The sequence below is a fragment of the Podarcis vaucheri genome (genome assembly GCF_965113315.1).
Source record: "Podarcis vaucheri genome assembly, chromosome: 2".
In the NCBI taxonomy this organism is placed as follows: domain Eukaryota; kingdom Metazoa; phylum Chordata; class Lepidosauria; order Squamata; family Lacertidae; genus Podarcis; species Podarcis vaucheri.
In genome coordinates, this window is record NC_138760.1 from 133,357,386 (window position 1) to 133,607,147 (window position 249,762).

Consider the following 249,762-nt stretch of genomic DNA (forward strand, 5'->3'; position numbering starts at 1 on the left):
GGACTCCCTGGAAAAGACCCTGATGTTGGGAAAGATGGAGGGCACAAGGAGAAGGGGACGACAGAGAATGAGATGGTTGGATGGTGTTCTTGAAGCTACTAGCATGAGTTTGATCAAACTGCGGGAGGCAGTGGAGGACAGAAGTGCCTGGCGTGCTCTGGTCCATGGGGTCACGAAGAGTCGGACACGACTAAACGACTAAACAACAACAACAAATCCAAGATATCTGTATTCTCGAGGAGCATCCACTCTTTCAGCCAGCAAAACGCTGCTGCTTCATAATACAGTTTTAAGTCCGGCAGGGCAAATCCCCCTCTTTCTTTTGCATCTGTGAGTATTTTAAATTTTATTCTGGGCTTTTTGCCCTGCCAGACAGATTTCGTAATATCTTTCTGCCACCTCTTGAAACAGTCCATCTTGTCAATAATCTGCAAGGTTTGAAACAAAAATAACATTCTAGGCAATACATTCATCTTAATAACTGCAATTCGGCCTAACATTGACAATTTCAAGTTTGACCATATTTCTAAGTCTTTTTTAATTTCTGACCAACATTTTTCATAGTTATCCTTATACAAATTCAGGTTTTTAGATGTCAAATACACCCCTAGATATATCACCTTCTTAACCACCGTCAGACCTGTCTCTTCTTGAAACTTCTCCTTCTCCATATCTGTTAAGTTTTTCCCTAAGACTTTAGTTTTTTGTTTATTCAACTTAAATCCAGCTACCTGTCCAAATTGTTGAATTATTTCTAGCACCCTTTTCGTACTAGTGTTTGGCTCTTGCAAAGTCAATACAAGATCATCTGCGAATGCTCTTAATTTGTAATGTTTAACTCCGACCTGTACCCCTTTAACCTGCTGGTCCTCTCCAATCATGTTCAGCAACACCTCCAGAACCGAAATGAAAAGCAATGGGGAAATTGGGCACCCTTGTCGTGTTCCTTTTTCTATCTTGAGTTCCTCAGTTATTACATTATTTACAATCAACTTAGCTTTTTGTTCAGAATATATTGCACCCATACCATTCTCAAATCCTTGCCCTACCCCCATCCCATGAAGATTCTTTTTCATAAAACTCCAAGAAATATTGTCAAAGGCTTTCTCCGCGTCCACAAATATCAAAACTGCTTTAGTGTTTATGTTCACCTCTAACTTTTCCAAAATGTCTATTATATTCCTAACATTGTCTGATAGGTGTCTCTTTGGGAGAAAGCCTGCTTGGTCCTTATGAATCTTCTCCATCAGCACTTTTTTAAATCTTTTTGCTAAAATGTCTGCAAAAATTTTGTAATCCACATTAAGTAATGATATTGGGCGGTAGTTCTTCAGTTGAGTCTTTTCAGTCTCTGTCTTTGGTATGAGTGATATATACGCTTCTTTCCACGATTCAGGTGCCTTTTTCCCCTCTAAGATCTCATTACAAACTTCCTTTAACGGTTGTATCAACCATTCCTTCAAAGATTTGTAGTATCTGGAAGTCAGTCCGTCAGGCCCTGGAGATTTGCCCAGTTGCATGTCCTGAATGGCACCCTCTATCTCTTGTTCTGTTATTCTCTGGTTTAAATCCACCTTGCTTTGATGAGAGATTTTTTGTAATCCATATTTATTAAGGAATTTATCTATATCCTCTTCATTTTGTGGTCCTTGGGAATAAAGTTTTTTAAAATAGCTCAAAAAGCAATTTCTAATCTCATTGGGTTTGGATATATTCTTTCCGTCCACTTCTAGGCTTGTAACTGTATTTAGTTTCTGCCTTTTCTTTAATTGCCATGCCAAAAGTTTACCACATTTATCTGCCGATTCAAATGTCTTTTGTTTCATTTGCTTTATCTTCCATTCTATCTCTTGGTTCATCAATTCTATATATTGTGTTTGATATAACTTAATCTTCCATTCTATCTCTTGGTTCATCAATTCTATATATTGTGTTTGATATAACTTAATCTCTCTCAATATCTCCTGGGACTTTGGTTTTGATCTTAATTTTTTCTCTCCTTCCTTTATCTTTTCCAGGATCTTTTCCTTTTTCTCATTCTGTTTTCTCTTCCTTATTGAATTTTGTTGAATCAAAAATCCTCGCATCACTGCTTTACTTGCGTCCCAGATCACTCTTTTTTCCACATCGCCCTTTAGATTTATTTCAAAGTAGTCCTTTAGAGTTTTTTGGGCCTTCATGTGGATCTCCTTATCTTGAAACAGGGTGTCATTCATCCTCCATCTAAACTGACCAGTTAATGTAGGTTTCATTTCCATCTTCACGGCATTATGGTCGGAGCAGGTTTTTGGGCAGATTTCTACCCTCTTAATCTTCGGAGCCATTCCACTAGTAACCCAAATTTGATCAATTCTGGTCCAGGTCATCTTTGCTTGGGAGAAGAAGGTTCCCTCTCTCTCCAGAGGGTTCCTTGTTCTCCAAATGTCTATTAAGTCCATGTTTTCCGTCATTTCAAAAAAAGTCTTCGGAAGTCTCCCTTCCTTGGTAACTGTCAGTCTTTGTGTCTTATCCATATTTGTAGAGACCACACCATTCATATCTCCCATAATTATCATATTATAATCCAAATAGTCCATCAAAGTTTCATGAAGTTTCTTGAAGAATTCTGCCTTGCCTTCATTTGGTGCATAGATCCCCACTATCAAAAATTTTTCTCCTTGTACTTGTATCTCCACTGCCAAATATCTTCCTTGTTCATCTTTAAACATCATTTTTGGGGCCCACTTCTCTTTTACATAGATCACGACTCCTCTTTTTTTCACTTTGTCTGACGAAATGAATTCTTGTCCCAGTCTTTTGTTTATAAGTAGTCTCCTGTGAGCTCTAGTTATGTGGGTTTCTTGTAAACATATCAGATCCAGTTGTTCTCTGTTCAAAATATGAAAGACTTGCCGTCTCTTCAAAGGCATGTTCAGCCCATTACAATTCCAGCTAAGGAATTGCAGGGTCATCTTGTTATTTTTCTGATATTCCTCCAACAGCTCCCAGTTGTTGTTCTTCCTCTGTTGGTGGTGGCAGGTTCTGTCCAAATGATAGGTTCAGAATGTCTAGTGCTCTCTTCTGTTCTGCAATTGGGTCCACAGTTCCCTTCTGTAAATCCTCTCGATTTCTTTCCAAGAACCTCTCTTTGTCCTGTATCGTCTTTATTTTCACCTTCTTTCCCTTATAGTCAAAAGACAGTCCCTGTGGGAATTCCCACCTGAAGAGGATGATGTTCTTCTTCAGCAGATAAACCAAATCCTTGTAGAAAGCTCTCAAGTCCAAAATATGTTTAGGAATATCTTTAAAGATCTGTATCGGTGAGTTTCCAATTTGTAGGGCCTTTTCAAAATGTAGCCTTAAAATTTTATCTCTTTCCTCCTTCGATCTCAGGGTGATCAAACAGTCCCTCGGTGCCTTTCTGTTCTGTCTTTTGCCCAGTCTGAATGCTGTTGTAATCTTAAATTCGTCCTCCTCTAAATCTTCCCAGCAATCAGCAAACTCTTGTGTTAAAAAGTCCATAAGATTGTCTCCTTCATTCTCTGGAATTGATCGTAGTTTCAAATTCCTTTCTTTTCTTTGTAGTTCCCACAATGCCAGGGTTACGTCGTGGTCGTGCACCTTTTTGGCGATCGGTTCTAATTTTTCTTGAGTATCTCCAGCAATAGTTCTAGCTTCTTCTGCAATTTTGCGTGTTGCGGAATTTTCTTGCGTAAGCCTGTTAATAGATTCTGTATTCAAATCCAATCTTGTTGTTAGTTCTGTCAGTTTCTGTGAGTTTTCTGTCAATTTCTTGGTATTTTCTGCAGTCTGCTTTGTTAAGTTCTCCAAAGATTGGTTTATCTTAAGCAGAGCTTGCGACACTGCATCCATGGAGGCGGCTGTCCCTTTTTCTTGTCCTGTTGTTACTGTAGGGGTTATACCTGAGATCGAGCCTCTTTTCTTTTGTTGCTGTTGCTGTTGTTGAAGTTGTCTTGTCTTGGCTCTCGTACTTATCTCATCTGCTGGGCCACTCATATCCCAAGGTCGTTTCCCACGGGAGCCGTCTGCTGGAGGAAAATTCCACCGTCCCAGGCTGTAGCAACTTTTAATTTACCCTCTAGAGGGAGCAAATCAAAATGTCCACGTACGAAGACAAAGAATGTTTAAAAACAAGTATATCAGGAGACTTCTAAATGTGTATTGCAACACTTTTCCAGTAGATACAGTCTCAGCCTTCTCTAATATATTGTAACAGCAAAGTCCAAAAACTTTGTAACAGGCAGAACTTCCACTATGTAACTTTCACAGGAATTTAAAATCAGTTCAGTGTCCTGTTATCTTATAGGCAGTCCGTTTCAGGTTGGGGGCTGCAGAAGATTTCCTTTTTCTTTAAATTGGTCATGCAGCTCATAAAGTCCCTTTTTCCTCCCCTCTGCCCTGCAAGCTAGGGGGGATATCCAAAGTCCAGATGTCAGATTTAAGCAGTTAAAAACAGTGTCCCATGCGGATGCAGCTTATTAACTTTCGTTGCTTTAGTTATCATGCAGTCAGGGGGAGGGAGACTTCCTTAATTTTCGCCTTCCCCGTTTTCAGCCTAATTTCAAGTACTTTTGTATCGGATAGAGGTTCAATCTTACTCACGGGTTTTTTCAGTCCAAATTTTACAGGAAGGAATCGGCGCTCTCCACTAATGGCGACGCGGCTTCACCCTGCGGGCTGGGTGACGATTCTCAGCACCGCGCTCCCCCGTTGTCGTTCCGGAGCCTTTAAAAAGGCTCTTTCTGCGGTAAAGGGGGGGCGCTTTGGGTGCCCACCGAATCTCCTTGTTCACAGGCGTCCGCGCCTGTGATTTTAGGGGTCCCCCACTTGCCGTAGCGGGTCAGACCCGAACTCGCAGAGCCGTCCTCCTCCGGAGCTCGGAAAGAGGACCGCCATTAGCGCTGGCGCCGACCAGAAGTCTCTGCTGTGTATAATTCTTCCACCAGGACTGTAATTCTTCCCTCACTGCCCTTAAATAGCTGCTTGGGGTCTAGTTTGGGGCCTGCATAAAGAACCTCGTCTCTTTTTTCCTTTTAGCTGTAGGTATAAATTCAAGGCCAAAAGCCTTATTGATACACAATCTTCCATCCAGAGCCTGCTTACTCAGGAGTAAGTCCTACTCTGCTCCCAGTTCTGGCAGTTCTGCTAGCAGGAGGCCAAAGGACCCAGAGTGGTTTGCAACCAGGTGGTTTCCAAATGCTGCCCCTTTTGATACGTTTCCATTTATTCTTTTGCGTGGGGACTGGCCAGATTGAAACCCCCCCACCCCATTCAAAAGAAAGACTAGCAAAAGATTTCAAAGGCGGAATTTCCAAAAGATGGCACTTTGTCCTGAATTTAAGACAAGTGAATCAAAAAATCATGGGCTTTTTTGGCGTTTATTTGGGCCTTGTTTAAAAAAAAAGCTCTACAATTTTGGGCTTGTCCTGGTTTTTACTTTTTGAAATATGGCAACCCTAATTATTCTGGGCTCTGCTTTAGAGTTCGGTTGGTAGAGCATGAGACTCTGAATCTATGGGTCGGGGGTTTGAGCCCCACTTTGGGCAAAATATTCCTGCATTGCAGGGGGCTGGACTAGATGACCCTCGTGGTCCCTTCCAACTCTGCAATTCTAGGATTCTACCATGTGTAGAGGAAAGATCGCCCTCTTGTGGGCAGTGGAGGAATGATGTAATGTTGGTTGGTGGGAACTGTTCTTGAGTGTTGCCTTGTCACTCACATGCAACAGCACAACAGTCCTGTGAAAGGAAGGGGGGAGCATTTCTGCAGGCTGATGTCCATCCATCCAGCTGCCCAGGCCCCAGCACCTCCCCCTAACAGTGAAGGGTCCCAGTCTGGAAATCCTCCCTTCCTGCTGGAGATGAGGCAGTGAGGGACTCCAGACAGACAGAGGCGCCCTTGCTCTGGAATTCCCTTGCCAGCAGGGAGGCTTCAAAAGCCCCCCCCCCAATGCCTCCCCCTTCCCTCATTTACTATGGAGACTTTTCATCTTGTGGTTTGGTCATTTCAAATCCAGATTTTCTCTCTCTCCCTGCAATTTTAATACTGTTGTTGGTTTCCTTGTTTAAATTATTCTATTTACTAGTGATATTTCACATAGCGTTTGTGAATGCAAAGCAGTTGTGGCTCCTGGATAGAAATCTGTGATCCAGACATGGCCTAGTCAATCACACCTTGTTTCAACATCCATCTAACACAAGGAAAAGAAAATCCCCCCATCATTTAGCCCGGACACTGAGGTCCACTTCCGAGGGTCTTCTGGCAGTTCCCTCATAATTACAGGGAACCAGGCAGAGGGCCTTCTTGGTAGTGGCGCCCTCCCTGTGGAACACACGCCCCCATAATAATTTATTATTATTATTATCATCATCATCATCAGATGTCAAAGAGAGAAAGTAACTTTTGGAAGACCTCTGAAGGCCTTCAGGGAAGTTCTTAATGTTTGACATTTTACATGTTCCTTTGTCATAGAACCAAGCTGGCACCATCCATTGGTTCTGGCAGGGTTCTAGTTCATGGTCAACAAGATTAAACAGATGCACGTTGGGCTGATGAGGTGGAGGTGAGGGACCAGGAGTGAGACCTTGGGGTCATGTTAGGTAACTCTGGGAAATTGTTGACCCTGTGTGCACTGGCTCGGGAAACTGCAAATCTCACGCTGGGAATGTTTAGGGAACTGATTGAAAATACACCTGCCACTCTCCTAATGGTTGTAGTGCAGATCTTGTTGGCATGCAGAGGGTCGCAAGGCCAGCTGGCTAGTCCCAGGTGGGTCATCTCCCTCCAGCCGTCCCGCTGCGAAGACCCATCAGCCTCTGCTCCGATGTAAATCAGCGACCCAGGCTTCAAAGCCAGGGCACACTATATCAGCAGAGCGAACTGCGGACACAGAACAGGCGTGAGGCTTGTGGAAGCATACTACAACTACAGATTTATTAATCATAAATCAGGACAAAGAAACATTTCGTCTCTCTCTTTGTATTCTCAGAGAGACAGAGAAAAGCAAAACCTATACACACAACGGAAGTTCCCAGCATACTGTGCTGGAATGAAAACAGACATGTGACACATAACAATCCCATATCTGCTCCTTAAGGAGGAATGGAAATTATTTATGGAGATCTATGGTGTGAACACATTTGGAGTACTGTGTACAGTTCAGTATCTGGGACCTTTCAGTTTGGAGAGAAGACGAGGAAGGAAGGACATGTCAGATAGAATGGAGAAAGAGGATAGAGAAAAGCCACTCCCCCTTAAATTTAGAACTCATGAAATCCAGTGAAGCATGAAGCAGTAATGGTGGAAGATTAAAAAAAAAAGGGTCTCCCCCCTTCTCTGCATCCAGCCAGTCCATGATGGCAACAGCAACAATAAGATAATTACATCAATAGTATGCATTGTGCTCTGCTGGCAGGAGGACTCCCTCGGATCATGTCCAGTTGCAAAAGTGCAAGGAGGCTTTCCACCCTCAGGGCCCAGAGGGGGATCCTGTCTTGGGGCAGCTGGTGGAATTGGAGGAAGCTGACCCTTAGCACTCTGGGTTTGGGACCTACCTGAACCTCCTTCCACATTATACTCATCCATATTGTTTCTCGCCTGCGTCATTTTGGGGATAGCATTCTACACACACTTGCGTCACCATGTGCCCCCCTCCCAACATTGCTCTGAGATGCTCTGGTACGGCCCCTTCTTCCCTGTGCCCCCTTCCCTCATGCAAGACGTGCAGCTGGGAACAGAGCCTTTCCTGGTTCTGCCAGGGAATGCCCCTTTTATTTCTCCTGCCACCAAATATATCTATACACATTATATCTGACATAATGCATCTATAAATCAAAAGAATAGATCAGGGTTTCAAGATTACCTTCGGCATATAAGTAGGTGCTTTCAATCTTTCTGTGTCTTCATGGTTCCACTATTGCAACTATAACAATGGCAGTTATGCTGCTGTTCCTATAATATTAGTCTAACTCTGCTTCCAAAGCAACACCACCAGTCTCAGCTCCACTTTGAGCAACTCTCCATTCCCAGATACAAACATTTCCAGCTCCCTCCACCAAACACCAAAACCAGCTCACTCTCAGTCCACCCTCATTCAGAAGCAACACTACAGATTCACATTAAATATTATATTATGCTTACTATTGTGAAATTCTACCTTCAATACTTTAAATAAACGTCTAGACCACGTTACAAACAACAGAAGCTCACATACGCTGCATGCAATTCAGATTGATTTCTTGTTATTGATGTGAAAGAAAGTGTCAACTTTGAGAGAACCAGGTTCTATACTCTATAAACCATTTCTCTTCTTTGAGTTAATACATGGCCTGTAGGTGTTACCACTCTTAGAGCTCTTACCTCTCAGAGTCTTTTGATGGTTTATAATACTTCCACTACAACTGAACCTCTGTCCACTTCCCTGGGACTTATATTGTTACTCCCCTGTATGAGTTTGTTGATGTTTTGTAAAAACTCCACTTGTACTGAAGCTCCTTCCACACTCCAAGCATTGAAATGGTTTCTCCGTTCTGTGAGTCCATTGATGGTATCTAAGGTGTCCGCTCTGACTAAAGCTCTTTCCACACTCCATACATTTAAATGGTTTCTCCCCCGTGTGAATCAGATGATGGTTTCTAAGGTGTCCACTCTCAGTGAAGCTCTTTCCACACTCCATGCATTTAAATGGTTTCTCTCCCGTGTGAATATGATGATGGTTTGTAAGGAGTCCACTCCGACTGAAGCTCTTTCCACACTCCATGCATTGAAATGGTTTCTCACCTGTATGAGTCCGTTGATGAATTCTAAGTGTTCCACTATCAGTGAAGCTCTTTCCACACTCCATGCACTGAAATGGTTTTTCACCTGTATGAGTCCGTTGATGAATTCTAAGTGTTCCACTATCAGTGAAGCTCTTTCCACACTCCATGCACTGAAATGGTTTTTCACCTGTATGAGTCCGTTGATGAATTTTAAGTGTTCCACTATCAGTGAAGCTCTTCCCACACTCCATGCATTTAAATGGTTTCTCCCCTGTATGGGTCCGTTGATGTTTTCTTAGTGTTCCACTGTTAATGAAGCTCTTACCACAGTCCATGCATTTAAATGGTTTCTCCCCCGTGTGAGTCCGTTGATGAATTCTAAGGGTTCCATTGTGACAGACGCTCTCTCCACATTCCATGCATTTAAATGTTTTCTCCCCTGTGTGTGTCCGCTGATGAATTCTAAGTTTTCCATTGTCACTGAAACTTTTTCCACATTCCATGCATTTAAATGGTTTGTCCCCCATGTGTGTCCGTTGATGTTTTCTTAATGTGCCACTATCAATGAAGCTCTTTCCGCACTCCATACATTTAAATGGTTTCTCACCCGTGTGAGTCCGTTGATGTTTTCTTAGTGTTCCACTGTCAATGTAGCTCCTTCCACACTCCATACATTTAAATGGTTCCCCCCCCCCGTGTGAATTCGATGATGGATTCGAAGTGTTCCTCTATCAATGAAGCTCTTTCCACACTCCATGCATTTAAATGGTTTCTCCCCTGTGTGAGTCCATTGATGTTTTCTTGGTGTTCCACTGCTACTGAAGCTCTTCCCACACTCCATACTTTCAAATTATTTCTCCTCTCTCCTTTCACACTCCATACATTTAAATGGTTTCTTTGTTAATCCTATTGGACATCGCCCACCAGAATTCTGATTGCCTTCTCCATTGTCTTCTTTCGATGGGGTGGGGTAGGGAGAAAATCCTATTTGTTTTCTAGGAAGAGAACAAAGGAATATTACACACATGAATTACAACCTCCACTTATTTTAACATCTTGTACATTCTCTCCTGTCCTCCATATGTTCCAAATTTTTCGGAAATGCAAATGAAATAATTTAAAATAATAGTAATGCATCATCAACATTTCATAACCCTTAATTATAGTTAATGAAGCAGCATTATCTCAGAATACGGTAGACTTTTGGTGTTTACTTTTTACATAAAGTGGTTTCTCACAGGAAAGGGAGCTGCTCTATGTCTATGAACCTGGCCAATATTCATCAGGGTCCTAAGTTCACCATGAAGTTCTTCATCCTCTGCACAATAATCTGTTGGGTGTAGTGAAGGGTTAGCCTTCTGTGCCTCGAGCCTGAGAGGAGGAGACAACAAGGGAGGTAAGCCAGGACGTGAGGAAAGCAGCTTGGAATGCTGTGTACTGAGTGGAAATCGAAAGCATTCTGTTACAGCGCTGCAAGCAGAGAGAGAAGATGCAGCTTAACACGGATGGCTATTGGAGATTGTAAATACGCTATTTTGTTCCAATAAAGAGATATTAGGACAGAAGAAACGTTTGGCACTGATTTACTGCTCTTTCAACACGCGACCGCTGTGCAACTTTGCTAATTGCTAATTGCTTTACGACCTGCAGAGGCTCGCAGGGAAAGTGTGGCTGGGCGCCGAACGATAAAGCAATAAAACTATCGAAAATAATCCTCCACCCCTGGGGCCACATTTTGTCCCCTTCGACCTCTAGATCTTTATTAATCACCTGCACATTCCCTTTGGCCTCAGGAGGTCCATACTGACCATTTTGGGAGACCCATATGTAAGTCTAGTGACAAGGCTTGGTGCTTGTAGTCGGTTGAAGGAGTGCTCAGTTGGAGAATGTTCTTGGGGTTGGACCTCCACCTCTCAGCCTTGCATTCTTGAATGGAGAAAGCTGGAGATGCAGAAGGAAAGCAGCTGAAGCCTGACTGCTGGGAAGGCCAGATTGAGACACCCAGCCCAATTATGATTTATAATAATTATATGCCGCCGGGTCTCGCACCCGCCTCCTGACACTGGCTTATCTTAGCGGAGATTCCCTGTCCAAGCCTCTCTCACTGTTCTTCCTCCTTTGCCCTGGGTGGCCAAGGGCTTCCGGATATTCTAGCTCTGCTCCAACTGGGAATTATTTATTAAATTATTATACCTCTCTTCATCTGAATATCACAAGATAAAAATATGTGTGACACTGAAAAAGGTGAGTATTAAAGGTGAATAACACTGATTGTGGGAAAGAAAAGAAAGGAGATGAAACCAGTGGTGTGTCCACCTGAATGTAATATAATAATAATAATAATAATAATAATGTGTAAAGAAGAAACCAATCTTCAAATCAGTTTCATATTCCCTGGCTGAATTTCTCAGCCACAATTGTGACTCGGAATCTTAGCCACACTTTATTCTAGAATATCAACTGGATCTCTTTGTAATAGGAGCCAGACATCCCTGGGATTTCATCCAGACATTTCTTTAGTGTGGGCAGCAGCAGCAGCGGAGAAAGGAAGGAAGCAACTTTGGGGACAAACCATTTCCTTCAGAAGGTCTTCCCCTGTGGCCAGCAGGGTTGATAAACTGCTCAGTGGGGACACATTGGAAATGTCTCAAGAACCCTTAAGATCCTGTTCCACCAACTCCCAAGTAACACTGAGCCCTAGAGGAACCGTCTATACTGAGGTGAGTCACCTCTGGCCCTCCAGATGTGGTTGGACTCAAAGGACCACCTGCCCAAGCAAGGATGGCCCATGGCCAGGGAGGATGGGAGTCTTATCTGGGGGGACACACTTTCCCCTTCTTCCCCCTCCCCTGAAAACGCTGAATATCTGCATTTTGTTTCCTCCTTCCTCCGTGATCTCCAACATCTTCCTGATACAGTCCAACCAACTGCTCACATTCCCAAATCATCCTGTGCCATTGACTTCCCAAGGCGGCTGCATTGTGTCTAGGACACTGGCAATGGGACAGCACCTTCCACTGGATGAGAGGATAGAGGGTTAAATCAGGGCTGGCCAAATGGGACTCCGCTCCGTCCCCTCCTTGCCCCTCCCTGCATCTGCTGCCTGAGGGGCCTGCCTCAGTTTCCCTAGTGGGGGAGCAGGCCCCGAGAACAGCCTTCTCTCTTCCCCCAAAATACAGGAAACACGACAAAGAAGGCCTTGGAGTGTCACCGTGGAACATAACAACAACAACAACAACAACAACAACTGGTTGTAAGTCCCTTTGGGCTGCCCTGGGCAAGAGAAAGCAACCAATAGATTAAATAAACAAATAACAATAAGAATAACTGAAACTGCAGTACAGTGGTACCTCGGGTTAAGTACTCAATTCGTTCCGGTGGTTAAGAAAGTGTTCTTAACATAATGGGGCCTCCTGCTGCTGCCGCGCCGCTGGACCACAATTTCTGTTCTCATCCTGGGTTAGCGGAGTCTGTAACCTGAAGCGTATTTAACCTGAGGTACCACTGTAATAATAATAATAATAAGGCAGCCTCTTGAGGGGGGAGCACGGGAACCCACCCATTTCCATAACAATCTTCCCCATCCCTTAAATCCCACAGAGTTAAGAGATCTGATATAGTGGGAATAATGGACACCTGGTGGATGGAGAGGAGGAGTTGAGCCCAGGTGTCTCTGGGGGGGGGGAGCCCTTTAGATGCTTCTCCACGGAAACCCAGGCATGAGGGAGAGACTGGAGTTGCCCAGAGCGAAGCCTCAAAGGGGGGGGATAATAAAGGGGGCTTCCTCCCTTTCCTCTTTCCCCCCATGGTTGGACTCCCTCTAACAGCCCCCAGCGCCCCCTGCAGCTCCTGACCTGGGACTTGAGGCAGGGCAAGGACTGAGCTTCAGGGGAGGAGAGGGTGGCTGGATCGGGGCTCCTGCTCAGGGATCTCTCCCTGGTCTACGCGGAGTCATGGCAGATTCCTGGGCAGGAGGGAGAGGTCAAGGCAGGCGGCCCCCCCCCAGTCCCTCTCTCTTTCTCCAAAATGGCTTCCATCCCTCCCCAGGGATGCTTCCCTTCCTCCCTCCGCCCCCCCAGGGTCCCCTTTCCCCAAAGGCCCCCCTGGCTGGCTCAGCCTTCCTGCCAAATCTCTCCCCATCCCAGGAGGGAGACGGGGGGGGGGTCTCCATCCAGGCCTCTCTCGCCCCCATTAACCCTTCCATGGACTCCCCAGTCTCCCCCCAAAGGGGACCCACCAAGCCAGGATGGCGGCGCCCCAGAGATACCTGCCAGGGGGGAGCCAGAACTGGGGCCTGGGTTCAAGTCCCAGCCCGGGGGGCTCCCTTGTCCTTCCCGGGGGGGGGCAGCTGAGCATCTCCTCTCCCCCCTCCCTCGCTCGCTCTGCTATTCCCATTTCCTTCCCCGCAAGACAAAGGGCTGGGGGTCTCCAAGGAGGCGCCCCCTCGGGGGGAGGGGCTCCTTTCTCCAAAACCAGCCCCTCCCCCGCTCGCCGGATCCCCAGAAGGGGGGAGGGGGAGGAACCCCCCACTTTCCTTTCATCCTCCCCAAATCCTGCCCCCTCCTTCCCAGCTGCCCTGTTTGCAGATTCAGGGGGAGGAAAAGCGCCCCCTTCTCTCCCCTTCCCCCCATATATAGATATATTTCGCACCTCTTTCCCCTCCTCCTCCTCCTCCGCAGAGCTGCTCCTCTTCCGGGAAGGTGGATCAGGCCCCTCCCCTCCCCCCTTGGCCCCTCCCTTCCTGCCTCCCTAGGAAGCGGAGCTCACTGACGGGGGGGGAGGAATGAGTGGCCCCTCCCTCCCCGAAGACACCAATTCTCCTCCTTCCAAACCAGCTCCGTTTTCCTGATTCTCTCCTGAGTGATACGGAAGGGGGGGCATGTCTTCTTCACCTTGTTCTTCGCTACAATATATCCATTTATTTCCATCTGCCAAGCCCTTCCTCCAGGCGATGCCAGGTGACAGACTATGCAAACATGGACCATTGTCTTCTCAGGATGTGCTTATCTGCGCATATCTCCAGCTCTCTGCATATTCCCCCCTCCCTCCTCCATCCAGCTCTCTGCATATTCCCCCCTCCCTCCTCCATCCAGCTCTCTGCATATTCCCCCCTCCCTCCTCCATCCAGCTCTCTGCATATTCACCCCTCCCTCCTCCATATGTTAATCTGTGTAACCCAACCTCTTAATGTATTCATGATGTAACTGGGATGTATTTTGCACTGTATTCTGGGATATGGAGGGAAATTTCAAAAGTTCATGTCACCCCTTTCTCTCTGTTCAATCTCGCCTTGAACCTGTTGCGCAATAAACTTGGATCTTCTGCAGTTTGCTCCTGCGTCCGGCTGAGCTCATTTTTCTTCCGCAGGGACCCACGGACTTAGTCTGATGAGCTGGGTGGCAGAGTAACCCCGCACCCAGATTTTTCCGTAACAGTTGGCTGCCCAACGTGGGGCTTGCGGTTCTCCCGAGCTGCTGACTGGGGCCCCCGAAATCTTCAGCCGGCTCCGGGCCATTTTGCCTGGGAAGATCCTTTTGGACCCCCAGCCATCTTCCGGGCAGTAATCGAAAGCCCTAGGAGTTCAGCCGGGGAGCAAAAGAGGGATCCAGCCGGCTTATTCATCGATCCCGGGATCATCATAGAAGACGCGTGAGTATAAGGAAAAAGGAAAATCCAGTGCACTGGTTGGAAGGGGGTGGAATCTCCTGGCAACTGAATTCTCTGCCCTCCTCTTTATCGCTCCTTCTTGCCTTTCTCTTGGTCCGGTTAGTGAGAGAGACCGTGGACCGCTGCTCAACCCGAAAGGGGGGTTCTGAGCTCTATCTCTTTCTCCTCTCAAACCCTCCAGTCAGCCGCACCAATTGAGAGTCCGAAAGTAAGACGGAGAGACCCGACTTGAAAGATAGCCGACTCTCCGCAACGGGCATCCCAGTTGAAAGCAAGGGGTTGGAGTTCTCTTTCCGAACTTCCCGAGCGTCCTTGCTAGGGGGCAGGAAGGGGTCTGGCTTTCTATCCCAATCCCAGCCGCACTGGTCGGTGCCACGTAACACGTGTATCGTGCGTGAGCCCGCTTCCAAAAGCAAGGGGGATTTTCAGTTCGAAATTCTATCCAGGGACCACCTGATCTGGCACCGAATGGCGCGGGCGTCCAGTAGGGCCCCTTTTCCTGAGATGTGACGATAGGTAGGAGGTTGCCAGGAGGGATAGCCCATGAGGAATTGGGCAGGACCTGCAGAGTGGAAAGAGACCCCAGGTTATAGGAAATAAGGAAATAAGGAAATAAGGAAATAAGGAAATAAGGAAATAAGGAAATAAGGAAATAAGGAAATAAGGAAATAAGGAAATAGGAAAGGGAACGCAAGGAACCGGATAGCTAGAGCTCTCTAAAACCCACTAAGGAAGTTGCCAGGCAACTAGAAGCCCCTTCTCTTCTCTTCTTTACTATACGTCCCTGTACTAAGCATACCAAACCCCTAGACATACCAATCCTAATCAACCCCTCTCTTTCCCCCTTCTCTATCCCAGACACCCCCCCAAAAAAGGAAAAAGCAAAAAAAAGCAACAACAGCAATGCATGCATCTATAAAGGGGTACCCAGTCAACCAAGCGTTGTGAGCCCTACCAGTTTGATTAACTGGTGGTGTGTTTGAAGAGGCAAGGAGGCTCATAAAACCATGTGGGACCTTCCTACTATTTTCACTTAATGAAGCCAAAGGTAGTGGCCCAACTCCTTGCAATAACCAACTAAAGGATGAGAATATATATGTTTACATGTTGTCTGTTATGTGTGTTGTCTGTTAATACATATATGAGAATATGTATGTTTACATGTTGTCTGTTATGTGTGTTGTCTGTTCCTTCTGTCTCTGGCAGACTGCCTTTCTTAAGTGTGCATAGTTTAAACTGCAAGCTTGCTTCAAAATTTAAATCTAAGGAAGCCATGCTGGACCTTAGCAGTCCTAAATAAGAGAAAATGAGAATGAAGTGTGCAAATGTTTACCCCACCTCTTGCTTTGCCCCAACTTTTGAGATTGTGAGTCTACAGTCTTATTTTGGAAGGTGCTGATAACCTAATGTTTCTGCTGCAAAAGCCTAGTTGAGCCAACTGCTCTCTCAAGCTAAAATGCAGTGTATGTACTTCATTAAGCATATGCCTATGAAAGTATGGTGTTCCTTCTAAGAAAATTATGTGAGTCCAGTTTTAACTTTGATTTGGTTGGACAGAAGAGTTATTGTAAGGCTCCTGATATCAGTCTCTATAAGACGTCCTGGCCTCTTTTCTTAGAAAATGCCCCCCCTTGTTTCATTCTGTCTCTTTCAGTTTTTTTTCCTTCTCCTTCTTATTCTGTGCCAGGTAAATTTACTCCCGAGTAAGCTTCCTTTAAAGGAAACTGCAAGGGGGGGCATATATTAGGCTTACTATTCCTCTGCAAGTTCAGGAAAAATTGTCACTTTTGTATTCCTTTTAAATCAAATCTATGGCTGTTTTAACTATGCTTTATAAGAGATTCTCTCCCTATCTTGGGAAAAATGTTCACTTCAGTCTTTAAAGATAATTTATCTAGGAACTTTCATTCTTTAGTCTAAGGAAGTAAACTCTCACTCAAACTAGCTTCAAGATCTGCTAAAAGGGTTCTGTATAGAGTTGGGTACTTTTATTTTCCTCTCCCTTAGTACATGATAGGAGCATAGATGTTTCCTTTCCCAGCTGTAAATCTGTACTTAAATGTGTATGTGTATGTCTCTTTGGTAATACAAATCTTGCTGCGAAATCTTGCTGTGAACCCTATATTTTGCTGCGCCTCTCCCGCTGTCCCCCGAGTTTGTGGGGCTGGCGACGGGAAGGAGCAGGCTTCTCCCCCCGCCAGCCTTCTAACCAAGTCGGGGGACAGCGGGAATGGCGCGCTGCGCCTCTCCCGCTGTCCCCCGAGTTTGCAGGGCTGGCAACGGGAAGGAGCAGGCTTCTCCCCCCGCCAGCCTTCTAGACAAGTCGGGGGACAGTGGCAAAGGCGCGCTGCGCCCCTGCCGCTGTCTCCCGAGTTTGCGGGGCTGGCGACAGGGAGGAGCAGGCTCCCCCCGCCAGCCTTCTAACCAAGTCGGGGGACAGCGGGAAGGGCGCGCTGCGCCTCTCCCGCTGTCCCCCGAGTTTGTGGGGCTGGCGACGGGAAGGAGCAGGCTTCTCTCCCCGCCAGCCTTCTAACCAAGTCGGGGGACAGCGGGAATGGCGCGCTGCGCCTCTCCCGCTGTCCCCCGAGTTTGCAGGGCTGGCAACGGGAAGGAGCAGGCTTCTCCCCCCGCCAGCCTTCTAGACAAGTCGGGGGACAGTGGCAAAGGCGCGCTGCGCCCCTGCCGCTGTCTCCCGAGTTTGCGGGGCTGGCGACAGGGAGGAGCAGGCTCCCCCCGCCAGCCTTCTAACCAAGTCGGGGGACAGTGGGAAGGGCGCGCTGCGCCCCTGCCGCTGTCCCCCGAGTTTGTGGGGCTGGCGACGGGAAGGAGCAGGCTTCTCTCCCCGCCAGCCTTCTAACCAAGTCGGGGGACAGCGGGAAGGACGCGCTGCGCCTCTCCCGCTGTCCCCTGAGTTTGTGGGGCTGGCGACGGGAAGGAGCAGGCTTCTCCCCCCGCCAACCTTCTAGACAAGTCGGGGGACAGCGGGAATGGCGCGCTGCGCCTCTCCCGCTGTCCCCCGAGCGTGCGGGGCTGGCGGTGGGGCTCTCCTGAAGCCTGGAGAGTGAGAGGGGTCAGTGCGCACTGACCCCTCTCGCTCTCCAAGCTTCAGCGAAAGCCTGCATTCGCCCCATAGGACGCACACAGATTTCCCCTTCATTTTTGGAGGGGGAAAAGTGCGTCCTATAGTGCGAAAAATACGGTAATTATTTGCAGCTTCCCACGGAAAACTCAAGGACATCCCTTTTGCCTTTTGCCCCTTCCTTGTCTAACTGTGTTTTTAAGTCACCCCAAAAACCCTGCCCCTTACAGGATATCACTTCTACAGATGTGCAATGATGAAAAGCAGCAACAACCCCTCAACTCAGTCATCACAAGACCTGCAACGACAGACACCAGATATAGACTGATGGGGGAGTGGGGCTGACAAAGGGGGGAGGAGTTGAATTGCAAGGACATTTTTTTTTCCACTTGAACCTCAAGCCTCTGTGTACCAGGATTCAAAAGATACATACGTAAAAGGTCACAATTGTGTCAAGATACGCAACTGATATTTAATTAGTTTGTTTTGTATTATGTGTTATTATGTAAGAATGTTGAAATGTGTCTGACAGTGTGTTATTTCCACAAAAGGGGGGGGATTTTTTGTGTGTATCTGTTTTTATGTTTAATGCCTTATTGCTTACACACCAATGGAGAATTCTCATGCATTTTATACTTTCTAATAGCTCACACTATTGTGTAGTCCAATGTTTAGATAACCACATTTCATTGCCCCACCTGGCACTATGCCAACCTTCCCTACCCATTTTAAAAATTGTGCTAAAACTTGCTTTACCAAGGAGAAGCTTCTAAGAAACATGAAGGTGGATATGCTTTGGTTTAGCAGGAAGGATCCCTTATAGACTTAAATTGACTTATTTGGACAACTGCCCTTGTTAAGAATGGTTTTCTTTTAACAGATTGGTTTGAAGAGTTGAGAACCCTGGGGCAAGATAAATTCAAATTGGACTCAGTTTGAATTGGGCAAGTGTATCCAGGCTGCAATTAGCTTTTTGGTCCTTTAAGTGCAAGTGAGCAACTTCCCATGAGTGCCAGACCACAGCCTATAATAAAATCCCATAGCTAAAGGCCAAGGCGAAGACCTCTCCCTCACGAGAGGTCCAAACCTGTGCCAGCTATGGTGAATGCCAGGCGACATGGTTAAATGAAAGCCCCGAGGGGATTCAACAGACAGGATGTGTTGCTGTAGCACTATGTCAGTGTGAGACCACAGAAGAGCTAGCTTGACACCTGAGAAATACACAAAAATGGCGAAGGACAAAACACCAACTGCATTTTTCAGTCATTAGTGGACCTTCCTGCTAGGTGTAAAGCATAGAACACTATTGAGTAAATGGTCTCTCCCAAAGTGTTAGAATGCCACAAGTAATTTAGCAACAAAATACAAGAGGTGTTCTTTATATAATACCCTATATGCAGCTACCTGCACTGCTATACTTGCAAATGACCGTAAGAGGCATGGCTTGCAAGTCCCTTTCAGGTTTGCATAAAGCCACACATCCCATTCACCGAGATTTAGGGTGCGGAGAAAAGATTTGCAAGTTCTTACAGAACTTTAATGCAAATCTATCTCCGAATGGGGGACTGATACGGAAGGGGGGGCATGTCTTCTTCACCTTGTTCTTCGCTACAATATATCCATTTATTTCCATCTGCCAAGCCCTTCCTCCAGGCGATGCCAGGTGACAGACTATGCAAACATGGACCATTGTCTTCTCAGGATGTGCTTATCTGCGCATATCTCCAGCTCTCTGCATATTCCCCCCTCCCTCCTCCATCCAGCTCTCTGCATATTCACCCCTCCCTCCTCCATATGTTAATCTGTGTAACCCAACCTCTTAATGTATTCATGATGTAACTGGGATGTATTTTGCACTGTATTCTGGGATATGGAGGGAAATTTCAAAAGTTCATGTCACCCCTTTCTCTCTGTTCAATCTCGCCTTGAACCTGTTGCGCAATAAACTTGGATCTTCTGCAGTTTGCTCCTGCGTCCGGCTGAGCTCATTTTTCTTCCGCAGGGACCCACGGACTTAGTCCGATGAGCTGGGTGTAACCCTGCACCCAGATTTTTCCGTAACACTGAGAAAGTCCCGAGTTCGATCCCCAGAGGCGGCAGGGAAGGAGACCCCCCCCACTGGGAAAAAGTCCTCCGGGGCAGGAAGGTGATATCCCCCCCTTTTAATCCCTTGCCGGGGGGGTCCGGTCAGTCTCACCCCCATTTCCCGACGGGGGGGGGGGAGGCAGGGCCGGGGCGCAGGGGGTCCCCGTTACAACAGCCCCGCAAAGTAGACCGGAGTTGCTGTGCCCTTTGGGGACTCAGAGCAGTAACTTACGACCACCCTAAATGCTGCTCTCCCTTGCCATTATATATTCCAAATTGCTCTTTAACATGGAACATCACCACAAGAGAATAATCATGGAAGCCATCGAGATAGAGAAACACCCTCACAACATGAACAAGCGTGACGACACGTCCCGCCTGCCAGACATCTGGAAATTAGCCCTCCCCACAAAAACCGACACCAGAACCAGAGGCACACAGAACGCCGTCACCAATCAACCACACCAGACCCAAACCCAGACCCTCTCCACAGACATATTACAGACTCCATCCAGTAGCCAAACTATAGTGGCACCTCCGGATGCTGCACCCCCCTGCAATCCCTACACAGATCTGGCTGGCACAAGGCACAAAACCATAGCTCGCCCCTATACACGAAGCCAAGCCAGAGCACAACTAAATGCAGCACAGCCATCTTCTCAGAAAAACTCTTCACAAGCTCAAGAGGTCAAGACACGAAAGCTTTAGCAACTAATCTACACTTAATGACCCACCCAGTGATATTCAGAATATCACTCATGAAATCACCCAAGATATCCCTCAAGTAATTAAGGAACAAAAGAAGAAAAGGCACACTAATCTAGGAACTTCCTCTCTGCCCAGAACGTTGGAGGCTATACACCACACCCCTCAACAGTATTTATAGGAACTCAAACACCAGATTCTGCTCTGTTCCAGTAACAAGAAGCCGAAAGCACCAGCCTGAAGATGACGAGTGAGACCTCGTCGAAACGTCGCACAGACACCCCGACTCTTACACGGGAAGACACCCGAAGACACCAAAACCTGCATATATATATATATATATATATATATATATATATATATATGTGCTTTCGTAGATTTTTTTATATATATCCGCCGATTTTGTGTGAGCTGCTCGCAGGACAGCTTTGGTTCAAAGGCAAGATTGAAATGCAAAGGTTTTCCCCATTCGTAGCAAAGAGCTCTTCCGCCGCCCCTCCTCTCCAGATCCAGGGCTCCCCCCTTCCTCTCCCCCTTTGAAGACAGAGCCAGAGCATCACCCCCTCTCATGGGAGTCTCTTCCCCTGCCAAAAAGCTCTTGCTGGCAAAGGTTTAGTCAGAATTGCCTTTCTTGCAGCTTGAGGCCATGGGTTCGAGTCCTACCCTACAGCCTAGAATAATCTTTCTTTGTTGCTGCATCACCCTGCGGACTCAGGTTAAGCTAGTGGTCCACCAAGACCCCTGGATCCTTCTCACATGTACTGCTAGTCAGCCAGGTGTCCCCCATCCTCTATTTGTGCAGGTGGGTCTTCCTGCCTAAGTGCAGGACCTGACATTTGTCCCTGTTGAAGTTCATTTTGTTACTCATTCTGTTATGCAAGGAGGTGACCCAGCGGAGCTGCTCTTCCTGTTACCGGAAATCTCAGGGGAGCATCAATAGCGCAAGTTGCACTCCTCCCGAGTGGTGGATCTATGGCTGGGCAGGATCTGTCCCGCCTCAGACTGCAGGGGAGGCAGCTGGCAGGATGGACTGCTCCCCAGTGCCCTCCTTCTCCCAAGGGAGGAGGGTCCTGGCTGGACATCTCCTCCCCCCTGACTTGGTCTGCTTCCCCAAGTGGTGGAATCAATGTGATGTGTCCCAGGAAAGAGGGTCTTCCTTGCAGGCTGAAGTGGTGCAGTCCAGATACAGGCTAAACCCCAGGGGGTGTGGAGGAGGCAGAGACTTTGGGCCTCTCCCTCCCTCCCCCACCCCTTTGAGAGCACACCGGGCCTCACTTGTGAAGGATGGGTTCAGCCATTCCTGGAAAGAGCCCTGAAAACTGGCCACGCCAGGTCCACATGCCCCTATGACCTTCAAAGGAAGCTTCCTCTTGGCTGCCTCAATGCTCAGAGGTGGCTCCTGCCTCCAGGCAGCTTGTGGATTTGTAGAAAGTTGACCCTTAAGTCTGGGACCTGCACACTATAGACATCCACAGGATTTCTCCCCTAGGTGTGTTATCTTGGGGATAATGTGATAGGAGCTTCCAGTGAAGCATTTAACACACACTTAGGCCACCTCCCCATTGCATTGAGGTCTCTCTGGCACTGCCCACTCTCTGCTCTGCCACCTTCCCCCTTCATGCAAGATTCGCAGCTAGGAGGCCAGTCCTTCCTGTCTGGCCGGATTGGAAGGTGAGTGAAGGGAAGCCTTTGTTGGAAAACGCTCTGGCCTACCTGCAGCCCCCCTTCCGGATCTCCCTCCGAGCGTCCTCCGGTGAGCATAGCTCTGGAAAAGGCATCCCCTTCTCCAGCGACATAAACCATCTTGATTTGTGCACACTAGCCTTCTGGCTTAACACAGCAGAAGAAAGAAGCATCGTAGTTCTAAACTACTATTTATTTACATAACATTTACATACATATGCATAATGGCATCCATTCTCATCAGCTCCAACAACAAAACAGAACGACATAAAAGTGAAAGTAGTTTCACAGTCTCACACCGGAAGGGAGATAAGACAGTCTTCCTTTCTCACACTCCACTCAGACAGGCATGTGAAATATATCAAACATAAAATCAGCATTGGGGAGCCTGAAATCCTAACAGCCTTTGTTCTTTCTCTATACATGTACTACATTGTTTTATGTTGTGGCAATCCTTCACTCAAGAAAAATAATTCCTAATGGAAAATAATTATTAATGGATGGTAATTAGTAATGGAAAGCTGGAAGTCAGCCCTTGTTGTTGTGGTTTAGTCGTTTAGTCGTGTCCACCTCTTCGTGACCCCCTGGACCAGAGCACGCCAGGCACTCCCGTCTTCCACTGCCTCCCGCAGTTTAGTCAAACTCATGCTGGTAGCTTCGAGAACATTGTCCAATTATGGTGCTGGAGTTTCCTCCAGCACCATAATTCAAAAGCATCAATTCTTCAGCAATCAACCTTCTTTACAGTCCACCTCTCACTTCCATACATCACTACTGGGAAAAGGCAAAATGCCAATGAAAGATGGGAGAGTCGATGGCACAGCAAGAATCAAGTTCTCGGAGTGGGGTTGGGGTGGGGAATACAGGAAATAATAGATTACAACAGGAAGGGAAACACCAACCTTAAAATATATTCCACACAGAAAGTTCCAAGATATAAACCCCTCTGGCAAATGGAAAGAGATGGAATAGCTAAATACGAAGCAAGTCGCTACATCAGTGGCTGCCAAGATAAAGTGGCTGCCAAGATTAATAAAAAATACATTGGGTATACAATATTCGGGACGCGGGTGGCGCTGTGGGTAAAAGCCTCAGCGCCTAGGGCTTGCCGATTGAAAGGTCGGCGGTTCGAATCCCCGCAGCGGGGTGCGCTCCCGTTGCTCGGTCCCAGCGCCTGCCAACCTAGCAGTTCGAAAGCACCTTCGAGTGCAAGTAGATAAATAGGGACCGCTTACTAGCGGGAAGGTAAACGGCGTTTCCATGTGTGGCTCTGGCTCGCCAGAGCAGCGATGTCACGCTGGCCACGTGACCCAGAAGTGTCTCCGGACAGCGCTGGCCCCTGGCCTCTTAAGTGAGATGGGCGCACAACCCCAGAGTCTGTCAAGACTGGCCCGTACGGGCAGGGGTACCTTTACCTTTACCTATACAATATTCAATAATATATTCAATAATATTCAATAATAACATATGTACAATTCTATATACAGTGGTGCCTCGCAAGACGAAAAGAATCTGTTCCGCGAGTCTCTTCGTCTTGCGGTTTTTTCGTCTTGCGAAGCAAGCCCATTGACGGCTTTGCGGATTAGCACTATTAGCGACTTAGCAGCTTTTAGCGGCTTTTAGTGGCTTAGCGGATAAGCGGCTTAGTGGCTTAGAAAAAGGGGGGAGGGAAAAAACCCCGCAGGAACTCGCAATACATTTTCGTCTTGCAAAGCAAGCCCATAGGAAATTCGTCTAGCGAGTTTTCCGTCTTGCGAGGCATTCATCTTGCGGGGCACCACTGTACCTTAACGCTCCTCCCTCCACAAGGTTTATTTAACTTTAAACATTTTAATTGCCCCAAATTGTTCAAACCTACCCAAATAATTCAGTGTCTTCTCAAACCAATCCTCCTCTTTCTCACTGAGCTTAAGCCCTTTCAGTCTATGTATAAGATGAATGAATGAATAGACTTTATTTGTGTAGCCAACAGGCCATAGCATCAAAATGTACAAGATGCTTTTCGTCTTTTTGTGTCTTTGTTGTTCCATCAATGGGAGTTATGCTGCTGTTCCTATAATGCTAATCCCACCAACCCTGCTCCCAAACTACCACCACAACTCCTAACACCAACATTTCCAACTCTCTCCACCAAGGCCCCAAAATCAGCTGGCTCTCAGCCCATCATCACTCACCCCAGCACTCCAGATTCTTCCCCTCCCTATCTAACATTATATTATATCTGCTATTATACTTGTGAGACATGACCTTCATTTCTTTAAAGACCTGTCTATACAACTTTGTATTTGTATTTGTTATACAAATACCAGAACTTCACATGCACTCCATGCATTTAAGACTGCTTTCCCATTATCTGAGTTCATTGATGGGAAGGAAAGTGAACTCTGAGAGAAATACGTCAAACACTCCATACATCTAAATGTTTTCTTCTCCCCTTTGAGAATCTGTAGAGGTTTCTTAAGCATCCCATTCTAACTGATGCACCGCTCTGGGACTTCCAGGTTGTCGCATCAGAGTTCAGTCGCCTGCCATGCACCCTCCGCAGCAGATCAGGTCCTGTGGTAAACTGGTCCCCAACCATTAGCCCCTCCCTCACCTGTCTTTGCTCTTCGGCCAGACCAGGTTTCTGGAGCAAGGCTGGATGTTACGGCAAAATCTGGGTGCGAGGCTGCTCTGCCACCCAGCTCGTCGGACTAAGTCCGCGGGTCCCTGCGGAGGAAAATGAGCTCAGCCAGAGACAGGAGCAAGCTGCAGAAGATCCAAGTTTATTGCGCAACAGGTTCAAGGCGAGATTGAACAGCGAGAAAGGGGTGACATGAACTTTTGAAACTTCCCTCTATGTCCCAGAATACAGTGCAAAATACATCCCAGTTACATCATGAATACATTAAGAGGAGGTTGGGTTACACAGGTTACATCATGAATACATTAAGAAGAGGTTGGGTTACATGGATTAACATATGGAGGAGGGAGGGGGGATATGCAGAGCTGGAGATATGCGCAGATAAGCACATCCTGAGTACCAGTGATGAGAAGACAATGATCCATGTACTGGCATTGCCCGGAGGAAAGATTTGGCAGAGTGATTTGACAGGATTAGGGTCTTGACACCTTGCTTGAGGGATGATGGAGGACAGAGGAGGTGTCATGGGGTCCTAGAGAAATTGAGCAAATTGGCACGTTGAGTTTCTATGAATTTTATAGATTTTAGTCTCTTTTGACATTGACAATTGGGAATAAATGGATATATTGTAGCGAAGAAGGTAAAGAAGACATGCCCCCCCCTTCCGTATCACTGGCAGACCCTTTTACCTTTTCAGAAACAGGACGAAACAGAACTGGTAAGGCTGCCACCACTCCCTTGTCCCAGGGTTACCTTAAGCCACAGCTCAAGGGAGACGGCCGTGCTTCTTTGTTACTGGTTAACTCCAAACTACAAGTTGCTTCCACAAGCTTGCAGGCAGAAATTCTTTAGTAAGGCGCAACCAAGAAGCTAGGCATTGGATTTAGCTATTTCCCCGGATAGGCACACACAAGACAAGAGAAAGTTTCTTGCTTAAAATTTATTTTAAAACATAAAGAACATGCTAAAAAGCAGGCACATCTTTTGGTAGATTACAAGTAAAGAGAAAATAAAAACGTTGCAAAATATAGCTAGCTAATACTCACTTCTACACTCTAAGGCAAAGATAGGATAGTTCAGAGTCCTTCAGAGATCCGCATTCAGAGGTCTTAGAAAATCTTCATCACAAAAGAACGGCTGCTTAGGTGGAACATCAGCAGCAGGGCGATTTTGCGGATTGCAGAGCACACCTTCCCAGCCATTCTCAAGATCTTTTGTCCCTAATTTGCACATGGAATCAGATCCCCCAGGCCCAATCACCACTCTTGGTTACATTTGAATTCTCCAATAACCAGCTTGTGGGCTAATAATTTTAACTTCTGACAGCTGGGCCAATTAAGGCTCCAGAGCCTACATCAAAGATGTTTCCTCCCTTTCTTGGAGCTTATGCAGATGCACCTCCTTTGGGCAATTAACAGGGAGATAACATCACTGGCTGGATATACATAACTTCCCTCACAGGTGTCAACCCTTCACATTATCCAGAGAATTCCTCTCCCATAGTAAACCTTTCACGCCCTTGGAGCCAACGGGTCTACGGGTTAAAGCAACAGGACCTAGTTCCCATAATTCTTGCTGGTTTCCCACAAGGCCTCACTCTCCGCTTGACCAAAGTACTAACTTTACTACAGGTGCCATGGGGGTGGGAGAGAGAGTGTGGGTATAGCCCCCCCATAAGGCTCTGGGGTTACTGGAACATCGGAGCACCCTGCCTAAAGTGGAAAGCTATAAAAATGTTGGGTGTTAACAAGAACTTGACTATGGGCCAGACGAGGAAGACACCCTCAACCAAAGTAGAGAAGGAGAAACAAGAGAAAGAAAGAAAAAAATGACTTGATGGAGATTCTTGCTTTCAGAGTGAAATCAGCTTATGCAAAAGCAAATAAACTACCAGGAGTTTGATTGATTTTATGAAACTCAAGATCAAGAACTCCAAACACACTACCAGAAAAACTGATTACAATGCTCAAAATTGCTGAAGAAAAGAACCAGCTATAAGTTTCTGGCTGATGCGCTCAAGAAGAATTCAATTCCCTTTAGTTGAGAATTCCTGGAAGGGAACTTTTTTATGTACATAGGGAAGAAACAAAGATGGCAAGGGCCAATAAAAACAGAGGCATTCTAGAGGAAATATATTTTAAAAAAGAGCTGGGAGATGCATCAGTAGAAGAGCTGGAGGAGGGAGATAGCTGATAAGGGGAAAGGGGACTTAAAACTGTTTAAAGGATTCAATGATGGATTTAAAATTGTTTTCATTGAATGTGAATGGTTTGAACAACAAAACCAAATGAAATAAAATTACACATATTTTCACAAGGAAACAACAACAAAAATGATTATTGGTAAATAAAGGACTAGGACAGGAATTCATATAAAACAAAGAAAAGAGGGGTGGTACTATATATGAATTCCAAACTGGACTCTAAACAGATCTTTAGAGGTGAAGAATTATTGCAGTGAAAGTGATGGTGAAGGAGAAAAAAATATTATTGGTAGGAGCTGACGCACCTAATGAGGAAAAAGAAAGATTTCTTCCAACTATTGGATGAAAGTATGTCTGAGGTTTATGTTGGAAATATAATTATTATGGGCGATTTTAATGGAGTAGTATCACTGGACTAAGACAGAACACTGCAGAAAGGTATCTCAAAAGAAGGCAAAATACCAAATACTTTTTTTTTAATTAATTATGTAATTAGGAAGAATTTATAAAGAGCTTGGGAAATGTATAAGGATTTGTTGGAAAAGAAAACATCTTTGTGGCTTTCAGCCAACCAGATGAATTATAACTAGGGAGAAAATTACTTTACTTAGGGTGATGCTCCTGAAGGAACCATTTCTTTTAGGGATAACTGGGTTAAATGTTCCATGAAGACAGATGAACGACAGCAGCAAAAGTACTTTATGCACAAAAATGGCAAAATCAAGAGATAGCTACACTTGATCAAGAGAGCGGCAGTTAAAAGTGATGGAAAAGGCCAAATTGGCAAATTTAACTATGAAAATAAGAGATCAAGACAGACATTAAGGAGGAGTAGAAACCTTTTGTTGAATATTTAAAGAATTTTTGTAAACATGTACAAACACAAGTAGGAGCTGAATGGAAAACAACAGTTCAAAACTTGCTGGAGAAGAGTGTGGAAAAGGTAAGGTGTAAATATCTGAAATATGCAGCAATTTAAAAATTCTATGGGGAAACCATGGAGAGGAAGTCAAGTATGAAATAAATGTGTATCTGGAAAGTATGTAGCAATTTGTAAATAAATTCCATATAAAAACAAATTGCATATAAAATTATATACATATAAGGTAATAGAAGAACTTCCCACACTCCTTCCATTCAAATCATTTCTGCTTTTTCAGTTTGTTGGTAGATTGTTGGGTTTCAACTCTTAAAGCTTCTCCTCCTTGTGAGTCCATTGATGTTTTGTAAGAACATCAGGATTGAAGAGCTATCTACACTCCATATAAGTAAGTGGTTTTCGCTCTGTGAGTTCAATGGTGTTTGCTAAGGTGTCCACTTCTATTGAAGCTCTTTCCAAACTCCATGCATTTAAATGGTTTCTCCCCTGTGTGAGTCCGTTGATGCTTTCTAAGCGTTCCACTCTCAGTGAAGCTCTTTCCACACTCCATGCATTTAAATGGTTTCTCACCTGTGAGTGCGTTGATGAATTCTAAGTGTCTCCACTCCCACTCTGACTGAAGCTCTTTCCACACTCCATGCATTCAAATGGTTTGTCCCCAGTGTGACTCCGTTGATGAATTCTAAGGTGTCCACTCTGAGTGAAACTCTTTCCACATTCCATGCATTCAAATGGTTTCTCCCCTGTGTGACTCCGTTGATGAATTTTAAGGTGTCCACTCTGACTGAAGCTCTTTCCACATTCCATGCATTTAAATGATTTCTCCCCTGTGTGACTCCGTTGATGAATTCTAAGGTCTCCACTCCGACTGAAGCTCTTTCCACACTCCATGCATTTAAATGGTTTCTCCCCTGTGTGACTCCATTGATGAATTCTAAGGTGTCCACTCTCACTGAAGCTCTTCCCACACTCCATGCATTTAAATGGTTTCTCCCCAGTGTGACTCCGTTGATGAATTCTAAGGTGTCCACTCTGACTGAAGCTCTTTCCACACTCCATGCATTCAAATGGTTTCTCCCCCGTGTGAGTCCGTTGATGAATTCTAAGGTCTCCACTCTGAGTGAAACTCTTTCCACATTCCATGCATTCAAATGGTTTCTCCCCCGTGTGAGTCCGTTGATGAATTCTAAGGTCTCCACTCTGACTGAAGCTCTTTCCACACTCCATGCATTTAAATGATTTCTCCCCTGTGTGACTCCGTTGATGAATTCTAAGGTGTCCACTCTGACTGAAGCTCTTTCCACACTCCATGCATTTAAATGATTTCTCCCCTGTGTGACTCCGTTGATGAATTCTAAGTTTTCCACTCTCAGTGAAGCTCTTTCCACACTCCATGCATTCAAATGGTTTCTCCCCCGTGTGACTCCGTTGATGAATTCTAAGGTGTCCACTCTGACTGAAGCTCTTTCCACACTCCATGCATTCAAATGGTTTCTCCCCTGTGTGACTCCGTTGATGAATTCTAAGTTTTCCACGCTCAGTGAAGCTCTTTCCACACTCCATGCATTTAAATGGTTTCTCCCCCGTGTGAGTCCGTTGATGAATTGTAAGGGATCCACTCTGAGTGAAACTCTTTCCACATTCCATGCATTCAAATGGTTTCTCCCCCGTGTGAGTCCGTTGATGAATTCTAAGGTCTCCACTCTGACTGAAGCTCTTTCCACACTCCATGCATTTAAATGATTTCTCCCCTGTGTGACTCCGTTGATGAATTCTAAGGTTTCCACTCTGACTGAAGCTCTTTCCACACTCCATGCATTTAAATGATTTCTCCCCCGTGTGACTCCGTTGATGAATTCTAAGTTTTCCACTCTCAGTGAAGCTCTTTCCACACTCCATGCATTCAAATGGTTTCTCCCCCGTGTGGCTCCGTTGATGAATTCTAAGGTGTCCACTCTGACTGAAGCTCTTTCCACACTCCATGCATTCAAATGGTTTCTCCCCTGTGTGACTCCGTTGATGAATTCTAAGCTGTCCACTCTGACTGAAGCTCTTTCCACACTCCATGCATTCAAATGGTTTCTCCCCCGTGTGACTCCGTTGATGAATTCTAAGTGTTCCACGCTCAGTGAAGCTCTTTCCACACTCCATGCATTTAAATGGTTTCTCCCCCGTGTGAGTCCGTTGATGAATTCTAAGTTTTCCACGCTCAGTGAAGCTCTTTCCACACTCCATGCATTTAAATGGTTTCTCCCCCGTGTGAGTCCGTTGATGAATTGTAAGGGATCTACTCTGAGTGAAACTCTTTCCACATTCCATGCATTCAAATGGTTTCTCCCCCGTGTGAGTCCGCTGATGAATTCTAAGGTTTCCACTCTGACTGAAGCTCTTTCCACACTCCATGCATTTAAATGATTTCTCCCCTGTGTGACTCCGTTGATGAATTCTAAGGTTTCCACTCTGACTGAAGCTCTTTCCACACTCCCTGCATTTAAATGATTTCTCCCCCGTGTGACTCCGTTGATGAATTCTAAGGTCTCCACTCCGACTGAAGCTCTTTCCACACTCCATGCATTCAAATGGTTTCTCCCCCGTGTGACTCCGTTGATGAATTCTAAGTTTTCCACTCTCAGTGAAGCTCTTTCCACACTCCATGCATTCAAATGGTTTCTCCCCCGTGTGACTCCGTTGATGAATTCTAAGGTGTCCACTCTGACTGAAGCTCTTTCCACACTCCATGCATTCAAATGGTTTCTCCCCCGTGTGACTCCGTTGATGAATTCTAAGATGTCCACTCTGACTGAAGCTCTTTCCACACTCCATGCATTCAAATGGTTTCTCCCCCGTGTGACTCCGTTGATGAATTCTAAGTTTTCCACGCTCAGTGAAGCTCTTTCCACACTCCATGCATTTAAATGGTTTCTCCCCCGTGTGAGTCCGTTGATGAATTCTAAGGTATCCATTCTGAGTGAAACTCTTTCCACATTCCATGCATTCAAATGGTTTCTCCCCCGTGTGAGTCCGTTGATGAATTCTAAGGTCTCCACTCTGACTGAAGCTCTTTCCACACTCCATGCATTTAAATGATTTCTCCCCCGTGTGACTCCGTTGATGAATTCTAAGGTTTCCACTCTGACTGAAGCTCTTTCCACACTCCATGCATTTAAATGGTTTCTCCCCTGTGTGAATCCATTGATGTTTTCCAAGTGTTCCACTGTCAGTGAAACTCCTTCCACACTCCATACTTTCAAATTGTTTCTCCTCTCTCTTTTCACATTCCATGAATTTATATGGTTTCTTTGTTATTCCCATTGGACATGGCCCTCCAGAATTTTGACTGCCTTCTCCATTGTCTTCTTTCAACAGGGAGGAGCGGGGGGAAAGGAAACCTAGGAAGAGAACAAAGGAATATTACACACATCAATTAGCACCTGCTCTTATTTTGACATCTCGTACATTCTTTCCTGTCCTCCATATGAAATTTTTCGGAAAGACAGATGAAATAATGTTAAATAATGGTAATGCATCATCAGCCTTTCCTAACCTTTAATTAAGCATTAATGAAGCAGCATTATCTTAGAATACAGTTTAACTGTGGGCTTTACGTTTGATAAAAAATGGTTTATCACAGGAAAGGGAGCTGCTCTATGTTCCATGAAGCCAATATTCATCAGGGTCCTAAGTTCATCATGGAGTTCTTCATCCTCTGCACTATAATCCTCCACCCCTTGGGCCACATTTTGTCCCCTTCGACCTCTAGATGTTTATTAATCACCTGCAGAGTCCCTTTGGCCTCAGGAGGTCCATACTGACCATTTTGGGAGACCCATATATAAGTCTAGTGACAAGGCTTGGTGCTTGTGGTCAGTTGAAGGAGTGCTCAGTGGGACAATGTTCTTGGGGTTGGACCTCCATCTCTCAGCCTTGCATTCTTGAATGGAGAGAGCTCGAGATGCAGAAGGAAAGCAGCTGAAGCCTGACTGCTGGGAAGGCCAGATTGAGACACCCTCCCCAATTATGATTTATAATAATTATATGCCACCGGGTCTCGCACCCGCCTCCTGACACTGGCTTATCTTAGCGGAGATTCCCTGTCCAGGCCTCTCTCACTGTTCTTCCTCCTTTGCCCTGGGTGGCCAAGGGCTTCCGGATATTCTAGCTCTGCTCCAACTGGGAATTATTTATTAAATTGTTATACCTCTCTTCATCTGAATATCACAAGATAAAAATATGTGTTACACTGAAAAAGGTGAGTATTAAAGGTGAATAACACTGGCCAGAGTGGTGCATGCTCTGGTTATCTCCCGCTTGGACTACTGCAATGCGCTCTACGTGGGGCTACCTTTGAAGGTGACTCGGAAACTACAACTAATCCAGAATGCGGCAGCTAGACTGGTGACTGGCAGCGGCCGCCAATACCATATAACTTGAAAGACCTACATTGGCTCCCAGTACGTTTCCGAGCACAATTCAAAGTGTTGGTGCTGACCTTTAAAGCCCTAAACGGCCTCGGTCCAGTATACCTGAAGGAGCGTCTCCACCCCCATCATTCTGCCCGGACGCTGAGGTCCAGCGCCGAGGGCCTTCTGGCGGTTCCCTCATTGCGAGAAGCAAAGCTACAGGGAACCAGGGAGAGGGCCTTCTCGGTAGTGGCGCCCGCCCTGTGGAACGCCCTTCCAGCAGATGTCAAAGCGATAAACAACTACCTGACATTCAGAAGACATCTTAAGGCAGCCCTGTTCAGGGAAGTTTTTAACGTGTGATATTTTACTGTATTTTTGGTTTCTATGGAAGCCACCCAGAGTGGCTGGGGAGGCCCAGCCAGATGGGCGAGGTATAAATAATAAATTATAATTATAATTATGATTATGATTGTTGGAAAGAAAAGAAAGAAGAAGGAAACCCGTGGTGTGTCCTCCTGAATGTAATATAATAATAATAATAATAATAATAATAATAATAATAATAGTGTAAAGAAGAAACCAATCTTCAAATCAGTTTCATATTTCCTGGCTGTATTTCTCAGCCATGATTGTGACTCAGAATCTTAGCCACACTTTATTCTAGAATATCAAGGAGACTGAGGAGACAAAGGGAGGTCAGAACCCTTTCCTTCTTTTTTTTTTCTTTTTTTTTTTTTGCTTTTTACAAACACTGACAAGGACGCACTTTTCCCCCTCCAAAAATGAAGGGGAAATCTGGGTGCGTCCTATGGGGCGAATGCAGGCTTTCGCTGAAGTCTGGAGAGCGAGGGGGGTCGCTCTCGCTCTCCAGGCGTCACGCAGATCTCCGCAAGACGTAGGAGGAACCCGCGCTGGGCTCCCACGGCTTGCGGAGAGTTGCCTGTATGCTGAAGCCTGGGCATATCCCCGCTATAACACACAAGTTCTAATTAAATCCTAGTATTTACTATACCTAAACATTGAGCACCACAGACTACTAATAATAATAGTAATAATAATAATTTATTATTTATACCCTGCCCATCTGGCTGAGTTTCCCCAGCCACTCTGGGCGGCTCCCAATCGAGTGTTAAAAACAATACAGCATTAAATATTAACAACTTCCCTAAACAGGCCTGCCTTTAGATGTCTTTTAAAAATAAGATAGCTGCTTAATTCCTTGACATCTGATGGGAGGGCATTCCACAGGGCAAGCGCCACTACCCAGAAGGCCGTCTGTCTGGTTCCCTGTAACCTCACTTCTTGCAGGGAGGGAACCGCCAGAAGGCCCTCGGCGCTGGATCTCAGTGTCCAGGTTGAACGATGGAGGTGGAGACGCTCCTTCAGGTATACAGGACTGAGGCCGTTTAGGGCTTAAAAGGTCAGCACCAACACTTTGAATTGTGCTCAGAAACGTACTCAAATATTCCTCTGCAGTAAAGGAGGCAAATGGAAGCCTTCCCATTGTCTTTGTGCTTACAAATACTGTCACACCTCCTGAACAGGGTGGGCCTGTGACCTGGATTCAGGAACTAAAGTATTTGCCATCACAAAAGAATGGCCAGGCTGCCCAGGTAATGCAGTTAGTGACCATTAACAGGTATCCTTGGGGACAGGTTTTCTGCTGTAGACTGCCTCCTGTGATGTATTCCTGCTGTAGACAGTCTCCTTCTGTATGATATTTGGGGGTGGGTGGTCTTGGGTGGGCAATTTCAAAAGACTATATAAGGCCTTGCACACCTCCCTCCTGGTTGTGGTGAGGGGGGGACACTGTTGCAATAAAGATCAGGCTTACTAGCCCCTTTGCTTCTCCATATACTCTGGTTGGCCTCTGTTATTTTCTCCTACCAATATGGAACCCACTTAAGGACTATATGGGCTCTTGAATACCCCATAAGGGGAAAGGAATAGGTTTTTTCTTACAACAAAGGTCGTAAGAAAATATTTTAAGATGCCTAGACAGCATCTTAAAAAGTAGAGACATCACCTTGCCAACAAAGGTCCGTATAGTAAAAGCTATGGTTTTCCCAGTAGTGATGTATGGAAGTGAGAGCTGGACCATAAAGAAGGCAGATCGCCAAAGAATTGATGCTTTTGAATTATGGTGCTGGAGGAGACTCTTGAGAGTCCCATGGACTGCAAGAAGATCCAACCGATCCATTGTGAAGGAGATCAGCCCTGAGTGCTCACTGGAAGGACAGATCGTGAAGCTGAGGCTCCAAGACTTTGGCCACCTCATGAGAAGACTCCCTAGAAAAGACCCTGATGTTGGGAAAGATGGAGGGCACAAGGAGAAGGGGACGACAGAGGACGAGATGGTTGGATAGTGTCTTCGAAGCTACAGACATGGGTCTGGCCAAACTGCGGGAGGCAGTGGAGGACAGGGGTGCCTGGCTGCTCTAGTCCATGGGATCACGAAGAGTCGGACACGACTAAACATCAAACAAGAATATGTTTGGTTGGCACGCTTATTTATGGCAGGATAAAACTAAAACACATAAGAGCTCTATGAATCAGGTTATTCAGAAAATCCTTTTTACAGTATGGGATAAATATAATAATCCGCTGGAAAGAAAAACACCTCTTTGGCTTCCACCCACAAAAGCAACAGCTTTTTAAAAAATGCAATACGGAAGAAGCAATGGGCAACTTACAGAGATCTTTTGGACTTTTCGGAAGAAGAAATAAAACTGAATAAACAGGATGAGGTGGGAGGTGTGATGGCAGATTGGTTTCAATACCATCAAATCATCTTGTTTGGACAAGATAAAGGGAGAGGTTTTTGGACTGAAAGTTCACAGTTTGAAAGAGATATTATGGCGAGGAAAGAAAAAGTGTTTCCCAAATTTCAGGTAGAAAATTGTCCAATCTGAAGAAGTGTGCATGCAAACGAAAGCTCATCCCCAGAACAAACTTAGTTGGTCTGTTAGGTACTACTGAACAATTTTAAAAAAAAACTTTCCAAAATGTATGAGATACTATTAGAATGGGAAGCAAAATAAAACTGGTAAAATCTGCAATGATACACTGGGCCAGAAATTTAGGTCACAATTAGAGCTGGGCTTGATGTTAATGTGCTAACTGTTTCCTAATATTTGAGCTGACATTATATCGCAGATCCAATGTGCATAAGGACTAGGAAATATCTGATTTTCAATATCGTGATAACTCGTCAGCTGACAGTTGCAATGTTCTCACCAGCTAAACCTCACAATATGAGCTGCTAAACGTTGCCATGTTATCAGCAGCTAAAGATTGCAATCAGGGTGAATACAATCAATGATTTTTTTAAAAAAATTAAAATCGGATTTTTTTATTTAAATCAGATTTTTTTAATCAGAATTTTAAAAAAAATAAAATGCTTTTAGAGGAAAAAGTCTATCTAAAGATAGTTTTATATTTAATTACATTATAGTCCAAAGGCTATTCATCAGGAAATAAGGATTTCTTTTTAATTATCTAGCATGAGGCTTTATATGGAATATTTAATTTTTTGGGTAAATGAATTCCATTAATCCATTCACAATGTCATGCTCTTCCAGAGGTTTTTGTAAGATTATTTGGTGAAGTTTTTCTAAAGAGACGATATTGTCACAGATGCTTGTTTTTGCCATTCTCAAAAGTGTGAATTTGTGTATCTGCAGAGATAACATGCCTTTTCTTCACAGGAAAAATGTTATAAAATAAACATACAGAGTTGACGGAAAACCTTAATCCCATTGTTCCAATGCAGAATTATATACACAGAATCAACCCCTTAAATGCTGAGTTCCAAGAGGTTCAATGAACAGATGGTTTGCAGTGGAAGAGATCTGCACAAGTAGCTAAGTGTGAAGCCGTAAAAATGAAAGGGCAACCTTGTGAGCAGAATACTCCACACGTCTTGGGGTCTTTGTGTAATAATTGTGCAAGTCAGACTTGAGGCAAGCGCTGAAGGTCTTTCAGGGATGGCAACCTCTTCCCAATCCCACTGGGTTCCAACAACCGCACTAACACTTAACTGTACAGAATAGGCGCCTGGATGCCGAAGCCAATCTAAAGGGGTGGCTGGTAGTGGAGGTGGGGAAAGGCTTAAGTTCCGAGTTTTTCATGTGCGCTTGGTTGTTGTTTTTTATATATAAAAAAAATATTTTTACCAACATGCTATAATATTGTTTTAGTTAAATAAATTGTTTAAGTTGTTACTAAGGAAATGATTATTTTTCTCTTTCCAATAAATTACAGCCGAAATGTTGTCCAAATATAGACAGTAAACTTATTAAACCTCAGAATGATTTCATAATTATCTGTCTGTGTATTTCTAATAGTGTAACCAAATCAGAAATTTTTGATTTAAATAGAATCATACTGACTAGTGATTTATTGTAAATTGTGATTGAAATCAATAATAATAATAATAATAATAATAATAATAATAATAATAATAATAATAATAATTTATTTATACCCCGCCCATCTGGCTGGGCCTCCCCAGCCACTCTGGGCGGCTTCCGTAAAACCAAAAATACAGTAAAATCACACGTTAAAAACTTCCCGGAACAGGGCTGCCTTAAGATGTCTTCTGAATGTCAGGTAGTTGTTTATCGCTTTGACATCTGCTGGAAGGGCGTTCCACAGGGCGGGCGCCACTACCGAGAAGGCCCTCTGCCTGGTTCCCTGTAGCTTTGCTTCTCGCAATGAGGGAACCGCCAGAAGGCCCTCGGCGCTGGACCTCAGCGTCCGGGCAGAACGATGGGGGTGGAGACGCTCCTTCAGGTATACTGGACAAATCAATTTGACTTATATCAAATCCACCCTGATTGCAATCTACCACAACATCTGAACTAAGGCTGGAACTATACAGAGGCGAACAGGACAATGTCCTGGCAACTGCTGCCACTTAGGGATCTGAAACGGATAAATGACAATATTATCAATCCTCACACACTCAGTTTCATCAGCAGGCAAGCCAAGATGCATCCTAGCAGGACTTTTGGGTTTGGGCTAGGCTACCAAATGGTGGTATTCAGGACAATCCAAAGTATGGAGATGAGTCCTAGTGAATACAGATGATCTGGGACTGCCAGACTGCCAGCAGGGAGACTGGGGAATAAGATGTGATGGAAGGGGAGGGGTCTCCGTCGAGGCTCCTCCCCTTCCTTTAACCCTTCCCTGGACTCCCTCTCTCCCTTTCCCCAGCCAGGCGACCCCAGGGAGAATGGGGGGCCTCAGCCCCACCCCCAGCCCTGCTTGGGGTCCTCATTCCCCTTCCCGCCAAGGCCTCCGGGGGGGGGGCAGGGCAGCTGAGCATCTCTCGGCCCCCCAGGAAAGAGAAAGGGGAGTCTGGCGGTGCTGCTGCTGCTGCCCAGGAGATCTTGCAGGTCTTGGGTCCCCCCTCCCCCCCCTGGGTCGGGGCCCCTGTCGACGGGCGACCCCAGGGAGGGCGCTTTCCTTGCGGGGGGGGTTCTCTTCGTCCTCCCTCCCCCCTTATCCCCCCCTCTATTCCCCCCCCTTCTCTCCCCCTTTACCACTTGGTCCTCCGCCTCCCTGGCTCCGGATTAGTCCGCTTTCCTTGTCTGCAATAGAAAGGGCGGCGGCGACGGAGGCTCTTCAGCGACGCCCTTCCTCCTTTTCCGGCCTGGAAACTTCCGGCGCATTTCCCAGCGACACTTCCGGCTCCTTTCCCGAGGCGCAGGCGACCCTAGAGCTACATCTCCAAGAGCAGCCCCTCCCTGTGTCCGGAGGGGAAGGAGACGGGGCGGCGCTGCCTCTGGCCTCCTGCTCTGGGGGCTCCATGGGGACCCGGCCCCCGCCCCCCAACTGGCGGCAGGGAGGGGGACTCCAGAGGGGAGGGGGGGAGTTGGGCAAGTTTCATCCACCAGGATTTTTTAGGGAGGGGGAGCATCTCCTTCTGGGCCTCCTTCTGCATGCCAAGCACTCAGCCGGGGTCCTTCTGCATTCGGAGCAACGGCTGCATTGCTGAGCTACGCCCCCTAACAGCCAAGCCCTGCTTCAAACACCAGCCCCCCCCCACTGGATTCAGAGGCAGTGAGGGATCCAGACAGAGAGAGGCGCCCTTGCTCTGGAATTCCCTCGCCAGCAGGGAGACTTCAAAAGCCCCCCCCCCAATGCCTCCCCCTTCCCTCATTTAGTAGGGAGACTTTTCATCTTGTGGTTTGGTCATTTCAAATCCAGTTTTTCTCTCTCTTAATACTGCTGTTGGTTTCCTTTTTTAAATTATTCTTTTCACTAGTGATATCTCACATAGCGTTTGTGAATGCAAAGCAATTCTGGCTCTTATGATCCCTGCAGGGTATTAAGTGTTGTGCTAACCTCCCTATTGCAGGTGGAAAGAGGAATGTGGGGCTTGCTTATAATATCTTAGGGTGGTAGGATTAAGATTTGGGACTGGGACTTTCAGATTCACATGAGATTTCTTCTGCAAAGAGGCCTGAAGATGTTTGGCTTTACCTGTCCCAGTTGTCGTCCCAATAGCCGCAGTTGGGCTTCTCCAGCCAGGTGCCAGGGCAGGGCAGGAGGCTGCATTGGCCGGAGAAGACAGAAGCAGTAGCAGCAGAAGAGTTTGGATTTGATATCCCGCTTCATCACAACCCTTAAGGAGTCTCAAAGTGGCTCACATTCTCCTTTCCCTTCCTCCCCCACAACAAACACTCTGTGAGGTGAGTGGGGCTGAGAGACTTCAGAGAAGTGTGACTGGCCCAAGTAGTAAAACAGCTACTTTGAGATCTTGTATAGAATGTCCTGGGAGATTGAAGTGTTCTCCTACTAGTTTCTCTGTTTTGCGATTCTTGATGTCAGATTTATGTCCGTTTATTCTTTGGCGTAAGGTTTGGCCTGTTTGTCCAATATAGAGAGCTGAAGGACACTGTTGGCATTTGATGGCATACACAATGTTAGACGATGAGCAATTAAATAGTCCCGAGATGGTATGTGTGATGTTGTTGGGGCCAGTAATGGTGTTGTCCGGGTGTATGTGGCAGCAAAGTTGGCATCTGGGTTTATTGCAGGCTCTGGTGCCAGTGTCTGTGTTAAGTCTGGTTGTAGTATTATTGTGGGTTAGGAGTTGTTTAAGATTGGGTGGCTGTCTGTAGGCAATGAAAGGTCTTCCTCCCAGAGCTTGAGAAAGAGAACTGTCATTGTCCAGGAGAGGTTGTAGATCTCTGATGATGCGTTGTACTGTTTTAACTTGGGAGCTGTATGTGATGACTAGAGGTGTTCTGTTATTTTCTTTTTTGGGTCTGTCTTGCAGCAAGTTCTCTCTGGGTATCAGTCTGGCTCTGTTGATCTGTTGTATGAGTTTGTTGATGTTTTGTAAGAACTCCACTTGCACTGAAACTCTTTCCACACTCCATACATTTAAATGGAGGGAGAGGGTCGCGGGGCTATGGCGTCTTCGCTCCATAGGGCGCACACACACTTTCCCTTCATTTTTGAAGGGTGTTACGGAAAATCTGGGTGCGTAAATGCACTGCCACCCAGCTCGTCGGACAAAGTCCGCGGGTCCTTGCGGAGGAGAAAAGGAGCTCAGCCGGACGCAGGAGCAAACTACGAAGATCCGAGTTTATTGCGCAACAGGTTCAAAATGGCATTGAACCCCGAGAATGGGGCGACATAAGCTTTTAAAAGTTCCCTCCATAACCCAGAATACAGTGCAGGAAACGTCATGAATACATTATGGGAAGGTCATGTTTCGCGAATTACATCATGAATATATTTCACACGTCATGAATAGATTAAGGAGGGGTGGGATTACATTCATTTACATTTCGGATAAGGGAGGGGGAATATGCAGAGCAAGAAATGTACATAGATAGCCTACCGCCTCGGCTACGGAGGAAAAAGAGGACACCCCATTATAGAGTAGCAACAGAATAATCAAGGATGTCTCTGCAGCTATATAGTTGTAATATTAACGGCGCAAATTCCCCGGAGAAAAGGAGAAGGATTTTCCATATTTTGAAAAAAGAACATCTGGATATAATTTGTCTGCAGGAAACACACGTGACAAGACTCCAAAGGAAAGTTTTAACTAATAAAAGATTAGGCCAAGAATTTATTTCATCAGACAGGGTCAAGAAAAGAGGCGTGGTGATTTATGCAAAGGAGAATTTGTCACCAAAACTTTTGTTTAAAGATGAACATGGACGAATTTTGGCAATTGAAATACAAATTCAAGGAGAAAAAGTGTTGATATTAGGAATTTATGCACCAAATGAGGGGAAATCGGAATTTTATAAGAAACTGCATGAGACATTGCTTGATTATCTGGACTATACTAACATCATCATGATGGGAGATATGAATGGGGTAGTCTCTACCCTAATGGACAAGTCCCAGAATCAAAACTTGACTAAGGATGGCAGACTACCCAAAACCTTTTTTGAACTGACTGACAATATGGATTTGATTGACACTTGGAGGACAAGGAACCCCCTAGGTAAGGAGGGAACATTCTTCTCTGAGGCCCATCTGTCATGGACAAGAATCGACCAGATTTGGGTAACTAGAGGACTGGCACCTAAGATGGTAAGAGTGGAAATCTGCCCAAAGACTTGCTCCGACCATAATGCTCTGAAAATGGAATTAAGACTTACTCCAGCTGGTTCCTTCAGATGGAGAATGAATGACAACCTGTTAAGAGATCAAGAGATTGTAAAGAAGGGCCAAAAAGCTTTAAAGGACTATTTTGAGATTAACTTGAACACCTCGGTGGAAAAGAGAACAATCTGGGACGCAAGTAAAGCAGTAATGAGAGGGTTTCTGATACAACAGAACACAATAAAGAAAAAACTCTGGAATGGAAAAAAGGATAAGATATTAGAGAAGATAAAAGATGGAGAGAAGAAATTGAGACTAAATCCAAAATCAAAAGAGACTTTGAGAGAAATTAAATTCCACCAATCACAATATACAAAATTGATAAATCAAGAAGTGGGATGGAAAATAAAACAAATGAAACAAAGATCTTTTGAATCAGCAAATAAATGTGGAAAACTGCTAGCATGGCAGTTGAAGAAAAGACAAAAATTGAACTATGTTACCAATCTAGAGGTTGAAGGGAAAAACATTCAGAAACCAGGCGAAATTAGAAAGTGTTTCCAGAAATATTTTAAAAAACTGTATACGCAAGGGCCCGAGGAAGTGTTTGAGATGGACCAATTTTTGAAACTTAATGGCCTACCAGAACTTTCTCAGGAAAAGAGATCAATCTTGAACCACAGAATAACACAACAGGAAATTGAGGCTGCCATTCAGAATATGCAGTTGGGCAAATCTCCAGGCCCGGATGGACTTACCTCCAAATATTATAAGACATTAAAAGACTATTTGATACAACCATTAATGGAGGTCTGTAATCAGATTATGGATGGAGGGAGAGCACCAGAAACGTGGAAAGAAGCTTTCATTACATTGATACCCAAAGTGGAAACTGAAAAGACTCAACTAAAGAACTACCGTCCCATCTCACTCCTTAATGTGGATTACAAAATATTTGCAGACATTTTGGCAAATAGATTTAAAAAGGTATTGAATGAAGTAATTCATAAGGACCAGGCAGGCTTTCTCCCGGGCAGACATTTGTTTGACAATACTAGGAACATCATTGATATTTTGGAATTCTTGCAAACTAATATTAACACTAAAGCAGTGTTAATTTTCATAGATGCGGAGAAGGCCTTTGACAATATTTCCTGGAAGTTTATGAAGAAGAACTTGGAAGGGATGGGAGTGGGACGGGGGTTTGAAAATGGTTTAGAGGCAATCTATTCAGAACAGAAAGCTAAGTTGATAGTGAACAATGTGGTGACAGAAGAGTTTCAAATTGAAAAAGGGACACGCCAAGGGTGCCCTCTCTCCCCCTTACTATTTATTTCGGTCCTGGAGGTGCTCTTGAATATGATTAGGAAGGACCAGCAGGTACAAGGAGTACAGGTCGGAGTGAAACAATATAAACTGAAAGCCTTTGCAGATGACTTGGTTTTGACATTACAGGAGCCAGAATCTAGTACAAAAAGAGTTCTTGAACTGATTCAGGAGTTTGGTCGGGTGGCGGGTTTTAAGTTGAATAAACAAAAAACTAAGGTATTGGGTAAAAACTTGACATCTTTAGAAACAGATGGGTTTCAGAGGGAAACAGAGTTAAATGTGGTGAAAAAAGTGAAATACCTGGGGGTAAACTTGTCTTCCAAAAATTTGAATTTATTCAAAGATAATTATGAAAAATGTTGGACAGAAGTGAAAAAAGATTTAGAAATTTGGTCAAGATTGAAACTTTCCTTGTTGGGCCGAATAGCAGCTATAAAAATGAATGTTTTGCCAAAGATGTTATTTTTGTTTCAAACCTTGCAGATCGTGGACAGAGTGGAATGTTTTGGAAGGTGGCAGAAGGATATCTCAAAGTTTGTTTGGCAGGGCAAAAAGCCCCGAATAAAGTTTAAAATACTAACTGATGCAAAAGAAAGAGGGGGGTTTGCCCTGCCAGACTTAAGATTATATTATGAAGCTGCCGCCTTCTGCTGGATGAAAGATTGGTTCTTGCTTAAGAACACTGATGTCCTAGATCTGGAAGGGTTTAACAACTCTTTAGGATGGCATGCGTATCTGTGGTACGACAAGGTAAAAACGCACAAAATGTTTAAAAACCATATTGTCAGAAAAGCGATCTTTATAGTCTGGACAAAATATAAGGACTTGCTAGAAAACAAGACCCCGAGGTGGCTATCACCAGTGGAGGCCAAGGCGCGGAAAAGACCTAATATGGAGGTCGGTTGGCCGACATATGGGGAAATAATAGAAAAAATTGGAGATAATTGGAGGTTACAGAGTTATGAAAAATTAAAGGACAAGGTGCAAGATTGGTTTCATTATGCCCAGATTCAAGAGGTATTTAAGATGGATAAAAAAAAAAAACAGGCTTCCAGGTGGAAAAATCGAAATTAGAGACAGAATTGTTAGAACCAAAGACTAAGTTATTATCAAGAATGTATAACTTGCTGCTTAAATGGAATACTCAGGACGAGACAGTTAAATCGGCCATGATAAAGTGGGCTCAAGACATTGGGTACAACATCATGTTTGAAGACTGGGAAAGGTTATGGACCACCGGTATGAAATTTACGGCATGTAATGCCCTGAAAGAAAACATTATGAAAATGATATACAGGTGGTACATGACCCCAGTCAAACTAGCAAAGATATACCATTTGACTGACAATAGATGTTGGAAGTGTAAAGAGGCTGAAGGGACATTCTTTCACCTGTGGTGGACGTGCCCTAAAGTGAAGGCATTCTGGGAAATGATATATAATGAGTTTTAAAAGGTGTTTAAGTACACCTTCCCTAAGAAACCAGAGACCTTCCTATTGGGCATTGTCGGCCAAAAGGTGTTAAAGAAGGATAGAACTTTTTTTTATGTATGCAACCACTGCAGCAAGGATTCTGATTGCCAAATACTGGAAGACTCAAGATTTGCCCACACTGGAAGAGTGGCAAACGCAGCTGATGGACTACATGAAATTAGCCGAGATGACTGCCAGGATCCGTGACTTGGGGGAAGAAGCGATGGAGGAGGATTGGAAAAAATTTAAGGACTATTTGCAAAAGTTTTATAAATTATATGAACTATAAAAATCCGCACGATTTGGAAAGATTAGCACCAGCAAAGAGAGCGGAGGACTTATGAAATTAAACAAAAATTAATGATTGAACCAATGTTTAAATGTTGCAAATGATATTATATTCGCTTTTTTCAGATTAAATTGAAAATAAGTAATTTAAACTAAAACGTAAGCTTATGAAAGTATAATGAAACGCATGAAACAAGATTATAATTTGTTGATATTTTTATTGTAAAGAATGCACTGTGAAGGGGATGTGGGGAAGTCCAACAGGAAATTGAAATAAGTTTTGAAAAGACCTATATTTTCTTTTTTCTTTTTCTCTCTTCTATTTTTCTGCTGTTGAACTGAATGTATGTCTCTATCTGGAAAAATGTAATAAAAATATTATTTTTTTTTTAAAAAAAGAAATGTACATAGATACACATTTATTGAGTACCGGTGGTGGCAAGACAATGGGCCAGGTATATACATCGTCTGTCACCTAGTATTGCCCGAAGGGAGGATTTGCACAACTATCTGACAGGATTAAGAAGTTCCTGTGTACGTGACCTGCCGCTTCGGGGATTATGGAGGTAGGGGTAGCATTATGGAGTCCAGGGGGAGCTGAGTTGAATGACACCAAAAGTGAAGAAATCGGAGTTACGGTTGATTTTATATCAATTTTCAAAGATTTCAATGTTTTCTAGCCTGTTTCGTACTTAAATCAAAAGCGGGAACAGAATGGATACATTTTAGCAAGAATGGATACATTGTAACAGGATTTTGACAGTTTTACGAGGTCCCTGGTTTCGGATCCATTGTTCTCGCAGTGGGGGGCCGTCAACAGCTTGTCAGGGGTGAAATGAGGCGTGCAGTGGCTCCCTGAGCTAGCTCCTGCAGGATGAATGCATGGCTGTGATTGGCCAAAGCGCGGCCATAGGATTCAACGGAGAAGCAGAAACACTCGGTCTACTCGTTTTAAGTATGGAGCGCAGATAGGCATAGGAAAAGATAGGGAAATATTTGAGCTTATTTCGCTCGTGGAAGGAAGAGAGAGAGAGAGAGAGGTCTGGGCAAAGTGTGGTGCTTATGCAACGGTGAGGGGACTGGGGTGAGTGCATGGTGGGCATCCTCGAGGTCATCGCCTCGGACGTTGTACCCGAAAGGGGCACCCCCCCGTCCGTATCAAGGGGAAAAAGTGCGTCCTATAGAGCGAAAAATACGGTATATAAATCATTTTCACAAAAGTTATGCTGACAAATAATTTTATTTCAAGGCTTGAACCGGACCTGCAGATAAAGACAGAGCATCCCCTGTGATTGTGAATATGCAGACCGAGCCCCCTTTGGAATCGGAGGCCCTGGCCACGTGGCCCATATGCCCCCCCCCCGTCTGGGCCTGGAAGCAGTTGCCCTGAGCAACCAGCAACCTGCAGCCTGAGTTAGTGAGGGTCCATCACCTCCTGGTAAATAGAAGGGCAAGAAATGGAGGCAGTGAGAGATTTTACTTTCTTGGGCTCCATGATCACTGCAGATGGTGGCAGCAGCCACAACATTAAAAGACACCTGCTTCTTGGGAGAAAAGCAATGACAAACCTAGACAGCATCTTAAAAAGCGGAGACATCACCTTGGCAACAAAGGTCCGTATAGTTAAAGCCATGGTTTTCCCAGTAGTGATGTATGGAAGTGAGAGCTGGACCACCAAGAAGGCTGATCGCCGAAGAATTTATGCTTTTGAATTATGGTGCTGGAGGAGACTATTGAGAGTCCCATGGACTGCAAGAAGATCAAACCTCTCCATTCCTAAGGAAATCAGCCCTGAGTGCTCCCTGGAAGGACAGATCCTGAAGCTCCAAGACTTTGGCCACCTCATGAGAAGAGAAGACGGGAGTCGCGGGCCCCGCGCAGACATTGAGGCAGGAAATGGGGGGGGTGCTGCTGTTCCGTCTGGTGTTGTAGCCATCTCGAGAACAAGATTTAAAATATGAAAAAACACGCAAAAAAGGAGAAAAGAAATAAAAACAGACGAAAAAGTTGAAAAGAAAAGAAAAGACCCTGATGTTGGGAAAGATGGAGGGCACAAGGAGAAGGGGACAACAGAGGACGAGATGGTGGGACAGTGTTCTCGAAGCTACAAACTTGAGTTTGACCAAACTGCGGGAGGCAGTGGAAGACAGGAGTGCCTGGTGTGCTCTGGTCCAGGGGGTCACAAAGAGTCGGACACGACTAAACAACAACAACATCAACAACAACAACAACATAAATTTGTGTACAAGTGAGCCCAAGGATTTTCCTAGAACAAGATGCCTTCAGTCTTTGTCTTCATTTACTAGCAAAAGCTGGCGGGTGGCATTTTAAATATTTTTGGCTAAGCTCAGTGGTAAGAAAATCCGCTTTGCATGCAGAAGGCCCCTGGCATCTCCAGGGAGAACTGGGAATGTCCCCATCTAAAATTACAAGGTCTTGTGATTGTGTTGCTTAAACAGGGACAGGGCAGAATTGGGCTCAGAGGTTTCCTGCAGGGCCCACTGAGTTTCTGTCTCGCCCTCCCTGAAAACCTGCGCAACCACTTCCCCCCTAGGTATATTATTGTGGGTCTGACATACATCTGGATTTTCCTGAGATTTCAAAGGTGGAATTGATGTCCGGGGAAGAATTTCCAAAAGAAGGCACTTTGTCTTGGATTTAAGACAAGTCAGTCGAAAACTCATGGGCTTTTTTGGCGTTTATTTGGGGCCTTGTCTAAAAAAGAAAAAGAAAAAGTTCTACAAATTTGGGGGTGTCCTGGTTTTTACTTTTTGAAATATGGCAACCCTAATTATTCTGGGCTCTGCTTGAACTGAAACTCCCTTTTAGAGCACAGCCGGTAGAGCATGAGACTCTGAATCTATGGGTCGGGGGTTTGAGCCCCACTTTGGGCAAAATATTCCTGCATTGCAGGGGGCTGGACTAGATGACCCTCGTGGTCCCTTACAACTCTGCAATTCTAGGATTCTGCCATGTGTAGAGGAAAGATCGCCCTCTTGTGGGCAGTGGAGGAATGATGTAATGTTGGTTGGTGGGAACTGTTCTTGAGTGTTGCCTTGTCACTCACATGCAACGCCACAACAGTCCTGTGAAAGGAAGGGGGAGCATTTCTGCAGGCTGATGTCCATCCATCCAGCTGCCCAGGCCCCAGCACCTCCCCCTAACAGTGAAGGGTCCCAGTCTGGAAATCCTCCCTTCCTGCTGGAGATGAGGCAGTGAGCGATTCCAGAGGCGTCCTTGCTCTGGAATTCCCTTGCCAGCAGGGAGACTTCAAAAGCCCCCCCCCCATGCCTCCCCCTTCCCTCATTTAGTATGGAGACTTCTCATCTTGTGGTTTGGTCATTTCAAATCCAGTTTTTCTCTCTCTTAATACTGTTGTTGGTTTCCTTGTTTAAATTATTCTGTTCACGACTGATATTTCACATAGCGTTTGTGAATGCAAAGCAACTGTGGCGTTTATGATCCCTGCAGGGTATTAAGTGTTGTTCTAACCTTCCTATTGCAGGTGGAAAGAGGAATGTGGGGCTTGCTTATAATATCTTAGGGTGGCAGGATTAAGATTTGGGACTGGGACTTTCAGATTCAGAGCCCCTCTTCGCATGAGATTTCTTCCAACTATTGGAGGAAAGTATGTCTGAGGTTTATGATAGAAATATAATTATTACGGGTGAATTTAATGGAGTAGTATCTCTGGACTATGACAGAACACTGAGGGAAAGTGTCTCAGAAGAAAGCAAAATACCAAATACTTTTTGATATGGTTACAACAATGGATCTACTAGATCAGGGGTCAGCAGACTTTTTCAGCAGGGGGCCAGTCCACTGTCCCTCAGACCTTGTTGGGGGCCGGACTATATTTCAGGGGGAAATGAGCGATTTTGGCCCACCTGCAAAGAGGCCTGAAGATGTTTGGCTTTACCTGTCCCAGTTGTCGTCCCAATAGCCCCAGTTGGGCTTCTCCAGCCAGGTGCCAGGGCAGGGCAGGAGGCTGTGTTGGCCGGTGAAGACAGAAGCAGCATCCCCGGCGGAGCTTTCCAACTTTGCTGGAGTCTAGCCCTGTGGATGCTGGGAGTCTAGCCCTGTGATCCAGACATGCCCATGTCAATCACACCTTGTTTCAACATCCATCTAACACAAGGAAAAGAAAATATCCCCCCATCATCACGGAGGTTCACTTCCGAGGATCTTCTGGCAGTTCCCGCACATTTACAGGGTACCAGGCAGAGGGCCTTCTCGGTAGTGGCACCCTCTCTGTGGAACACCCCCCCCAATATCAGATGTCAAAGAGAGAAAGAATTCCATACCTTTTGGAAGACCTCTGAAGGCAGCCCTGTTCAGGAGCAGGGCGGAGATCTCTCAGAAGTGGAGGCTTTGTGCTGAGAGATCCCTGCCTCCACTCCTCCTTGCACACAAGTAGGAGCAGCAGCGGGAAGCTTGGCTGAGGAGCGGCTGGCTGCCTTGAAGTGGTGCAGGGGCTCTCAGATGCAGTTTCTGGGCTGCCTCCACCTTCCCCAGCCCCAGCAACTATTCAGCCTGGCTGCCTTCACGGGGTTGCAGGGGATCTGAGGCGGAGGGGGGGGGGCTCCTTTCAAATTCTCCCTTGAGGGGAGTGCAGCCTCAAAGCCCTCAACGGAAAGGGTGACGGAGCCTGTCCCTCCCCAGCTCAGCAGCCCCCATCCAGCTCCTCTTCCCGTGCAAGCAGCAACGCTGCCTAGCGGAGCAGCCCCATCCCATTCCTACTTGCCGCCCGGCCTGCCTTCCCTCACAAGGAAAACAGAAGTATGGCACTCAAAACGGAAGTTATACTCAGAACAGAGCATGTTCGGCTTCCAAAAAAAGTTCCAAAACTGGAACACTCGTTTCTGGGTTTGAAGAGTTCAGGTTGCAAGCAGTTTGAGAACTAAGCTGTTTGAAAACTGAGGTACCACTGTATTTATTTTCTCCAATTACAACTGTATTTATTCCCTCCCCCGGTGGTGATTTTCTTGAGTCAAAATGAGAGTACTGTAGGGATCAGATGGGATTACCATGAGGAATTATAAAATGTACATCAAGCCATCGTGTCCACAATGAAGACATTGTGTTGACTGGGTTTGATATATTGACGATAATTTCTGATCAAATCCCATAAGATTCTACATTCGTGTCCTTTTCATGCCATTTTCCCTGTTGCCCATTTCTCCTGTCACGTACACAGCCCAGTTGCTTCTTGCTTCGCCAGGCAGGCATCCTGGGCCATAGAGATAGTGGGCAAGTTTCTTTGAAGTAGGTTTCTATATGGTAATCTTAGGATCTTAATCTTAGGGCCAGGAAACAGATCTCACATGAAGGTGATAATGATCCGCTGTCCTCCTGGTCATCCTCCTTATCATGTGTATTGCTTGTTTATGACCTCCGGGGTTGCTAAATGCTCTTCTTTGTTTACCCCAGAAATATTTGTGCTTAATTAGTTTTAGTAGTTTAACTTTCTCCCCACGTGGGTTTGTGGAAATGCTCAGAAGAAATCTGATTAGTTCTTACGAACACTCTGTAAAAAGTTCTTTTGTGAATAAACCGGCCTGGGGCGGGGGCTGTGGGAATCGGACAAGCACAGAGAGACGATTATACGCACCCTTCCCAGAGTCTTGCTGGTTCAAGCCTCTGTGTGTATTCTTATTAATCAGAGTTCCATCCTTCCTTTACTTTGCGAACGGAACAAGTACCCCCTAAGCATTTTTTTAAGGAAAAAAAGCACTCAGTTATACCATAACATTACAGATCAATGGAAAGACAATTTAATGAAGAATGTAAGGAAATAACTTTTATGAAGGATTATTTATTACAACAGTAGTCATAGAGAAGAAATGTGAAACAAACAGAAAAAAATTAAATATACAGGTAGAATTGCCGCGTTATAGTAATAATAATAATTTATTATTTATACCCTGCCCATCTGGCTGGGCCACTTTGGGTGGCTTCCAACAAAATATTAAATTACAATAATGCATCAAACATTAAAAGCTTCCCTAAACAGGGCTGCTTTCAGATGTCTTCTAAAATTCTGGTGGTAGTTGTTCTCTTTGAGATCTGGTGGAAGGGTGTTCCACAGGGCGGGTGCCACCACCAAGAAGGCCCTCTGCCTGGTTCCCTGTAACTGGGCTTCTCGCAGGGAGACAACTGCCAGAAGGCCCTTGGCGCTGGACCTCAGTGTCTGGACAGAACGATGAGGGTGGAGATGCTCCTTCAGGTATACTGGACCGAGGCCATTTAGGGCTTTCAAGGTCAGCACCAACGCTTTGAATTGTGCTTGGAAACGTACTGGGAGCCAATTTAGGCCTTTCAAGACCGGTGTTCTGTGGTCTCGGCGGCCGCTCCCAGTCACCAGTGCAGCTGCCGCATTCTGCATTAGTTGTAGTTTCCGGGTCACCTTCAAAGGTAGCCCCACACAGAGCGCATTGCAGTAGTTGGCACTTTGTGATAAATAAGTGAGTTTTGCGTTGCAGTTTGGGTACTCCATCTCTAAAAGGTTTGCCATCACTGCCCTCGGATCATGTCCAGTTGCAAAGGTGGAGGGAGGCTTTCCACCCTCAGGCCCAGAGGTGGCTCCTGCCTTGGGGCAGCTGGTGGATTTGGAGGAAGCTGACCCTTAGCACTCTGGGTTGGGGACCTGCCTGAACCTCCTTCCCCATTATACTCATCCTTACGGTTTCTCGCCTGCGTCATTATGGGAATAGCATTCTACACACACTTGTGTCACCATGGCTCCCGCCCCCCAGCACATTGCTTTGAGATGCTCTGCTATGGCCCCTTCTTCCCTGTGCCCCCTTCCCTCCTCATGCAAGACCACCAGTCTCAGCTCCACTTTGAGAAACTCTCTATTCCCAGATACAAACATTTCCAGCTCCCTCCACCAAACACCAACACCAGCTCACTCTCAGTCCGCCCTCTTTCAGCAGCAACACTACAGATTCACATTAAATATTAATTAGGCTTACTATTGTGAAATGTTACCTTCATTACTTTAAATAAATGTCTAGACCACGTTACAAACAACAGAAGCTCACACACGCTGCCTGCAATTAAGACTGATTTCCTACTATTGATGTGAAAGAAAGTGTCAACTTGGAGAGAAAAAGGTTCAACTCTCTAAAAAGCGTTGCATAATAACCAAAGCAGGATCCATACTCCTTCTAGTTAAACGCTTTCTCTTCTTTGAGTTAATTGATGGCCTGTGGGTGTCACCACTATTACAGCTCTTACCCCTCGGAGTCTTTTGATCGTTTGTAAGACTTCCACTACAACTGAACCTCTGTCCATTTCCCTAGGACTTATATTGTTACTCCCCTGTATGAGTTTGTTGATGTTTTGTAAGAACTCCACTTGTACTGAAGCTCCTTCCATATTCCATGCATTGAAATGGTTTCTCCCCTGTGTGAGTCCGTTGATGGTTTCTAAGGTTTCCACTAGTAGTGAAGCTCTTTCCACATTCTATGCATTTAAATGGTTTCTCCCCTGTGTGAGTCCGTTGATGTTTTCTAAGGTCTCCACTCCCACTGAAGCTCTTTCCACACTCCATGCAATTAAATGGTTTCTCCCCTGTGTGAGTCCGTTGATGAATTCTAAGGTGTCCACTCCCACTGAAGCTCTTTCCACACTCCATGCATTCAAATGGTTTCTCCCCAGTGTGAGTCCGTTGATGTTTTCTAAGGTCTCCACTCCCACTGAAGCTCTTTCCACACTCCATGCAATTAAATGGTTTCTCCCCTGTGTGAGTCCGTTGATGAATTCTAAGGTGTCCACTCCCACTGAAGCTCTTTCCACACTCCATGCACTCAAATGGTTTCTCCCCAGTGTGAGTCCGTTGATGAATTCTAAGGTTTCCACTATCAGTGAAGCTCTTTCCACACTCCATGCACTGAAATGGCTTCTCCCCTGTGTGAGTCCGTTGATGAATTCTAAGGTTTCCACTATCAGTGAAGCTCCTTCCACACTCCATGCATTCAAATGGTTTCTCCCCAGTGTGAGTCCGTTGATGAATTCTAAGGTTTCCACTACCAGTGAAGCTCTTTCCACACTCCATGCATTTAAATGGTTTCTCCCCCATGTGAGCACGTAGATGAATTCTAAGCTGTCCACTCTGACTGAAGCTCTTTCCACACTCCATGCATTTAAATGGTTTCTCCCCTGTGTGAATCCGTTGATGTTTTCTAAGGTCTCCACTCCCACTGAAGCTCTTTCCACACTCCATGCAATTGAATGGTTTCTCCCCTGTGTGAGTCCGTTGATGAATTCTAAGGTTTCCACTAGTACTGAAGCTCTTTCCACACGCCATACATTTAAAAGGTTTCTCCCCCGTGTGAGTCCGTAGATGAATTCTAAGGTGTCCACTATTAGTGAAGCTCTTTCCACGCTCCATGCATTTAAATGGTTTCTCCCCCGTGTGAGTCCGTAGATGAATTCTAAGGTGTCCACTATCAGTGAAGCTCTTTCCACACTCCATGCATTTAAATGGTTTCTCCCCCGTGTGAGTCCGTAGATGAATTCTAAGGTGTCCACTCCTACTGAAGCTCTTTCCACACTCCATACATTTAAATGATTTCTCCCCTGTGTGACTCCATTGGTGTTTTCTAAGGTTTCCGCTGTCAGTGAAGCTCCTTCCACACTCCATACTTTCAAATTGTTTATGTTCTATTTTCACACTCCATGTATTTAAATGTTTTCTTCATTATTCCCATTAGACATGGCCCTCCAGAATTCTGATTGCCTTCTCCATTGTCTTCTTTCGATGGGGTGGGGAGAAAATCCTTTTTGTTTTCTAGGAAGAGAACAAAGGACTATTACACACATCAATTAGCACCTGCTCTTATTTTAACGTCTTGTACAATCTCTCCAGTCCTCCATATGTTCCAAATTTTTAGGAAAGGCAAATGAAATAATGTAAAATAATGGTCATGCACCATCAGCCTTTTATAACCCTTAATTATTGTTAATGAAGCAGCATTATCTTAGAATACGGTTGAACTGTGGGCTTTACGTTTTATAAAAAGTGGTTTCTCACAGGAAAGGGAGCTGCTGTATGTTCCAATATTCCTCAGGGTCCTAAGTTCATCATGAAGTTCTTCATCCTCTGCACTATAATCCTGCACCCCTTGGGACACATTTTGTCCCCTTTGACCTCTAGATCTTTATTCATCACCTGTACAGTCCCTTTGGCCTCAGGTGGTGCATAGTGACCATTTCTGGAGACCCATATATAAGTCTAGTGACAAGGCTTGGTGCTTGTGGTCGGTTGAAGGAGTGCTCAGTTGGAGAATGTTCTTGGGGTTGGACCTCCATCTCTCAGCCTTGCATTCTTGAATGGAGAGAGCTGGAGATGCAGAAGGAAAGCAGCTGGAGCCTGACCGCTGGGAAGGCCAGATTGAGACACCCACCCCAATTATTATTTATAATAATTATATGCCCCCCGGTCTCGCACCTGCCTCCTGACACTGGCTTATCTTAGTGGAGATTCCCTGTCCAGGCCTCTCTCACTGTTCTTTCTCCTTTGCCGTGGGTGACCTAGGGCTTCTGGATATTCTAGCTCTGCTCCAACTGGGAATTATTTATTACCGTATTTTTCGCCCTATAGGACGCACTTTTCCCCCTCGAAAAATGATGGGGAAATGTGTGTGCGTCCTATGGGCCAATGCAAGCTTTCGCTGAAGCCTGGAGAGCGAGAGGGGTCGGTGCGCATCCTGCATGCTGTTGCCTGCATGCTGAAGCCTGCGCGCGTTGAGCTCAGCACGTCCAGGCTTCGTGGACCTCTCCGCAAGCAGCGGGAGCCAGCGCTGGGCTCCCACGGCTTGCAGAGAGCTGCCTGTTTGGGGGCTGGGGTCGGGGGAAACTCGGGCTTCCCCCGACCCAGCCCCGCACCTGGGGGGGGGGAATTAATTTTTCCCCTTTATTTCCCCCCCAAAAAAACTAGGTGCGCCTTATGGGACGGTGCGTCTTATAGGGCAAAAAATACGGTACGTTTGTATACCTCTCTTACCTGAAGATCACAAGATAAAAATATGTGTGACACTGAAAAAGGTGAGTATTAAAGGTGAATAATACCCATTGTCCCCTTCATGGATCACTGCCTTGCCGTGGCAAAGGGGCTTGAATAACTCAGAGAAGCTATGAGCTATGCCGTGCAGTGCCACCCAAGATGGACAGGTCATGGTGGAGAGTTTTGACCAAATGTGATCCACCTGGAGCAGGAACCGGCAAGCCACTCCAGTATCCCTGCCAAGAAAACTCCATGGACAAAGACAACAAGCATATAAAAGTTATGACGCTGGAAGGTGAGCCCCTCAGGTCGGAAGGCGTCCAACATGCTACTGGGGAAGAGCGGAGGACAAGGACAAGTAGATCCAGAGCTGATGAAGCGGCTGGGCCAAAGCCGAAAGGACGCTCAGTTGCAGATATGCCTGGAAGCGAAAGGAAAGTCCAATGCTGTAAAGAAAAATATTGCATAGGAACCTGGAACGTAAGAACCATGAACCTTGGTAAGCTGGATGTGGTCAAAAATGAGATGGCAAGAATAAATATTGACATCCTGGGCATCAGTGAACTAAAATGGACAGGGATGGGCAAATTCAGTTCAGATGACCATCATAACTACTACTGTGGGCAAGAATCCCGTAAAAGAAATGGAGTGGCCCTCATAGTCAACAAAAGAGTGGCGAAAGCTGTACTGGGATGCAATCTCAAAAATGATACAGTGGTGCCCCGCAAGAAGAATGCCTCGCAAGATGGAAAACCCGCTAGACGAAAGGGTTTTCCATTTTTGAGCTGCTTCACAAGACGAATTTCCCTTTGGGCCTGCTTCGCAAGACGAAAACGTCTTGCGAGTGTTCCGATTTTTTTTCGCTTTCTCCCCCCCCTTTTTCTAAGCCGCTAATAGCCTTTTAGCCGCTAAGCCGCTAAGCCTTTAATAGCTGCTAATCCGCTAATAGCGCTAATCCGCTAATCGGGTTGCTTCGCAAGACGAAAAAACCACTAGACGAAAAGACTCGCGGAACGGATTATTTTCGTCTTGCGAGGCACCACTGTAGAATGATCTCGATACGAATCCAAGGCAGAACTTTTAACATCACAGTAATCCAGGTTTATGCACCAAGTATGGGTGCTGAAGAAACTGAAATCGACCAATTCTATGAAGACTTACAACACCTTATAGAAGTGACACCAAAGAAGGATGTTCTGCTCATTATAGGGGATTGGAATGCTAAAGTAGGGAATCAAGAGATGATCCCAGACAGAAGACCATCAAGATCACAAAGAACTTGCATATGGTAGTGGATTCAGCACCAACTGAAACAAAGGACAATGATCAGATCTTCCCTCTGGGGGCAGGAAACTGCCAACTCCCCTTTGTCTCCTGGAAGTGACTCATGGGGAGGGGGAAAGGAGGAACCAGCCAGGTGACAGGACACTCAGGTTACCACCACAACTCCTCCCTCAACCCCTCCTTTCTGTGATGTACGCATGATGTTTCTGGGGGTGGGCTTGACCTAGAGGGTGGGAATTTCAAAAGTTTTTATAAGGTCTTGCAGACCATCTTTCTGGGTCTTTCCTCTCTCTTGCAAATGAGGGGAACACCCTGTTGCAACAGTTCAATAAAGGCCAAGCCTACAGGCTGCTGTTTTGCTCCAAGTTATCCTGGTTGGTGTCTTTGTTTTGTCCAAGGGAGCACCAACACTTTGAATTGTGCTCAGAAATGTACTCAAATATTCCTCTGCAGTAAAGAAGGCAAATGGAAGCCTTCCCATTGTCTTTGTGCATAAAAATACTGCCTTAAGGAGGGATGAACAGGGTGAGCCTGTGACCTGGATTCAGGAACTAAAGTATTTGCCATCACAAAAGAATGGCCAGGCTGCCCAGGTAATGCAGTTAGTGAGCATTAACAGGTATCCTTGAGGACAGGTTTTCTGCTGTAGACCGCCTCCTGTGATCTATTCCTGCTGTAGACAGTCTCCTTCTGTATGATATTTTGGGGGGTGGTCTTGGGTGGGCAATTTCAAAAGACTATATAAGGCCTTGCACACCTCCCTCCTGGTTGTGGTGAGGGGGGGGACACTGTTGCAATAAAAATCACGCTTACTAGCCACTTTGCTTCTCCATATTCTCTGCTTGGCCTCTGTTATTTTCTCCTACCTATATGGAACCCACTTAAGGACTATATGGGCTCTTGGATACCCCATAAGGGGAAAGGAACAGGTTTTTTCTTATAACGAAGGTCGTAAGACTATGTTTGGTTGGCACGCTTATTTATGGCAGGATAAAACTAAAACACACAAGAGCTCTATGAATCAGGTTATTCAGAAAATCCTTTTTACAGTATGGGATAAATATAATAATATGCTGGAAAGAAAAACACCTCTTTGGCTCCAACCCACAAAAGCAACAGCTTTTTTAAAAAATGCAATACGGAAGAAGCAATGGGCAACTTACAGAGATCTTTTGGACTTTTCGGAAAAAGAAATAAAACTGAATAAACAGGATGAGGTGGGAGGTGTGGTGGCAGATTGGTTTCAATATCATCAAATCATCTTGTTTGGACAAGATAAAGGGAGAGGTTTTTGGACTGAAAGTTCACAGTTTGAAAGAGATATTATGGCGAGGAAAGAAAAAGTGTTTCCCAAATTTCAGGTAGAAAATTGTCCAATCTGAAGAAATGTGCATGCACACGAAAGCATATCCCCAGAACAAGCTCAGCTGGTCTCTTGGGGACCCAGCCAGGCGCCCCACGACCCCAGGGAGAATGGGGGGCCTCAGTCCCACCCCCAGCCCTGCTTGGGGTCCTCATTCCCCTTCCCGCCAAGGCCTCCGGGGGGGGGGCAGGGCAGCTGAGCATCTCTCGGCCCCCCAGGAAAGAGAAAGGGGAGTCTGGCGGTGCTGCTGCTGCTGCCCAGGAGATCTTGCAAGGCCAGCCCTGCAGGTGCTGGGTCCCCCCTTCCCCCCTGGGTTGCCGGGATCGGGGCCCCTGTCGACGGGCGACCCCAGGGAGGGCGCTTTCCTTGGGGGGGTCTCTTTGTCCTCCCCCCTTATCCCCCCTTCTATTCCCCCCCTTCTCTCCCCCTTTACCACTTGGTCCTCCGCCTCCCTGGCTCCAGATTAGTCCGCTTTCCTTGTCTGCAATAGAAAGGGCGGCGGCGACGGGGGGGGGAACTCTTCAGCGACGCCCTTCCTCCTTTCCCGGTCTGGCAACTTCCGGCGCATTCAGCAGCGACACTTCCGGCTCCTTTTCAGACGCGCTCGCCCCTAGAGCTACGTCCACAGAGCAGCCCCTCCCTGTGTTGGGATGGGAAGAGGACGGGACGGCGCTGCCTCGGGGGCTCCATGGGGACCTGGCCCCCCTCCCTCCTCCTCCCCACAGCAGGGGGCGAGATGGCGGCCAGGGGGGGGCATCATATCTGGGGGGGGTGACCTGGGTTTGCGGGGAGAGAAGGAGGTGGTTGTCAATCTGCAAACAGGGAGGTTGGGAGGGGAGAGGCTGAGTGAGGAGGAGGGAAGGGCTGCCCCTCCCCCTGTGGGTCAGGAGAGTGGGGGAGGGGCGGACCCAGGGAAGCCCAGGGGGGTCCCTCCTCCCCCCCCAGCCCAGGGGGGGGGGGTCCTCTGTGAAGCCCAGAGATGGACCCAGCCTCGGGGGGGGGGGTGGGAAGAGACATGGGGCTGCCTGAGAGAGAGAGAAGGGGCGCTTCCTCTCCCCCCTCCCCACAGGCTCTCCTGCGCCCAGAGACCCCCTTGGCCCGGCTGCCCCCTCGCCAGGCAGGGAGAGGGTGGGGTCCCCTTCCGCCATGAGAGGAGTGCAATGGGGTTGTGAGGGGGGGAGAGAGAGAGACCCCTTTCTGCTCCCCTCCCAAGAGGGTCCCCGTCGTGTCTCTGAGGGAGGAGAGAGGAGGAGCCCCTCCCCCCGCTGCTTCTTCCCCTCAACGGCTTTTCCCGCCTTTTCCCAACTTCCCGCCCTTCGGGATCTCAGCCTCGCCTCAGTTTCAGGCGCCGAGGAGGAGGAGGCAGATTCCCCCCGGGATCCCTGCTTCCTGAGGGGATTTCTTCTCATTCGCCCTGGTTTCTGCTCATCTATCTTGCTTTTGGAGCTTCTCTGGAAAGAAGGCTGTATAAAAAGCCCCTCACCACCGCCCGCATCTCTGCATACAGTATGTCAAAGTCTGATTTCTTCCCATTTGCTGTGTATAATTCTTCCTCCAGGACTGTAATTCTTCCCTCACTGCCCCTTATATAGCTGCTTGGGGTCTAGTTTGGGGCCTCCATAAAGAACCTCCTCTCTTTTCTCGTTTTAGCTGTGGGTATAAATTCACGGCCAAAAGCCTTATTGATACACAATCTTCCATCCAGAGCCTGCTTACTCAGGAGTAACTCCTACTCTGCTCCCAGTTCAGGCAGTTCTGCTAGCAGGAGGCCAAAGGACCCAGAGTGGTTTGCAACCAGGTGGTTTCCAAATGCTGCCCTTTTTGATACGTTTCCATTTATTCTTTTGCGTGGGGACTGGCCAGATTGAAAACCCCCCGCCCCATTCAAAAGAAAGACTTGCAAAAGATTTCAAAGGCGGAATTTCCAAAAGATGGCACTGAATTTAAGACAAGTGAATCAAAAAATCATGGGCTTTTTTGGCGTTTATTTGGGCCTTGTTTTTAAAAAAAGCTCTACAATTTTGGGCTTGTCCTGGTTTTTACTTTTTGAAATATGGCAACCCTAATTATTCTGGGCTCTGCTTGAACTGAAACTCTCCCTTTTAGAGCACAGCCGGTAGAGCATGAGACTCTGAATCTATGGGTCGGGGGTTTGAGCCCCACTTTGGGCAAAATATTCCTGCATTGCAGGGGGCTGGACTAGATGACCCTCGTGGTCCCTTCCAACTCTGCAATTCTAGGATTCTACCATGTGTAGAGGAAAGATCGCCCTCTTGTGGGCAGTGGAGGAATGATGTAATGTTGGTTGGTGGGAACTCTTCTTGAGTGTTGCCTTGTCACACACATGCAACACCACAACAGTCCTGTGAAAGGAAGGGGGGAGCATTTCTGCAGGCTGATGTCCATCCATCCAGCTGCCCAGGCCCCAGCACCTCCCCCTAACAGTGAAGGGTCCCAGTCTGGAAATCCTCCCTTCCTGCTGGAGATGAGGCAGTGAGGGACTCCAGACAGACAGAGGCGCCCTTGCTCTGGAATTCCCTTGCCAGCAGGGAGACTTCAAAAGCCCCCCCCCATGCCTCCCCCTTCCCTCATTTAGTAGGGAGACTTTTCATCTTGTGGTTTGGTCATTTCAAATCCAGATTTTCTCTCTCTCCCTGCAATTTTAATACTGTTGTTGGTTTCCTTGTTTAAATTATTCTATATACTAGTGATATTTCACATAGCCTTTGTGAATGCAAAGCAGTTGTGGCTCTTGGGTAGAAATCTGTGATCCAGACATGGCCTAGTCAATCACACCTTGTTTCAACATCCATCTAACAAAAGGAAAAGAAAGTCCCCCCATCATTTATCCCGGACACTGAGGTCCACTTCCGAGGGCCTTCTGGCAGTTCCCTCATAATTACAGGGAACCAGGCAGAGGGCCTTCTTGGTAGTGGCGCCCTCCCTGTGGAACACACGCCCCCATAATAATTTATTATTATTATTAATTATTATTATTATCATCATCAGATGTCAAAGAGAGAAAGTAACTTTTGGAAGACCTCTGAAGGCCTTCAGGGAAGTTCTTAATGTTTGACATTTTACATGTTCCTTTGTCATAGAACCAAGCTGGCACCATCCATTGGTTCTGGCAGTGTTCCAGTTCATGGTCAACAAGATTAAACAGATGCACGTTGGGCTGATGAGGTGGAGGTGAGGGACCAGGAGTGAGACCTTGGGGTCATGTTAGGTAACTCTGGGAAATTGTTGACCCTGTGTGCACTGGCTCGGGAAACTGCAAATCTCACGCTGGGGATGTTTAGGGAACTGATTGAAAATACACCTGCCACTCTCCAAATGGTTGTAGTGCAGATCTTGTTGGCATGCAGAGGGTCGCAAGACCAGCTGGCTAGTCCCAGGTGGGTCATCTCCCTCCAGCTGTCCCGCTGCGAAGACCCATCAGCCTCTGCTCCGATGTAAATCAGCGACCCAGGCTTCAAAGCCAGGGCACACTATATCAGCAGAGCGAACTGCGGACACAGAATAGGCGTGAGGCTTGTGGAAGCATACTACAACTACAGATTTATTAATCATAAATCAGGACAAAGAAACATTTCGTCTCTCTCTTTGTATTCTCAGAGAGACAGAGAAAAGCAAAACCTATACACACAACGGAAGTTCCCAGCATACTGTGCTGGAATGTAAACTGACATGTGACACATAACAAACCCATATCTGCTCCTTAAGGAGGAATGGAAATTATTTATGGAGATCTATGGTGTGAACTATGGCGAAATTTATCAGCCGTGGCCTGCTAAGTGCTTTATGACCCCACTTAGCTCTTTACAGCGGTCCAGCACGCTTCCTTCAGCTGCGCGTTCTTGCTTCTTTTGGTCACGGCTAGCAGAGTGATACACAGCGGTGAAAGCTGTCACGTCGCTTCCCACAGACACACAGAGCAACAGATTGTCCATTTACAGCACTTTATTGCGACATTTCTCAGAAAACTCCAGGACTCCGTGCAGCCATCACGTCCTGCGTCCTTCTCTCTCAACGACCGAGAAAGAACAGAAAGAAAACTCCTCCCAGCTTCGAAAGCTGACGTCAGAATGTTGAGGCATCATGGGACAAACTTAACCTGTTAAGTTCTGACTCCAACACCCCCTCTTGCGTCACATTCTGACAAAACCTGTGGATTTACCACATAACTCTCAGGTTCACACTGTGCGAACCTTACCCACGCACTAGTGGCCTGAAACCTCTCAGGTGGAACCCCCTTTGTGGCCCGAGATGAACGCCTGGGCACAAACTGGGGTGCTTCCTCTGACCCACTGGGGTCAGCAAGAGCGTCCTCTTCATCAGACGATTCCCCCTCTGACTTGACCCACCTGTGAGCTTTCTCCATTATGCTAACAGGAGATGAAGGCTCACTTTTGGACACTCCTTTAACAACCCGTGGAGATGCCCACACCTGTTCCGGACCCTGATCCTGGACTTGGTCCTCATTCTCAGATTCAACCATTGGCTCCTCCTCCCTTTCTTCCTCCTTTTCCTCCCCCTCAGAATCGGACAAGCATTCTGAGAGAAAATCAGGACCATCCCTAGGCCGTGACCAACCTCCCTGCTCAAAGAACTCAGCATGCTTGCTGACCAGCAGCCTGGTTTGATCACCCTCTGGGTATGCAAACTTCCACCCATTTGTTGCAGGATCATACCCACAGAAAATCATGTCCTGGCACCTAGGACCACCCTCCTTCCGTTGCGCTGCTGGTATCGGCACTGAGGCCCTAGAACCGAACGAACGGAAGAAATGCACCTGTGGTTTTTGCTTATGCAACAGGGAAAACGGTGTGTCCCCTACATCGTGATTGTAGGACCTGTTAAAAACAAAGCTGGCAAACTTCCAAGCTTCACTCCAAAAGCTCTGAGGCAGCCCAGAGTCACACAGTAAAACCCTGACAGATTCCGCCAGTGATTCACTCCTGTGCTCTGCCGTGCCTCTCTCTTGAGGAGACTTTGCACCCGTCACCTGGTGACGTATTCCCTTTTCCTTGAAGAACTCCTTCAGAGCAGACCCCGTGAACTGTGACCCACGGTCGCTTCTGAACTCTTGCACCTTGGTGGAGAACCTTAGTTCCACCTCCGCAACCCAATCCTGGATCAGTTGCGCTGCCTCCCTCTGTGACCTGAGAGAGAAACACCATGAATTCTGAGAAAAATCATCTGCCATTGTTAGCAGAAACCTGGCCCCACCCAGACTCTCACACTTCATGGGTCCTGTAAGGTCTGTGTGAACCAACTCAAAAGGCTTTGTGGCTACCCTCTTTACCCCGGGAAACCTGCACCTTTGAACCTTGCTGCATGCCCTGCACACTAGGGATCCCTCACATGGTGTGATTTTACAACCCTTGGTGCATCCTGGCAGCCGCTTCACATCTTCCACACAAGCATGTGACATTCTCTTGTGCCATGTATGAACACATGAATCATGGCTGGGAACACTAGCACACTGCGCCTGTGCTTTTCCTGCATTCCCCCCACCCTCCAGAGGAGTTTCCAGAACAAAGAGATTGTTCTTGCATTCCACGTTGACGATGAGTCTCCCACCTCTGAAAATAGAACAGGTATCATTCTCAAAACAGATTTTGTACCCCTGCTTGGCCAAAGCAGGTATTGATAAGAGGCAACACTTCATCCCTGGAACAATGAAGCATTCCAGCTCCTCCTGCAAAACAGAAACAAATACATTTGCAAATTTAGAGACTTTTCGTTTTGTGCCGTCAGCTAAAGTGACAGAAGTTCCACTTAAAACATCCCTGCAGTTCCGCAGCTCCCCAGCAGATGGTGCCCCAATAATGTGGTGACTTGCTCCCGAATCAAGCACCCACTTCACAGCTGTGTCCCTGTTGGCATTGTTCTGTAACGTTGCCATGCCAACAAACGTCCCGCTGCGCCTCCTATTGTCCTTGGCAGCGTCCGTAACCATAACATCTCCCGTTGCTCCGAAGACTGGACTTATCTCCGAGTTCCCAGGCAACTCTCCAGGCCTTATCTCTCTCTGCAGCAGCTGGCTAACCTTGACGCATCTCGCAGAGCCTTGTTTCCCAGGCTTCGACTTACGACGCAAACAACTCTTGGCAGCCTTTGGAAAAAGAGGCTTGTCTGTGCTTTTACTCCGCACCGCCCCCCCCACTGCTAACAGGGCTCCCAGGACGCTTTCCTGCACCCCCAGTGGTGGATAAAGGGCTCCCAGCAGCTTGCCTTTTTCCAAGCTCCTCTCGCAGACATGTTACATCACCCACGCAGCTTTTAGATTCTGCAAAACTGTCAGCAACAGCAGCAGTGGTGATAGTCCCTTTGCCCCCCTCAGGGGTCCCACAGCCTTTCCCAGCTGTGCACTGGCTTCCACGAAGGTGGACAGTGCTCTCTGGCCTTCCCTGTTCTGATGCAGCCATTTCCCGGCCCTTGCTTCCACCCCCAGCTTCACACACTTCCTGTAGAGCTAGCCAAGCGACCCCCGGCCTTCTTGCATCCAGAACAATGGCCCTCAAATCAGCACTCACATTATCAGCCAGAAACGTAAGCACACGCTCCTCAGCTTCACGTTGGCTTGCACATGGCCCAGCTGACGTAGCTGACGCAGACATCGGTCTGACCAAGTCCCAGAGATTGGCTCCAACAAGAGACAACTCTGCTAAATAACTCCACTCCAACCACGTTTTGGTTGTTAGCTTTTCACATGGCAGCTTAAGCTCAAAGCCATGTTCCTGAGCCATCTCCTTTTCCCCCAGGGTAAGCTTTACTCACGACAGCAACAGCTTCCTCCGGCCACCGGCAGATCAGCTCAGGCAGGCTGTTTCTTCCCAGCAGCTCCTTCCAGCTTCAGCTGGCTCCAGCAACCTTTCCTGCTGGCTTTCTGACGTTCAGACCATGGTCTCCCGTTCTCCCCAGGTGCCCCAAGCTATACTCACAAGCTCTACTTGGCTCCTGTCCGTGGAGAAATGATTCCCTGCTGCTTTCAGCACTGCAGCATTCAGCACAGCGTCTTTCAGCTTGCTTGCTTGCCTCAGACACAGGCCCCGCTTCGCCAACGTCACTGCTTCCGAACGCAGTACTTCAAAGCATTCCGGTAGCCCCAGCGACAGCTTTACAAGCGGTGATTTATGGTCCCCATAACCTATGGCGAAATTTATCAGCCGTGGCCTGCTAAGTGCTTTATGACCCCACTTAGCTCTTTACAGCGGTCCAGCACGCTTCCTTCAGCTGCGCGTTCTTGCTTCTTTTGGTCACGGCTAGCAGAGTGATACACAGCGGTGAAAGCTGTCACGTCGCTTCCCACAGACACACAGAGCAACAGATTGTCCATTTACAGCACTTTATTGCGACATTTCTCAGAAAACTCCAGGACTCCGTGCAGCCATCACGTCCTGCGTCCTTCTCTCTCAACGACCGAGAAAGAACAGAAAGAAAACTCCTCCCAGCTTCGAAAGCTGACGTCAGAATGTTGAGGCATCATGGGACAAACTTAACCTGTTAAGTTCTGACTCCAACACATTTGGAGTACTGTGCACAGTTCAGTATCTGGGACCTTTCAGTTTGGAGAGAAGACGAGGAAGGAAGGACATGTCAGACAGAATGGAGAAAGAGGATAGAAAAAAGCCACTCCCCCTTAAAACTAGAACTCATGGAATCCAGTGAAGCATGAAGCAGGAATGGTGGAAGATTTAAGAGAGCGAAAGAAGGGCCTCCCTCTTTCTCTGCATCCAGCCAGTCCATGATGGCAACAGCAACAATAAGATAATTACATCAATAGTATGCATTGTGCTCCTCTGGCAGGACGTGCAGCTGGGAACAGAGCCTTTCCTAGTTATGCCAGGGAATGCCCCTTTTATTTCTCCTGCCACCAAATATATCTATACACATTATATCTGACATAATGTATCTATAAATCAAAAGAATAGATCAGGGTTTCAAGATTACCTTCGGCATATAAGTAGGTGCTTTCAATCTTTCTGTGTCCTCATGGTTCCACTATTGCAATTATAACAATGGGACTTAGGCTGCTGTTCCAATAATATTAGTCTAACTCTGCTTCCAAACCAACACCACCAGTCTCAGCTCCACTTTGAGCAACTCTCCATTCCCAGATACAAACATTTCCAGCTCCCTCCACCAAACACCCAAACCAGCTCACTCTCAGTCCATCCTCATTCAGAAGCAACACTACAGATTCACGTTAAATATTATATTCTACTTACTATTGTGAAATGTTACCTTCATTATTTAAATACATGTCTATTTTTTAAAAAAAATGATATTTATTAAGGGTTTGGAAAATACAGAAAAAGAAAAACAATAAAAAATAAACAAATCAAACAATACCTTACAATACATCAAGAAAAGCAAAAAAAAGAACAAAAAGCAATACAATAAGACAGCAAAACAGCAAAAAGAGAACACATATATCTTTCAATAACCTTTCAACTCATTTCCTTAGTTCTTTGACCTCCTCACACCTCCCCTTTTGTATTCCCGTTTAAAAGTCCTTTCAGCAAATCCTTACCCTCTGTCATTTATCTTTACTCAGTATCTTAACCTATTATAACCATGTGTTTATAACCATTATCAATCCATATTTACATATTCTTAATAATCTTTTTACCAATACCACTTATTTTCCATCCGATATCATTTTAACATTCCTTAATTTTACAGTATTTCTGCAAGTAGTCTTTAAATTTCTTCCAGTCTTCTTCCACCGACTCTTCTCCCTGGTCACGGATTCTGCCAGTCATTTCTGCCAATTCCATGTAGTCCATCACTTTCATCTGCCATTCTTCCAGTGTGGGTAAATCCTGTGTCTTCCAATACTTTGCAATCAGTGTTCTTGCTGCTGTTGTTGCATACATAAAAAAGGTTCTATCCTTCTTTGGCACCAATTAGCCAACTATGCCCAGGAGGAAGGCCTCTAGTTTCTTCAGAAAGGTATATTTAAATACCTTTTTCATTTCATTATAGATCATCTCCCAGAAAGCCTTAATCTTTGGGCACGTCCACCAAAGGTGAAAGAATGTACCTTCAGTTTCTTTACATTTCCAGCATTTATTATCGGGCAAATGATAGATTTTTGCAAGCTTGACTGGTGTCATGTACCACCTGTATATCATTTTCATAATATTCTCTCTTAAGGCATTACATGCCGTAAATTTCATACCTGTGGTCCACAACTGTTCCCAGTCAGCAAACATGATGTTATGTCCAACATTCTGTGCCCATTTAATCATAGCGGATTTGACCGTTTCATCCTGAGTGTTCCATTTTAACAGCAAGTTATACATTCTTGAAAGTATCTTTGTATTGGGATCTAGCAATTCTGTTTCCAACTTTGATTTTTCCACCTGGAAGCCGATTTTTTTGTCCAAATTATATACCTCTCTTATTAGATAATAATGAAGCCAATCTCGCACTCTATCTTTTAATTTCTCAAAACTCTGCAATTTCAATTTATCTCCTTCTTGCTCCAAGATCTCCCAATATTTTGGCCACTTGGCCTCCATATTGAGCCTTTTCTGAGCTTTTGCCTCCATCGGTGACAACCACCTTGGGGTTTTATTTTCAAGTCTTTATATCGTATCCAGACATTAAACAGCGCTTTCCTGACAATATGATTTTTAAATGCCTTATGTGCTTTAACCTTGTCGTACCACAAATATGCATGCCACCCAAAAATATTGTTGAAACCTTCTAAGTCCAAAATGTCTGTGTTCTCAAGAAGCAGCCAGTCCTTCAACCAGCAGAAAGCTGCTGATTCATAATAAAATTTAAGGTCTGGCAGGGCAAATCCCCCTCTTTCTTTTGCATCCGTTAGTATTTTAAATTTTATTCTGGGCTTCTTGCCCTGCCAGATGAATTTAGAAATGTCTCTCTGCCACTTCTTGAAACAGTCCATTTTATCTAAAATTTGTAACGATTGGAACAAAAACAGCATTCTTGGCAATACATTCATCTTTATAGATTATTTAAATACATGTCTAGACAACATTACACGCAAACAACAAAAGCTCACATACGCTGCATGCGTTTAAGATTGATTTCCTATTATTGATGTGAACGAAAGTATATAAACTTATATAAGGACACTTATGAGAAGAAGTGGAAGGAAATAAAAAAAGAATTAGAGACTTGGGGGAAATTGAATTTGTCCCTGTGGGGGAGAATATCCACAGTTAAAATGATGGTATTGCCAAAGATGATTTTTATGTTCCAAACAATACCTATAATTAGAGGCGTAAAGTGTTTTAATGATTAGCAGAAAGACCTTGCCAAGTTTATTTGGCAAGGGAAAAAAACCACGCATAAAATTTAAGCTAATAACAGAGTTGAAGGAAAAAGGAGGCTTCGCGGTCCCTGACCTTAAACTGTACTTTGAGGCAGTGTGCTGGACATGGATTAAGGAATGGATATCAATTAAAAACATGGAAGTCCTAGATCTGGAGGGATGGGATATTGTGTACGGGTGGCATGGCTACATAGGCTATAACAAGGTTAAATCCCACAAAGGATTTTTAAATCATATTGTGAGAAAGGCATTATATGAAGTATGGGAGAGGAGTAAAAAATCAGTAGTAACCAAAACACCATGGTGGCTGTCACCAATGGAATCTATGTCGGTCCACAGGCTGAATATGAACAGCGATTAGCTAACATATAAGGATTTAGTAGAGGAAACAAGTAGTGATCCAAAAATAAAGGACCTAGGTGAATTGAAACAGAAGGGAATAACCTGGCTGGAGTATTATCAATTAAAAGCCGCCCTTGAAAAGGATAAAAGAACCAAAGGATTTGACAAAAAAATATCCTATCTAGAGAAGGATATTTTATATAATAATCAAAAGACACTTTCTAAAATGTACAAACTACTTTTGAATTGGCAAAGAAAGGAGGAAGATATCAAAGAAATTACAATAAAATGGGAGAGGGACCTGCGACATACGATCAAACCCAATATTTGGAACAAATTATGGACTAAAAATATAAAATTCACAGCTTGTCTCCTTATAAGGGAAAATCTTATGAAAACGTACTATAGGTGGTACGTGACCCCTGTAAAACTTGCAAAAATAAATCAAATATTAATAAGTGCTGGCGATGTAAGGAACAGATAGGAACATACTACCATATGTGGTGGTCCTGTCTAGAGATACAAAGATTTTGGAACATGATTTATGAAGAGATAAAGAGATTGATAAAAACTACATTTAGCAAGAAACCGGAAGAATTTTTACTAGGAATGGTTTCAGATAATATTCCCAAAAACAAAACTAGGCTATTTATGTATGCAAAGTCAGCAGCAAGGGTTATAGTGGCAAAACACTGGAAAGATAAAAATATACCCACTAAAGAGGAATGGGTAGTCAAATTGTGCGAGTACTTGGAGCTCGCAAAGCTGACAGATGCAATAATAATAATAATAATAATAATAAATTTTATTTATATCCCGCCCTCCCCAGCCGAAGCCGGGCTCAGGGCGGCTAACAACAATAAAACAGTACAAAGGTACAACATAAACAACATTCTAAAATCATTCATTATAAAAATTAATTAATTCAAGCCACTAGCAACCATTGGGCCAGAGCTCTGCGAAGATTGCCGAGGGAGGGAGTCAGGCTGTGCCCTGGCCAAAGGCCTGGTGGAACAGCTCTGTCTTGCAGGCCCTGCGGAAGGATGTCAAGTCCCGCAGGGCCCTGGTCTCTTGTGACAGAGTGTTCCACCAGATCGGAGCCACAGCCGAAAAAGCCCTGGCTCTGGTTGAGGCCAGCCTAACTTCTCTGTGGCCTGGGACCTTCAAGATGTTTTTATTTGAAGACCGTAGGTTTCTCTGTGGGGCATACCAATAAGAGATAAACCTAAAAAATTGGTGAAAGAAGAATGGGAATGTTTAAATCATTATTTAGGGGACAAGGGCTCAGCAAGAAAGACCTGGCTATGTTTAGAATGATGCCGCATAGAGAAATACTCCCTGATACCAAGATGAGGGATTCCTTTGGAATGCAGATAGAGTTAATTGATAAGAATAATGATTTCTTGAGTTTGACGGAAGTGTACAATAGATGAGCTTTCCTGCTTTGGCTCATCTTCCTTTTTCTTTTTTTCCTATTTTTCTTTTTTATTTTCTTTTATCTTTCCCATAGTTGCTTATGTTCTGTGTCATGTACTTCAATATTTTTTTGTGTTTTTGCAGGGTTTTTTTCTTCATTACTATTAATGAATTTTCCTTTGTAATTTTTGACGGTTTATATTTATATGTACCTGTTTAAGCAAAATAAAAGCTATTAAAAAAAAAAGTGTCAACTTGGAGAGAAACAGGTCCTACACTCTAAAAAGTGTTTATAATAACCAAAGCAGGATGAACACTCCTTCTGTCTAAATCCTTTCTCTTCTTTGAGTTAATTGATGGCCTGAAGGTGTTTCCACTATTACGGTTCTTACCCCTGGGAGTCTTTTGATGGTTTGTAAGACTTCCACTACAACTGAACCTCGGTCCACTTCCCTAGGACTTATATGGTTTCTCCCCTGTATGAGTTTGTTGATGTTCTGTAAGAACTCCACTTGTACTGAAACTCTTTCCACACTCCATGCATTTAAATGATTTCTCCCCCATGTGACTCCATTGATGAAGTCTAAGTTTTCCACTCTCAGTGAAGCTCTTTCCACATTCCATGCATTTAAATGGTTTCTCCCCTGTGAGTCCGTTGATGAATTCTAAGTTGTCCACTTTGACTGAAGCTCTTTCCACACTCCATACATTTAAATGGTTTCTCCCCTGTGTGCGTCCATTGATGTCTTCTAAGTTTTCCACTCACAGTGAAGCTCTTTCCACATTCCATGCATTTAAATGGTTTCTCCCCTGTGTGCGTCCGTTGATGAATTCTAAGTTGTCCACTTTGACTGAAGCTCTTTCCACACTCCATACATTTAAATGGTTTCTCCCCTGTGTGCGTCCATTGATGTCTTCTAAGTTTTCCACTCACAGTGAAGCTCTTTCCACATTCCAAGCATTTAAATGGTTTCTCCCCTGTGTGCGTCCGTTGATGAATTCTAAGGTCTCCACTCTTACTGAAGCTCTTTCCACACTCCATGCATTTAAATGGTTTCTCCCCTGTGTGAGTCCATAGATGAATTCTAAGGCTTCCGCTAATAGTGAAGCTCTTTCCACACTCCATACATTTAAATGGTTTTTCCCCTGTGTGAGTCCGTTGATGTCTTCTAAGGTTTCCACTCTTACTGAAGCTCATTCCACATTCCATGCATTTAAATGGTTTCTCCCCTGTGTGAGTTCGTTGATGAATTCTAAGTTTTCCACTCTCAGTGAAGCTCTTTCCACACTCCATGCATTTAAATGGTTTCTCCCCTGTGTGAGTCCGTTGATGAACTCTAAGTTGTCCACTTTGACTGAAGCTCTTTCCACACTCCATGCATTTAAATGATTTCTCCCCCGTGTGACTCCGTTGATGAATTCTAAGGCTTCTGCTAGTAGTGAAGCTCTTTCCACACTCCATACATTTAAATGGTTTTTCCCCCGTGTGATTCCGTTGATGTTTTCTAAGTGTTCCACTCTCAGTGAAGCTCTTTCCACATTCCATGCATTTAAATGGTTTCTCCCCCCTGTGAGTCCGTAGATGTATTCTAAGGCTTCCACTTTGACTGAAGCTCTTTCCACACTCCATGCATTTAAATGATTTCTCCCCCATGTGAGTCTGTTGATGAATTCTAAGGCTTCCGCTAATAGTGAAGCTCTTTCCACACTCCATACATTTAAATGGTTTCTCCCCCGTGTGAGTCCGTAGATGATTTCGAAGGCTTCTGCTAGTAGTGAAGCTCTTTCCACACTCCGTGCAATTAAATGGTTTCTCCCCTGTGTGACTCCATTGATGAATTCGAAGGCTTTCGCTAGTAGTGAAGCTCTTTCCACACTCCATGCAATTAAACGGTTTCTCCCCCGTGTGAGTCCGAAGATGAATTCGAAGCCTTCTGCTAGTAGTGAAGCTCTTTCCACACTCCATGCAATTAAATGATTTCTCCCCTGTGTGAGTCCACAGATGAATTCTAAGTTGTCGACTCTGACTGTAGCTCTTTCCACACTCCATACATTTAAATGGTTTCTCCCCTGTGTGAGTCCGTTGATGAATTCTAAGGCTTCCGCTAGTAGTGAAGCTCTTTCCACATTCCATGCATTTAAATGGTTTCTCCCCTGTATGAGTCCGTTGATGAATTCTAAGGCTTCCGCTAGTAGTGAAGCTCTTTCCACACTCCATGCAATTAAATGGTTTCTCCCGAGTGAGACCACTGATGTTTTCTAAGGTTTCCATTGTCAGTGAAGCTCCTTCCACACTCCATACTTTCAAATTGTTTATGTTCTCTGTTTTCACGCTCCATGTATTTAAATGGTTTCTTTGTTATTCCCAATGGACATGGCCCACCAGAATTCTGATTGCCTTCTCCATTGTCTTCTTTCAATGGGGTGGGGAGAAAATCCTTTTTGTTTTCTAGGAAGAGAACAAAGGAATATTACACACATCAATTAACACCTGCTCTTATTTTAATGTCTTGTACAATCTCTCCTGTCCTCCATATGTTCCAAATTTTTAGGAAAGGCAAATGAAATAATGTAAAATAATGGTCATGCACCATCAGCCTTTTATAACCCTTAATTATTGTTAATGAAGCAGCATTATCTTAGAATACTGTTGAACTGTGGGGCTTTACCTTTTATAAAAAGTGGTTTCTCACAGGAACGGGAGCTGCTCTATGTTCCATGAACCTGCCCACTATTCATCAGGGTCCTAAGTTCATCATGAAGTTCTTCATCCTCTGCACTATAATCCTCCCCCCCCTTGGGCCACATTTTGTCCCCTTCGACCTCTAGATCTTTATCCATCACCTGCACAGTCCCTTTGGCCTCAGGAGGTCCATACTGACCATTTTGGGAGACCCATATATAAGTCTAGTGACAAGGCTTGGTGCTTGTGGTCGGTTGAAGGAGTGCTCAGTTGGAGAATGTTCTTGGGGTGGGACCTCCATCTCTCAGCCTTGCATCCTTGAATGGAGAGAGCTCAAGATGCAGAAGGAAAGCAGCTGGAGCCTGACTGCTGGGAAGGCCAGACTGAGCCACCCACCCCAATTATGATTTATAATAATTACCGTAATTTTCACTCCAAAACACGCACTTTTTTGCTCCTAGAAAGTAAGGGGAAATGCCTGTGCGTGTTACGGAGCGAATGCACTCGACCGGAGCCATGGCTGCCGTCAGTCAAGCAAAGCGGGAGCCGCTTGCAAGGCTTTGCACGGCTCTAGCTTTGCTTGCTTTACATCCAGGAGGAGGGGGAGGAGTAGGAGGAGGGAGGGAAGGAGAGCCATGGCAGCAAAGCGGGCAGCAGCCGCTTACACGTGAGGAGGGACAGACGGGAGCCATAGCGAGCCGGAAAAAGCGCCGGGTAGCCAGCAACAGCTGCTGCAGCCTCAGCTAGCAAAGGTCCGTGCGCTCTCTAAACGGAGCAATGAGGCTGCAGAGGGACGGCAGGGCACAGGAGGGCTCTGAGCCACGAGCACAGTGAAAACCAGTAAAAAATTTTTTTAAAAGGCTGCTGGAGACAGGAGGGCACGGGATGAGGGAGAGGGGGAAATTACGATTCTCCCAGCGTCTCAGCTGATCCGCTGAGCAGGACTTGGGTTGCAGGGGATTCGCCATTAGCTGCGTAAAGCAGCAAAGAGGGAGAGAAGGAGCAAAGTGGGAGAGGAAAGGAGCTGCTTACACTGCTGTAAGTGGCTGCTGTCCGGTTGGCTCCTTTAAAGCAACAGTGCTCTTTCCCTCCCTGCTCAGCTCACCGAAAAGCTCCTTTTCCACACACCCCACGTGTTCCCTCTCCCCTTAAACCCCTCTTCTGCATTATTAGCCGCATCCTTCCCCACGCGTGTTCACTCTCCCCTTAAACCCCTCTTCCGCATTATTAGCCGCATCCTTCTCCACACACCCCACGCGTGTTCACTCTCCCTTTAAACCCCTCTTCCGCATTATTAGCCGCATCCTTCTCCACACACCCCACGCGTGTTTCCTCTCCCCTTAAACCCCTCTTCTGCATTATTAGCCGCATCCTTCTCCACACACCCCACGCATGTTTCCTCTCCCCTTAAACCCCTCGCCTGTATTATTAGCTGCATCCTTCTCCACACACCCCACGCGTGTTCCTTCTCTCCATAGACCCCTCTTCTGCATTATTAGCCGCATCCTTCTCCACACACCCCATGCGTGCTCCTTGTCCCTTGAATGCTTTTCATTCCCTCCCCACTTAAAACGTGGTTACAAAGCACGGATCCAGATGGATCCTCAGGATTTTTGCACTGGGTCACCCCAAGTTCACCATCAGAGCACATAGCATATCCATGGCTACAGCCTGCACCAAAAAACACACACGCACCCACTGTTTCATGGGGCTGCAATGACGCAAAAACGTGGTTACAAAGCATGGATCCACGTGGATCCTCAGGATTTTTGCATTGGGCTACCCCAAACTCACCGTCAGATCACGTCTGTGGCCACAGCATGAACCAAAAAAAATCATACATCCACTATTTCGTTTACAATATTTTTTTTCTTGTTTTCCTCCTCTAAAAACTATGTGCGTGTTATGGCCAGGTGCGTGTTATAGAGCGAAAAATATGGTATATGGCGCCAGGTCTCGCACCTGCCTCCTGACACTGGCTTATCTTTAGTGGAGATTCCCTGTTCAGTTCTCTCTCACTGTTCTTCCTCCTTTGCCGTGGGTGGCCAAGGGCTTCTGGACATTCTAGCTCTGCTCCAACTGGGAATTATTTATTAAATTTGTATACGTCTCTTCATATGAAGATCACAAGATAAAAATATGTGTGACACTGAAAAAGGTGAGTATTAAAGGTGAATAACACTGATTGTGGGGAGAAAAGAAAGGAGATGAAATCAGTGGTGTGTCCACCTGAATGTAAATAATAATAATAATAATAATAATAATAATAATAATAATAATTTTCCAAAGGGCACATCTTGAACATCATCTCTTTATGCTTTTTCTATTGACTTATGTGGATATAATGTGTAACAGGAGCTAAATGTTAATTATCTTATTTTTTATAAGCATTTTGTTTCAATTACTATTTTTTGACTACCTAATGTGAGTTCTTATACAGTGGTACCTCGGGTTACATACGCTCCAGGTTACAGACTCCGCTAACCCAGAAATAGTGCTTCAGGTTAAGAACTTTGCTTCAGGATGAGAACAGAAATCGTGCTCCATCGGCGCAGCGGCAGCAGGAGGCTCCATTACCTAAGTTTTGCTTCTGGTTAACAACAGTTTCAGGTTAAGAACGGACTTCCAGAACAAACGAAGTACTTAACCCAAGGTACCACTGTTTCAATTACTATTATTTGACTACCTAATGTTAGTTCTTATACTTTTTAAAGTTTTTTCAAACTTCCGGCCCATGGGCCTTAGGGTGCCTATGCCTGGGATAGAGGGTTAAATCAGGGCAGGCCAAATGGGACTCAGCTCTGTCCCCTCCCTGCATCTGCTGCCTGAGGGGGCTGCCTCAGTTTCCCTCACGGTGGAGCAGGCCCTGAGAACAGCCTTCTCGCTGCCTTCCAAAATAGTCATACCTCGGGTTACAGATGCTTCGAGTTGTGCATTTTCGGGTTGCGGGTTATTTCCGGGTTTCAGCGCTCACACATGTGCAGAACCACTAAATCACGCTTTGTGCGTGTGCAGAATCACCAAATCGCAACCCACACATGCGCAGACGCAGCGCTGTAGGTTGTGAATGTGCCTCCCGCACGGATCCCGTTCACAACCTGAGCGTCCACTACACAGGAAAGATGACACAGAAGACCTTGGAGTCTCACCATGGAACACAACAACAACAACAACGATTGGTAATACATCACTTTGGGCTGCCCTGGGCAGTGGCGTAGGGTGTCCCCGTTACAACAGCCCTGCAAAATAGACCGGAGTTGCTACGCGCTTTTGGGACTTGGAAGAGTAACTTACGGCAACCATAAAGGGCAGTCCAGTGTCATCCTTACGGGGGCCTCTTTTAAATAGGGGTGGTGTTTGAACTTGGGCTTTGCTAATGTTACAGAATTGGCAGGGGGGGCACTTGTGTGAGAGCAGGTTTCTTTGGCCGTCTCCCCCTTCCTTGGTTGCCATGGCAAGTCCAGCCAAATTCGACTATGGCGTGTGGTACATATCTCCGCCTTCAGATGGAGGGAGCCAGGCAGCTTTCTGGGTCGTGTGCCCAACTTTTCATGAGCTGATATTAAATCCCAAAAGAACTACAACTGCTTGTTACTGTTGGTTTTTTGCAGTATAGTGACGCTGCAGAGAGCTTGCTGGGGAGACCATGCATTAAAAAGAAGGGACTCAAAAATAACTTAAAGGTTTTAATAAGAAAAATAAAAACTAAATATATTAACAAACAAACATGACCCAACCACCAACCCATCCCCCAGGGTAATGGGAGAGCTAGGTGCTGCTCCTTATATACTACACCCAGATGCTGACACACCTTAATTAAATACAACTCAGCAGCACCTGCTATGTTTCACAGCTGTATAGCTGGGTCTCGTTATCTTGCTCTGGCCCTTGCTCTGGCCCCTTAAAGACATACACATGGAGTGGAACAATGATGAACCTTTACATTTAAAGAAACCATTCAACAGTTACAAAGGGAGGGGGCCGATTCCGGTAGGTTTATGATATTAACTCTTTCCATGCTCATTTCTGATGCTCAGAAGCAGGTGACCCTTTCCTAGACCTTCCTGACGACATTCTCAGTCTGACGCACAGTATTTACACAGAAACACGGATCAAACACAAAAAAACCTTTACATAACTCCCTTTCTAAAATACACTGAGACCATCTTATAACATATCCCCGCTATAACACACAAGTTCTAATTAAATCCTAATATTTACTATACCTAAACATTGAGCACCACAGACTAATAATAATAATAATAATAATAATAATAATAAGAAGTATTATTTATACCCTGCCCATCTGGCTGAGTTTCCCCAGCCACTCTGGGCGGCTCCCAATCGAGTGTTAAAAACAATACAGCATTAAATATTAAGAACTTCCCTAAACAGGCCTGCCTTCAGATGTCTTTTAAAAATAAGATAGCTGCTTAATTCCTTGACATCTGATGGGAGGGCGTTCCACAGGGAAGGCGCCACTACCCAGAAGGCCGTCTGTCTGGTTTCCTGTAATCTCACTTTTTGCAATGAGGGAACTGCCAGAAGGCCCTCGGCGCTGGACCTCAGTGTCTGGGCTGAACGATGGAGGTGGAGACGCTCCTTCAGGTATACAGGACTGAGGCCGTTTAGGGCTTGAAAGGTCAGCACCAACACTTTGAATTGTGCTCAGAAACGTACTCAAATATTCCTCTGCAGTAAAGGAGGCAAATGGAAGCCTTCCCATTGTCTTTGTGCATAAAAATACTGTCTTAAGGATGGATGAACAGGGTGAGCCTGTGACCTGGATTCAGGAACTAAAGTATTTACCATCACAAAAGAATGGCCAGGCTGCCCAGGTAATGCAGTTAGTGACCATTAACAGGTATCCTTGGGGACAGGTTTTCTGCTGTAGACCGCCTCCTGTGATGTATTCCTGCTGTAGGCAGTCTCCTTCTGTATGATATTTGGGGGTGGGTGGTCTTGGGTGGGCAATTTGAAAAGACTATATAAGGCCTTGCACACCTCCCTCCTGGTTGTGGTGAGGGTGGGACACTGTTGCAATAAAGATCAGGCTTACTAGCTGCTTTGCTTCGCCATATACACTGGTTAGCCTCTGTTATTTTCTCCTACCTACCGTATTTTTCGCTCCATAAGGCACACCTGATCATAAGGCGCACCTAGTTTCTAGAGGGGGAATTCAAGGGAAAAAATATTATTTAAAGGGAGCGCTAAGCAGAGCTCCCCAGTGCCCTGCGGAGGCGTTGCACCACTAAGGCAGAAGCTAAAACAGCTAGAGGGAGCACTGCGCAGCGCTCTCTCTAGCTGTTCTGGCTTTTGGGGTAGCCCGCGAAGCCTCCGCAGGGCAGCAGCGAGCCTTCATCCCGGGCTTCCCCCGCCAGCCCCGACAAGCTCTGGGAGTATTCCCCACCTCCCGCAAAAGCCCACAGGAGCTGCGCACCCTTTAAGGAGCGTGCGGCTTCTGCGGGAGGTGGGGTAATTCTGTAAGATTATTTGGGGAAGTTTTTCTAATGAAAAGATATTGTCACAGATGCTTGTTTTTGCCATTCTCAAAAGTGTGAATTTCTGTATCTGCAGAGATAACATGCCTTTTCTTCACATGAAAAATGTTATAAAATAAACATACAGAGTTGAGGGAAAACCTTAATCCCATTGTTCCTTTGCAGATTTATATATACAGAATTAACCCCTTAAATTCTAAGTTCCAAGAGGTTCAAGGAACAGATGGTTTGCAGTGGAAGAGATCTGCACAAGTAGCTAAGTGTGAAGCCGTAAAAATGAAAGTTCAACCTTGTGAGCAGAATACTCCACACATCTTGGGGTCTTTGTGTAATAATTGTGCAAGTCAGACTTGAGGCAAGTGCTGAAGGCCTTTCAGGGATGGCAACCTCTTCCCAATCCCACTGGGTTCCAACAACCGCACTAACACTTAACTGTACAGAATAGGCACCTGAATGCAGAAGCCAATCCAAAGGGGTGGCTGGAAGTGGAGGTGGTGAAATGCTTAAGTTCTGAGTTTTTCATGTGCGCTAAAACTCAGTCTGCTTGGCTGTTGTTTTTGATATAAAAAAAAATCTTTTTACCAACATGCTATAATATTATTGTTTTAGTTAAATAAATTGTTTAAGTTGTAATTAAGGAAATGATTATTTTTCTCCTTCCAATAAATTACAGCAGAAATGTTGTCCAAATATAGACAGTTAACTTATTAAACCTCAGAATGATTTCATAATTATCTGTCTATGTATTTCTAATAGTGTAACCAAATCAGAATTTTTTGATTTAAATAGAATCATACTGACTAGTGATTTATTGTAAATTGTGATTGAAATCAATTTGATTTATATCAAATTCACCCTGATTGCAATCTACCACAACGTCTGAAATAAGGCTGGAACTATACAGAGGCGAACAGGACAATGTCCTGGCAACGGCTACTACAGAAATTCACACTTTTGAGAATAGTACAAGAATATTTGGCTAGTTTAGATGTATTCAAGTCTCCAGGGCCAGATGAACTGCATCCAAGAGTATTAAAAGAACTGGCAGATGTGATCTCAGAACCACTGGCAGTCATCTTTGAGAATTCCTGGAGAACAGGCGAAGTCCCGGTAGACTGGAGGAGGGCAAATGTTGTCCCTATTTTCAAAAAGGGGAAAAGAGAGGACCCAAATAATTACCGCCCAGTCAGTCTGACATCAATACCAGGGAGGATTCTGGAGCAGATCATTAAGCAAACAGTCTGTGAGCACCTAGAAAGGAATGCTGTGATCACCAAAAGTCAGCATGGATTTCTGAAAAATAAGTCATGTCAGACTAACCTGATCTCATTTTTTGACAGAATTACAAGCCTGGTAGATGAAGGGAACGCAGTGGATGTAGCCTACCTTGATTTCAGCAAGGCATTTGACAAGGTGCCCCATGATATTCTTGTAAAGAAGCTGGTAAAATGCTACCACTCAGTGGATTTGTAACTGGCTGACTGACCGAACCCAAAGGGTGCTCATCAATGGTTCCTCTTCATCCTGGAGAAGAGTGACTAGTGGGGTGCCACAGGGTTCTGTCTTGGGCCCGGTCTTATTCAACATCTTTATCAACGACTTGGATGATGGACTCAAGGGCATCCTGATCAAATTTGCAGATGACACCAAACTGGGAGGGGTGGCTAACACCCCAGAGGACAGGATCACACTTCAAAACGACCTTGACACATTAGAGAACTGGGCAAAAACAAACAAGATGAATTTTAACAGGGAGAAATGTAAAGTATTGCACTTGGGCAAAAAAAATGAGAGGCACAAATACAAGATGGGGGACACCTGGCTTGAGAGCAGTACATGTGAAAAGGATCTAGGAGTCTTGGTTGACCACAAACTTGACATGAGCCAACAGTGTGACGCGGCAGCCAAAAAAGCCAATGCAATTCTGGGCTGCATCAATAGGAGTATAGCATCTAGATCAAGGGAAGTAATAGTGCCACTGTATTCTGCTCTGGTCAGACCACACCTGGAGTACTGTGTCCAGTTCTGGGCACCACAATTCAAGAAGGACACTGACAAACTGGAACGTGTCCAGAGGAGGGCAACCAAAATGGTCAAAGGCCTGGAAACGATGCCTTATGAGGAACGGCTAAGGGAGCTGGGCATGTTTAGCCTGGAGAAGAGGAGGTTAAGGGGTGATATGATAGCCATGTTCAAATATATAAAAGGATGTCACATAGAGGAGGGAGAAAGGTTGTTTTCTGCTGCTCCAGAGAAGCGGACACGGAGCAATGGATCCAAACTACAAGAAAGAAGATTCCACCTAAACATTAGGAAGAACTTCCTGACAGTAAGAGCTGTTTGACAGTGGAATTTGCTGCCAAGGAGTGTGGTGGAGTCTCCTACTTTGGAGGTCTTTAAGCAGAGGCTTGACGACCATATGTCAGGAGTGCTCTGATGGTGTTTCCTGCTTGGCAGGGGGTTGGACTTGATGGCCCTTGTGGTCTCTTCCAACTCTATGATTCTATGATTCTATGATACTACTTAGGGGTCTAAAACAGATAAATGAAAATATTATCCATCCTCACACACTCAGTTTCATCAGCAGGCAAGCCAAGATGCATCCTAGCAGGACTTTTGGGTTTGGGCTAGGCTATAATTGGTGGTATTCAGGACAATTCAAAGTATGGATATAAGTCTTAGTGAATGCAGATGATCTGGGAAAGCCAACACCCTCAGCAGGGAGGCTGGGTGATGGGGGGGGGTCAGGGGTGCTGGAAGGGGAGGGGTCTCTGTCGAGGCTCTTCTCCCTTCCATGGACTCCCTCTCTCCGTTTCCCCAGCCAAAAGGGACGCAGCCAGGTGCCCCACGACCCCAGGGATTCCTGGGGACAAACTGGTAAAATCAGCAATGCTACACTGGGTCAGAAATATAGGTCATAATTAGAGCCAAGCGATATATTGGTATATTGCCCAAGACTGGCTTGAAGTTTACATCCTGAAAGCTGTTTCCTAATACTGAGCTGGCAATATATTACGAATCACAATGTGTGCAAGGGCTAGGCAACACCTGCTTTTCAACATTGCGATAACTTACCAGCTAAAAGCTGTAATGTTAGTAGCAGCAAAACCTCACAATATCACCTGCTAAGTATTGCAGGGCTATTAGCAGATAAAGATTGTAATGTTATCATTACCAAACCTCACAATATCACTTGTGGTTTATTACCAGCTAAACCTCACAATATCACCTGCTAAACGTTGCCATGTTATCAGCAGCTAAACATTTAAATCAGCCACAAGGTGTGAAATAGGGGTGGAACTGGACAGAGGAGAGCAGCACAATGTCCTTGCAATCGCTACTACTTAGGGGTCTAAAATGGATAAATGACAATATTATCAATCATCATCTCAGCGGGACTTTTGGGTTTGGGCTTGGCTACCAAATGGTGGTATTCAGGACAATCCTGTATGGCAATGATGATCTGGGACTGCCAGCAGGGAGACTGGGGAATAAGAGGTGATGGAAGGGGAGGGGTCTCCGTCGAGGCTCCTCCCCCTTCCATTAACCCTTCCCTGGACTCCCTCTCTCCCTTTCCCCAGCCAGGCGACCCCAGGGAGAATGGGGGGCCTCAGCCCCACCCCCAGCCCTGCTTGGGGTCCTCCTTCCCCTTCCCGCCAGGGCAGCTGAGCATCTCTCGGCCCCCCAGGAAAGAGAAAGGGGAGTCTGGCGGTGCTGCTGCTGCCCGGGAGATCTTGCAGGTCTTGGGTCCCCCCCCCTTCCCCCCTGGGTCGGGGCCTGGATCGGGGCCCCTGTCGACGGGCCCCAGGGAGGGCGCTTTCCTTGGGGGGGTCTCTTTGTCCTCCCCCCTTATCCCCCCTTCTATTCCCCCCCTTCTCTCCCCCTTTACCTCTTGGCCCTCCGCCTCCCTGGCTCCGGATTAGTCCGCTTTCCTTGTCGGCAATAGAAAGGGCGGGGGGGGTTTTCTCCACTGACGCCCCTCCTCCTCCTTTTCCGGCTGGCAACTTCCGGCGCATTCAGCAGCGACACTTCCGGCTCCTTTTCAGACGCGCGCGTCCCTAGAGCTACGTCCGCAGAGCAGCCCCTCCCTGTGTTGGGATGGGAAGAGGACGGGACGGCGCTGCCTCGGGGGCTCCATGGGGGCCTGGCCCCCCTCCTTCCTCCTCCCCACAGCCGGGGTCGAGATGGCTGCGGGGGGGGCATCATATCTGGGGGTGACCTGGGTTTGCGGGGAGAGAAGGAGGGGGTTGTCAATCTGCAAAGAGGGAGGTTGGGAGGGGAGAGGCTGAGTGAGGAGGAGGGAAGGGCTGCCCCTCCCCCTGTGGGTCAGGAGAGTGGGGGAGGGGCTGAGCCGGGGAAGCCAAAGGGGGGTCCCTCCTCCCCCCCCAGCCCAGGGGGGGGTCCTCTGTGAAGCCCAGAGATGGACCCAGCCTCGGGGGGGGGGGTGGGAAGAGACATGGGGCTGCCTGAGAGAAAAGGGGCGCTTCCTCTCCTCTCCCCCCTCCTCCCCCCAGGCTCTCCTGCGCCCAGAGACCCCCCTTGGCCCGGCAGGGAGAAGAGGGTGGGCTCCCCTTCCGCCATGAGAGGAGTGCCAGGGGGTTGTGAGGGGGGGAGAGAGAGAGAGACCCCTTTCCGGCCCCCCCCTCCCAAGAGGGTCCCCGTCGTGTCTCTGAGGGAGGAGAGAGGAGGAGCCCCTCCCCCCGCTGCTTCTTCCCCTCAACGGCTTTTCCCGCCTTTTCCCAACTTCCCGCCCTTCGGGATCTGAGCCTCGCCTCAGTTTCAGGCGCCGAGGAGGAGGAGGCAGATTCCCCGGGATCCCTGCCTAGTGAGTGGGTTTCTTCCCTCATTCGCCCTGATTTCTGCTCATATATCTTGCTTTTGGAGCTTCTCTAGAAAGAAGGCTGTATAAAAAGCCCCTCACCACCGCCCGCTTCCCATACAGTATGTAAAAGTCTGATTTCTTCCCATTTGCTGTGTATAATTCTTCCTCCAGGACTGTTCTTCCTTCCTCCCAGTGTCACTTCCCAACTACAGATAGGTAGCCGTGTTGGTCTGCCATAGTCAAAATAAAAAAATTCCTTCCAGTAGCACCTTAAAGACCAACTAAGTTAGTTCTTGGTATGCGCTTTCGTGTGCATGCACACTTCTTCAGATACACTGAAACAGAAGTTGCCAGATCCTTCTATATAGTGAGAAGGTGGTCTGAACCAAGACATTGGATTCTTATCTCATTATACAGGACTAAACCATCTCTCACCTTCTCACCCCTTGCCTTTTCCTGTAAGACCTATTGCAGTTGTTAAGAGTCGTCAACAGGCTCATCTCAGCCATCTGCCAATCTCCCATTCCCACCACCCTTCTGAGTTATACCCCTCCCCACCTTCTCACTATATAGACTATATTTTGACTTCCCAACTCATAATTCTTCCCTCACTGCCCTTAAATAGCTGCTTGGGGTCTAGTTTGGGGCCTCCATAAAGAACCTCCTCTCTTTTCCCGTTTTAGCTGTAGGTATAAATTCACGGCCAAAAGCCTTATTGATACACAATTTTCCATCCGATGCCTGCTTACTCAGGAGTAAGTCCTACTCTGCTCCCATGTGCGGAGCCAGCAGTTCAGGCAGTTCTGCTAGCAGGAGGCCAAGGTGTTGTGTATTGAGTCAAAGGATTTTATATCTGTATTATTATTGTCTGTATTTGCATTAGGGTAAAGTAACTTCCTTTTGGTTCCAGAGGGTACAGCTACTATTGGTTCATTTAAGCTGCTGTATTTGGATCCTCTGTCTTATTGGTTCCCTCCAAAAGGCAGGACTGTGATTGCCTGATATTGTTCCCTCCAAAATGTATCCTTTCTTGCTAGTTCCCTGTCCCTATAAATGTAGCTTTCCTCTCCCCAGTCTTTAGTCTTGTTGCTTTAATAAAGAAGTGTTACTAGAGAACTGTCTCCAGCATGTTATATCAAGAGAGCTGAAATCACAAACCCCACGTCACAACACAAAGGACCCAGAGTGGTTTGCAACCAGGTGGTTTCCAAATGCTGCCCTTTTTGATACGTTTCCATTTATTCATTTGCGTGGGGACTGGCCAGATTGAAACCCCCCCACCCCATTCAAAAGAAAGACTAGCAAAAGATTTCAAAGGCGGAATTTCCAAAAGATGGCACTTTGTCCTGAATTTAAGACAAGTCAGTCGAAAACTCATGGGCTTTTTTGGCGTTTATCTGGGGCCTTGTCTAAAAAAGAAAAAGTTCTACAAATTTGGGGTTGTCCTGGTTTTTACTTTTTGAAATATGGCAACCCTAATTATTCTGGGCTCTGCTTGAACTGAAACTCTCCCTTTTAGAGCACAGCCCCATGTTGGGCAAAATATTCCTGCATTGCAGGGGGCTGGACTAGATGACCCTCGTGGTCCCTTCCAACTCTGCAATTCTAGGATTCTACCATGTGTAGAGGGAAGATCGCCCCCTTGTGGGCAGTGGAGGAATGATGTAATGTTGGTTGGTGGGAACTGTTCTTGAGTGTTGCCTTGTCACACACAAGCAACACCACAACAGTCATGTGAAAGGAAGGGGGGAGCATTTCTGCAGGCTGATGTCCATCCCTCCAGCTGCCCAGGCCCCAGCACCTCCCCCTAAGAGTGAAGGGTCCCAGTCTGAAAATCCTCCCTTCCTGCTGGAGATGAGGCAGTGAGGGATTCCAGACAGAAAGAGGCGCCCTTGCTCTGCAATTCCCTTGCCAGCAGGGAGACTTCAAAAGCCCCCCCCCAATGCCTCCCCCTTCCCTCATTTAGTATGGAGACTTTTCATCTTGTGGTTGGGTCATTTCAAATCCAGTTTTTTTCTCTCTCCCTGCAATTTTAATACTGTTGTTGGTTTCCTTGTTTAAATTATTCTGTTTACTAGTGATATTTCACATAGTGTTTGTGAATGCAAAGCAATTGTGGCTCTTGGTTATAAATCTGTGATCTAGACATGGCCTAGTCAATCACACCTTGTTTCAACATCCATCTAACACAAGGAAAAGAAAATCCCCCCATCATTTAGCCCGGACACTGAGGTCCACTTCCGAGGGCCTTCTGGCAGTTCCCTCATAATTACAGGGAACCAGGCAGAGGGCCTTCTTCGTAGTGGCGCCCTCTCTGTGGAACACACGCCCCCATAATAATTTATTAATTATTATTATCATCATCATCAGATGTCAAAGAGAGAAAGTAACTTTTGGAAGACCTCTGAAGGCCTTCAGGAAAGTTCTTAATGTTTGACATTTTACATTTTCCTTTGACATAGAACCAAGCTGGCACCATCCATTGGTTCTGGCAGGGTTCCAATTCATGGTCAACAAGATTAAACGTTGGGCTGATGAGGTGGAGGTGAGGGACCAGGAGTGAGACCTTGGGGTCATGTTAGGTAACTCTGGGAAATTGTTGACCCTGTGTGCACTGGCTCGGGAAACTGCAAATCTCACGCTGGGGATATTTAGGGAACCCGATTGAAAATACACCTGCCACTCTCCTAATGGTTGTAGTGCAGATCTTGTTGGCATGCAGAGGGTCGCAAGGCCAGCTGGCTAGCCCCAGGTGGGTCATCTCCTTCCAGCCGTCCCGCTGCGAAGAACCATCAGCCTCTGCTGTAAATCAGCGACCCAGGCTTCGAAGCCAGGGCACACTATATCAGCAGAGCGAAGGCGTGAGGCTTGTGGAAGCATACTACAACTACGGATTTATTAATCATAAATCAGGACAAAGAAACATTTCGTCTCTCTCTTTGTATTCTCAGAGAGACAGAGAAAAGCAAAAGCTATACGCACAATGGAAGTTCCCAGCATACTGTGCTGGAATGTAAACCGACATGTGACACATAACAAACCCATATCTGCTCCTTAAGGAGGAATGGAAATTATTTATGGAGATCTATGGTGTGAACACATTTGGAGTACTGTGCACAGTTCATTATCTGGGACCTTTCAGTTTGGAGAGAAGACGAGGAAGGAAGGACATGTCAGATAGAATGGAGAAGGAGGATAGAGAAAAGCCCCCCCCCAATAAAACTAAAACTCATGGAATCCAGTGAAGCATGAATGGTGGAAGATTTAGGAGAGCGAAAAGAAGGGTCTCCCCCCCCTTCTCTGCATCCAGCCAGTCCATGATGGCAACAGCAACAATAAGATAATTACATCAATAGTATGCATTGCTCTGCTGGCAGGAGGACTCCCTCGGATCATGTCCAGTTGCAAAAGTGCAAGGAGGCTTTCCACCCTCAGGGCCCAGAGGGGGATCCTGTCTTGGGGCAGCTGGTGGAATTGCAGGAAGCTGACCCTTAGCACTCTGGGTTTGGGACCTACCGGAACCTCCTTCCACATTATACTCATCCATATTGTTTCTCGCCTACGTCATTTTGGGGATAGCATTCTACACACACTTATGTCACCATGTGCCTCTCCCAACATTGCTTAGAGATGCTCTGGTACGGCCCCTTCTTCCCTCTGCCCCCTTCCCTCCTCATGCAAGACGTGCAACTGGGAACAGAGCCTTTCCTGGTTCTGCCAGGGAATGCCCCTTTTATTTCTCCTGCCACCAAATATATCTATACACATTATATCTGACATAATGCATCTATAAATCAAAAGAATAGATCAGGGTTTCAAGATTACCTTCGGCATATAAGTAGGTGCTTTCAATCTTTCTGTGTCTTCATGGTTCCACTATTGCAACTATAACAATGGGAGTTATGCTGCTGTTCCTATAATATTAGTCTAACTCTGCTTCCAAAGCAACACCACCAGTCTCAGCTCCACTTTGAGCAACTCTCCATTCCCAGATACAAACATTTCCAGCTCCCTCCACCAAACACCAACACCAGCTCACTCCTCATTCAGAAGCTACACTCCTCACTACAGATTCACATTAAATATTATATTCTACTTACTATTGTGAAATGTTACCTTCATTATTTAAATACATGTCTAGACAACATTACATGCAAACAACACAAGCTCACATACGCTGCATGCGTTTAAGCTTGATTTCCTGTTATTGATGTGAACGAAAGTATATAAACTTATATAAGGACACTTATGAGAAGAAGTGGAAGGAAATAAAAAAAGAATTAGACTTGGGGAAAATTGAATTTGTCCCTGTGGGGGAGAATATCCACAGTTAAAATGATGGTATTGCCAAAGATGATTTTTATGTTCCAAACAATACCTATAATTAGAGGCATAAAGTGTTTTAAGGATTGGCAGAAAGACCTTGCCAAGTTTATTTGGCAAGGGGAAAAAAACACGAATAAAATTTAAGCTACTAACAGAGTTGAAGGAAAAAGGAGGCTTCGCGGTCCCTGAGCTTAAACTGTACCTTGAGGCAGTGTGCTGGACATGGACTAAGGAATGGATATTAATTAAAAACACGGAAGTCCTAGATCTGGAGGGATGGGATATTGTGTACGGGTGGCATGGCTACATAGGCTATAACAAGGTTAAATCTCACAAAGGATTTTTAAATCATATGGTGAGAAGGGCATTATATGAAGTATGGGAGAGGAGTAAAAAATCAGTAGTAACCAAAACACCATGGTGGCTGTCACCAATGGAATCTATGTCGGTCCACAGGCTGAATATGAACAGCGATTGGCTAACATATAAGGATTTAGTAGAGGAAACAAGTAGTGATCCAAAAATAAAGGACCTAGGCAAATTGAAACAGAAGGGAATAACCTGGCTGGAGTATTATCAATTAAAAGCTGCCCTTGAAAAGGATAAAAGAGCCAAAGGATTTGACAAAAAAAATCCTATCTAGAGAAGGATATTTTATATAATAATCAAAAGACACTTTCTAAAATGTACAAACTACTTTTGAATTGGCAAAAAAGGAGGAAGATATCAAAGAAATTACAGTAAAATGGGAGAGGGACCTGGGACATACGATCAAACCCAATATTTGGAACGAATTATGGACTAAAAATATAAAATTCATGGCTTGTCTCCTTATAAGGGAAAATCTTATGAAAATGTACTATAGGTGGTACCTGACCCCTGTAAAACTTGCAAAAATAAATAAATCAAACAATAACAAGTTCTGGCAATGTAAGGAACAGATAGGCGCACCTAGTTTTTTGGGGGGGAATAAAGGGGGGGAAATTATTTCCCCCCCAGGCGTGGGGCTGGGTCGGGGGAGGCCCAAGCTTCCCCCGACCCCAGCCCCCAAACAGGCAGCTCTCTGCAAGCCGTGGGAGCCCAGCGCTGGCTCCCGCTGCTTGCGGGGAGGTCCGCAAAGCCTGGACGCGCTGATCTCAGCGTGCGCAGGCTTCGGCATGCCGGCAACTCTCCGCAAGCAGCGGGAGCGCTCCTGCTGCTTGCGGAGAGGTCCGCGAAGCCAGGAGAGCAAGAGGGGTCGGTGCGCAAAAAAAAGCCCGTATTCGCCCCATAGGACACACACACATTTCCCCTGCATTTTTTCTTTTTTCTTTTATTTTACCTTTCCTATAGTTGCTTATGTTCTGTGTCATGTACTTCAATACTTTTTGTACTTTTTGTTCTTTTTTTTCATTACTCTTAAGAAATTTTCCTTTGTAATTTTTGGCTGCTTATATTTATATGTACCTGTTTAAGCAAAATAAAACCTATAAAGAAAGAAATTGTCAACTTAGAGAAAAACAGGTCCTACACTCTAAAAAGTGTTGCATAATAACCAAAGCAGGATGAACACTCCTTCTGTCTAAATCCTTCTCTTCTTTGAGTTAATTGATGGCCTGAAGGTGTTTCCACTATTACAGCTCTTACCCCTCGGAGTCTTTTGATGGCTTGTAATAATAATAATAATAATAATAATAATAATAATAATTTATTATTTATACCCCGCCCATCTGGCTGTTTCCCCAGCCACTCTGGGCGGCTCCCAATCAGTGTTAAAAACAGTACAGCGTTACATATTAAAAACTTCCCTGAACAGGGCTGCCTTAAGATGTCTTCTGAATGTCAGGTAATTATTTATCTCTTTGACATCTGATGGGAGGGCGTTCCACAGGGTGGGCGCCACTACCGAGAAGGCCCTCTGCCTGGTTCCCTGTAGCCTCACTTCTCGCAATGAGGGAACCGCCAGAAGGCCCTCGGCGCTGGATATCAGTGTCCGGGCTGAACGATGGGGGTGGAGACGCTCCTTCAGGTATACAGGACCGAGGCCGTTTAGGGCTTTAAAGGTCAGCAACAACACTTTGAATCGTGCTTGGAAACGTACTGGGAGCCAATGCAGATCTCTCAGAACCGGTGTTATGTGGTCCCGGCAGCCACTCCCAGTCACCAGTCTAGCTGCCGCATTCTGGATTAATTGCAGTTTCCGGGTCACCTTCAAAGGTAGCCCCATGTAGAGCGCATTGCAGTAGTCCAAGCGTGAGATAACTGGAGCATGCACCACTCTGGCGAGACAGTTCACGGGCAGGTAGGGTCTTAGCCTGCGTACCAGATGGAGCTGGTAGACAGCTGCCCTGGACACAGAGTTAACCTGTGCCTCCATGGACAGCTGTGAGTCCAAAATGACTCCTTGTAAGACTTCCACTACAACTGAACCTCTTTCCACACTCCATACATTTAAATGGTTTCTCCCCTGTGAGTCCGTTGATGTCTTCTAAGGTGTCCACTATCAGTGAAGCTCTTTCCACACTCCATACATTTAAATGATTTCTCCCCTGTGTGCGTCCGTTGATGTCTTCTAAGGTCTCCACTCTGACAGAAGCTCTTTCCACATTCCATGCATTTAAATGTGAGCCAGTTGATGTAGTGTTAGTCTTCCACTGTCGGTGAAGATCTTTCCACACTCCATGCATTTAAATGGTTTCTCGCCTGTGTGAGTCCGTTGATGTCTTCTAAGGCCTCCACTCTGAATGAAGCTTTTTCCACACTCCATGCATTTAAATGGTTTCTCCCCCGTGTGAGTCCGTAGATGAATTCTAAGGTCTCCACTCTGACTGAAGCTCTTTCCACACTCCATGCATTTAAATGGTTTCTCCCCTGTGTGAGTCCGTTGATGAATTCTAAGGTGTCCACTCTGACTGAAGCTCTTTCCACACTCCATGCATTTAAATGGTTTCTCCCCCGTGTGGGTCCGTAGATGAATTCTAAGGCTTTTGCTAGTAGTGAAGCTCTTTCCACACTCCATGCAATTAAATGGTTTCTCCCCCATGTGAGTCCGTAGATGAATTCTAAGGCTTCTGCTAGTAGTGAAGCTCTTTCCACACTCCATGAAATTAAATGATTTCTCCCCTGTGTGAGTCCGTAGATGAATTCTAAGGTTTCCACTCTGACTGTAGCTCTTTCCACACTCCATACATTTAAATGGTGTCTCCCCTGTGTGAGTCCGTTGATGAATTCTAAGGTTTCCGCTAGTAGTGAAGCTCTTTCCACATTCCATGCATTTAAATGGTTTCTCCCCCGTGTGAGTCCGTTGATGAACTCTAAGGTCTCCACTTTGACTGAAGCTCTTTCCACACTCCATACATTTAAATGGTTTCTCCCCCGTGTGAGTCCGTAGATGAATTCTAAGGCTTTTGCTAGTAGTCAAGCTCTTTCCACACTCCATACAATTAAATGGTTTCTCCCCCGTGTGAGTCCGTAGATGAATTCTAAGGCTTCCGCTAGTAGTGAAGCTCTTTCCACATTCCATGCATTTAAGTGGTTTCTCCCCCGTGTGAGTCCGTTGATGAACTCTACGGTCTCCACTTTGACTGAAGCTCTTTCCACACTCCATGCATTTAAATGGTTTCTCCCCCGTGTGAGTCCGTAGATGAATTCTAAGGCTTTTGCTAGTAGTGAAGCTCTTTCCACACTCCATGCAATTAAATGGTTTCTCCCCCGTGTGAGTCCGTAGATGAATTCTAAGGCTTCCGCTAGTAGTGAAGCTCTTTCCACACTCCATGCATTTAAATGGTTTCTCCCCGGAGTGAGACCACTGATGTTTTCTAAGGTTTCCACTGTCAGTGAAGCTCCTTCCACACTCCATACTTTCAAATTGTTTATGTTCTCTGTTTTCACACTCCATGTATTTAAATGGTTTCTTTGTTATTCCCATTGGACATGGCTCAACAGAATTCTGACTGCTTTCTCCATTGTCTTCTTTCAATGGGGTGGGGAGAAAATCCTTTTTGTTTTCTAGGAAGAAAACAAAGGAATATTACACACATCAATTAACACCTGCTCTTATTTTAACGTCTTGTAGAATCTCTCCTGTCCTCCATATGTTCCAAATGTTTAGGAAAGGCAAATGAAATAATTTAAAATAATGGTCATGCATCATCAGCCTTTTATAACCCTTAATTATTGCTAATGAAGCAGCATTATCTTAGAATACGGTTGAACTGTGGAGTTTATGTTTTATAAAAAGTGGTTTCTCACAGGAACGGGAGCTGCTCTATGTTCCATGAACCTGGCCAAGATTCATCAATGTCCTAAGTTCATTATGAAGTTCTTCATCTGCTGCACTATAATCCTCTACCCCTTGGGCCACATTTTGTCCCCTTCGACCTCTAGATCTTTATTCATCCCCTGCACATTCCCTTTGGCCTCAGGAGGTGCATAGTGACCATTTTGGGAATAACTGGGAATTATTTATTAAATTTGTATACGTCTCTTCATATAAAGATCACAAGATAAAAATATGTGTGACACTGAAAAAGGTGAGTATTAAAGGTGAATAACACTGATTGTGGGAAAGAAAAGAAAGGAGATGAAATCAGTGGTGTGTCCACCTGAATGTAATAATAATAACAACAACAACAACAATAACAATAATAACAATAACAATAATAGGATTTATAATTTCCCAAAGTGCACATCTTGAACATCATCTCTTTATGCTTTTTCTATTGACTTTTGTGGATATAATGTGTAACAGGAGCTAAATGTTAATTATCTTATTTTTTATAAGCATTTTCTTTCAATTACTATTTTTTGACTACCTAATGTGAGTTCTTATACTTTTTAAAGTTTTTTCAAACTTCCGGCCCATGGGCCTTAGGGTGCCTATGCCTGGGATAGAGGGTTAAATCAGGGTAGGCCAAATGGGATTCAGCTCCGTCCCCTCCCTGCATCTGCTGCCTGAGGGGGCTGCCTCAGTTTCCCTCATGGTGGAGCAGGCCCTGAGAACAGCCTTCTCGCTGCCTTCCAAAATAGTCATACCTCGGGTTACAGATGCTTCGAGTTGTGCGTTTTCGGGTTGCGGGTTATTTCCGGGTTTCAGCGCTCACACATGTGCAGAACCACTAAATCACGCTTTGTGCGTGTGCAGAATCACCAAATCGCAACCCACACATGCGCAGACGCAGCGCTGTAGGTTGTGAATGTGTCTCCCGCACCGATCACGTTCACAACCTGAGCATCCACTGCACAGGAAAGATGACACAGAAGACCTTGGAGTCTCACCGTGGAACACAACAACAACAACGATTGGTTATACGTCACTTTGGGCTGCCCTAGGCGGTGGCGTAGGGGGTCCCCGTTACAACAGCCCTGCAAAATAGACCGGAGTTGCTGCACGCTTTTGGGACTTGGAAGAGTAACTTACGGCAACCGTAAAGGGCAGTCCAGTGTCGTCATTACGGGGGCCTCTTTTAAATAGGGGCTGGTGTTTGAACTTGGGCTTTGCTAAGGTGGGAGAGCAGGTTTCTTTGGCCGTCTCCCCCTTCCTTGCTTGCCCCTTCTGCGTTCCCATGGCAAGTCCAGCCGAATTCGACTATGGCGTGTGCTGCATATCTCCGCCTTCAGACGGAGGCAGCCAGGCAGCTTTCCGGGTCGTGTGCCCAACTTTTCATGAGCCGATATTAAATCCCAAAAGACCTACAGCTGCTTGTTACAAAGGGAGGGGGCCGATTCCGGTAGGTTAATGATATTAACTCTTTCCATGCTCATTTCTGATGTTCAGAAGCAGGTGACCCTTTCCTAGACCTTCCTAATGACATTCTCAGTCTGACACACAGTATTTACAAAGAAACACAAAAAACCCTTTATATAACTCCCTTTCTAAAATACACTGAGACCATCTTATAACATATCCCCGCTATAACACACAAGTTCTAATTAAATCCTAATATTTACTATGCCTAAACATTGAGCACCACAGACTAATAATAATAATAATAATAATAATAATAATAATAATAAATATTAATTATACCCTGCCCATCTGGCTGAGTTTCCCCAGCCACTCTGGGCGGCTCCCAACCGAGTGTTAAAAACAATACAGCATTAAATATTAAGAACTTCTCTAAACAGGGCTGCCTTCAGATGTCTTTTAAAAATGGGATAGCTGCTTAATTCCTTGACATCTGATGGGAGGGCGTTCCATAGGGCAAGCGCCACTACCCAGAAGGCCTTCTGTCTGGTTTCCTGTAACCTCACTTTTTGCAATGAGGGAACTGCCAGAAGGCCCTCGGCGCTGGATCTGTGTCCAGGTTGAACGATGGGAGTGGAGGGGTACCTTCAGGTATACAGGACTGAGGCCGTTTAGGGCTTGAAAGGTCAGCACCGACACTTTGAATTGTGCTCAGAAATATACTCAAATATTCCTCTGCAGCAAGGGAGGCAAATGGAAGCCTTCCCATTGTCTTTGTGCTTACAAATACTGCCTTAAGGAGGGATGAACAGGGTGGGCCTGTGACCTGGATTCAGGAACTAAAGTATTTACCATCACAAAAGAATGGCCAGGCTGCCTAGGTAATAGATAGATAGATAGATTCTTTATTGTCATTACACAAGTGCAACATTGCACAAAGTGCAACGAAATTGGATGCCATCCCTTAAAACAACAAAAGCAAGACAACAACAACAACCAAACAAACCACATACCAGCCACACCCACACCACACCCATCAAACTCCCAGGTCACACTAACGAGTTACAGCATTCAAAAGGGCCACAGCTCTTGCATAGAAACTGTTTTTCAGTCTATTTGTCTTTGACTTGATGTTTCTAAATCTTCTGCCAGAAGGCAGTAGTGCAAACAGACTGTGACCCGGGTGAGATGAATCCTGCAGGATGTTATTTGCTTTCCTAAGACAACGAGAACTGTACAGTTCTTCCAAAGATGGGAGAGGATGACCAATAATCCTTTGGGCTGTGGTTATGACCTTCTGGAGCACCTTCGTCTCCCTAGCTGTACAACTGGAGAACCAAGCACAAATACAGTATGTAAGAATGCTCTCTATGGAGCCTCGGTAGAAGGACACCAGCAGTCTCTCACTCAGATTGTTCTTCTTTAAAAGTCTGAGGAAATAAATTCTCTGCTGGGCCTTCTTCACCAGAGCAGTGGTATGTGCGCTCCAAGTCATGCCCTGATCGATAGCTACTCCCAAAAACCTGAATTCCGCCACCCTCTCCACCCGTTCCCCGTTGATATACAAGGGCTGAATGTCTGCCTTTTTTTTCCTGTAATCCACCACCAATTCCTTGGTCTTAGCCGTATTAAGAGCCAGATTGTTCTCTCCACACCAAACACAGAGCCGCTCCACCTCGTCCCGATAGGCGGACTCATCCCCTCCTGAAATGAGCCCTACCACCGTAGTGTCATCAGCAAACTTGATGATTTTGTTGCTGGAATAGATGGCTGTACAGTCATACGTATAGATAGTGTAGAGCAGGGGACTCAACACACAACCCTGTGGTGAGCCGGTGTTAAGGCTAAGGGCTGTGGACATGTGTGACCCTACTCTAACCCTCTGGGAACGTTCTGACAAAAAATCCAAAACCCAGAGACAGGTGGAGTTGGAGAGTCCAATCGCCTCTAGCTTGGACACCAGTCTATGGGGGAGGATAGTGTTAAAAGCAGAGCTAAAATCCACAAACAGCAGCCTCACATAACTCCCCGGCTGCTCCAGATGGGACAGAGCAGCATGGAGAGTGGTATTGATGGCGTCTTCTGTGGATCTATTTGCTCTGTATGCAAACTGGTAGTTGTCAAAAGTTGATGGAAGACAGGAGATAATGTGACGGCGCACCAGTTTCTCAAAACACTTCATGATGATTGGAGTCAGTGCAACTGGTCTATAGTCATTCAAACTACTGATTGTGGATTTTTTAGGCAGAGGGACAATAGTTGACGACTTCAGGCAGGGTGGGACAATAGACTGGTGTAAGGACTTATTGAAGATCTTAGTAAAGACCCTCGCCAGCTGATCCGCACAGCCCTTCAACACCTTTCCAGTGATGCCATCAGGTCCAGCCGCCTTCCTCGGATTCGCCATCCTCAAAACCTGTCTCACCTCATGTTCCTCTACCGTGAATGAGGGGCCCCTATGGGCTGGTGGCTGTAATACCGGCGTCTCAGGTGGCTCCTTCTCGAAGCGAGCAAAGAAGAGGTTAAGCTCCTCTGCCAGCAAGGGGTCACCGTCGACAGCACCAAGGTTAGGTTTGTAGTTGGTAATATGCTGAATCCCCTGCCACATCTGTCTTGTGTTGTTGCTCCTTAAATTATCCTCAATCCTCAGCCTATAATCCAATTTTGCCCGTCGAATACCCCTCCTCAAGTTAGCTCTTGCTACACTGTAAAGCTGCACCTCGCACGACCTGAAAGCCCTGTTCCTTTCCCGCAACAGGCACTGGACCTCTCTATTCATCCAGGGTTTCTGATTGGGGTAAAACCGGATGGATTTATTTACTGTGACAGTGTCTGTGCAGTGATTGATATAGCACAGAACTGCCGCCGTGTGCTCCTCCAGGTCTGAACTATCGAAAATATCCCAATTGGTTCTCTCAAAACAGTCCTGCAGCTGGTGAATAGCACCTTCAGGCCAGATTTTAACAGATTTTAATATTGTGGGAGCCCGTTTCCTGAGTGGGATATATGCTGGTACCAGGAACAGAGACATATGGTCGGACTGGCCCAAGTGTGGCAGCTGTAAAGCCCTATAGCCGTGATTTACATTCGAATAAACTTTATCCAGTGTCTTGTCCCCTCTTGTGGGACATTTCACATGCTGATAGAGCGTTGGGAGCACTGTTTTAAGTTCAACATGGTTGAAGTCTCCCGCAATGATGTGCACAGCTTCAGGATACTTGTCTTGCTGGCTGCTGATAAGGTCCTGCAGGCATCCCAAAGCCAAGTTGGCATTGGCATCTGGTGGCACGTACACACCAGTTAACATAACAGCTGTGAACTCCCTAGGGAGATAGGCTGGTCTACATTTAACAGCCACATATTCCAAATCCGGTGAACAGTGACTGCCCACAGTCTTCGAATTATTGGACCAGCATTTGTTCACATATACACACAGCCCCCCTCCTTTGGTTTTTCCGAAGTCCATGCCTCGGTCATGACGATGTACCGCACAGCCTTCCAACTGAATAGCTGTGTCTGGTATGGACGGTTGAAGCCATGTCTCAATGACAAATAAAACGCAGCAATCTTTTACAAGGCTATTCTTTGCTGCCTGCAGCCTCAATTCGTCCATCTTGTTGGTAAGAGATCTCACATTAGCAAGAAATATGCTAGGGAGCGGTGGTTTAGATGGACTCCTCTGCAATCTTACCAGGACGCCAGCCCGACAACCCCGCTTTTGCCTCCTGTCTCTACGCCGCCTTCGCCTCCTCCCTGGAGGCATAGTAATCCATGGAGAGCCCGGTGGCCTGGCTACTCCCACAGGAACGTTATCTGGGCGAAAATAATCAGCTCTTACAGCTTGTTCACACTGTAACCCGACCTTCAGAAGTTCCTGCCTGCTGTAAATCTTTCTTGCCCGACCAGACATACTCAGACCAAGTGAAAATAATAAAAAAAAACAAAACAAAAACGCTGAGGGAGAGCACTAAGCCACAGCGTCTATGCGCGCTGCCATCTTGTATATCTTGTATCTGGTTACTGGCTATTAGATTCCCATTAAACCACTCCTTTCCTTAATTCGCTTATTCAAGGCTGAATTAATTTTCGGTCCTCTTCACAATCAGGAAGGTGCAAATCCCGTGTAGACAAATGGCATCCCAAAGCCAGCGCTCTACAGCAGCTGAACTGTCAGTTGGACTTTAACTGCCAGTTGGACTTTACCTGGCTACTCCCACAGGAACGTTATCTGGGCGAAAATAATCAGCTCTTACAGCTTGTTCACACTGTAACCTGACCTTCAGAAGTTCCTGCCTGCTGTAAATCTTTCTTGCCCGGCCAGACATACTCAGACCAAGCAAAAAAAATAATAAAAACAAAACAAACAAAACAAAACGCTAAGGGAGAGCACTAAGCCGCAGCGTCTATGCGCGCCGCCATCTTGTATTTACCATCACAAAAGAATGGCCAGGCTGCCTAGGTAATGCAGTTAGTGACCATTAACAGGTATCCTTGGGGACAGGTTTTCTGCTGTAGACCGCCTCCTGTGATGCACTGTTCCGCGGCACACTAGTGTGCCGCGAGATGTTGCCTGGTGTGCCACGGGAAAAATTAAAAAATTCGAAAGATTTTTTTTAAAAGTCAAATTTTCGATTGGGGCGCCGTCACTAGATGACCCCTGGGGTTCCCTCCCTCCCTCCCTCTCTGCGCCTCCCTGCTCCTCCTCCTCCTCCTCCGGGGAGGCCCTTCCTGGCTCTCAGCCAAGGCTTGGCGGCTGCCACTCACTCACTCGCTCGCCCACCCGTCCCTCCATCCCTGCACCCGGCCTCTCCCCCTCCGTCCCTGGCGCGGGGGCTGCCAGGATCCGTAGTCCCCTCGCCCTTGGGCTCCGCGCCCGCGCGGGGTGCGCGAACTACGTTTCCCAGCGTGGCCTGGCGGGCCGGGCGTTTTGTTTGAAGCGCTCTTCTCCCGGCCATGGAATGAGCATGGCGGCGGCGGCCGGGCGGGCAGGGGCTCTTCCGCGCAGACCCCGCGCAGCCTGCCTGCACCCCCGCGGAGATCGGGCGGCAGGATGGAGCCCGGGGATCCCCGCGGAGGCAGAGCGGCGGAGGCAGAGGCTGCCCCCCAGGTAGGGCTGCGTCGGGGGTTTTTTATTTTTGCAATGCTGCATCCGCGCCGGAGGGGACGCATCGGACCGCGGGGAGACCTCTTGGCGGGCGTGCAAGGCAATGCATGCGTGCAGGCGTTGCATGGAGTGCAGTGCAATGCAATGGCAACGCGGCGCCCTGCATGCATGCATGCAACTTCCACCGGCGCTCTGGACTTGGCAGGTGAGGGGGGTCCCCAGTGGGCGGCAGAGAGAGCCGGGAGGGCGAAGGGGAACCGGGGGGTAGCAGCGCTGCTCCCCGAGCCGAGCCCGGGGGGAAACTTCGGCGTTGTTGCGCCGGGTGTTGGAAGCGGAGGCTGGCGGGGGCCCCTCACCTGCAAAACCTGGTCGCCTCTCATATATTTCGTGCATTGCATTCATCGCCCGCTTTCTCCTCCAAGGAGCTCCCGGGGGCGCGCGTGGTTCTCCCCGTGTTATCCTCGCAACAACAGCCCTGCGAGGTGGGTCAGGCGAGTGGCCCAAGGGAGCACCCAGGGATTGTCCTGGCCAGGTGGGGTGATTTGAACCCTGCTCTCTGCCCGGTCTTCGTCCTCATTTAGCCCCCATATGTGCATGACTGTGCATGACTGAGGTTTCCCCCCCTCGTCTTGGCTATGGTGTGAGTCTGTGCTGTTAATTAATGGGGTTCTGCCTTCGGAGAAGATGAGCCAGCCCTCAAGGAGGTGATTATGTAATTTGCTAGCAATTCATGTCCCTCCCGGCGTGACGCTGCGCGCTGACGTCACGGGGCTGTAATGGTGGTGTGCCTCGAGATTTTTTTCATGAAACAAGTGTGCCTTTGCCCAAAAAAGGTTGGGAAACACTGATGTATTCCTGCTGTAGACAGTCTCCTTCTGTATGATATTTGGGGGGGTGGTCTTGGGTGGGCAATTTCAAAAGACTATTTAAGGCCTTGCACACCTCCCTCCTGGTTGTGGTGAGGGGGGGGAAACACTGTTGCAATAAAGATCAGGCTACTAGCCACTTTGCTTCGCCATATACACTGGTTGGCCTCTGTTATTTTCTCCTACCTACCGTATTTTTCGCTCCATAAGGCACACCTGATCATAAGGCGCACCTAGTTTCTAGAGGGGGAATTCAAGAAAAAAATATTATTTAAAGGGAGCGCTGAGCAGAGCTCCCCGGTGCCCTGCGGAGGCGATGCGCCACTAAGGCAGAAGCTAAAACAGCTAGAGGGAGCGCTGCGCAGCACTCTCTCTAGCTGTTCTGGCTTCTGGGGTAGCCTGCGAAGCCTCCGCAGGGCAGCAACGAGCCTTCATCCCGGGCTTCCCCCGCCAGCCCTGACAAGCTCTGGGAGTATTCCCCACCTCCCGCAAAAGCCCACAAGAGCTGCACACCCTTTAAGGAGCGTGCGGCTCCTGCGAGCTTTTTTACGAGGTGGGAGAAGGGACTGACGCAGCCAGTCAGTCCCTTCTCTCTCCTCAGGGAAAAGCCCCCAAGAGCGGCGTGCTCTTTAAAGAGCGTGCGGCTTCTGCGGGAGGTGGGGGAATTCTGTAAGATAATTTGGGGAAGTTTTTCTAATGAAAAGATATTGTCACAGATGCTTGTTTTTGCCATTCTCAAATGTGTGAATTTTGTCTGCAGAGATAACATGCCTTTTCTTCACATTAAAAATGTTATAAAATAAATATACAGAGTTGAGGGAAAACCTTAATCCCATTGTTCCTTTGCAGATTTATATACACAGAATCAACCCCTTAAATTCTAAGTTCCAAGAGGTTCAATGAACAGATGGTTTGCAGTGGAAGAGATCTGCACAAGTAGCTAAGTGTGAAGCCGTAAAAACGAAAGTGCAACCTTGTGAGCAGAATACTCCACACATCTTGGGGTCTTTGTGTAATAATTGTGCAAGTCAGACTTGAGGCAAGCGCTGAAGGCTCTTCAGGGCTGGCAACCTCTTCCCAATCCCACTGGGTTCCAACAACTGCACTAACACTTAACTGTACAGAATAGGCACCTGAATGCAGAAGCCAATCCAAAGGAGTGGCTGGTAGTGGAGGTGGTGAAATGCTTAAGTACTGAGTTTTTCATGTGCGCTAAAACTCAGTATGCTTGGCTGTTGTTTTTGATATAAAAAAAATATTTTTACCAACATGCTATAATATTATTCCCCTTCATGGATCACTGCCTTGCCGTGGCGAAGGGGCTTGAAGAACTCAGAGAAGCGATGAACTATGCCGAGCAGGGCACCCAAGATGAACAGGTCATAGTGGAGAGTTTTGACCAAACGTGATCCACCTGGAGTAGGAACCGGCAAGCCACTCCAGTATCCCTGCCAAGAAAACTCCATGGACAAAGACAACAGGCATATAAAAGTTATGACGCTGGAAGATGAGCCCCTCAGGTCGGAAGGTGTCCAACATGCTACTGGGGAAGAGCGGAGGACAAGTACAAGTAGATCCAGAGCTGATGAAGCAGCTGGGCCAAAGCCGAAAGGACGCTCAGTTGCGGATATGCATGGAAGCGAAAGGAAAGTCCAATGCTGTAAAGAAAAATATTGCATAGGAACCTGGAATGTAAGAACCATGAACCTGGGTAAGTTGGATGTGGTCAAAAATGAGATGGCGAGAATAAATATTGACATCCTGGGCATCAGTGAGCTAAAATGGACGGGAATGGGCGAATTCAGTTCGGATGACTATCATATCTACTACTGTGGACAAGAAACCCGTAAAAGAAATGGAGTGGCCCTCATAGTCAACAAAAGAGTGGCGAAAGCTGTACTGGGATGCAGTCTCAAAAATGATAGAATGATCTCGATACGAATCCAAGGCAGACCTTTTAACATCACAGTAATCCAAGTCTATGCACCAACTACTGGTGCTGAAGAAACTGAAATTGACCAGTTCTATGAAGACTTACAAGACCTTATAGAAGTGACACCAAAGAAGGATGTTCTGCTCATTATAGGGGATTGGAATGCTAAAGTAGGGAATCAAGAGATAAAAGGAACAACTGGCAAGTTTGGCCTTGGAGATCAAAACGAAGCAGGGCAAAGGCTAATAGAGTTCTGCCAAGAGAACAAGCTGGTCATCACAAACACGCTTTTCCAACAACACAAGAAACGACTCTACACATGGACATCCCCAGATGGGCAACATCGAAATCAGATTGATTATATTCTCTGCAGCCAAAGATGGAGAAGCTCTATACAGTCAGCAAAAACAAGACCTGGAGCTGACTGTGGCTCAGATCATCAGCTTCTTATAGCAAAATTCAAGCTTAAACTGAAGAAAGTAGGAAAAACCACTGGGCCGGTAAGATACAATCTAAACCAAATCCCTTATGAATACACAGTGGAAGTGAGGAACAGGTTTAAGGATTTAGATTTGCTGGACAGAGTGCCTGAAGAACTATGGATGGAGGCTCGCAACATTATACAGGAGGCAGCAACTAAAACCATCCCAATGAAAAAGAAATGCAAGAAAGCAAAGTGACTGTCCAACGAGGCCTTACAAATAGCGGGGGAGAGAAGGCAAGCAAAATGCGAGGGAGATAATGAAAGATACAAGAAATTGAATGCAGATTTCCAAAGAATAGCAAGGAGAGACAAGAAGGCCTTCTCAAACGAGCAATGCAAAGAAATAGAGGAAAGCAACAGAATGGGAAGAACCAGAGAGCTGTTGAAGAAAATCGGAAATATGAAAGGAACATTTCGTACAAAGATTACCATAATAAAGGACAAAAGTGGTAAAGACCTAACTGAAGCAGAAGACATCAAGAAGAGGTGGCAAGAATACACAGAGGAATTATACCAGAAAGATATGGATGTCTCATACACCCCAGGTAGTGCGGTTGCTGACCTTGAGCCAGACATCCTGGAGAGTGAAGTCAAAGGGGCCTTAGAAAGCACTGCAAATAACAAGGCCAGTGGAAGTGATGGTATTCCAGCTGAACTGTTTAAAATTTTAAAAGATGATGCTGTTAAGGTGCTACACTCAATATGCCAGCAAGTTTGGAAAACTCAGCAGTGGCCAGAGGATTGGAGAAGATCAGTCTACATCCCAATCCCAAAGAAAGGCAGTGCCAAAGAATGCTCCAACTACTGCACAATTGCACTCATTTCACACGCTAGCAAGGTTATGCTTAAAATTCTACAAGGAAGGCTCAAGCAGTATATGGACCGAGAACTCCCAGAAGTGCAAGCTGGATTTAGAAGAGGCAGAGGAACCAGAGACCAAATTGCAAACATGCGCTGGATAATGGAGAAAGCTAGAGAGTTCCAGAAAGACATCTACTTCTGCTTCATTGACTATGCAAAAGCCTTTGACTGTGTTGACCACAGCAAACTATGGCACGTTCTTAAAGAAATGGGAGTGCCTGATCACCTCATCTGTCTCCTGAGAAATCTCTATGTGGGACAAGAAGCTACAGTTAGAACTGGATACGGAACAACTGATTGGTTCAAAATTGGGAAAGGAGTACGGCAAGGCTAGGCTGGATGAATCCCAAGCCGGAATTAAGACTGCCGGAAGAAATATCAACAACCTCAGATATGCAGATGACACAACCTTGATGGCAGAAAGTGAGGAGGAATTAAAGAACCTTTTATTGAGGGTGAAAGAGGAGAGCACAAAATATGGTCTGAAGCTCAACATCAAAAAAACGAAGATCATGGCCACTGGTTCCATCACCTCCTGGCAAATAGAAGGGAAAGAAATGGAGGCAGTGAGAGATTTTACTTTCTTGGGCTCCATGATCACTGCAGATGGTGACAGCAGCCACGGAATTAAAAGATGCCTGTTCCTTGGGAGAAAGGCGATGGCAAACCTAGACAGCATCTTAAAAAGCAGAGACATCACCTTGCCAACAAAGGTCCGTATAGTTAAAGCTACGGTTTTCCCAGTAGTGATGTATGGAAGTTAGAGCTGGACCATCAAGAAGGCTGATCGCCAAAGAATGGATGCTTTAGATTTCTGGTGCTGGAGGAGACTCTTGAGAGTCCCATGGACTGCAAGAAGATCAAACCTCTCCATTCTGAAGGAAATCAGCCCTGAGTGCTCACTGGAAGGACAGATCCTGAAGCTGAGGCTGCAGTACTTTGGCCACCTCATGAGAAGAGAAGACTCCCTGGAAAAGACCCTCATGTTGGGAAAGATGGAGGGCACAAGGAGAAGGGGATGACAGAGGACGAGATGGTTGGACAGTGTTCTCGAAGCTACCAGCATGAGTTTGACCAAAGTGCGGGAGGCAGTGGAAGACAGGAGTGCCTGGCGTGCTCTGGTTCATGGGGTCACGAAGAGGCGGACACAACGAAACGACTAAACAACAACATCCATCCATTGTGGGAAAGAAAAGAAAGAAGATGAAACCAGTGGTGTGTCTACCTGAATATAATAATAATAATAATAATAATAATAATAATAATAATAATATGTAAAGAAGAAACCAATCTTCAAATCAGCTTCATATTCCATGGCCAGGGATGATGGGAGTCTTATCTGGGGACACACACTTTTTCCCCTTCCTCCCTCCACCCCCAAGGGTCCCCTTTCACCAGGGCCCCCCCTGGCCGGCTCAGCCTTCCTGCCAAATCTCTCCCCATCCCAGAAGGAAGACGGTGGGGGGGAGGGAGAGGTTTCCATCCCAGCCTCTCTCGCCCCCATTAACCCTTCCATGGACTCCCCAGTCTCTCCCCCCCCCCAATATATAGATATATTTCGCACCTCTTTTCCCTCCTCCTCAGCAGAGCTGCTCCTCTTCCGGGAATGTGGATCAGGCCCCTCCCCTCCCCCTTGCCCCCTCCAAACCTCCCTGCCTCTCTAGGACGTGGAGCTCACTGACCCGGGGGGGAGGAATGAGTGGCCCCTCCCTCCCAGGACAGACAAATTCTCCTTCCAAACAAGCTCTATTTTCTCAATTCTTTCCTGAGAGGATCCCCGGAGACAGCATGGAAAGAGACCCACCCCCACCTCCGAAAAAGTCCTCCAGGGCAGGAAGGTGACATTCCCCCTTCATCTCTTTTAATCCCTTGCAGGGAGAGGGGGGGTCTGGTCGGTTTCACACCCATTTCCCGATGGGGGGGGAGGCAGGGCCGAGGCGTAGGATGTCCCTGTTACAACAGCCCTGCAAAGTAGACTGGAGTTGCTACACACTTTTGGGACTTAGAGAGTAACTTAAAGCTAATGGGACCCCTGACCATTAGGTCCAGTCATGGCCGACTCTGGGGTTGAGGTGCTCATCTCGCTTTATTGGCCAAGGAAGCCGGCGTACAGCTTTCGGGTCATGTGGCCAGCAGGACTAAGCCGCTTCTGGCAAACCAGAGCAGCGCACGGAAACGCTGTTTACCTTCCCGCTGGAGTGGTACCTATTTATCTACTTGCACTTTGACCTGCTTTCGAACAGCTAGGTTGGCAGGAGCAGGGACCGAGCAATGGGAGCTCAGCCCGTCGCGGGGATTAAAACCTTCCGATCACCAAGCCCTAGGCTCTGTTGTTTAACCCACAGTTCCACCCGCGTCCCTGGAGAGTAACTTATGGCAACCGTAAAGGGCAGTCCAGTGTGGTCATTACGGGGGCCTCTTTTAAATAGGGGCTGGTGTTTGAACTTGGGCTTTGCTAATGTTAAAGAATTGGCAGGGGGGGGGGACACTTGTGTGAGAGCAGGTTTCTTTGGCCGTCTCCCCCTTCCTTGGTTGCCCCTTCTGCGTTCCCATGGCAAGTCCAGCCGAATTTGGCTATGGCGTGTGGTGCATATCTCCGCCTTCAGACGGAGGCAGCCAGGCAGCTTTCCGGGTCGTGTGCCCAACTTTTCATGAGCTGATATTAAATCCCAACTACAGCTCCATGTTACAGAGGGTGGGGGCAGATTCCGGTAGGTTAATGATATTAACTCTTTCCACGCTCATTTCTGATGCTCAGAAGCAGGCGCACCCTTTCCTAGACCTTCCTATACCTTCTAAAATACACTGAGACTATCTTATAACATATCCCCGCTATAACACACAAGTTCTAATTAAATCCTAATATTTACTATGCCTAAACATTGAGCACCACAGACCAATAATAATAATAATAGTAGTGATAATAATAGTAATAGTAATTTATTATTTATACCCTGCCCATCTGGCTGAGTTTCCCCAGCCACTCTGGGCGGCTGCCAGTCGAGTGGGGGCGTCGCTGGAGGAGGAGATGTGGGCCTGACTTGCCCTGCGGGGTCCTGGGGCAAGTTCTGCACCCCATAGCGGGGAGTGGAGAGGGGGCAGGAGGGGGGCAGGCTGTGCCCCCTTCCTGCCCCCAGGAGGAGTCTTTTCAGGGATTGGGGGGGGGGTGCCGCTGCCGGGGATGGATCCTGAGACCTTTTCAGGAAAGAACTGAAAGAGCTTGTTTGGAGGGAAGGGAAATGATGTTTCCTGGGAGGGGGAAGAATCCCTTTTTGCCCCACATTCCTCTCCCTTGGTCACTGAGCTCCGCTTCCCAGAGAGGAAAGAAGTTGTTTAAGAGAGAGGCAGGTTAGAGGGGAAGGGCCTCCTCCCTCATTTTCGGAAGAGAAGAGGCCTGGAGAGGAGGAGGAAGAGGGGCCACGTGATTGGGAGGTTTGGGGAGGGAGAGGAAGATAGAGAAGGGCTCCCCTCCCCGTGGATCAGAAGGGTGGGAGAAGGGCTGGGGGGCTCCCCCCAATGTTTGCATTGCAAGATCCTTTTTGAAGGGCAGAGATGGAGCCAGCCTTGAGGGAGGGGGGGCAGAGAAGAGTGCTCCCCCCCCCAAAAGCAGCCCCACTGGGACACTGAGCAGTCACCTGGGGAACACTATCTTCTCTCCCCCAAAAAGGAAAGATGTGGTCTTAGACGCAGCCTCTCCAACACTGTTTTATGGATTGGGACACATCCAGCAGCTGGCCGGACTCTGCAACTTCTGTGTCATGGGTGTGGCAAGGATATCTAGAATACCTGTGGCCCACTCAAGTTGTGTCTAAGAATTGACAGGCACAGCAGTGGAGAAAAAGAAGGTTATATTTTATTGCTGAGCAATAATGACCCAGTGGAATAATTTCCAGAGCCTGGGCAGCGAAATCCTTATGGAGTGGGGTTTTATACTGCAGCACAAACAGCCGAAACCTGACATAATCGTATATGGCAGCAAAAATCAAACCAATGAGCGCAAGCTTTTCCCCTGACCATGTAAAGAATGCCCTTGCTTCTGCTTTTTTCTCAGATGGTACGTCAGCCTGCCCTTTTCCCCAATTTACAGTAAGAAAGAGGAAAAGAAACTTATTTTGAAAGCATGGACAACCCCCCGCCCCCGCTACTGGCTAGAACATTGCGGTTAACTATTTTTTCCAGTTCCCCCGACTCAGCCGCTGAGGAGCTGTCTCCAAGGGAGGAAAGTGCCAGCACATCAGATTTATTATTTCCTTCAAATGTTAGCAAGACACTGGGGGAGAAATGGGACAGAGGTCAGCTTTGGATTTCTAAAATCTAAGCATTTTAGTTCTGCTGAAGCCTTGAAGCCTTAGCTATTAAAAACCAGTTAGATACATGGATATATGGATACATATGGATATATAAAATTATTCCAGGTGGTCTTGCCACATGGGGAAAACTGGGGTTTGGTTTTGACAGCTCCCCAACTCCTTCCAGGTGAAAATAACAATTCTTGGGGTGCCCTACCTTAAAGTGCTTTCCAACTTTGCTGGAGTCTAGCCCTGCGGATGCTGGATTGATCAGAAAACGTGAGACGGCAGGCAAGCAATGAGGAAGCAAATCAGTGGCCAGAAGGGCTGATCATTTATTTGTGCAACAAAGGTCTCAATCTCTAAGGAGAGCAAAAAAAGAAAAGGTCCAGGACAAAGATTACATGAATTTTTAATAGTTCCCACAACACATTTATCATAGTGTCATCAATACATCACAGGTATGTCCCGGAAGAGGAGTGGTGTTGGGCAGAAATCTGTGATCCAGACATGCCCATGTCAATCACACCTTGTTTCAACATCCAACACAAGGAAAAGAAAATATCATCACTGAGGTCCACTTCTGAGGGTCTTCTGGCAGTTCCCTCACATTTACAGGGTACCAGGCAGAGGGCCTTCTTGGTAGTGGCACCCTCTCTGTGGAACACACGCCCCCCAATATCAGATGTCAAAGAGAGAAAGAACTACATACCTTTTGGAAGACCTCTGAAGGCAGCCCTGTTCAGGAGCAGGGCGGAGATCTCTCCGAAGTGGAGGCTTTGCGCTGAGAGATCCGCTGAGGAGCGGCTGGCTGCCTTCAGGTGGTGCAGGGGCTCTCAGATGCAGCCTCCGGGCTGCCTCCACCTTCCCCAACCCCAGCAACTATTCAGCCTGGCTGCCTAATAAATAATAATAATAATAATAGTGGTGATAATAATAATAGTAATAATATTTTATTATTTATACCCCGCCCATCAGGCTGAGTTTCCCCAGCCACTCTGGGCGGCTGCCAATCGAGTGTTAAAAACAATACAGCATTAAATATTAACAACTTCCTTAAACAGGGCTGCCTTTAGATGTCTTTTAAAAATAAGATAGCTGCTTATTTCCTTGACATCTGATGGGAGGGCATTCCACAGGGCAAGCGCCACTACCCAGAAGGCACTCTGTCTGGTTCCCTGTAACCTCACTTCTTGCAATGAGGGAACCGCCAGAAGGCCCTCGGCGCTGGATCTCAGTGTCCAGGTTGAACGATGGAGGTGGAGACGCTCCTTCAGGTATACAGGACTGAGGCCGTTTAGGGCTTGAAAGGTCAGCACTGTAGCAGGAACCCCCCCACCCCAATCATTCAGTTTGTACAAACTTCACACACACTCACACTCACACACTACATACGCCACACTTCTGTTATAAATTCATAGAAAAATCAACCATACATCGGATTTGCAGTGTTCCATTTTTATTTTACTCCATATGACAAGGACTATCAAAGGGGGGTGGCTTGGTTCTGGTCAGCCATAATCCCTTCACCATCCCAGCACATCCACAGGAGCCCTGCCCAGTTGCTGTGCCAACCCTGATGGTCCTAGACAGAAGACAATCAAGACAATCACAAAGAACTTGCATATGGTAGTGGATTCAGCACCGACTGAAACAAAGGACAATGATCAGATCTTCCCTCTGGGGGCAGGAAACTGCAAACTCCCCTTTGTCTCCTGGAAGTGACTCATGGGCAGGGGGAAAGGAAGAACCAGCCAGGTGACAGGACACTCAGGTTACCACCACAACTCCTCCCTCAACCACTCCTTTCTGTGATGTATGCATGATGTTTCTGGGGGTGGGCTTGACCTAGAGGAGGGGAATTTCAAAAGTCTTTATAAGACTTTGAACACCATTTTTCTTTGTCTTTCCTCTCTCTTGCAAATGAGGGGAACACCCTGTTGCAACAGTTCAATAAAGGCCAAGCCTACAGGCTGCTGTTTTGCTCCAAGTTATAACTGGTTGGTGTCTTTGTTTTGTCCAAGGGAGCACCAACACTTTGAATTGTGCTCAGAAATGTACTCAAATATTCCTCTGCAGTAAAGAAGGCAAATGGAAGCCTTCCCATTGTCTTTGTGCATAAAAATACTGCCTTAAGGAGGGATGAACAGGGTGAGCCTCTGACCTGGATTCAGGAACTAAAGTATTTACCATCACAAAAGAATGGCCAGGCTGCCCAGGTAATGCAGTTAGTGAGCATTAACAGGTATCCTTGAGGACAGGTTTTCTGCTGTAGACCGCCTCCTGTGATCTATTCCTGCTGTAGACAGTCTCCTTCTGTATGATATTTGGGGGGGTGGTCTTGGGTGGGCAATTTGAAAAGACTAAATAAGGCCTTGCACATCTCCCTCCTGGTTGTGGTGAGGGGGGGGCACTGTTGCAATAAAGATCATGCTTACTAGCCACTTTGCTTCTCCATATTCTCTGCTTGGCCTCTGTTATTTTCTCCTACCTATATGGAATCCACTTAAGGACTATATGGGCTCTTGGATACCCCATAAGGGGAAAGGAGCAGGTTTTCCTTATAACAAAGGTCGTAAGACTATGTTTGGTTGGCACGCTTATTTATGGCAGGATAAAACTAAAACACACAAGAGCTCTATGAATCAGGTTATTCAGAAAATCCTTTTTACAGTATGGGATAAATATAATAATATGCTGGAAAGAAAACCACCTCTTTGGCTCCAACCCACAAAAGCAACAGCTTTTTTAAAAAAATGCAATACGGAAGAAGCAATGGGCAACTTACAGAGCTCTTTTGGACTTTTTGGAAGAAGAAATAAAACTGAATAAACAGGATGAGGTGGGAGGTGTGGTGGCGGATTGGTTTCAATACCATCAAATCATCTTATTTGGACAAGATAAAGGGAGAGGTTTTTGGACTGAAAGTTCAGAGTTTGAAAGAGATATTATGGCGAGGAAAGAGAAAGTGTTTCCCAAATTTCAGGTAGAAAACTGTCCAATCTGAAGAAGTGTGCATGCAAACGAAATCTCATCCCCAGAACAAGCTCAGCTGGTCTCTTGGGGACCCAGCCAGGCCCCCCACGACCCCAGGGAGAATGGGGGCCTCAGCCCCACCCCCAGCCCTGCTTGGGGTCCTCCTTCCCCTTCCCGCCAAGGCCTCCCGGGGGGGGCAGGGCAGCTGAGCATCTCTCGGCCCCCCAGGAAAGAGAAAGGGGAGTCTGGCGGTGCTGCTGCTGCTGCCCGGGAGATCTTGCAGGTCTTGGGTCCCCCCTTCCTCCCCCCCCCCTGGGTCGGGGCCTGGATCGGGGCCCCTGTCGACGGGCCCCAGGGAGGGCGCTTTCCTTGGGGGGGGTCTCTTTGTCCCCCCCCTTCTCTCCCTCCCCCTTTACCTCTTGGTCCTCCGCCTCCCTGGCTCCGGATTAGTCCGCTCTCCTTGTCTGCAATAGAAAGGGCGGCGGCGGCGGCGGGGGGGGGGGCTCTTCAGCGACGCCCCTCCTCCTCCTTTCCCTGTCTGGCCACTTCCGGCGCGTTTGGCAGCGCCACTTCCGGCTCCTTTCCCGACGCGCGTGTCCCTAGAGCTACGTCCCCAAGAGCAGCCCCTCCCTGTGTCCGGAGGGGAAGGCGACGGGGCGGCGCTGCCTCTGGCCTCCTGCTCTGGGGGCTCCATGGGGACCCGGCCCCCGCCCCCCCCAACTGGGCAAGTGGAGGCCGGGGGAGGGTCTCCTTCTGGGCCTCCTTCTGCATGCCAAGCCCTCAGCCGGGGTCCTTCTGCCTGCGGAGCAAGGGCTGCATGGCTGAGCTTCGCCCCCTGACAGCCCAGCCCAGCTCCAAACACCAGCCCCTCTCCCCCCCCCCGTTGAAACACCACCCCCTGGATTCCCCCGGTAAAATGAGTGCAGTATTGACGGACCTTCCAACCCAAGGGGGGAGGAGGAGGAGGAGCTGTCAATACTTGTGGAACCAGGAATCAGGAAGACTGGTAGGGGACTGGAGGAGTCCAGAGGCTGACTGGGGCCAGGCATGGCTGCTCTTTTGGTCTTGTCTCTTTCCAGCTCAGGGTTTAGTGGTAAAAGTAATATTTCATCCAGAAACGGGTAGATTCCCCCCCCCGTCTTCTCCTCCCTCCCTCCCTCCCTGCTGCTGCATTTGGTTAGTCACCGGGAGCAGAAAGGCACGCTCTGTTTTCCATTTCAGTGTGGATGCAGTCAGGGCCTTGCAGAGCCAGGCAGAGGCCCAGGTCAGGGAGATAATGTGCCCCCCCTTTATTTTTACCCTGGGGGGGCCACCAGCTGGCGCATTGGAAGATGGCCGACAATAACATCTCTCCGACCCACACAAGGTAATAAAGAGCCTGCTATGGGAAGTATGCAGTCTTCCTGCCCCCCCCCCATGAGATGGAGGGGTCAGCCTTGCCAGTGATGTCCAGAATGCACCCCCGGATTTGAAAGAAGGGGGTGCAGGACATTTGGCACCAGCCCTCGGTGAGTTCGGCTCTTCCTGACGCTGTCTCCAATCAGCGCCCTGGTTCGCTTCAGCTCGAAAATACAGTTGGAAATATATAATTGGAGTGAAGCTGAAGCACATGCATCAAGCAAAGTTCGAGAGAAAGAAGAAGAAGAAGAAGAAGAAGAAGAAGAAGAAGAAGAAGAAGCAGCAGCGTTTGGATTTGATATCCCGCCTTTCACTCCCCTTCAGGAGTCTCAAAGCGGCTAACATTCTCCTTTCCCTTCCTCCCCCACAACAAACACTCTGTGAGGTGAGTGGGGCTGAGAGACTTCACAGAAGTGTGACTGGCCCAAGGTCACCCAGCAGCTGCATGTGGAGGAGCGGAGACGCGAACCCGGTTCCCCAGATTACAAGACTACCGCTCTCAACCACTACACCACACTGGCTGCTGATAAGGCTGCTGATTAATGCATCTCTGATTGGAGCGACGGGAGGAGACAAATAAATCAAGCGATGAACCACCATTATGAGACTGGTACGTGTGGAGCGAAAAAAAGGGGGGGTGGAGGAAAAAACTTTTTTTCCCTTTTCCTTATGTGAGTATTTATAAACCTCCACCCCAGAGAGACGAATCGTCGCCTTTTACTAATCGCAAGCAAGAATTTAAGAGTTGTGTGGAGTGAATTATTGATTGAAGAGAGGACTGGTAAATATTGGAGAGCGGAGGAAAATTCTATGACGCAGTTTTTAATGGCGTCTTGCTAAGACAGGCTTGTCAAAGAAAGACGAGAGGAGGAGGACCAAGGTCATTGGAATGTGAATGATGGCTTGAATGTGATAACCTGGCAGAGCCCCTTTGTGATATACGCGGCAAGCTTGGGAAAATTAATAGGACAGACCAAGGACAAATCTTTGAAGAAGGGGAGGAATGGCGGCTGTCCTTATGAGATATGACTTTTGGAGTGTGCAGAACCCACGCAGATGTTGTTTGTTCCTAACCTGCTTGTGAAGACTACCAGAGATTGCAAAGAAAGGAATACATGATAACAACAAGAAGATGAAGAAAGTAGTAAAGAGGCTATCTGGACAGATCTGGATAGAACTGTTTGATAAAAGCAGTAACAGAAGTGATGTTTTGATCCTCGTTCGGAGCTTGATGTCTGGGTACCCCCAACAAAATTTAAAAATTTGGCTGTATAATTTGGAAGTAATATGATTTGGAAATAATGTGATTGGATTGGCCTGTTAATAAAAATTATGTATATTTTTTACCCTGGGGATAACTGAAGTCTTATAAATAAGTAAGTACCGTATTTTTCGCATCATAGGACGCACCGGACAATAGGACGCACCTTGTTTTAGAGGGGGGAGAACAAGAAAAAAAAAATCTCCCCCTCTCTGCCCAGCGCCTCTTCAGCGAAGCGGCAGGAGGCGCTGCACAGAGAGGGGGAGAACTTTCCCCCTCTTGTTTTCCCGCTCTAAAAGAAGGTGCCGTTGAAGGTGCGTTCAGGCGGCTACCTTGGAAGCCTGGAGAGTGAGAGGTGCACTGACCCCTCTCGCTCTCCAGGCTTCAGGTTCCTTTCGACCTGCTCTTTGGGGCTGGCGGGGGAAAGCCCACCACCAGCCCCAAAGAGCAGGTCAGGGAGCAGCGGAAAGGCGCATCGGAAAGGCTCCTGCCATAGCCGCGCGTCACCTCTCCAGCCAGGAGAGGGTCGCGGGGGGCTGCTTTAGCCCCGCACACGCTCTCCCGGATGGAGAGGTGACGCGGGGCTGCAGAGGCTCCTGCCATAGCCGCGCGTCACCTCTCCAGCCAGGAGAGGGTCGCGGGGTGCTTCTTTAGACCCGCGCGTGCTCTCCCGGCTGGAGAGGTGACGCGGGGCTGTAGAGGCTCCTGCCATAGCCGCGCGTCACCTCTCCAGCCAGGAGAGGGTCGCGGGGTGCTTCTTTAGACCCGCGCGTGCTCTCCCAGCTGGAGAGGTGCCGCGGGGCTGTAGAGGCTCCTGCCATAGCCGCGCGTCACCTCTCCAGCCGGGAGAGGGTCGCGGGGCTATGGCGTCTTCGCTCCATAGGACACACACACATTTTTGAAGGGGAAAAAGTGCGTCCTATAGAGCGAAAAATACGGTATATAAATCATTTTCACAAAAGTTATGCTGACAAATAATTTTATTTCAAGGCTTGAACCGGACCTGCAGATAAAGACAGAGCATCCCCTGCGATTGTGAATATGCAGACCGAGGCCCCCTTTGGAATCGGAGGCCCTGGCCACGTGGCCCATATGGCCCCCCCTCTGTCTGGGCCTGGAAGCAGTTGCCCTGAGCAACCTGCAGCCTGAGTTAGTGAGGGTCCATCACCTCCTGGCAAATAGAAGGGCAAGAAATGGAGGCAGTGAGAGATTTTACTGTCTTGGGCTCCATGATCACTGCAGATGGTGGCAGCAGCCACAACATTAAAAGACACCTGCTTCTTGGGAGAAAGGCGATGGCAAACCTAGACAGCATCTTAAAAAGCAGAGACATCACCTTGCCAACAAAGGTCCATATAGTTAAAGCCATGGTTTTCCCAGTAGTGATGTATGGAAGTGAGAGCTGGACCATCAAGAAGGCTGATCGCCGAAGAATTGATGCTTTTGAATTATGGTGCTGGAGGAGATTCTTGAGAGTCTCATGGACTGCAACAAGATCAAACCTCTCCATTCTGAAGGAAATCAGCCCTGAGTGCTCACTGGAAGGACAGATCCTGAAGCTCCAAGACTTTGGCCACCTCATGAGAAGAGAAGACTCCCTGGAAAAGACCCTGATGTTGGGAAAGATGGAGGGCAGAAGGAGAAGGGGACAACAGAGGACGAGATGGTGGGACAGTGTTCTCGAAGCTACAAACTTGAGTTTGACCAAACTGCGGGAGGCAGTGGAAGACAGGAGTGCCTGGTGTGCTCTGGTCCATGGGGTCACAAAAAGTCGGACACGACTAAACAACAACAACATCAACAACAACAACATAAATTTGTGTACAAGTGAGCCCAAGGATTTTCCTAGAACAAGATGCCTTCAGTCTTTCTTTGTCATCATTTACTAGCAAAAGTTGGCTGGTGGCGTTTTAAACATTTTTGGCTAAGCTCAGTGGTAAGAAAATCCGCTTTGCATGCAGAAGGCCCCTGGCACCTCCAGGGAGAACTGGGAATGTCCCCATCTAAAATTACAAGGTCCTGTGATGGTGTTGCTTAAACAGGTACAGGGACAGAATTGGGCTCAGAGGTTTCCTGCAGGGCCCACTGAGTTTCTGTCTCGCCCTCCCTGAAAACCTGCTGAAAACCTGAATATCCCCCCTAGGTATATTATTGTGGGTCTGACATACATCTGGATTTTCCTGAGATTTCAAAGGTGGAATTGATGTCCGGGGAAGAATTTCCAAAAGAAGGCACTTTGTCCTGGATTTAAGACAAGTCAATTGAAAACTCATGGGCTTTTTTGGCGTTTATTTGGGGCCTTGTCTAAAAAAGAAAAAGAAAAAGTTCTACAACTTTGGGGGTGTCCTGGATTTTACTTTTTGAAATATGGCAACCCTAATTATTCTGAGCTCTGCTTGAACTGAAACTCCCTTTTAGAGCTCAGCGTGTAGACACTGAATTTCAGGGTAATGGGTTTGAGCCCCACTTTGGGCAAAATATTCCAGCATTGCAGGGGGCTGGACTAGATGACCCTCGTGGTCCCTTCCAACTCTGCAATGTGTAGAGGAAAGATCGCCCCCTTGTGGGCAGTGGAGGAATGATGTAATGTTGGTTGGTGGGAACTGTTCTTGAGTGTTGCCTTGTCACACACATGCAACACCACAACAGTCCTGTGAAAGGAAGGGGGGAGCATTTCTGCAGGCTGACGTCCATCCATCCATCCAGCTGCCCAGGCCCCAGCACCTCCCCCTAAGAGGGAAGGGTCCCAGTCTGGAAATCCCCCCTTCCTGCTGGAGATGAGGCAGTGAGGGATTCCAGACAGAGAGAGGCGCCCTTGCTCTGGAATTCCCTTGCCAGCAGGGAGACTTCAAAAGCCCCCCCCCAATGCCTCCCCCTTCCCTCATTTAGGAGGGAGACTTCTCATCTTGTGGTTGGGTCATTTCAAATCCAGTTTTTCTCTCTCTCCCTGCAATTTTAATACATGCCTCCCCCTTCCCTCATTTAGTAGGGAGACTTCTCATCGTGTGGGTTGGTCATTTCAAATCCAGTTTTTCTCTCTCTTAATACTGTTGTTGGTTTCCTTGTTTGAATTATTCTGTTCACTAGTGATATTTCATATAGTGTTTGTGAATGCAAAGCAATTCTGGCTCTTATGATCCCTGCAGCGTATTAAGTGTTGTTCTAACCTCCCTATTGCAGGTGGAAAGAGGAATGTGGGGCTTGCTTATAATATCTTAGGGTGGCAGGATTAAGATTTGGGACTGGGACTTTCAGATTCAGAGCCCCTCTTCGCATGAGATTTCTTCCAACTACTGGAGGAAAGTATGTCTGAGGTTTATGATTAAAAATATAATTATTACGGGTGAATTTAGTAGGATCACTGGACTATGACTAAACACTGAGGGAAAGTGTCTCAAAAGAAGGCAAAATACCAAATACTTTTTTGATATGGTTACAACAATGGATCTACTAGATCAGGGGTCAGCAGACTTTTTCAGCAGGGGGCCAGTCCACTGTCCCTCAGACCTTGTTGGGGGCCGGACTATATTTTGGGGGGGAAATTAGCGATTTTGACCCGCCCGCAAAGAGGCCTGAAGATGTTTGGCTTTACCTGTCCCAGTTGTCGTCCCAATAGCCCCAGTTGGGCTTCTCCAGCCAGGTGCCAGGGCAGGGCAGGAGGCTGCGTTGGCTGGTGAAGACAGAAGCAGCAGCCCCGGCGGAGCCAAGGACAGAGGCAGGGGAACCGGGGCGTTGCTGGAGCTTTTACCCACCAACTGCTGCTGCTTCCCAACCCGCAAGCGGCAGCTGCGGCCGCTGCAACAAACCGCCTGAACGCCATTGGAGGAATGAAGGAGGGGGGGTGAGGAAGAAAGCATGTGAGGAAGCAGCACGGAGAAGGGGCACAGAAAAGGAAGGAAGGGCGGACTGAGGGAGAGGGAGGAGGAGCAAGAGGAAAACGCAGCAGCAGCCGGCAGCCAGCGTCACACCCCCTTCCCAGCGCCACCCTTCTGAGGCAGGCAGGCGGGTGAGCCGACTCCCCCCGTTGATGGCACCCGGTGTGGGACAAGATTGCTCGTCCCTGAGGAGAAAAGCGCCGCCGGGTAAGGGAGAGGGAAAGAACGTGCGTGCTGGCAATCCACGCGGCGATTCCCGGACCGTCCGCAGGCCGGATCTAGAAGGCAATTGCGCCTGATCCGGCCCACAGGCCTTAGTTTGCCAACCCAGATGCTTGGAGATTCAGACCCCCATTAGAACAAGAGTAAACATGTTCTTCTGATTCAAAGGATTCTGCGGGAGGAAGAAACATGATGTGGATATTGAAGGAACTGCCCACAGGATTAAAGACTGTAGAGATCCAGCCAAGAACTATATCAGATCAAAACTCAACATGGATGATAATGAGGGGTGAAAAGAGTTCATGGTATAGATGGAGACTAAATAAGGGTTTATTTGAACAACACTGAATTACAACATATTCCAATTACGTTAAAGTATCAAAAAATGTTAAAAACATTTGGAAATATAGGGGAGGATGAAACTTTCACTTTTACGAAGGATTTCAACCATAAAGAGAAATGTTTTACCTAAGATACTGTTTTTATTTTAAATTACCAATAATAAATAATACAAGCTTCTTTAACGAATGGCAAAGAGATATTTCATGATTACTCTAGCAGAGGGGAAACACCAAGAATACAGTATAAAATTTTGATAGATACTAAAAATAGAGGTGGCTTCGCACTGCTAGATTTTCTACTATGAAGCAGCCTCTTCGTGTTGGTTAAAAAAATTGATATCGTTGGACAACACACTATTGCTGGATACTCAGTGGAATCTCGGTTGTTGAACACTTCAGAAGTCGAATGTTTGGGAATTTCAAATGCCAACAACCCGGAAGTGAATGCTTCTATTTTTGAAAGCAATTTATAAATAAAATTATATATCGTGGTACCTTAGGATAAGTACTTAATTCGTTCCGGAAGTCCGTTCTTAATCTGAAACTGTTCTTAACCTGAAGCACCACTTTAGCTAATGGGGCCTCCTGCTGCCGCTGCACCGCCGGAGCACAATTTCTGTTCTCATCCTGAAGCAAAGTTCTTAACCTGAAGCACTATTTCTGGGTTAGCGGAGTCTTTAACCTGAAGCGTATTGTAATGGTTCTAGGGGTTGCTCGTGTGCAAGCCGGTGCCAACACCTAGCTGGGTTGCCTGAGTCAACCTTTTCTGTCCGGACAGCCACTCACCCGTGGCTGTCTCAATCGCTGGCAGAATCCCTCACTGGGCGTTTCTTAAACTTCTTCCAGCAAAGAAGCTCTTTGACGCCTAGTCTCCTCCTACTCTCCCTGCGCGGAAGCCTTCTGCGCAAGGAGGGCGTAGGCAGCGGAGGACCCTTACTCTCCCTGCTGGTCCCCGGCAAGGAGTCAGGGGACCGCCTCGCTGATTCCCCCATCTGCCCCCCTTCTCCACTGGTGCTACGCTGATTCTCTTCCCCAGAAGATGGGCTGCCTCTCCCCATCCCGGGACGCTCTCTGGAATCTCTCTGGAGCTTGCTCTCTCCCTCCGGCACTGATGGCAGTTCCCTGACACGTATGTAACCTGAAGCATATGTAACCCGAGGTAAAGGTAAAGGTAAAGGTACCCCTGCCTGAACGGGCCAGTCTTGACAGACTCTGGGGTTTGTGCGCCCATCTCACATCTATTGGCCGGGGGCCAGCGCTGTCCGGGGACACTTCCGGGTCACGTGGCCAGCGTGACATCGCTGCTCTGGCGAGCCAGAGCCGCACACGGAACGCCGTTTACCTTCCCGCTGGTAAGCGGTACCTATTTATCTACTTGCCCCCGGGGGTGCTTTCGAACTGCTAGGTGGGCAGGCGCTGGGACCGAGCAGCGGGAGCGCACCCCGCCACGGGGATTCGAACCGCCGACCTTTCGATCAGCAAGCCCTAGGCGCTGAGGCTTTTACCCACAGCGCCACCCGCGTCCCGCTGCTCGGTACCACTGTATTAATAAAATTATCTATATATAAAGCAATCGAAACACTTCCCACACTCCTTCCATTCAATCCATTTATGATTTTCTGTTTGTGGATTGTAGGGTTTCAACTCTTAAAGCTTTTCCTCCTTGCGAGTCCATTGATGTTTTGTAGGAACATCAGGACTGAAGCTCTACGTACACTCCATATACGTAAGTGGTTTTCCCTCTTAGAGTTTGCTGGTGTTTGCCAAGGTTTCCACTTCTATTGAAGCTCTTTCCACACTCCATACATTTATTTGCTTGTCCCCGAGTGAGTCTGTTGATGTCGTCTAAGTTTCCTGTGTATGAATTTAGGGTTCCACTCTGAAAGAAACTCTTTCAACTCTCCATACATTTAAATGGTTTCTTCCGTGTGAGTCTGTTGATGTTTTCTAACATTTCCAACATTGGTGAAGCCCTTTCCACGCTCCTTACATTTAAATGGTTTCTCCCCTGTGTGAGTCCATTTATGTTTTCTAAGTGTTCCACTGCGATTGAAGCTCTTTCCGCACTCAGTGCATTTAAATGGTTTCTCCCCAGTGTGAGTTCGATGATGGGTTCTCAGCTCTCTACTCTCAATAAAACTCTTTCCACATTCCATGCATTTTAATGGTTTTTCCCCTGAATGAGTCCACTGATGTCTTCTTACTGCACCACTCCGACTGAAGCTCTTTCCACACTCCACACATTTATATGGTTTTTCCCCTGTGTGAATTCGATGGTGGATTCTAAGTGTTTGACGATCAGTGAAGTTCTTACCGCACTCCATGCAATTAAATGGTTTCTCCCTTGTGTGAATCCTTTGATGTCTTCTTACTGCTCCATTAGAAGTGAAGCTTTTTCCACACTCCATACATTCAAATGGTTTTTCCCCTGTGTGAGTCCGTTGATGGATTCTAAGTGTTCCACTACAAGTGAAGCTTTTTCCACACTCCATACATTCAAATGGTTTTTCCCCTGTGTGAGTTTGATGATGGATACTAAGTGCTGTACCATCAATAAAACTCCTTCCACATTCCATGCATTTAAATGGTTTCTCCCCTGTGTGAGTCCATTGATGTTTTCTCAGTGCTTCACTGTAAGTGAAGCCCTTTCCACAATCCATACATTTATATGGTTTTTCCCCTGTGTGAGTTCGATGATGGATTCTAAGGCTTCGGTTATCAGTGAAGCTCCTACCACACTCCATACATTCAAATGGTTTTTCCCCAGTGTGAGTTTTATGATGAATATTCAGTCCTCTCTTTGTACTGAAACTCTTTCCACACTCCAAACATTCAAATGGTTTCTCCCCTGTGTGAATCCGTTGATGGATTCTAAGGTATCCACTCTGACTGAAGCTCTTTACACATTCCATGCATTTGAATGGTTTCTTGCCCGTGTGTGTCTGTTGATGTTTTCTAAATGTTCCACTATCGGTGAAGCTCTTTCCACACTCCATACATTTATATGGTTTTTCCCCTGTGTGGGTTCGTTGATGGTTTCTAAGGTGTCCAATCTGACTGAAGCTCTTTCCACACTCCTTACATTTATATGGTTTCTCCCCTGTGTGAGTGTGTTTATGTATACGAAGGTTTGAACTCCAACCAAAGCTTTTTCCACACTCCATGCATTTAAATGGTTTCTCTCCTGTGTGAGTCCATTGATGTTTTCCAAGTGTTCCACAGTCAGTGAAACTCTTCCCACACTCCATACTTTCAAATTGTTTCTCCTCTCTCTTTTCACAATCCATGAATTTATATGGTTTCTTTGTTATTCCCATTGGACATGGCCCTCCAGAATTTTGACTGCCTTCTCCATTGTCTTCTTTCAACAGGGAGGAGCGGGGGGAAAGGAAACCTAGGAAGAGATCAAAGGAATATTACACACATCAATTAGCACCTGCTCTTATTTTAACATCTTGTATATTCTCTCCTGTCCTCCATATCTTCCAATTTTTTAGCATAGGCAAAAGAAAAAATGTTAAATAATGGTAATGCATCATCAGCCTTTTATAACCCTTAATTATTGTTAATGAAGCAGCATTATCTTAGAATACGGTTGAACTGTGGGGTTTACGTTTTATAAAAAGTGATTTCTCACAGGAACGGGAGCTGCTCTATGTTCTATGAACCTGGCCAATATTAATCAGGATCCTAAATTCACCATGAAGTTTTTCATCCGCTGCACTATAATCCTCCACCCCTTGGGCCACATTTTGTCCCCTCCGACCTCTAGATCTTTATTCATCACCTGCACATTCCCTTTGGCCTCAGGACGTCCATACTGACCATTTTGGGAGACCCATATATAAGTCTAGTGATGTTACCGGAAAAAATCCGAGGGCTCCCTTGGACAAAAACAAAGACGCCAACCAGGATAACTTGGAGCAAAACTGCAACCTGTAGGCTTGGCCTTTATTGAACTGTTGCAACAGGGTGTTCCCCTCACTTGCAGGAGAGAGGAAAAGACCCAGAAAGATGGTGTGCAAGACCTTACAAAAACTTTTGAAATTCCCATCCTCTAGGTCGAGCCCATCCCCAGAAACATCATGCATACATTACAGAAGGGGTTGACATCATGCATACATTACAGAAAGGAGGGGTTGAGGGAGGAATTGTGGTGGTAACCTGAGTGTCCTGTCACCTGGCTGGTTCTTCCTTCCCCCCTGCCCATGAGTCACTTCCAGGAGACAAAGGGGAGTTTGCAGTTTCCTGCCCCCCCCCAGAAGATCTGATCATTGTCCTTTGTTTCAGTCCATGCTGAACCCACTCCCATATGCAAGTTCTTTGTGATCTTGATTGTCTTCTGTCTGGGATCATCAAGGTTGACATAGCAACTGGGCAGGGCTCCTGTGGATGTGCTGGTATGCTGAAGGGATTATGGCTGACCAGAACCAAGCCACCCCCCTTTAATAGTCCTTGTCACATGGAGCAATATAAAATGGAACAGTGCAAATCCGATGTATGGTTGATTTTCTATGAATTTATAACAGAAATGTGGCGTATGTAGTGTGTGTGAAGTTTGTACAAACAGAATGATTGGGGTGGGGGGGTTCCTGCTACAGTGACAAGGCTTGGTGCTTGTGGTCGGTTGAAGGAGTGTTCAGTTGGAGAATGTTCTTGGGGTTGGACCTGTTGGGAAACTGCCAGGGATATATAGTCCATCATGGCCCAAGCCGGAGTTCTGGACGTCCATCAATCTCCCGTAGACAGGCAGATCCAGCAGTTAGCGGCACGAAGCCTTTGGAAATTCCTAGCCACATTCCAGGGCTTGCGCACACTGTTTATCAGCAGATAAAAGCACAGCCAAAAGTTGCACCGCAGAAGAGCATAATTTACAGACTTTATTTAGTGTTGAACAGAACAAAAGAAAACACGTCCATTCTCAGTCAGTGTCTCTGACTAACTGGCAAAAACGAAAGGAAAACAGCAAGCATAAACATCCTGTCAACAGGACATGCGCAGACTCTGTTACTTACAAAGCCTGCTCCCTTTTAAGGTGGAACGGAAATATCCTAACAGGACCTCCATCTCTCAGCCTTGCATTCTTGAATGGAGAGAGCTGGAGATGCAGAAGGAGAGCAGCTGGAGCCTGACCGCTGGGAAGGCCAGATTGAGACACCCACCCCAATGATGATTTATAATAATTATATGCCGCCAGGTCTCGCACCTGCCTCCTGACACTGGCTTATCTTAGCGGAGATTCCCTGTCCAGGCCTCTCTCACTGTTCTTCCTCCTTTGCCCTCAGTGGCCAAGGGCTTCTGGATATTCTAGCTCTGCTCCAACTGGGATTTATTTATTAAATTGTTATACCTCTCTTCATCTGAAGATCAGAAGATAAAAATATGTATGTCACTGAAATAGGTGAGTATTAAAGGTGAATAACACTGATTGTGGGAAGAAAAGAAAGATGAAACCAGTGGTGTGTCCAGCTGAATGTAATATAATTAATAATAATAATAATAATAATAATAATAATAATAATGTGTAAAGAAGAAACCAATCTTCAAATCAGTTTCATATTCCCTGGCTGTATTTCTCTGCCATGATTGTGACTCAGAATCTTAGCCACACTTTTTTCTAGAATATCAACTGGATCTCTTTGTAATGGGAGCCAGACATCCCTGAGGTTTCATCCAGACATTCCTTCAGTGTGGGCAGCAGCAGCAGCGGAGAAAGGAAGGAAGCAACTTTGGAGACAAACCATTTCCTTCAGAAGGTCTTCCCCAGCGGCCAGCAGGGTTGATAAACTGCTCAGTGTGGACACCTTGGCTTTATAGTGTTATGGTCTGGATACCAATCACAATCCCTCAGAAATGTCTCAAGAACCCTTAAGATCCAGTTCCACCAACTCCCAAGTAACACTGAGCCCTAGAGGAACCTTCTATGCTGAGTTGAGGCATCTCTGGCCCTCCAGATGTGGTTGGACTCAAAGTACCACCTGCCCAAGCAGGGATGGCCCATGGCCAGGGAGGATGGGAGTCTTATCTGGGGGGACACACTTTCCCCTTCTTCCCCCTCCCCTGAAAACGCTGAATATCTGTATTTCGTTTCCTCCTTCCTCCGTGATCTCCAACATCTTCCTGATACAGTCCCACCAACTGCACACATTCGCAAATCATCCTGCACCACTGACTTCCCGCAGCGGCTGCATTGTGTCTGGGACACTGGCAATGGGACAGCACCTTCCACTGGATGAGAGGATAGAAGGTTAAATCAGGGCTGGCCAAATGGGACTCAGCGCCCTCCCCTCCTTGCATCTGCTGCCTGAGGGGGCTGCCTCAGTTTCCCTCACGGTGGAGCAGGCCCTGAGAACAGCCTTCTCTCTGCCGCCCCAAATACAGGAAACACGGCAAAGAAGGCCTTGGAGTGTCACCGTGGAACATAACAACAACAACAACAACTGGTTGTAAGTCCCTTTGGGCTGCCCTGGGCAAGAGAAAGCAACTAATAGATTAAATAAATAAATAAAAATAACAATAATTGAAACTTCAGTACAGTGGTACCTTGCTTCGTTCGCAGTGGTACTTACTTCGTTCTCGTGGTCCGTTCTTAACCTGAAACTGCTCTTAACCTGAAGCCCCACTTTAGCTAATGGGGCCTCCTGCTGCCGCCGTGCCACCGGAGCACAATGTCTGTTCTCATCCTGGGTTAGCGGAGTCTGTAACCTGAAGCGTATGTAACCCGAGGTACTACTGTAATAATAATAAGAAGGCAGGCTCTTGAGGGGGGAACACGGGAACCCACCCATTTCCATAACAATCTTGAATCCCACAGAGTTAAGAGATCTGATATAGTGGGAATAATGGACACCTGGCTGAAGGGAGAGGAGGATTTGGGCCCAGGTGTCTCTGGGGGGGGGGGGAGCCCTTTAGATGCTTCTCCACGGAAACACAGGCATGAGGGAGAGACTGGAGTTGCCAAGAGAGAAGCCTCAAAGGGGGGGGGGGATAATAAAGGGGGCTTCCCCCCTTTCCTCTCCCCCCCCCCATGGTTGGACTCGCTCTAACAGCCCCCAGCGCCCCCTGCAGCTCCTGATCTGGGACCTGAGGCAGGGCAAGGACTGAGCTTCAGGGGAGGAGAGGGTGGCTGGATCGGGGCTCCTGCTCAGGGATCTCTCCCTGGTCTACGCGGAGTCAAGGCAGATTCCTGGGCAGGAGGGAGAAGTCAAGGCAGGCCGCCCCCCAGTCCCTCTCTCTTTCTCCAAGATGGCTTCCATCCCTCCCCCAGGGATGCTTCCCTTCCTCCCTCCACCTCCGAGAATCCCCTTTCCCCAGAGGCCCCCCTGGCCGGCTCAGCCTTCCTGCCAAATCTCTCCCCATCCCAGGAGGGAGACGGGGGGGTGTGTCTCCATCCAGGCCTCTCTCGCCCCCATTAACCCTTCTCCCCCCAAAGGGGACTCACCAACCCAGGATGGCGGCGCCCCAGGGATTCCAGCCAGGAGGAAGCCGGAACGGGGCCTGGGTTCAAGTCCCAGCCCGGGGGGGGGGCCTCCCATTTCCTTCCCGGGGGGGGCAGCTGAGCATCTCCTCTCCCCCCCCCCCCAATATATAGATATATTTCGCACCTCTTTCCCCTCCTCCTCCTCCTCCGCAGAGCTGCTCCTCTTCCGGGAAGGTGGATCAGGCCCCTCCCCTCCCCCCTTGGCCCCCCCTCCCTGCCTCTCTAGGAAGCGGAGCTCACTGACCCGGGGGGGGAGGAATGAGTGGCCCCTCCCTCCCCGAAGACACCATTCTCCTCCTCCCAAACCAGCTCCGTTTTCCTGTTTTGTCTTCTGAGAAAGTCCCGGGTTCGATCCCCGGAGGCGGCAGGGAAGGAGACCCCCCCCCCACCTGGGAAAAAGCCCTCCGGGGCAGGAAGGGGACATCCCCCCCTTTTAATCCCTTGCCGAGAGAGGCGGGGGGGGGAGGCAGGGGGTCCCCGTTACAACAGCCCCGCAAAGTAGACCGGAGTTGCTGCGCCCTTTGGGGACTCGGAGCAGTAACTTAGGACCACCCTAAATGGTCTGCTCCCCAGTGCCCTCCTTCTCCCAAGGGAGGGGGGTCCTGGCTGGACATCTCCTCCCCCCTGACTTGGTCTGCTTCCCCAAGTGGTGGAATCAATGTGATGTGTCCCAGGAAAGAGGGTCTTCCTTGCAGGCTGAAGTGGTGCAGTCCAGATACAGGCTAAACCCCTGGGAGATGTGGAGGAGGCAGAGACCTTGGGCCTCTCCCTCCCTCCCCCACCCCTTTGAGAGCACACCAGGCCTCACTTGTGAAGGATGGGTTCAGCCATTCCTGGAAAGAGCCCTGAAAACTGGCCACGCCAGGTCCACATGCCCCTATGACCTTCAAAGGAGGCTTCCTCTTGGCTGCCTCAATGCTCAGAGGTGGCTCCTGCCTCCAGGCAGCTTGTGGATTTGTAGAAAGTTGACCCTTAAGTCTGGGACCTGCACACTATAGACATCCACAGGATTTCTCCCCTAGGTGTGTTATCTTGGGAATAATGTGATAGGAGCTTCCAGTGAAGCATTTAACACACACTTAGGCCACCTCCCCATTGCATTGAGGTCTCTCTGGCACGGCCCACTCTCTGCTCTGCCACCTTCCCCCTTCATGCAAGATTCGCAGCTAGGAGGCCAGTCCTTCCTGTCTGGCCGGATTGGAAGGTGAGTGAAGGGAACCCTTTGTTGGAAAACGCTCTGGCCTACCTGCAGCCCCCCTTCCGGATCTCCCTCCGAGCGTCCTCCGGTGAGCATAGCTCTGGAAAAGGCATCCCCTTCTCCAGCAACATAAACCATCTTGATTTGTGCACACTAGCCTTCTGGCTTAACACAGCAGAAGAAAGAAGCATCCTAGTTCTAAACTACTATTTATTTACATAACATTTACATACATATGCATAATGGCATCCATTCTCATCAGCTCCAACAACAAAACAGAACGACATAAAAGTGAAAGTAGTTTCAGTCTCACACCGGAAGGGAGATAAGACAGTCTTCCTTTCTCACCCTTCACTCAGACAGGCGTGTGAAATATATCAAACATAAAATCAGCAATGGGGAGCCTGAAATCCTAACAGCCTTTGTTCTTTCTCTATACATGCACTACATTGTTTTATGATGTGGCAATCCTTCACTCAAGAAAGAAAAATAATTCCTAATGGAATATAATTATTAATGGATGGTAATTAGTAATGGAAAGCTGGAAGTCAGCCCTAGTTGTTGTGGTTTAGTCGTTTAGTCGTGTCTGCCTCTTCGTGACCCCCTGGACCAGAGCACGCCAGGCACTCCCGTCTTCCACTGCCTCCCGCAGTTTAGTCAAACTCATGCTGGTAGCTTCGAGAACATTGTCCAATTATGGTGCTGGAGTTTCCTCCAGCACCATAATTCAAAAGCATCAATTCTTCAGCAATCAGCCTTCTTTACAGTCCACCTCTCACTTCCATACATCACTACTGGGAAAAGGCAAAATGCCAATGAAAGATGGGAGAGTCGATGGCACAGCAAGAATCAAGTTATCGGAGTGGGGTTGGGGTGGGGAATACCGGAAATAATAGATTACAACAGGAAGGGAAATACCAACCTTAAAAGATAGTCCACACAGAAAGTTACAAGATATAAACCCCTCTGGCAAATTGAAAGATATGGAATAGCTAAATACGAACGAAGTGGCTACGTCAGTGGCTGCGAAGATTAAGAAGCAACATTGGAACTGAACTATTTGAATTAAAGAAGAATGGAAGCAGGAGAAGGAACAACAACAGCATCTCCCCAAGACCACAGCATGGGAAGTCATCCAAAAATGTTTAATTTGGAATAGAATAATTGGCTTTTTTAATTGTATTATGAATTGGTATTGTATTATTATTATTATTATTAATAATAATAATAATAATAATAATTTATTATTTATACCCCGCCCATCTGGCTGGGCCTCCCCAGCCACTCTGGACGGCTTCCATAGAAACCAAAAATACACAAAAATATCACACGTTAAAAACTTCCCTGAACAGGGCTGCCTTCAGATGTCTTCTGAATGTCAGGTAGTTGTTTATTGCTTTGACATCTCGTGGGAGGGCGTTCCACAGGGCGGGCGCCACTACCGAGAAGGCCCTCTGCCTGGTTCCCTGTAGCTTTGCTTCTCGCAATGAGGGAACCGCCAGAAGGCCCTCGGCGCTGGACCTCAGCGTCCGGGCAGAATGATGGGGGTGGAGACGCTCATTCAGGTATACTGGACCGAGGCCGTTTAGGGCTTTAAAGGTCAGCACCAACACTTTGAATTGTGCTCGGAAACGTACTGGGAGCCAATGTAGGTCTTTCAAGACCGGTGTTATATGGTCTTGGTGGCCGCCCCCATGGGGCTTATATTGGATTATTATTAATAAAAAACTAATAAAATTATTATAATAACAATATATGAGGTTTTGGATATTAGCAGTACGTATAAGACGCTTCTACTCTTTTTGTGTCTTTTATTATTATTAATAAAAAATACATTGGGTACACAATATTCAATAATATACATATTCAATAATAACATATTCAGCTCAACCATATGTACAATTCTAGATACCTTAACACTCCTCCCTCCACAAGGTTTATTTAACTTTTAACATTTTAATTGCCCCAAATTGTTCAAACCTAACCAAATAATTCAGTATCTTCTCAAACCAATCCTCCTCTTTCTCACTGACCTTAAGCCCTTTCAGTCTATGTATAAGATGCTTTTAGTCTTTTGGTGTTGTTCCTATAATGCTAATCCCACCAACCCTGCTCCCAAACTACCACCACAACTCCTAACACCAACATTTCCAACTCTCTCCACCAAGGCCCCAAAATCAGCTGGCTCTCAGCCCATCATCACTCACCCCAGCACTCCAGATTCTCCCCTCCCTATCTAACATTATATTATATCTGCTATTATACTTGTGAGACATGACCTTCATTTCTTTAAAGACCTGTCTATACAACTTTATATACAAATACCAGAACTTCACATGCACTCCATGCATTTAAGACTGATTTCCCATTATCTGAGTTCATTGATGGGAAGGAAAGTGAACTCTGAGAGAAATACGTCAAACACTCCATACATCTAAATGTTTTCTTCTCCCCTTTGAGAATCTGTAGAGGTTTCTTAAGCATCCCATTCTAACTGATGCACCGCTCTGGGACTTCCAGGTTGTCGCATCGGAGTTCAGTCGCCTGCCATGCACCCTCCGCAGCAGATCAGGTGCTGTGGTAAACTGGTCCCCAACCATTTGCCCCTCCCTCACCTGTCTTTGCTCTCCGGCCAGACCAGGTTTCTCGAGCAAGGCTGGCAGACCCTTTTACCTTTTCAGTGATACGGACCGCGAAAGGGGGGGTACCCCCTTTCCCCTTCTCCTTTGAACAGCCGAGGCGATGACCTCGAGGGTGCCCGCGGTGCACCCACCCTCGGTCCCCCCACCGTTGCACAAGCACCACACTTCTCCCGTAACCCCTTTCTACTCCTTCCTTTCACGAGCGAAATAAGCTCGCTTATAAATATTTGCTTCTATCTTTCCCTATACCTGTTTACGCTCTATACTTAGAACGAATAGACCGGGTGTCCCTGTTTCTCCGTCTATTCCTATGCCTGCGTTTTAGCCAATCACAGCCATGCATTTATCCTGCAGAGGCGAGCTCAGGGAGCTCTTGCACGCCTCATTTAACCTCCTGACGAGCTGCTGACGGCCCCCCACGGCGAGAACAATGGAACTGAAACTCCTGACCTCGTAAAACTGTCAAACCCTTGTTACAATGTATCCATTTTTACAAGAATGGATACATACTGCTTCCGCTTTTGATCTAAGCTACGGAACAGGCTGAAAGTCATCGGAACCTTTCGAAAATCATATAAAATCAACCACAGCTCCAATTTTCTTGCTCTTGGTGTCATTCGACTCAGTTTCCCCAGGACTCCATGATGCTGCCCAGACTCCATAATCCCCGAGACGGCAAGTCACGTACACAGGAACTCTTTAATCCCATCAGATGGTTCTGCCCAGCCCTTCCTCCGGGCAATACCAGGTGGCAGACGGTGCATATCAGTAACCCATTGTCCCACCGCCACCGGTACTCAGGAAATGTATATTTGTGTATGACCCTCGCTCTGCATATTCCACCCCTCCCTTGCCTCAAATGTAAATTAGTGTAACCCCACCTTTCTCTGAGATATTCATGACGTGTGTAATGTATTCATGATGTAATCCATGAAACCCAACCTTCCCATAATGTATTCATGACGTTTTGCGCACTGTATTATGGGACTTGGAGGGAACTTTTAAAAGTTTATGTCGCCCCATTCTCGGGGTTCAATTCCACTTTGAACCTGTTGCGCAATAAACTTGGATCTTCGCATTTTGCTCCTGCGTCCGGCTGAGCTTCCTTTTTTTCCGCTAGAATCCACGGACTTGGTCCGATTGGCTGCGTGGCAGGGTAAATACGCACCCAGATTTTCCGTAACATCAGAAACAGGACGAAACAGAACTGGTAAGGCTGCCACCACTCCCTTGTCCCAGGGTTACCTTAAGCCACAGCTCAAGGGAGAGACGGCTGTGTTTCTTCGTTACCGGTTAACCCCAAACTACAAGTTGCTTCCACAAGCTTGCAGGTAGAAATTCTTTAGTAAGGCACAACCAAGAAGCTAGGCATTGGATTTAGCTATTTTCCCGGATAGGCACACACAATACAAGTGAAAGTTTCTTGCTTAAAATTTATTTTAAAACATAAAGAACATGCTAAAAAGCAGGCACATCTTTTGGTAGTTTACAAGTAAAGAGAAAAGAAAAACGTTGCAAAACATAGCTAGCTAATACTCACTTCTACACTCTAAGGCAAAGATAGGAGAGTTCAGAGTCCTTCAGAAATCCGCATTCAGAGGTCTTAGGAAATCTTCATCACAAAAGACAGGTGCTTAGGTGGAACATCAGCAGCCGGGCGATTTTGTGGATTGCAGAGCGCGCCTTCCCAGCCATTCTCAAGATCTTTTATCCCTAATTTGCACGTGGAATCAGATCCCCCAGGACAATCACCACTCTTGGTTACATTTGAATTCTCCAATGACCAGCTTGTGGGTTAATAATTTTAACTTCTGACAGCTGGGCCAATTAAGACTCCAGAGCCTAGATCAAAGTTGTTTCCTCCCTTTCTTGGAGCTTATGCAGATGCACCTCCTTTGGGCAAAAAACAGGGAGATAACATCACCGGCTGGATATACATAACTTCCCTCACAGGTGTCAACCCTTCACATTATCCAGAGAATTCCTCTCCCATAGTAAACCTTTCACGCCCTTGGAGCCAACGGGTCTACGGGTTAAAGCAACAGGACCTAGTTCCCATAATTCTTGCTGGTTTCCCACAAGGCCTCACTCTCCGCTTGGCCAAAGTACTAACTTTACTACAGGCGCCCTGGAGGTGGGAGAGAGAGTGTGGGTATAGCCCCCCCCATAAGGCTCTGGGGTTACTGGAACATCGGAGCACCCTGCCTAAAGTGGAAAGCTATAAAAATGTTGGGTGTTAACAAGAACTTGACTATGGGCCAGACGAGGAAGACACCCTCAACCAAAGTAGAGCAGGAGAAACAAGAGGAGAAAGAAAGAAAAAACCGACTTGATGGAGATTCTTGCTTTCAGAGTGAAATCAGCTTATGCAAAAGCAAATAAACTACCAGGAGTTTGATTGATTTTATGAAACTCAAGATCAAGAACTCCAAACACACTACCAGAAAAACTGATTACAATGCTCAAAATTGCTGAAGAAAAGAACCAGCTATAAGTTTCTGGCTGATGCGCTCAAGAAGAATTCAATTCCCTTTAGTTGAGAATTCCTGGAAGGGAACTTTTTTATGTACATAGGGAAGAAACAAAGATGGCAAGGGCCAATAAAAACAGAGGCATTCTAGAGGAAATATATTTTAAAAAAGAGCTGGGAGATGCATCAGTAGAAGAGCTGGAGGAGGGAGATAGCTGATAAGGGGAAAGGGGACTTAAAACTGTTTAAAGGATTCAATGATGGATTTAAAATTGTTTTCATTGAATGTGAATGGTTTGAACAACAAAACCAAATGAAATAAAATTACACATATTTTCACAAGGAAACAACAACAAAAATGATTATTGGTAAAAAAAGGACTAGGACAGGAATTCATATAAAACAAAGAAAATAGGGGTGGTACTATATATGAATTCCAAACTGGACTCTAAACAGATCTTTAGAGGTGAAGAATTATTGCAGTGAAAGTGATGGTGAAGGAGAAAAAAATATTATTGGTAGGAGCTGACGCACCTAATGAGGAAAAAGAAAGATTTCTTCCAACTATTGGATGAAAGTATGTCTGAGGTTTATGTTGGAAATATAATTATTATGGGCGATTTTAATGGAGTAGTATCACTGGACTAAGACAGAACACTGCAGAAAGGTATCTCAAAAGAAGGCAAAATACCAAATACTTTTTTTGTAATTAATTATGTAATTAGGAAGAATTTATAAAGAGCTTGGGAAATGTATAAGGATTTGTTGGAAAAGAAAACATCTTTGTGGCTTTCAGCCAACCAGATGAATTATAACTAGGGAGAAAATTACTTTACTTAGGGTGATGCTCCTGAAGGAACCATTTCTTTTAGGGATAACTGGGTTAAATGTTCCATGAAGACAGATGAACGACAGCAGCAAAAGTACTTTATGCACAAAAATGGCAAAATCAAGAGATAGCTACACTTGATCAAGAGAGCGGCAGTTAAAAGTGATGGAATATGTCAAATTGGCAAATTTAACTATGAAAAGAAGAGATCAAGACAGACATTAAGGAGGAGTAGAAACCTTTTGTTGAATATTCAAAGAATTTTTGTAAACATGTACAAACACAAGTAGGAGCTGGAGAAGAGTGTGGAAAAGGCAAGGTGTAAATATCTGAAATATGCAGCAATTTAAAAATTCTATGGGGAAACCATGGAGAGGAAGTCAAGTATGAAATAAATGTGTATCTGGAAAGTATGTAGCAATTTGTAAATAAATTCCATATAAAAAAAAATTGCATATAAAATTATATATATAAGGTAATAGAAGAACTTCCCACACTCCTTCCATTCAAATCATTTCTGCTTTTTCAGTTTGTTGGTAGATTGTTGGGTTTCAACTCTTAAAGCTTCTCCTCCTTGTGAGTCCATTGATGTTTTGTAAGAACATCAGGACTGAAGCGCTCTTGACACTCCATATAAGTAAGTGGTTTTCGCTCTGTGAGTTCAATGGTGTTTGTTAAGGTGTCCACTTCTATTGAAGCTCTTTCCAAACTCCATGCATTTAAATGGTTTCTCACCTGTGTGAGTCCGTTGATGCTTTCTAAGCGTTCCACTCTCAGTGAAGCTCTTTCCACATTCCATGCATTTAAATGGTTTCTCCCCTGTGTGACTCCGTTGATGAATTCTAAGGTGTCCACTCTGACTGAAGCTTTCCACACTACATGCATTTAGAATCATAGAATCATAGAGTTGGAAGAGACCACAAGGGCCATCGAGTCCAACCCCCTGCCAAGCAGGAAACACCATCAGAGCACTCCTGACATATGGTTGTCAAGCCTCTGCTTAAAGACCTCCAAAGCAGGAGACTCCACCACACTCCTTGGCAGCAAATTCCACTGTCGAACAGCTCTTACTGTCAGGAAGTTCTTCCTAATGTTTAGGTGGAATCTTCTTTCTTGTAGTTTGGATCCATTGCTCCGTGTCCGCTTCTCTGGAGCAGCAGAAATGGTTTCTCCCCTGTGTGACTCCGTTGATGAATTCTAAGGTCTCCACTCTGACTGAAGCTCTTTCCACACCCCATGCACTTAAATGGTTTCTCCCCTGTGTGACTCCGTTGATGAATTCTAAGGTATCCACTCTGAGTGAAACTCTTTCCACATTCCATGCATTCAAATGGTTTCTCCCCTGTGTGACTCCGTTGATGAATTCTAAGGGCTCCACTCCGACTGAAGCTCTTTCCACACTCCATGCATTTAAATGGTTTCTCCCCTGTGTGACTCCGTTGATGAATTCTAAGTTGTCCACTCTCACTGAAGCTCTTCCCACACTCCATGCATTTAAATGGTTTCTCCCCAGTGTGACTCCGTTGATGAATTCTAAGGTGTCCACTCTGACTGAAGCTCTTTCCACACTCCATGCATTCAAATGGTTTCTCCCCTGTGTGACTCCGTTGATGAATTCTAAGGTGTCCACTCTGACTGAAGCTCTTTCCACACTCCATGCATTCAAATGGTTTCTCCCCCGTGTGACTCTGTTGATGAATTCTAAGTTTTCCACGCTCAGTGAAGCTCTTTCCACACTCCATGCATTTAAATGGCTTCTCCCCCGTGTGAGTCCGTTGATGAATTCTAAGGTATCCACTCTGAGTGAAACTCTTTCCACATTCCATGCATTCAAATGGTTTCTCCCCCGTGTGAGTCCGTTGATGAATTCTAAGGTATCCACTACGACTGAAGCTCTTTCCACACTCCATGCATTTAAATGATTTCTCCCCCGTGTGACTCCGTTGATGAATTCTAAGGTCTCCACTCTGACTGAAGCTCTTTCCACACTCCATGCATTTAAATGATTTCTCCCCTGTGTGACTCCGTTGATGAATTCTAAGTTTTCCATTCTCAGAGAAGCTCTTTCCACACTCCATGCATTTAAATGGTTTCTCCCCCGTGTGACTCCGTTGATGAATTCTAAGGTGTCCACTCTGACTGAAGCTCTTTCCACACTCCATGCATTCAAATGGTTTCTCCCCTGTGTGACTCCGTTGATGAATTCTAAGGTGTCCACTCTGACTGAAGCTCTTTCCACACTCCATGCATTCAAATGGTTTCTCCCCCGTGTGACTCCGTTGATGAATTCTAAGGTCTCCACTCTGACTGAAGCTCTTTCCACACTCCATGCATTTAAATGGTTTCTCCCCTGTGTGAGTCCATTGATGTTTTCCAAGTGTTCCACTGTCAGTGAAACTCCTTCCACACTCCATACTTTCAAATTGTTTCTCCTCTCTCTTTTCACATTCCATGAATTTATATGGTTTCTTTGTTATTCCCATTGGAAATGGCCCTCCAGAATTTTGACTGCCTTCTCCATTGTCTTCTTTCAACAGGGAGGAGCGGGGGGAAAGAAACCTAGGAAGAGAACAAAGGAATATTACACACATCAATTAGCACCTGCTCTTATTTTGACATCTCGTACATTCTTTCCTGTCCTCCATATGAAATTTTTCGGAAAGACAGATGAAATAATGTTAAATAATGGTAATGCATCATCAGCCTTTCCTAACCTTTAATTAAGCATTAATGAAGCAGCATTATCTTAGAATACAGTTTAACTGTGGGCTTTACGTTTGATAAAAAATTGTTTATCACAGGAAAGGGAGCTGCTCTATGTTCCATGAACCTGGCCAATATTAATCAGGATCCTAAATTCACCATGAAGTTTTTCATCCGCTGCACTATAATCCTCCACCCCTTGGGCCACATTTTGTCCCCTCCGACCTCTAGATCTTTATTCATCACCTGCACATTCCCTTTGGCCTCAGGACGTCCATACTGACCATTTTGGGAGACCCATATATAAGTCTAGTGATGTTACCGGAAAAAATCCCTGTCCAGGCCTCTATTACTGTTCTTCCTCCTTTGCCCTGGGTGGCCTAGGGCTTCAGGATATTCTAGCTCTGCTCCAACTGGGAATTATTTATTAAATTGTTATACCTCTCTTCATCTGAATATCACAAGATAAAAATATGTGTTTGTCAGGGGTTCAGGAGCAGAGGCACAGGAAAGGGAGGAAACAGAGAGCAAGGGGGAGGAATCAGAAGGAAATATGAGCGAGGACAGCGGCCTGAGATCTCCGAGTCTTTCCAGTGAGTCGGAAGACTGACAGAAAGGAGCGCCAGTGCTCAGAGCAAGGGGGGCATCCAGGGGGACACCCCAGGAAGAAGGGACCAGAGGGGACTCAGAGAGCAGCAGTTGGAAATCGGGGCCAGCTTCCCCAATAGAGGGCAGTAGGGAGGAAGGGTGCCAGGTATCGGGATCCGGCGGCTCGCCGCAGGAGGGAGAGCATGAGTCAGGACTGGCCACACCTCCGTCGGGGAGCGAGGAAACGGTCAAGAGGAAGGTGGAAGGTTGGGCGCGCGCACCAAGTTCAAATACACAGGAAGGCGGCACAGTAAGCAGCCCGGAAAGGGAGCCGGGTCCCAAAGCCCGCCGCAAGGAGGGAGAAGGGTCCGGGGGGTCAGCGTCAGAAGAGTCCAGGAAGGAAGAGACCCAGGGGGGCAGAGGGACCCAGAGAAGAAAGGAAAGGCGGAAGAGGTGGAGTAAGGCTAGGGTATTAAGTTGGTGGACAGGAGGCGGAGACTCAGACGGGACTTCGCCGGTCTAGCTTCTAAGACATAGAGCTGCACGCTGCGGCTTGAAAATGGAAACTGTAACGCAATAAAGACTTTTATATAGTATTGCCGGCTAGCGTGGTCCTCTGTGAGCTGGGATCTGAGAGCAGCCCTGACAGTAAGCTCCGTCTCACAAGTTTTGGCACCTAAAGCCTTGCAGCGGGAGTAAACGCAGCGAGGGGTGAAGGTTGGTGCCTACTCGCGAGCTCACGAAAAGCCGAAAAGATGACTGCCGAACAGCAGATAGCAGATCTGCAAAATGCAGTGACACAACTAAACGCCGAGATACTCGCATCCAGGAAGAGAGAGGGGGAAGCAGCTGCCGCCTACAAGGATCTCCAAATCAGGTTGGACATGCTTACGAAGCAAGGGCAACCGGGGCCCAAACCGGAGGGAATTGGGCTGGGGAGAAGAGGAGGCGGTCTAGTATCTCACTTGGATGGGAATTTGCAGCAGTACCCCAACTTCCGAGCGGATGTGCAGTGTGCGCTGCAACTGCTGGACAAAGACTTTAGAGATGAGCAAGAGAAGGTGGGGTTTATCCTATCCCATTTGCATGGAGACGCTAAAGCGTGGTTGCGCAATCTGTGGAGAGATAAGGATCCGGCGCTCCAAAGTGCGGATGCCTTCATTAAAGCAATGGATGCGTGCTTTTTATCAAGCATAGACGTTGATCTTGCCCGGAAAGAGATACATGGGCTGAAGCAGGGGAGGGCCAGTGTAAGGCAATATCATGCCCGCTTTTTTGCACTGGTCAGTGCACTGGAATGGGACAGAGATTCAGCTCCAGTCAGAGACCTTTTTTGGGAAGGCTTGAGCGGAGCGGTAAAAGATGAAATTGCGAGGGGGGAGAGACCCCGGAGCACTCAGGAGATCGTGCAGAGGGCGCTGACGGTTGGGGTGCGTCTGGAAGAACGTCCATGGAGCAGGGACGAAGGGCGTGGAGGACGCGAGTCAGCGAGAGGGTTTTCCTTCTTTCCCAGGGATGCAGCGCGTGCGCAATCCACGCCTCCGCCAGGAGGGGGGGCGGAAACTATGGAGGTTGGAGGTGCCAGGGCTCAGTCAGCTAACAGAGCCCCAGCACCGGGAGCAGTCAAAGCTAAGCCTCCTAGAGGGAACCGGAAGTGCTACATCTGCGACAGTCCTCAGCACATGGCGAAAGAGTGTCCCCAGAGGCTCCACAAGCACACTGCAGCCTCCGCAATGGTGACTGAAGCAACGCAGCACAGAGAACCACAGCAGGGAAACGACGGAGTCTGGCTGGAGACAGAGGCACTGGGGCCCAGCCAGATGAGTCAGTAAAGCAGTCCCCAGAGATTTTGCAGCCCACAGACCCCCTCCCGCCCAAACCAGTAGTGCAGCTCACCGCATCGCTCCAGCTACCCAATGGACTCACAATAGACGTGCCAATTACCATTGACTCGGGAAGCAACGCGGACTTTATAGGGCAGGATTTTATCGAGCAGCACGAAATAACGTTACTGCCGGCCACGCTGCCCCTGCAGGTCGTCACGGTGGATGGCAGGGAACTGCTAGGGGGGCAAGTGGTGAAGCAAACGCCGCCGATGGTGATGCGACTTGGAAATCACAGGGAAGTCATCAGTTTTAATGTCACCCAACTGTCGGACACGCCTGTAGTGCTGGGCATGAGTTGGCTGGACAGGCACAGTCCTACACTAGCGTGGTACCAGCGGCTCATCTTACTGTGCGGAACACTGCATTCTGCCTAGGCAGGAGGGAGAAGAGGACGAGTCGCAACTGCAAGTGGGCACGCTGCAAGCGGTCCCCCACAAGTACGCAGAATTTTTGGAGGTTTTCTGCGAGAAGGAGGCGGACAAGCTACCGCCCCACAGGCCATATGACTGCAAGATTGACCTCCTGCCAGGGGCGACGCTGCCGACAGGGAAACTGTATTCCATGTGTGAAGGTGAGCTACAGGAGCTCAGAGAGTTCATAGAGCATAATTTGGAGCGCGGTTTCATCCGAGAGTCCAAGGCAGTGGGGGGCAGTCCCGTATTCTTTGTGAAGAAGGACACGCCCCCAAAAGGACTCGTAGTTGACTATCGGATCTTGAACTCGAAGACCAAGCCCACGGCTTTCCCCATGCCCAAAATCGACGACCTCCTCGCGACGGTGCGCAAAGGACGTGTGTTCACCAAGTTGGACCTGCGAGGGGCGTACAACCTTATTCGCATACGGGAGGGCGACGAGTGGAAGACGGCCATGTTCACGCCTGTCAGGGGTTCAGAAGCAGAGACGCAGGAAAGGGAGGAAACAGAGAGCGAGGGGGAGGAATACGAAGGAAGGATGAGTGATGATGACGACCCGAGATCCCCGAGTCTGTCCAGTGAATCAGAGGATTCACAGAAAGGAGCGCCAGTGGTCAGAGCGAGGGGGGAACACAGGGGGACACCCCAGGAAGAAGGGACCAGAGGGGAATCAGAGCAGCAGCAGCTGGAAGTCGGGACCAACGTTCCCAGCTGAGAGCAGCGGGGAGAAAGGGGACCAGGCATTGAGTTCCGGAGGCTTTCAGCAGCAGGGAGGGCATGAGTCAGGAGTGGTCACGCCCTCATCAGGGAGCGAGGAAACGGTCAAGAGGAAGGTAGGAAGTTGGGCGCGCGCGCCAAGTTCAAATGCAGCGGAAACTGGCGCAGTAAGCAGCCCGGAGAGGGAGCCAGGTCCTAAAGCCCGCCGCAAGGAGGCAGAAGGGTCCGGGGGGTCCGCTTCAGAGGAATCCCGGAAGGAAGAGGCCATGGGGGGGCAGAGGGACCCAGAGACGGAAGGAGAGGCGCAAGAGGTGGAGCAAGGCTAGGGTATTAAGTTGGTGTACAGGAGGCGGAGACTCAGACGGGACTTCGCCGGTCTAGCGTAGAAGACGTAGAGCTGCACGCTGCAGTTCGGAAATGAAACCTGTAACTCAATAAAGACTCTTATAAAGTGAACGCTGGCTAGCGTGGTCCTATGTGAGCTGGGATCTGGTAGCAGCTCTGACAGTAAGTCCCGTCCCACACCACCCTTCGGACACCTGAAACCTCGCAGCGGGAGCAGACGCAGCGAGGGGGGGAAGATTGGTGTCTGTTAGCAAGCTCACAAGAGTTGGCAGAGATGACGGAAGAACAGCGAATTACAGCTCTGCAACAGGCAGTGACACACTTGAACGCAGAGGTACTAGCGTCCAAAAAGAGGGAAGAGGATGCAGCGGCCGCCTACAGAGATCTCCAAGCCAGGTTTGAAGCGTTTGTTAAGCAAGGGCAACCGGGATCCAGACCGGAGGGAGTTGGGTTGGCAAGGAGAACAGGCGGTCTTGTACCTCACTTCGATGGGAATTTACAACAGTACCCCAATTTTCGAGCAGACGTACTGTGCGCACTGCAACTGCTGGCAAAGGACTTTAGAGATGAGGAAGAGAAGGTGGGGTTTATCCTATCCCATTTGCATGGGGATGCTAAAGCGTGGCTGCGAAATTTGTGGAGAGATAAGGATCCGGCGCTTCAGAGTGCAGATGCCTTTATCAAAGCGATGGATGCGTGCTTTTTATCCAGCATAGACGTGGATCTTGCTCGAAGAGAAATACATGGACTGAAACAGGGGAGGGCCAGTGTAAGGCAGTATCACGCCCGCTTTTTTGCACTGGTCAGTGCTCTAGAATGGGACAGGGATTCACCTCCAGTCCGAGACCTGTTCTGGGAAGGTCTGAGCAGCGCAGTTAAAGACGAAATTGCAAGGGGGGAGAGGCCCCGGAGCACGCAGGAGGTGGTCCAGAGGGCGCTGGCTGTTGGAGTGCGGCTGGAAGAACGTCCGTAGAGCAGGGACGAAGATCGTAGCGGGCGCGAAGCAGCGAGAAGTTTCTCCTTCGTTCCCAGAGAAGCAGCGCGTGCGCAATCCACGCCTCCGCCAGGAGGGGGAGCGGAACCTATGGAGGTGGGAGGTGCCAGGGCTCAGTCAGCAACCAGAGCCCTAGCACCGGGAGCAGTCAAAACTAAGCCTCCTAGAGGGAACCGGAAGTGCTACATCTGCGACAGCCCTCAACACATGGCGAAAGAGTGTCCCCAGAGGAACTACAAGCACACTGCAGCCTCAGCAACGGTGACTGCAGCGACGCAACACAGAGAACCTCAGCAGGGAAACAACGATGTCTGGCTGGAGACAGAGGTACTGGTGCCCAGCCAGACGAATCAGTGAAGCAGTCCCCAGAGATTTTGCAACCCACAGACCCCCTCCCGCCCAAACCCGTGGTGCAGCTCACCGCATCGCTCCAGCTGCCCAATGGACTCACAATAGACGTGCCAATTACTGTGGACTCTGGCAGCAATGCAGACTTTATAGGGCAAGATTTTGTGGATCGGCACGCTATACAGCTACTGCCTGCCACGCTGCCCCTGCAAGTCGTCACAGTGGATGGCAGGGAGTTGCTAGGGGGGCAGGTGGTGCAGCAAACGCCGCCAATGGTGATGCGACTTGGTAACCACAGGGAAGTCATCAGTTTTAATGTCACCCGACTGTCGGACACACCCATTGTCTTGGGCATGAGTTGGCTGGACAGGCACAGTCCGACGCTGGCTTGGTGCCAGCGACAGCTGATCTTCGGCTCTTCTTATTGTGCAGAACACTGCATCCTGCCCAGGCAGGAGGGAGAAGAGGAGTCACAGCTGCAGTTGGGAACGCTGCAAGCGGTCCCCCACAAATACGCAGACTTTTTGGAGGTCTTCTGCGAGAAGGAGGCGGACAAGCTACCCCCTCACCGGCCATATGACTGCAAGATTGACCTCCTACCTGGGGCGACGCTGCCAAAAGGGAAGCTGTATTCCATGTCTGAGGACGAACTACAGGAACTCAAGCAGTTCATAGATCACAATTTGGAGCGCGGTTTCATCCGAGAGTCCAAGGCAGTAGGGGGCAGTCCTGTTTTCTTCGTGAAGAAGAAAGACACGCCCCAAAAAAGACTCGTGGTTGATTATAGGATCTTAAACAAGATGACCAAGCCCTCTGATTTCCCCATGCCCAGGATCGACGACCTCCTAGCGACGGTGCGCAAGGGACGCGTGTTCACCAAGTTGGACCTGCGAGGGGCGTACAACCTCATCCGCATGCGGGAGGGCGATGAGTGGAAGACAGCCATGTTCACGCCCCTGGGCACCTACGAATACAGAGTTATGCCATTTGGATTACAAAATGGTTCCCACTGTTTTCAAGCTTTCATGCATCACGTGTTAGCGGGGCTCCTCTACAAGAAGTGTGTCTGCTTCCTGGATGACATCCTGGTATTTTCTGAATCGCAGCAAGCACACGACCAAGACGTTCGGGAGGTGCTGAAGAGGCTGCAGCAGCATAGACTGTACGCCAAGCTGGAGAAGTGCCAGTTCGACACGACGGAGGTGGATTTCCTGGGATACAAGTTGTCGGACAAGGGGCTGGCCATGGACAGCGCCAAGGTTCGCGCGGTGTTGGATTGGAAGAGCCCGCGCAACCGGAAGGAGGTCCAGCGGTTTGTCGGCTTTGCCAACTTCTACCGCAAGTTTATCAAGGGGTTTGCGATGCAGACGGCGGCCATTACAGACACGCTCAGCTCCAAGAAAAAGAAGTTCATCTGGACGGAGCAGGCTGAGCAGTCCTTTCAAGCACTCAAGCGTCTCTTCGCGTCGGAAGAGCAACTGCTGCACATCGACCCCAGCAGACCGATGCGGGTAGAGACGGACGCATCAGACAGAGCCGTGGGAGCAATCCTGCTGCAGCGAGACCCGCAGGGGGTTTGGAGGCCGGGGGCGTTCTACTCCAGGAAGCTCAGCAAGTCGGAGCAGAACTACACCATCTGGGACAGGGAGTTGCTTGCCATTCATGCAGCGTTCAAGGCGTGGAGGCATTTCCTGATCGGCGCCAAGCACACAGTGGAGGTCTGCACGGACCACAAGAATCTGGAGCACTGGCGCACGGCGCAGTTCCTGAACCAGAGGCAGATACGTTGGGCAGAGTTCTTTGCGGACTTCGACTTCCGAATAGAGTACGTCCCGGGCAACACCAACGTCATGGCGGATGCACTGTCCCGAAAACCGCAATACCTCGAGGGGGTGACGCCAGCGGCGGCCATGCACGTCTTCGCACCAACAGCGTGGGCGTGCGCCTCAGCGGTAGTAGACCTGGATGCGGTGCGGCGTGCGTTGCAGGACGACTCATTCGCGCAAGCGAAGATGGCAGAGGTGCACAGAGGCACGGCGAAGAGCGACGAGTTCCAGATACGAGACGGCTTGCTCATACGTAAAGGGGCCATCTACGTGCCGGGAGACGAACTTCGCGCCAAGGTACTGCAGCAGTTGCACGACGCGCCCATGGCCGGACACTTTGGCACGGAGAAAACGGTGGAATTAGTCGCAAGAGACTTCTGGTGGCCCAGACTGCGAGGGGAAGTCGCGGACTACGTCGCGAGGTGCGACACCTGCCAGAGGGCCAAGCCGGTGCACAGACCGCCGGCGGGACTGCTGGAACCGCTGCAAACACCGTTTGAACCATGGGAGAGGGTGGCCCTGGACTTTGTCACGGATCTGCCCAGCTCCAGAGGCAAGACAGCAGTACTAGTGGTGGTGGACTTGTTCACCAAGATGGCACATTTCATCCCGTGTGCGAAGGTAGCCACGGCGGAACAAACCGCCAAACTGTTCATAGACAACGTGTTCAGAGTGCACGGTCTGCCACGGTCTATACTGTCCGACCGGGGGCACCAGTTCATCTCGAACTTCTGGCAGAAGCTGATGGGGTTCCTGAACGTCAAGATCAACCTGGCGTCAGCGAGACACCCGCAGACCAACGGGCAAGCGGAGCGAGTCAATGCCATCATGCAGCAGTACCTGAGATGCTATGCCAATCAACAGCCTGCGACGTGGGTGGATTACCTGCCGCTAGCCGAGTTCGCCTACAACAACACGAAGCACGTGTCCACAGGGGTGACGCCGTTCTTCGCCAACAACGGGAGACATCCCAGAACCTTCCCGGGACTGGAGAGAGTGGAGGAAGGGGAACCTCAGACGGCGGACGCATTAGCGGCAGAGTTGCAGGAGGTCCACGATCAGCTCCAACGGCAGCTGGAGCTAGCTAAGCACGCGTACAAGGTGCAAGCTGACAGACACAGGCGGGTTGGCGAGGAGCTCCACGTGGGAGACTGGGTCTGGTTGGCAGCACACGCAGTGCCGGCCAGATCGTTAGCTAAGAAAAAGCTGGGGCACAAGCAACTCGGCCCCTACCAAGTTGAAGCTCAGGTCAACCCGGTGGCGTTCCGACTGAAGCTTCCGGAGGGCTCCAGAATGCATCCGGTGTTCCACAGATCGGTGCTTACTCCCTACAGGGCACCTCACAGATTCCAGGAGCCAGGAACGGCACCGAGTCCGCTCCAGGAGAGGACTGAGCAGGGGGGGTCGCCACGGGAGGATCCCATCAACGAGGTCACAGAGATTTTGGACTCCAGATGGGGGGAAGAGGGCGTAGAATACCTCCTAGCAAGAGAGGGCACCCGGGCCAGTGCCAATAGCTGGGTGCACGACGCTTTAGAGGAACCTCTGCTCAAGGACGAGTTTCATGCCCTTTTCCCACATAGACCCATGCCAGCCGGTTTCTTCGAAGACTGGCTTTTCACACCCATGCTATCGTCAAGCACGTTCCACGGGTTCGAATCAGACGGGGAACCCGCACTGGGCACACGTTCCCCGGAAGGGTCACCCGCGGGATCGGCATCGGACACCGCGTATTGGTGGGACGATCAACCGGAGGAGCAGTGGCGCAGGAAGTGGCTGAGGATGCCAGAGCGAGCCACGGACCCAAGAGAGACCGACGCAGAGACTGACAGGGACGTGTTCGGGGAGGATTTTGGGTTCGAGCACGGCGGCACTGAGATGGAAGCAGAGATGAGCGACGTCGACGAGCACGAGGAGGAAGAACCGGAGGTTTTCAGTTGGCGGCCGGCCATGGGGAGCGAACTGTATCCGGCATTCACCCCCGTGACGATGGAGCACCCAGCACCCACACCTGAAGACGGGGAGGGGGAAGGGGGGGCTTCGAGGGGGGGATGGATGTCAGGGGTTCAGAATCAGACACGCAGGAAAGGGAGGAAACAGAGAGCGAGGGGGAGGAATACGAAGGAAGGATGAGTGATGATGACGACCCGAGATCCCCGAGTCTGTCCAGTGAATCAGAGGATTCACAGAAAGGAGCGCCAGTGGTCAGAGCGAGGGGGGAACACAGGGGGACACCCCAGGAAGAAGGGACCAGAGGGGAATCAGAGCAGCAGCAGCTGGAAGTCGGGACCAACGTTCCCAGCTGAGAGCAGCGGGGAGAAAGGGGACCAGGCATTGAGTTCCGGAGGCTTTCAGCAGGAGGGAGGGCATGAGTCAGGAGTGGTCACGCCCTCATCAGGGAGCGAGGAAACGGTCAAGAGGAAGGTAGGAAGTTGGGCGCGCGCGCCAAGTTCAAATGCAGCGGAAACTGGCGCAGTAAGCAGCCCGGAGAGGGAGCCAGGTCCTAAAGCCCGCCGCAAGGAGGCAGAAGGGTCCAGGGGGTCCGCTTCAGAGGAATCCCGGAAGGAAAAGGCCATGGGGGGCAGAGGGACCCAGAGACGGAAGGAGAGGCGCAAGAGGTGGAGCAAGGCTAGGGTATTAAGTTGGTGTACAGGAGGCGGAGACTCAGACGGGACTTCGCCGGTCTAGCGTAGAAGACGTAGAGCTGCACGCTGCAGTTCGGAAATGAAACCTGTAACTCAATAAAGACTCTTATAAAGTGAACGCTGGCTAGCGTGGTCCTATGTGAGCTGGGATCTGGTAGCAGCTCTGACAACGCCTCTGGGCACCTACGAATACAGAGTTATGCCGTTTGGATTACAAAATGGTTCCCACTGCTTTCAAGCTTTCATGCATCACGTGTTAGCGGGGCTCCTCTACAAGAAGTGTGTCTGCTTCCTGGATGACATCCTGATATTTTCTGAATCGCAGCAGGTCCACGACCGGGACGTCAAAGAAGTGCTGCGACGACTACAGGAGCATAGACTGTACGCCAAGCTGGAGAAGTGCCAGTTCGACATGACGGAGGTGGATTTCCTGGGATACAAATTGTCGGACAAGGGGCTCGCCATGGACAGTGCCAAGGTTCGCGCAGTGTTGGACTGGAAGAGCCCGCGCAACCGGAGGGAGGTCCAGCGGTTTATCAGCTTTGCGAACTTCTATCGCAAGTTTATCAAGGGGTTCGCGATGCAGACTGCGGCCATTACCAACACGCTCAGCTCCAAGAAGAAGTTCATCTGGACGGAGCAGGCGGAGCAGTCCTTTCAGAACCTCAAGCGTCTCTTCGCGTCGGAAGAGCAGCTACTGCATATCAATCCCAGCAAACCGATGAGGATTGAAACGGACGCTTCAGACAGGGCCGTGGGAGCCGTCCTGTTGCAGCGAGACCCGCAGGGGGATTGGAGACCGGGCGCCTTCTACTCCAGGAAGCTCAGCAAGTCGGAGCAGAACTACACCATTTGGAACAGGGAGTTGCTGGCCATTCATGCAGCATTCAAGGCGTGGCGGCACTTCCTGATTGGAGCCAAGCACACAGTGCAGGTCCGCACGGACCATAAGAATCTGGAGTACTGGCGCACGGCGAGGTTCCTGAACCAGAGGCACATTCGTTGGGCAGAGTTCTTTGCGGACTTTGACTTCCGTATAGAGTACGTCCCAGGTGACATCAACGTCATGGCGGATGCACTGTCCAGGAAACCGCAATACCTCGAGGAGGCGATGCCAGCGGCAGCCAAGCACATCTTCGCACCGAAAGCGTGGGCGTGCGCTTCGGCAGCTGTTGACCTGGATGCTGTACGGCGCGCGTTGCAGGACGACTCTTTCGCACGAGCAAAGATGGAAGAGGTGCACAAGGGCACGGCGAAGAGTGACGAGTTCCAAGTGCGAGACGGCTTGCTCATCCGCAAAGGGGCCATCTACGTGCCGGGAGACGAGCTTCGTGCCAAAGTACTGCAGCAGTTGCACGACGCACCCACAGCCGGGCACTTTGGCACAGAGAAGACGGCGGAGTTAGTCGCTAGAGACTTCTGGTGGCCCAGGATGCGTGGGGAAGTGGCGGACTACGTTGCGAGGTGCGATACCTGCCAGAGGGCTAAGCCAGTGCATAAACCGCCGGCGGGACTGCTGGAACCGGTGCAAACACCGTTCGAACCGTGGGAGAGGGTGGCGCTGGACTTTGTCACGGATCTGCCCAGCTTGAGGGGAAAGACAGCAGTGCTAGTGGTAGTGGATTTGTTCACCAAGATGGCACATTTCATTCCATGTGCGAAGGTGGCCACAGCAGAACAAACAGCCAAACTGTTCATAGATCACGTGTTCAAAGTTCACGGTCTGCCACGGTCTATACTGTCTGACCGGGGGCGACAGTTCATCTCGAATTTCTGGCAGAAGCTGATGGGCATCCTGAACGTCAAGATCAACCTAGCGTCGGCGAGACACCCGCAGACCAACGGACAAGCGGAGCGCGTCAATGCCATCATGCAGCAGTACTTGAGATGTTACGCAAATCAACAGCCTGCTATGTGGGTGGACTATCTGCCACTCGCCGAGTTCGCCTACAACAACACGAAGCACGTGTCCACGGGGGTGACGCCGTTCTTCGCCAACAATGGGAGGCACCCCAGAACCTTCCCGGGACTTGAGAGGGGGGGAGGGGGAGCCGCAGGCAGCGGACGCATTCGCGTCAGAGTTGCAGGAAGTCCACGACCAGCTGAGGAGGCAGTTGGAGCTAGCTAAGCACGCATACAAAGTGCAGGCGGACAGACACAGGAGGGTTGGGGAAAGCATACAGGTGGGAGACTGGGTTTGGCTGGCGGCCCAAGCAGTACCGGCCAGATCTCTAGCTAAGAAGAAACTGGGGCATAAGCAGCTGGGGCCCTACCAGGTTGAGGCGCAGATCAATCCGGTGGCCTTCCGGCTGACACTTCCGGAGGGATCCAGGATGCATCCGGTATTCCATAGATCAGTGCTCACTCCCTACAAGGCACCTCACAGATTTCAGGACTCAGGGACGGCCCCGAGTCCGCTTAGGGAAAGGACCACGCAGGGGGGGTTGCCAGAGGGGGAGCCCATCAACGAGGTCACAGAGATTTTAGACTCTAGATGGGGGGAAGAGGGAGTAGAATACCTGCTCGCCAGAGAGGGCACCCCAGCCAGTGCCAACAGCTGGGTGAAGGGCTACGCGTTGCAGGAACCGCTGCTCAAAGACGAGTTTCATGCCCTTTTCCCACACAGACCCATGCCAGCCGACTTTTTCGACGACTGGCTTTTCACACCCACGCTTTCAACCAGCACGTTCCAGGGGTTCGAATCGGAAGAGGAACCCGCACTGGGCACACGTTCCCCGGAGGGGTCGCCCTCGGGATCTGCCTCAGAACCCTCGTATTGGTGGGATGATCGACCAGAGGAGCAGTGGCGCAGGAAGTGGCTGGAGGGTCCCGGGCGAGCTACGTACCCAGGAGAGACCGAGGGAGAGACTGACTTGGACGTGTTCGGAGACGACCTTGGGTTCGAGCATGGCGGCACGGAGATGGAAGCAGAGGTGATAGAAGTCGATGAACGCAAGGAGGAAGAATCGGACTTATCCAGTTGGAGGCACGCCACGGGAAACGAACTGTATCCGGCATTCACCCCCGTGACAATGGAGCGCCCAGCACCCGCTCCTGAAGAAGCGGAGGGGGAAGGGGGGGCTTCGCGGGGGGGATGGATGTCAGGGGTTCAGGAGCAGAGGCACAGGAAAGGGAGGAAACAGAGAGCGAGGGGGAGGAATCAGAAGGAAATATGAGCGAGGACAGCGACCCGAGATCTCCGAGTCTTTCCAGTGAGTCGGAAGACTCACAGAAAGGAGCGCCAGTGCTCAGAGCAAGGGGGGGACCCAGGGGGACACCCCAGGAAGAAGGGACCAGAGGGGACTCAGAGAGCAGCAGTTGGAAATCGGGGCCAGCTTCCCCAATAGAGGGCAGTAGGGAGGAAGGGTGCCAGGTATCGGGATCCGGCGGCTCGCCGCAGGAGGGAGAGCAGGAGTCAGGACTGGCCACACCTCCGTCGGGGAGCGAGGAAACGGTCAAGAGGAAGGTGGAAGGTTGGGCGCGCGCGCCAAGTTCAAATACACAGGAAGGCGGCACAGTAAGCAGCCCGGAAAGGGAGCCGGGTCCCAAAGCCCGCCGCAAGGAGGGAGAAGGGTCCGGGGGGTCAGCGTCAGAAGAGTCCAGGAAGGAAAAGACCCAGGGGGGCAGAGGGACCCAGAGAAGAAAGGAAAGGCGGAAGAGGTGGAGTAAGGCTAGGGTATTAAGTTGGTGGACAGGAGGCGGAGACTCAGACGGAGCTCCGCCGGTCTAGCTTCTAAGACGTAGAGCTGCACGCTGCGGCTTGAAAATGGAAACTGTAACGCAATAAAGACTTTTATATAGTATTGCCGGCTAGCGTGGTCCTCTGTGAGCTGGGATCTGAGAGCAGCCCTGACAGTGTTACACTGAAAAAGGTGAGTATTAAAGGTGAATAACACTGGCCAGAGTGGTGCATGCTCTGGTTATCTCCCGCTTGGACTACTGCAATGCGCTCTACGTGGGGCTACCTTTGAAGGTGACTCGGAAACTACAACTAATCCAGAATGCGGCAGCTAGACTGGTGACTGGCAGCGGCCGCCAATACCATATAACTTGAAAGACCTACATTGGCTCCCAGTACGTTTCCGAGCACAATTCAAAGTGTTGGTGCTGACCTTTAAAGCCCTAAACGGCCTCGGTCCAGTATACCTGAAGGAGCGTCTCCACCCCCATCATTCTGCCCGGACGCTGAGGTCCAGCGCCGAGGGCCTTCTGGCGGTTCCCTCATTGCGAGAAGCAAAGCTACAGGGAACCAGGCAGAGGGCCTTCTCGGTAGTGGCGCCCGCCCTGTGGAACGCCCTTCCAGCAGATGTCAAAGCGATAAACAACTACCTGACATTCAGAAGACATCTTAAGGCAGCCCTGTTCAGGGAAGTTTTTAACGTGTGATATTTTACTGTATTTTTGGTTTCTATGGAATCCACCCAGAGTGGCTGGGGAGGCCCAGCCAGATGGGCGGGGTATAAATAATAAATTATTATTAATTATTATTATTATTATTATTATTGTTGGAAAGAAAAGAAAGAAGGAAACCCGTGGTGTGTCCTCCTGAATGTAATATAATAATAACAATAACAATAACAATAACAATAATAATAATAGTAATAATAATAATGTGTAAAGAAGAAACCAATCTTCAAATCAGTTTCATATTCCCTGGCTGTATTTCTCAGCCATGATTGTGACTCAGAATCTTAGCCACACTTTATTCTAGAATATCAAGGAGACTGAGGAGACAAAGGGAGGTCAGAACCCTTTCCTTTTTTTTTTCTTTTTTCTTTTTACAAACACTGACAAGGACGCACTTTTCCCCCTCCAAAAATGAAGGGGAAATGTGTGTGCGTCCTATGGGGCAAATGCAGGCTTTCGCTGAAGCCTGGAGAGGGAGAAGGGTCGCTCTCGCTCTCCAGCCGTCACGCAGATCTCCGCAAGACGTAGGAGGAACCCGCGCTGGGCTCCCACGGCTTGTGGAGAGTTGCCTGTATGCTGAAGCCTGGGCATATCCCCGCTATAACACACAAGTTCTAATTAAATCCTAGTATTTACTATACCTAAACATTGAGCACCACAGACTACTACTAATAATAGTAATAATAATTTATTATTTATACCCTGCCCATCTGGCTGAGTTTCCCCAGCCACTCTGGGCGGCTCCCAATCGAGTGTTAAAAACAGTAAAGCATTAAATATTAAGAACTTCTCTAAACAGGGCTGCCTTCAGATGTCTTTTAAAAATAAGATAGCTGCTTATTTCCTTGACATCTGATGGGAGGGCATTCCACAGGGCAAGCGCCACTACCCAGAAGGCCGTCTGTCTGGTTCCCTGTAACCTCACTTCTTGCAATGAGGGAACCGCCAGAAGGCCCTCGGCGCTGGATCTCAGTGTCCAGGTTGAACGATGGAGGTAGAGACGCTCCTTCAGGTATACAGGACTGAGGCCGTTTAGGGCTTAAAAGGTCAGCACCAACACTTTGAATGTGCTCGGAAACGTACTCAAATATTCCTCTGCAGTAAAGGAGGCAAATGGAAGCCTTCCCATTGTCTTTGTGCTTACAAATACTGCCTTAAGGAGGGATGAACAGGGTGGGCCTGTGACCTGGATTCAGGAACTAAAGTATTTACCATCACAAAAGAATGGCCAGGCTGCCCAGGTAATGCAGTTAGTGACCATTAACAGGTATCCTTGGGGACAGGTTTTCTGCTGTAGACTGCCTCCTGTGATGTATTCCTGCTGTAGACATTCTCCTTCTGTATGATATTTTGGGGGGTGGTCTTGGGTGGGCAATTTCAAAAGACTATATAAGGCCGTGCACACCTCCCTCCTGGTTGTGGTGAGGGGGGGACACTGTTGCAATAAAGATCAGGCTTACTAGCCACTTTGCTTCTCCATATACTCTGGTTGGCCTCTGTTATTTTCTCCTACCAATATGGAACCCACTTAAGGACTATATGGGCTCTTGGATACCCCATAAGGGGAAAGGAACAGGTTTTTTCTTACAACAAAGGTCGTAAGAAAATATTTTAAGATGCCTAGACAGCATCTTAAAAAGTAGAGACATCACCTTGCCAACAAAGGTCCGTATAGTAAAAGCTATGGTTTTCCCAGTAGTGATGTATGGAAGTGACAGCTGGACCATAAAGAAGGCAGATCGCCAAAGAATTGATGCTTTTGAATTATGGTGCTGGAGGAGACTCTTGAGAGTCCCATGGACTGCAAGAAGATCCAACCGATCCATTGTGAAGGAGATCAGCCCTGAGTGCTCACTGGAAGGACAGATCGTGAAGCTGAGGCTCCAAGACTTTGGCCACCTCATGAGAAGAGAAGACTCCCTAGAAAAGACCCTGATGTTGGGAAAGATGGAGGGCACAAGGAGAAGGGGACGACAGAGGACGAGATGGTTGGATAGTGTCTTCGAAGCTACAGACATGGGTCTGGCCAAACTGCGGGAGGCAGTGGAGGACAGGGGTGCCTGGCTGCTCTAGTCCATGGGGTCATGAAGAGTCGGACACGACTAAACATCAAACAAGAATATGTTTGGTTGGCACGCTTATTTATGGCAGGATAAAACTAAAACACATAAGAGCTCTATGAATCAGGTTATTCAGAAAATCCTTTTTACAGTATGGGATAAATATAATAACCCGCTGGAAAGAAAAACACCTCTTTGGCTTCCACCCACAAAAGCAACAGCTTTTTTAAAAATGCAATACGGAAGAAGCAATGGGCAACTTACAGAGATCTTTTGGACTTTTCGGAAGAAGAAATAAAACTGAATAAACAGGATGAGGTGGGTGGTGTGATGGCAGATTGGTTTCAATACCATCAAATCATCTTGTTTGGACAAGATAAAGGGAGAGGTTTTTGGACTGAAAGTTCACAGTTTGAAAGAGATATTATGGCGAGGAAAGAAAAAGTGTTTCCCAAATTTCAGGTAGAAAATTGTCCAATCTGAAGAAGTGTGCATGCAAACGAAAGCTCATCCCCAGAACAAACTTAGTTGGTCTCTTAGGTACTACTGAACAATTTTTTTAAAAAACTTTCCAAAATGTATGAGATACTATTAGAATGGGAAACAAAATAAAACTGGTAAAATCTGCAATGATACACTGGGCCAGAAATTTAGGTCATAATTAGAGCTGGGCTTGATGTTAATGTGCTAACTGTTTCCTAATATTTGAGCTGACATTATATTGCAGATCCAATGTGCATAAGGACTAGGAAATATCTGATTTTCAATATCATGATAACTCGTCAGCTGACAGTTGCAATGTTCTCACCAGCTAAACCTCACAATATGAGCTGCTAAACGTTGCCATGTTATCAGCAGCTAAAGATTGCAATCAGGGTGGATACAATCAATGATTTTTTTAAAAAAATTAAAATCGGATTTTTTTATTTAAATCAGATTTTTTAAATCAGAATTAAAAAAAAAAATGCTTTTAGAGGAAAAAGTCTATCTAAAGATAGTTTTATATTTAATTACATTATAGTCCAAAGGCTATTCATCAGGAAATAAGGATTTCTTTTTAATTATCTAGCATGAGGCTTTATATGGAATATTTAATTTTTTGGGTAAATGAATTCCATTAATCCATTCACAATGTCATGCTCTTCCAGAGGTTTTTGTAAGATTATTTGGGGAAGTTTTTCTAAAGAGACGATATTGTCACAGATGCTTGTTTTTGCCATTCTCAAAAGTGTGAATTTGTGTATCTGCAGAGATAACATGCCTTTTCTTCACAGGAAAAATGTTATAAAATAAACATACAGAGTTGACGGAAAACCTTAATCCCATTGTTCCAATGCAGAATTATATACACAGAATCAACCCCTTAAATTCTAAGTTCCAAGAGGTTCAATGAACAGATGGTTTGCAGTGGAAGAGATCTGCACAAGTAGCTAAGTGTGAAGCAGTAAAAACGAAAGGGCAACCTTGTGAGAAGAATACTCCACACATCTTGGGGTCTTTGTGTAGTGACAGAAGAGTTTAAGATTGAGAAAGGGACACGGCAAGGCTGCCCAATTTCTCCATTGCTCTTTATATCGGTCCTTGAGGTTTTGTTAAACATGATAAGAAAGGTCCAAGAGGTTAAAGGTATACAAGTGGGAGCTAAACAGTACAAACTGAAAGCATTTGCTGATGATTTAGTATTGACCTTACAGGAGCCAGAATCTAGTACTAAAAGGGTATTGGAACTGATTCAAGAATTTGGACAGGTAGCAGGTTTTAAGCTGAATAAGACGAAAACCAAGCATTTAGAGAAAAACTTAACTGTGAATGAGAGAGAGAAGTTTCAGGAGGAGACAGGACTAACACTGCTTAAGAAAGTGAAATATTTAGGGGTTAACATGACTGCCAAAAATGTGAATTTATTTAAGGATAATTATGAAAAATGTTGGATTGAAGTGAAAAAGGATTTAGAAATATGGACAAATTTGAAGTTATCATTGTTAGGCCGAATTGCTGTGATAAAAATGAATGTGCTGCCAAGGATGTTGTTTTTGTTTCAAACATTACAAAATTTGGATAAGATGGATTGTTTCAAGAAGTGGCAGAAAGATATTTCCAGATTTGTTTGGCAGGGCAAGAAGCCTCAAATAAAATGTAAGATATTAACTGATGCTAAAGAAAGAGGTGGATTTGCCCTGCCAGACCTTAAACTTTATTATGAATCAGCTGCTTTTTGCTGGCTGAGAGAATGGCTGCTTCTTGAAAACACTGACGTGTTGGATCTAGGTTTCAATAATGCATTTGGTTGGCATGCATATTTGTGGTACGATAAGGTAAAAGTACATAAAGCGATTAAAAATCATATTGTTAGAAAAGCATTGTTTAATGTTTGGACAAGATATAAAGATTTGCTAGAAAAGAAAACCCCAAGATGGTTGTCACCAATGGAAGCGAAGGCACAGAAAAAACTCAAAATGGAGGCCAAATGGCCGAAATATTGGGAAATTCTGGAACAAGATGGAGACAGAATAAAATTGCAGAGCTTGAGAAATATAAAAATAAAGTGCGAGATTGGCTCCATTATTATCAAATAATGGAGGCATACAATTTGGACAAAAAAGTTGGTTTCCAGGTGGAAAAATCAAAATTGGAAACAGAATTGTTAGATCCAAAAATTAAGAATTTGTCAAGAATGTATAACTTGCTGTTGAAATGGAACACTCAGGATGAAACGGTGAAATCAGCTATGATTAAATGGGCACAAGATGTTGGACATAACATAATGATGGCTGACTGGGAACAGTTATGGACCACAGGTATGAAATTCACGGCATTTAATGCCCTAAGAGATAATTTAATGAAAATGATTTATAGGTGGTACATGACACCAGTCAAGCTTGCAAAAATTTATCATTTGCCCGACAATAAATGTTGGAAATGTAATGAGACTGAAGGTACATTCTTTCACCTTTGGTGGACATGCCCACCACGGAAAAAGTTTAAAGACTATTTACAGAAATACTGTAAAATTAATGTTAGAAAAATGTTGGAATGAAGTTATATGGCTTTAGTAGAAATGTTATAAGGAATTAAGTATAAATAAATAGAGTATTAAAGGAAAAAAATAAGGTTAGAATGTGTTAAGATAATTATAGGATAGAAAACAGAGGAAGATGGAAAGGAATTGCTGAAACAATTAACAGAAGTGGAATACAAAAAGGGAGGTGTGAGGAGGTCGGGGAAATAAGTGAATGAAAGATGGGATAATGAAATTGTTTCATTTGTTTGATTGTTTTTGTTTTGTTTTGCTAGTTTAATGTGTCAATGTTATGTAGTGTTTTTGTATTGTATTGTTTTTGTAGTGTTTAAATTGTTGGAAAAGTAATAAATATAAAATAATTATATGCCGCCAGGTCTCGCACCTGCCTCCTGACACTGGCTTTTCTTAGCGGAGATTCCCTGTCCAGGCCTCTCTCACTGTTCTTCCTCCTTTGCCCTGGGTGGATATTCCAGCTCTGCTCCAACTGGGATTTATTTATTAAATTGTTATACCTCTCTTCATATGAAGATCACAAGATAAAAATATGTGTGACACTGAAAAAGATGAGTATTAAAGGTGAATAACACTGAGTGTGGAAAAGAATAGAAAGAAGATGAAACCAGTGGTGTGTCCACCTGAATGTAACATGATAACAACAACAACAACAACAACAACAACAATGTGTAAAGAAGAAACCAATTTTCAAATCAGTTTCATATTCCCTGGCTGTATTTCTCAGCCACGATTGTGACTCAGAATCTTAGCCACACTTTTTTCTAGAATATCAACTGGACATAGGAGCCAGAAAATCCCTGGGATTTCATCCAGACATTCCTTCAGTGTGGGCAGCAGCAGCAGCGGAGGAAGGAAGGAAGCAACTTCGGAGACAAAGCATTTCCTTCAGAAGGTCTTCCCCGGGGGGCAGCAGGCTTGATATACTGCTCAGTGGGGACACCTTGGCTTTATACTGTTAGGGTCTGGATACCAATCACAATCCCTTGGAAATGTCTCAAGAACCCTTAAGATCCAATTTCACCAACTCCCAAGTAACACTGAGCCCTAGAGGAACCGTCTATGCTGAGTTGAGGCACCTCTGGCCCTCCAGATGTGGTTGGACTCAAAGGACCACCTGCCCAAGCAAGGATGGCCCATGGCCAGGGAGGATGGGAGTCTTATCTGGTGGGACAAACTTTCCCCTTCTTCCCCCTCCCCTGAAAACGCTGAATATCTGTATTTCGTTTCCTCCTTCCTCCGTGATCTCCAACATCTTCCTGATACAGTCCAACCAACAGCACATATTCCCAAATCATCTTGCACCGCTGACTTCCTGCGGCGGCTGCGTTGTGTCTGGGACACTGGCAATGGAACAGCACCTTCCACTGGATGAGAGGATAGAGGGTTAAATCAGGGCTGGCCAACTGGGACTCCGCTCCCTCCCCTCCTTGCCCCTTCCTGCACCTCCTGCCTGAGGGGGCTGCCTCAGTTTCCCTTATGGGAGAGCAGGCCGCGAGAACAGCCTTGTCTCTGCCCCCCAAAATACAGGAAACACGACAAAGAAGGCCTTGGAGTGTCATTGTGGAACATAACAACAACAACAACAACAACAGGTTGTAAGTCACTTTGGGCTGCCCTGGGCAAGAGAAAGAGACTAATAGATTAAATAAATAAATAAAAATAACAATACAGTGGTGCCTCGCAAGACGAAAAGAATCCGTTCTGTGATTCTCTTCATCTAGCAGTTTTTTCGTCTTGCGAAGCAAGCCCATTGAAGGATTAGCGGATTAGCGCTATTAGCGGCTTACCTGCTGATCGGATCAGCTGATAAGCACCTTAGCGGCTTAGAAAAAGGGGGGGGAGGAAAAAACCCCCGCAGGAACTCGCAAGACATTGTCGTCTTGCGAAGCAAGCCCATAGGAAATTCGTTTTGCGAAGCACCTCCAAAACGGAAAACTCTTTCGTCTAGCGAGTTTTCCGTCCTGCGAGGCATTCGTCTTGCGGGGCACCACTGTAACTGAAACTGCAGTACAGTGGCACCTCGGGTTAAGTACTCAATTCGTTCCGGTGGTTAAGAAAGTGTTCTTAACATAATGGGGCCTCCTGCTGCTGCCGCCGGAGCACAATTTCTGTTCTCATCCTGGGTTAGCGGAGTCTGTAACCTGAAGCGTATGTACAAGAGAAACAGCCATTTTAGATCTGGTCCTAACCAATATTGATGACCTGGTTAGTGGGAATAAAAAAATTCCTTCCAGTAGCACCTTAAAGACCAACTGAGTTAGTTCTTGGTATGAGCTTTCGTTTTTATTTTGACTATGGCAGACCAACGCGGCTACCTATCTGTAACTGGTTAGTGGGGTAGAATTGGAAGGATCATTAGGCGCGAGTGATCATGCTCTTCTGAAGTTTACTATACAGCGGAAAGGAGCAGCCAAGCATACTAGGACTCAATTTCTTGACTTTAAGAAAGCCGACGGAGTCTTGGCTGTTTACTTCGTGAGCAACCACACACATTCCTCACAGTAAGTATACAAACCGCATGTCTGAAAAATTACAGGAGAACCATCCTGAAATCATTTTAACTCTCCCAATGCCATAATAATAATAATAATAATAATAATAATAATAATAATAATAATAATTTATTATTTATACCCTGGCTATCTGGCTGAGTTTCCCCAGCCACTCTGGGGAATCAAGTGTTAAAAACAATACAGCATTAAATATTAACAACTTCCTTAAACAGGGCTGCCTTTAGATGTCTTTAAAAATAAGATAGCTGCTTATTTCCTTGACATCTGATGGGAGGGCATTCCACAGGGCAAGCGCCACTACCCAGAAGGCCATCTGTCTGGTTCCCTGTAACCTCACTTTTTTGCAATGAGGGAAGCGCCAGAAGGCCCTCAGCGCTGGATTTCAGTGTGCAAGTAGAACGATGGAGGTGGAGACGCTCCTTCAGGTATACAGGACTGAGGCCGTTTAGGGCTTAAAAGGTCAGCACCAACACTTTGAATTGTGCTCAGAAATATACTCAAATATTCCTTTGCAGCAAGGGAGGCAAATGGAAGCCTTCCCATTGTCTTTGCATTTACGAATACTGCCTTAGGGAGGGATGAACAGGGTGAGCCTGTGACCTGGATTCAGGAACTAAAGTATTTACCATCACAAAAGAATGGCCAGGCTGCCCAGGTAATGCAGTTAGTGACCATTAACAGGTATCCTTGAGGACAGGTTTTCTGCTGTAGACCGCCTCCTGTGATCTATTCCTGCTGTAGACAGTCTCCTTCTGTATATTTGGGGGGCGGTGGTCTTGGGTGGGCAATTTTAAAAGACTACCGGTATATAAGGCCTTTCACACCTCCCTCCTGGTTGTGGTGAGGGGGGGACACTGTTGCAATAAAGTTGCAGGCTTACTAGCCGCTTTGCTTCGCCATATACACTGGTTGGCCTCTGTTATTTTCTCCTACCTACTGTATTTTTCGCTCCATAAGGCACACCTGATCATAAGGCGCACCTAGTTTCTAGAGGGGGAATTCAAGAAAAAAAATATTATTTAAAGGGAGCGCTGAGCACAGCTCCCCGGTGCCCTGCGGAGGCGTTGCGCCACTTAGAACCTAAAATAGCTAGAGGGAGCGCTGCGCAGCACTCTCTCTAGCTGTTCTGGCTTCTGGGGTAGCCTGCGAAGCCTCCGCAGGGCAGCAACGAGCCTTCATCCCGGGCTTCCCCCGCCAGCCCTGACAAGCTCTGGGAGTATTCCCCACCTCCCTCAAAAGCCCTCAGGAGCTGCACACCCTTTAAGGAGCGCGCGGCTTCTGCGGGAAGTGGGGGAATTCTGTAAGATAATTTGGGGAGGTTTTTCTAATGAGAAGATATTGTCACAGATGCTTGTTTTTGCCATTCTCAAAAGTGTGAATTTGTGTCTGCAGAGATTACATGCCTTTTCTTCACAGAAAAATGTTATAAAATAAACATACAGAGTTGAGGGGAAACCTTAATCCCATTGTTCCTTTGCAAATTTATACACACAGCTTGCAGGGCAGCAGCTGAAGGAGGAGCAAAAAGGTTTTCTTGTGTGTGTGTGTTTCTTTGTGGCTGATTAGCTGCTCTCCCTATGCAAAGGTCAGAGGGGGCAGGGTTTCTGTTGAGGCAGGGGATTAGCTGTGGGGGGAGCTTATCAGAGCTAGCAGGGCAGCGGCACGCGCCCAGAGGCGCGCACAGTTTAATCCATCTTTTAGATTTAGGGGAGCTAGTCTCAAACGTTTGTTGGGGGAGACCTAGGTTTTGGCTTGAGAGCAGTAAATGTGAAAAGGATCTAGGAGTCTTGGTTGACCACAAACTTGACATGAGCCAACAGTGTGACGCGGCAGCTAAAAAAGCCAATGCAATTCTGGGCTGCATCAATAGGAGTATAGCATCTAGATCAAGGGAAGTAATAGTGCCACTGTATTCTGCTCTGGTCAGACCTCACCTGGAGTACTGTGTCCAGTTCTGGGCACCACAGTTCAAGAAGGACACTGGCAAACTGGAACGTGTCCAGAGGAGGGCAACCAAAATGGTCAAAGGCCTGGAAACGATGCCTTATGAGGAACGGCTAAGGGAGCTGGGCATGTTTAGCCTGGAGAAGAGGAGGTTAAGGGGTGATATGATAGCCATGTTCAAATATATAAAAGGATGTCACATAGAGGAGGGAGAAAGGTTGTTTTCTGGGGCTCCAGAGAAGCGGACACGGAGCAATGGATCCAAACTGCAAGAAAGAAGATTCCACCTAAAAAATTAGGAAGAACTTCCTGACAGTAAGAGCTGTTCGACAGTGGAATTTGCTGCCAAGGAGTGTGGTGGAGTCTCCTACTTTGGAGGTCTATAAGCAGAGGCTTGACAACCATATGTCAGGAGTGCTCTGATGGTGTTTCCTGCTTGGCAGGGGGTTGGACTCGATGGCCCTTGTGGTCTATTCCAACTCTATGATTCTACAGAATCAACCCCTTAGAATTCTAAGTTCGAAGAGGTTCAATGAACAGATGGTTTGCAGTGGAAGAGATCTGTACAAGTAGCTAAATGTGAAGCAGTAAAAACGAAAGTGCAACCTTGTGAGCAGAATACTCGACACATCTTGGGGTCTTTGTGTAATAACTGTGCAAGTCAGACTTGAGGCAAGCGCTGAAGGCTCTTCAGGGCTGGCAACCTCTTCCCAATCCCACTGGGTTCCAACAACCGCACTAACACTTAACTGTACAGAATAGGCACCTGAATGCAGAAGCCAATCCAAAGGGGTGGCTGGTAGTGGAGGTGGTGAAAGGCGTAAGTTCCGAGTTTTTCATGTGCGCTAAAACTCAGTCTGCTTGGTTGTTGTTTTTTATATTAAAAAAATATTTTTACCAACATGCTATAATATTATTGTTTTAGTTAAATAAATTGTTTAAGCGGTAATTAAGGAAATGATTATTTTTCTCCTTCCAATAAATTACACCAGAACTGTTGTCCAAATATAGACAGTTAACTTATTAAACCTCAGAATGATTTCATAATTATCTGTCTATGTATTTCTAACAGTGTAACCAAATCAGAAATTTTTGATTTAAACAGAATCATACTGACTAGTGATTTACCATAAATTGTGATTGAAATCAATTTGCTTTATATCAAACCCACCCTGATTGCAATCTACCACAATGTCTGAAATAAGGATGGCACTATACAGAGGCGAACAGGAGAATGTCCTGGCAACGGCTACTACTTAGGGGTCTGAAAGGGATAAATGAAAATATTATGAATCCTCACACACTCAGTTTCATCTGCAGGGAAGCCAAGATGCATCCTAGCAGGACTTTTGGGTTTGGGCTAGGCTACCAAATGGTGGTATTCAGGACAATCCAAAGTATGGAGATGAGTCCTAGTGAATACAGATGATCTGGGACTGCCAGACTGCCAGCAGGGAGACTGGGGAAGAAGATGTGATGGAAGGGGAGGGGTCTCCGTCGAGGCTCCTCCCCTTCCTTTAACCCTTCCCTGGACTCCCTCTCTCCCTTTCCCCAGCCAGGCGACCCCAGGGAGAATGGGGGGCCTCAGCCCCACCCCCAGCCCTGCTTGGGGTCCTCCTTCCCCTTCCCGCCAAGGCCTCCCGGGGGGGGCAGGGCAGCTGAGCATCTCTCGGCCCCCCAGGAAAGAGAAAGGGGAGTCTGGCGGTGCTGCTGCTGCTGCCCAGGAGATCTTGCAGGTCTTGGGTCCCCCCCCCCTTCCCCACTGGGTCGGGGCCCCTGTCGACGGGCCCCAGGGAGGGCGCTTTCCTTGGGGGGGGTCTCTTTGTCCTCCCCCCATATCCCCCCCTGTATTCCCCCCCCTTCTCTCCCTCTTTACCTCTTGGTCCTCCGCCTCCCTGGCCCCGGATTAGTCCGCTTTCCTTGTCTGCACTAGAAAGGGCGGGGGGGGGGTTTCTCCACTGACGCCCCTCCTCCTTTCCCTGTCTGGCAACTTCCGGCGCGTTTGGCAGCGTCACTTCCGGCTCCTTTCCCGACGCGCGTGTCCCTAGAGCTACGTCTCCGAGAGCAGCCCCCCCTCCCAGTGTCCGGAGGGGAAGGCGACGGGGCGGCGCTGCCTCTGGCCTCCTGCTCTGGGGGCTCCATGGGGACCCGGCCCCCGCCCCCCCCCAACTGGGCAAGTGGAGGCCGGGGGAGGGTCTCCTTCTGGGCCTCCTTCTGCATGCCAAGCCCTCCGCCGGGGTCCTTCTGCCTGCGGAGCAAGGGCTGCATGGCTGAGCTTCGCCCCCAAACAGCCCAGCCCAGCTCCAGACACCAGCCCCTCTCCCCCCCCCCATTGAAACACCACCCCCTGGATTGAGAGGGGTTCCTGAGTGTTGCCTTGTCACTCACCTGCAACACCACAAGAGTCCTGGGAAAGGAAGGGGGGGGAGCATTTCTGCAGGCTGAGGTCCCTCCCTCCCTCCAGCTGCCCAGGCCCCAGCACCTCCCCCTAAGAGGGAAGGGTCCCAGTCTGGAAACCCCCCCCCCTTCCTGCTGGAGATGAGGCAGTGAGGGACTCCAGACAGAGAGAGGCGCCCTTGCTCTGGAATTCCCTTGCCAGCAGGGAGGCTTCAAAAGCCCCCCCCCCCAATGCCTCCCCCTTCCCTCATTTAGGAGGGAGACTTCTCATCTTGTGGTTGGGTCATTTCAACTCGTGTTTTTCTCTCTTTTAATACTGTTGTTGGTTTCCTTCTTTAAATTATTCCGTTCACTAGTGATATTTCACACAGCGTTTGTGAATGCAAAGCAATTGTGGCTCTTATGATCCCTGGAGGGTATTAAGTGTTGTTCTAACCTCCCTATTGCAGGTGGAAAGAGGAATGTGGGGCCTGCTTATAATATCTTAGGGTGGCAGGATTAAGATTTGGGACTGGGACTTTCAGATTCACATGAGATTTCTTCTGCAAAGAGGCCTGAAAATGTTTGGCTTTACCTGTCCCAGTTGTCGACCCAATAGCCCCAGTTGGGCTTCTCCAGCCAGGTGCCAGGGCAGGGCAGGAGGCTGCGTTGGCCGGTGAAGACAGAAGCAGCAGAAGAGTTTGGATTTAATATCCCGCTTTATCACAACCCTTAAGGAGTCTCCAAGCGGCTGACATTCTCCTTTCCCTTCCTCCCCCACAACAAACACTCTGTGGGGTGAGAGGGGCTGAGAGACTTCAGAGAAGTGTGACTGGCCCAAGTAACCCAGCAGCTGCAGCTGCAGGTGGAGGAGCGGGGAATCGAACCCGGTTCCCCAGATTACAAGACTACTGCTCTTAACCACTATACCACACAGCCCTGGTGGAGAACCGGTAGGGGAACCGAGGCATTGCTGGAGCTTTTACCCACCAACTGCTGCTGCTTCCCAACCCGCAAGCGGCAGCTGCAGCCGCTGCAACAAACCGCCTGAACGCCATGGGAGGAATGAAGGAGGGAGGGGGTGACGAAGAAAGTGCATGAGGAAGTGGCACAGAGAAGGGGCACAGAAAAGGAAGGAAGGGCGGACTGAGGGAGAGGGAGGAGGAGCAAGAGGAAAACTCAGCAGCAGCCGGCAGCCAGCGTCACACCCCCTTCCCAGCGCCACCCTTCTGAGGCAGGCAGGCGGGTGAGCCGACTCCCCCCGTTGATGGCACCCGGTGTGGGACAAGATTGCTCGTCCCTGAGGAGAAAAGCGCCGCCGGGTAAGGGAGAGGGAAAGAACGTGCGTGCTGGCAATCCACGCGGCGATTCCCGGACCGTCCGCAGGCCAGATCTAGAAGGCAATTGCGCCTGATCCGGCCCACAGGCCTTAGTTTGCCAACCCAGATGCTTGGAGATTCAGACCCCCATTAGAACAAGAGTAAACATGTTCTTCTGATTCAAAGGATTCTGCGGGAAGAAGAAACATGATCTGGATATTGAAGGAACTGCCTAGAGGATTAAAGACTGTAGAGATCCAGCCAAGAACTGTACCAGATCAAAACTCAACATGGATGATAATGAGGGGTGAAAAGAGTTCATTGTATAGATGGAGACTAAATAAGGGTTTATTTGAAAAGCACTGAATTACAACATATTCCAATTACGTTAGAGTATCAGAAAATGTTAAAAACATTTGGAAATATAGGGGAGGATGAAACTTTCACTTTTACGAAGGATTTCAACCATAAAGAGAAAAGTTTTACCTAAGATACTGCTTTTATTCTAAATGATACCAATAATAAATAATTTCATGATTACTCTGCAGGGGAAAACAGAATAAAGTATAAAATTTTGATAGATACTAAAAATAGAGGTAGCTTCGCCCTGCTAGATTTTCTACTACGAGGCAGCCTCTTTGTTTTGGTTAAAAGAATGGATATTGTTGGACAACACACTATTGCTGGATTCTCAGTGGAATCTCGGTTGTAGAACGCTTCAGAAGTTGAACGTTTGGCGCTTTCAAACGCCAAGAACCCAGAGGTGAATGCTTCCATTTTTGAACGCAATTTGTAAATAAAATTATACACAGTGGTGCCTTAGGTTAAGTACTTAATACGTTCCAGAGGTCCGTTCTTAACCTGAAGCACCACTTTAGCTAATGGGGCCTCCTGCTGCTGCTCCGCCGCTGGAGCACGGTTTATGTTCTCATCCTGAAGCAAAGTTCTTAACCTGAAGCACTATTTCTGGGTTAGCAGAGTCTGTAACCTGAAGTGTATGTAACCCGAGGTAGCACTGTATTAATAAAATTATCTATATATAAAGCAATTGAAACACTTCCCACACTGTTGGGTTGAAATAAGCGACAGACGAATGGCAAGCTGTCATACAGGAGGCATCTCTCGACCATGTATCGGAGAGTCCCTTTTATTGAATATTACAGCATTTCCACATATGTGCTTGTTGCTGATTGGTTAACATGAATACAATGCAAGGGTTGAAAATAGGTATTAATCATCAATAGATTAAAGGGTGGAAAGGGAACACAGAATTGGACAGGCGTGAAACCTCCTTATTAAACTATTAACTAGTGATTGAGTATCAAGACTTAAACTATTGCTAATGATTGATTTTGCATGACATGAAAGAACATAACAATCGCGTTCTGTAGATGTGGTCAAAAATGCGTCAAGAACAGGTCAGGGTACTGAACTCAATGTGAACTGATCAGAACATTCCCAGACCCATGCGTAGAGGCAAAAACATCCCAGCATCCATCCCAGCACCACACTCCTTCCATTCAAACCATTTTAGATTTTTCAGTTTGTGGATTGTAGGGTTTCAACTCTTAAAGCTTTTCCTCCTTGCGATTCCATTGATGGTTTCTAAGAACATCAGGACTGAAGCTCTATGTACGCTCCATATACGTAAGTGGTTTTCCCTTTTTGAGTTCTCTGATGTTTGCTAAGGTTTCCACTTCTATTGACACTCTTTCCACACTCCATACATTTATTTGCTTGTCCCCGAGTGAGTCTGCTGATGTCGTCTAAGTTTCCTGTGTGTGAAATTAGGGTTCCACTCTGAAACTCTTTCAACTCTCCATACATTTAAATGGTTTTTCCCCTGTGTGAGTCCGTTGATGTCTTCTAGCATTTCTAACATTGATGAAGCCCTTTCCACACTCCTTACATTTAAATGGTTTTTCCCCTGTGTGAGTTTGATGATGGATACTAAGTGCTGTACCATCAATAAAGCTCTTTCCACATTCCATGCATTTAAATGGTTTCTCCCCTGTGTGAGTCCGTTGATGTCTTCTAACATTTCCAACATTGGTGAAGCCCTTTCCACACTCCTTACATTTAAATGGTTTCTCCCCTGTGTGAGTCCATTTATGTTCTCTAAGTTTTCCACTGCGACTGAAGCTCTTTCCACACTCAGTGCATTTAAATGGTTTCTCCCCAGTGTGAGTTTGATAATGGGTTCTCAGCTCTCTCCTCTCAATAAAACTCTTTCCACATTCCATACATTTAAATGGTTTTTCCTCTGAGTGAGTCCATTGATGTCTTCTTACTGATCCACTAGAAGTGAAGCCCTTTCCACACTCCTTACATTCAAATGGTTTCTCCCCTGTGTGAGTCCGTTGATGGATTCTAAGTGTTCCACTACAAGTGAAGCTCTTTCCACACTCCATACATTCAAATGGTTTTTCCCCTGTGTGAGTTTGATGATGGATACTAAGTGCTGTACCATCAATAAAGCTCTTTCCACATTCCATGCATTTAAATGGTTTCTCCCCTGTGTGAGTCCGTTGATGTTTTCTAAATGTTCCACTATCAGTGAAGCTCTTTCCACAATCCATACATTTATATGGTTTTTCCCCTGTGTGAGTCCATTGATGTTTTCTCAGTGTTTCACTGTGACGGAATCTCTTTCCACAATCCATACATTTATATGGTTTTTCCCCTGTGTGAATTCGATGATGGATTCTAAGTTTTCTACTCTCAGTGAAACTCTTATCACACAGCATACATTTAAATAGGTTTTCCACAGTGTGAGTTTTATGATGAATATTCAGTCTTCTATTTGTACTGAAACTCTTTCCACACTCCAAACATTTAAATGGTTTCTCCCCTGTGTGAATCCGTTGATGGATTCTAAGTGCTGTACCATCAAAAAAGCTCTTTCCACATTCCATACATTCAAATGGTTTCTCTCCTGTGTGAGTCCGTTGATGTTTTCTAAATGTTCCACTATCGGTGAAGCTCTTTCCACACTCCATACATTTATATGGTTTTTCCCCTGTGTGGGTTCGTTGATGGTTTTTAAGGTGTCCAATCTGACTGAAGCTCTTTCCACACTCCTTACATTTATATGGTTTCTCCCCCGTGTGAGTGTGTTTATGTATACGAAGGTTTGAACTCCAACCAAAGCTTTTTCCACACTCCATGCATTTAAATGGTTTCTCTCCTGTGTGAGTCCGTTGATGTTTTCCAAGTGTTCCACTGTCAGTGAAACTCGTCCCACACTCCATACTTTCAAATTGTTTCTCCTCTCTCTTTTCACATTCCATGAATTTATATGGTTTCTTTGTTATTCCCATTGGACATGGCCCTCCAGAATTTTGACTGCCTTCTCCATTGTCTTCTTTCAACAGGGAGGAGCGGGGGAAAAGGAAACCTAGGAAGAGAACAAAGGAATATTACACACATCAATTAGCACCTGCTCTTATTTTGACGTCTCGTACATTCTTTCCTGTCCTCCATATGTTCCAATTTTTTCGGAAAGACAGATGAAATAATGTTAATGGTAATGCATCATCAGCCTTTCCTAACCCTTAATTAAGCATTAATGAAGCAGCATTATCTTAGAATACGGTTGAACTGTGGGGTTTACGTTTTATAAAAAGTGGTTTCTCACAGGAAAGGGAGCTGCTCTATGTTCCATGAACCTGGCCAATATTCATCAGGGTCCAAAGATCATCATGAAGTTCTTCATCCTCTGCAGTATTATCCTCCGCCCCCCCCCTTTGGGCCACATTTCATCCCCTTCAACCTCTAGATGCTTATTAATCACCTGCACAGTTCTTTTGGCCTCAGGAGGTCCATACTGACCATTTTGGGAGACCCATATGTAAGTCTAGTGACAAGGCTTGGTGCTTGTGGTCGGTTGAAGGAGTGATCAGTTGGAGAATGTTCTTGGGGTGGGACCTCCATCTCTCAGCCTTGCATTCTTGAATGGAGAGAGCTGGAGATGCAGAAGGAAAGCAGCTGGAGCCTGACTGCTGGGAAGGCCAGATTGAGACACCCACCCCTATTATGATTTATAATAATTATATGCTGCCAGGTCTCGCATCCGCCTCCTGACACTGGCCTATCTTAGCGGAGATTCCCTGTCCAGGCCTCTCTCACTGTTCTTCCTCCTTTTCCCTGGGTGGCCAAGGGCTTCTAGATATTGTAGCTTTGACAATATTTCTTGGAGTTTTATGAAGAAGAATTTACAGGGGATGGGGGTAGGTCAAGGGCTTGAAAATGGTATAGGTGCAATTTATTCAGAACAAAAGGCAAAATTAATTGTGAACAATGTAGTGACAGAAGAGTTTAAGATTGAGAAAGGGACACGGCAAGGCTGCCCAATTTCTCCATTGCTCTTTATATCGGTCCTTGAGGTTTTGTTAAACATGATAAGAAAGGTCCAAGAGGTTAAAGGTATACAAGTGGGAGCTAAACAGTACAAACTGAAAGCATTTGCTGATGATTTAGTATTGACCTTACAGGAGCCAGAATCTAGTACTAAAAGGGTATTGGAACTGATTCAAGAATTTGGACAGGTAGCAGGTTTTAAGCTGAATAAGACAAAAACCAAGCATTTAGAGAAAAACTTAACTGTGAATGAGAGAGAGAAGTTTCAGGAGGAGACAGGACTAACACTGGTTAAGAAAGTGAAATATTTAGGGGTTAACATGACTGCCAAAAATGTGAATTTATTTAAGGATAATTATGAAAAATGTTGGATTGAAGTGAAAAAGGATTTAGAAATATGGACAAATTTGAAGTTATCATTGTTAGGCCGAATTGCTGTGATAAAAATTAATGTGCTGCCAAGGATGTTGTTTTTGTTTCAAACATTACAAAATTTGGATAAGATGGATTGTTTCAAGAAGTGGCAGAAAGATATTTCCAGATTTGTTTGGCAGGGCAAGAAGCCTCAAATAAAATGTAAGATATTAACTGATGCTAAAGAAAGAGGTGGATTTGCCCTGCCAGACCTTAAACTTTATTATGAATCAGCTGCTTTTTGCTGGCTGAGAGAATGGCTGCTTCTTGAAAACACTGACGTGTTGGATCTAGGTTTCAATAATGCATTTGGTTGGCATGCATATTTGTGGTACGATAAGGTAAAAGTACATAAAGCGATTAAAAATCATATTGTTAGAAAAGCATTGTTTAATGTTTGGGCAAGATATAAAGATTTGCTAGAAAAGAAAACCCCAAGATGGTTGTCACCAATGGAAGCGAAGGCACAGAAAAAACTCAAAATGGAGGCCAAATGGCCGAAATATTGGGAAATTCTGGAACAAGATGGAGACAGAATAAAATTGCAGAGCTTTGAAAAATTGAAAAATAAAGTGCGAGATTGGCTCCATTATTATCAAATAATGGAGGCATACAATTTGGACAAAAAAGTTGGTTTCCAGGTGGAAAAATCAAAATTGGAAACAGAATTGTTAGATCCAAAAATTAAGAATTTGTCAAGAATGTATAACTTGCTGTTGAAATGGAACACTCAGGATGAAACGGTGAAATCAGCTATGATTAAATGGGCACAAGATGTTGGACATAACATAATGATGGCTGACTGGGAACAGTTATGGACCACAGGTATGAAATTCACGGCATTTAATGCCCTAAGAGATAATTTAATGAAAATGATTTATAGGTGGTACATGACACCAGTCAAGCTTGCAAAAATTTATCATTTGCCCGACAATAAATGTTGGAAATGTAATGAGACTGAAGGTACATTCTTTCACCTTTGGTGGACATGCCCACCACGGAAAAAGTTTAAAGACTATTTACAGAAATACTGTAAAATTAATGTTAGAAAAATGTTGGAATGAAGTTATATGGCTTTAGTAGAAATGTTATAATTAAGTATAAATAAATAGAGTATTAAAGGAAAAAAATAAGGTTAGAATGTGTTAAGATAATTATAGGATAGAAAACAGAGGAAGATGGAAAGGAATTGCTGAAACAATTAACAGAAGTGGAATACAAAAAGGGAGGTGTGAGGAGGTCGGGGAAATAAGTGAATGAAAGATGGGATAATGAAACTGTTTGATTTGTTTGATTGTTTTTGTTTTGTTTTGCTAGTTTAATGTGTCAATGTTATGTAGTGTTTTTGTATTGTATTGTTTTTGTAGTGTTTAAATTGTTGGAAAAGTAATAAATATAAATTAATTATATGCCGCCAGGTCTCGCACCTGCCTCCTGACACTGGCTTTTCTTAGCGGAGATTCCCTGTCCAGGCCTCTCTCACTGTTCTTCCTCCTTTGCCCTGGGTGGCCAAGGGCTTCAGGATATTCTAGCTCTGCTCCAACTGGGATTTATTTATTAAATTGTTATACCTCTCTTCATATGAAGATCACAAGATAAAAATATGTGTGACACTGAAAAAGATGAGTATTAAAGGTGAATAACACTGAGTGTGGGAAAGAATTGAAAGAAGATGAAACCAGTGGTGTGTCCACCTGAATGTAACATGATAACAACAACAACAACAACAACAATGTGTAAAGAAGAAACCAATTTTCAAATCAGTTTCATATTCCCTGGCTGTATTTCTCAGCCACGATTGTGACTCAGAATCTTAGCCACACTTTTTTCTAGAATATCAACTGGACATAGGAGCCAGAAAATCCCTGGGATTTCATCCAGACATTCCTTTAGTGTGGGCAGCAGCAGCGGAGGAAGGAAGGAAGCAACTTCGGAGACAAAGCATTTCCTTCAGAAGGTCTTCCCCGGGGGGCAGCAGGCTTGATATACTGCTCAGTGGGGACACCTTGGCTTTATACTGTTAGGGTCTGGATACCAATCACAATCCCTTGGAAATGTCTCAAGAACCCTTAAGATCCAATTTCACCAACTCCCAAGTAACACTGAGCCCTAGAGGAACCGTCTATGCTGAGTTGAGGCACCTCTGGCCCTCCAGATGTGGTTGGACTCAAAGGACCACCTGCCCAAGCAAGGATGGCCCATGGCCAGGGAGGATGGGAGTCTTATCTGGTGGGACAAACTTTCCCCTTCTTCCCCCTCCCCTGAAAACGCTGAATATCTGTATTTCGTTTCCTCCTTCCTCCGTGATCTCCAACATCTTCCTGATACAGTCCAACCAACAGCACATATTCCCAAATCATCCTGCACCACTGACTTCCTGCGGCGGCTGCGTTGTGTCTGGGACACTGGCAATGGAACAGCACCTTCCACTGGATGAGAGGATAGAGGGTTAAATCAGGGCTGGCCAACTGGGACTCCGCTCCCTCCCCTCCTTGCCCCTCCCTGCACCTCCTGCCTGAGGGGGCTGCCTCAGTTTCCCTTATGGTGGAGCAGGCCGCGAGAACAGCCTTGTCTCTGCCCCCCAAAATACAGGAAACACGACAAAGAAGGCCTTGGAGTGTCATTGTGGAACATAACAACAACAACAACAACAACAACAGGTTGTAAGTCACTTTGGGCTGCCCTGGGCAAGAGAAAGAGACTAATAGATTAAATAAATAAATAAAAATAACAATACAGTGGTGCCTCGCAAGACGAAAAGAATCCGTTCTGTGATTCTCTTCATCTAGCAGTTTTTTCGTCTTGCGAAGCAAGCCCATTGAAGGATTAGCGGATTAGCGCTATTAGCGGCTTACCTGCTGATCGGATCAGCTGATAAGCACCTTAGCGGCTTAGAAAAAGGGGGGGGAGGAAAAAACCCCCGCAGGAACTCGCAAGACATTGTCGTCTTGCGAAGCAAGCCCATAGGAAATTCGTTTTGCGAAGCACCTCCAAAACGGAAAACTCTTTCGTCTAGCGAGTTTTCCGTCCTGCGAGGCATTCGTCTTGCGGGGCACCACTGTAACTGAAACTGCAGTACAGTGGTACCTCGGGTTAAGTACTCAATTCGTTCCGGTGGTTAAGAAAGTGTTCTTAACATAATGGGGCCTCCTGCTGCTGCCGCCGGAGCACAATTTCTGTTCTCATCCTGGGTTAGCGGAGTCTGTAACCTGAAGCGTATGTACAAGAGAAACAGCCATTTTAGATCTGGTCCTAACCAATATTGATGACCTGGTTAGTGGGAATAAAAAAATTCCTTCCAGTAGCACCTTAAAGACCAACTGAGTTAGTTCTTGGTATGAGCTTTCGTTTTTATTTTGACTATGGCAGACCAACGCGGCTACCTATCTGTAACTGGTTAGTGGGGTAGAAGTGGAAGGATCATTAGGCGCGAGTGATCATGCTCTTCTGAAGTTTACTATACAGCGGAAAGGAGCAGCCAAGCATACTAGGACTCAATTTCTTGACTTTAAGAAAGCCGACGGAGTCCTGGCTGTTTACTTCGTGAGCAACCACACACATTCCTCACAGTAAGTATACAAACCGCATGTCTGAAAAATTACAGGAGAACCATCCTGAAATCATTTTAACTCTCCCAATGCCATAATAATAATAATAATAATAATAATAATAATAATAATAATAATAATAATTTATTATTTATACCCTGGCTATCTGGCTGAGTTTCCCCAGCCACTCTGGGGAATCAAGTGTTAAAAACAATACAGCATTAAATATTAACAACTTCCTTAAACAGGGCTGCCTTTAGATGTCTTTAAAAATAAGATAGCTGCTTATTTCCTTGACATCTGATGGGAGGGCATTCCACAGGGCAAGCGCCACTACCCAGAAGGCCATCTGTCTGGTTCCCTGTAACCTCACTTTTTTGCAATGAGGGAAGCGCCAGAAGGCCCTCAGCGCTGGATTTCAGTGTGCAAGTTGAACGATGGAGGTGGAGACGCTCCTTCAGGTATACAGGACTGAGGCCGTTTAGGGCTTAAAAGGTCAGCACCAACACTTTGAATTGTGCTCAGAAATATACTCAAATATTCCTTTGCAGCAAGGGAGGCAAATGGAAGCCTTCCCATTGTCTTTGCATTTACGAATACTGCCTTAGGGAGGGATGAACAGGGTGAGCCTGTGACCTGGATTCAGGAACTAAAGTATTTACCATCACAAAAGAATGGCCAGGCTGCCCAGGTAATGCAGTTAGTGACCATTAACAGGTATCCTTGAGGACAGGTTTTCTGCTGTAGACCGCCTCCTGTGATCTATTCCTGCTGTAGACAGTCTCCTTCTGTATATTTGGGGGGCGGTGGTCTTGGGTGGGCAATTTTAAAAGACTACCGGTATATAAGGCCTTTCACACCTCCCTCCTGGTTGTGGTGAGGGGGGGACACTGTTGCAATAAAGTTGCAGGCTTACTAGCCGCTTTGCTTCGCCATATACACTGGTTGGCCTCTGTTATTTTCTCCTACCTACTGTATTTTTCGCTCCATAAGGCACACCTGATCATAAGGCGCACCTAGTTTCTAGAGGGGGAATTCAAGAAAAAAAATATTATTTAAAGGGAGCGCTGAGCACAGCTCCCCGGTGCCCTGCGGAGGCGTTGCGCCACTTAGAACCTAAAATAGCTAGAGGGAGCGCTGCGCAGCACTCTCTCTAGCTGTTCTGGCTTCTGGGGTAGCCTGCGAAGCCTCCGCAGGGCAGCAACGAGCCTTCATCCCGGGCTTCCCCCGCCAGCCCTGACAAGCTCTGGGAGTATTCCCCACCTCCCTCAAAAGCCCTCAGGAGCTGCACACCCTTTAAGGAGCGCGCGGCTTCTGCGGGAAGTGGGGGAATTCTGTAAGATAATTTGGGGAGGTTTTTCTAATGAGAAGATATTGTCACAGATGCTTGATTTTGCCATTCTCAAAAGTGTGAATTTGTGTCTGCAGAGATTACATGCCTTTTCTTCACAGAAAAATGTTATAAAATAAACATACAGAGTTGAGGGGAAACCTTAATCCCATTGTTCCTTTGCAAATTTATACACACAGCTTGCAGGGCAGCAGCTGAAGGAGGAGCAAAAAGGTTTTCTTGTGTGTGTGTGTTTCTTTGTGGCTGATTAGCTGCTCTCCCTATGCAAAGGTCAGAGGGGGCAGGGTTTCTGTTGAGGCAGGTGATTAGCTGTGGGGGGAGCTTATCAGAGCTAGCAGGGCAGCGGCACGCGCCCAGAGGCGCGCACAGTTTAATCCATCTTTTAGATTTAGGGGAGCTAGTCTCAAACGTTTGTTGGGGGAGACCTAGGTTTTGGCTTGAGAGCAGTAAATGTGAAAAGGATCTAGGAGTCTTGGTTGACCACAAACTTGACATGAGCCAACAGTGTGACGCGGCAGCTAAAAAAGCCAATGCAATTCTGGGCTGCATCAATAGGAGTATAGCATCTAGATCAAGGGAAGTAATAGTGCCACTGTATTCTGCTCTGGTCAGACCTCACCTGGAGTACTGTGTCCAGTTCTGGGCACCACAGTTCAAGAAGGACACTGGCAAACTGGAACGTGTCCAGAGGAGGGCAACCAAAATGGTCAAAGGCCTGGAAACGATGCCTTATGAGGAACGGCTAAGGGAGCTGGGCATGTTTAGCCTGGAGAAGAGGAGGTTAAGGGGTGATATGATAGCCATGTTCAAATATATAAAAGGATGTCACATAGAGGAGGGAGAAAGGTTGTTTTCTGGGGCTCCAGAGAAGCGGACACGGAGCAATGGATCCAAACTGCAAGAAAGAAGATTCCACCTAAAAAATTAGGAAGAATTTCCTGACAGTAAGAGCTGTTCGACAGTGGAATTTGCTGCCAAGGAGTGTGGTGGAGTCTCCTACTTTGGAGGTCTTTAAGCAGAGGCTTGACAACCATATGTCAGGAGTGCTCTGATGGTGTTTCCTGCTTGGCAGGGGGTTGGACTCGATGGCCCTTGTGGTCTATTCCAACTCTATGATTCTACAGAATCAACCCCTTAGAATTCTAAGTTCGAAGAGGTTCAATGAACAGATGGTTTGCAGTGGAAGAGATCTGTACAAGTAGCTAAATGTGAAGCAGTAAAAACGAAAGTGCAACCTTGTGAGCAGAATACTCGACACATCTTGGGGTCTTTGTGTAATAACTGTGCAAGTCAGACTTGAGGCAAGCGCTGAAGGCTCTTCAGGGCTGGCAACCTCTTCCCAATCCCACTGGGTTCCAACAACCGCACTAACACTTAACTGTACAGAATAGGCACCTGGATGCAGAAGCCAATCCAAAGGGGTGGCTAGTAGTGGAGGTGGTGAAAGGCGTAAGTTCCGAGTTTTTCATGTGCGCTAAAACTCAGTCTGCTTGGTTGTTGTTTTTTATATTAAAAAACTATTTTTACCAACATGCTATAATATTATTGTTTTAGTTAAATAAATTGTTTAAGCGGTAATTAAGGAAATGATTATTTTTCTCCTTCCAATAAATTACACCAGAACTGTTGTCCAAATATAGACAGTTAACTTATTAAACCTCAGAATGATTTCATAATTATCTGTCTATGTATTTCTAACAGTGTAACCAAATCAGAAATTTTGGATTTAAATAGAATCATACTGACTAGTGATTTACCATAAATTGTGATTGAAATCAATTTGCTTTATATCAAACCCACCCTGATTGCAATCTACCACAATGTCTGAAATAAGGATGGCACTATACAGAGGCGAACAGGAGAATGTCCTGGCAACGGCTACTACTTAGGGGTCTGAAAGGGATAAATGAAAATATTATGAATCCTCACACACTCAGTTTCATCTGCAGGGAAGCCAAGATGCATCCTAGCAGGACTTTTGGGTTTGCGCTAGGCTATAATTGGTGGTATTCAGGACAATCCAAAGTATGGAGATGAGTCCTAGTGAATGCAGATAATCTGGGACTGCCAGACTGGAGACTAGGGAATAAGATGTGATGGAAGGGGAGGGGTCTCCGTCGAGGCTCCTCCCCTTCCTTTAACCCTTCCATGACTCCCTCTCTCCCTTTCCCCAGCCAGGCGACCCCAGGGAGAATGGGGGGCCTCAGCCCCGCCCCCAGCCCTGCTTGGGGTCCTCATTCCCCTTCCCGCCAAGGCCTCCCGGGGGGGGCAGGGCAGCTGAGCATCTCTCGGCCCCCCAGGAAAGAGAAAGGGGAGTCTGGCGGTGCTGCTGCTGCTGCCCAGGAGATCTTGCAGGTCTTGGGTCCCCCCCCCCTTCCCCACTGGGTCGGGGCCCCTGTCGACGGGCCCCAGGGAGGGCGCTTTCCTTGGGGGGGGTCTCTTCATCCTCCTACCCCCTTATCCCCCCTCTATTCCCCCCCCCTTCTCTCCCTCTTTACCTCTTGGTCCTCCGCCTCCCTGGCCCCGGATTAGTCCGCTTTCCTTGTCTGCACTAGAAAGGGCGGGGGGGGGTTTCTCCACTGACGCCCCTCCTCCTTTCCCTGTCTGGCCACTTCCGGCGCATTCAGCAGCGCCACTTCCGGCTCCTTTTCCGACGCGCGTGTCCCTAGAGCTACGTCCCCAAGAGCAGCCCCTCCCTGTGTCCGGAGGGGAAGGCGACGGGGCGGCGCTGCCTCTGGCCTCCTGCTCTGGGGGCTCCATGGGGACCCGGCCCCCGCCCCCCCAACTGGGCAAGTGGAGGCCGGGGGAGGGTCTCCTTCTGGGCCTCCTTCTGCATGCCAAGCCCTCCGCCGGGGTCCTTCTGCCTGCGGAGCAAGGGCTGCATGGCTGAGCTTCGCCCCCAAACAGCCCAGCCCAGCTCCAAACACCAGCCCCTCTTTCTTCCTCCCCCCGTTGAAAATACCACCCCCTGGATTCCCCCGGTAAAATGAGTGCAGTATTGACAGACCTTCCAACCAATAATAATGATGATAATAATAATAATAATAATAATAATAATAATAATAATAATAATAATATTTATGCCCTGCCCATATGGCTGGGTTTCCCCAGCCACTCTGGGCGGCTTCCAACAGAATATTAAAATACAATAACCTATTTAAACTTCCCTGAACAGGGCTGCCTTCAGATGTATTCTGAAAGTCTGGGAGTTGTTGTTCTCTTTGACATCTGCTGGGAGGGTGTTCCACAGGGCGGGTGCCACCACCGAGAAGGCCCTGTGCCTGGTTCCCTGTAGCTTTGCTTCTCGCAGGGAGGGAACCGCCAGAAGGCCCTCGGCGCTGGACCTCAGTGTCCGGGCAGAACGATGGAGGTGGAGATGCTCCTTCAGGTTTACTGGGCCGTTTAGGGCTTTCAAGGTCAGCACCAACACTTTGAATTGTGCTCAGAAACGTACTGGGATCCAATGTAGGTCTTGCGGGGAATATGACACTCTGCCCCCTTCGTGCCCCAGAGGACTTTTTACTGGGAGGGGGGGCGCGCGGCTGAGATATCCTTTGAAAGGGGGAATTCCTGGACTGCAGAATCCATCGGTTTGCTGCTTGCAGGGGAAGAGGAGCTGGATGGGGGCTGCTGAGCTGGGGAGGGACAGGCTCCGTCACCCTTTCCGTTGAGGGCTTTGAGGCCGCACTCCCCTCAAGGGAGAATTTGAAAGGAGCCCCCCCTCCGCCTCAGATCCCCTGCAACCCCGTGAAGGCAGCCAGGCTGAATAGTTGCTGGGGTTGGGGAAGGTGGAGGCAGCCCGGAAGCTGAATCTGAGAGCCCCTGCACCACTTCAAGGCAGATGCTTGAGGCGAGGCTTTGAGGCCTGGCTGGGGGGGGGGGTCACAAATAGTTTTTAGGGTTTTGGGGGTAATCCTAACTGACTGTCTTTCTTCATTTTTTGTTTTAGCTGTAGGTATAAATTCACGGCCAAAAGCCTTATTGATACACAATTTTCCATCCGATGCCTGCTTACTCGGGAGTAAGTCCTACTCTGCTCCCAGTTCAGGCAGTTCTGCTAGCAGGAGGCCAAAGGACCCAGAGTGGTTTGCAACCAGGTGGTTTCCAAATGCTGCCCTTTTTGATACGTTTCCATTTATTCTTTTGCGTGGGGACTGGCCAGATTGAAAACCCCCCACCCCATTCAAAAGAAAGACTAGCAAAAGATTTCAAAGGCGGAATTTCCAAAAGATGGCATTTTGTCCTGAATTTAAGACAAGTCAATCAAAAAATCATGGGCTTTTTTGGTGTTTATTTGGGGCCTTGTCTAAAAAAAAAAAGCACTGCAATTTTGGGCTTGTCCTGGTTTTTACTTTTTGAAATATGGCAACCCTAATTATTCTGAGCTCTGCTTGAACTGAAACTCTCCCTTTTAGAGCTCAGTCGGTAGAGCATGAGACTCTGAATCTATGGGTCGGGGGTTTGAGCCCCACTTTGGGCAAAATATTCCTGCATTGCAGGGGGCTGGACTAGATGACCCTCGTGGTCCCTTCCAACTCTGCAATTCTAGGATTCTACCATGTGTAGAGGAAAGATCGCCCTCTTGTGGGCAGTGGAGGAATGATGTAATGTTGGTTGGTGGGAACTCTTCTTGAGTGTTGCCTTGTCACACACATGCAACACCACAACAGTCCTGTGAAAGGAAGGGGGGAGCATTTCTGCAGGCTGATGTCCATCCATCCAGCTGCCCAGGCCCCAGCACCTCCCCCTAAGAGTGAAGGGTCCCAGTCTGGAAACCCCCCCTTCCTGCTGGAGATGAGGCGGTGAGGGACTCCAGACAGACAGAGGCGCCCTTGCTCTGGAATTCCCTTGCCAGCAGGGAGACTTCAAAAGCCCCCCCCCATGCCTCCCCCTTCCCTCATTTAGTAGGGAGACTTCTCATCTTGTGGTTGGGTCATTTTTAATCCAGTTTTTCCTCTCTTTTAATACTGTTGTTGGTTTCCTTGTTTAAATTATTCTGTTCACGACTGATATTTCACATAACGTTTGTGAATGCAAAGCAACTGTGGCGTTTATGATCCCTGCAGGGTATTAAGTGTTGTTCTAACCTTCCTATTGCAGGTGGAAAGAGGAATGTGGGGCTTGCTTATAATATCTTAGGGTGGCAGGATTAAGATTTGGGACTGGGACTTTCAGTTTCAGAGCCCCTCTTCGCATGAGATTTCTTCCAACTATTGGAGGAAAGTATGTCTGAGGTTTATGACAGAAATATAATTATTACGGGTGAATTTAATGGAGTAGTATCACTGGACTATGACAGAACACTGAGGGAAAGTGTCTCAGAAGAAAGCAAAATACCAAATACTTTTTGATATGGTTACAACAATGGATCTACTAGATCAGGGGTCAGCAGACTTTTTCAGCAGGGGGCCAGTCCACTGTCCCTCGGACCTTGTTGGGGGCCGGTCTATATTTCGGGGGGAAATGAGCGATTTTGGCCCACCTGCAAAGAGGCCTGAAGATGTTTGGCTTTACCTGTCCCAGTTGTCGTCCCAGTAGCCCCAGTTGGGCTTCTCCAGCCAAGTGCCAGGGCAGGGCAGGAGGCTGTGTTGGCAAGAGAAGACAGAAGCAGCATCCCCGGCGGAGCTTTCCAACTTTGCTGGAGTCTAGCACTGCGGATGCTGGGAGTCTAGCCCTGTGATCCAGACATGCCCATGTCAATCACACCTTGTTTCAACATCCATCTAACACAAGGAAAAGAAAATATCTCCCCATCATCACGGAGGTCCACTTCCGAGGGTCTTCTGGCAGTTCCCTCACATTTACAGGGTACCAGGCAGAGGGCCTTCTCGGTAGTGGCACCCTCCCTGTGGAACACCCCCCCCCCCAATATCAGATGTCAAAGAGAGAAAGAATTCCATACCTTTTGGAAGACCTCTGAAGGCAGCCCTGTTCAGGAGCAGGGCGGAGATCTCTCAGAAGTGGAGGCTTTGCGCTGAGAGATCCCTGCCTCCACTCCTCCTTGCACACAAGTAGGAGCAGCAGCGGGAAGCTTCGCTGAGGAGCGGCTGGCTGCCTTGAAGTGGTGCAGGGGCTCTCAGATGCAGCTTCCGGGCTGCCTCCACCTGCCCCAACCCCAGCAACTATTCAGCCTGGCTGCCTTCACGGGGCTGCAGGGGATCTGAGGCGGAGGGGGGGCTCCTTTCAAATTCTCCCTTGAGGGGAGTGCAGCCTCAAAGCCCTCAACGGAAAGGGTGACGGAGCCTGTCCCTCCCCAGCTCAGCAGCCCCCATCCAGCTCCTCTTCCCGTGCAAGCAGCAACGCTGCCTAGCGGAGCAGCCCCATCCCATTCCTACTTGCCGCCCGGCCCGCCTTCCCTCACAAGGAAAACAGAAGTATGGCACTCAAAACGGAAGTTATACTCAGAACAGAGCATGTTCGGCTTCCAAAAAAAGTTCCAAAACTGGAACACTCGTTTCTGGGTTTGAAGAGTTCAGGTTGCAAGCAGTTTGAGAACTAAGCTGTTTGAAAACTGAGGTACCACTGTATTTATTTTCTCCAATTACAACTGTATTTATTCCCTCCCCCGGTGGTGATTTTCTTGAGTCAAAATGAGAGTACTGTAGGGATCAGCTGGGATTACCATGAGGAATTATAAAATGTACATCAAGCCATCGTGTCCACAATGAAGACATTGTGTTGACTGGGTTTGATATATTGACGATAATTTCTGATTAAATCCCATAAGATTCTACATTCATGTCCTTTTCATGCCATTTTCCCTGTTGCCCATTTCTCCTGTCACGTACACAGCCCAGTTGCTTCTTGCTTCGCCAGGCAGGCATCCTGGGCCATAGAGATAGTGGGCAAGTTTCTTTGAAGTAGGTTTCTATATGGTAATTGTCAGGGGATGGTTAGCTGCTTGTGCTTAAAATTGTGCCCCTTCAGAGTTTGTGCGACCCCACAAACCTCTGTGTGTGACAGAGCTCCTCAGACATGTCTGCTCTAGTCACTAGTAGAGTCTGACAGTGGCTGTCTGCGGAAGCGCTTCCAGCAAAGAAGTTCCTTAACGGAAACGCGTCTCCTGGACTCACGACGTGGCAGCTTCCGGCGAAGCATGGGTCTCCCTGCAGTTGCTTCTGACACCTCCCCGCTATTTTCGCTCGAAGTGTCTCTCACCCCTTTCTCTCCCCTGCTGCTTCCTGCCTGGGCTGCTGCGTCTCTCTCAGCATTACTGAGATCCTCCTCCAGAGACCCCGCGCTCCCCCTGCTGGTCCCTGCTTTGGCTGTTGACTCTCTCCCAGTCTCTGGGAGCCTTACCACTTCCCTTTCCTCCGATGTCAGTTCCCTGACATCCACCTCCCCTCCAGGGCCCCCCTCTCCCCCGCCCCTACTCTCTCCTCTAGGCGGTGAGGAGCTGAAACCCCTAAAAGAATCCTCTTCATCTTCTGACGTCTCGAACAATTCCCTCCATCTGTCTTCGTTCCGACTCGCTGAATCCTCCTCCACCTCGGAATCAGCGAACCCCTCCAACTCTTCTTCTTCGTCGGTGGTGGCGAAGTATTCCCTCCGGAACCTCGCCACTGGCTGGGGTTTTCTAGGGAATCTCTGATGAAAAGTTTCAATCAAAACCTCGTCATCTACATCCTCTGCCCTGACCCAGGTGTTTTCCGACTCCGGCTCCCCTTCCCACATTACCAAATACTCTACTTGATCTCCCCTCCACCTGGAATCGAGAATCTCCGCTACATGGTAGCTGTGTTCTTTTTCCTCCATAGCTGGTCCCCTATTGACCCTCCCCTCTCTGTCCCCTATATACGGTGACAGCAATGATCTGTGGAACACTGGGTGCAACTTCATGTGGTTCGGTAACCGGAGTCTGAAAGCCACTGGGTTGACCTGTTGCGTGACTTCAAATGGGCCCAGTCTTTTGGGTCTTAACTTCTTACAACCTCCTTTAAACGGTAACCCTTGGGTGGACAGCCACACCTGGTCCCCCACCCTAATACTTTCCCCTTCCCTTCTGGTTTTGTCTGCCTGCCTCTTATATTCCTCCTTCGCCCTGTTTAAATTAAGTTGGAGCTGGCGATGGATCGCTTCCATTTCTTCAACGAACTGTTCTGCGGCAGGAACGCTCCAGTTCTCCCCCTCCCCCCCTGGGAAGGCTCGGGGATGACACCCGTGATTGGCCAAAAAAGGGCTCATCCCCGTGGACACGTTCTCTGCATTGTTATAGGCAAATTCTGCCAACGCCAGCTTCTCCACCCAATCATTCTCTCTGTCATTCACATAACACCTCAAATATTGCTGGAGGACACCATTAGCTCTTTCCGCCTGCCCATTGGTTTCTGGATGACGGGCAGTGGAAAAATTCACCTCTACATGCAATAAGCTCATGAGCTTCCTCCAGAACCTGGAAGTAAATTGTTTCCCTCGGTCCGAAACCACCCTCAAGGGGGCACCATGCAACCTAAACACATTTTCCACAAACAATTTGGCGGTTTCTTCTGCTGTGACCGCATGTGAGCAGGCTATAAAGTGGGCCATCTTGGTTAACAGGTCTACCACAACCATAATGGCTGTCTTCCCTTTGGACCTGGGCAGATCAGTCATGAAATCTATTGCCACTGCCTCCCATGGTCTTTCCGGCGTGGGTAGTGGTTCTAATAAACCTGCCGGTGCCCGCCTCTCCCCCTTGGCTCGTTGACATCGGTCACACCCTCTCACATATTCACGCACATCTTCCCTGACCTTGGGCCACCAGAATTCCCTGGTAACCAGCCACATGGTTTTGTGTTGCCCAAAATGCCCTGCTGTGGGGCTATCGTGCAGTTGCTTGAGTACCTTTTCCCTCAATTCCCCTTCAGGTATGTATAACGCTCCCTTGTAGTACAACGCCCCGTTTCTCTCCTCAAAACCCCCGGGTTTGTCTCCCTCCCTCCTGAGACCCCTGAGTTTGTCCTGGGCGTATTCATCCTGCACCGTTCCCTCTACCAGTTCCCTTTGCCCCACCAAAGCCGCCCCACACACCCAGCGGTCCTCGGGAATGACATGAGTCTCTTCGGGTGCACCCTCTCCCTCCAAATATTCAGGTTTGCGTGAGAGAGCGTCCGCCCTAACGTTCTCCGGGCCTGGTACGTAACAAATCTCAAAGTTAAATTTGGAGAACTCCTGGGCCCATCTCAACTGCCTTTGGTTGAGCACTCGCGCCGTTCTCCAATACTCTAGATTCTTATGGTCCGTGCACACTTGCACCTTCTGTTGTGCACCAATTAGTAGGTGCCTCCATCTCCGGAAGGCCTCATAAATCGCAAGAAGTTCCCGGTCGTACACCGTGTAGTTTCTCTCAGATTTGTTCAGCTTTCGCGAAAAGAAGGCACACGGTCGCCACTCTGACCCCTCCTTCCCCGGCTGCAGAAGCAGCACCGCCCCTATGGCTCTGTCAGAAGCGTCTGTTTCGACCCTCAGCTTTTTTTGTAAATCCACATGTAGAAGTTGTTCGTCAGAGGCGAAGGCCCTTTTCAGTTCCTCAAACGCTCGCTCCGCCTCCCCCGTCCAAACAAACTTCTTTTTGCTGCTGAGACAGTCCGTGATGGGCGCCGTCAGGTGGGCGAAGTTTCGGATGAACTTACGATAAAAGTTTCCAAACCCTAGGAACCTCTGCACATCCTTCTTGGTCTTGGGTGTTTTCCATTCCAGCACCGCTTGAACCTTGCCGGGGTCCATGGCCAACCCCTTGTCTGACAAGCGGTACCCCAGGAATTCCACCTCCTTGGTATGAAACTGACACTTCTCCAGTTTCACCCACAGTCTGTTGGCTTGCAGCCTGCTCAACACTTCTCTGACGTCTCTCACATGTTGCTCCTCATTCTCCGAATACACCAACACGTCATCTAAGAAGGCCACGCAATTCTTGTAGAGCAAAGGCCCCAGTACATGGTTCATAAAGGCTTGAAAACACGCGGAGCCTGTTTGTAATCCAAAAGGCATAACGAGGTATTCAAATGCCCCCAAAGGGGTGAACATGGTGGTCTTCCATTCATCCCCTTTCCTTATACGTATCAGGTTGTACGCCCCCCTTAGGTCCAGCTTTGTAAAAATCTTTCCTTTTCGCACCCTGGTCAAAATGTCATCAATCCTGGGCATAGGAAAAGCCGCCGGCTCTGTCACTGCATTTAGGGCCCGAAAGTCACATACCAGCCTCGGCTTGTCCGTGTTTTTTTTATCCACAAAAAACACTGGGCTACCCCCCGCTGCCTTGGACTCTCTGATGAAGCCTCTCTTCAGGTTCTTGTCAATGAACGCTCGCAACTCCTGCATCTCCCTATCTGACATGGCATACAACTTGCCTACAGGAAGCTGTGCTCCAGGGAGTAAATTGATCTGGCAATCAAAGGGCCTATGCGGGGGTAGTTGGTCCGCTTCCTTCTCGCTGAACACGTCGCTGAGATCAGCATACTGTGGTGGCACCTTCCCCTTCTCCATTACTTCCGTCCCTGCTAGGGTGGCTTGGGCCCCTGCTGACCCCTTTTCCGCCCTGCAGTGTTCTAAGCAATGTGCTGAACCGAAGGAAACCACTCTTTGATGCCAGCCCACCAGCGGATCATGTAGGGCTAGCCAGCTCATTCCCAAAATAATGGGAGCGCCTCCCAAGGTGGCCACATTAAACGCTATCAGTTCTGTGTGCCTTGCCACCCTCATTATCATTGGGACGGTCTGCAAGCTGATGCCTCCTCCCAACAGTTCCCTGCCATCGATCGTGGTCACCTGCAGGGGGTGGCTTAAAGGGATAGTCTGTATCTGGTGCTCAGCAGCAAACTCCTTGCTCATGAAATTGCAGGAGCTGCCTGAGTCCAACAGCGCCTTTATTTTTAGGGGGTGTCCATTTTGCAGCTCTAGCGACACTTCAATCACTAGAGCAGGTCGAGGAGCTTCTGGCACTGGCACTTGGGGAAGGGGCACTTTCACTGCTCTTTGGCCTGGCTGCAGTGCCCTGCTGGCAACCAGGCGTTGGCTTTTACCTGCTCCGTTTCTCCCTGCTCTTCCCCCTCAACAGCTCCCACCATCCCTTGCCATTCCTTCCTCTGGGGGCAGACTCTGGCAAAGTGACCTGGCTGTTGGCAGAGATAGCATTTCTGGGCTCCCTTTCCCTCCTTCTTCGCCCCCTCACTGGGCTTTGAAAATGCGCGCGCGGGGGCTGTTCCGATTTCCATCGGCTCTGCCGGCGGGAAAGCTGGCTCAGGAATGTCTGGAATGCGTAACTCCTTCCAACGTTCCCCTCTCCCTTCCCGCCTCTCCATGGCTCTTGCCTCCTGGCGCGCTCCAATGGTCAGCGCAGATTTGGTCAGCTGATCCATAGACACCGCCCTGGGGCTCCTGGCCAGCTCGTCTTTCACAGCTGAAGAAAGACCTTCTTCAAATAGCATCTGAATGGGTGCTGCCGATAAATCCCACCCCAATCTGTGAATCAGCATGGTAAATTCAGTCCAGTACTCACGGACAGATCTGCTTCCCTGCTTGCAAGCCATTAGCTGTCTGTGCACCACCCCTTCCTCAATATCGCTGGAAAACATGATATCCATTGCACGAAAGAATTTCATAGTGTCCTTTAGGATATCGTTGTGCGTTGCCATCAGGGGTCGAACCCAGTCCCGCGCCCCCTTCTCAAGATGCCCAATTACGAACGCAACTCACGATTCCTCATCAGGGAACTCATCAAACTGCACATTCAGAGCATATTGCATCTCAGTCCTAAAGGCATGGTAATCCTTGGGGTCCCCCCCAAACTTCTGCACCAATCCTGGTACCTTTCTGGGGAACTGAGTGGTTCTCCCCTTTTTGTCAGCATCCTGAGCCCTTCTCTCCTCGAGCCTCGCCGTCTGCAGCGCAAGTTGGACCTCCAGAGCTTGATACCTTTCTTCCAAGCTTGGACCAGCTCCAACCCCTGCGTCTCCGGTTCCGACTGGGTTGCTCATGATGCTTTCTCCTGCACAGGCAGCGTACAGAGACTGTCAGACTGCTGTCAGGGGATGGTTAGCTGCTTGTGCTTAAAATTGTGCCCCTTCAGAGTTTGTGCGACCCCACAAACCTGTGTGTGTGACAGAGCTCCTCAGACATGTCTGCTCTAGTCACTAGTAGAGTCTGACAGTGGCTGTCTGCGGAAGCGCTTCCAGCAAAGAAGTTCCTTAACGGAAACGCGTCTCCTGGACTCACGACGTGGCAGCTTCCGGCGAAGCATGGGTCTCCCTGCAGTTGCTTCTGACACCTCCCCGCTATTTTCGCTCGAAGTGTCTCTCACCCCTTTCTCTCCCCTGCTGCTTCCTGCCTGGGCTGCTGCGTCTCTCTCAGCATTACTGAGATCCTCCTCCAGAGACCCCGCGCTCCCCCTGCTGGTCCCTGCTTTGGCTGTTGACTCTCTCCCAGTCTCTGGGAGCCTTACCACTTCCCTTTCCTCCGATGTCAGTTCCCTGACAGTAATCTTAGGATCTTAATCTTAGGGCCAGGAAACAGATCTCACATGAAGGTGATAATGATCCGCTGTCCTCCTGGTCATCCTCCTTATCATGTGTATTGCTTGTTTATGACCTCCGGGGTTGCTAAATGCTCTTCTTTGTTTACCCCAGAAATATTTGTGCTTAATTAGTTTTAGTAGTTTAACTTTCTCCCCACGTGGGTTTGTGGAAATGCTCAGAAGAAATCTGATTAGTTCTTACGAACACACTGTAAAAAGTTCTTTTGTGAATAAACCGGCCTGGGGCGGGGGCTGTGGGAATCGGACAAGCACAGAGAGATGATTATACGCACCCTTCCCAGAGTCTTGCTGGTTCAAGCCTCTGTGTGTATTCTTATTAATCAGAGTTCCATCCTTCCTTTACTTTGCGAACGGAACAAGTACCCCCTAAGCATTTTTTTAAGGAAAAAAAGCACTCAGTTATACCATAACATTACAGATCAATGGAAAGACAATTTAATGAAGAATGTAAGGAAATAACTTTTATGAAGGATTATTTATTACAACAGTAGTCATAGAGAAGAAATGTGAAACAAACAGGAAAAAATTGAATATACAGGTAGAATTGCCGCGTTATAGTAATAATAATAATTTATTATTTATACCCTGCCCATCTGGCTGGGCCACTTTGGGCGGCTTCCAACAAAATATTAAATTACAATAATGCATCAAACATTAAAAGCTTCCCTAAACAGGGCTGCTTTCAGATGTCTTCTAAAAGTCTGGTGGTAGTTGTTCTCTTTGAGATCTGGTGGGAGGGTGTTCCACAGGGCGGGTGCCACCACCAAGAAGGCCCTCTGCCTGGTTCCCTGTAACTGGGCTTCTCGCAGGGAGACAACTGCCAGAAGGCCCTTGGCGCTGGACCTCAGTGTCTGGACAGAACGATGAGGGTGGAGATGCTCCTTCAGGTATACTGGACCGAGGCCATTTAGGGCTTTCAAGGTCAGCACCAATGCTTTGAATTGTGCTTGGAAACGTACTGGGAGCCAATTTAGGCCTTTCAAGACCGGTGTTCTGTGGTCTCGGCGGCCGCTCCCAGTCACCAGTGCAGCTGCCACATTCTGCATTAGTTGTAGTTTCCGGGTCACCTTCAAAGGTAGCCCCACAAAGAGCGCATTGCAGTAGTTGGCACTTTGTGATAAATAAGTGGGTTTTGCGTTGCAGTTTGGGTACTCCATCTCTAAAAGGTTCGCCATCACTGCCCTCGGATCATGTCCAGTTGCAAAGGTGGAGGGAGGCTTTCCACCCTCAGGCCCAGAGGTGGCTCCTGCCTTGGGGCAGCTGGTGGATTTGGAGGAAGCTGACCCTTAGCACTCTGGGTTGGGGACCTGCCTGAACCTCCTTCCCCATTATACTCATCCTTACGGTTTCTCGCCTGCGTCATTATGGGAATAGCATTCTACACACACTTGTGTCACCATGGCTCCCGCCCCCCAGCACATTGCTTTGAGATGCTCTGCTATGGCCCCTTCTTCCCTGTGCCCCCTTCCCTCCTCATGCAAGAACACCAGTCTCAGCTCCACTTTGAGAAACTCTCTATTCCCAGATACAAACATTTCCAGCTCCCTCCACCAAACACCAACACCAGCTCACTCTCAGTCCGCCCTCTTTCAGCAGCAACACTACAGATTCACATTAAATATTAGATTAGGCTTACTATTGTGAAATGTTCCCTTCCTTTCCTTTAAATAAATGTCTAGACCACGTTACAAACAACAGAAGCTCACACACGCTGCCTGCAATTAAGACTGATTTCCTACTATTGATGTGAAAGAAAGTGTCAACTTGGAGAGAAAAAGGTTCTACTCTCTAAAAAGCGTTGCATAATAACCAAAGCAGGATCCATACTCCTTCTAGTTAAACGCTTTCTCTTCTTTGAGTTAATTGATGGCCTGTGGGTGTCACCACTATTACAACTCTTACCCCTCGGAGTCTTTTGATCGTTTGTAAGACTTCCACTACAACTGAACCTCTGCCCATTTCCCTAGGACTTATATTGTTACTCCCCTGTATGAGTTTGTTGATGTTTTGTAAGAACTCCACTTGTACTGAAGCTCCTTCCATATTCCATGCATTGAAATGGTTTCTCCCCTGTGTGAGTCCGTTGATGGTTTCTAAGTGTTCCACTGCGATTGAAGCTCTTTCCACACTCGGAGCATTTAAATGGTTTCTCCCCTGTGTGAGTCCGTTGATGTTTTCTAAGGTCTCCACTCCCACTGAAGCTCTTTCCACACTCCATGCAATTAAATGGTTTCTCCCCTGTGTGAGTCCGTTGATGAATTCTAAGGTGTCCACTCCCACTGAAGCTCTTTCCACACTCCATGCATTCAAATGGTTTCTCCCCAGTGTGAGTCCGTTGATGAATTCTAAGGTGTCCACTATTAGTGAAGCTCTTTCCACACTCCATGCACTGAAATGGCTTCTCCCCTGTGTGAGTCCGTTGATGAATTCTAAGGTTTCCACTATCAGTGAAGCTCCTTCCACACTCCATGCATTTAAATGGTTTCTCCCCAGTGTGAGTCCGTTGATGAATTCTAAGGTGTCCACTATTAGTGAAGCTCTTTCCACACTCCATGCACTGAAATGGCTTTTCCCCTGTGTGAGTCCGTTGATGAATTCTAAGGTTTCCACTACCAGTGAAGCTCTTTCCACACTCCATGCATTTAAATGGTTTCTCCCCTGTGTGAGTCCGTTGATGAATTCTAAGGTCTCCACTCCGACTGAAGGTCTTTCCACACTCCATACATTTAAATGGTTTCTCCCCTGTGTGAGTCCGTTGATGTTTTCTAAGGTCTCCACTCCCACTGAAGCTCTTTCCACACTCCATGCATTTAAATGGTTTCTCCCCCATGTGAGCACGTAGATGAATTCTAAGGTGTCCACTCTGACTGAAGCTCTTTCCACACTCCATGCATTTAAATGGTTTCTCCCCCATGTGAGTCCGTAGATGAATTCTAAGGCTTCCGCTAGTAGTGAAGCTCTTTCCACACTCCATGCATTTAAATGGTTTCTCCCCTGTGTGAGTCCGTTGATGAATTCTAAGGTTTCCACAATCAGTGAAGCTCCTTCCACACTCCATACATTTAAATGGCTTCTCCCCAGTGTGAGTCCGTTGATGAATTCTAAGGTGTCCACTATTAGTGAAGCTCTTTCCACACTCCATGCATTTAAATGGTTTCTCCCCCGTGTGAGTCCGTAGATGAATTCTAAGGTGTCCACTATCAGTGAAGCTCTTTCCACACTCCATGCATTTAAATGGTTTCTCCCCCGTGTGAGTCCGTAGATGAATTCTAAGGTGTCCACTCCTACTGAAGCTCTTTCCACACTCCATGCACTGAAATGGTTTCTCCCCTGTGTGACTCCGTTGGTGTCTTCTAAGGTTTCCACTGTCAGTGAAGCTCTTTGCACACTCCATGCATTTAAATGGTTTCTCCCCTGTGTGAGTCCGTTGATGAATTCTAAGGTTTCCACTATCAGTGAAGCTCCTTCCACACTCCATACATTTAAATGGTTTCTCCCCAGTGTGAGTCCGTTGATGAATTCTAAGGTGTCCACTATTAGTGAAGCTCTTTCCACACTCCATGCATTTAAATGGTTTCTCCCCCGTGTGAGTCCGTAGATGAATTCTAAGGTGTCCACTATCAGTGAAGCTCTTTCCACAGTCCATGCATTTAAATGGTTTCTCCCCCGTGTGAGTCCGTTGATGAATTCTAAGGTTTCCACTGTCAGTGAAGCTCTTTGCACACTCCATGCATTTAAATGGTTTCTCCCCTGTGTGAGTCCATTGATGAATTCTAAGGTGTCCACTCCTACTGAAGCTCTTTCCACACTCCATACATTTAAATGATTTCTCCCCTGTGTGACTCCATTGGTCTTTTCTAAGGTTTCCGCTGTCAGTGAAGCTCCTTCCACACTCCATACTTTCAAATTGTTTATGTTCTATTTTCACACTCCATTTATTTAAAGGTTTTCTTCATTATTCCCATTAGACATGGCCCTCCAGAATTCTGATTGCCTTCTCCATTGTCTTCTTTCGATGGGGTGGGGAGAAAATCCTTTTTGTTTTCTAGGAAGAGAACAAAGGACTATTACACACATCAATTAGCACCTGCTCTTATTTTAACGTCTTGTACAATCTCTCCAGTCCTCCATATGTTCCAAATTTTTAGGAAAGGCAAATGAAATAATGTAAAATAATGGTCATGCACCATCAGCCTTTTATAACCCTTAATTATTGTTAATGAAGCAGCATTATCTTAGAATACGGTTGAACTGTGGGCTTTACGTTTTATAAAAAGTGGTTTCTCACAGGAAAGGGAGCTGCTCTATGTTCCATGAACCTGGCCAAGATTCATCAGGGTCCTAAGTTCATCATGAAGTTCTTCATCCTCTGCACTATAGTCCTCCACCCCTTGGGCCACATTTTGTCCCCTTTGACCTCTAGATCTTTATTCATCACCTGTACAGTCCCTTTGGCCTCAGGTGGTGCATAGTGACCAGTTCTGGGGACCCATATATAAGTCTAGTGACAAGGCTTGGTGCTTGTGGTCGGTTGAAGGAGCGCTCAGTTGGAGAATGTTCTTGGGGTTGGACCTCCATCTCTCAGCCTTGCATTCTTGAATGGAGAGAGCTGGAGATGCAGAAGGAAAGCAGCTGGAGCCTGACCGCTGGGAAGGCCAGATTGAGACACCCACCCCTATTATTATTTATAATAATTATATGCCACCGGGTCTCGCACCTGCCTCCTGACACTGGCTTATCTTAGTGGAGATTCCCTGTCCATGCCTCTCTCACTGTTCTTTCTCCTTTGCCGTGCGTGACCTAGGGCTTCTGGATATTCTAGCTCTGCTCCAACTGGGAATTATTTATTACCGTATTTTTCGCCCTATAGGACGCACTTTTCCCCCTCGAAAAATGATGGGGAAATGTGTGTGCGTCCTATGGGCCAATGCAAGCTTTCGCTGAAGCCTGGAGAGCGAGAGGGGTCGGTGCGCATCCTGCATGCTGTTGCCGGCATGCTGAAGCCTGCGCGCGTTGAGCTCAGCACGTCCAGGCTTCGTGGACCTCTCCGCAAGCAGCGGGAGCCAGCGCTGGGCTCCCACGGCTTGCAGAGAGCTGCCTGTTTGGGGGCTGGGGCTGGGGGAAACTCGGGCTTCCCCCGACCCAGCCCCGCGCCTGGGGGGGAATTAATTTTTCCCCCTTTATTTCCCCTCCAAAAAAACTAGGTGCGCCTTATGGGACGGTGCGTCTTATAGGGCGAAAAATACGGTACATTTCTATACCTCTCTTACCTGAAGATCACAAGATAAAAATATGTGTGACACTGAAAAAGGTGAGTATTAAAGGTGAATAATACCCATTGTCCCCTTCATGGATCACTGCCTTGCCGTGGCAAAGGGGCTTGAATAACTCAGAGAAGCTATGAGCTATGCCGTGCAGTGCCACCCAAGATGGACAGGAAAGAACTGAAAGAGCTTGTTTGGAGGGAAGGGAAATGATGTTTCCTGGGACAGGGAAGAATCCCTTTTTGCCCCACATTCCTCTCCCTTGGTCACTGAGCTCCGCTTCCCAGAGAGGAAAGAAGTTGTTTAAGAGAGAGGCAGGGTAGAGGGGAAGGGTCTCCTCCCTCATTTTCGGAAGAGAAGAGGCCTGGAGAGGAGGAGGAAGAGGGGCCACGTGATTGGGAGGTTTGGGGAGGGAGAGGAAGATTGAGAAGGGCTCCCCTCCCCGTGGATCAGAAGGGTGGGAGAAGGGCTGGGGGGCTCCCCCCAATGTTTGCATTGCAAGATCCTTTTTGAAGGGCAGAGATGGAGCCAGCCTTGAGGGAGGGGGGGCAGAGAAGAGTGCTCCCCCCCAAAGCAGCCCCACTGGGACACTGAGCAGTCACCTGGGGAACACTATCTTCTCTCCCCCAAAAAGGAAAGACGTGGTCTTAGACGCAGCCTCTCCAACACTGTTTTATGGGTTGGGACACATCCAGCAGCTGGCCGGACTCTGCAACTTCTGTGTCATGGGTGTGGCAAGGATATCTAGAATACCTGTGGCCCACTCAAGTTGTGTCCAAGAATTGACAGACACAGCAGTGGAGAAAAAGAAGGTTATATTTTATTGCTGAGCAATAATGACCCAGTGGAATAATTTCCAGAGCCTGGGCAGCGAAATCCTTATGGAGTGGGGTTTTATACTGCAGCACAAACAGCCGAAACCTGACATAATCGTATATGGCAGCAAAAATCAAACCAATGAGCGCAAGCTTTTCCCCTGACCATGTAAAGAATGCCCTTGCTTCTGCTTTTTTCTCAGATGGTACGTCAGCCTGCCCTTTCCCCCAATTTACAGCAAGAAAGAGGAAAAGAAACTTATTTTGAAAGCATGGACAACCCCCCGCCCCCGCTACTGGCTAGAACATTGCGGTTAACTATTTTTTCCAGTTCCCCCGACTCAGCCGCTGAGGAGCTGTCTCCAAGGGAGGAAAGTGCCAGCACATCAGATTTATTATTTCCTTCAAATGTTAGCAAGACACTGGGGGAGAAATGGGACAGAGGTCAGCTTTGGATTTCTAAAATCTAAGCATTTTAGTTCTGCTGAAGCCTTGAAGCCTTAGCTATTAAAAACCAGTTAGATACATGGATATATGGATACATATGGATATATAAAATTATTCCAGGTGGTCTTGCCACATGGGGAAAACTGGGGTTTGGTTTTGACAGCTCCCCAACTCCTTCCAGGTGAAAATAACAAGTCTTGGGGTGCCCTACCTTAAAGTGCTTTCCAACTTTGCTGGAGTCTAGCGCTGCGGATGCTGGATTGATCAGAAAACGCGAGACGGCAGGCAAGCAATGAGGAAGCAAATCAGTGGCCAGAAGGGCTGATCATTTATTTGTGCAACAAAGGTCTCAATCTCTAAGGAGAGCAAAAAAAGAAAAGGTCCAGGACAAAGATTACATGAATTTTTAATAGTTCCCACAACACATTTATCATAGTGTCATCAATACATCACAGGTATGTCCCGGAAGAGGAGTGGTGTTGGGCAGAAATCTGTGATCCAGACATGCCCATGTCAATCACACCTTGTTTCAACATGCATCTAACACAAGGAAAAGAAAATATCATCACTGAGGTCCACTTCCGAGGGTCTTCTGGCAGTTCCCTCACATTTACAGGGTACCAGGCAGAGGGCCTTCTCGGTAGTGGCACCCTCCCTGTGGAACACACGCCCCCCAATATCAGATGTCAAAGAGAGAAAGAACTACATAACTTTTGGAAGACATCTGAAGGCACCCCTGTTCAAGAGCAGGGCGGAGATCTCTCCGAAGTGGAGGCTTTGCGATGAGAGATCCCTGCCTCCACTCCTCCTTGCACACAAGTAGGAGCAGCAGCGGGAAGCTCCGCTGAGGAGCGGCTGGCTGCCTTCAAGTGGTGCAGGGGCTCTCAGATGCAGTTTCTGGGCTGCCTCCACCTTCCCCAGCCCCAGCAACTATTCAGCCTGGCTGCCTAATAAATAATAATAATAATAATAATAATAATAATAATAATAATAGTGGTGATAATAATAGTAATAATATTTTATTATTTATACCCTGCCCATCAGGCTGAGTTTCCCCAGCCACTCTGGGTGGCTCCCAATTGAGTGTCAAAAACAGTAAAGCATTAAATATTAACAGCTTCCCTAAACAGAGCTGCCTTCAGATGTCTTTTAAAAATAAGATAGCTGCTTATTTCCTTGACATCTGATAGGAGGGCGTTCCACAGGGCAAGCGCAACTACCCAGAAGGCCCTCTGTCTGGTCCTCTGTAACCTCACTTCTCGCAATGAGGGAACCGCCAGAAGGCCCTCGGCGCTGGATCTCAGTGTCCAGGTTGAACGATGGAGGTGGAGACGCTCCTTCAGGTATACAGGACTGAGGCCGTTTAGGGCTTGAAAGGTCAGCACTGTAGCAGGAACCCCCCCCAATCATTCAGTTTGTACAAACTTCACACACATTCACACTCACGCACTACATACGCCACACTTCTGTTATAAATTCATAGAAAAATCAACCATACATCGGATTTGCAGTGTTCCATTTTTATTTTACTCCATATGACAAGGACTATCAAAGGGGGGTGGCTTGGTTCTGGTCAGCCATAATCCCTTCACCATCCCAGCACATCCACAGGAGCCCTGCCCAGTTGCTATGTCAACCCTGATGATCCCAGACAGAAGACCATCAAGATCACAAAGAACTTGCATATGGGAGTGGATTCAGCACCGACTGAAACAAAGGACAATGATCAGATCTTCCCTCTGGGGGCAGGAAACTGCCAACTCCCCTTTGTCTCCTGGAAGTGACTCATGGGCAGGGGGAAAGGAGGAACCTGCCAGGTGACAGGACACTCAGGTTACCACCACAACTCCTCCCTCAACCCCTCCTTTCTGTGATGAAGGTGTGATGTTTCTGGGGGTGGGCTTGACCTAGAGGGTGGCAATTTCAAAAGTCTTTATAAGACTTTGCACACCATTTTTCTTTGTCTTTCCTCTCTCTTGCAAATGAGGGGAACACCCTGTTGCAACAGTTCAATAAAGGCCAAGCCTACAGGCTGCTGTTTTGCTCCAAGTTATAACTGGTTGGTGTCTTTGTTTTGTCCAAGGGAGCACCAACACTTTGAATTGTGCTCAGAAATGTATTCAAATATTCCTCTGCAGTAAAGAAGGCAAATGGAAGCCTTCCCATTGTCTTTGTGCTTACAAATACTGCCTTAAGGAGGGATGAACAGGGTGAGCCTCTGACCTGGATTCAGGAACTAAAGTATTTACCATGACAAAAGAATGCCCAGGCTGCCCAGGTAATGCAGTCAGTGACCATTAACAGGTATCCTTGAGGACAGGTTTTCTGCTGTAGACCGCCTCCTGTGATATATTCCTGCTGTAGACAGTCTCCTTCTGTATGATATTGGGGGGGGGGGGTGGTCTTGGGTGGGCAATTTCAAAAGACTATATAAGGCCCTGCATACCTCCCTCCTGGTTGTGGTGAGGGGGGGCACTGTTGCAATAAAAATCACGCTTACTAGCCACTTTGCTTCTCCATATTCTCTGCTTGGCCTCTGTTATTTTCTCCTACCTATATGGAACCCACTTAAGGACCATATGGGCTCTTGGATACCCCATAAGGGGAAAGGAGCAGGTTTTCCTTATAACAAAGGTCGTAAGACTATGTTTGGTTGGCACGCTTATTTATGGCAGGATAAAACTAAAACACACAAGAGCTCTATGAATCAGGTTATTCAGAAAATCCTTTTTACAGTATGGGATAAATATAATAATCTGCTGGAAAGAAAAGCACCTCTTTGGCTTCCACCCACAAAAGCAACAGCTTTTTTAAAAAAGGAATAGGGAAGAAGCAATGGGCAACTTACAGAGATCTTTTGGACTTTTCGGAAGAAGAAATAAAACTGAATAAACAGGATGAGGTGGGAGGTGTGGTGGCGGATTGGTTTCAATACCATCAAATCATCTTCTTTGGACAAGATGAAGGGAGAGGCTCACAGTTTGAAAGAGATATTATTACGAGGAAAGAGAAAGTGTTTCCCAAATTTCAGGTAGAAAACTGTCCAATCTGAAGAAGTGTGCATGCACACGAAAGCTCATCCCCAGAACAAGCTCAGCTGGTCTCTTGGGGACCCAGCCAGGCCCCCCACGACCCCAGGGAGAATGGGGGGCCTCAGCCCCACCCCCAGCCCTGCTTGGGGTCCTCATTCCCCTTCCCGCCAAGGCCTCCCGGGGGGGGGCAGGGCAGCTGAGCATCTCTCGGCCCCCCAGGAAAGAGAAAGGGGAGTCTGGCGGTGCTGCTGCTGCCCAGGAGATCTTGCAAGGCCAGCCCTGCAGGTCTTGGGTCCCCCCTTCCCCCCTGGGTTGCCGGGATCGGGGCCCCTGTCGACGGGCGACCCCAGGGAGGGCGCTTTCCTTGGGGGGGTAGTGGCGTAGCGTGGAGGGTGCAGGGGGGGCCGGCCGCACCGGGCACAACATCTGGGGGTTAGGGGGCGCAAATCCAAGGGTTAGGGGGCGCAAATTACTTGCCTTGCCCCGGGTGCTGACAACCCACTCTACGCCACTGGGGGGGTCTCTTTGTACTCCCCTCTTACCCCCCCTCCTCTATTTCCCTCTTTACCTCTTGGTCCTCCGCCTCCCTGGCTCCAGATTAGTCCGCTTTCCTTATGTGCAATAGAAAGGGCGCGCGGGGGGGGGGGGTTTCTCCACTGACGCCCCTCCTCCTTTCCCTGTCTGGCAACTTCCGGCGCATTCAGCAGCGACACTTCCGGTTCCTTTTGGGATGCGCTTGCCCCTAGAGCTACGACCATAGAGCAGCCCCTCCCTGTGTCCGGAGGGGAAGAGGACGGGACGGCGCTGCCTCGGGGGCTCCATGGGGGCCTGGCCCCCCTCCTTCCTCCTCCCCACAGCAGGGGGCGAGATGGCTGCGGGGGGGGCATCATATCTGGGGGGGGGTGACCTGGGTTTGCGGGGAGAGAAGGAGGGGGTTTTCAATCTGCAAACAGGGAGGCTGGGAGGGGAGAGGCTGAGTGAGGAGGAGGGAAGGGCTGCCCCTCCCCCTGTGGGTCAGGAGAGTGGGGGAGGGGCGGACCCAGGGAAGCCAAAGGGGGGTCCCTCCTCCCCCCCCAACCCAGGGGGGTCCTCTGTGAAGCCCAGAGATGGACCCAGCCTCGGGGGTGGGAAGAGACATGGGGCTGCCTGAGAGAGGAGGGGCGCTTCCTCTCCTCTCCCCCCTCCTCCCCCCAGGCTCTCCTGCGCCCAGAGACCCCCTTGGCCCGGCTGCCCCCTCGCCAGGCAGGGAGAGGGTGGGGTCCCCTTCCGCCATGAGAGGAGTGCAATGGGGTTGTGAGGGGGGGGGAGAGAGAGAGACCCCTTTCTGCTCCCCTCCCAAGAGGGTCCCCCTTGTCTCTCTCTGTGTCTCTGAGGGGCGAGAGAGGAGGAGCCCCTCCCCCCCCGCTGCTTCTTCTTCCCCTCAACGGCTTTCCCCGCCTCCCTCCGAGCGTCCTCCGGTGAGCATAGCTCTGGAAAAGGCATCCCCTTCTCCAGCGACATAAACCATCTTGATTTGTGCACACTAGCCTTCTGGCTTAACACAGCAGAAGAAAGAAGCATCCTAGTTCTAAACTACTATTTATTTACATAACATTTACATACATATGCATAATGGCATCCATTCTCATCAGCTCCAACAACAAAACAGAACGACATAAAAGTGAAAGTAGTTTCACAGTCTCACACCGGAAGGGAGATAAGACAGTCTTCCTTTCTCACACTCCACTCAGACAGGCGTGTGAAATATATCAAACATAAATCAGCATTGGGGAGCCTGAAATCCTAACAGCCTTTGTTCTTTCTCTATACATGTACTACATTGTTTTATGTTGTGGCAATCCTTCACTCAAGAAAAATAATTCCTAATGGAAAATAATTATTAATGGATGGTAATTAGTAATGGAAAGCTGGAAGTCAGCCCTTGTTGTTGTGGTTTAGTTGTTTAGTCGTGTCTGCCTCTTCGTGACCCCCTGGACCAGAGCACGCCAGGCACTCCCGTCTTCCACTGCCTCCCGCAGTTTAGTCAAACTCATGCTGGTAGCTTCGAGAACATTGTCCAATTATGGTGCTGGAGTTTCCTCCAGCACCATAATTCAAAAGCATCAATTCTTCAGCAATCAACCTTCTTTACAGTCCACCTCTCACTTCCATACATCACTACTGGGAAAAGGCAAAATGCCAATGAAAGATGGGAGAGTCGATGGCACAGCAAGAATCAAGTTCTCGGAGTGGGGTTGGGGTGGGGAATACAGGAAATAATAGATTACAACAGGAAGGGACACACCAACCTTAAAATATATTCCACACAGAAAGTTCTGTTACGGGAAAATTCCGGGTGCGGAGTTGTCCGGCCACCCGGCTCGTCGGACTAAGTCCGCGGGTCCTAGCGGAAAAAATAAGTTCAGCCGGACACAGGAGCAAACAGCGGAGACCCAATGTTTATTGCGCAACAGGTTCAAAATGGCATTGAACCCCGAGGATGGGGCGACATTGACTTTTAAAAGTTCCTTCCGATTCCCAGAATACAGTGTGAGAAACGTCATGCATACATTATGGATAGGTTGGGTCTCACGGGTTACATCATGAATATATTTAAGAAAGGCAGGGTTACAGTAATTAACATTTGAGATAAGGGAGGGGGAAATATGCAGAGTGAGAGATATGCGTAGGTAAACACTTCCTGAGTACCGGTGGTAACAAGACAATAGTCCAGAGATATGCATGGTCTGACACCTGGCATTGCCCGGAGGTGTGATCTGAAGGGATTAGAAAGTTCCTGTGTACGTGACTTGTCATCTCAGGGATTATGGAAGTAGGGATAGCATCATGGAGTCTAGAGGAAACTGAATTGAATGACACCAAGAGCAAGGAAATCGGAGTTACGGTTGATTTTATATCAATTTCTAAAGGTTTCCATGCTTCCCGACCTATTTTGTACCGTCAATCAAGGGTCGGAAACAGAACGGATATATTATAGCAGGAATGGATACATTGTAACAGGATTTTGACAGTTTTACGAGGTTTCTGGTTTCGGATCCATTGTTCTCGCCACGGGGGGTCGTCAGCAGCTTGTTAGGAGTGAAATGAGGCGTGCAGTAGCTCCTGAGCTAGCTCCTGCAAGGCGAATGCATGACTGTGATTGGCTAAAGCGGAGTTCAGTATAGTGAATGGAGATACATTGTGATGCGGTCTACTCACGTTAGGAATAGGGCGAGAGGAAAGCATAGAGAAGATCGGGGCTTATTTCGCCCGTATAGAGAGAGGAAAGGGGAGCCTTTTGTTAGTGGGGGCAGGGGTATAGTGTGGTGCTTATGCAACGGTGTGGGGGCTGAGGGTCGCAGACAGAGTTGGGTACAGTCGAGGTCATCGCCTTGGGCCCGTTCAGAAAGCAATGGGGGAGCATCCATGCCCCCCCCCTCCTTCCGTATCAGTCCCCCATTCGGAGATAGATTTGCATCAAAGTTCTGCAAGAACTTGCAAATCCTTTCTCCGCACCCTATACCCCTGTGATTTCATACTCCCCTTCGCCAAGGTGTCTCATTTGTACATATTCAGGAAAGACAGGAGCGCTGCGGGAGCGGGAATAGGCTCGAAGGGAAAGAGGAGCGGATTGAACAGGGAAGCGGAGAAGAGAGCAGCAAGGAGAGACACAGTGTATGGCACAACAGAGCACTGAGATGCAAAAGGCAACAGTAAGAATCGTGAGAAATACGACCTTGATTAATTGTCGGAGCCACCCCAGCTTGGGCAGCCATCCCCACAAGTCGGTGTCAGACAGTCCTTCGTGTTGTATCTCGTGTAGTCTCCCTGCTAGCTCGTGGATGTTATTCAAATGTCCAGTGATGTTTAAAGTTTGGTCAGTTACATATGTGCAACACTCCGTACCTATTAAGGCGCACGTCCCTCCTTGGCTAGACAGCAGAAAGTCCGTGGCAATTCTCGTCTGTAAACTTAGCTGTCTCACTTCGGACAGCTCTGACACCAGGGAGTCTGTGATCTCAGTTGCCTCCTGCATGAATTTGAGGAGGATGTCAGTAAGCCGAAGGATGTCGACGTGGTTGGATCCTGCCCCGTAAGCAGGAAAGAGTGCTCGACCCACGGTTTCCCCGTTTGCGGCGACATCGGATAAGTCAGACAGTTGCTTCTTCTCCCTTTTATTTCTCTGTCTCCCAGGGGGTAGATGTGGCACTACTCTTATTCCGGGAACGATGTACCCGACGAAGCAAGATCCAGACATATGGGGGCTGACCCAGGTATAAGCGCGATGGCCACATACCCAAAACAAGCCGCTGAGATACGACTCCATCCTCCCCGAGGCGAAGGCTTGTAGTAACATAGCGTCGGCGGGTTGGGGCTGCCAGAGTGGGGGGTGACCGATGACAGTGGCCCAAGCGAGGGTGAGGTTTGGGAAGGTCCGGGATCCTGTCACGTCCGTAATGGTGGCATGGCCGGTGGATAAGAGTTCTAAGTTGGACGCACAGGTACTGGAGCCGATGAAAGTCCCTTCCCCGGTAAAGGTGCGGCAGAGTGGACCCTTGGTCGGGCCAGTGAGGTAAAGGTATTGATGGGTCAAGTTCAACGTGGTCAGGTTCCAGGAGGCGACATCCCCTGACCGGAATTGTTCTATGGTGACTGGGACGGGAACGAGGGGGAGACTCTGTTGAAGGTGGCTGGGCGCATGGGCGCAAATCCAGCATTCAGGGTAGGGTGCCTCCTTGGCCACCTGGCCGATGAGTTTAATATAAGAGTTCTGTTCCCAGGAGGAAAGGAGATCTTCTCCGGGGAAGGAAGGGTCAGCGCCGAGTTTCCGTGGTGCCGTGCCGAGTGGATGAAGGGGGTCGGTGGTATTTAGGAGGCGCCTGTCTTTGGCTATGCCCCCACATCGCAAAGGTCCAACGTTATCCCATGTGGGGGAGCGCGAGGGATGTGCTGGATGGTACCAACCTTCTAGGTATTCTGCTCCCCTCCAGTCGTGGGTAACTCCGAGGTTCCAAAGGCAGCAGAACTTTCTTACGCAAAGTCCTTGTAGTTGTGGTTTTCGGGGTTCCGGGGTCATGAAGAGGCATTGGAATCCGAAGATTAAGTTGTCGGAGGGATCGGTTGCATCGGTGTAGGATGGTGCAGCCCCTCCTTTCTCAATCTCGGTCCAGTTAGGGTTCCTTAAGAGTTCTCCTTTACCGAAAAGGAAATGAGTCCCGTTCTTGCAGGTGAGGCGGTAGTAAGAATGGTCAAGGGTGACCGCGGCTGACCCAATTCGGTGTAAGGTTTGGTCTCGAATGAAAAGTTCCCAATACTCGTTGTCAGTTAGCCGGGGTACGAGGGAATGTCGCAGCAATGTCCGAGACTCGGGGAGGCAAAAGTCAAAGTCCCCCATTCGATCAGGGTTTGACTTTCCACCCGTCTCGAGTCGGTGATAGTCCAGGAAATGGTAGTCTGTGGGTAAGCCAGTACAATGATCGGTTGGCATGGCCGAGGAGTAGGTCAAAGTCTGGTAGGCAAGAAAGATGAAGAAGTTCATGGTTAGAGTTCGGAGATGGGGAAGCATTGGGTATAGGGCGGTCGAAAGGCCGTGGGAACGCGCTGTCAGAACAGCTGTCAATGGAGCTGTCAAAGTGCGCTGTCAGTGGAGCTATCAACGGAGCTGTCAAAGAGCGCTGTCAGGAGAGCTGTCAACGGAGCTGTCAGGTGAGGCGTTGCAGCGTTTGAGGCGTAGCTTGAGGGCGTCGGTGTCTGGGACGATTTCAGATGTCCAGTTGGGTGGCGTGGCGTGTGGTCCGGTCTGTTGAGCCCGACTGTGGCCCCGAGCTGCTGGTCCGGTCTGTTGAGCCCGACCTTGGCCCCGATCTGCTGGTCCGGTCTGTTGAGCCCGACCTTGGCCCCGATCTGCTGGTCCGGTCTGTTGAGCCCGACCTTGGCTCCGATCTGCTGGTCCGGTCTGTTGAGCCCGACCTTGGCTCCGATCTGCTGGTCTTAATTCCTCGTCGTCGTCGATGTAGGAGGTTGGTGGGGAAGGCGGGGAGTCGAAGGTGTAATCCTCTCCGTGGCTGTCTTGAGTCTCCAGGGGAGGTGGTGCCGACTTGCACCTCGTGTGATGTATCCACGCGGCCTTCTCCCCCACTTTTACAGCGGTTGGTGAAGTCAGAAGTACCTGATAAGGTCCTTCCCAAGTTGGTTGTAGGGGTAGTTTCGGATATACCTTGACTAGAACCCAGTCCGCTGGATGAAAGGAGTGGGCTTGGGCGTCGATGGGCAGGTTCTGTCCCTCGACGGCTGCGTAGTGGTGGAGACGTTTTAGCTGTATCTGGAGCTGAATAACATAATTAGTGAGCTCTGTTTCCCCCACCTCGAGTTCTGAAAGGGGGTATAGGGTATTGTACACAGGAGGGGGTCTCCCAAACAGGAGTTCGAACGGTGACAGTTTTAATGGTCCAGTTGGGGCACTTCGAACGTTATGTAGAACTAGTGGAAGTGCATTCACCCATTTCAGTCCCGTAGCTCGGCAGAGCTTTCCCAACTGTATTTTTATCTCCTGATTCATCCGTTCCACTTGACCAGAAGATTGTGGGTGGTAAGGGGTATGTAAGTCCCATTTTATTTGGAGGGCTCTGGCGACTAGTTGTACTATTTCTGCGGTGAAGTGGGTTCCCCTGTCACTGTCCAAGCGGCGGGGTATTCCGTATCGGGGTATGATGTCTTGAAGGAGGGCTCTGGCAACTACTGAGGCAGTGGCCTTTCGGCAGGGGAACCCTTCTACCCATGAGGAGAATTGGTCTATTATGATCAAGGCGTGCTTGAAACCCTGGCATAGTGGCAAATCTATGAAATCTAATTGCAAACTTTCGAAAGGGACAAAAGCCCATTGTCTAGCCCCTGGCGGCCTTTTGGGTTGGCGTTTTGGGTTGAACGCGGTGCAGGTAGCACAATTCTTGGAGGCTGCAGTGGCTGCGGCAGCTAATCCTGGAGCAAACCAGGATCTCTTAACGTGTTCGATTAACCTTTCCTTTCCCCAGTGTGTTTGTTGGTGGAGGACCCTCACCAATTTTGGAGTCCACGCTTTTGGAAGGACGGCTCTGCCATCGGGGAGGGTCCAGACCCCAGCATGGTTAACTGCGCCTAGGGATTCCCACATGGTCTTTTCTTCGTCTGGGGCAGTATGGTACATTTGTGAGGGATCTACATTTAGGGGGAGTTGTAATGCTTGGAACTCTGACTCATTTTGCGGGGGGCGGAGTGCAGCTGCTTGGGCTGCCTTATCAGCGCGCCTATTTCCTTTTGAAACTGGGTCCTTTCCTTTCGTATGCGCTTTGCAGTGCACCACGGCTATTGCAGTGGGTAGGTGGATTGCTGTCAACAATCTCTCGACCAGTGCGGCGTGTGAGATTTGCGAGCCGGCGGCAGTCAAAAAACCTCTTTGGAGCCAAATTTGACCAGTGGTGTGCACAAGTCCGAAACAGTACTTGCTATCCGTGTAAATGGTTGCTCTTTTACCTTCACTAATTTCGCAGGCGCGTATGAGGGCAATTAACTCCGCGGCCTGGGCACTATATTGGGGGTTTATCGGATTTGATTCTATGAGTTCGAAATCGGAAACCACCGCGTATCCAGTTTTCCTCTCCCCATCAATGACCTTTGAGCTGCCGTCGGTGTAGAGTATGACGTCCGGGTTCTCTAAAGGGATGTGGTCTAAGTCTTCCCGGGGTTTCTCCGCCTGGCGGACTATCGCAGCGCAATCATGATGTGGGGTACCATCATCAGGGAGGGGAAGTAGGGTTGCTGGATTGAGAGAATTGACCCGTTTTATGGTGACGTTAGACGGGGCGAGTAGGAGGGCTTCATATCTGTTGAGGCGGGAGTTTGAGAAGTGGTGGCAGCCTTTGAGGGTTAGGAGGGTGGAGACGGAGTGGGGAACATGGATGGTGATTTCATGTCCGAGGACCGTTTCTTGGGCCTTTTCAAGGAGGATGGCGGCGGCTGCAATAGCTCTCAAGCAACCCACTGCTCCTTTCGCAGTGTTGTCCAGCTGAAGGCTGTAATAGGCTACCGGTCTCTCTGTATCTCGGAAAGGTTGGGTTAAGACACCAGAAGCTACCCCCATTTGTTCGTGTATGAAGAGGTTAAAAGGAATCCTGTAATCTGGTAGGCCTAAGGCAGGGGCTGATCGCAATTCCCGTTTTACGCGTTCGAAGGATTTATATGCTTCCTCTTCCCAGACCAAGGTGTCTGGGTGGTCTTGTCGGGTCATGGCCGTCAGAGGCTTGGTTATCTCACTGTAACCCGCGATCCAAGCTCTGCAGAAGCCAGCCATCCCTAGAAATCCCCGTAGTTGTCGTTTTGTTTTGGGGAGAGGGATTTTAGTGACCGCTTCTATTCTATCAGTGGCTAGGCTTCGGGTACCTATTCCTAGAATGTGCCCGAGGTACTTCACTTCTTGCTTGCAATACTGCAACTTTTTTGGTGACACCTTGTGTCCTTTCCGTGCTAGTTCGGCAAGGAGGTATTTGGTATCTCTTTTACATGCTTCCTCATTGGTGGAACAGAGAAGAAGGTCATCCACGTAGAGGAGGAGAACGGAACCAGAAGGGAGGCGTATATCCTGCAAGTCTTGGTGTAATATGGCCGAAAAAATAGCGGGAGACTCCACATACCCCTGGGGCAACCTTGTCCAGGTTAATTGACTGGGTCCCCAGGTGAAGGCAAAGAGGAATTGGCTGGCTGGGTCCAAGGGAATGCTAAAGAAGGCGGAGCATAGGTCCGCAGCAGTGTACCATTTGGTGTCAGCCGGTATGGCATTCAGGAGGGAATTTGGGTTGCCCACCACTGGGTGGCGGGGTATTACGAATTGATTCACAAGTCTTAAGTCCTGGACAAAGCGGTATCGGACTGGGGCTCCTTCTGCCGATGGTTTCTTAACAGGGAGAACTGGGGTGTTGCACGGGGATGCACAAGGAACCAGGATCCCCTTTTGGAGGAAGTCTTCTATCATGGGGTTTAGTCCCTCGATGGCTTCCTTGGGTAAGGGATATTGTTTAGTGCATGGAAAGGGTAGGTCAGTCCTGTAGGTGATTTTTACTGGGACCGCTGATAGTAAGAGACCTACTGAAGTAGATTCGGTGCCCCATAGGGAAGGGGGCAAATCGTTCTTCAGTTCGGGTGGGAGTTCCGGAAATTGTCTATCTGTCCCTGCTTCCTCCATTATTCCCTGAAATGCGGGGGTGGAATCCTCCGGCATGTATAAATAAATACCCTCCTTAGAACATTTGATTGTTGCGTTTAATTTACAAAGAAGGTCTCTTCCGAGGAGGTTTACGGGACTGCTGGTCAGGAGGAAGGTGTGTTCGGCCAATAAGGGTCCAAGAGTAACTTTGGTCGGGCGTGAAAGCGGGCAAGTGCGGGGGATCCCATCCAGACCCATAACTTTTCTAGTCTCTGAGCCCGGTTCCAGGTGGCTATCGGTTAGGGTGGAATATGTGGCCCCAGTATCCAGTAGGCACTGATATGGGTGACCGTCTATGTCTATGGTGCAAAATGGATCTTCCGCGGATAACGTGAGGACTGGGCAGATGGTTTGAGTTTGGTCGGGATCTCCCCCTAATTGTCAATATGCTTCCTGGTCATCCGGCGGTGGTTGATTGGGGGGGTGTAGGGGTGGCGCAGTGGCGTTGGTCCAGTGGTGGGTCGGTGGGTTCATGGTGGGCATTTGGGTTCTCGGTCCTGGTGGAGGTCCCTGGGTTTGAGCGGGAGTACGTGGAGGTACTTGCGGGTTGTAAGGGGCAGAGACTGCTTGAGGGGTATAGGTGAGTGGTGGTTGGTTCCCATACCCGTGGGTCGTGTTGGAGCGTGTCCCATAAGACATATTATTGTTGAGATAGGGACAGAACCTTTTTATGTGTCCCTCTTCTTGGCAGTAAAAACATCCTCCGGCGGTAGGCCCCCAAGGTCTCTGGGGATTTAGGGGTCCTCCTCCCCGGACGCCTTTCCCTCGGCTGAAACCTCTTCCTCTATGGGGGTTCGGTTCCATGCTGAGAGCAAGGATTTGGTCAACTTCAGGTTTGGAATCTTTCTTTCTCCTCTCGTCTCGGGAATTATAGATTGACTTAGCAATGGAGAGGATTTCGCTAATACTTTTGCCATCGTATCCAATTTGTAAGTTTAGGGCCTTTCTTATGTCAGGGCAGGCTTGGTCCTTAAAGAAACCCTTGATTATGACCTCGTGTTGGGGGTTATCGGGGTCGATTCCTCCCCAGGTTTTGATAGCTGAGATAAGCCTAGTGTAGTAGTCGGATGGGTGTTCGCTAGCCCCTTGCAACACGGTCTGGACTTTCGTCCAGTTGACAGTACGTTGTCCGGCGGCCTTAATGCCGTCTAGGATTGCCTTTTTAAATAGGTCTAGACACCAGATGCCATTAGTTGTATTGTAGTCCCAAGTCGGCTCGATGCGCAAGCACTGAGCCGTAAGTGGTTCTACCTCTTGTGGACGTCCTGCCTGATAGTTCGGGAGTTCAATTGCCTCTCCGGCCTTTGTCAGGATGTCTGCCTTCTCAGCCTCGTTGAAGAGGGCGTTAAGGAGAACGTGAACGTCTGGCCAAGTCGGCTTGTGGGTCGAAAAGATAGCGCTGACCTGGCGGTGACACTTATCCGGGTCATCTCTTAAAGATGGCATTTGATTTGACCAGGTTACCAGGTCTGCAGTATAAAATGGTTGGTGTGTGTATACCATCCGAGGAGGTCCGTCCGGTTGCAGGGGTGGGATTGGCAGGGCCCTTAAGGGCATCTGGACGGCTGCGGACTCCGTTTGTTTGGACGTCCCTGGGGTCTCTTTAAGTTTTTCTAAAAGGCTGGGATCTTTCAAGGTAGCCTCTAGTATTTCCTTAGCTCGCTGCCCCAGGGCTATGAGGTTTGAGCCTTCTGAGGTAGCGCCCTGAATTTCCCTAGCTCGCTGCCTGGTTATTCGTGGACTCGCGCCCCCCCGCGCCCCTGGTTCCTGTGTGTCCTCATCACTATCTGAGCGATCCCCTGGGGCGGGTGGAGTGATTTGTCTATAGTAGAAGGGGATGAGCGCTTGTTCCGTGGAGTCTTCTCCAGGGTACCCCTCGTATGGGGGGGGGCAAGGATGTCCTTCCATGACTTAGGACAGGCAGCTGGTAGGTCGTTGCTCCCTTGGTGCCCTGGAGCAACTCTTTGACCGTCTCGAAGGTGGCCAGATATTCCAATTGGCGGGGCTTTTCTTCTAACAAGTATTTTCTAAGATGTTGTAGACGGTCTTCATTAAAGGAGCCCCCTTTTGGCCAACGCAACTCTGGTTTCGCGGAGGCAGTTCCGGCGGGCCACGCGTCTCTACAAAGATCTTCTAACTTCTGCCTCGACAGCAATTTGTGCCCGGGAATAGATTTCCAATAGGAGATGACGAATTCAAGTGGAGAGTCGGGGTCTCTCTGGGATTCGGATGGCTTCTTTGAAGCCTTCCTCCCGGAGTGAGCCCGCTCATGCTTAGAGGCCTGGGTACCCATTTTATTTGCACGTGTCTAGACAGAAAGAAGGAAGAGAGGGGTTGGTAAGGTTTGGTGTAGGGTGTAAGGGTATATAGTAAAAAAGAAAAGGGGGGGTCTCTAGCTGCTTAGCAACTTCCTTCGCGAAGGGTTTGAGAGCTCTATCTATCTGGTTTTTTATGTTTCTTTTCCGATTTTCCTTACTTCCTTACTCCTATTTCCTATAACCTGGGGCTCTCTTCCACTCTGCCGGTCCCGCCCAATTCACCATGGGCAACCCCTCCTGGCAACCTCCTACCTATCGTCACACTCTCAGGAAAAAGGGGCCCTACTGGACGCCCGCGTAGTGCGATGCCAGATCGGGTGATCCCTGGACAGGTTTTCGAATCGAAAATCCCCCTTGCTTTCGGAAGCGGGCTCACGCACGATACACGTGTTACGTGGCCCGACCGGTGCGGCTGGGATTGGTGACAGAAAGCAAGACCACTTCCCGCCCCCTTGCCGGGCGCTAGAGAAGTTCGGAAAGAGAGCTCCAACCCCTTGCTTTCAACTGGGATGTCCGTTGCGGAGAGTCGGCTGTCTTTCAAGTCGGCTCTCTCCGTCTTACTTTCGGACTCCCAATTGGTGCGGCTGGCTGGAGGGTTTAGAGAAAGAGATAGAGCTCAGAGCCCCCCTTTCGGGCTGAGCGGTGGTCCACGGTCTCTCTAGCCGGACCAGGAAGGGAAAGGTAAGAAGGAGCGATAGGGAGGAGGGCAGAGATTCAGTTGCCAGGAGACTTCCACCCCTTCCCACCAGTGCACTGGATTTTCTTCCCCTATACTCACGCGTCTTCAACGTTGATCCCGGGATCGAAGAAGCCGGCTGGATGTCCCTTTGCTCCCCAGCTGAACTCTTGGGACGTTTGATTACCGCCCGGAAGATGGCCGGGGGTCCAAAGGATCTTCTCGGGCAAAAGGGCCCGGAGCCGGCTGAAGATTTCGGGGCCCCCGGTCAGCAACACGGGAGAACCGCCCGTCCCTGTTCGGGCGCCAACTGTTACGGGAAAATTCCGGGTGCGGAGTTGTCCGGCCACCCGGCTCGTCGGACTAAGTCCGCGGGTCCTAGCGGAAAAAATAAGTTCAGCCGGACACAGGAGCAAACAGCGGAGACCCAATGTTTATTGCGCAACAGGTTCAAAATGGCATTGAACCCCGAGGATGGGGCGACATTGACTTTTAAAAGTTCCTTCCGATTCCCAGAATACAGTGTGAGAAACGTCATGCATACATTATGGATAGGTTGGGTCTCACGGGTTACATCATGAATATATTTAAGAAAGGCAGGGTTACAGTAATTAACATTTGAGATAAGGGAGGGGGAAATATGCAGAGTGAGAGATATGCGTAGGTAAACACTTCCTGAGTACCGGTGGTAACAAGACAATAGTCCAGAGATATGCATGGTCTGACACCTGGCATTGCCCGGAGGTGTGATCTGAAGGGATTAGAAAGTTCCTGTGTACGTGACTTGTCATCTCAGGGATTATGGAAGTAGGGATAGCATCATGGAGTCTAGAGGAAACTGAATTGAATGACACCAAGAGCAAGGAAATCGGAGTTACGGTTGATTTTATATCAATTTCTAAAGGTTTCCATGCTTCCCGACCTATTTTGTACCGTCAATCAAGGGTCGGAAACAGAACGGATATATTATAGCAGGAATGGATACATTGTAACAGGATTTTGACAGTTTTACGAGGTTTCTGGTTTCGGATCCATTGTTCTCGCCACGGGGGGTCGTCAGCAGCTTGTTAGGAGTGAAATGAGGCGTGCAGTAGCTCCTGAGCTAGCTCCTGCAAGGCGAATGCATGACTGTGATTGGCTAAAGCGGAGTTCAGTATAGTGAATGGAGATACATTGTGATGCGGTCTACTCACGTTAGGAATAGGGCGAGAGGAAAGCATAGAGAAGATCGGGGCTTATTTCGCCCGTATAGAGAGAGGAAAGGGGAGCCTTTTGTTAGTGGGGGCAGGGGTATAGTGTGGTGCTTATGCAACGGTGTGGGGGCTGAGGGTCGCAGACAGAGTTGGGTACAGTCGAGGTCAGCGCCTTGGGCCCGTTCAGAAAGCAATGGGGGAGCATCCATGCCCCCCCCCTCCTTCCGTATCAGTTCCAAGATATAAACCCCTCTGGCAAATGGAAAGAGATGGAATAGCTAAATACGAAGCAAGTCGCTACATCAGTGGCTGCCAAGATAAAGTGGCTGCCAAGATTAATAAAAAATACATTGAGTATACAATATTCGGGACGCGGGTGGCGCTGTGGGTAAAAGCCTCAGCGCCTAGGGCTTGCCGATTGAAAGGTCGGCGGTTCGAACCCCCGCAGCGGGGTGCGCTCCCGTTGCTCGGTCCCAGCGCCTGCCAACCTAGCAGTTCGAAAGCACCTTCAAGTGCAAGTAGATAAATAGGGACCGCTTACTAGTGGGAAGGTAAACGGCGTTTCCGTGTGCGGCTCTGGCTCGCCAGAGCAGCGATGTCACGCTGGCCACGTGACCCAGAAGTGTCTCCGGACAGCGCTGGCCCCTGGCCTCTTAAGTGAGATGGGCGCACAACCCCAGAGTCTGTCAAGACTGGCCCGTATGGGCAGGGGTACCTTTACCTTTACCTATACAATATTCAATAATATACATATTCAATAATATTCAATAATAACATATGTACAATTCTATATACAGTGGTGCCTCGCAAGACGAAAAGAATCTGTTCCGCGAGTCTCTTCGTCTTGCGGTTTTTTCGTCTTGCAAAGCAAGCCCATTGACGGCTTAGCGGATTAGCGCTATTAGCGACTTAGCAGCTTTTAGCGGCTTTTAGTGGCTTAGCGGATAAGCGGCTTAGAAAAAGGGGGGAGGAAAAAAACCCCGCAGGAACTCGCAATACATTTTCGTCTTGCAAAGCAAGCCCATAGGAAATTCGTCTAGCGAGTCTTCCGTCTTGCGAGGCATTCATCTTGCGGGGCACCACTGTACCTTAACGCTCCTCCCTCCACAAGGTTTATTTAACTTTAAACATTTTAATTGCCCCAAATTGTTCAAACCTACCCAAATAATTCAGTGTCTTCTCAAACCAATCCTCCTCTTTCTCACTGAGCTTAAGCCCTTTCAGTCTATGTATAAGATGAATGAATGAATAGACTTTATTTGTGTAGCCAACAGGCCATAGCATCAAAATGTACAAGATGCTTTTCGTCTTTTTGTGTCTTTGTTGTTCCATCAATGAGAGTTATGGTGCTGTTCCTATAATGCTAATCCCACCAACCCTGCTCCCAAACTACCACCACAACTCCTAACACCAACATTTCCAACTCTCTCCACCAAGGCCCCAAAATCAGCTGGCTCTCAGCCCATCATCACTCACCCCAGCACTCCAGATTCTCCCCCTCCCTATCTAACATTATATTATATCTGCTATTATACTTGTGAGACATGACCTTCATTTCTTTAAAGACCTGTCTATACAACTTTATATACAAATACCAGAACTTCACATGCACTCCATGCATTTAAGACTGCTTTCCCATTATCTGAGTTCATTGATGGGAAGGAAAGTGAACTCTCAGAGAAATACGTCAAACACTCCATACATCTAAATGTTTTCTTCTCCCCTTTGAGAATCTGTAGAGGTTTCTTAAGCATCCCATTCTAACTGATGCACCGCTCTGGGACTTCCAGGTTGTCGCATCAGAGTTCAGTCGCCTGCCATGCACCCTCCGCTGCAGATCAGGTCCTGTGGTAAAATGGCCCCCAACCATTAGCCCCTCCCTCACCTGTCTTTGCTCTTCGGCCAGACCAGGTTTCTGGAGCAAGGCTGGATGTTACGGCAAAATCTGGGTGCGAGGCTGCTCTGCCACCCAGCTCGTCGGACTAAGTCCACGGGTCCCTGCGGAGGAAAATGAGCTCAGCCGGAGACAGGAGCAAGCTGCAGAAGATCCAAGTTTATTGCGCAACAGGTTCAAGGCGAGATTGAACAGCGAGAAAGGGGTGACATGAACTTTTGAAACTTCCCTCTATGTCCCAGAATACAGTGCAAAATACATCCCAGTTACATCATGAATACATTAAGAAGAGGTTGGGTTACACAGGTTACATCATGAATACATTAAGAAGAGGTTGGGTTACATGGATTAACATATGGAGGAGGGAGGGGGGATATGCAGAGCTGGAGATATGCGCAGATAAGCACATCCTGAGTACCAGTGATGAGAAGACAATGATCCATGTACTGGCATTGCCCGGAGGAAAGATTTGGCAGAGTGATTTGACAGGATTAGGGTCTTGACACCTTGCTTGAGGGATGATGGAGGACAGGGGAAGTGTCATGGGGTCCTAGAGAAATTGAGCAAATTGGCACGTTGAGTTTCTATGAATTTTATAGATTTTAGTCTCTTTTGACATTGACAATTGGGAATAAATGGATATATTGTAGCGAAGAAGGTAAAGAAGACATGCCCCCCCTTCCGTATCACTGGCAGACCCTTTTACCTTTTCAGAAACAGGACGAAACAGAACTGGTAAGGCTGCCACCACTCCCTTGTCCCAGGGTTACCTTAAGCCACAGCTCAAGGGAGACGGCTGTGCTTCTTTGTTACTGGTTAACTCCAAACTACAAGTTGCTTCCACAAGCTTGCAGGCAGAAATTCTTTAGTAAGGCGCAACCAAGAAGCTAGGCATTGGATTTAGCTATTTCCCCGGATAGGCACACACAAGACAAGAGAAAGTTTCTTGCTTAAAATTTATTTTAAAACATAAAGAACATGCTAAAAAGCAGGCACATCTTTTGGTAGATTACAAGTAAAGAGAAAATAAAAACGTTGCAAAAATATAGCTAGCTAATACTCACTTCTACACTCTAAGGCAAAGATAGGATAGTTCAGAGTCCTTCAGAGATCCGCATTCAGAGGTCTTAGAAAATCTTCATCACAAAAGAACGGCTGCTTAGGTGGAACATCAGCAGCAGGGCGATTTTGCGGATTGCAGAGCACACCTTCCCAGCCATTCTCAAGATCGTTTATCCCTAATTTGCACATGGAATCAGATCCCCCAGGCCCAATCACCACTCTTGGTTACATTTGAATTCTCCAAAAACCAGCTTGTGGGCTAATAATTTTAACTTCTGACAGCTGGGCCAATTAAGGCTCCAGAGCCTACATCAAAGATGTTTCCTCCCTTTCTTGGAGCTTATGCAGATGCACCTCCTTTGGGCAATTAACAGGGAGATAACATCACTGGCTGGATATACATAACTTCCCTCACAGGTGTCAACCATTCACATTATCCAGAGAATTCCTCTCCCATAGTAAACCTTTCACGCCCTTGGAACCAAGGGGTCTACGGGTTAAAGCAACAGGACCTAGTTCCCATAATTCTTGCTGGTTTCCCACAAGGCCTCACTCTCCGCTTGACCAAAGTACTAACTTTACTACAGGTGCCATGGGGGTGGGAGAGAGAGTGTGGGTATAGCCCCCCCATAAGGCTCTGGGGTTACTGGAACATCGGAGCACCCTGCCTAAAGTGGAAAGCTATAAAAATGTTGGGTGTTAACAAGAACTTGACTATGGGCCAGACGAGAAAGACACCCTCAACCAAAGTAGAGCAGGAGAAACAAGAGGAGAAAGAAAGAAAAAATCGACTTGATGGAGATTCTTGCTTTCAGAGTGAAATCAGCTTATGCAAAAGCAAATAAACTGCCAGGAGTTTGATTGATTTTATGAAACTCAAGATCAAGAACTCCAAACACACTACCAGAAAAACTGATTACAATGCTCAAAATTGCTGAAGAAAAGAACCAGCTATAAGTTTCTGGCTGATGCGCTCAAGAAGAATTCAATTCCCTTTAGTTGAGAATTCCTGGAAGGGAACTTTTTTATGTACATAGGGAAGAAACAAAGATGGCAAGGGCCAATAAAAACAGAGGCATTCTAGAGGAAATATATTTTTAAAAAGAGCTGGGAGATGGATGCATCAGAGAGCCAGTGTGGTGTAGTGGTTAAGCGCGGGAGTCTCGTAATCTGGGGAACCGGGTTCGCGTCTCCGCTCCTCCACCTGCAGCTGCTGGGTGACCTTGGGCCAGTCACCCTTCTCTGAAGTCTCTCAGCCCCACTCACCTCACAGAGTGTTTCTTGTGGGGGAGGAAGGGAAAGGAGAATGTTAGCCGCTTTGAGACTCATTAAAGGGAGTGAAAGGCGGGATATCAAATCCAAACTAGACGAGCTGGAGGAGGGAGATAGCTGATAAGGGGAAAAGGGACTTAAAACTGTTTAAAGGATTCAATGATGGATTTAAAATTGTTTTCATTGAATGTGAATGGTTTGAACAACAAAACCAAATGAAATAAAATTACACATATTTTCACAAGGAAACAACAACAAAAATGATTATTGGTAAATAAAGGACTAGGACAGGAATTCAGATAAAACAAAGAAAAGAGGGGTGGTACTATATATGAATTCCAAACTGGACTCTAAACAGATCTTTTTGCAGTGAAAGTGATGGTGAAGGAGAAAAAAATATTATTGGTAGGAGCTGACGCACCTAATGAGGAAAAAGAAAGATTTCTTCCAACTATTGGATGAAAGTATGTCTGAGGTTTATGTTGGAAATATAATTATTATGGGCGATTTTAATGGAGTAGTATCACTGGACTAAGACAGAACACTGCAGAAAGGTATCTCAAAAGAAGGCAAAATACCAAATACTTTTTTTGTAATTAATTATGTAATTAGGAAGAATTTATAAAGAGCTTGGGAAATGTATAAGGATTTGTTGGAAAAGAAAACATCTTTGTGGCTTTCAGCCAACCAGATGAATTATAACTAGGGAGAAAATTACTTTACTTAGGGTGATGCTCCTGAAGAAACCATTTCTTTTAGGGATAACTGGGTTAAATGTTCCATGAAGACAGATGAACGACAGCAGCAAAAGTACTTTATGCACAAAAATGGCAAAATCAAGAGATAGCTACACTTGATCAAGAGAGCGGCAGTTAAAAGTGATGGAATATGTCAAATTGGCAAATTTAACTATGAAAATAAGAGATCAAGACAGACATTAAGGAGGAGTAGAAACCTTTTGTTGAATATTTAAAGAATTTTTGTAAACATGTACAAACACAAGTAGGAGCTGAATGGAAAACAACAGTTGAAAACTTGCTGGAGAAGAGTGTGGAAAAGGTAAGGTGTAAATATCTGAAATATGCAGCAATTTAAAAATTCTATGGGGAAACCATGGAGAGGAAGTCAAGTATGAAATAAATGTGTATCTGGAAAGTATGTAGCAATTTGTAAATAAATTCCATATAAAAACAAATTGCATATAAAATTATATACATATAAGGTAATAGAAGAACTTCCCACACTCCTTCCATTCAAATCATTTCTGCTTTTTCAGTTTGTTGGTAGATTGTTGGGTTTCAACTCTTAAAGCTTCTCCTCCTTGTGAGTCCATTGATGTTTTGTAAGAACATCAGGATTGAAGAGCTATCTACACTCCATATAAGTAAGTGGTTTTCGCTCTGTGAGTTCAATGGTGTTTGCTAAGGTGTCCACTTCTATTGAAGCTCTTTCCAAACTCCATGCATTTAAATGGTTTCTCCCTTGTGTGAGTCCGTTGATGCTTTCTAAGCGTTCCACTCTCAGTGAAGCTCTTTCCACACTCCATGCATTTAAATGGTTTCTCACCTGTGAGTGCGTTAATGATTTCTAAGGTTTCCACTAGTAGTGAAGCTCTTTCCATATTCCATGCATTTAAATGGTTTCTCCCCTGTGTGACTCCGTTGATGAATTCTAAGGTGTCCACTCTGACTGAAGCTTTCCACACTACATGCATTTAGAATCATAGAATCATAGAGTTGGAAGAGACCACAAGGGCCATCGAGTCCAACCCCCTGCCAAGCAGGAAACACCATCAGAGCACTCCTGACATATGGTTGTCAAGCCTCTGCTTAAAGACCTCCAAAGGAGGAGACTCCACCACACTCCTTGGCAGCAAATTCCACTGTCAAACAGCTCTTACTGTCAGGAAGTTCTTCCTAATGTTTAGGTGGAATCTTCTTTCTTGCAGTTTGGCTCCATTGCTCCGTGTCCGCTTCTCTGGAGCAGCAGAAATGGTTTCTCCCTAACCTGATCTCGTTTTTTGACAGAATTACAAGCCTGGTAGATGAAGGGAACGCAGTGGATGTAGCCTACCTTGATTTCAGCAAGGCATTTGACAAGGTGCCCCATGATATTCTTGTAAAGAAGCTGGTAAAATGCGGTCTTGACTATGCTACCACTCAGTGGATTTGTAACTGGCTGACTGACCGAACCCAAAGGGTGCTCATCAATGGTTCCTCTTCATCCTGGAGAAGAGTGACTAGTGGGGTGCCACAGGGTTCTGTCTTGGGCCCGGTCTTATTCAACATCTTTATCAACGACTTGGATGATGGACTCAAGGGCATCCTGATCAAATTTGCAGATGACACCAAACTGGGAGGGGTGGCTAACACCCCAGAGGACAGGATCACTCTTCAAAACGACCTTGACAGATTAGAGAACTGGGCAAAAATAAACAAGATGAATTTTAACAGGGAGAAATGTAAAGTATTGCACTTGGGCAAAAAAAATGAGAGGCACAAATACAAGATGGGTGACACCTGGCTTGAGAGCAGTACATGTGAAAAGGATCTAGGAGTCTTGGTTGACCACAAACTTGACATGAGCCAACAGTGTGACGCGGCAGCTAAAAAAGCCAATGCAATTCTGGGCTGCATCAAAAGGAGCATAGCATCTAGATCAAGGGAAGTAATAGTGCCACTGTATTCTGCTCTGGTCAGACCACACCTGGAGTACTGTGTCCAGTTCTGGGCACCACAATTCAAGAAGGACACTGACAAACTGGAACGTGTCCAGAGGAGGGCAACCAAAATGGTCAAAGGCCTGGAAACGATGCCTTATGAGGAACGGCTAAGGGAGCTGGGCATGTTTAGCCTGGAGAAGAGGAGGTTAAGGGGTGATATGATAGCCATGTTCAAATATATAAAAGGATGTCACATAGAGGAGGGAGAAAGGTTGTTTTCTGCTGCTCCGGAGAAGCGGACACGGAGCAATGGATCCAAACTACAAGAAAGAAGATTCCACCTAAACATTAGGAAGAACTTCCTGACAGTAAGAGCTGTTCGACAGTGGAATTTGCTGCCAAGGAGTGTGGTGGAGTCTCCTACTTTGGAGGTCTTTAAGCAGAGGCTTGACAACCATATGTCAGGAGTGCTCTGATGGTGTTGCCTGCTTGGCAGGGGGTTGGACTCGATGGCCCTTGTGGTCTCTTCCAACTCTATGATTCTATGATTCTATTCTATGATTCTATGATTCTGTGTGACTCCGTTGATGAATTCTAAGGTTTCCGCTAGTAGTGAAGCTCTTTCCACACTCCATGCATTTAAATGGTTTCTCCCCCGTGTGACTCCGTTGATGAATTCTAAGGTGCCCACTCTGACTGAAGCTCTTTCCACACTCCATGCATTCAAATGGTTTGTCCCCCGTGTGACTCCGTTGATGAATTCTAAGATTTCCACTCTCAGTGAAGCTCTTTCCACACTCCATGCATTTAAATGGCTTCTCCCCCGTGTGAGTCCGTTGATGAATTCTAAGGTATCCACTCTGACTGAAGCTCTTTCCACACTCCATGCATTTAAATGATTTCTTCCCTGTGTGACTCCGTTGATGAATTCTAAGGTGTGCACTCTGACTGAAGCTCTTTCCACACATCATGCATTCAAATGGTTTCTCCCCTGTGTGATTCCGTTGATGAATTCTAAGGTGTCCACTCTGACTGAAGCTCTTTCCACACTCCATGCATTCAAATGGTTTCTCCCCCGTGTGACTCCGTTGATGAATTCTAAGTTTTCCACGCTCAGTGAAGCTCTTTCCACACTCCATGCATTTAAATGGTTTCTCCCCCGTGTGAGTCCGTTGATGAATTCTAAGGTATCCACTCTGAGTGAAACTCTTTCCACATTCCATGCATTCAAATGGTTTCTCCCCCGTGTGAGTCCGTTGATGAATTCTAAGGTCTCCACTCTGACTGAAGCTCTTTCCACACTCCATGCATTTAAATGATTTCTCCCCTGTGTGACTCCGTTGATGAATTCTAAGGTTTCCACTCTCAGTGAAGCTCTTTCCACACTCCATGCATTTAAATGGTTTCTCCCCCGTGTGAGTCCGTTGATGAATTCTAAGGTCTCCACTCTGACTGAAGCTCTTTCCACACTCCATGCATTTAAATGGTTTCTCCCCTGTGTGACTCCGTTGATGAATTCTAAGGTGTCCACTCTCACTGAAGCTCTTCCCACACTCCATGCATTTAAATGGTTTCTCTCCAGTGTGACTCCGTTGATGAATTTTAAGGTGTCCACTCTGACTGAAGCTCTTTCCACACTCCATGCATTCAAATGGTTTCTCCCCTGTGTGACTCCGTTGATGAATTCTAAGGTCTCCACTCTGACTGAAGCTCTTTCCACACTCCATGCATTCAAATGGTTTCTCCCCCGTGTGAGTCCGTTGATGAATTCTAAGGTATCCACTCTGAGTGAAACTCTTTCCACACTCCAAGCATTTAAATGGTTTCTCTCCTGTGTGAGTCCGTTGATGAATTCTAAGGTCTCCACTCTGACTGAAGCTCTTTCCACACTCCATGCATTTAAATGGTTTCTCCCCCGTGTGACTCCGTTGATGAATTCTAAGGTTTCCACTCTGACTGAAGCTCTTTCCACACTCCAAGCATTTAAATGGTTTCTCTCCTGTGTGAGTCCATTGATGTTTTCCAAGTGTTCCACTGTCAGTGAAACTCGTCCCACACTCCATACTTTCAAATTGTTTCTCCTCTCTCTTTTCACAATCCATGAATTTATATGGTTTCTTTGTTATTTCCATTGGACATGGCCCTCCAGAATTTTGACTGCCTTCTCCATTGTCTTCTTTCAACAGGGAGGAGCGGGGGGAAAGGAAACCTAGGAAGAGAAAAAAGGAATATTACACACATCAATTAGCACCTGCTCTTATTTTGACATCTCGTACATTCTTTCCTGTCCTCCATATGAAATTTTTCGGAAAGACAGATGAAATAATGTTAAATAATGGTAATGCATCATCAGCCTTTCCTAACCTTTAATTAAGCATTAATGAAGCAGCATTATCTTAGAATACAGTTTAACTGTGGGCTTTACGTTTGATAAAAAATGGTTTATCACAGGAAAGGGAGTTGCTCTATGTTCCATGAAGCCAATATTCATCAGGGTCCTAAGTTCATCATGAAGTTCTTCATTCGTTGCACTATAATCCTCCACCCCTTGGGCCACATTTTGTCCCCTTCGACCTCTAGATGTTTATTAATCACCTGCACAGTCCCTTTGGCCTCAGGAGGTCCATACTGACCATTTTGGGAGACCCATAATAATAATAATAATAATAATAATTTATTATTTATACCCCGCCCATCTGGCTGGGCCTCCCCAGCCACTCTGGGCGGCTTCCATAAAAACCAAAAATACAATAAAATATCACACGTTAAAAACTTCCCTGAACAGGGCTGCCTTAAGATGTCTCCTGAATGTCAGGTAGTTGTTTATCGCCTTGACATCTGCTGGAAGGGTGTTCCACAGGGCGGGCGCCACTACCGAGAAGGCCCTCTGCCTGGTTCCCTGTAGCTTTGCTTCTCGCAATGAGGGAACCGCCAGAAGGCCCTCGGCGCTGGACCTCAGCGTCCGGGCAGAATGATGGGGGTGGAGACGCTCCTTCAGGTATACTGGACCGAGGCCGTTTAGGGCTTTAAAGGTCAGCACCAACACTTTGAATTGTGCTCGGAAACGTACTGGGAGCCAATGCAGGTCTTTCAAGACCGGCGTTATATGGTCTCGGCGGCCGCTCCCAGTCACCAGTCTAGCTGCCGCATTCTGGATTAGTTGTAGTTTCCGAGTCACCTTCAAAGGTAGCCCCACGTAGAGTGCATTGCAGTAGTCCAAGCGGGAGATAACCAGAGCATGCACCACTCTCGCGAGACAGTCCGCAGGCAGATAGGGTCTCAGCCTACGTACCAGATGGAGCTGGTAAACAGCTGCCCTGGACACAGATTTGACCTGTGCCTCCATGGACAGCTGTGAGTCCAAAATGACTCCCAGGCTGCGCACCTGGTCCTTCAGGGGCACAGTTACCCCATTCAGGACCAGGGAATCCTCCACACCTGCCCGCCTTCTGTCCCCCAAGAACAGTACTTCTGTCTTGTCAGGATTCAACCTCAATCTGTTAGCCGCCATCCATCCTCCAACCGCCTCCAGACACTCACACAGGACCTTCACCGCCTTCACTGGTTCTGATTTAAAAGAGGTAGAGCTGGGTATCATCCGCATACTGATGAACACCCAGCCCAAACCTCCTGATGATCTCTCCCAGCGGCCGCATGTAGATGTTGAAAAGCATGGGGGAGAGGACAGAACCCTGAGGCACCCCACAAGTGAGAGCCCAGGGGTCTGAACACTCATCCCCCACCACCACTTTCTGAACACGGCCCAGGAGGAAGGAACGGAACCACTGTATAACAGTGCCCCCAGCTCCCAGCCCCTCAAGACGGTCCAGAAGGATGCTATGGTCGATGGTATCGAACGCCGCTGAGAGATCCAGCAGAACTAGGAAACAGCTCTCACCTTTGTCCCTAGCCCGCCGGAGATCATCAACCAGTGCGACCAAGGCAGTTTCAGTCCCATGATGAGGCCTGAATCCCGACTGGAAGGGATCCAAATGGTCCGCTTCTTCCAGGCGTGCCTGGAGTTGTTCGGCAACCGCTCGCTCAATCACCTTGCCCAGGAATGGAAGATTTGAGACTGGGCGATAGTTGGCCATTGTGGCCGCATCTAGAGATGGTTTTTTAAGAAGCGGTTTAATAACCGCCTCTTTCAGCGGGTCTGGGAAGGCCCCCTCACGGAGGGAAGCATTCACCACCCCACGAAGCCCATCGCCCAGCCCTTCCCGGCTTGCTTTTATTAGCCAGGATGGGCAAGGATCCAGGAGACAGGTGGTTGGTTTCACTCGTCCAAGCAGCCTGTCCACATCCTCGGAGGCAACAGATTGGAATTGATCCCACTCAACTTGACCAGACAGAACTCTTGCACTCTCCCGCCCCGGCCCTGCTCCCACGGTGGAGTCTACTTCTTCCCGAATCTGAGCGATTTTATCTGCAAAAAACTTTGCAAAATCATTGCAGGAGAACATGTGGCCCGTACTGGGCCCCGATGTTGCAGGTGGTTCCGCTAAATTGTGAACCACCTGAAAAAGTCTCCTGCTGCTGTTTTCTGCAGATGCAATAGAGGCGGTGAAGAAATTCTTCTTCGCCGTCGCTATCGCCACTTGGTAGGCTCGACGTTGAGCTCTAACCTGTGTCCGGTCAGATTCGGAATGAGTTCTCCGCCACCGGCGCTCTAGCCGTCTCATATATAAGTCTAGTGACAAGGCTTGGTGCTTGTGGCCGGTTGAAGGAGTGCTCAGTGGGACAATGTTCTTGGGGTTGGACCTCCATCTCTCAGCCTTGCATTCTTGAATGGAGAGAGCTCGAGATGCAGAAGGAAAGCAGCTGGAGCCTGACTGCTGGGAAGGCCAGATTGAGACACCCACCCCTATTATGATTTATAATAATTATATGCCACCGGGTCTCGCACCCGCCTCCTGACACTGGCTTATCTTAGCGGAGATTCCCTGTCCAGGCCTCTCTCACTGTTCTTCCTCCTTTGCCCTGGGTGGCCAAGGGCTTCCGGATATTCTAGCTCTGCTCCAACTGGGAATTATTTATTAAATTGTTATACCTTTCTTCATCTGAATATCACAAGATAAAAATATGTGTTACACTGAAAAAGGTGAGTATTAAAGGTGAATAACACTGGCCAGAGTGGTGCATGCTCTGGTCATCTCCCGCTTGGACTACTGCAATGCGCTCTACGTGGGGCTACCTTTGAAGGTGACTTGGAAACTACAACTAATCCAGAATGCGGCAGCTAGACTGGTGACTGGCAGCGGCCGCCAATACCATATAACACCGGTCTTGAAAGACCTACATTGGCTCCCAGTACGTTTCCGAGCACAATTCAAAGTGTTGGTGCTGACCTTTAAAGCCCTAAATGGCCTCGGTCCAGTATACCTGAAGGAGCGTCTCCACCCCCATCATTCTGCCCGGACGCTGAGGTCCAGCGCCGAGGGCCTTCTGGCGGTTCCCTCATTGCGAGAAGCAAAGCTACAGGGAACCAGGCAGAGGGCCTTCTCGGTAGTGGTGCCCGCCCTGTGGAACGCCCTTCCAGCAGATGTCAAAGCGATAAACAACTACCTGACATTCAGAAGACATCTTAAGGCAGCCCTGTTCAGGGAAGTTTTTAACGTGTGATATTTTACTGTATTTTTGGTTTCTATGGAAGCCACCCAGAGTGGCTGGGGAGGCCCAGCCAGATGGGCGGGGTATAAATAATAAATTATAATTATAATTATAATTATAATTATGATTGTTGGAAAGAAAAGAAAGAAGAAGGAAACCCGTGGTGTGTCCTCCTGAATGTAATATAATAATAATAATAATAATATTAATAATAATAATAATAATAATAATGTGTAAAGAAGAAACCAATCTTCAAATCAGTTTCATATTCCCTGGCTGTATTTCTCAGCCATGATTGTGACTCAGAATCTTAGCCACACTTTATTCTAGAATATCAACTGGATCTCTTTGTAATAGGAGCCAGACATCCCTGGGATTTCATCCAGACATTCCTTTAGTGTGGGCAGCAGCAGCAGAGGAAGGAAGGAATTAACATTGGGGGCAAACCACTTCCTTCAGAAGGTCTTCCCCAGCGGCCAGCAGGGTTGATAAACTGCTCAGTGTGGACACCTTGGCTTTATAGTGTTAGGGTCTGGATACCAATCATAATCCCTTGGAAATGTCTCAAGAACCCTTAAGATCCAGTTCCACCAACTCCCAAGTAACACTGCGCCCTAGAGGAACCTTCTGTGCTGAGTTGAGGCATCTCTTGTGGAGTTTGGAACTGACAAGGTTAAAACTCCGTGGTGTCCTGTATCTGGATCTGGGAGGAGCTGGATGCAGAGAAGTGCATCACAGGATGTTGTTCTGACGCTCTTCAGATCTGTCTCTGCAACGGACAGAGAAGCAGCTCAGCTTAGAAGCTGCTGTGAGTGTGCTTTTGGAAAGCACAGAGAAATGGCCGAAGTTTCCGATGGTGTCTGATGGATTTATTACTCTGTAAATAAAGCTACTGGAGATAAGAAAGGACTGTCTCTGGACTTGATTTATCCCTTTATCTCACACGGAAGCAGGACCGCTGCTACTCTGCATTTCTTTGGCCAGGTCAGCAGAGCCTACGCCGAGGAAGCGCTGCCTGGACCCAAAGATTTATTTCCGCAAATCTCTGGTCCTCCAGTTGTGGTTGGACTCAAAGTACCACCTGCCCAAGCAAGGATGGCCCATGGCCAGGGAGGATGGGAGTCTTATCTGGGGGGACACACTTTCCCCTTCCCCCCCTCCTCTGAAAATGCGGAATGGGGGAGGTGGGGCACATTGACGCAAGGGGGACATTGACACACCAATAATATTTCAATATCAAGAGATGATATTCGTGTCGCGACATCACCCAAATGTGCCTATGCATGTGTGAGTAGAAGAGTTGCGACTGCGCTGGCCGCCAGTTAGCCGTTGGCGTTTGAAGAGAGTAGGTGTGTTTTTAGCACGACCATCTAAAAATTATGTGAAATGTAAAAGTGTTCCAACACTTTTTTACGTCATTTAGTTAAGATTTAAAAATACCAAAGGTAAGTTATTCCACTCAGTAATCAGGATTACAGGTGATTTTCAAATAAGTTCAGTGGCTTTATTAACAATTGTTAGATTTTTGAAAATGTCCGTTGGCGCACTTTGATACACTAAGGGTTAGCGCCTCCAGTAATGGCTGAATTCCTCTGATCGGGAGGAACTTGCTTTGTGGAAATCTGGGTCTGGCCGCCACGGCGAAGGCGGAGACCCACTAAAAATCACAGGCGGGAGAAGCCTGTGAACGTGGGATTCGGCTGGCACCTTTTGCGCCTCCTCTACTCGCGGGGAAACCTGTTTTCGGGGATCTGGAGCGACGGGTGAGTGGCGCGGTGCTTCGAATTGACTGCTTCTTTCACGGAGTGAAGCCGCATTGCTATTGCTGGAGAGCGCTGACTTTTTCCTGTGGACAATTTGATTCTAAGACAATTACCCGTGAGTAGAACGGAAAATTGGATCTTTAAACGTCTTAATTTGGCACCGAAACGGGGAGGTTTCAAAAAGGAAGTCCGCCTCCCCTTTTTGTAAATAGACTGAAGCATAGAGGCTGCAAGTCTTGGAAAGCCTTCCGTAAAGGATTAAACTTCCATCGGTTAAAATCACTAAACCCCCCTTGGAAGCAGGAGAAGAGGGGGGAAATTTTGGATCGTGTAAGCCTGCAGGAGAGAGTGAAGAAAGTCAAATTACCACCGCTCTGAACCTGGAAACGGTCTGCTAGTAAGACCGACGTTTTGGAATTGCCCATTGAATCTGAATAGATCGTTCGTTGACAGCTAGTTAAATAAGAGAAATACATTGTTTCCATTGTCTCCCTCTGCGTTTAAAAAGGAGTAAAAGTAACTGAAAATTGAAACTAACTTTATTGTTTGAACTGTGCTTAAAAGGATTGATACAAATCGAAATTGTTTCCCTCTAGAAGAAGCTTTTGAAATTGTTACATGAGTAACATGAGTTGAGCTGGGGGGATCTCCAGCTGCAAGATAAAAAACTGTGAGAATCTGGGACTGACCTTGGATTGTTAAGAATGTTGACAGAAGAAGCCTTAGTGGTTGCATTATGTAAGATAAATGACTCACTGGAACAGCTCCATAAGAAGATGGATGTGATGACTATAGAAATTGATAACTTGGGACAAAGAGTGACTAATTTTGGACAAAAAGCGAACATTAATACAGAAACTATTCAGGAATCGATACAGGGATCTACTTTGACATGGCAAATTGTAGAGAAGGCGGGGGAGAAAGTTGTCGTTGTTGAACCTAAAATAGCACCAGTAGACAGGGAGAGAGCCCCAGCCTTACACATGTAATTTGATGACTATAAGTTGATGCCTTTTATGATTGAATTTAGGGAAAGTCAGATTTTGAGGATTGGAGCCCCACTTGGACTGGAGAAGGAAAGTTGCATAGATCCCTTCATGCAGGGATTTATTGACCTCTGGGACCTGGACTTGAGTTTTCCATTTTGGAGTTGACAAAAGAGTTTTCCATTTTGGAGTTGCTTCGCAAAACGAATTTCCTACGGGCTTGCTTCGCAAGACGAAAATGTCTTGCGACTTCCTGCGGGGTTTTTTTCCTTCCCCCCCTTTTTCTAAGCCGCTAAGCCACTTATCCACTAAACCACTAATAGCGCTAATCCGCTAAGCCGTCAATGGGCTTGCTTCGCAAGACGAAAAAACCGCAAGACGAAGAGACTCACGGAATGGATTCTTTTCGTCTTGCGAGGCACCATTGTAATGTAAAATTAATGAGTGTTAGGAAAATGTTGGAATGAAATTATATGGCTTTAGTAGAAATGTTATAAGGAATTAAGCATAAATACGTATTTTAGTATTAATGGAAAATAAGGTTAAAATATGTTGAGATAACTATATGACAGAAAATAGAGAAAGATGGAAAGGACTTGCTGAAATAATTTATAGAAATGGGAGGTGAGAGGAAGTCGATGAAACAAGGGAATAAAAGAGAGGGTATTGAGATGGTATGATGTGTGTTCTTTTTGAATTGTTTTTGTTGTTGTTTTGTTTAATGTGTTAATGTCGTGTTGTGTATTGTTTATATATTGTATTGTATTGTTTTTTCTTTCTTTTGTTTTTCTTTTTTTTCTTTTCTTCTCTCTTTTTTGTAAGGTTTAAAAGTAATAAATATTATTTAAAAATAAAAGATTTAAAAATACCAAAGGTAAGTTATTCCACTCAGTAATCAGGATTACAGGTGATTTTCAAATAAGTTCAGTGGCTTTATTAACAATTGTTAGATTTTTGAAAATGTCCGTTGGGGCACTTTGATACACTAAGACATTGGGACGCATTGATATGTATAAAAGTGCCCCGCTTAGTGTACAATAAACTCTAAACTCATTAAATTTGAAAAGAAAAAACCTGTTGTTTACTACGTGGCCAAAGTCATTTCTAAATATAATATGATTTCAAGGATGTTGTTTTGCGGTTGCCAAAACCAAATTTCCCAAAGGGAACATCATCTCTTTATACTTTTTCTATTGACTTATGTGGATATAATGTGTAACAGAAGCTAAGTGTTACGTACCGTATTTTTCGCCCCATAGGACTGTCACGGCTAAAATGGCCGCTGTTTCTTTAATGCGAATAAAGCTGGGTCAGCATGAAATGTTAGTTTGTTGCTGAGGCTGGTGTTTGGGTTAGTTGGTTGGTTGGTTGGTTGGTTGGTTGGTTGGTGCTGGTGTGTATAGTTATTCAGTCGTGTTTTGCACAAAGACTTTTAAGAATAAAACTCTGCAAGAATATTTTCGTGGACTCTTTTTGTGCCGACAAGGAGACTGAGGAGACAAAGGGAGGTCAGAACCCTTTCCTTCTTCTTTTTTTTTTTTTTTTGCTTTTTACAAACACTGACAAGGACGCACTTTTCCCCCTCCAAAAATGAACGGGAAATGTGTGTGCGTCCTATGGGGCGAATGCAGGCTTTCGCTGAAGCCTGGAGAGCGAGAAGGGTTGCTCTCGCTCTCCAGGCGTCACGCAGATCTCCGCAAGACGTAGGAGGAACCCGCGCTGGGCTCCCACGGCTTGCAGAGAGTTGCCTGTATGCTGAAGCCTGGGCATATCCCTGCTATAACACACAAGTTCTAATTAAATCCTAGTATTTACTATACCTAAACATTGAGCACCACAGACTACTAATAATAATAGTAATAATAATTTATTATTTATACCCTGCCCATCTGGCTGAGTTTCCCCAGCCACTCTGGGTGGCTCCCAATCGAGTGTTAAAAACAGTAAAGCATTAAATATTAAGAACTTCTCTAAACAGGGCTGCCTTCAGATGCCTTTTAAAAATAAGATAGCTGCTTATTTCCTTGACATCTGATGGGAGGACATTCCACAGGGCAAGCGCCACTCCCCAGAAGGCCGTCTGTCTGGTTCCCTGTAACCTCACTTCTTGCAGGGAGGGAACCGCCAGAAGGCCCTCGGCGCTGGATCTCAGTGTCAGGTTGAACGATGGAGGTGGAGACGCTCCTTCAGGTATACAGGACTGAGGCCGTTTAGGGCTTGAAAGGTCAGCACCAACACTTTGAATTGTGCTCAGAAATATACTCAAATATTCCTCTGCAGCAAGGGAGGCAAATGGAAGCCTTCCCATTGTCTTTGTGCTTACAAATACTGCCTTAAGGAGGGATGAACAGGGTGGGCCTGTGATCTGGATTCAGGAACTAAAGTATTTACCATCACAAAAGAATGGCCAGGCTGCCCAGGTAATGCAGTCAGTGACCATTAACAGGTATCCTTGGGGACAGGTTTTCTGCTGTAGACTGCCTCCTGTGATGTATTCCTGCTGTAAACAGTCTCCTTCTGTATGATATTTGGGGGGGGGGGTCTTGGGCGGGCAATTTCAAAAGACTATATAAGGCCGTGCACACCTCCCTCCTGGTTGTGGTGAGGGGGGGACACTGTTGCAGCAAAGATCAGGCTTACTAGCCACTTTGCTTCTCCATATACTCTGGTTGGCCTCTGTTATTTTCTCCTACCAATATGGAACCCACTTAAGGACTATATGGGCTCTTGAATACCCCATAAGGGGAAAGGAGCAGGTTTTTTCTTACAACAAAGGTCGTAAGAAAATATTTTAAGATGCCTAGACAGCATCTTAAAAAGTAGAGACATCCCCTTGCCAACAAAGGTCCGTATAGTAAAAGCTATGGTTTTCCCAGTAGTGATGTATGGAAGTGAGAGCTGGACCATAAAGAAGGCAGATCGCCAAAGAATTGATGCTTTTGAATTATGGTGCTGGAGGAGACTCTTGAGAGTCCCATGGACTGCAAGAAGATCCAACCGATCCATTGTGAAGGAGATCAGCCCTGAGAGCTCACTGGAAGGACAGATCGTGAAGCTGAGGCTCCAAGACTTTGGCCACCTCATGAGAAGAGAAGACTCCCTGGAAAAGACCCTGATGTTGGGAAAGATGGAGGGCACAAGGAGAAGGGGACGACAGAGGACGAGATGGTTGGATGGTGTTCTTGAAGCTACCAGCATGAGTTTGATCAAACTGCGGGAGGCAGTGGAGGACAGAAGTGCCTGGCGTGCTCTGGTCCATGGGGTCACGAAGAGTCGGACACGACTAAACAACTAAACATCAAACAAGAATATGTTTGGTTGGCACGCTTATTTATGGCAGGATAAAACTAAAACACACAAGAGCTCTATGAATCAGGTTATTCAGAAAATCCTTTTTACAGTATGGGATAAATATAATAATCTGCTGGAAAGAAAAACACCTCTTTGGCTTCCACCCACAAAAGCAACAGCTTTTTAAAAAATGCAATACGGAAGAAGCAATGGGCAACTTACAGAGATCTTTTGGACTTTTCGGAAGAAGAAATAAAACTGAATAAACAGGATGAGGTGGGAGGTGTGATGGCAGATTGGTTTCAATACCATCAAATCATCTTGTTTGGACAAGATAAAGGGAGAGGTTTTTGGACTGAAAGTTCACAGTTTGAAAGAGATATTATGGCGAGGAAAGAGAAAGTGTTTCCCAAATTTCAGGTAGAAAATTGTCAAATCTGAAGAAATGTGCATGCAAACGAAAGCTCATCCCCAGAACAAACTTAGTTGGTCTCTTAGGTACTACTGAACAATTTTTTAAAAAAACTTTCCAAAATGTATGAGATACTATTAGAATGGGAAGCAAAATAAAACTGGTAAAATCTGCAATGATACACTTGGCCAGAAATTTAGGTCATAATTAGAGCTGGGCTTGATGTTAATGTGCTAACTGTTTCCTAATATTTGAGCTGACATCATATCGCAAATCCAATGTGTATAAGGACTAGGACATATCTGATTTTCAATATCGTGATAACTCGTCAGCTAACAGTTGCAATGTTCTCACCAGCTAAACCTCACAATATGAGCTGCTAAACGTTGCCATGTTATCAGCAGCTAAAGATTGCAATCAGGGTGGATATAATCAATGATTTTTTAAAAAAAATTAAAATCGGATTTTTTTATTTAAATCAGATTTTTTTTAATCAGAATTTAAAAAAAAATAAAATGCTTTTAGAGGAAAAAGTCTATCTAAAGATAGTTTTATATTTAATTACATTATAGTCCAAAGGCTATTCATCAGGAAATAAGGATTTCTTTTTAATTATCTAGCATGAGGCTTTATATGGAATATTTAATTTTTTGGGTAAATGAATTCCATTAATCCATTCACAATGTCATGCTCTTCCAGAGGTTTTTGTAAGATTATTTGGGGAAGTTTTTCTAAAGAGACGATATTGTCACAGATGCTTGTTTTTGCCATTCTCAAAAGTGTGAATTTGTGTATCTGCAGAGATAACATGCCTTTTCTTTACAGAAAAAATGTTATAAAATAAACATACAGAGTTGACGGAAAACCTTAATCCCATTGTTCCAATGCAGAATTATATACACAGAATCAACCCCTTAAATGCTGAGTTCTAAGAGGTTCAATGAACAGATGGTTTGCGAGGAAGAGATCTGCACAAGTAGCTAAGTGTGAAGCAGTAAAAACGAAAGTGCAACCTTGTGAGCAGAATACTCCACACATCTTGGGGTCTTTGTGTAATAATTGTGCAAGTCAGACTTGAGGCAAGCGCTGAAGGCCTTTCAGGGATGGCAACCTCTTCCCAATCCCACTGGGTTCTAACAACCGCACTAACACTTAACTGTACAGAATAGGCACCTGGATGCAGAAGCCAATCCAAAGGGGTGGCTGGTAGTGGAGGTGGTGAAAGGCGTAAGTTCTGAGTTTTTCATGTGCGCTAAAACTCAGTCTGCTTGGTTGTTGTTTTTTATATATATAAAAAATCTTTTTACCAACATGCTATAATATTGTTTTAGTTAAATAAATTGTTTAAGTTGTTACTAAGGAAATGATTATTTTTCTCTTTCCAATAAATTACAGCAGAAATGTTGTCCAAATATAGACAGTAAACTTATTAAACCTCAGAATGATTTCATAATTATCTGTCTGTGTATTTCTAATAGTGTAACAAAATCAGAAATTTTGGATTTAAATAGAATCATACTGACTAGTGATTTATTGTAAATTGTGATTGAAATCAATTTGACTTATATCAAATCCACCCTGATTGCAATCTACCACAACGTCTGAAATAAGGATGGCACTATACAGAGGCAAACAGGACAATGTCCTGGCAACGGCTACTACTTAGGGGTCTAAAACGGATAAATGACAATATTATCAATCCTCACACACTCAGTTTCATCAGCAGGCAAGCCAAGATGCATCCTAGCAGGACTTTTGGGTTTGGGCTAGGCTATAATTGGTGGTATTCAGGACAATCCAAAGTATGGAGATGAGTCCTAGTGAATGCAGATGATCTGGGACTGCCAGACTGGAGACTAGGGAATAAGATGTGATGGAAGGGGAGGGGTCTCTGTCGAGGCTCCTCCCCCTTCCATTAACCCTTCCCTGGACTCCCTCTCTCCCTTTCCCCAGCCAGGCGACCCCAGGGAGAATGGGGGGCCTCAGCCCCACCCCCAGCCCTGCTCGGGGTCCTCCTTCCCCTTCCCGCCAGGGCAGCTGAGCATCTCTCGGCCCCCCAGGGAAGAGAAAGGGGAGTCTGGCGGTGCTGCTGCTGCTGCCCAGGAGATCTTGCAGGTCTTGGGTCCCCCCCCCTTCCCCCCTGGGTCGGGGCCTGGATCGGGGCCCCTGTCGACGGGCGACCCCAGGGAGGGCGTTTTCCTTGGGGGGGGTCTCTTCGTCCTCCTCCCCCCTTCTCCCCCCCTCTATTCCCCCCCCTTCTCTCCCTCCCCCTTTACCTCTTGGTCCTCCGCCTCCCTGGCTCCGGATTAGTCCGCTCTCCTTGTCTGCAATAGAAAGGGCGGCGGGGGCGGCGGGGGGAGGGGGGGCTCTTCAGCGACGCCCCTCCTCCTCCTTTCCCTGTCTGGCCACTTCCGGCGCGTTTGGCAGCGCCACTTCCGGCTCCTTTCCCGACGCGCGTGTCCCTAGAGCTACGTCCCCAAGAGCAGCCCCTCCCAGTGTCCGGAGGGGAAGGCGACGGGGCGGCGCTGCCTCTGGCCTCCTGCTCTGGGGGCTCCATGGGGACCCGGCCCCCGCCCCCCCAACTGGGCAAGTGGAGGCCGGGGGAGGGTCTCCTCCTGGGCCTCCTTCTGCATGCCAAGCCCTCAGCCGGGGTCCTTCTGCCTGCGGAGCAAGGGCTGCATGGCTGAGCTTCGCCCCCTGACAGCCCAGCCCAGCTCCAAACACCAGCCCCTCTCCCCCCCCCGTTGAAAACACCACCCCCTGGATTGAGAGGGGTTCTTGAGTCTTGCCTTGTCACTCACCTGCAACACCACAAGAGTCCTGGGAGAGGAAGGGGGGAGTTGCATTTCTGCAGGCTGAGGTCCATCCCTCCCTCCAGCTGCCCAGGCCCCAGCACCTCCCCCTAAGAGGGAAGGGTCCCAGTCTGGAAACCCCCCCCCCTTCCTGCTGGAGATGAGGCAGTGAGGGATTCCCTTGCTCTGGAATTCCCTCGCCAGCAGGGAGACTTCAAAAGCCCCCCCCATGCCTCCCCCTTCCCTCATTTAGGAGGGAGACTTCTCATCTTGTGGTTGGGTCATTTCAAATCCAGTTTTCCTCTCTCTTAATACTGTTGTTGGTTTCCTTGTGTGAATTATTCCGTTCACTAGTGATATTTCACACAGCGTTTGTGAATGCAAAGCAATTGTGGCTCTTATGATCCCTGGAGGGTATTAAGTGTTGTTCTAACCTCCCTATTGCAGGTGGAAAGAGGAATGTGGGGCTTGCTTATAATATCTTAGGGTGGCAGGATCAAGATTTGGGACTGGGACTTTCAGATTCAGAGCCCCTCTTCGCATGAAATTTCTTCCAACTATTGGAGGAAAGAATGTCTGAGGTCTATGACAGAAATATAATTATTACGGGTGAATTTAAGGGAGTAGGATCACTGGACTATGAGAGAACACTGACGGAAAGTGTCTCAAAAGAAGGCAAAATACCAAATACTTTTTTGATATGGTTACAACAATGGATCCAGGCAACACAGCCAACTTATGACTGGGTTGCACTCTGACCTTGCATGTCCTGAAACACACCCCTTCCCTGCAGGTTGTTCCCCCTGGCAGAAGACATGCATTCATGCACACTGGATTTGGAGGGGTATCTGCACATTTCCTCCCTCTTCCCCCCATCACTCACTCCAGTCTCAGGAAGAGCAGGTGCTTTGCTCTGGTGAGGCATTTTAGAGGGGGCGGGTGGCCTGTTCAGTCTCTCTCCTCTGTTCCCCCAAAGTGGGGATCCATGGGTCCTGTAGGATAATGGTAAAGGTAAAGGTACCCCTGCCCGAACGGGCCAGTCTTGACAGACTCTGGGGTTTGTGCGCCCATCTCACATCTAGAGGCCGGGGGCCAGCGCTGTCCGGAGACACTTCCGGGTCACGTGGCCAGCGTGACAACGCTGCTCTGGCGAGCCAGAGCCGCACACGGAACGCCGTTTACCTTCCCGCTGGTAAGCGGTACCTATTTATCTACTTGCACCCGGGGGTGCTTTCGAACTGCTAGGTTGGCAGGCGCTGGGACCGAGCAGCGGGAGCGCACCCCGCCGCGGGGATTCGAACCGCCGACCTTTCGATCGGCAAGCCCTAGGCGCTGAGGCTTTAGCCCACAGCGCCACCCGCGTCCCTAGGATAATGGTAGCCATGTTCAAATATATAAAAGGATGTCACATAGAGGAGGGAGAAACGCCATGGGAGGAATGAAGGAGGGAGAGGGTGACGAAGAAAGCGCATGAGGAAGCGGCACGGAGAAGGGGCACAGAAAAGGAAGGAAGGGCGGACTGAGGGAGAGGGAGGAGGAGCAAGAGGAAAACCCAGCAGCAGCCGGCAGCCAGCGTCACACCCCCTTCCCAGCGCCACCCTTCTGAGGCAGGCAGGCGGGTGAGCCGACTCCCCCCGTTGATGGCACCCGGTGTGGGACAAGATTGCTCGTCCCTCAGGAGAAAAGCGCCGCCGTGTGAGGAAGAGGGAAAGAACGTGCGTGCTGGCAATGCACGCGGTGATTCCTGGACCGTCCGCAGGCCGGATCCAGAAGGCAATTGCGCCTGATCCGGCCCACAGGCCTTAGTTTGCCAACCCAGATGCTTGGAGATTCAGACCCCCATTAGAACAAGAGTAAACATGTTCTTCTGATTCAAAGGATTCTGCGGGAAGAAGAAACATGATCTGGATATTGAAGGGACTGCCTACAGGATTAAAGACTGTAGAGATCCAGCCAAGAACTATATCAGATCAAAACTCAACATGGATGATAATGAGGGGTGAAAAGAGTTCATGGTATAGATGGAGACTAAATAAGGGTTTATTTGAACAACACTGAATTACAACATATTCCAATTACGTTAAAGTATCAAAAAATGTTAAAAACATTTGGAAATATAGGGGAGGATGAAACTTTCACTTTTACAAAGGATTTCAACCATAAAGAGAAATGTTTTACCTAATATACTGTTTTTATTTTAAATTACCAATAATAAATAATACAAGCTTCTTTAACAAATGGCAAAGAGATATTTCATGATTACTCTAGCAGAGGGGAAACACCAAGAATAAAGTATAAAATTTTGATAGATACTAAAAATAGAGGTGGCTTCGCACTGCTAGATTTTCTACTACGAGGCAGCCTCTTTGTGTTGGTTAAAAGAATGGATATCGTTGGACAACACACTATTGCTGGATACTCAGTGGAATCTCGGTTGTTGAACGCTTCGGAAGTTGAACGTTTGGCGCTTTCAAACGCCAAGAACCCAGAGGTGAATGCTTCCATTTTTGAACGCAATTTGTAAATAAAATTATATACAGTGGTGCCTCAGGTTAAGTACTTAATACGTTCCAGAGGTCCGTTCTTAACCTGAAGCACCACTTTAGCTAATGGGGCCTCCTGCTGCTGCTCTGCCGCTGGAGCACGGTTTCTGTTCTCATCCTGAAGCAAAGTTCTTAACCTGAAGCACTATTTCTGGGTTAGCAGAGTCTGTAACCTGAAGCGTATGTAACCCAAGGTACCACTATATTAATAAAATTATCTATATATAAAGCAATTGAAACACTTCCCACACTGTTGGGTTGAAATAAGCGAAAGATGAATGGCAAGGTGTCATATGGGAGGCATCTCTCGAGCAAGTCTCAGAGAGTCCCTTTATTGAATATTACAGCATTACATATGTGCTTGTTGCTGATTGGTTAACATGAATACAATGCAAGGGTTGAATATAGGTATTAATCATCAATAGATTAAAGGGTGGGAAAGGGAACACAGAATTGGACATGCGTGAAACCTCCTTATTAAACTATTAACTAGTGATTGAGTATCAAGACTTAAACTATTACTAATGATTGATTTTGCATGACATGAAAGAACATAACAATCGCGTTCCATAGATGTGGTCAACAATGCGTTAAGAACAGGTCAGGGTACTGAACTCAATGTGAACTGATCAGAACATTCCCAGACCCATGCGTAGAGGCAAAAACATCCCAGCATACATCCCAGCACCACACTCCTTCCATTCAAACCATTTTAGATTTTTCAGTTTGTGGATTGTAGGGTTTCAACTCTTAAAGCTTTTACTCCTTGCGAGTCCATTGATGGTTTCTAAGAACATCAGGACTGAAGCTCTATGTACGCTCCATATACGTAAGTGGTTTTCCCTTTTTCAGTTCGCTGATGTTTGCTAAGGTTTCCACTTCTATTGACGCTCCTTCCACACTCCATACATTTATTTGCTTGTCTCCGAGTGAGTCTGTTGATGTCGTCTAAGTTTCCTGTGTGTGAAATTAGGGTTCCACTCTAAAACTCTTTCAACTCTCCATACATTTAAATGGTTTCTCCCGTGTGAGTCCGTTGATGTCTTCTAACATTTCCAACATTGGTGAAGCCCTTTCCACACTCCTTACATTTAAATGGTTTCTCCCCTGTGTGAGTTTGATGATGGATACTAAGTGCTGCACCATCAATAAAGCTCTTTCCACATTCCATGCATTTAAATGGTTTCTCCCCTGTGTGAGTCCGTTGATGTTTTCTAAGTGTTCCACTGCGATTGAAGCTCTTTCCACACTCGGTGCATTTAAATGGTTTCTCCCCAGTGTGAGTTCGATGATGGGTTCTCAGCTCTCTTCTCTCAATAAAACTCTTTCCACATTCCATGCATTTTAATGGTTTTTCCCCTGAGTGAGTCCATTGATGTCTTCTTACTGCTCTATTACAAGTGAAGCTCTTTCCACACTCCTTACATTCAAATGGTTTTTCCCCTGTGTGAGTCCGTTGATGGATTCTAAGTGTTCCACGATCAAGGAAGTTCTTACCGCAATCCATGCAATTAAATGGTTTCTCCCCTGTGTGAGTCCGTTGATGGATTCTAAGGCTTCTGCTAGTAGTGAAGCTCTTTCCACACTCCTTACATTCAAATGGTTTCTCCCCTGTGTGAGTTTGATGATGGATACTAAGTGTTGTACCATCAATAAAGCACTTTCCACATTCCATGCATTTAAATGGTTTCTCCCCTGTGTGAGTCCGTTGATGTTTTCTCAGTGTTTCACTGTGACTGAATCTCTTTCCACAATCCATACATTTATATGGTTTTTCCCCTGTGTGAATTCGAAGATGGTTTCTAAGTGTTCTACTAACAGTGAAGCTCTTCTCACACAGCATACATTTAAATGGTTTTTCCCCAGTGTGAGTTTTATGATGAATATTCAGTCCTCTCTTTGTACTGAAATTCTTTCCACACTCATTCCACAAACATTTAAATGGTTTCTCCCCTGTGTGAATCCGTTGATGGATTCTAAGGCGTCTACTTTGACTGAAGCTCTTTACACATTCCATGCATTTGAATGGTTTCTCGCCCGTGTGTGTCTGTTGATGTTTTCTAAATGTTCCACTATCGGTGAAGCTCTTTCCACACTCCATACATTTATATGGTTTTTCTCCTGTGTGGGTTCGTTGATGGTTTCTAAGGTGTCCAATCTGACTGAAGCTCTTTCCACACTCCTTACATTTATATGGTTTCTCCCCTGTGTGAGTGTGTTTATGTATACGAAGGTTTGAACTCCAACCAAAGCTTTTTCCACACTCCATGCATTTAAATGGTTTCTCCCCTGTGTGAGTCCATTGATGTTTTCCAAGTGTTCCACTGTCAGTGAAACTCTTCCCACACTCCATACTTTCAAATTGTTTCTCCTCTCTCTTTTCACATTCCATGAATTTATATGGTTTCTTCGTTATTCCCATTTGACATGGCCCTCCAGAATTTTGACTGCCTTCTCCATTGTCTTCTTTCAACAGGGAGGAGCGGGGGGAAAGGAAACCTAGGAAGAGATCAAAGGAATAATACACACATCAATTAGCATCTGCTCTTATTTTGACGTCTCGTACATTCTTTCCCGTCCTCCATATGTTCCAAATTTTTCGGAAAGACAGATGAAATAATGTTTAATAATGGTAATGCATCATCAGCCTTTCCTAACCTTTAATTAAGCATTAATGAAGCAGCATTATCTTATAATACGGTTGAGCTGTGGGGTTTATGTTTTATAAAAAGTGGTTTCTCACAGGAACGGGAGCTGCTATATGTTCCATGAACCTGGCCAATATTAATCAGGGTCCTAAATTCATCATGAAGTTCTTCATCTGCTGCACTATAATCCTCCACCCCTTGGGCCACATTTTGTCCCCTTCGACCTCTAGATCTTTATTCATCACCTGCACATTCCCTTTGGCCTCAGGAGGTCCATACTGACCATTTTGGGAGACCCATATGTAAGTCTAGTGACAAGGCTTGGTGCTTGTGGTCGGTTGAAGGAGTGCTCAGTTGGAGAATGTTCTTGGGGTTGGACCTCCATCTCTCAGCCTTGCATTCTTGAATGGAGAGAGCTGGAGATGCAGAAGGAAAGCAGCTGGAGCCTGACTGCTGGGATGGCCAGATTGAGACACCCACCCCTATTATGATTTATAATAATTATATGCCGCCGGGTCTCACACCTGCCTCCTGACACTGGCTTATCTTAGCGGAGATTCCCTGTCCAGGCCTCTCTCACTGTTCTTCCTCCTTTGCCCTGGGTGGCCAAGGGCTTCTGGATATTCTAGCTCTGCTCCAACTGGGAATTATTTATTAAATTTCTATACCTCTTTTCATTTGAAGATCACAAGATAAAAATATGTGTGACACTGAAAAAGGTGAGTATTAAAGGTGAATAACACTGAGTGTGGAAAAGAATAGAAAGATGATGAAACCAGTGGTGTGTCCACCTGAATGTAATATAATAAGAATAAGAATAATGAAATGTAAAGAATAAACCAATCTTCAAATCAGTTTCATATTCCCTGGCTGTATTTCTCAGCCATGATTGTGACTCAGAATCTTAGCCACACTTTTTTCTAGAATATCAACTGGATCTCTTTGTAATAGGAGCCAGACATCCCTGGGATTTCATCCAGACATTCCTTTAGTGTGGGCAGCAGCAGCAGACAAAGGAAGGAAGCAACTTTGGGGACAAACCATTTCCTTCTGAATGTCTTCCCCAGCGGCCAGCAGGCTTGATAAACTGCTCAGTGGGGACACCTTGGCTTTATAGTGTTAGGGTCTGGATACCAATCACAATACCTTAGAAATGTCTCAAGAACCCTTAAGATCCAATTTCACCAACTCCCAAGTAACACTGAGCCCTAGAGGAACCGTCTTATCTGGGGGGACACTTTCCCCTTCTTCCTCCTCCTCTGAAAACGCTTTCATTCCTCCTTCCTCCGTTATCTCCAACATCTTCCTGATACAGTCCAACCAACTGCACACATTCCCAAATCATCTTGCACCATTGACTTCCCAAGGCGGCTGCATTGTGTCTAGGACACTGGCAATGGGACAGCACCTTCCACTGGATGAGAGGATAGAGGGTTAAATCAGGGCTGGCCAAATGGGACTCCGCTTCGTCCCCTCCTTGCCCCTCCCTGCACCTCCTGCCTGAGGGGGCTGCCTCAGTTTCCCTAGTGGGGGAGCAGGCCCCGAGAACAGCCTTCTCTCTTCCCCCAAAATACAGGAAACATGACAAAGAAGGCCTTGGAGTGTCACCGTGGAACATAACAACAACAACAACTGGTTGAAAGTCACTTTGGGCTGACCTGGGCAAGAGAAAGCAACTAATAGATTAAATGGATGTCAGGGAACTGCCATCGGAGGAACAGGTGGTGGAAGGGCTCACGGAGGCTGGGAGAGACCCAGCAGGTAAAGCAGGAACCAGCAGGGGGAGAGGTGGGTCTCTGAGGGAAAGCGAGCAAGAGGGAGGGCTCAGGGACACGTCCAGCGAGAACAGTGGGGAGGTTTCTGGACCTCCCATAGGGAGACCCACTCCTCGCCGGAAACTGTCACGCCGTGAGTCCAGAAGACGTCTTTCTGTTAAGGAGCTTTTATGCTGGAAGCGATTCCGAAAGCAACCACGGTCGGAATCTGCAAGTGACTAGAGCAGCCATGTCTGAGGGGCTCCGTCACAGACAGAGGTTTGTGGACTTGAACAAACTCTGAGGGACTACGATTTTACGCACAAGCAGCTCATCATCCCATCACAATAAATAAATAACAATAACTGAAACTGCAGCACAGTGGTACCTCGGGTTAAGTACTCAATTCGTTCCGGTGGTTAAGAAAGTGTTCTTAACATAATGGGGCCTCCTGCTGCTGCCGCGCTGCTGGACCACAATTTCTGTTCTCATCCTGGGTTAGCGGAGTCTGTAACCTGAAGCGTATGTAACCTGAGGTACCACTGTAATAATAATAATAATAAGGCAGGCTCTTGAGGGGGGGCACGGGAACCCACCCATTTCCATAACAATCTTGAATCCCACAGAGTTAAGAGATCTGATATAGTGGGAATAATGGAAACCTGGCTGAAGGGAGAGAAGGAGTTGGGCCCAGGTGTCTCTGGGGGGGGGGAGCCCTTTAGATGCTTCTCCACGGAAACCCAGGAATGTGGGAGAGACTGGAGTTGCCCAGAGAGAAGCCTCAAAGGGGGGGGGAATAATAAAGGGGGCTTCCTCCCTTTCCTCTTTCCCCCCATGGTTGGACTCGCTCTAACAGCCCCCAGCGCCCCCTGCAGCTCCTGATCTGGGACTTGAGGCAGGGCAAGGGCTGAGCTACAGGGGAGGAGAGGCTGGCTGGATCGGGGCTCCTGCTCAGGGATCTCTCCCTGGTCTACGTGGAGTCATGGCAGATTCCTGGGCAGGAGGGAGAAGTCAAGGCAGGCGGCCCCCCAGCCCCTCTCTCTTTCTCCAAGATGGCTTCCATCCCCCCCCAGGGATGCTTCCCTTCCTCCCTCCGCCCCCCCAAGGGTCCCCTTCGCCCAGAGGCCCCCCTGGCCGGCTCAGCCTTCCTGCCAAATCTCTCCCCATCCCAGGAGGGAGACGAGGGTCTCCATCCAGGCCTCTCTCGCCCCCATTAACCCTTCCATGGACTCCCCATCTCTAGACAAAAGGGATCCACCAAGCTGTGAGAGCCAGTGTGGTGTAGTGGTTAAGAGCGGTAGTCACGTAATCTGGGAAACCGGGTTCGTGTCTCCGCTCCTCCACATGCAGCTGTTGAGTGACCTTGAGCTAGTCACACTTCTGTGAAGTCTCTCAGCCCCACTCACCTCACAGAGTGTTTGTTGTGGGGGAGGAAGGGAAAGGAGAATGTTAGCCGCTTTGAGACTCCTGAAGGGGAGTGAAAGGCGGGATATCAAATCCAAACTCTTCTTCTTCTTCTTCTTCTTCTTCTGTGTCTCGGCACCCGCGCGGAGTCAAATGCGCCCCAGGGATTTCTGCCAGGGGGAACCCAGAACTCGCAGAGGGGCGCGGAACTGGGGCCTCGGCAGTGGCGTAGCGTGGGTTGTCAGCACCCGGGGTAAGGCAAGTAATTTGCGCCCCCTAACCCGTGGATTTTAGCACTCGAGTCTCTTCCATTAGATTTCTCCCAGGCCTCTGGTTAAGTGGGAGGGTTGCTGTTTTTGTTTGATACTATGTTATGTATTTTTGTGTTCTTATATTGTAAGCTGCCCCTGTGATCCTCAGAGGAAGGGCAGCATAAAAATTAAATAAATTTTAAAATTGAGACAAACACTACAGAACAATTTCATAGTAACACAGCAAGAATTTCATGACATAGTGTATGTTATAGTAAAACAGTAACATAGTCTTCTTCACAGATACTTTGTGTCTTAAGACAGGAGTGGTAGTACAGTATAGTGGTACTTCGTGATGCGAACGGGATCCATTCTGGATCCCCGTTCGCACCCTGAACAGAACGTAAGACGCGACAGTGCAGCTGTGCGTGTCGTGTTTCGCCGCTTCCATGCATGCACATGATGTCATTTTGATCGTCTGCGCATGCGTAAGTGGCAAAACCCGGAAGTAACACGCTCCATTAAATCCAGGTCACCGCAGAGCGCAACCCGAAAATACTTATCCTGAAGCATATTTATCCCGAGGTACGACTGTACGAACTTAATCCGTTCCGGAAGTCCGTTGTTAAACCAAAGCATTCTTAAACCAAGGCGCGCTTTCCCATAGCAGCAGGGGACTCAATTTACAAATGGAACACACTCAAGAAGAAGAAGAGGAGTTTGGATTTAATATCCCGCTTTATCACTACCCGAAGGAGTCTCAAAGCGGCTACCATTCTCCTTTCCCTTCCTCCCCCACAACAAACACTCTGTGAGGTGAGTGGGGCTGAGAGACTTCAGAGAAGTGTGACTAATCCAAGATCACCCAGTAGCTGCATGTGGAGGAGCGGGGAAGCGAACCCAGTTCCCCAGATTACGAATCTACCGCTCTTAACCACTTCACCACACTGGGTCAACAGGAAGCGAAACGTGTTCTGCTTCCAAGGCAAAGTTCACAAACCAAAACACCTACTTCTGGGTTTGCAGTGTTCTTAATCCAAGTTGCTCATAAACTAAGCTGTTCTAAGCTGTTGTAGCATAGCAGCTAGGAGACTAGATTATGAATATGTTCAAATCTCACTAGGTGAACTCTCTCCCCGCCACTAACCTCCAGCTTTACTTACCTTTGCTGGGCTGTGTGCAAGCCACACATTAAAAGGGCATGACTTCACCCAAAGTATCCTCAGAGCTGCAGTTTTCTAAGGATGCTATGAATTACCAGGATACTTTAAGGAAGTCAGGTGCTTTTACTATCCCTTCAGGATTGGCATGAGATTAGTGGTTGGGGCCGAAATTGCGTGCGACCAACCCCGCAACCTTGCATGCACACACACTGGCAAATATCCCTCCTCAACTGATCCAGGCAGACCAGCTGTAATCTGCTTATTAGCCCCACTGCACACACCAAAAGAGGAATCAGATGAAGGAAAGAAAGCTATTTGTATCCCGATCTAGGCACCTCAGCACATGTCTGCTTTATTTTTTATCATTTTTATTTGTTGCCCTCGTTGCCAAAATGAACGAGGTCTTGGGCTGCAGAACAATGCGCTAATTAGTCTTCCAAGGTTGCTTAAAGATAACAACTAAACAATGTGAATGAATGCAGGAAAGCACTATACAAAGTTCAGTACAGTGGTACCTCGGGTTACAGACGCTTCAGGTTACATACACTTCAGGTTACAGACTCTGCTAACCCAGAAATAATACCTCGGGTTGAGAACTTTGCTTCAGGATGAGAACAGAAATCGTGCAGCAGCGGCGCAGCAGCAGCGGGATGCCCCATTAGCTAAAGTGGTGCTTCAGGTTAAGAACGGACCTCCAGAACGAATTAAGTACGTAACCAGAGGTACCACTGTATTATTATTATGCATTGAAATTTCAAGTCACAGGGAGACCACCTGTGGCAAAACTTTGATTGGTAATACATTTGGGACAGACCTAAGAAAATGTTTCTTCACATACGGTGTAATCAAGGAACCACATCTACACCACCCTGTGTTCCATTATGGAAGAAAGGTGCTTAATACAGTGGTACCTCTGGTTGCGAACGGGATCCATTCTGGAGCCCCGTTCGCAACATGAGCAGAACGCATACCACATCTGCACGTCTGTGTGTGCCGCGATTCGCTGCTTCTGCGCATGACGTCATTTTGAGTGTCTGCGCATGCGTGAGCGGCAAAACCCAAAAGTAACCCTTTCCAGTACTTCCGGGTCTCCGCGGGACGCAACCTGAAAAGATGTAACCTGAACCGATCATAACAAGAGGTATGACTGTAGAATAAAAAATACATATGTGGTTATGATGACCACAGGCTAAGATTTCTTTAAAAGCCGATTAGGGCTAAATGGGATCCTCAAGATTTCATGCCACTAAATAGTTACGAGGGGAGGCTGGCAACAGCCAGGGAGAGTGATCACCTTCATAGACCTGCCTGTAGACCTATTAGATGCACCTGTCTGCAGGAAAGCTGGCCTAGGTAGGCCTTTCGTCTGATCCAACAGGTTTCTTCTTACCTCCTTAATTTCTACTGAAATTCTCCAAGTCACTGTCTTTCAACCTAATGTGCCTCAGAAGGTTGTTTTGCGGATAAAATGGGGAATGGAGAACCCTGTACACCACCTTTGAGTTCCTTGGGAGGAAAAAGTTGGAGGGGAAAGAAAGAAAGAAAGAGAGAGAGAGAGAGAGAGAGAGAGAGAGAACATTTTACCAGTGGCGCAGTGACAAAATTCATTCTACATCTACTTCCTTTGAAACCGTTGCTTCGTGTGTTATGAAATATAATACACAGAAGAAAGAGATTGCTGTATAAATACGATTTACTAAAGAGAAAATAACCCCCTTTTAAAAATATATATTTTTTTAAAGGTGGGGGGGTGGAGAGAAACCTACAGCTGTTTAGAACAGGACCTATAATTCTGAAAAGGAAATCTTTTTACAGTTATCATGACTACAGCTAAAGAAGAAGTACAACCCTAATACAGAATTACTACTATGTTTATCATTATCGTTATTTATACCCCGCCCATCTGGCTACGTTTCCCCAGCCAGGGCAAAGGAAAGTATGTTCGTGGGAAGGCGCTCAGCAAGATTTGAATGCAAAAAAAAAAAAAGAAGATATACCCAAACGACAAGATGAGATGGTCGTCATTCGGGGCGGGGGGGCGAGATTCCTGCGCCCTTAAACACACCACAAAATCAACAGGTACAAATTTCACCTGGGGCTGGAATAGGGTGCGAAACACTCCCAGCGGTTGCAGTCGTGCTGCCCTGTTCAGAAACTCCCACCCAACCTTGTAAGCAAACGGATGGTCACAAAAGTCGCTGTAGTAGATAGGTAGCCGTGTTGGTCTGCCATAGTCAAAATTAAAAAAAAAAATCCTTCCAGTAGCACCTTAAAGACCAACTAAGTTAGTTCTTGGTATGAGCTTTCGTGTGCATGCACACTTCCAGGGACGCGGACTTATAAAAAATATTGGGGGGGGGCCGGGAAAGCTCATGAATAATAAATAAGCTCATGAATATGCAAATAAAGTGGCGCCGCCTCCTCGTGAACGAATAGGGGAGAGCGTGCTGCGCCTATTGATCAGCTCCGGAACAGCTGATATGCGGGAAACGTGGGGCTAGCCGGAGAAGAGAGGGCGAGCCCCCTCCGCTCCGGCCCTAAACCGCTGAAACCGCCAGGAGGAAGGAAATTCCCCCCGGCAGTGCCTTGGCAGTGGCGGTGGTGCTGCAAAGCAGCGAGGCAGGAGCCCTCGCCCCCGGGGATTCCCTAATCTCGTGGGGGACGGCCGGGGCTCTCCGACTAGGGCACGCGGCTGGCTGGCGAGGGAGCAGGTGGGGAGGAGGCGGGGGACGGCGGCGGTGCTCTGCTGGAAGGGCGCCCGAGATTATTGGGGGGCTGAGCCCCCCCCAAAATTTTTTTTGAGGGGGCTCGAGCCCCCTCAGGCCCCATGGAGTCGGCGCCTATGCACACTTCTTCAGATACACGGTGAGCATGCACACGAAAGCTCATACCAAGAACTAACTTAGTTGGTCTTTAAGGTGCTACTGGAAGGAATTTTTTTTATTTTGACAAAAGTCGCTGGAAGCCCCCCCCCTCTCTCCCCATCACGTGCCGCGACTTACCCAATAGGAATGAGGTTTCCGCTTTGGAATGCCCTTCATTCAAGCCCCCCCTCCTCTCATGCCCACTGCTTCTGCTCCGGGTGGGCGGAGCTTGAGGGGGCGGGGCTTTGCGCCAGGGAGGGGCAGAGAGCTGCGAGTGACAGCGCCCCCCCATGTTGCCCCCCTGCACCCCCCACGCTACGCCACTGGGCCTCGGTTCTCTGCCCCCCCTCCCCCCCCCGCAGCTCTTTGTCCTCTCTGTCCCTCCGCTTCCCTCGCTCGCTCCGCTATTCCCATTTCCTTCCCCGCAAGACTAAGGGCTGGGGGTCTCCAAGGAGGCGCCCCCTCGGGGGGAGGGGCTCCTTTCTCCTAAACCAGCCCCTCCCCCGCTCGCCGGATCCCCAGAAGGGAGGGGGAGGGGGAGGAATCCCCCACCTTCCTTTCACCCCCCCGCCCCAAATCCTGCCCCCCCCTTCCCAGCTGCCCTGTTTGCAGATTCAGGGGGAGGAAAAGCCCCTCCTTCTCTCCCCCCCCCCCATATATAAGATATATTTCGCACCTCTTTCCCCTCCTCCTCCTCCTCCGCGGAGCTGCTCCTCTTCCGGGAAGGTGGATCAGGCCCCTCCCCTCCCCCCTTGGCCCCCCTCCCTGCCTCCCTAGGAAGCGGAGCTCACTGACAAGGGGGGGGGGAGGAATGAGTGGCCCCTCCCTCCCCGAAGACACCAATTCTCCTCCTCCCAAACCAGCTCCGTTTTCCTGATTCTCTCCTGAGAAAGTCCCGGGTTCGATCCCCGGAGGCGGCAGGGAAGGAGACCCCCCCCAAACTGGGAAAAAGTCCCCCCCCCTTCATCTCTTTTAATCCCTTGCCGATGTTACATAATTTTTTAGAATGATTGGGGGGGGGTTGCCCCTCCAGCAGGCAGTGTCCCCCCCCCTTCATTCACACACACAATGTGTCCTCAAAGCCCCACATCATGACGCCCCCACACCACAAACTGCCCACCATTGTTCTGTTGGGGAAGGAAATGGCAACCAAGGGGGGAGCTTGGGCCATGATGCCCAAAGCGGGAGGCCAGGTATTCAGCAGCCCCTCGGCCTGAGTGATAATCTCTGGCATCCTGACACGGCTTTGGGGCCTGGAACAGTAACTTAAAGTGAAGGTCAAGGACTGACCATTAGGTCCAGTCGTGGCCGACTCTGGGGTTGCGGCGCTCATCTCGCTTTACTGGCCGAGGGAGCCGGCGTACAGCTTTCGGGTCATGTGGCCAGCAGGACTAAGCCACTTCTGGCGAAACCAGAGCAGCGCACGGAAATACCGTCTACCTTCCCGCTGGAGCGGTACCTATTTATCTACTTGCACTTTGACATGCAACAACCCTAAAAGGTAGTCCAGTGTCGTCATTATGGGGGCCTTTTTAAAATAGGGGCTGGTGTTTGAACTTGAGTTTTGCTAACGGGGGGGGGGGAGCAACTCATTGGCAGAGCAGTTGTCCCCCCCCCCCATTCAGCTCCCCGCTATGAGAGCGAGACCCCCTCCTGACTCGCACCCGGATCCTGCAATGCAGGTCAGGCAGCGGTGCCAGTTCTGCTTCCCAGGGAAAGACCGGCAGGTCTGGCTCCCCTGCAACACGTCCCCCCATTTCCCCCAGTGGGACATTGGCAGTGGGGAGACAGAGAGAGAGAGAGAGACGTGGCCTTTTGGAGAGTCGTCTCCATCCTGGTTTCCCTCTGTTATTCTCTCTGACCGATGGAGAACCTACAAAGGACTCTAGAAGGGAATAAGGGCAGATTTTAGTTTATTGCACTTGGCTTCTCCCTCCTGGCAAGGAATCTGCTACTCCTCCAAGTTCTTCGACAGAGGGGTCCCTGGAAAGGGGGGGTCCACTTCCCCCACCCCCTCCATGGTTCAGGTCAGCTGTTGCCTCAGAGATGCAGGACGCTGCATTATACCAAATGAAACCATTGGTCCACCTGGGAGAGGAGAGGTTCCCTCTCTCAGGCTTCCGGTGTTAGCTCTTATTTCCGCTGCGTGGTTGATCGAAGCTGACGATGATGTACAGCAAGCCAGAAATAGGGGTGAAGGATGCTATAGAACTGCATTCAGGGTTTATATGCAGGTAAAAGGTACAGGACCCCTGGGCAGTTAAGTCCAGCTGAATTCGACTATGGCGTGTGGTGCTCATCTCCGCTTTCAGGCCGAGGGAGCAAGGCAGCTTTCCGGCTCATGTGGACAACTTCTCATGAGCTGATATTGCGATATAAATTCCAGAAGAACTACACAAAATCTACAAGGAGACTCACAGGATAATGGTGGCGTGAGCTTTCCTCGTCCAAAGTCCATATCCTCAGCCTGCAACCCACAAAACCTTAGGCACTAATACATTTATTGGCCTTTAAAGGCCCACCAGATCCTTTGTTGTCTTTGCTTCAAAAGATGAATATTTTTGAAAACTTTTACAATGTCATATGATGTAAATAAGGGACGCGGGTGGCGCTGTGGGTTAAACCACAGAGCCTAGGGCTTGCCGATCAGAAGGTCGGCGGTTCGAATCCACACGACGGGGTGAGGTCCCGTTGCTCGTTCCCTGCTCCTGCCAACCTAGCAGTTTGAAAGCACGTCAAAGTGCAAGTAGATGAAGAGGTACCACTCCGGCGGGAAGGTAAACGGCGTTTCCGTGCGCTGCTCTGGTTCGCCAGAAGCGGCTTAGTCATGCTGGCCACATGACCTGGAAGCTGTACGCCGCCTCCCTCGGCCAATAAAGCGAGATGAGCGCCGCAACCCCAGCGTCGGTCACGACTAGACCTAATGGTCAGGGGTCCCTTTACCTTTACTATGATGTAAATAACACTTCTGTTTTACTTGTTACACAGTTGGTTGGACTGTATCAAGAAGATGTTAAAGATCATGCAGGAAAAACAAAATGAAATGCAGATATTTAGCATTTTCAGAGGAGGAGGAAAAGGGAGAATGTGCATCGCACCAGACACAGATGTACTACAACTCCCATCATCCTTGCCCATTGGCCATGCCTGCTTGGGCGGATGTATTTGGAGTCCATCCACACCTGGAGGGCCAGAGGTCCCAACCTCAGCAGGTTCCTTTTGGTGCTCAGGGTTACTTGGGAGCTCAAGGGGGATGGGGAAAACAAGGGTTACTCAGGCAATTTTTCAGGGATTATGTTTGATAACTACAGTGGTGCCCCACAAGACGAATGCCTCGCAAGACGAAAAACCCACTAGACGAAAGGGTTTTCTATTTTTCAATGCGCTTCACAGGACGAATTTCACTATGGGCTTGCTTCGCAGGACGAAAATGTCTTGTGAGTCTTGAGATTTTTTTTCGCTCCCCCCCTTTTCTAAGCCGCTAAGCCGCTAATAGCCTTTAAGCCGCTAAGCCTTTAATAGCTGCTAAACCACTAATAGTGCTAATCCGCTAAGCCGCTAATAGGGTTGCTTCGCAAGACGAAAAAACCGCTAGACGAAGAGACTCGCGGAACGGATTAATTTCGTCTTGCGAGGCACCACTGTATATTCCAACAACTATATAAATCCAGGGTGCCCACACAAATGGAATGTTTGGATGATTTCCCAAAAGATGTCTGGCTTCTTTTGTATTAATATTTTATTGAGAAGTTTTCAATTATAAGGGGGGGGGGGAGGAAAAATAAAAAGGCACCAAAATGTTTACAGTGGTACCTCGGGTTAAGAACTTAATTCGTTCCGGAGGTCTGTTCTTAGCACCACTTTAGCTAATGGGGCCTCCTGCTGCTGCCGCGCCGCCGGAGCACGATTTCTGTTCTCGTCCTGAAGCAAAGTTCTTAACCCGAGGTAATATTTCTGGGTTAGCGGAGTCTGTAACCTGAATCGTATGTAACCCGAGGTACCACTGCAGAAGGAAGCAATATACCAATATATACAATATATGAGAAACACGCATACCCATTGATTCTCAACCAGTGTGCTGTGGCATCCTGGGGTGACTTGAGGAATGTTCAGGGGAGCCCCCAAACAGTCGTCCTTTCCTTAGCTTACATGTGGGAATGTTCTGGGTGGCAGGAGAGGCTATATTGTTTATTAATATCCTTCCTAACTTGCAGAGTTACGTTCCCATTTTACATGCACAGCAGATAGCTGGTTGCAGGCTCGTGTGAGCATTTCACTACTATACAATTCAGCCTGTCTCAGAATAAACTATACATTCCTGGTAAGTGTTAGCATTTCACTCCTCCCATTGCAAGGACCACCTGATTCTTGTTTACTTTCTGTTCCGTGAGAAAGGAAGCCAGTCTGTGTGAATTCCATCTCTGGTACTATTGTACTTTTTCTTTCTGCTCTGTCTTGCGACGAGACAGGATGTCTGTATGAGGACTGCTCCTCTCATATGTGTTTGTTATGTTTTTAATCTGTAATTAGTAGAAATAAAGTAGGTATGCCCAGGTACCTCCTCAACTCCGTCTGCACTGCTTTTACTCTGCTATACTGGGCGCTCACAAGAGAGCAGCTGTGAGTCCCAGAACACAAGGACCCCTACCTGGGAATGCTGTGTAGCTGTTCCAGTGCCAGAGGAGGCGTGGGGCCTGCAAGAGTGTTCCATTATCGGTCCTGGGCCCAGACGCTGTGGGCTGTTCGCTGTGGGAGCTGTTTGTCCGGGAGCCCTGCCAGAGAGTGATTGATGGAGGTATGTGATGTGGCTGCCAAGAGGCTTCTCTGCATGCCAAGGAGAGCTAATGAGGCCTAGTATACGGAAAGGTGCTGTCAGAGCTGCCCAAGGTCCCAGCTCACAAAGGACCAACGCCAGTTCGTTGTTATATACAAAAGTCTTTATTGAAGTTCATTTTCGTTTTTACAGCCGCAGCGTGCAGCTCTACGTCTGAAACTCTAGACCACTGAAGCTCCGTCTGAGTCTCCTCCCCCCAGACACCAGTTTAAGACTCTAGCCTTGCTCCACCTCTTCCTCCGCTCTTTCCTCCTCTGGGTCCGCCTGTCAGTTGGGGTCTCGCCCTTCCTAGACTCTTCTGACGCTGAGTCCCCTGAGTCCTCCCCCTGCCTCCGGCGGGCTTTAGGACCTGGTTCCCAATCCGGGCTTTCTGCTGTCCCGCGCGCCTGTACATTTGAACTTGGCGCGCACGCCCAGCCGGCAACCTTCCTCCTGACCGTTACACTGCTCCTGTCACTGCTTCCCCCTTCGGGGAGGCTGGCTGTACTTGACCTCCCCTCCGTTTCCCCACTCTCCGACAGAGGCGTGGTCAGTCTCGACTCATCTTCTCCCCCTGCTGGAGGAGACGCTGGCCCCGACACCTGGGATTCTTCCCCCCCACTACGCTCTGGTGGGGAAGCTGGTCCTGATCTCCAGCTGCTGCTTTGGGAGTCCCCGCTGGCCCCCCTTGCCCTGACCATCGGCGCCTCCTTCTGGGAATCTTCTGATTCGCTGGAGAAGCTCATGGAATCTCTCGGGTCACTGCTATACCCCCCTACGCTGCCCTCCGATTCTTCCCCTTCGCTCTCCATTTCCTCTCTCCCCTGTGCCTCTGTTCCTGAGGCCCTGACAGGTGCTGACAAAGGTCCATATAGTTAAAGCTATGTTTTCCCTGTAGTGATGTATGGAAGTGAGAGCTGGACCATCAAGAAGGCTGATCCCCGAAGAATGGGTGCTTTTGAATTATGGTGCTGGAGGAGACACTTGAGAGTCCCATGGACTGCAAGAAGGTCAAACCTCTCCATTGTTAAGGAAATCAGCCCTGAATGCTCACTGGAAGGACAGATCCTGAAGCTGAGGCTCCAAGACTTTGGCCACCTCATGAGAAGAGAAGACTCCCTGGAAAAGACCCTGATGTTGGGAAAGATGGAGGACGCAAGGAGAAGGGGATGACAGAGGACGAGATGGCTGGACAGTGTTCTCGAAGCTACCAGCATGATTGACCAAACTGTGGGAGGCAGTGGAAGACAGGAGGGTCTGGTGTGCTCTGGTCCAGGGGGTCACGAAGAGTCGGACACGAATAAACAACAACACATACCTAAAGGATCTTCACTGGCTCCCAGTATGTTTCTGAGTGTGTGGGCGCACACACACGCATATATATTATTATATATCTGCTTTACATTTTCAGCAACCTTAAAATATCAATGACTTCCCTACCTCTCTTTCCATGGTTCACTTTGCACAATGCATATTTTATATAAACTAAACCATTCAGTATTCCATTATTGCATCCATTAAAACTTACTTACACTGCTGAAGTTATCTTAATGCTTCCGTTACCACCTTTATTATTTCTATTGGTCCTAGAAGTCCTAGTGAGAAATATCAGGGCAGATGAAAATATTAAAGGCATTAAAATAGGGGGAAAATCATATAAATTGAAAGGCTATGCAGGCGATCTTGTAATTACGGCAGAAGAGCCTAAAGAGTCTCTTCCAAAAGTTATAGAAAAAATCCAGGAGTTTGGGCAAGTATCAGGATTCAAACTAAATAAAAGTGAAACCAAATTATTAGTTAAAAATTTAAAAGAAGTAGACAAAAAAGAATTTCTCAAGTTACAGAAACAGAAACCCACAAAAAAGTTAAATATTTAGGCATTTGTCTCACAAGCAGAAATATCAATATTTACAAAGACAATTATGAAAAACGTTGGAATGAGATAAAAAGGAATCTAGAAGTACGGGGAAGAATGAATCTCTCCTTATTAGGAAGAATAACAGCAGTCAATATAAATGTATTGCAAAAAATGCTGTTTTTATTCCAAACAATACCAGCAATAAGTGATGCCGTTTCCTTTAAGAAGTGGCAAAAAGATATATCCAAATTTATCTGAAAAGGGAAGAAACCGAGGATAAAATACTAACAGAGGTTAAGGATAGAGGAGGACTCTCTCTTCCAGATTTAAAATTGTATTATGAGCAAGCTGCATTACTTTGATCCGGGCTTGGATTAAATTAGAAAACACTGATCTATTAGATTTGGAAGGACATGATAACAGATTTGGTTGACTTGTGTGTTTATGGTACAACAAATGGAAGATACATAAAGGATTTCATAATCATATAATTAGGAAAGCATTGATAAAAGTATGGGGAAAATATAAAGATTTATTAGAGCAAAAAACTCCCTGGTGGGTAGCCCCAACAGAGGCAATGTCAATCAAGATGTACCAAAAGACAAGAAAAAATTATTTATTTATGCGACAACAGCGGCCAGAATTCTACTAGCACAAAGATGGAAAAGCGACGAAATACCAACAAAAGAACAATGGCAAGAAAAGTTGATGGAATACGCTGAAATGGCAAAGTTAACTGAGAGGCTCAAAGATAAAGATAATAATGACTTTTTAAAAGATTGGGAACCTTTTACAATGTACATACAGAAACAATGCATTGAAATGAACTCGCAGGATTTGAGTAATACACTTACAATGGACAAACATAAACAGAAAATATAAATATGAAGTAAAAATGTTAAGACCAGATAGATGATACAACTCTAATTTTAGTATATAAAAGTATAAGCAGAAGAAATAAATACGTTATAATCCAGGAAAAGAAGTTGGGGGAAGTCGCGGGGGTAGGGGTGGTAACTGAAATCATAATATGTACCGTATTTTTTGTCCTATAGGGCGCACCGGCCCATAGGACGCACCTTGTTTTTTGGGGGGGAAATGAATAAAAAAAAATTATCCCCCCCCCCCGTTGCGGCTGCCGCCCCAAGCCTTGCGCACACCTGCCCGAAGCACGGGGCACCCTCCAGAGGGCTTCGCGTGCTTCGGGCGGCAGGCTGCCGCCCCAAGCCTCGCGTGCCCGGCGGGACCTCCCGCCGGGCGCGCAAGGCTTACGGACACGGGGCTGCAGGCTGCTGCCCACAAGCCTTGTGAGCCCGCGGGAACTCCCACCGGGCTTGCAAGGCTTGCGGATAGCTTCCTGAAGCCTGGAGAGCGAGAGGGGTCATTTTGGACTCACAGCTGTCCATGGAGGCGCAGGTCAATTCTGTATCCAGGGCAGCTGTCTACCAACTCCACCTGGTACGCAGGCTGAGACCCTACCTGCCCGCGGACTGTCTGGCCAGAGTGGTCCATGCTCTAGTTATCTCCCGCTTGGACTACTGCAATGCGCTCTACGTGGGGCTACCTTTGAAGGTGACTCGGAAACTACAGCTAATCCAGAATGCGGCAGCTAGACTGGTGACTGGGGGCGGCCGCCAAGACCACATAACACCGGTCTTGAAAGACCTACATTGGCTCCCAGTACGTTTCCGAGCACAATTCAAAGTGCTGGTGTTGACCTTTAAAGCCCTAAACGGCCTCGGCCCAGTATACCTGAAGGAGCGTCTCCACCCCCATCGTTCTGCCCGGACACTGAGGTCCAGCGCCGAGGGCCTTCTGGCGGTTCCCTCATTACGAGAAGCGAAGCTACAGGGAACCAGGCAGAGGGCCTTTTCGGTGGTGGCGCCCGCCCTGTGGAATGCCCTCCCATTGGATGTCAAGGTGATGGACAACTACCTGACATTCAGAAGACATCTTAAGGCGGCCCTATTCAGGGAAGCTTTTAATGTATGATATTTTAGTGTTTTTTGGTTTCTGTGGAGGCCGCCCAGAGTGGCTGGGGAAACCCAGCCAGATGGGCGGGGTACAAATAATAAATTATTATTATTATTATTATTATTCAGCGAAAGCCTGCATTCGCCCCATAGGACGCACACACATTTCCCCTTCATTTTTGGAGGGGAAAAAGTGCGTCCTATGGGGCGAAAAATACGGTAATTTGAATGTTTGACAATGCTAAAATTCTTTCAATAAACAAAAAGATTTTTTTTAAAAAGAAGTTATCTTAATGCTGCCCACATTTTCAAATAAACACAATTTCCCTCCATATATTCAATAAACATTTCCCAAACTTCTTTAAACGTATGTTCTTCTTATTCTTTTATTCTATTTGTTAGGTCCACAAGCTGTGCATATTCCATCAGTTTAAGTTGCCATTCTTCTTTAGTCGCGACTTAGCTCATTTTCCATTTTGGGGCTAACAAAACGTAGTAGTAGTAGTAGTAGTAGCAGCATACATAAATAGCTGTTATGTACTGAGCTTGGATCCTAGAACAATAGGCAGGTAGGATCCTGGAATACAACAACCAATTGGCCTGTCAGCCCAGTCAGACTCCAGGAGGGAAGCAATCAGCCAATCACACGGGACCCATTGTGTAAATAATGTATACAGTGGTACCTCAGATTAAGTACTTAATTCATTCCGGAGGTCCGTACTTAACCTGAAACTGTTCTTAACTTGAAGCTAATGGGGCCTCCCGCTGCCGCCCCGCTGCCGGAGCACAATTTCTGTTCTCACCCTGAAGCAAAGTTCTTAACCTGAAGCACTATTTCTAGGTTAGTGGAGTTTGTAACCTGAAGCGTATGTAACCTGAAGCGTATGTAACCCGAGGTACCACTGTAAAAAGACTCAGGTTTTGGGGGGAAATTCATTCACTGTTTATGAGCTGCAATAAAGAGCATGAAATCACTACACAACTCCAAGTATATTTCAATAGGTTTTTCCAACACCTGGGAATGTCCGTCTGAGTTATCCCCGACAAAAAGGACTCTGTTGTAGTTTTATTGAAAAGTACATTTAAACATTTTTTTTCCAATTCATGATGAATTATTTCCCAATACCCTTTAACCTTCTTACAGATCCACCACATATGACAGTACGATCCCTCAGTCTCATTACATCTCCAAAATGTTTCTGAGGACAATTCAAAGTGTTGGTGCTGATCTTTAAACCCTAAACAGCCTTGGCCCTGTGGACCGGAAGAAGCGTCTCCACCCGCAACGCCGAGGTCCTCCGCCAAAGGTTTTTGCTGGTTCCCTCAAGGAGAACATCTATCTCAGGGATGTCCAACGGGTCGATCGTGATCTACTGGTAGATCCCCACGAGGTTTTGGTAGATCGTGGGTCGATCTCTGGCTCCCTTTCCTCAGCATCCTTGAAACTGACTCCTGCCCCCCTCGCCCCCCCTCGATTGTTGTCTGATCAGTGAAAGGGAAGAAGGAGCTTTCTCTCTGTGGGTGTTTTCATCAAAGTGATATTATTGTGAGTGACTTTTTCCCTTTGACCCTTGCCTTTAACCCTGACTCCCCAAAACTGAACTTCCCTCCCAATAAAGTATTTGTATAAAAACGGGGCTTTCCTCCTCAACAACTTTGACCTGAACCCAAATAAGGGGGGTAAATCATTGCCAGATTTTAATTCTGAAAGTAGATCACAGTGTCTTGGGAGTTGGCCACCCCTGATCTATATGAAGCGGCTGGGATAAATCA

The 249,762-nt window shown here is 47.4% G+C and overlaps 6 protein-coding genes and 2 long non-coding RNA genes across 17 annotated transcripts in view; 1 reads left to right on the top strand and 7 right to left on the bottom strand.

Annotated features, from left to right (window-relative positions):
* Positions 1 to 48,050, bottom strand: part of LOC309525857 — a 54,297-nt gene extending 6,247 nt beyond the window's left edge. Inside the window, exon 1 of the long non-coding RNA XR_014216552.1 lies at positions 47,865 to 48,050. This is a non-coding gene — a long non-coding RNA (uncharacterized lncRNA). The remainder of the gene's footprint in view (positions 1 to 47,864) is intronic.
* Positions 6,906 to 37,937, bottom strand: LOC309525827 (uncharacterized protein). 5 transcript variants are annotated; one of them, XM_082211435.1, is made up of 3 exons: positions 13,410 to 13,463; positions 12,110 to 12,263; positions 6,906 to 9,754 (listed from the first exon to the last, which is right to left on the bottom strand). In XM_082211435.1, exon 3 carries the CDS (start codon positions 9,428 to 9,430, stop codon positions 8,435 to 8,437), a length of 996 nt encoding a protein of 331 aa, XP_082067561.1. In that variant the 5' UTR covers positions 9,431 to 9,754; positions 12,110 to 12,263; positions 13,410 to 13,463; the 3' UTR covers positions 6,906 to 8,434. The 5 variants fall into 5 exon arrangements, with proteins under 5 accessions (XP_082067561.1, XP_082067563.1, XP_082067560.1 ...); XM_082211437.1 differs by lacking the exons at positions 12,110 to 12,263; positions 13,410 to 13,463 and adding an exon at positions 37,634 to 37,937; XM_082211434.1 differs by lacking the exon at positions 13,410 to 13,463 and having other exon boundaries at positions 12,110 to 13,271.
* A 20,263-nt stretch (positions 48,051 to 68,313) lies between the features above and the next one.
* Positions 68,314 to 192,170, bottom strand: LOC309525796 (uncharacterized protein). 5 transcript variants are annotated; one of them, XM_082211378.1, is made up of 3 exons: positions 103,218 to 104,722; positions 90,831 to 91,316; positions 68,314 to 70,934 (listed from the first exon to the last, which is right to left on the bottom strand). In XM_082211378.1, exon 3 carries the CDS (start codon positions 70,755 to 70,757, stop codon positions 69,114 to 69,116), a length of 1,644 nt encoding a protein of 547 aa, XP_082067504.1. In that variant the 5' UTR covers positions 70,758 to 70,934; positions 90,831 to 91,316; positions 103,218 to 104,722; the 3' UTR covers positions 68,314 to 69,113. The 5 variants fall into 5 exon arrangements, with proteins under 5 accessions (XP_082067504.1, XP_082067505.1, XP_082067503.1 ...); XM_082211379.1 differs by lacking the exons at positions 90,831 to 91,316; positions 103,218 to 104,722 and adding an exon at positions 192,142 to 192,170; XM_082211377.1 differs by lacking the exons at positions 90,831 to 91,316; positions 103,218 to 104,722 and adding an exon at positions 108,412 to 108,865.
* Positions 88,203 to 226,327, bottom strand: LOC309525805 (uncharacterized protein). 2 transcript variants are annotated; one of them, XM_082211390.1, is made up of 4 exons: positions 226,203 to 226,327; positions 225,504 to 225,596; positions 97,643 to 97,685; positions 88,203 to 89,804 (listed from the first exon to the last, which is right to left on the bottom strand). In XM_082211390.1, the coding sequence occupies exons 3-4, from the start codon at positions 97,674 to 97,676 to the stop codon at positions 88,414 to 88,416; spliced, it is 1,425 nt and encodes a 474-aa protein (XP_082067516.1). In that variant the 5' UTR covers positions 97,677 to 97,685; positions 225,504 to 225,596; positions 226,203 to 226,327; the 3' UTR covers positions 88,203 to 88,413. The 2 variants fall into 2 exon arrangements, with proteins under 2 accessions (XP_082067516.1, XP_082067517.1); XM_082211391.1 differs by lacking the exons at positions 97,643 to 97,685; positions 225,504 to 225,596; positions 226,203 to 226,327 and adding an exon at positions 102,295 to 102,315.
* On the bottom strand, positions 116,687 to 158,096 carry LOC309525809 (uncharacterized protein). Its single transcript, XM_082211395.1, has 2 exons — positions 158,014 to 158,096; positions 116,687 to 118,486 (listed from the first exon to the last, which is right to left on the bottom strand). Exon 2 carries the CDS (start codon positions 118,407 to 118,409, stop codon positions 117,003 to 117,005), a length of 1,407 nt encoding a protein of 468 aa, XP_082067521.1. The 5' UTR covers positions 118,410 to 118,486; positions 158,014 to 158,096; the 3' UTR covers positions 116,687 to 117,002.
* LOC309527592 (uncharacterized protein) lies at positions 203,880 to 239,607 on the bottom strand (the record flags this gene model as incomplete). The annotated part of the gene is made up of 4 exons (XM_082214415.1): positions 239,484 to 239,607; positions 237,872 to 237,987; positions 212,814 to 214,073; positions 203,880 to 204,091 (listed from the first exon to the last, which is right to left on the bottom strand). Exons 3-4 carry the CDS (start codon positions 213,994 to 213,996, stop codon positions 203,880 to 203,882), a joined length of 1,395 nt encoding a protein of 464 aa, XP_082070541.1. The 5' UTR covers positions 213,997 to 214,073; positions 237,872 to 237,987; positions 239,484 to 239,607.
* Positions 229,549 to 240,086, bottom strand: LOC309525808 (uncharacterized protein). Its single transcript, XM_082211394.1, has 2 exons — positions 240,022 to 240,086; positions 229,549 to 231,760 (listed from the first exon to the last, which is right to left on the bottom strand). Exon 2 carries the CDS (start codon positions 231,681 to 231,683, stop codon positions 230,271 to 230,273), a length of 1,413 nt encoding a protein of 470 aa, XP_082067520.1. The 5' UTR covers positions 231,684 to 231,760; positions 240,022 to 240,086; the 3' UTR covers positions 229,549 to 230,270.
* Positions 240,087 to 243,555: 3,469 nt separating this feature from the next.
* Positions 243,556 to 245,703, top strand: LOC309526862. Its single transcript, XR_014216985.1, has 2 exons — positions 243,556 to 244,211; positions 245,012 to 245,703. It is a non-coding gene; the product is annotated as an uncharacterized lncRNA (long non-coding RNA).
* Positions 245,704 to 249,762: the final 4,059 nt, after the last annotated feature.

Coding starts and splice junctions, on each gene's coding strand:
- LOC309525827 (XM_082211437.1), bottom strand. CDS start 9,430: ATGGAGTGTGGAAGGAGCTACATTGACAGTGGAACACTAAGAAAACAT.
- LOC309525796 (XM_082211379.1), bottom strand. CDS start 70,757: ATGGAAACCTTAGAAAACATCAGTGGTCTCACTCGGGAGAAACCATTT.
- LOC309525805 (XM_082211390.1), bottom strand. CDS start 97,676: ATGATCAGGTGTGCCTTATGGAGCGAAAAATACG. Junction 89,805..97,642: donor CTTATGGAGCGAAAAATACG/GTAGGTAGGAGA, acceptor TTTTCTTCCTAG/AAAACAAAAAGGATTTTCTC.
- LOC309525809 (XM_082211395.1), bottom strand. CDS start 118,409: ATGGGAATAACAAAGAAACCATATAAATTCATGGATTGTGAAAAGAGA.
- LOC309525808 (XM_082211394.1), bottom strand. CDS start 231,683: ATGGGAATAACGAAGAAACCATATAAATTCATGGAATGTGAAAAGAGA.